General features: G+C 36.1%; 2 non-coding genes across 2 annotated transcripts; one reads left to right on the top strand and one right to left on the bottom strand.

The window, feature by feature from the left end:
* Window positions 1–156,544: 156,544 nt before the first annotated feature.
* Window positions 156,545–156,651, top strand: LOC141682127 (small nucleolar RNA R71). Its single transcript, XR_012559528.1, has one exon. It is a non-coding gene; the product is annotated as a small nucleolar RNA R71 (small nucleolar RNA).
* A 29,737-nt stretch (window positions 156,652–186,388) lies between these two features.
* LOC141681728 (small nucleolar RNA R71) lies at window positions 186,389–186,495 on the bottom strand. The gene has a single exon (XR_012559153.1). It is a non-coding gene; the product is annotated as a small nucleolar RNA R71 (small nucleolar RNA).
* Between the last annotated feature and the right edge of the window lie 101,863 nt (window positions 186,496–288,358).

Here is a 288,358-nt window from a genome sequence, read left to right on the forward strand (position 1 = left end):
CACCATCTACTCCCTTTATGATATTCATGTTGCAATAGAATTCACCCATAAAATGTATGAAGCACTGTCTACACAAATGAAAGACTAACCCATCCCATTTAGCAGTTCTGATTACCTTCTCAACTTTACCAGTCAGATTCACACAAATGCCAGGCTGGACATTTTTGATAAGGTCTAGGTATTTCTTTGAGTTGGAAGGGTTTGCAAGGTCTGGAGGAGGGGGTTTGGAACTGTTTATGTTTATGTTTGTGTTTGGTTCATATCTGAGGTTTGATTTCCTAGTGTATACCCTAGCTTGAAAAGGCTTAGAGGGTCTAGGGTTTTGAGCATTTGGGATTTGGAATTTTCTGCTTTGATAGAATGGAATGGTGTGATTTCTAAATCCTTTTCTAGGGTTTCTGTACAAGGCTCCTTGGTTAGGGTTTCTGGACTGGGAAGTGTTTACAGTTTTGAAGGCAGAATTTTTGTGGTGGATAAACTGTTTCTTTTACATATCTTGAAGTAGATATGGATTGGTTATGGCTGGTCTTGGTCTAGGGTAATATGGCATTGCATTTGCATTCATGACTTGTAAAGTAGAGAAGATAAGCTTTGTCTAAGTGTGTGTATGAATGCAGCAAGTAACTTGCTCAAAATCCAAGATCAGTTTAGAAAATAATTTCATTTTAAAGTCACTTTTACTGTTCATGAATATTGTTTATCATTAAGTGCAGTTTGCCAAAGCATGTTGTGTCACATAAGTCCAAATCCTAGGTATTTACTTAGTTATTCTAGGACATGATATATTTATAGTAGTTATAGGCAAATAGTGACATTAAGTGCCTAATTATATTATTTTAAAACGGTTTTAAGTACATAGTGCACATATTTTGGGAAACTGTGTGACATAAAGGTGAAGTGCAGCATACCCTAACACATAGACTCTAGTAAGATGACAAATTGTGCATTTAAGAATGTTCAGTTTATTGTCTTGAATATGCAAAAAGTGTAACACCTTTTCAAAGATATTAATGGAATAACCTTTTTGTTTTTAACACAGAATAATGCATTTATATCTATAGGTAGCTTATGTTAAATGATAAGGAATAAATGAGAATAATATCACATTTAACACAACTGATGTATTTATATTACATGTGCAATTCCATTTAATTCATATAGCAATTAATATCACACAATCACACAGAATAAACAATAAGTCAGATGTAAACACAATTTCTTCATGGCATTTTAGAGGTTTTCTCCTAAGATCTCTAAGTGGCTATTAATCACAGCAGTGATCCAGATACAGAGGTGCTCATGGCTCCCCTGCCAGGTCTTTCTATGAGGGCAGTGTGTGTTTGTGTTTTAATTACTTGCTTTAAGCCTTTGAATTCATATATTAACTCTTCATTAAATCATCACAGTTTAATCAATCATAGTGTACAAGAGTACATATATCAGGTAAAGATAAAGATTGAAGTACATAGAAGTTCAATGAATCAAGAAGTATATCATATTTTGAATTCAAATAAATCTGACAGAGCAAACAAGTGCACAGATTTCAAAAGATCACAAGCACAGGACATATTGTAGATTGATTCAAATAGATACTGATAAGATACAATGAGTCCAGATACATGATACACTCTTAAGCACATAATTCTCATAAACATTAACACAACCATAGATCAGTATGCATTCCTAAATAACTTACACAATTTTGTACTTATTTCAAGATACACAGGTGATTAAAGCAGTGTTTAGTGATTAAGTTACTCTAATCAATTTCAGTTTGTAATAACATTCAAGAGATTCTACACATATAATTGATTTAACCATGGATTATCATTTACATCTTGCTCAGTAGTTATGGTTGGGAGCAAATTATAGTTAATTACAAATTGATCAGTTAATATAACTTTATCAAATTATTGAGTATAACCAAGCCTGAGTTATATTTGATTAAGTGAACAAAAGATCAGTTTAATAAGAGCACATAAATTCTTTAGATCATACAATATTAAGTATTATCTATGCATCTTACACACTGAGTTAGATTATATTAAGAAAAGTTCACACTTAATCAGTTTATACCAAATCAGTTCATATCTTAAGGCAGTTCATATTTTAAATTAAATTAATTGTATATATGTCTATCTAGTCACATAGAACTTGGTTATATCAAATTAACATGATTATCTTTATTAAGATACCATTATATTTAAAATAATGTTTACAGATCACAAGTATTCAGATTAACCACAGATTATCATTATCCAATTGTTTTCCATTCATTCAGATAAATCAATCATACCATTGAGTTCAAATTCTGGATTTCATTCAAGTGATAGTGCTCAATTACTGTATATAGTCACTCAACATACATGACAAACATATAAACCACATAAATTGACTTAATCTTAGTTTAGTTTGATTCATTCAGTACTGTTATACCCAGAATAACAGTTAACTCAAGTCAAGATACATTTTTCACAAGAATTGACTAACAATTCACATGTATATATCAATTTTGATCACAACTAGCACATAATCAACTGTAGTCTTGATTTTACCTAATAAATCACACCTGGAGTTTTATTTTAATCAAATCAGTGACACATACCAAGAATACAATTACACACAGTACATGTCTATATCAAGTTATGATCACATATGTTTAAACATTTATACTCAACTTGATTTTTCCAGATAACACAAAAACATAGTCAATTTTTGGATCAAAACAAAGTTGTATCTCACTCAAAAGTTCACATACAAGTTACATACATCAATTTTGATCAATCAGTCATGTTTGACTTAATTTTATCAAAAATTATCACACATAAAGTTTTGTTCATATCAATCCAGAGACATATTTCAAGAAATTCCTCAACTAATATATATATATATATCTCAATTTATGATCTCGTATAAGCAATTAATTATATTTGAATTCGATTTTCTCAAATATTTCATAAACCAAGTCTATTTCGAAAAGAAACAAGCATATCTTTCAAGTAGTCTTCACAAATAGCACATATACTTCAATAATTTTCAATCGCAGATGCTTCAAATCTTCAATTTTACAAAAACTAAATCAGTAACACATATTTAGGGTTAGATCTGTTCATACCTGAGCTTGTAGCCTGGCCTGGCTTACAGGTCTTACCTGGTTGACTCAGTCGCGGACTGAGTTAACTTCCAAAACTCTGCATGCATCCATTTTTCTTTATCTCCGATTGATTTTAGCCTTGATTTCGTTCTTCTCCTGCATATTATCTCAATAAAATGGTTAGGGTTTCATCAAATCAGTTATAGTCGAATCAAATCGAAAGTATATATGTATATAAACGTGATTCGAATGTTCGATTTGATGATTCTCGATGGATTCATATAAGAATCATCGATTTTTATCATCGAAATCATTCGTTTTTCCAACCCAAACACGATTAACCCTCAATCATATGTTACAAATGATGAGATATGAGTAATAAGCATAGTATCTGTGTATATTCATCGAGTTTTTGAAAGAAAACGATGAACTTGATCTAAGGTTTACAGAGAGAAGGAAGAGGCGGAAAAGAAATTAGAGAAGAGGCTAGGGTTAGGAATGAAAATGAGTGCACTGTGCAAACATTATATTCGGTTTTATATTAACCGAAATGGATAACTTATATTGATCTAAACAAATGATCAATGGCCTAGATTAAAACGTTTAATTTTCTGGGTTTTTGTTTAAAAAATGGGCTGATATAAAATGATTTATGTTGGGTTATATATATATATGTATATATATTGATATGTTTTTGGGTTTTATAATGGATTTGGGCCTTGACTATTTTTTGGGATGGATTTAAAAAGAATAATATTTAATCCAAAAATTATTTATTTGTATATATTTCGAAAATAGATTTTTGATAAACCCAAATAATCATATATATATATAATTACTAATAATAAGATATAATTTTTATCTTAAAAATAGTATATATATATGTTTGGATCTTGAGTGTAATACGGTATTTTTGCTAAGATCAATAGCACTCGTATTATCACATAATATTGAGATCACTTCAAATTTTATATTATAGTCAACAAATGTTTGCTTCATCCATGATATTTGAGCACAACACTTTGCAGCTGCTATATATTCAGCTTCTGTAGTCGAGATGGATACGGAGTTTTGTTTCTTTGAAAACCAAGAAACTAGGCATCCACTGGGAAACTGACACGTACCACTAGTACTTTTTCTTTCAACTAAATGTCCGGCATAGTCCGAATCAGAAAAATATACTAAGTCAAATGGTATACCCTTAGGATACCAAAGACCAACATCAGTGGTTCCTTTAAGATATCTCAATATCCTTTTTACTGCTGATAAATGAGATTCTTTTCGTGCGACTTGAAATCTAGCACACCTACAAACACTATATTGAATATCGGCAATTCGGGTCAGGCACTAGCCGTCTATTTTCATTATGGACGAATTGCAGTGATATAGAGCAAGCTACCTATCATTCCTCGATATTTCTTTGTGTCTACAGGAATTCCTTTTCGATCTTCCGTTAATTTATCGGATGTAGACATAGGAGTAGAGATGGATTTGGCATTTTCCATTTCGAACTTTTTCAACATCTCTTTACAATATTTTGATTGAGAGATATGGATGCCTTCATCTGATTGCCTTATTTGTAATCCTAAAAAGAAGTTTAATTCTCCCATAATACTCATCTCTAATTCTTTACTCATATTTTCCAAGAATTCTTTACATAATGCATCATTTATTGAATCAAAGATGATGTCATCTAAGTATATTTGTACGAGCAATATATCATCATTTTCTTGCCTCGTAAATAAGGTTCTACCGGTCGTTCCCTTTCTAAATTTATTTTCTAAGAGGAACTTCCTCAACCTTTCATACCAAGCTCTTGGAGCTTGTGTTAACCCATATAGGGCCTTATATAAATTTATAGACGTAATTGATAAGTGGCATTTTATACCACTTAGAACATCTTAAAATGGCTTAAATTGGTGCCTTGAAATCAAGTATTTTGTGTATTTGATGCGTTTTTCTAGTGTTTATGCATTTCAGGGTATTAGTTGCATTTCGGAGGAGTAATCATCAAGAATAAGCCTTGGCATGTGTTCACCATTGAGGGAGGAAAGAAAGGAGCAGATTACGGCGAAGAAACGGAGCAAACTCAGGATTTTTCCAGTAGGGTCCTGAGCGCCCGCTCAGCAATGCTGAGCGGCCGCGCAGGAAGCTGAGCGCCCGCTCAGCTATGCTGAGCAGCCGCACAGGGTCGGGAAAAAAGATAATTTATTTTAGGACTTCTACTTCTGTTTGGCTTCCACTTCTATGTAATCTGAGTTTTATGGGAATATTATATAAGTAGATTTGGAGACGTTTTCATGAGAGAGGATCGTGGTATTAAGCAAGGAGCGAAGGAGATAAGGAAGAAGACGGTTTTAGCACACAGCAACGAAGAGGAAGCATATTTTCTTGTGATTCTTATTTCGTTGTAACGTTGGATGCTAGTTTTCTTACTTTGAACCTATTTACTCTTGTGACGTACTCTGGTTTAATATAATTAGTTTAGTTATTATTTTCTTGTGTTTGTTTATCATGATTTCATATGAACCCATGATGACGATAAGTGTTATTATGGGCTAATCGTGATCATGAGGTCGCAACGGATTTACTATGGAATTCTTTAGTTAATTTTTAAATACTTTAGTGTGTGATGATTGTATGATATCTAGTATTGGTTGTGCATATTCGTCTTATGTGCGTTGCGAACATATAAGATAGGGTGTTAATCTCTTGTGAAGCGACGGTGGATCTTGAGATTTAGAACTTGCCATGCTAGCATAGGTTCATGTATGATGTGCATGATTAGTGGGTAACTCTAACAGTTTTATTCGCCCTATGTAATCAAAAGGAATAACTTGTGCTTAAATTGTTGTGTTGTCAATTTCTGTAGACATATAGGAACTCAACATAATTGATGCCTATTCAACTTCTATCTTAATTATGGATGTTTGGTAGAATGGTATTAGTACAATGAAAGTTGGCTTTTATTAGTTTCGTGTTATTCGATTAATATCATCACTATCACATGCTAAAGGTAATAACAATAACTATTGGAGGAAGTAGTAATGAAGTTGTGATCTCATGAGTGTTTTAATATTGTTAATTTGAAGTATTAATTAAGTGATAAATTAAATAATTAATTGTAGTTAATATTTAGTCAACAATTCTAAGTGTTAGTGTCTTAACATTGAGAAATAATCATACATTGGTGCGTGAGTTTAATTAGACAATAATTAGTCTGAGTCTCTGTGGGAACGAACTCGAAAGTATTCTATATTACTTGCGAACGCGTATACTTGCGTGAATATTAGCGCGTGTTTTCGCCCTAATAAGTTTTTGGCGCCGGTGCCGGGGACTCGGCGTATTTGTTTAGTTTATGTACTTACCATCATTGGTCATTAGGACTCAGTGATTAGGACGTAGTTGTTACTTATTGTTTCCGGTTATGTTTCAGGTACTTTAGCGAGCGTTTATGCAAACTCGTTCTCGTACTCGCAAGAGGACTTTAGATACAGCTGAGGAGACAGACGAAGTTCTTGATATTCCGGAGACGATAGATTTTGAAGATTTGGGTTCGGGAACTGAGGAGAAAGAACCAGTAATCAGGGGTGATCGTATTGTTCAGGCTGATCCAGCTCTTATGGACTTTTCTCGGCCAAAAATTGATGACATTCAGTCAAGCATTCTTCATCCGGCTATTCAAGCTAACACCTTTGAAATCAAGTCAGGCACTATTCAGATGGTGCAGAATTCTGTTTCTTTTGGAGGAGCTGCGACTGAAGACCCCAACATGCACATAAGGAATTTTGTCGAGATCTGCAGCACTTTCAAGTATAATGGCGTGACTGATAAAGCTAAGGACTGGTTACATTCTGAACCAGCTGGGTCCATCACTACTTGGCAAGATCTTGCGCAAAAGTTTCTGGTAAAGTTTTATCCGATATCAAAGACTGCTGCTATGAGGAGTGCTCTTACTCAGTTTGCGCAGAAACCTACAGAATCTATGTGCGAAGCTTGGAAACGCTACAAGGAAATGTTGAGGAAGTGTCCACATCATGGAATGCCCGATTGGATGGTGATCACTGGTTTCTATAATGGTTTGGGGGCCTAATCTCGGCCCATGTTCGATGCAGCAGCTGGAGGCGACTTATGGGCTAAAAGCTATACTGAGGCTTATAATCTTATCGAGACTATGGCTGCAAATGAGCATCAAAACCTAACTCAGAGGATGATGCCTGGGAAGGTAGCAGGTATTCTGGAAGTCGATGCAGCCACCGCTATTGCAGCGCAGCTTCAAGCGCTGTCAATGAAGGTTGATTCTCTGGCTACATATGGAGTTAATCAAATAGCTATGGTTTGTGAGCTTTGTGCAGTTTCTCATGCTACGGATCAGTGTTCTCTTGTCAACGAATCTGTTCAGTATGTGAATAATTTTCAGTGACAACAGCAGCCTGTGCCAGCTACTTATCATCCTAATAACAGAAATCATCCAAATTTCAGCTGGGGTAATAATCAGAATGCTATTCAGCCACCATATCAGCAAGGTGTGAGTAAACAGTTTAATCCACCTGAATTCCAGCAACCACAGCAGTATGCTCAAAGGCAATCATATCCTCAACAGGGAAGTGCAGCTGCACCTACTAGTGCTGATTTTGAGGAACTTAAGTTGTTATGCAAGAGTCAAGCGGTTTCTATCAAGACCTTGGAAAATCAAATCGGTCAAATAGCCAATGCAGTGCTCAATCGTCAACCTGGCGCTCTTCCCAGTGACACGGAAGTACCAGGCAGGAAGGAAGCTAAAGAGCAAGTCAAGGCTATTACCTTAAGGTCTGGAAAAGTTGCTGATGCTGAAAAGGCAAAAGAAGGAGAAGTTGAAGTTAGAGATGAAGAAGCTAAGCAAAAGGAGAAAGCGGCGGAACCAAGGAAGACTACTATTGAACACACTCTTCCTGAGGGTAATACAGGGGAAAAACAGCTCTATCCTCCACCACCTTTTCCTAAGAGATTGCAGCAACAAAAGCTGGATAGATAGTTCGGTAAGTTTCCGAAGGTGTTCAAGAAACTTCACATCAATATACCTTTCGCTGAGGCTCTGGAGCAAATGCCTAGTTATGCGAAGTTTATGAAGAGTATTCTTTCAAGGAAGGTGAAATTGGATGACCTTGAGACCGTTGCTCTCACGGAAGAATGCAGCGCTGTTCTGCAGCAAAAGTTACCTCCAAAGCTAAAAGATCCAGGTAGCTTCACCATTCCTTGCACCATTGGCAAGTTGACTTTTGACAAGTGTCTTTGTGATTTGGGAGAAAGCATCAATCTGATGCCGTTGTCGATCTTTAAAAAGTTGGATTTGCCTGATCCAAAACCCACATACATGTCTCTACAATTGGCTGATCGTTCTATTACTTACCCAAGGGGCATAGTGGAGGATGTGCTAGTCAAGGTAGATAAGCTCTTCTTTCCTGTAGATTTTGTTATTCTGGATTTTAAGGAAGATAAGAAGATTCTCATAATCTTGGGAAGACCTTTCTTGGCTATTGGCCGTACCTTGATAGATGTGCATAAAGGTGAACTTACTATGCGTGTACAAGATCAGGATGTGACCTTCAACGTATTCAAGGCAATGAAATTCCCTATAGAAGATGAGGAGTGCTTAAAAGTGGATGTGATTGATTCTGCGGTTACTTCGGAACTCGATCGCATGCTAATGTCTGATGCATTAGAAAAGGCCTTAGTGGGGGATTTTGACAGTGATGATGAAGATGGCAATGAGCAATTACAATATCTGAATGCTTCTCCCTGGAAGCGAAAGCTGGACATGCCGTTTGAATCTCTTGGTGCTTCTGACCTCAAGAATGCTGAAGGAAAGCTCAAACCATCAATAGAGGAAGCACCTACTTTGGAGCTCAAGCCATTACCTGAACACTTGAGGTATGCTTTTTTAGGTGATGCATCTACTTTACCTGTTATTATTGCATCTGACCTTTCAGGTAGTGAGGAAGATAAGCTCTTAAGGATTTTGAGAGAATTCAAATCGTCTATTGGATGGACCATAGCAGATATCAAGGGGATCAGCCCTTCCTATTGTATGCATAAAATTCTGCTAGAGGAAGGTAGTAAGCCGACTGTTGAACAGTAGCGCAGACGTAATTCTATCATGAAGGAGGTGGTGAAGAAAGAAATTCTGAAATGGCTAGATGCAGGCATCATTTATCCTATTTCTGACAGTTCTTGGGTGAGCCCCGTACAATGTGTACCTAAGAAAGGAGGTATCACTGTGGTGGTAAATGAGAAGAATGAGCTCATCCCCACGCGAACAGTTACAGGATGGAGAGTATGCATGGATTATCGAAATTTGAACAAAGCCACGAGGAAGGATCACTTCCCTCTTCCATTCATTGATCAGATGCTTGACAGGTTGGCTGGTCATGAGTATTATTGTCTTCTGGATGGCTATTCAGGGTATAATCAGATTTGTATTGCACCAGAGGATCAGGAAAAGACTACCTTCACTTGTCCATTTGGCACGTTTGCTTTTCGCAGAGTTTTGTTTGGGTTATGTGGCGTCCCGGCCACTTTTCAGAGATGTATGATGGCTGTATTCTCTGATATGATTGGAAATAATGTCGAGGTATTCATGGACGACTTCTCCGTCTTTGGACATTCGTTTGATGAATGTTTGAATAATCTTCGTGCCGTACTCAAAAGGTGCGTGGAAACTAATTTGGTGCTCAATTGGGAGAAATGTCATCTTATGGTGCGTGAAGGCATTATTCTTGGGCATAAGGTCTCTAGCAAGGGTCTGGAGGTGGACAAGGCCAAGGTGGGAGTCATTGAAAATCTTCCACCACCTATTTCTGTGAAGGGAATCCGTAGTTTTCTTGGTCATGCGGGTTTTTATCGGCGATTCATCAAGGACTTTTCGAAGATATCTAAGCCGTTGTGCAATTTTCTTGAGAAAGATGTGCCTTTCAAATTTGATGATGAATGTTTGGCGGCATTCGAGACTCTCAAAAAGAGTTTAATCACTGCACCAGTTATTACAGCACCAGATTGGACAGAGCCGTTTGAGATGATGTGTGATGGGAGTGATTATGCGGTAGGTGCAGTTCTGGGGCAGCGCAAGAATAATCTCTTTCATGTGGTCTACTATGCGAGTAAGACCTTAAATGGGGCCCAATTGAACTACACCACTACGGAGAAGGAGCTCTTGGCTATAGTCTTTGGTTTCGAGAAATTTCGATCTTATCTGCTTGGGACTAAAGTAACAGTATTCACTGATCATGCGGCCATTCGCTATTTGGTTTCCAAGAAGGATTCGAAGCCGAGACTCATTCGTTGGGTGCTCTTACTTCAGGAATTTAAGTTAGAGATCAAGGATAGAAAAGGTACTGAGAATCAAGTAGCTGACCATCTCTTTAGGTTGGAGAATCCCAATTCTGCTTTACAAGATAGGACATTAATCAATGAATCTTTTCCGGATGAGCAGTTGTTCGCAGTTCAGGAGGAAGAGCCATGGTTTGCAGATATTGTGAACTATCTTGTCAGCAATATAATGCCTCCTAATTTGACCTCAGCTCAAAAGAAGAAGTTTCTGCATGAGGTGAAGTGGTATATATGGGATGAACCATATTTGTTTAGACAGGGAGCTGACCAGATCATCAGGAGATGTATCCCGTTCTGTGAGACGGAGGGGATATTACGAGACTGCCACTCCACGGTTTATGGTGGACACTCTGGTGGTGAGAAGACGGCAGCTCGTATTCTGCAAACAGGTTTTTTCTGGCCTACTTTGTTTAAGGATGCTCATCAGTTTGTTTTAAGGTGTGATCGTTGCCAAAGAGTGGGAAATTTGATGAGAAAGGATGAGATGCCATTAAATGTGATGCTTGAAGTCGAGGTCTTTGATGTTTGGGGAATCGATTTCATGGGGCCTTTTGTCTCATCTTGCAATAATCAGTACATCTTGCTGGCAGTCGATTATGTCTCAAAATGGGTAGAAGTCAAAGCTTTACCGACAAATGATGCAAGGGCAGTGCTGAATTTTCTTCATAAGCAGATTTTCACAAGGTTTGGAACACCTCGGGTAATCATAAGTGATGAAGGGTCGCATTTCTGCAACCGTAAGTTCACTTCTATGATGCAGCGTTATAATGTGAATCATCGAGTTGCTACTGCCTATCATCCGCAAACAAATGGTCAAGCGGAAGTGTCTAACAGAGAGATCAAGCGCATTCTAGAGAAGGTTGTTTGTCCGTCAAGGAAGGATTGGTCTTTAAAGCTCGATGAAGCTGTTTGGGCTTACAGAACAGCATACAAAACTCCACTTGGTATGTCCCCGTTTTAGTTGGTGTACGGTAAGGGATGTCATTTACCTGTGGAGCTTGAGCATAAGGCCTACTGGCCGTTGAAAAAGTTGAACCTGGATTTAGATGCAGCTGGTAAGAAAAGAATGCTTTAGCTTAATGAACTTGATGAATTTCGACTTCAAGCGTACGAGAATAACAAAATGTACAAGGAAAAGGTGAAGAGGTGGCACGATAGGAAGCTACATCCTAAGTTATTCATGCCGGGGTAACAAGTTCTCTTATTCAACTCTCATCTCCGACTTTTTCCTGGGAAGTTGAAATCAAGGTGGTCTGGACCTTTTATTGTCAAAACTGTGTTTCCACATGGAGCGGTGGAAATTTTTGAGAATGATCCGGACCAAGCATTCAAGGTTAATGGTCAGCGTTTGAAGCACTACTATTGGGACATGGCAAACCGAGAAGTGGTTATTGCCATTTTATTGACTACTTGAGAAAGGTACGCAACGTCAAGCTAATGACGAAAAAGAAGCGCTGTGTGGGAGGCAACCCATGATTTGTTGTTACAGGAACCCTTAGAAGTTAATAACCTATCCAAAAACACAAAAAAATTAGAAAAACAGGACTGAAAAAAAATTCCAGTGACCCCCTGAGCGACCGCTCAGCAAGCTGAGCGCCCGCTCAGCTTTGCTGAGCGACCGCTCAGGGGTCGGCTGCCAGAATTTTTTTTTACAGTTTATAAAAAAAAAATCAGAAAATTAAAAAAACCCATCACATCCCATAAACCCACGAATTCTTTTCCTATTACCCCATGATTTTATCCCTCAACCCCACTCCTAATCTAATTTAACCTAATCCACACCCTATATATACATACACCTATCCTACATATCTCCCACAAACTTTCTACACTCAAACTCTCTCCCAAACACAAAAACTCAGTTCTTAAACACTTTTATTCAAGATTCAATGGCACCCAAGAGAGCACGAACTATTGATAGCAGCAGCACAGTCCCTACTGCTGATTCCTCGAGGGGTACTGCTGCAAGGCCTAGGTTGAATGACAGAGCTGCGGAGAAGGAGTACACTAGGCTTTTGGGGAAGCCGATTCTGAAGGAGAGAGGGTTTTTACCATCGGGGAGGGATGGTGAGTTGCTACCCATGATTGCAGAGAAGGGGTGGATAGCTTTTTGTGAGTGGCCCGAAGCAGTTCCGATGAGCGTGGTTCGCGAGTTCTATGCGAACGCAAAGGCCAAAAAGAATGGGTTTTCTGTGGTCCGAGGGCTGACGGTTGATTATCACCCAGTGGCGATTCGCCGTGTGATTGGACAACGAGAGAGGAAGCCCGAGGAGGAGAACTGGAATGAGAAGACTGCTGAGGATTTTGACTTGGATTTGATTTGTGCTACTCTCTGTAGGCCGGGCACAGTTTGGACCTTCAAGACCGGCACTAATGAGTATCGTCACTTCCCGACGATCGCTATGAACAGGTATGCCCGTGCATGGAATGCATTTATTTGTGCTAATATTTTGCCTTCTTCGCATGCACACGAGGTCACAGTTGAGAGAGCACAGTTGTTGTGGGGAATTCTTAATGAGGAGTACTATGTGGACCTTGGTGAGTTTATCTACCAATGAATTCTGAAGTTTTTGAGGGGAGCTAAGCATATGAACATTCCTTATGCATCCACGGTTACGAAGCTTTGTCGAGCAGTGGGAGTGAACTGGCCGACTCATGAGCAGTTGCAGTTGCCGGCCGCTCCGATTGATTCTGGGACTCTGAATGGGATGCAGGAGTGGACCGGTGGTGAGCCCGAGGAGCATGGGCTGGGTTATCGTCTTCCAGGAGGGCGTCCAGCAAGAGGTGCTACTATGGCTAGGCCTAGGCATGATGAGGCTGGTTCTTCGAGAGCTCAGGAGGGTGCTGGGATGGCTGATACCTAGTATAGGAGGCTTTTACGGCGGATGGATGCCATGTACGAGACGCAGAGCAGATTTGCTCAGGAGCTCACCCTTGCGTTAGGGATTGCTTTTCGGGGCCTTGGAGCTGATATCCAGTGGCCGGTTTTTGGTGAGGACTCTGCATACCCGCCGCCTGATACTCCACCCACTGAGGGTGATGATGATGATGACTCCGAGTAGGTATACCCTGTGTTCCTTTCTACTACCTTCACTGGGGACAGTGAAGATTTTAAGTTTGGGGGTGGTAGTTAAGGAATATTTTGTGTGTATCATATAGCTGCATATTCATGATAGTTTAGTTCATATAGTTACATAATTTTTACCATTTAGTTTTTTTATTTTATAGCTTTATTTGTTTATCATGTCATGTAGCTCATGCATATACCATGATCCCTTTTGCGATGATTTATCGACTGAATTGTGATATTGATGCGAGTGTAGTAATAGCATTAAAGTGATATTGAGTCGTGTAGGTTGATATGCATGCTAGAAGCACTTGTAGTTTCACTAAGTCTTAGAGAATGCTTAAGGGCTAGATTGTTGTTATGATCTGATTGTTTTCGAGGTTAATCTATTTATTATGCTTAGAATTCGATAATAGGTTCTTAGTGATAAAAGCATGAAAAAGGAAAAAAAATGGAGTAAAAATGGAATTTGTTGCTAGTTGTGGCTAGGCGTCAAATGGCTAGTAGCCGGCTCGCATGTTATGCGAGTAGTCTAGGGTTGAGCAAGATGGAGCGAAATGCACTTGCTCAGAAATTTTAAAAGAAAAAAAAATAATAATAAAGAAATTTTTTTTGTGGTGTTATGCATAATTGATCACGAGTGGGCTCTTTGGTATTCGAGTTATTAAGTTCTTAGGGGACTTTGTGCCTAGTGACCTAAGGCTTTTAGAGTCTGGGATCCGCTAACCTAACGCTCGTTACATGGATACCATTGTATAAGTCTTTTGTGGACCTCACTCATTGCACGGTCAAATAAGCATTGTTGTCATAAATAAAAAGCATGATTCCATAATAAGCTCCAAAATTCTTGTAGTGTTATATGTCGCTTTGTGCCTAGAATTTTTATTCTTTGTATAATCATGTGATTGCCTTGATCATAATTGAGTCATAATAATTGGTCTAGTTCCGAAGCATATCTGTTAAGCATCTGCACACACCACGTTTCTGTTTGTATGTTCGTTTGCATGAGTTTATTGATCTTTAGTCGCCTAACTGCATTTGTTGAGATGTTGCAATTTGGTTGGTTTGTTCGATGCGTTGTTAGGTGCTCCATTTTTTTCCCATTGAGGCCAGTAAGGGGGATCGCTGCATTTTCATATAGATTGCATTCATGCATGTTTTTATTTGTTTTTGAGTCCGTGACGCTTGAGGACAAGCATCGATTTAAGTTTGGGGGTGTGATAAGTGGCATTTTATACCACTTAGAACATCTTAAAATGGCTTAAATTGGTGCCTTGAAATCAAGTATTTTGTGTATTTGATGTGTTTTTCTAGTGTTTATACATTTCAGGGTATTAGTTGCATTTCGGAGGAGTAATCATCAAGAATAAGCCTTGGCATGTGTTCACCATTGAGGGAGGAAAGAAAGGAGCAGATTACGGCCAAGAAACGGAGCAAACTCAGGATTTTTCCAGTAGGGTCCTGAGCGCCCGCTCAGCAATGTTGAGCGGCCGCGTAGGAAGCTGAGCGCCCGCTCAGCTATGCTGAGCGGCCGCGCAGGGTCGGGAAAAAAGATAATTTATTTTAGGACTTCTACTTCTGTTTGGCTTCCACTTCTATGTAATCTGAGTTTTATGGGACTATTATATAAGTAGATTTGGAGACGTTTTCACGAGAGAAGATCGTGGTATTAAGCAAGGAGCGAAGGAGATAAGGAAGAAGACCGTTTTAGCACACAGCAACGAAGAGGAAGCATATTTTCTTGTGATTCTTATTTCGTTGTAACGTTGGATGCTAGTTTTCTTACTTTGAACCTATTTACTCTTGTGACGTACTCTAGTTTAATATAATTAGTTTAGTTATTATTTTCTTATGTTTGTTTATCATGATTTCATATGAACCCATGATGACGATAAGTGTTATTATGGGCTAATCGTGATCATGGGGTCGCAACGGATTTACTATGGAATTCTTTAGTTAATTGTTAAATACTTTAGTGTGTGATGATTGTATGATATCTAGTATTGGTTGTGCGTATTCGTCTTATGTGCGTCACGAACATATAAGATAGGGTGTTAATCTCTTGTGAAGCGACGGTGGATCTTGAGATTTAGAACTTGCCATGCTAGCATAGGTTCATGTATGATGTGCATGATTAGTTGGTAACTCTAACAGTTTTATTCTCCCTATGTAATCAAAAGGAATAACTTGTGCTTAAATCGTTGTGTTGTCAATTTCTGTAGACATATAGGAACTCAACATAATTGATGCCTATTCAACTTCTATCTTAATTGTGGATGTTTGGTAGAATGGTATTAGTACAATGAAAGTTGGCTTTTATCAGTTTCATGTTATTCGATTAATATCATCACTGTCACATGCTAAAGGTAATAACAATAACTATTGGAGGAAGTAGTAATGAAGTTGTGATCTCATGAGTGTTTTAATATTGTTAATTTGAAGTGTTAATTAAGTGATAAATTAAGTAATTAATTGTAGTTAATATTTAGTCAACAATTCTAAGTGTTAGTGTCTTAACATTGAGAAGTAATCATACATTGGTGCGTGAGTTTAATTAGACAATAATTAGTCTGAGTCTCTGTGGGAACGAACTAGAAAGTATTCTATATTACTTGCGAACGCGTATACTTGCGTGAATATTAGCGCGTATTTTCGCCCTAACAGTAATCTGGATGGTTTGCATCTTCAAAATCGGGAGGTTGTTTGACATATACTTCTTCTTCTAATATCCGGTTTAAGAATGCAAATTTCACATCCATTTGGTATACTTTGATATTTTTATGACATGCATAGGCTAGTAGCATTTTTATTGCTTCTATTCTTTCTACCGGTGCATATGTTTCATCAAAGTCTATACCTTCCATTTGGGTATATCCTTATGCGGCTAATCTCGCTTAATTTCGAACTACCGTTCCATTTTCATATAATTTATTTTGAAATACCCATTTGGTGCGAATTATAGAGGTATCACGAGGCTTTGAGACAAGTTCCCAAACTTTACTTCGAGTAAATTGGAGTAGTTCCTCTTGCATTGCAGAGATCCAATCCTAGTCTAATAAAGCCTCTTTAGCGGTCTTAGGTTCTATTTGAGATAAAAAGCTAAGATGATTCACAACGTTTTGAACTTGTGACCGCGTTTGAACTCCCTTCCTTAAGTCTCCAAGAACATTTTTAGGTGGATGACTTCTTATAGTAGGAATGGCTTTGGGTAGTTCATCCTCTTTTTTGTCTATTTCTAATGGATTCTTATTGACGAGACTCCCGAGATCCATATTTTCAAATTTTAGAATGATAATTTCAATATCATCTTTCTCGACATTTTCTTGATCAACAAGATCTTTATATTTCGCATGTATTTTACTTTTATCAAATACTACATTCATTGATTCTTCCACCACAAGCGACTTTAGATTAAACACTCGGTAAGCTTTACTATTATTCGAGTATCCAAGAAATATACCTTCGTCTGACTTAGGATCAAATTTTGTAAAATATTCTTTTGAATTTAATATGAAGCATTTGCTTCCGAATACTCGAAAGTAGCTTAACTTTGGAGTTTTGCCAAAATAGAGCTCGTAAGGAGTCTTTTATTTTATAGGTCGTAGCAAAACCCGATTAAGAATATGGCAAGCCGTCGACATGGCCTCGGCCCAAAAATATATTGGTCGACGATATTCATTTAGCATTGTGCTAGCCATTTCTTGGAGTGTTCTATTTTTCCTTTCAACAACTTCATTTGATTGTGGGGTATATGGAGCGGAAAAGTTATGTGTGATGCCATGTTCATCACAAAAGTTGGTAAAATTGGAATTCTCAAATTCTTTACCATGATCGGTTCTTATATAGACTATGGTCGTATTTTGTTGATTTTGAATCCTTTTGCATAGAGAGGAAAAAGATTCAAAAGCATCGCTTTTAGCTTTGAGAAATTTCGTCCACGTAAATCGTGAATAATCATCTACGATTACTAACGTATATGAACAACCTCCGAGACATTGTATATGAACCGGACCAATAAGATCCATATGTAATAACTCGAGAGGTCTTGAGGTAGATACCATAAATTTTGCTTTGTGAGAGGCTCGAATTTATTTCCCTATTTCGCAAGCTTCACAAATATGATCTTTTTGATAGTTTAACTTTGGTATACCTCATACATGGTCTTTAGTTGATAAATTTTTTATCAACTTCATGTTGGCATGTCCTAATATTTGATGTCATAGCCATGGATCATCATTTATAGTGATTAGGCATACGCTCACTTGCTTGCTCATATCGCATATATAAACATTTTTATTTTTGGGGCAAGTGAGGACCAACTTTCTGGATTTATCTAAAATTGAACAATGAGTAGTGTAGAAGATTACCTTGTATTCATTGTCGCATAGTTGACTAATGGAGAGAAGATTGTACTTTAATCCGGTGACTAGTTGTACCTTGGAAATTTTAACCTTGCTATTTCCGATATCCCCGATGTTGACAATGTTTCCTTTGCTATTATCTCCAAATGTTATGCTCCCCGCGGTAACCTTTTTAATGTTGTTCAAGAGTGACTTATTTCGGGTCATGTGTCTTGAACACCCACTATCAAGGTACCATATGTCTTGTTTCGCGGCAAGACAAACCTATAAAACAAATTAATTGAATTTTTAGGTACCCCTTTGTCTTGAGGGTCCTGGGGTTAGTACATCATAAAGAGCATTTAAATGTTTATAAGCATAGCTAGGCATGTCATTATCTTCCTTAGGAACATGTACCTTTCTAAGTACATACTTCCTAGTTGGGTAATTTCTAGATGTACCATAGAATCTAGATTGAGCATGATAAGCATTATGTCTATTATTACCATGATGATATGCATATCCAAGAAATTGTTGTCTTTTAAGTGCATAATCATTATGGTTGACATGATGTTGGTTGCTTCTATTTGGAAACGTAGTAGGTTGATGAGACCTTTGTTACCTTTGATCTTTATATTCCATATTTTTGTAAGGCACACTCTTGTCATCTTTCTTGTATGATTCCTTGTGAATCCATACATGCTTCCCCTTAATTTCACCATTCTTAAATTTACAATATTGAACAGTGTGTCCAATCTTGTTACAATGAGAACATTTATACGATGGTGATTCGGGTGAAGTCTTGGTTGGTGATACAAATCTCCGAATTATTTTTAGATGGAGAATTCTTATTATATCTTAAACCTTCATGATTGTATGAGGTTTTTGTATGCACCATTTTATCCAACATCTTATTGCCTTTTATAAATCTTTGAAGAACATTTTCAAGACTTTTATTATCTTTTTGTAAGGCATCAATCTTGTTGTTAAGGATTATTTCTTGATCCTTAACTTGAGCTATGAGCTTATGATTTTCTTCTTTCAACTTTTAAGCTTCAATTGTAAGCTCGTTGATCTTTATTGGCTCATTTTCTTTATCGAGATTGTCTTTAGAATATGTTTCTTTATTTTGAACACTTGATTCCATTTGAATCTTTAGGTTCAATAGATCAACGTGAAGTTCACATATATTTTCATTCAATTAAACCTTTTCACGTACCATCTCTTCCTCTTTGAGGATTAGTGATATATTCTCTGTTTCAAGGTTGATTATATTTTCTTGAAGTTTATTTACTTCAACCATGATGAGATGGTTTTGATCTTTTAGAGTTGTAATCTCTTTTTCATCTTGGACTCTTGAGTCCATCATTCGAGTATACTCTTTATTTTGAGTATGATGTATTTCTTCTATTTTCATTTTCTCGGACCATACTAAGTGAAGCCTTTGATCAACATCTTTGTATTTATTTTTATATTCTACCACAAGTCCAATTAAATCATGCTTATTCATGTCCATAAGTAATAAATTAGATTCATCCAATAATGACTTAATTTAGACGTAGTTGGATGTTACCTCTTCATTTGTAGAGGAGACTTCCCTAGATGTAGTTTCTTTTCCTAGAGCCATCAAGCATAGATTCACCACTTCTTCACTAGCTTCCGAAGCTTCTTCATCTTCACTTAAATCTCAACCATTTTTAGCCACGAGACTTCGTCCCTTTGAAAGTTTAGGACATTCTCTTTTATAGTGATCGGGTTGTTTACACTCAAAACACACATCTTGTGTTTCCTCCGGAGATGCATCTTTTGGTTTTGGATGAGTGTAAACGGGATAAGTAGTAGAGATATTGGCATTCCTATAGGTATTCATATTTTGATTGCCTTTGCCTTTGTTGTAGCTCGTTGACGGAAAATTATTCTTATAGTTGGAAGAATAATTTTGGGAGTAATTAGGCCTTTCGTTAGAGTTAAAAACTCTTTGTTGATTATTTAATTTTAGGAAGCCTTTTCCGTATCTTTGAGCTTTGCTTTGAAGCACACGACGGAGTTGTTTCGTGAGAAGAGCAATTTCACTCTCATTGAGATTTTGAAGTTCCTCATTTAACTCCTCATCGTTTTCATCTTCAGCTATTAATATGGCCTTTAGTGCCATATTTTTCTTTTTGTCCTCCACTTTTGGAGCAACCTTTTCCAAAATATTATCTTCTTCGTAAGCACGAAGATTCCTGAAGAGGTTATCAATCTTATACTCATTTAGATTGTGCATCTCTTTTATACTAGTAACTTTGACTTTCCAACTTGGAGGTAGAGATTTAAGCACTCTTCTATTCTTTTCATTTTGAGTATAATTCTTTCCAAGTTGAGATAATTCATCGATTATACGAGTAAATCTTGTTTCCATATCGATGATATTTTCTCCTTCTTGGAGTTTAAAGTTCTCATAATCTTGGATCAATGTTTCCATCCGAGAATCTTTTATATCAGTGGTTCCTTCATAGGTTACCACTAATTTGTTCCACATCTCTTGTGCCGACTTGCAATTATTTACTCTTTTGTATTCTTTTTCCGCAAGTGCACTTGTGAGAACCATTTCTGCCTTGGCGGCTATATTCATTGTGGCTTCTTCCTCGAGATTGTATTCACTAACCTTCTTTTCGATGAGGATGTCATCGACAATTTTGGTAGGTATGCGAACACCGTCTTCGCTAGCCATCCAAACTTTGACTCCGTGAGATCTTGCATAAATGCGAAATCTAGTTTTCCATGTTGCAAAGTTGGTGCCATCGAACAGAGGAGGTCGTGAGCTTGACAATCCTTCACCACAACCAACGTGATTAATATATGCCATTTGGGCCACTTTTTGTTGTGCCTGTAAATCTGCAAATCACTTAACAAACACGTTAAAAAGCACTGCTCTGATACCAATTGTTAGGTCCCATATGAGGGCTATGTTAAGCTAGAATGGGGGTGAATAGCTTAATTACCAATTTAAAATTTATTATTGCGTTTTAAAATAATTTTATCCCTTTTTAAAACTTTACCGAGTGGTTATGCAGTTTATATGTGCGGAAAATAAAGTGCAAGGAAAGAAAATACCATATGGGGATTTTATCCTGGTTCGCAATAACACAACCTCTAATAGATCCGCTCACCCCTACTCCAGTCCGCGAGCTCCTCTCCTGGACTCGGGATTTTCCCTTAATATAAACTCGCTCCTTTAGTAGGTGGAGAAGCCTTTACACCCTTACAAATATTTCTCTTGGTGCGTAACACAAGGGTCACCACCTCAAAATAAATATAATTCCTACACAACTTATCTTAGACAATAACTCCCCGCTATCTCTTCAAAGTTGATGTAGATCCCTTGTATGGACTTAGTTTCCTTAGTTTTCACCGGTCTCAGATGTTAGTATCCGGTCTTGGGTCTTTCTTCTTCTTCACTGTGCAAATACGACTAACTCCCCGCTAGTGCGTATGAGACTTGGGTTTTAGAACGAAGATCACCTCACGTCACCTCACCTCACTGCGAAACTAATAAGACAATCCACAAAACATAAAGTATAGAGAATATATGTTGAACTAGTATGTTACGGTACTAGCCCAAAAGATAGTATAATATTCAAATAAGAATATCAATACTCTATATGTATACTTGACTTGAGATATAAAATGTTATATCAAGTATACTTTTGATTACTCCGTCTCTATGGATTATATGTTAATCGGAGTAATATAAGAAGTCCTTTATATGTATAATCAATATGGATTATGACTTCTTTGATCTTCAAGCTCAATACGTATACTTAACTCGGAATATATATTTATGTGTCAAGTATACTTATGATTACTCCGTCTTTGTAAAATATATATTTATCGGAGTAATAAGAAGTCTTGTATATATGTATAAGCACTATGGCTTATGACTTCTTTTGTATTCTTCTTCTTTTGATTATGTATTAATGGATCGAAGAATACTTTGGTTACAATCTCAGAATTATACCTATCCTTTTAAGCTCTTAGGCTTATGGATTTAGTATACTTATGATCTGACGATTATGTGGTCAAAGTATACTTTTAACTTCAAGCAATTTTATAGGTTCTATGATTCTTAGCCAAGGTCCAAATAATAGAAGTGAAAGAAATTGGCTTTGAATTTGTGCTTTTGAAGTTTAGGTGGATGATTACGAAGTTTACTATTGATCGACTTATAATCCCCCGGAACACTGAAGATGCTAGAAGAGGTTATAAGTGATACCTTTCGTAATTATACTATATACACGAACTATGCGTTTACCAAGATCGAGATAAATGAAATGCAAAGTAATTGGTCAACTCGTGTGATTAAATCCACCTTTGAAGCTTAGAAGGATGATTATGAAGTTTATATATATCGAATAAAAACCCTACGGAACACTAAGGTGCTAGAAGGGGATTATACGATATCTTTCGTAATTGGACTATATACACGAACTATGCGTTGGCCAAGATCCAAATAATAGAAGTGTGAGTAATCCAACTCGTGTGATTTAATCCGTCTCTTATATTTGACAAAATTACGAAGATCACTATTGATCGATTTATAATCTCTCAGAACACTAGAGATGTTAGCGAGATTATAAAACGATACCTTTCGTAATTATACTATATTCACGAAATATGTTGTTCAAGGTCGAGATAAATAAAATGCAAGTAATTGACCAACTCACGATGTAAAATATGAAATCTCACTTGTGAGGAGTTATTTAGAGATTTATGAAATCTCACTCGTGAGAAGTTATTTAGAGATTTTAGTACTTGTATATTATAGATCCTCTTCGTTTAGAGCTTCGGTTTGAAGATCAAGTACTTATTCGAATTCTGAGTTCGAATCTTCGTTCTCTTTTCTTTTAGAACCTTCTTTATAGGAGGTCTTGTATTAAAGCTTGAGATGAAGTAGAGAAATTAAGTACAAAGCTAAAAATAAAGAAAATCAAAGAAGAAGCTAAAAATTACCACTTTTGGAAAACGGTCGGAAAAGTTCGCCGAAAAAATTCACCGGAGGTTCAGCCGGATTTTGGCACTATGGACGAACTTGGGCAGCCCTTCGGGAGGCCAGAAAGTGGTGGTGGATGAGCTCACTTGGTGGGAACAAGCTTGGTTGGGTGAAGCTAAGCTTGGATATCAAAAACCTTAAGTATATGTGTATATATTTATGAGAGAGAAGGTTTTTGAGAAGAAGTGTGTATATAGAATTTGAAAGAGATGAAGAGAGGCACTTCTTGAAAAATTCCCAGAAAGTATTTGGCTCTTTAGCTTTGTTAAAATGGGTTGGGGCGGGGGTTTATTTATAGAGGAAGTTGGGTGGAATGAATGGTTAAGATTTGAGAAGTAATAGATGGTGGATGGAGTGTATCACATGGATTGATGACATGGTAAGTAGGTTGTGTTTCTTTGTAAGTGGGAAGGAAGCACAATCTAGTATTGATTCAAATCTCAGATGATATATATATATATATATATATATTAAATATATATTTTCCTTTTTTTAATTATTCTTTAAATACTTTAATTAAGGATTAAGCACTATTAATTATGACCACCCAAAAAACTCTTAAATAAATATCATAAAAAATATGATAATTACCTAAATATTATAAAATTATGTCCTGCAAAGTTTTGTCAATAATGGTCAATGGTAGCTAGGTCAAATGTGGTCAACTGTGGGACCAACTACCTCAAAATTCGTGCCCGGACAAAAATTCTCGAAACTTTACGAAATTTTTACCATGCATATAAAATACCATTTAAGTTATCCATACCAAATTTCAATTCATTCTAGTATGTGGAAGTATTTATTTAGATTTAAAGTGATTCTATCAGCCTTTACTTCCGAATAAAAATACTATTGGTCTTGGAATGAAATAGATGGATATTTTGGCCAAAGTTTTGACTTGTATAGATACTTAAAATATATTTCCTAATATATAAAATGTATTTGAGTGGTGGGAAATATTTTTGAGTATTTTTGAATAATTTTCTCCGAGAAATGCTGATATAACGAAATGGGAGAAAATTACTTTACGAACACGAACGGGTGTAAAAATGGATATTAATACTTCAACCATGAATATTAGTAAACTTTAAATAAAAACTCTTTTGAAGGATGTAAAATATATTTAGGAGGGAAGAGTAAAACAGTTTTGATTTAGCACGAGATCTCTAAAGAATATTTCTGATATATTTCTTATTCGAGCTTGTTGCCTTATTGATGTTGCAACTGTGATCTAAAAAAATATCATAACTTGATATTTATTATTTGATCAAATTTCCTTAGAGATATATTCCATAAAATATAATTTTGATGTTTTTAGAATAATGGAATATCTCTTTTATAAATAGTCTTGAAAATAATTTAGCTGGTTTGACTATTTGACTTTGATTTGGGTCAATTAAATCATGTCCTAATGGAGAGTATCTAAGTATACTTAAATTTTATGTTTAATCGTACAAATACCAAAATAAATAATATATCGAAGATATCCTTTCATATCTCTTGCATCCTAAAATGATGCAATACTTTGTCAATGTATATACTCTGACTTAGGTTGAATAATCTCCTTGATCTATCTCTATAGATCTTGATCTCAAATATATAGGTAGCATCGCCTAAGTCCTTCATCGAGAAACTATTTTCCAACCAAGTCTTAACAGCCTGTAGAAAAGGTATATCATTTCCTATTAGTAATATGTCATCTACCTATAGTACTAGGAATGCCACATGGCTCCCATTAACCTTCATATAAACATATGGTTCATCTTCATTTTGAATAAAGCTAAACTTGTGGCACCCTCCAAACCCGGGTCAGAAGTTTGGGGTCCACACACACACACACCTTATTTATAACCTGCTTATAACAATAATATAGATAATAATAATATGCAGTGACCCTACTGACCAACTACCACGGACCGTAACAGGTTAAAGTATGTACACAAGCCACACACACACACTTATATTACAAACGCCCAAATCCCAACTATTCAAACTTAAAACTGAATCTAAACATTATTACAAACTTTACAAACTTAAACTATTCCAAAAGCTGTCAACTAGCTTAACTCGATCAACCTGGACCCCTAGCTCTCGCACTGGATTAGGGATCCTCGCTACTGTTAGGTCCCAATGTGTTTGTAGAAGGGGGGTTGAATACAAACAGCACCGAATAATCTAATAAAATGCGGAATAAAAAGGTGAAACAAAATTCAAGTTAAATAAAACTTTTATTAAACTTGAAAGGTGTTACAACAACGGTATCTGTTACAAGGGATTAATCTCAAATCAATTATTACAAATCTAGAATAAATTCGACATGAACTTTTTCTATTTTTGCAATAATTAGAATCAAATGCTAAATGCGATTTGAGATTAAGTTCTAGGGATTTTGATCCGGTAGATTGTTACACAAGAACAAGACAAATATTTCTAGTGGTTTGGATTTAACGTTACAAGCTAGAAATTAGATCTTGAATTAAGCAGATGAAAAATGGAATATTTCTAAGGCGGCTGCTTTTTATTTTCTGTGTTCTTGACTTCTGTTTTGATGATGATTAAAATGAATGTTCAGCTTCTGCTTCTTTTATCAACCAACCGAATGAAAATGAATTGGCATGACAATCTCTTTTGCTCAGCAAGACTTTCGGTAGGACTATCAAATTCCAGTAGAACTTTCGGTAGGACTATCTTTTAGAACTAGCAAGACAATCAGAATGAACTAGCAAGACTTTCGGTATGACTATCAATTGTCATACCGATTGTCATATTAGTTCAAACAGTTTGTCTTGCTGAAATTAAATAGATTTAAATCTTAATAATAATTCAGATAAGACAATCCTTTTGAATTAGCATGACTTTCGTTATGACTATTGATTGTCATACCAATTGTCATACTAATACAATCAGTTGTCTTTGTTGAATTTATAACAGATTTTAAATCAATTAAAATTCTGAAAATTCTTAATATTAATTCAGAATTAATTAATCAATTAATTTAATTAATCAAATAAATTAATCTTTGCAGATATAATTTATTTTCATAATTAAATTATATGACTTAATTAATTAATAGAGAATTAATACTAATCTTGAGCAGCATCCATTCTTCTACATATCTTCTGAAAATCACTGAAAATTATAAATCAATTCCACCACTTCAACGTTGACACTCGATGTACTGTCTGGTTCATGAGTGACTAACTTCCATGACGTTTCTTCATGTCTTGACTTTGATACTCTAATTTTCTTCAGATTAAATCCTTGTAATTAATGATACTCTGACGAAATCTCTGTCACTTGATTAAACCCACAATCTTGATTTGCATCACTGAGGCTTGAACAATTTCTTGAACTTCTTCCAGTGAATTAACTCTTCAAGTCTGTAGATGAACGTTGTTTCTGAATCCTCTGACAGATGTTACTTGGCGAGACCTCTCTGACGGTAGATCCACTATTTACTTATTACATTCTTATTTGAGTTGAGTTAAATCCTCGAATATACAAATAGGCCTATGACATATGACTTACAATCTCCCCCTATTTGTTTGTTAGACAATAACACACAAATACCTAGAGGATAACTCAACTAACAAATAAGAAAAAGATATAAACTGAAATGCAAAGTAAATAGCAGAAAAGTTTCTGGAATAAACATAACATTTTCCAGATTCCAAATAAGATGTTCCTCTAGACTGAACATATCTTCAAGTAGTTCCATTTTCTTCTATACAACCACATTTCCTGTTGAGAAGCTCATATCTCTCTTGTTTCTCCCCCTATGAGAATCAACTGATTAAAGAAGATCACCTTTGTTTACCACCTCTCCCGTACAATAGGATCCACAGATAAAAACCAATGGTACTCCTCATTTAGAAAACAGCTTCTTCCCTTATCACTAGGAAATCACCTTGTGTTTTACCACCTCTCCCGTACAATAGGATTCGCAGTTACAAACAACAATGGTGTGGTGTAGTGTACATGTTCTTTACCTTTTTCTTACTCCCTGCAATTTCTCCCCCTTAGTTGAGGAATCCTCCAAACTATTACTTAAGCTTTTATCTCCCCCTTAGTGAAGGAATGTATGTCATCGTCTGAAGGAGTTCTCATATTCCACTTGGTTGGAAAAGAAATAACAAGTAGTTTCTCTTTCTTCCTCACTGTGAGTGTGTGATTCTGTTTAGTGTACCTCACATATGTTTCACTCTTCTCTCCACTCGTGTTTACACTCTTTCTCACAAGTGTATCACTCCTCTCATAGCTCCATATTCCAGCTATACCTGCAAGGAAAATCACCTTAGCCATCCTTAAGGAGGTCACAAGTGGTGTAATGGGAGTTCACAAATCCCCATCCTTGTTAAACTCGTCATATGAATCTGAGTCATAATTTACAAGTTGCTAGTTTCCCTTTTAGGGTTCCATATTTGAATTCTGGGAAGGTAAACAATGATCCATCGAATTTAGCATAAAGATCAAAGTTCCCTTCTAATGTATGTGAAGACATTTCCTTGTGACTCATCAGGTAATATCTGAATCATTGTCAACAAGTTGCCGATCTGTGCCTATGTCAGATCCACTATCCGCGGATGCATCCAGGGGATTTAAGCCTGGGGAGTACACTGACCACTGATATATGGCTTTTGGATCAGTATCCTCTCCTAACACCTGTAAAGGCAATTGGTCCATTAACGAACCTTGAACAATCGAATCTGACCTTAAAATGGTCGAAACTCTTGTTTCTGTCAACTCATCCTTTGTGTGTGTAACCTTTCCTTGTGCATCAAGAATTGTTTATATTTGAGGTGGTGACACTACATCGGATACCCTGGCCGACAGAAAAATTTCAATAGACACACCCTGTTGAGAGAATGAATCTAGTAACTGTTTTTATGCCTTTTCAACCATTACATCTTTTTGAGAAGATGTATGGGGGGTTAGCAGTTGTCTCGGTTTAAATATTACTCATCTTTGTAGGAGACAGAGCTACTGGGTTGACTACAGAACCTTCCTTATGTGGTGCACTGAGGCACTATCTCCCTCACGTTCATTCATACTACATTTAGTTGTAAGAGAGTGTTGGTTGGTTCTGTTTTTGTGTTTGTCTTTACAGTCTGGGATAGACGTTGTGGGTTTTCAACCTCATGACTGTCAATGAAAGAAAGTCATTGGAGACTGAACCTGTAACACAGAATATATGGCACTATAGAGATAATGATGTACAATAGTGATTTCAAAAGATTTTACATGAAATAAGAAATTACTAATGTAGAAAGAAGTTTGATTTTGTATTTCAATATGAATGAGTTTTTTTGATAAAACATTGATCACTTAGGGTAAAGTCTAAGTAATTCTCATTCATATCAAAAGCTCACAAATATCTGCAACATAATGTTAACAAAATATCATTGACCGATACTTGTCAGGTACTTTATATACCAACGGTTATGTTGCATAATATTTAAAATAAACTAAAATAAAATAAGAAATAATACAATACAAATAATAATAATAATAATAATAATAAAAATAAATATCAATGAATTAAATACCAAATATCTATCAAAAAAATATCATCATTCAATTTCATATATCAAACAATATTTACAATTTAAAGAAAATACAAATAAAAACTTATATAAATATTGAAAAAATATAGAAACTATTTACAAGTTCAATGATAACATTACCAGCTTGCAAACAGCCATATCCCTCAGATACACCTTTGCTGTTATCTCCAAAGGTAACCAGGGGGCCAACTTTCTCAATCCACATTTGATAGCAGGGCTCTATCTCCGGTCATATGTCTTGATGATCCACTGTCAAGAATCCACACTCCCGGTTTCACCTGTTTAATGCCCTCTATTCTCGACGATGAAGCTTTTCCATCAATAGCCATAAGAGCAAGATTTCCTTCTTCTTCATCTTCACTGTCAGTATCATCCCAGCTTCTTTCCTTTGCCAGATAAGCCCTTTCAGAGTTCTTTCTTACTTGCTTTGGCTTCCTACATTCTGTGGCAAAGTGTCCCAACTCATTGCAGTTATAGCATCTAATGGTGCTCCGATCAACCATCCCTGTTTTGTATCCACCACTGCTGGTGTTAGAGGATGAAGATCCACCTTTCTGGAATTTGTTGTAGTTGGACTTGTACTTAAGCTTGGGATTCCTCCTGAATCTGACATTGGAGAATCTCTTGACAATTTGGGCCATTGACTCATCTTCTAATTGCTCCAGCTCTTCCAAGGAATAAAAATCATCACTTGATTGATTTGTAGTAGGAGGATCATATTCTGCTACTAACACATTTTCCTCAGCCTTGGAAAACTATACCATTCTTTCTAACTGTTGAGATTGTTGTTGTTGTTGACCTTCAGCTACAAGTGCAGTAGATGTGCTAATCATCCTATCTTTCCCGTAGACTTCCTTTTGCTGAATCTGCTCCAACTCATAGGTTTTTAACACACCATAGAGTATATCCAAAGAAATCTCACTCAGATCTCTAGCTTCTCTAATGGCAGTGATTCTATGTTCAAGATGAGTTGGTAGTGTTAAAAGGAACTTTTTGTTGACCTCCCTGATTGAATAATACTTACCATTTATGTTCAGGTTATTGATCAATGCATTGTACCTCTCAAACACTTCAGAAATTCCTTCTCCTGGATTTGATTTAAAATGTTCATACTCAGAGGTTAGGATCTCCAACTTGTTCTCCCTAACTTACATGTCTGTTCATCAAGGGATCAAGGGAATCAATTAATATTAATTGAAGGCTGGCATCCAAGGAGGCTTCTTCCTTTTCAGCAGGAGTAAAATCTTCAGGCTCTTTTGGATAGGTTCTAGCTTTGGTAATCACAACATCATCTTCTATCACCTCCGATTCAATAACCATCGGAGTTTTTGGACCCTTCTTTAACAAGTTCAGATATTTGGGATTTGCAACTTGTAAAAACAAGAGCATCTTCTTCTTCCACATGATATCATTTTCTTTATCAAATAGTGGAATTTTAACGGTTCCAATTTTTTGTGAAGTTATTATGAATTTTTGAATAAATAAAAATTTAAGGAGTTGAAAAATCACAAAAGTATAGGATCTTGATTTGTTCGTTAATCAGAAGGCTCTGATACCAATTGTTAGGTCCCAATGTGTTTGTAGAAGGGGGGTTGAATACAAACAGCACCGAATAATCGAATAAAATGTGGAATAAAAAGGTGAAACAAAATTCAAGTTAAATAAAACTTTTATTAAACTTGAAAGGTGTTACAACAACGATATATGTTACAAGGGATTAATCTCAAATCAATTATTACAAATCTAGAATAAATTCGACATGAACTTTTTCTATTTTTGCAATAATTAGAATCAAATGCTAAATGCGATTTGAGATTAAGTTCTTGGGATTTTGATCCGCTAGATTGTTACACAAGAACAAGACAAATATTTCTAGTGGTTTGGATTTAACGTTACAAGCTAGAAATTAGATCTTGAATTAAGCAGATGAAAAATGGAATATTTCTAACGCGGCTGCTTTTTATTTTCTGTGTTCTTGACTTCTGTTTTGATGATGATTAAAATGAATGTTCAGCTTCTGCTTCTTTTATCAACCAACCGAATGAAAATGAACTGGCATGACAATCTCTTTTGCTCAGCAAGACTTTCGGTAGGACTATCAAATTCCAGTAGAACTTTCGGTAGGACTATCTTTTAGAACTAGCAAGACAATCAGAATGAACTAGCAAGACTTTAGGTATGACTATCAATTGTCATACCGATTGTCATATTAGTTCAAACAGTTTGTCTTGCTAAAATTAAATAGATTTAAATCTTAATAATAATTCAGATAAGACAATCCTTTTGAATTAGCATGACTTTCGTTATGACTATTGATTGTCATACCAATTGTCATACTAATACAATCAGTTGTCTTTGTTGAATTTATAACAGATTTTAAATCAATTAAAATTCTGAAAATTCTTAATATTAATTCTGAATTAAGTAATCAATTAATTTAATTAATCAAATAAATTAATCTTTGCAGATATAATTTATTTTCTTAATTAAATTATATGACTTAATTAATTAATAGAGAATTAATACTAATCTTGAGCAGCATCCATTCTTCAGCATATCTTCTGAAAATCACTGAAAATTATAAATCAATTCCACCACTTCAACGTTGACACTCGATGTACTGTCTGGTTCATGAGTGACTAACTTCCGTGACGTTTCTTCATGTCTTGACTTTGATACTTTGATTTTCTTCAGATTAAATCCTTGTAATTAATGATACTCTGACGAGATCTCTGTCACTTGATTAAACCCACAATCTTGATTTGCATCACTGAGGCTTGAACAATTTCTTAAACTTCTTCCAGTGAATTAACTCTTCAAGTCTGTAGATGAACGTTGTTTCTGAATCCTCTGACAGATGTTACTTGGCGAGACCTCTCTGACGGTAGATCCACTATTTACTTATTACATTCTTATTTGAGTTGAGTTAAATCCTCGAATATACAAATAGGCCTATGACATATGACTTACAGCTACCAACCGGTTCCTTCTTAACTGGAAAAGAACATAAACAACATCGCACAAATGAGCTAACTAGCTCAGCAAGTCACATTGACAAGACTGAGAATAATGATCATCAAGTGAAAAGAGTTAAGGTATCAAGTGAACAATGAATAATGATTTAGAATTAGATATTATATTTTCATTTTAAAACTAAGGTTAGGCTGCTGATCAGTCACGCACTAACCCCGAGCAAGGCACACAACTCTGCTCTAATTATTGGATCCAAGGCACACATTGGCCTAACTTGACCACCAATCTGGTCTGACCACAAATCTGGTGCACAATTTTATAAAAAAACCAATTCTAACATAATAACAAAATAAACAATGCAAAGCAATAAACAAAATCATAAGCAACATTAGATGTCCAATAATGAGATGGTTTCAATCTTCACAAAGAAATAATATGGCAATTTCAAAGAACGGCTATCGGATGATGAAAGAATTGGATAACAAAAGGATTAAAGTTTCAAGGTTATAAGGATTTGGTCTCTCAAAGCATAAACTACAATGGTTTGAATATGTAAGCAATCTAATTGAGTGTTCGGTATTTAGTTTGTATGTATTTGTGGAGTAGTATCATATATTCGTGGTTCGTATTCGGGTATTCAACAATCAATGGTTCGGAAAGAATAAGGTTTAAGGCTCAAAGATCAATAGCTGGAATCAAGATTTAGGGTTCAGTGCTGCAAAGAACTTGCAATATAAAACAAAACTATCAATTATCTATAATATATCTCGAGAAGGTTCAGAACACTTGCCTGGTACTAGCTTGCTATACTTTACCAATTTCCAATCACAATCTCCTACTCCTCGACTATTTGTTTCCCTTTCCTATGCCTTGTGTTATGGATTAAAAACTAATATATATATATAATTGCAATATTTAGTACTAAGGAACGTGAGCTCAAGGCCTTTAATGGCTGCTCCCGTGTTTCGTAGCTTAATTTTGCCTTTACGAGATGCCTACGTATCTCTGTGAATTAGAGAATCAAGCCAAAAAATGTAGTTCTGATTTGTGGGGTCAGACCCCTTATATAGATGTGGGAGTCCTTGAATTGGACTTGGTATAGGAGACTTGGTGAGCAAGTCTCATAGTTAGAATGGACTTCGGAGTCCTAGATAGTAGGAAACTGATTCCTTATCCTTTTAGGTCCCCTTGGGGCTAATCTATAAGGATTTATATCCTTATCCGGACTCTTCTCAATAGCTGATTTCTCCTTTATTAATTAGTTATGAAATTAATTAATATACAGGGTTTTTGGGCCTTCTTTGTTCCATCAGGCCTGATCTGGTCCATCAGGCCTGATCAACATGTTAACCTTTCTGGTCTGAATGTCATACATCTTCTTATTGGGCCTTGCAGCCCAAACTGTAATATTTAATTATACAATCAGGATTTATTCATCCCTATCATTTTCCCCCCAACTTTTGAGAAACCGTATAAGATTTTGCGAAAGTTAAGTTCAATTATTCCCTTACTGGGTATCGTTTTACGTAAAGTGTGGAGCGATCTACACGTTTACAATGATTTACTTTTATTCCCTTTATTCAGGAATTATCTTAATTTTCAGGAATTTTTCCCTTGACTCCGGGATTTTTTCTTAATTTTCTGGATTTTTTCCTTTAATTTCTGGAATTTATCCTTATTTTCTGGGATTTTTTAGATTTTCAGCCCTTTTTCGACCAGGATCCTAGTCGAAATTTCGACCTGGATCCTAGTCGAAAATATGGGTCAGTCTTACAATTCTGGTCGAAGGAGTTCGACTAGGATTTACGACCTGGAATTCGACCAGGATCCTAGTCGAACTTTCGACCTGGATCTAGGTCGAAAACTTACCCCTCTTTTCAATTCCTGGTCTTAAACGTTTTGACTAGAATTTCGACCAGGATTCTAGTCGATGTTTCGACCTGAATCCTGTTCGAAAATTCTCTGTTTGTCATGCTTCCTGGTCGAAGGATTTCGACTAGGATTCACGACCTGGTTTTCAACCAGGATCCTAGTCGATTTTGACCTGGATTTTAGTATAGGTTTTAAACCTCATTCTTGAAAAATACTTGGTTTATTTTGACCTCATTCCTGGTCGAAGCTTCGACCTCAATCCAGTCCTGTTATTTCCATTGTTTTCGTGTGTCTAGTCGAAAAATTTCGGGCAGGATTCACGACCTGGAATTCGACCTGAATCCTGGTCTTTTTTACCCGTTATTTTCGGGTGCCTGCTCGAAAGATTTCGGGCAGGATTCACGACCTGGGGTTTGACCGGAATTCTGGTCTTCCACTAGCTAACTTCATTGGGCCTAACAACTTTTAGGGCTACAATTTAGGTTATTACCTTTTTCCAAATCCTAATTGGATTTGGGCCTAGCCTCCTTATTGGGCCTTAAATATTTACTGGGCCTCTTTATTGGGCCTTAAATCTTACTGGGCCTTTTTATTAATTTGGAATTCTCTAGAATTCCTTGGAATTATTCTGGAATATTCCTTTTTTCTGGGCTTTTTTCTTTGGGCCTCTTTCCTTAATGGGCTTTCGTCCCTTCAACTTCCCTTTTCCTCTTATATAAAGGAGTAAGGAGAGGCTACTACTGCTCACTTTCTCATTTCTAAGTTTTTCTTCTTTCTCCTCCTGCTAAGTTTCTTAGAGCAATAACAGCAAGTCGGAGCTCAAAGCCTTTTTTAGGAGCGCTTCTTCAGGTAAAATCCCTCCCTTTACTTCTTGTGTCTTCTTTTCCATTATGTGCCCTTTTTTTTAGGATAACATGTCTATATGCCCCCCCTTTTTCAGATGGCTGACAAGAAAATGACTCGCTTGGCCAAAATGAACGTGGCTAGAAAGTCCAACGAATTCCCTATTCGATCAAGGTACACTTCTTTAATCGACATGATCAACACTCGAGGGGATGAGTACCCGTCTGATGCGCACGACCATATTAGTGCTTTGCGGGATACCAAGGAGCTGGAAAGTTGAGCAGCTGCTTCAAAATCAAGGAACCTTTTAAGCTGGTTCTTGCAGGTCCGGCCAATAGGGCCTGCCAGTGGAAGAAGGACGCATTATGCGTCTATAGGGATACTCTAAGGGCAGGTATCAGACTCCCTTTTCATCCGTTCATTCCTCTATTACTGGCTGATGTGGGCATCAACCCTTGCCAACTCCCCCCTAATTCTTGGAGGCTTATTCTGTGCTATCTGTCATAATGTGCCAAGCACAATGTCCCTACTTCCGTTGCCGTTTTCAAGAAAATTTTCCAGTTCAAAAATAGCCCTGATAAAAGTCCGGGTTGGGTTTCTCTAAACCAGCGCCCCACTATTCCCCACATTATGAACAGGAAGTCCATCCCTGACAACAACTTGGGGTGGAAGAAAGATTTTTTGTTCGTCGTTTGGGAGGGTGGAGATTGGGGCACCCTATTTCGGTCGTCCTTTGGGCTTGCCGTCGATGGGAGCCCAAATGATATAACTTTGTCTGAGGAGGAGGCTAGAGCTTTCAACCTCCTTACGCAAGATAATGGGACTTCCCATTCTTGGGACCTTATCCGGGAGACCGTCCTAGTAGAACGCGGCCTCTCGCCCGTCCTTAAGAAAAGTAAGTTTCCTTTCTTAACTCTTTTTTTTTATTTCCTTCATTTTTTATTCCTCTGATTCTTCAACTTATCTCGCTTGTCGTAGTGGCTGAGAAGATTGAGGAGGCTACCAAGCCTAAAGACCTGGAGACAACCAGGATGAAGAGGGATGGAAAGGTCTTTAAAGACCCACGCCTTGGTGACCGCTTCCCTGAGTTCCTCCTCCAAGCAATGGAACCAGATGAGGAAGGCTACAGCCAAGTTTTGCGCACCAAGCAGAGGCCAGAGGCCTATTTTCAACCTGCTTGGGGGATCCGGGGCAAGGATTCAATTGTTGGCAGAACAGCGCTGGCCAAGGAATGGTCTAAGCATTCCATCTCCCCGGTGGACTATCAAGACTTTGTCCTTCAACAGGACTTAGAGGGGAATGAGCTTTTCGGAGCCCAGGCTTTAGCGACGGTACGTCCTTTTCCTATGCCCTTCATACTTGCCTTTTTACGTTTCTTTTCTCATACTTTTGCTGCTTCTCTTACAGGCTAACGCCCATTTCCAAGGGGCGATTCACCAAGCTAAGGCTTGGAAGGTTGGCCTGGAGGATGCTAACAAGAAGTTGGAGGAGGCCAACCAGAGAATAGAGGCCCTTGAAGCTCAACTGGCCTCATCCACTTCTGACCTGGAAACGGCCCGGGCTGAAAATGTTATTCTGAAGGCTTAGAAGGATAAAGCCTTTGACGGCTGGATGGACACCCAGGAGTTCAAGGACTTGATGGTGGAGCACGATGCCCTCCTACACCCAGTTAGCTATAAAGAAGGCTGGGATGCTGCTGTGGAGGCCATCCAAGATGAATTTCCGGAAGTCCTCGAGCAGTCCTCCTTTCCTTGCCCTGTGCGAGTTCCGGAGCTCGGGGGTGTTACTGACAAGCTTGCTGATCTGATCAAAGACGGCCCTTTAGGGAGCCCAGGCCACAAGAGGAAAGAACTCGAGTCCAGCTCTGGGGAGGAGGAGACTTCTTCCGAAGAAGATTATGCGCCTGCTGTGAAGAAGGTCAGGGTGGAAGAGCCTCCAAGGGCTGCGCCTCAGAATCTAGTGTCTCCCGCATCATCCAAAGCATCCGAAGGCGGTTCTGATGGAACCTCTACGGGGACTTCTGAGGGGACGACTGAGACGTCCGAGGAGACTTTGGATAGTGGTTCCGAAGAATCCGAGCCTTCCGAGGCCTAAGTTTTTTTATGTATATCTTCTTTCTAGACAATATGTGAACTTTGTTTATGTCAGAACTTGTTACCCTTCGAGGTTATTACATATGCTGCTTTCCTTGCTTGCCTCTTTCTACTTTATCTTTACAATACTTAATATGCATTTGAACTTTAAACACCCTTAGATTGAAATAATTTCAAACTCTTTAATATGAAGTCTGGTTTTCCAAAACCTTACATAGCATGGGTTCGACCCTAATCAATAATAACTAGACAATGTAAATTCTACTGGAATATAAAATCCTACGCAAATAAAGCTTCAAGGTGGTTTTAAACCTACTTGTCACAATGACAAGTGAGAATCGTACTTCGACTATCTTACACGTAGTAAACCTTCAGGTTTTGTGCGTGCCAGGTTCTCGGGACTTCAAAACCATCCATAGTCTCCAGCTTGTAGGTTCCTCTACCCTGAACGCTCTTGACTCTGTACGGCCCTTCCCAATTTGGGGCAAGTTTTCCTTTCTGTCCTACACCAGAAGCTTCCACTTTCCTTAATACCAAATCTCCTTGCTTGAAGAATCTTTCTTTAACCCTTAGGTTGTAATAAAACGAAGCTTTTTTCTGGTATTCCACTATCTTTGCATGTGCCTCATCTCGCACTTCATCAATTAGATCCAGGGCTAACCTCTGCCCTTCCTCATTTTCTTCTGCATTGAAAGCCTGAATCCTTGGAGAGGAATGTGATATCTCCACAGGAACTACTGCTTCTGCCCCATATGCCAACATGAAGGGCGTCGCTCCTGTCGTGACTCTACAGGTAGTCCTATAGGCCCATAATATGGGAAGTATCTCATCCACCCAATTATTTCTGGACTTCTCGATCCTCTTTTTTAGTCCATCCAGGATTATTCCATTTGCTACTTCCGCTTGCCCATTGGCTTGTGGGTGAGCCACAGAGGTGAACCGTAACTCAATTTCATTTTCTTCACAATACTTCTTGAATTCCTCATCGTTGAATTGTGTTCCATTGTCAGTGATGAGGATACGGGGAATTTCATATCGGCACATAATGTTTTCCCACAGGAATTGTGCAACCTGCTTAGTTGTGATCTTGGCCAAAGATTTGCCTTCAATCCACATGGTGAAATAATCAATGGCTACAATCAGAAACTTCCTTTGTGTCGTGGCCATGGGGAAAGGCCCTAAAATATCCATTCCCCACATAGCAAAAGGAATGGGCGAGTTGATAGAGGTCAGCATCTCGGGGGGTTGTCTAACAACAGGTGCATGCTTCTGACAGCGGTCACATTTCTTCAAATATTCTTTGGCATCAGCCATCATTTCTGGCCAATAAAAGCCTAAACGAGTTATCTTATGAGCCAAAGCCCTGCCCCCCAAGTGTTGTCTACAAATGCCTTCATGCACTTCTTCAAGAGCCAAGCGTGCCTCATCCGGCCTGAGACACCTTAAATAAGGAACCGCGAAAGATCTTTTGTACAGAATCCCATCTATTAAAGAGTACCTTAGTGCCCGAATAGTTAACTTCCTGCTTCAGTTGCATCGCTTGGCAACCAACCGGTTTGAATGTGAGCCTTAATAGGATCCATCCATGACATCCCCAGGCCTATAGGAGCCACAAGTTTAACATCTATGCTTCTAGTCTTCAAAACACGGAAGTACACACTTCCTGAACTTTCTTCTATCTCTGATGAAGCAAACTTTGATAACGCATCCGCCTTAGCATTTTCTTCCCTTGGAATGTGCTCAAGATGGCATTCATTAAATTGGGTCATCACAGCCCTTACTAGGCGGACATACTTAGCCATCGTATCATCCCTTGCCTCAAATTCTCCCTTTACCTGGGATATGATCAGCTTCGAGTCCCCACGGACCTTTAAGTTTTTGACTCTAAGTGTTCCTGCTAGGCCAAGGCCAGCTATCAGGGCTTCATATTCTGCCTCATTGTTTGTGGTTGGGAAGTCTAGCTTCATAGCATACTCAACTAAGAACCCATCAGGGCTTTGCAAAACCAATCCTGCTCCACTGGAGTTTGTTTTTGATGCTCCATCAAAATAGAGAACCCAATATTCTTTTTCCTTCTCTTTTTCCCCATTATCGACTCACTTGTCTCGTGGTGTGGTATCTCCCTGCCCCCCAACTTCTTGGTTGGGTATGGTACATTCCACCACGAAGTCAGCTAGCGTCTGGGCTTTTATTGCCGTTCGCGGCTTATACTTGAGATCGAACTCTCCCAGCTCTATTGCCCACTTAATCAATCTCCCACTTGCCTTGGGACTGTGAATGATCTTTCTCAGTGACTGATTTGTTAGCACCTCAATCTGATGAGCCTGAAAGTAAGGACGCAGCTTTCTCGAAGCCATTACCAATGATAGAGCAAATTTCTCGATAGTTGAATAATTCAATTCAGCACCATGCAGAATTTTGCTGACATAGTATACGGGTTTCTGGACTTTTAGTTCCTCCTTAACCAACACTGCGCTCAAGGCACTCTCTGAAACAGCCAAGTACAAGAACAAAACTTCACTCAAAACTGGCTTGGCCAATAACGGGGCCTGCGCCATATATCGCTTCAATTCTTCGAAAGCCTTCTGATTCTCTTCGCTGCATACAAAGTCCTTAATATTTTTTAATGACTTAAAGAATGATAGGCACTTGTCTCCTGACTTGGAGATGAATCGTCCCAGCGCAGCAACCCTTCATGTGAGCTTCTGAACATCCTTGACAGTTTTTGGTGGTTCCATGTCCAGGATTGCCTTTATTTTATCGGGGTTAGCCTCAATTCCTCTCTTTGAGACCATCAATCCCAAGAATTTTCCAGATCCTACTCCGAAAGCACTCTTCGTAGGATTTAACATCATCTTGTGGTACCTCAGGACTTCAAAAGCTTCCCTCAAATGGGTTATATGATCAGTCTTTACTAGACTCTTGACTAACATGTCATCTACATAGACTTCCATAGTCTTTCCAATAAGGTCCTTAAAAATTTTATTTACCAACCTTTGATAGGTGGCTCCTGGATTCTTAAGACCAAATGCCATAACAAGATAACAATAAACACCAAAGTAAGTGATGAATGATACCTTTGGAATGTTATCCTTATGCATTTTGATCTGGTTGTATCCGCTAAATCCATCCATGAAACTCAGCATCTCATGCCCAGCAGTGGCATCAATCAAAGTATCAATCCTTGGCAACGGAAAATAGTCTTTAGGGCATGCATCATTCAGATCAGTGAAGTCTATACACATCCTCCACTTTCCATTAGCCTTCTTCACCATTACAGGATTTGCTAACCACTCCGGAAATTGAATCTCCTCAATGAAACCTGCCTCTAAGAGTTTTTCTACTTCCTGTTTTATAGCCTCTTGTCTTTCCGGGGCAAAATTTCTTTTCTTTTATTTCACTGTCTTCCGGCTTGGATCCATGTTTAACTTGTGAGTAATCAGCTCCGGGTCTATGCCTGGCATATCAGCTGCTGACCATGCAAACACATCACTATTTTCTTGCAAAAATTTCACCAACTTTCCTTTAAGGGGCTCCTCTAATGTGGCTCCAATGAAAGTCATCTTCTCAGGATTCTCGGGGTCTAAAGAAACCGAAACCAAGTCTTCTGCTGGCTTTCCTCTCTTCTCGTCATTTTCTCGGATATCCATATCTTCAATAGGAAGGACCTGACCCCCGACTCCATCTGCCCTCAACGAGGCCACATAACAGCTTCTAGCCATTTTTTGATCTCCTCTCTCTTCTCCAATCCTGTTTCGGGTGGGAAACTTCATGACTGAATGGTAGGAAGAAGGGACTGCCTTGAAGGCATGTATCCATGTTCTTCCCATGATAACATTATAAGTTGAACTAGCCTTTACTACCACGAAATCCAACATCTGCATTGCTTGCCTTGGTTCCGTACGTATGGTGGTTAGCAACTTGATTATCCCTTCTACAGGACATTCTACTCCAGCAAATCCATATATCGGCATGTCGGTTAGTGTCAACTGGGAGTCGTTATACCCCATCCTTAGAAAGGTGTCGTGGAGCAAGATATCCACAGAAGCACCACTATCTACAAGGACCCTCTTAACCGGGCTATTTTCTATTATCGGTGTTATGACCAGCAGGTCGTCATGAGGAAACTTTACACCCTCTAGGTCAGAATCATCAAAAGCCAATGTTACTTCTGTCCTGGCCCTCTTCGGGGCTTCTCCTACAATATGCATAACCTCTCTAGTATATGCCTTTCTGGAATTTTTGGACAATCCAGCAGCAGTTGGACCTCCAAAGATCGTGTTTATCACAGGCCCTCGAGGTCGCGACCCTCCAAAAATTGCATTTATAACCGGCCCTCTAGGTTGGGGATTCCGCCCCTGATCGTCTTGGTTCCTCCTACGATTTCAAAGTTCTTCCTTCCATTATTATTCATTCCTCCTCCTTCTCCAGTATACTTGTTCAATCTTCCTTTTCGAATCAAAAACTCAATTTCGTCTTTCAATTGCCTACACTCATCGGTGTCATGGCCAACATCTTTATAAAATCTGCAATACTTGCTCTTATCTAGTTTGGCGGGATCAGCCTTCAAGGGCTTAGGCCAGCGAATATCTCTATCTTTCTCAATCTCCATCAAAATCTGGCTTCTAGGAGCATTCAGCTTAGCATATTCAGTGAACTTTTGCCCAGGTCCTCCCTTCTTGGGGGTTAAATCAGAATTTTGTTTGGTTCTAGGATACTTGTCATTTGCAATATATTCTAAATCAGTTTTCCTCTTCTTGTTTCCAGTGGGCTCATTACTTACTACGGTCTTCCTCATACTTTCTTCAACCTTGATATACTTCCCTGCCCTCTCTTGGAGCTGCAACATGCTTTCAGGGGGACGTTTGGCCAAGGACATCTTGAAAAACTCATCCCTAGTTCCTTGTTGCAGTGCTATCATGGCTACCTTATCATCAAGGTCCGGGACTTTTAAAGCCTCCTTTGTGAAACGATTCAGGTAATCTCTCAAGGATTCCTTAGCTCCCTGCACAATACTCATAAGAGATGCTGAACTTTTTTCATGGACTCTCCCACTGATGAACTGCTTAATAAAAGCCTGACTTAACTCTATGAACGATCCAATAGAGTTTGGGGGCAAGCGACTGTACCATCTTTGAGCCATACCCGACAGGGTTTGAGGGAAGGCCCGATACTTTATAGCATCATTCACGGGTTGCAGCAGCAGTGCATTAGAGAATATCCTAACATGATTAGCGGGGTCTCCCGTGCCATCATAGGCTTTGATAGTGGGCATCTTGAATTTCCTTGAGATATGGGCATTCATTATCTCTTCTGTGAAAGGTGGAGTTGGATCATCAGGATCTCCTAGGGGAAGGAGATTGCTTGGGTCAGTTCTTGGGGGGACAGCCCTTCTTCGTATCAGACCATCCAGGTCTATGACAGGAGGAGGATTCCTCCCCCTAGGAGGTATCTGGGGTCTGGTGGCCTGGTGAGCTTCCAGGTCACGCCTCAGCCTTTGGATCTCAGCCTCATGTGCCCTGATCCTTTCCTGCACTTCCTGGGGATTCGCCCCTTGGGTGCTTCGAGGTCGTTGCCTTCCATCGGCCATCGGCTCTTTGCCAGGACGTCTCCTTCTTGGAGCCACTTCATCATCCGAAGATTCAGAGTCTCTCTCAGTGTAAGCACCATAAAATTCCCGATCCTCGGGGATAGGAGCCAAACCTCGTATATAGGGGGGCGATTGCCCTCGTGCTTCACTCCGCCCAACATATCCACTTCCTCCAACCTCGGGGTAAAGGGGCATCCCATAAGGGGGGTTAGTAGTAACAACAGTTGAATATTCATACCCGACGGGTCGAGAATTCACAGGTACATGTACTTGTTGAACTTGAGGATTCGTACCTTGAATAGTCTGGGGAGTCGTTCCTTGTGGCTGAGGTTGAGTTGCCCCTATCTGGGCTTCCCCTTGAGTAGATGCATAAGTTGAATGGGGAGGAATCTCCACGGTTGACGAAATCACCTGGGTTGTCCCTGATGGTGTTCCTTCCTCCAGAGCTCTAATTGTTCTCCGTGTTCTCGCCATGATTGTTGTTGTGCCTTCCCACAGACGGCGCCAACTGTTATAGATTAAAAACTAATATATATAATTGCTGTATTTAGTACTAAGGAACGTGAGCTCAAGGCCTTTAATGGCTGCACTCGTGTTTCGTAGCTTAATTTTGCCTTTACGAGATGCCTACGTATCTCTGTGAATTAGAGAATCAAGCCAAAAAACGTAGTTCTGATTTATGGGGTGAGACCCCTGATATAGATGTGGGAGTCCTTGAATTGGATTTGGTATAGGAGACTTGGTGAGCAAGTCTCATAGTTAGATTGGACTTCGGAGTCCTAGATAGTAGGAAACTAATTCCTTATCCTTTTAGGTCCCCTTGGGGCTAATCTGTAAGGATTTATATCCTTATCTGGACTCTTCTCAATAGTTGATTTCTCCTTTATTAATTAGTTACGAAATTAATTAATATACAGAGTTTTTGGGCCTTCTTTGTTCCATCTGGCCTGATCTGGTCCATCATGCATGATCAACATGTTAACCTTTCTGGTCTGAATGTCATACATCTTCTTATTGGGTCGTGTAACCCAAACTGTAATATTTAATTATACAATCAGGATTTATTCATCCCTATCACCTTGCCTCTTTTGCTCACATATCATAAGTATCTATCAATACTCAATTCATATGATTCTACTCGGTATACAGTTCTATCTACCCTTCATTTTACCCAAATCCGACTAACGGATTGAAAGTTATGCTAAAAACAAGTAAACACTGATCACGTAGTTTGGCAGTCAAACAAACAAGTCACATATAGCACATATAACGTCAAACAATCAATGAAATTTCATTTATAATGAAGTCTCGGGTCATAAACAGTCTTTCGGGTATTTAATATGATTTTTAAAACATTTTTCAGACTCAAAACGGGTCGTTCCGTCAATTTTAAAGTAGTAAACAGGGTTCGGTTGGCCAAATCTGGCTTCAAAATAATTTTATAATAATTATCGAGCCTTGAAAATAATTTAAAACAATATTTTAAAGCTCAAAACTATTTTTCGGAATTTTTAAATCATTTAAAAATAATTAAACCCAATTAAATAATTAATTAAAATCAATTAATAAATAATTAAACTAATTAATCAATTAATATTTAAATTAATTGATCAATTAATCAATTAATTATTAATTAAAATTAATTAATTAGGTAATTTAGATTTATTTTTGAATTAAAAACAAATTTTAGAATTAAAATAAATGATTTTTGGATTTTTTTTAAAATAAAATGGAAATGAATTTATAAAAGAAATCTGAATTTTAAAAGTTTTTGAAACAGAAATCAAATTTTTGCAAAATTGGGAAACCTTGGGGGACTAAACTGTAAAAACAAGAATTAGAAATTGATTTTACAGAAATTTGGATCAAAACTGGGTCAGGGACCGGGTCAGGATCCGGGTTGCCGGGTCGGGAAGAACACCGGATTAACCCAGATTTCGGTGACCCTTCCCGGATTCCGGTGACCTCAATTAGGGTCCAAATTAACTTCGTTTGATCTGTTCTTTGATGCAAAATAATTCTAATCGCTTCCAGAAACACAATCATTCAACAATCCACCAACAACAATTGGTCAGTCAAATTTTTGACCAAAAACCGGCAAAAACGTGAAGAACTCCGGCGAAAACTTCAAAAGATAACTCTGTGCTTATCAGGAATCGTTTGTGATATGTGAATACATGATTCGATTGCAAATTTGATAAGGAACACAAAGCACCCATCAAGATCGACTGAAAACCCCAAACAAAGATTCCCCCAAATCGAATTGAAAACATTCAAAGCAATATAAACCCTAATTCTAAAATTCAAAAATCAAACATGTTATTGAACTCCAAATCAAGAGTATAATATACCAAAATCATCAGGAAGACAAGCTCTATGGCATGCAAGCATCAAATCATTCAAACAATCATCCGAACAAAAATTCATATTTTTAATTTCAAGAAATTCGAATATAAACGGTTGGATAGAAAATCACCTGATGTTTCTGGATTGAAATTGATGAAAGATATTGATTCTAGATTTCAGTAGCTTCGTTTTAAGTATATGTACACCAAAATCGGATATCGATAACGCCTCCTAATTTGAGTTTGATTACGAAGAACGAAATATGAATATAGTATTTTCTCTGTTTTATAAGGATTTTACTGGTTTGCAAATGATTTTCGGTACGGAAATAATTAAGGTAAAGACTATTTATAATTACGGAAAATTAGTATCCCGTTGGATCATTCCGGATATAAAATAGTACGTTTATTTATAAAAACAGATCCAAACGGTACCGGTTTTCGGGATAATTATCCAAATCAGTACAATTTGTATTGCGGTCTTGGTCTCAGCGCCTGATTACACGTATTACGAGGTGATAATTGCAATAATTTAATGAAAAGATCCCGTTTATCGAAAATACGAGTTTTATTGATTTACCGAAATGAATTTTGTATCGAAAATATTATGCCGGGACCCGCACAGGACAAACCGTACGCCGGATTGAAAAAGTCGAAACATGGAAAATGCTCGGAATATTGCAATTAGGTTAGGAAGGGGTTCTCGGAAGAGTTTCAGGTTATAAAACCATAAAAACGGGTGACGTCGGCTGGTTCCCAATTATATAAAATAGTTTATAAATATTCGGAAAAAGAATTTATAAAATCCATAAATTTCCTATAAAATCATAAATCAACATAAAAATAAATAGGAAGATATGACAATTATCTATATTTTATTTTGGACATATAAAAATTAAAATACTCAATTTATATTATTTTTAAACATCCAAACACATATACCACTTAACAAATAATTCACATAATAAATATTGAACATGCATAATATTTATTTATTAGCAAAAATAATTACACGATATATCCCAGATATTACAAAACTCTTTGATTGTTTCATCAAAATAATGATTCCATCTCCTTGAGGCTTGCTTTAATCCATAAATATATCAAAGCAACTTGGATACCATCTTAGCAAACTTTGGATAAAAAAAACCCTCAGGTTGTATCATATATACATAAGGCTCCCATTTAAGAAGGCAATTTTGACATTCATTTTCCAAATCTCATAGTCGTAGTAAGCAGCTATTGCTAGAAAAATCCTGATGGACTTGACCATAGCAACTGGTGAAAAAGTCTCATCATAGTATGTACCATGAATTTGTTTGAAACCTTTTGCCACTAGTCGTGCCTTATAGGTCTGTACTTTACCATCCATGTCAGTTTTATTCTTGAAAACCTAATTGCACCCTATAGGTTTACCCTTTCGGGTGGATCAACTGAATTGTTAGAAGCAATTGATGATATCAAACAGAAACTATCAGAAGCATCAACGGATGATGATTAACAAGCATCAACGGATGATGAATAGAAGTATCAACAAATGAAGATATCTGTAATAACTCGACTTTTTGAGACTTTGTAAAAATGTTTAATGAATAGTAACCCTGGCCGACGGGGAAAACTATTTAGCCCACACTATGTTGTGCATAATAAATTGAGTTTCGGAGTTGATAACATGATTATACGTACCAAATGAGTGTATGTAAACGTTATTAGTTTTCGAAGAAAACGAACTTTGAAAAATGACCATATTTACGAACCATCGAGGATTACGGGAATTACAATATAATTATGAATTTAAAACCTTACGGATTTATATCGAAGAACGATACTTCAAAACATAAAGAATAAATGCGAAAGGATTTACGCCGCGAACCGTTTATGAGAAATCATTATGAACATGATTAAGTGAAAATGATTAAGTGACCGAACAAACGCGTAAATGACGAAATAAACTTATCAAACTAACCAACCATGGTAGAAAAGTAACCATGGTTACTTTATCAAATAGTAAGCTAGAGATGTAGGAATGATCATCCAAGGCTAAGAATAGTGAGCTAAAGTCTAAAAGGCCAACTAGTTAGCTTGTAACCTAGGAATGCTAGCTAGAATTGTCCAAAGATTTGCCAATATTATCTATTCCTAGGATATATACTAGAAGATATACAAGTCACATAATACAATCTTCCAAGAGAAGCATTCAAGAAGCAATAAACTCTCTCTCTCTCTCTCACACACACAAAACACCATACTAATTTTCAAGAACACCATGGAGAGAAAAATTCATATATCATGTTCTAGTCATTCAAAAATCACCAAATTTTTACCAAACCTCTCTCATATTATGGGTAAGTTACGCAGAAAATTTCATGCCCATCCATGAAGTTCTCAAATTTATAAAAATGTTTGAAGTTGAGGGTGAATAGTAACTCCGAAAATCACTAACTTGTTTTCTTGATTTTTCATGAAATTTTAAGGCTCCTAAAATAAGGATCTTAGGACTTTATTAAGTATTAAAAAGCTTCAGGTAAGGTATAAACATTCATCCAAACTTTGTTTAAGTTTTAAGTTTCAAGAAAAGTAGGGATCTTGGATATAAGTACGGTTTTGATGATTAATTTCATATTATCTTGATGTTTAGTTAATTAGTTTTAAGGTTGATGATTGTTGCCTCAATAACATGATTTTCTTGAGAGAAGTTAGTGTTGAGATGATGATTTGATGGTTGTTGATGGTGGTATAATGATTTAAGACGTAAATGAAACTCGGATCGTAATCGTAACCTCGTTAAAACGAACAAAACTCAACTTAACTTTCTGCAGAAGTTCCCGAATGTATAAACTATAGTTTCCTAAAAAGTGAGACTTTCTTATGATAGACAATGTTATGAGGATCGTTTAGGCGCTTTAATCGCTTGATTCCGATTTACGAATCAAAAGTTATGACTGTATTAGTAAAAGGGATTTACGCGACAAAACTGCTATAAATTATGAATTTTGTAAATATAAATGATCGATTTAAAAATATTTAAAAATAATTAAATAGTTACAAAGAGTAATAAATATAGCTTATTAGCTTTCATAAAAATTTCAAGTAAAAATGTTGAATTTTCAATTTTATAAAAATATTGGAGTCGAGGTCACACGGAGTACGAATGTCAAAAACAACCCCCTGTTAGGAAACTGCCACTTCGGGATTTTCATCCCTGTTACCAGAAAACAATTTTTAAATAATGTGTTCTAATTTTTTTCTAGATCATGCACGCGAAAACGGTGCGTCAATTGAGTTAACGGTTTGAGAGATATCAATATTTTAATGAAAGCGGTTTGAATAGTAAAACTCCGTAGTTGACCGAACTTTTGAAATGCTTTTCACCTAGTTAAATTCATTTTATCATAGTGAAACTTTTAGGATAAATATTAAAAGTACTCAAGAAGCTCCTCGAGGTGGTTTCGTATTAAAATATTAAATTTACGATTTATTAAAAATGATACAGTGCAAGTCGCGTAATAGTAATATTTGGTAAGTCAAATCTAGAAGACCACTTTGACCGTCCGTTTCGACCAAGGACTTATTTCGAGTCGATCGAAAGATAAAAGTTATGAATAATTGAACTTATTAGAAATATAAGTTGGTGATGAAAGTAGGAATACTGATTAAGATTATGATGTTTGTTGACTAGAAAACCCGGAACGAGAGGAAGTCGGGAAACGTGTCTTGAACTCCAGGCAAGTTTTCAAACCCTACCTTTTTGAAACTGTTGTGTTGTGTTTGTTTTCAATTAATGTCGATATATACATGATGCTATATTTACGATGTTTTACAAATTATGTTATATAATATCATACGATATGATAATGATTTTGGTATATTAATATTACCGAATTTCAATTGATAACGCTAGAGAGTAGCGTTGTATATATGAGCAATATATTTTAGACCGAGGATCGGTCAACATAATTTTATGAAAACCCGGAATTATTCCGGAGGTGTTTTATTTAAGAATGCAAACGCTATAGTAGAGCGTGATATATAAGTTATAAGACCGAGAGTCGGTCAGTTTTTGGAAAGTATAAACTCGGGAATCATCCCGGAGATGTTTTGGACCATTAAAAGTCCGTACTTATTTTATTCCAAGGGACTCAATGTCCACTTGCGAAATATTAAATACCTCGAACTTTTATTAAAATGATTTTCAAAGATCGTATTCCCTCAACTATATTTTACTTGAACAACGAATATTATTTAGGTTATTAATTTAATATAGGAGAAGTATTCTCCAACGACTATTTATTTCAAACTCGACCAATTATTTAAGGTTACTTTAAATTTCTTAAACATAAATTAGTTGAGGAATATAATTTCAAATATTATTTTAAAGTATAATTATTCCAGATTTAATTATTTAATGATTAATATTTAATGATTAATTATTTATTAAATAATTTATTATGATTTAAAGATCATAAAACCTGAGTTAAAATATTTTCTGATTTTCGAAAATTCATTCCAATAACTTCAGATTGTCGGAGAATATTATCTCGACTTATTTTAAATATTTTGAATATAGTTTCAAAAGAAACTCCCCCTTATTTACTTACCTGTTTATAATGGTCAACTCACATCCTTAGTACTTCATCCGAAAACTTTCGGAAGTACACACACACACACATATATATATATATATATATATATGAGGTAAAGCTGTGCCTATCAACAAGCAAAATGCTTAGGGAACTTCGATATAGTTTGTGACTCCAAGTATATGATAGGGTTCTTAAAAGGACAAGGAGGGGTAGAGATCCAGTATTTTGTGGACTGGGGAGACTGTCATATTTATTTTCCGTATGAGAAGGTACCATGTGTACTGAAGGACATACGAAGTATGAAAAATATACCCGGATGGAATGGGGACGCATATAAAGCCCGAATGCAGCTTGGGTGACAACCAGGATGTTAGGAAGTCGTCCCTCTACATGTAGAAAAGGTTACTGTTACCGTTATACGACTGATCATCGTATCTCGGGGGCTCCAGTGAATGTTCTATTCTTCCAATTGGAATTGTGATACAATACCGTAACCCAAACCTAGGTGCTGGGTTTACCATTAAGGTATTCGCAGGATAATAAGTCCACAAAAGAATTGTTTTCGAAAGAAGGTGTGTATCACCGAGAAAACCTATTTTTGAATAAACATATTTATCATATATGGAATTATACTTAAATTTCTCATACAGTCTTTTCATACTGTACATTATTATGGCTGAGCATTATTGCTCACTCTTGCTTTCTTTCAAATGTCATAACACAACAGATCTTGTAAAGTACATTAGAGTTTTAATAATAGATGATACTTGTTTTACATCGTTTTTAAGGCTATAACTTGTGAGTGTGTGAGAATGGCGGTCTGTGATATGGAATTATTGGATTATTGAGTTAATGCAGGTTACACATGATTGAAGGATTGCGTGACGACCCAGATTCCTGACCCCGAATTTTGGGGCGTTACAGAAATGGTATCAGAGCAATAAGTTATAATACTTAGAGATGAGAGTGTTAGGAATTTGTCTAGATGCGAGATTGCGTAAGAGCTCATATAGAGTTCATCATTGGACTACCGGATGTAGCCCCAATGTGTAGGTTAGGATAAGTGTATATTTGAGGTATTAAAGCATGACTAATAGGACCATTGGAGATTATCAGAATAATGAGAAGAAAAATTAGAATCATATATGATTTGGTAATGATGTGGATGTAGAACTCGGAGCTGAGTCTCCAGGGCATTTGGGATAAAGATGGTATTATCAACACCAAATGTTCATTTGGACAACACGAGCCTTGTTACTCGTAGTTCTTTACAGGTTTCCCATGAGGGGGTATCACATGTGACAACCATGAAGTTTAATTATTAATATACAGTTGAGGTTATCGACCCAAACTAGTTGAAGGTGTCATTTTACCAAGGAGGATGTGAATATCGTATTAATCATGAATTCACTAGAGATAGTGTCCAATCTACCCTTAAGGATATTTTTTATTAAGGAAGATTTGAATGTAATATAAGAATGTTATCGTAAGACGACTACACTACATGATATTATTAGTGTGCTTAACATGTAAGGTTATGATGGTTTAGCTCAGAGATCGAGAGCATCGAGAATTGATGGCATGTCTACAATTGAATGGAGTAAGATTACAACGAGTGATAGTTCGATCTTAGAACCTTTTAAAAGGATAGACCAATTGGTCTATAAAGGAATACCTCCAATATATTCGGTAACGTATGTTCAATTACAGACACATGCCACCGAACTTATGGACTACATTGAGATCCCTAAGAGATCTCTTTGATCTGTTCCCAGGGAGAACTGACCACTTGTAGTTAGTAACAGATGCGTGTAGCAGGCCCCTATCGGCTTAAAAGATGCTTTTAGAATATTTCTGATTAAGGTCTTCGAGGTAAAACACTGGAATGACAGATATACGTGCGAAAGTCAAGATAGTAAGTGATTATAAAATAATGATTGAGGGAGACACTAGTTGAAACATGGAATTACAAAGACAAAGAGGTGGTATCATCCTTAGACGGATAATAACGAGAGTTAGGATAATCAGTGAAATATTTTGGCACCTACTCACTGTCACGCTACTCCCTCCAAACTGTTAATCATTCATATTTCCTTGATAAGTCATATCAGGCAATCCTTTTCGTTCCCTACTTTGAACTTCTGATGTGACCATCTTGAATAGTCTTTTTCCGCATCAGGACTTGTTCAATTCTTTTAGTTAATCCATGAACTTTCATTCATAGATTATGATCTTCTTGTTCAACTCAAAGCTATTTATACTTCATTTCAATTATTCAAGAGATTTTTTTATATAAATTTTCCCTCAATTCATCGATGAATAATCATAATGAGTATCTTCAATTGATTCTTCTTTCTTACTTACTCTTCTCAGTCGAGACTGTAAATATCTAACAAATTGTTAAAAACATGGATGATCTAATATCCATATATTCCTCCGGAATCCTTTTCTTCTATTCGGGATGAAATTGTACATTAAACTTTAAAATCATAGTAAGGGTATCAATTTGATATTGGTACTCTGAATTCAATTCTATTTGAGAATCTGATAAAGTATGTGAACAAGGGCACCTCTGAGTATACCATTTTATTGGAAAAAAATATTTGATGAGAGGCTATCGATTGTTCTGCTTCCAAGACCACTCGACTCAGAGTTATAATTGTCTTTCTTGGCCCAAATTTGAAAACTCTATATATTAAAATCGTCATCCGGTTAGCCACAAATGTTTTCAGTGGTTACGATGTTGAATTTTTTTTACAAAAAATATGAAATATGTTTAGTTGCATATATTTTCATGAATGACTAGTTAATTATCCTAACTAGTCAAAATTTTAATTAATACGATGGGAGCCTAGCTAATCGTCCTAGCTAGTTGCTATGGGCCAAACCGATTGAGCTGGCCATTTTCCTAGCCGGTTGATAATATTGTTTGGTATGGACTATTATTATTTTTCTAGTTCCATTTCCAATCATTTTTTTATATACAATGCACTATATATGCAAGATTAATCGTTGATGAAATTTTTAAAGAATGATTTAATTGAGACCTAATTAGGTCGCCCACTCGAACAAGGATTCATACCCAGTTTTTCTGAAATATTTTGTTCATGAAATGTTCCATTCTTCCGTTTATATAACGAATATCCATTTAAAATTATAAAGTGATTGAAGAACAATATACTTCCTTGTTTGTTAATTATTGGATATAATTCCTTCTTTCAAAATAGCATCATTTTGAGACCTTAATGGTTAATCTTTGATTGCGGATGTTATTCAAAATTTCTTTCATTATTCGATAATAAAGGTATTCTTTTAATAGGAAAATCCTACAAGTACCATTCGTATGATTTTATTATTCAGCAATCATTGCTTCTAAAGGATATTCTCTAAAATATCATAATATAAAATTCTAAGGACATGGAAGGATAATCCTTGTTGTATTCTTCCTTCCAATTTATAAATCTTCTAAGTGTTGTGACTCTTTTATTCAGAGCTCATTATTTCTTCAGATGTAAGATTTTGAAATCCTGTTAAGATTATCTAAATTACATCAATATTGTGAAAATTATTCTTTCAAGGCTAATTGCCTTCCGAACAAAGAGAGGCATAGTTGAGAACCAATTGTTGTATTATGAAATTGAAGACTCAGTGCTAAGATGGTGCAATCAGAGCATCATGATGAGTAAGTTGTTTTAAAAAGGAAATACCATGTTTAGTTGTTATCATAAGAATCTTTAACATGGTTATTGAAGAACGATAATAGAGATACCAATGTGATTAGTGAGGTACGCTTCTATGAAACATTATCGGGATATGTAGTAATGAATTCGGGAAATACCAAGCATGTATGAATTCGAGGAATAGGATTTTGAAAAGAAAAGAAAAGGTGAATGTAAGATTGGTAACAACCCCGTGTTCGCAATACCTGACGATAAAAAGAGGATTTTGTGTAAAGTATAATGATATGACTATGCGGCTTAAGGACCATTACATAAGGTGTGCTAATAATAATCTAGAATAATAGCGATAAGGTTCACACTGGTAGGGACAAAGAGTTTAACTTAAGAGAAAATTTTGAATTTTTTTTCTTCTTTCATTGAACACGAGGTAGGGGTTATAGTCAAATTGATCAAGAGTTGTGATTGAGAAATCTATTATCATCAAGAAAAGGCCAATATGGTGGTCGACACTTTAAGTAGTAAAAGACATATTGAGATTAATAAAATTGTTATGAACCTTTAAGAGATAATTGGGACAGAGAGACCCCGTGACGACTGCACCGCGCAAGGACCCAAGATTTAATTTCACAATGGACTATTTCCCAAGATATTTTGCGAAAAAGGACGGACAAAAGCACGACTTAGAGTTCTCAAATTGACAAGTAGAATGAGAGGGCTATCCTGACCATTGAAGATACGTCTAGTGGTTTACCTTTCATTTGGAACGGTTTGGGGAGTCACCTATTGTTGACAGATAATTCGTGTAGATATACTTACCACGCTAGCATACGAAAAATAGTCGCCGATATCCCTTACGAAGGACAACGTGAAAGAATGAAGGATGTCATTGTCAAAGCTGATAGAAGGCAAAAAAGATCATATACGCCCTATAAAGGCCACTGATAGCAGGTATCAATAAACGTGAATACGTCTAAGGCGCTAGCGAGAATAACAAGTACGACCCAGAAGGTATCTTAAGTACTATAGATATTATATGGAGAATGATTAAAGAAGTCCAACCGATAACGGAAGCTGAGCGTTCCACGAGTCTAAACGTGTCAATCAATTGCGTATGAAATGGTGCTTCCTTCAAGATGGCAACAGGACCCGACGTGCCTTACGTTACTACGGGAAGAAATGTTAAATCTGGCGCTAAACGTATAATAGGAGACGAGCGTGTAAAAACGCAATGATAACTTCTTACATAAAATAATCGACATACATGATGCGCTGAAATGCGCAAACATTAAGGAACAAAACTCTAGCACGAGTAAGAGTGATGAAGAGGAAATTATAAGTTGAAGGAGCATTCCAAATACTAGAAGGTGCGCTAATAGTCCATATTTTATATTTCTAAGGAAAATGAAGTGACCAATTAACGTTAATCGAATTATTGACAATAACAAGTTATCATGCAGCATTGGAACGGCTACAAAGCTTGTACGGAAGAAAAAACTATTCTCCCTTAGGTTGGGAAAGAGTTGGTAAGCGGAGGATACTTGGACTATCGTTGAGTCAACAGACCAAAGAAATTCCTAGAACTTATCAGAACCCGGCTAGTGGCAGTCCAGGATAAACAATAGAGATATGCGGACCAAAACTATAAAGACATGAAGTACGAAGTAACATACCAAGTATTGTTGAAAGTGCCTTCCGGGGAGGGAGTGATGAGATTCGAAATGATAGAGAATACGAAGTAGGGGATTCAGTGTTGTTGAAGGTATCTCCATGGAAGGGAGTACTGAGGTTTAGAAAGAAAGGGAAGCTGAGTCCCAGATTCATAGGACCCTTTAAATTTTTGAGGAGAATAGAACCTCTAGCTTACGAGCTCACATTGCCTCCTAATCTGCAACAAGTGCACAACGTGTTCCATGTGTAAATTCTAAGGAAATACCATGCCGATGCGCGACATGTGATAGAGTACGATCAGGAAGATTTATAAATAGACCTGACCTACATTAAACAACGGTAGGAGTAATGGATCAAAAAGAAAAAGTGTTGAGGAACAAGACTGTGAAGCGGGTTAAAATCTTCTGGAAAAATCAAAACGTTGAAGAGTCAACTTGGAAACTAGAAGACGCAATGAGGAATAGACATCCCCACCTATTTTCTAATTGATTCCGGGACGGAATCCTTGTTAGAGGGGAATACTGTAATAACTCAAATTTTTGAGATTTTGTAAAAATGTTTAATGAATAGTAACCCTGGCAGACGGGGAACACTTTTTAGCCCACACTATGTTGTGCATGAGAAATTGAGTTTCGGTGTTGATAACATGATTATACGTACCAAATGAGTGTATGTAAACGCTATTAGTTTTCGAAGAAAACGAACTTTGAAAAATGACCGTATTTACGAACCATCGAGGATTACGGGAATCAAAATTTAATTATGAATTTAAAACCTTATGGATTTATATCGAAGAACGATAATTCAAAATATAAAGAATAAATACGAAAGGATTTACGCCGCGAACCATTCACGAGAACTCATTACGAAAATGATTAAGCGACCGAACAAATGCGTAAACGAATAAATAAATGTATCACACTAACCAACCATGGTATAAAAGTAACCATGGTTACTTTATCAAATAGTAAGCAAGAGATGTAGGAATGATCATCCAAGGCTAAGAATAGTGAGCTAAAGCCTAAAAGGCCAACTAGTTAGCTTGTAACCTAGGAATGCTAGCTAGAATTGTCCAAAGATTTGCCAATATTATCTATTCCTAGGATATATAATAGAAGATATACAAGTCACATAATACAATGTTCCAAGAGGAGAATTCAAGAAGCAACAAACTCTCTCTCTCTCTCTCACAAAACACCATGCTGATTTTCAAGAACACCGTGGAGAGAAAAATTCATATGTCATGTTATAGTCATTCAAAAATCACCAAATTTTTACCAAACCTCTCTCATATCATGGGTAAGTCACGTACCAAATTTCATGCTCATCAATAAAAATATCAATTTTATAAAAATGTTTGAAGTTGAGGGTGAATAGTAACTCCGAAAATCACCAACTTGTTTTCTTGATTTTTCATGAAAGTTTAAGGCTCCTAAAGCTAGACCAAGGCTTCATCAAGGATCTTAGGACTTTATTAAGTATTAAAAAGCTTCAGGTAAGGTATAAATATTCATCCAAACTTTGTTTAAGTTTTAAGTTTTAAGAAAAGTATGGATCTTGGATATAAGTATGGTTTTGATGATTAATTTCATATTATCTTGATGTTTAGTTAATTAGTTTTAAGGTTGATGATTGTTTCCTCAATAACATGATTTTCTTGAGAGAAGTTAGTTTTCAGATGATGATTTGATGGTTGTTGATGGTGGTATAATGATATAAGACGTAAACAAAACTCGGATCGTAATCGTAACCTCATTAAAACGAACAAAACTCAACTTAAGTTTCTGCAGAATTTCTTAAATTTATAAACTATAGTTTCCTGAAATGTGAGACTTGATTATGATAGAAAATGTTATGAGGATCGTTTAGGTGCTTGAATCGCTTGATTCCGATTTACGGATAAAATGTTATGACCGTATTAGTAAAAGGGATTTATGCGACAAAACTACTTCAAATTACGAACTTTGTAAATACAAATGATCGATTTAAAAATATTTAAATATTATGAAATTTTTACAGAGAGTACGAAATGAAGTTTATTATCTTCCATACAAATTTCAAGTAAAAATGTTTATTTTTCAATTTTATAAAAATGTCGGAGCTGAGGTCGTGCGGAGTACGAATGTCAAAAAAGCCCCCTGTTAGGAAACTGCCACTTCGGGATTTTCACTCCTGTTATCAGAAAACCATTTTTAAATAATGTGTTCTAAATTTTATCTAGATCGCGCAAGCAAAAATGGTGCATCAATTGAGTTAATGTTTTGAGAGATATCAATGTTTTAATGAAAGCGGTTTGAATAGTAAAACTCCGTAGTTGACCGAACTTTTGAAATGTTTTTCACCTAATTAAATTCATTTTATCGAAATGAAACTTTTAGGATAAATATTACAAGAAATCAAGAAGCTCCTCAAGATGGTTTCGTATTAAAATATTAACTTTATGATTTATTAAAAATGATAGAGTGGAAGTCGCGTAATAGTAATATTCGGTAAAATCAAATCTCGAAAACCACTTTGACCGTCCGTTTCGACCAAGGAGTGATACTTATTTCGAGTCGGTCGAATGATGAAAGTTATGAAGTATTGAACTTATTAGAAATATAAGTTGGTGATGAGAGTAGGAATATTGATTAAGATTATGATTTTTGTTGATTAGAAAACCCGGAACGAGAGAAAGTGGGGAAACGTGTCTTGGACTCCAGGCAAGTTTTCAAACCCTACTTTTTTGAAATTGTTGTGTTGTGTTTTTTTCAAATAATTTTGATATATACATGATGCTATATTTACGATGTTTTACGAATTATGTTATATAATATCATACGATATAATAATGATTTTGGTATATGAATATTACCGAATTTCAATCGATAACGCTTGAGAGTAGCGTTGTGTATATGAGGAGTATATTTTAGACCGAGGATCGGTCAATTTAATTTTATGAAAACCCGGAAGTATTCCGGAGGTGTTTTATTTAAGAATACAAACGCTATAGTAGAGCGTGATATATAAGTTATAAGACCGAGAGTTGGTCAATTTTTAGAAAGTATAAACTCGGGAATCATCCCGGAGATATTTTGGACCATTAAAAGTTTATACTTATTTTATTCCAAGGGACTCAATGTCCACTTGCGAAATATTAAATACCTCGAAGTTTTATTAAAATGATTTTCAAAGATATTATTCCCTCAACTATATTTTACTTGAACAACGAATATTATTTAGGTTATTAATTTAATATAGGAGAAGTATTCTCCAACGACTATTCATTTCAAACTCGACCAATTATTAAAGGTTACTTTAAATTTCTTAAACATAAATTAGTTGAGGAATATTATTTTAAATATTCTTTTAAAGTATAATTATTCGAGGTTTAATTCTTGAATGATTAATATTTAATATTTAATTATTTATTAAATGATTTATTATGATTTAAAGATCATAAAACCTGATTTAAAATACTTTCTGATTTTCGGAAATTCATTCCAATAACTTCAGATTGTCGGATAATATTATCTCGACTTATTTTAAATATTTTGAATATAGTTTCAAAAGAAACTCCCCCTTATTTACTTATCTGTTGACAACGGTCCACTCACATCCTTGGTACTTCCTCCGAAAACTTTCGGAAGTACATATATATATAAATGAGGTAAAGTTGTGTCTATCAACAAGTAAAATGCTTGGGGAAATTTGATATAGTTTGATGACTCCAAGTATATGATAGGATTCTTAAAAGAACAAGGAGGGGTAGAGATCCAGTACTACGTGGACTGGGGAGACTACCATATTTATTTTCCGTATGAGAAGGTATCATGTGTACTGAAGGATATACAAAGTATGCAAAATATACCTGGGTGGAATGATGAAGCATATAAAGCCCGAATGCGGCTTGGGTGACAACCAGGATGTTAGGAAGTCATCCCTCTACATGTAGAAAAGGTTATCGTTATCGTTATACGACTGATCATCGTATCTCGGGCCTCCAGTGAATGTCCTATTCTTCCAATTGGAATTGTGATGCAATACCGTAACCCAAGCCTAGGTGATGGGTTTACCATTAAGGTATTCGCAGGATAATAAGTCCACAAAAGAATTGTTTTCGAAAGAAGGTGTGTATCACCGAGAAAAACTATTTTTGAATAAACATATTTATCATATATGGAATTATACTTAAACTTCTCATACAGTCTTTTCCTACTGTACATTATTATGGCTGAGCATTACTGCTCACTCGTGCTTTCTTTTAAATGTCACAATACAACAGATAACCAGTACGCCAGTGTGGGACTTAGTCGCTTGTAGTCATGGGGAGAATCCCTGGCAGCTTTGTCTCAAGTGGGTCAGAGTATCAGATAGGTATAAGATATCAGTCGTAATTATTGTAACTTCATGTAAAGGTTATGAATAATTATTTGTGATCTTGTAAAGTACATTTGAGTCTTAATAATAGATGATACTTATTGTACATCATTTCTAAGGCTATAACTTTTGAGTGTGTGAGAATGGGGGTCTGTGATATGAAATTATATGATTATTGAGTTAATGCAGGTTACACATGATTGAAGGATTACGTGACGACCCGGATTCCTGACCCCAGATTTTGGGGCGTTACAATATCGACGGATGTTGATATTCGACGGATGATGATGTCAATAGATGATGAGATCAGTATTTGACACATCAGTTGATCTTTGAAGAGGAAAAGGAATAATGAATTTCAAGGCGGTGGAGGACTTTATCTCAGAAACAATAATATAGGTTTCCTTGTTAATAAAATATGATTCCTTATACATTGGTAGTTGTGCTCTATAAAAGCATAGTTTAGGTTCATGTTATATGGATTGCGACATTGTTATATATTTCGCATAACCTAGAAGCTCTCAAGGATATTTTATTCTTCCTTTCAAGAGAGTACTTGTGTAATAAGTTTTTATAAGATTTATATAGAAACTGTTTGATTCTGTTAAAGCTTTGTCTAGTTGATCGTATTAATTGTATTCACCCCCCCTTCTACATTTTATTAAGGGCCTAATAATTGGTATCAGGGCTTGCTGTTAATACACAAACAGTTTAAGATCTGAAGATTGATCAACCATGTCAGACAAAGGAGAAGAAGAAACACATAATCTGGATCCGAAGCCACAACCCCCAGCCACATCACAAATAAGCAATAATATGAGTCGGTATGAAGCAATCAAGGTACCCATCCTGAAAGCGCATGAATATCCAATCTGGAAAGTCAAGATGGCCATGTATTTGGAAGCTATAAATCATGTATACTTAAGCAGGATCTATGATGGTCCTCATAAACCAATGAAGGTAGTTGTTTCGGTTGCAGGAGAACCAGAGAAGATGATATACAAAGATAGGAAGGACTACACTCCTGAAGACATCTCATCATCATGAAGGATGCTAAGGTTCGACATATCCTGCACAAAAGTCTTGATAGTGTTATGTCTAACAGAGTCATTGGATGTAAAACAACAAAAGAGATACGGGATGCTTTAGAAGTAAAGTGTCAAGGTACAACTGCTATCAAGAAAAATAGGAGGATGATGCTTACTCAAGAATACGAGCACTTTGACTCAAGGGACAATGAATCCCTAACTGAGATCTATGACATATTTCAGAAGTTGCTGAATGACTTATCCCTTGTCAACAAAGATTATGATTTGGAAGACTCAAACTTGAAGTTCCTACTTGCTCTTCCATAAAAGTGGGACTTTAAAGTCACATCGATCAGGGATAACTATCAACTCGACATCACACCTCTAGATGAGATCTATGGAGTTCTGAAAACTCATGAACTAGAGATGGAGGAAAGGATCAAAATCTAGACCAATTGCACTTAAAGTTGAAGAGAAGCCAAATGAGAAAGCTAGAAGGAAAAGCTACTCCAAAGGGAAAGCCATGATTGCTAAGTCAGATACTAAATCATCAAATTCTGATTATAACTCAAATCCTAATACTAAATCAGATACTGATAGTGATCATAACAACAATGACAATATGGATCAAATGGCTGCTCTACTGGTTAAAAGCTTCAAGAAGATGGTCTACAGAAACTTCAAGAAAGGGAGAAGATTTTCCAAAAAAAGGCTCCAGTTCCTTAAACTCTAATAAGAGGAACAACAGAAGAGCTGATTGGAAGGAAGCTAGATCTGGAAAACCTGTCAAGTCAAAAGAGAGATGCTACAACTGTGATGGACTTGGACACTTTGTAGATGATTGCAAAAAACTCAGAGCTAAGAAGAATCAAGCTTTGATCTCAAAGAAGAGAAACTGGGATGATTCATCAGACTCATATGATGGGATAAATTATGCTCTCATGGCAAATGCTGATGTTGAGACCAACAATGCTAAATTAAAGGTACCTCAGTCTACTCTTGCATTTGATACTGATGATATCTGTGAATTAATAATATTTCTTAAGACTCCACGTGTTAGTTTTAGGGATCAGACCTTAGAGAATAATAGAATCAAGAGTGAAAACTATGTGCTTAAGAAAAGGAATGATTACCTAGAAACTGAGTTGCTTTTCATGCTAGAAATTCTAAAACAAAGAGATAATGTTGTTTATGTTAAAGAAAAATTGTTAGAAAAACAAGTTTATCTAGAAAAGTAGCTAAGGAAAGAGAGGTCATTAAACTTAGGACTAACTCAGGAAAGTCAACTCAGGAAATCTTGGAAAAAGATTGTTGGGGATCAGGATTAGGATATTCAGCTAGATCTAATTCTGATAAGAAAAGTGGAAAAGAAACTGAGATAACAGAACCAATAAAAATTGATAGTCAGGTCAAATTGAAAAAGGTTCAAGTAAAGACCATTAAGTTTGATCCATGTAAAGACTAATAGTCAGGTCAAATTGAACAAGGTTCAAGTAAAAAATTTCTCACCTCAACTTCAACAACATCAATGGCCTTTGTGAGGAAAGATCTTATAAGAGGATTGCCCAATGCAGTATTTACTCCTGATGGCTTATGTGATTCATGCTAGAAAGCCAAGCAAAGGAAGACATCTTTCAAGAGTAAAACCGAATCCTCAATTCTTGAACCATATCATCTACTTCATGTTGATCTCTTTGGTCCAGTGAAAGTTATGTCTATTGTCAAGAAGAGGAATGCACTTGTGATTGTTGATGAATTTACAAGATACACATGGGTGTATTTTCTGCACACTAAGGATGAATCTCCATCCATTCTTCTTGATCATGTGAGGGAACTGGAGAAAGGATCAACATATAAAGTGAAGATCATCAGAAGTTATAATGGAACTAAATTTAAGAATAGCTCTATGGAAGAGTTCTGCAAACTCAAGGGGATAAAACAAAAGTTTTCTGCTCCTGGAAATCCACAACAAAATGGAGTTGTTGAAAGAAAGAATAGAACTCTGATAGAAGCTGCAAGAACCATGTTTGAAGAAGAAAGATTGCCTACCTACTTCTGGGCTGAGGCTGTGAAAACTGCTTGCTTTACACAGAATTCAACATTGATCAACAAGCATGGAAAGACACCATTTGATATGGTGAAAGGGAAGAAGCCAAATTTGAAATACTTTCATATATTTGGTTGTAAGTGTTTTGTTCTCAAAGTCATCCGGAGCAGCTTACCAAGTTTGATCTAAAAGTTGATGAAGGAATATTTGTAGGATATCCGTTGACTACAAAAGCCTTAAGATTTTACAATCTGAGAACAAGAACAGTCATGGAGTCTATACATGTATCTTTTGATGACAAGAAGATAACAGGTCTAGAAGATGCAGATGACCATGACAAGTTGAGATTTGAAAATGAAGTACCTTATGCTGAACTTTTAAATCCTGACTCTGATACAGTAAGTCCTGATATCACTCAAAGCTCTGAGATTCCACAAGACAATGGAAATTCTTCTAACACTAAAGCATATATTGAGGGGGAGCAACATGAGTCAAATCCAGAGACTATTGCAAGTGATACATCTCAAGGAAATTCAGTAGAAAGATCATCAGAATCATCTTCCCCAAACTCTGATGAGTCAAACACTAATAACAATGGGAACATTGATTCAGGGGTAGCATCAGGAAACAACAGTGGTACTACTCAGAGAAATAACATAGAATTCATGGATTACAGGGGAGGTTCTTCTTCTAGAAGTCAACTTCCATCAGCAGGAAAATGGTCTAAGTCACACACACCTAACTTGATCATTGAAAACCCTGACAGTGGTGTAAGGACAAGAAAAACCACTCAGAATGAATGTCTCTACCATTCTTTTCTATCTCAAACTGAACCTAAGAAGGTTGAAAAAGCTCTACAAGATGCTGACTGGGTCACAGCAATGCAAGAAGAGCTCAATGAAATTGAAAGGAACAAAGTCTGGACTCTTGTGCCAAGACAAAAGAACAGATTAGTAGTTGGCACAAAGTGGGTGTTCAAAAACAAAACTGACAGTAATGGCATTATTACAAGGAACAAAGTAAGACTGGTTGCAAAAGGTTACTCACAAAAAGAAGGCATTGATTATGATGAAACATTTGCTCCAGTTGCAAGGCTAGAGGCAATAACGATCTATCTTGCCTATGCTGCTCACAAGAAGTTCAAGGTGTTCCAAATGGATTTAAAGAGTGCATTCTTAAATGGATAACTCGAAGAGGAAGTTTATGTTGAATAGCCTTCAGGGTTCATTGATCCAAAGTATCCAGATCATGTCTTCGTACTGGAAAAAGCACTTTATGGATTGAAGCAAGCTCCAAGGGCCTGGTATAAAACACTTGCTCTATTTCTGCTAGAGAGTGGTTTCACAAGAGGTACAATTGATAAAACTCTCTTTTATAAAATACCACGGTAAGGACTTGCTATTAGTACAAGTATATGTTGATGATATCATTTTTGGATCTACTAATGATAAACTTTGTGAGAGATTTGCAAAGCTAATGCAGTCCAGGTATCAAATGAGTATGATGGGAGAGTTGAGTTACTTTCTGGGGTTACAAGTCAAACAGACTAATGAAGGAATCTTCATAAATCAAGCAAAATACACCAGGAACTTACTCAAAAGATTTGGAATGCAAGACTGCTCAACTACATCAACTCATATAGCCACTGCAACCAAGTTAGATTTAAATAATGGTTCTTCAGTAGATATAACTAACTACAGAGATATGATTGGCTCAGTCCTATATCTGATTGCTAGTAGACCTGATATCATGTATGCTACATGTCTCTGTGCAAGGTTCAAAGCTGACCCTAGAGAAACTCATCTATTAGATGTAAAGAGAATCTTCAAGTATCTCAAAGGCACTATAAATATGGGATTATGGTATCCTAGAGATTCAGACTTTAAGCTAATTGGATATTCAGATGCTGATTTTGTAGGATGCAAAATAGACAGAAAAGTACTTCTGGAAGCTGCCAATTTCTTGGAGGTAGATTAGTTTCTTGGTACAGTAAAAAACAAAAGTCAATTTCCACTTCAACTACAGAAGCAGAATACATAGTTGCAGGAAGTTGTTGTGCTCAGATTCTATAGATGAAAAATCAGCTGATGGATTTTGGGTTAGACCATTCTTCTATTCCTATATATTGTGATAATCAAAGTGCTATTACAATGACAGGAAATCCAGTGCAGCATTCAATGACTAAGCACATAAGTGTCAAATATCATTTCATAAGGGAACATGTGGAAGCTAGTATAGTGGAATTGATCTTTATTCTAACAGATCATCAAGTAGCAGATATATTCACCAAGCCTCTCTGTGAAGCCACATTCATAAGACTGGTGAATAAATTGGGAATGATTTCAGGGGAGTTCTCAAACTCTGATAATTAAGTCTGCTGATATGTTTTGAAGCATGATATCGTATTATTTGTCAGTACTTGTTAGATACTGATTTTTATGTTGAATGCTTGATACCATGATAACATGCAATCTGTGCTAAATGACCTTATGTGAAATTGCATGTTGAACTACTAATTGTGCTTATAAACTCTGTTGTTAGTTGAACTTGTTTTGACTAATAGGTTAAGCCAGTAGTTAATAAATCCTGATAGAAGTAATTAAAATACTGATAATGGTCAAATCATGTTTGACTGTTATACTTCATCTGATTATTTTGAATTTATTCAAAATAAATTGTTAACAGTATTTTTAATTAATCAGTGAGTGAGTGGAATATCTTTTAATTGTCCAAATGGGTTAGCTATTGATGCAAGTATCCATTGATACTTGAGTATTTACATTGGGAATAGGATTAGGAAGAGAGAGATTACTTTTTGCATGCCTAGATATGCGTAATCGTGTATGCTTATTGTTACACCCGACATTTCTGTGTAATATTAATTGTAAATTTGGTGTAATTATAAAGCCGAATGCAAATATATTCAATTATTGTATGCTCGTGTGAATGAAAATTTCTGCGTCTTAAATTTTCATTATGTGGTATATGAATTTTCAAAGCAAAAAATTTATTTATTTCTTTCATTTTTGATTTATAAGGAATATTTTTAAACCTTGAATAAATATCTTGTTAAAAGTTATTTGTTCACAAAATTCCAAAAGTAGTTTTATAAAATTTCTAAAAATCCAAGTTATTTTATGGTATAAATTTTATAATTTTTGAACTTGTATTTTATTTTATAAAAATAAATCTTTATAATTGTTAATTGTTATAATTAGCAAATCACATAGTTATCATTACATGCAAATCCCTTCTATACATTCCAAAAGGGCCAAAGAGTCAATAACCACCCCACTAACTCTTATTTCCTAGCCAAATACCTTCTTTACCCTTGCATGCAAATTGAACCAAGTTCAAGTGGAAGGCTAATCATGTCAATTCCTAGTTCCACTCACATTTGGCAACACAAAAAAACCATAAAATAAGCAAAGACATGATCATTTCATACATCACTCACCACCACACTCATTCTTCTCTCCCTCCTCTCTCCCTCCTCTCGGCTTTTAGCCGAAACCCCCCCTCCCCAGTTTTTTTCTTCCTCCTCAACCAAGCTTCCACTCTTTATACAAGTAAATATTACTTTCCCTTCCATGATCACTCATATTTCAAAGAGTTTTGAGTAGAAAGTTTAAGTTTAAAGGTTGCATATAAAGGTTTTAGTTGAAACTCAAAGTACAACCTTGATTCTTGTGAGTTTAGGGTTGTTTTTGAGAGAACTACAAGGAATGGAGAAGTTCCAAGTCTTGAGAGGGAAACTCTTGATGATTAAATGGCCATTCCCTTCCATTTCATTCGGCCATGACCATATGGGAGCCGAATGAATGGTCCTTAAGACTATTCTTGTTGCTTAATTAAATTTTTGCATCTTTATGTGATAATGGCTTGAATTTTATTGTGAAAATTTGATAAAACTCTTTGCATGCTAAGTGATCATCTAGGTATAGCTTATGCTAGGCTTGCATGTCAATTTTATGATAGAATATATGTAGAAAATATGTTGTTTTGGTTTGCAAAACCCGAAGACATGCATGCATGTGGATTTCTCTTGGAATGTCATAAGATTTTGATCATTTGGAAAGATTTTGTTAGTGAGCTTTCATCTCAGTAGAATTAAGGTGGTAATATTGATTAATGCTCCTTGATGCATGGTAATAATTCGTGGTTATCTTTCATAAAAATGCATATCTTGTTGTTTCAAAAGCATGAAGATTTGTGAGTTGTGAAATGTGGTTTCTTTTGTTTTGCCATAATTGTACCTTAGGTAAGGATGATCTCACCCAAGGTTATTTTGAGAATAAGGGAGTTAGTCCAGTAGATTACCATGTTTTAAGTCTTGGTTTGAGTATTGAGTTGTTGGTAGTTGAGTTTGTCAAGTCAAAACCTTGGAGAAAGGAGAGTTATAGTTTCTGCAGAAAAATCAGTTTAGTACCCTGAGGTTTAGAGTGAGTTTTGACCATGTCATTGATGTGCACTTTGAGGCCCAAGCCACCAGAAGTTAGTATTGGGATTATATAAAAGGTTGTAGGTGTTGGTTGGAGGTTTGCATGTCATTTGGTTAGGTGCACAAGTAGAATAACAAAATCTGTCCAGCAGGGGACAGTTTTGTTGCAACGTAGAAATAGGAATATTTGACCATGTCATGGGTAGGCCCTCATTATGCCCTGTTGGACCTTAGTTAGAGGGAGTGTCAGAGAAGTTTTTCTAACCATAGTTCATAGGATATGAGTTAGAACCATGTGTCACAAGTTAATTTAAGTCAGGGCGTTTTCTGCCCAGAAAAATAGGGGAACCTTGGACTTTTAGCTTAGGCCCAAGAAGGCCCAAGCCAGGCCCTTGAGCCACATCAAGTTTGTGAGATGCCCTTAGGTCAGGAGAGTCTTGTGTAAAAGTTTTGAAGGAAAACTTGTAGTTTAAGAGTGTCTAATGCACTCAAGAAACCATAGTTGTCATTCTGAAATTTGCACCAGTGAGCATTTTCACTTATCACATAGTTTTAGAACACTTAGGAGTGAGTATTAGGTCGACCACCATAGTTGTAAGATAGTATAAGGTCAGAAGAATAAAAGGCGCAAGTGAGGGTCAATAGGTCTTGGATAGTTTAGTAAAGGCACGTCAAGTTAGGAAGCCAAAATTAGAAGACTTTGTCTAGTTTAGCGACCAAGTGACTTAAGTTGTAAGTCGAGATCATCCAAGCCTAGTGTTGCATAATGGTGTATATGGAGTTATTTTGGTATTAATATATGATATGTGATTATGTGGCTATGTGTGTACAATTGTAATTTAAAAGTGAATATAAAATTAAGTACATATAGGCCTAAGTGCCATCCGTGTTTAATTTCGGGTTGTAAATAGGTTAAGTTGGTAAGAATATATTATAATGAGGATTATTATTATTTATGTAGGATCTCGAGACGAGGGAAAACTTGCCATAAAGGTCGAGTGAAGCTCCAGTTGCTCCTACCAGTCAGACCAGACCAGCCTTTCTCAAGGCAAGTGATTCAACTTGACCTTCGTATTTACTGCTAATCATTCATACATTGCTACAACTATCCTGTGTCATTAGATATACTAAATCAAGCATATCTTATGTTTATCTTTGAATTATATAGAGATGCCATGAACCCTCGAGTATGTATTGCAAGTAGTTCAGAAGTCTTTTCATGATAGTTGAAGGCCATGATATAATAAAGAGTTGTTATAATACTTGATTGATCCTCTTGATTAACATGCTAATGATTCGTAAGTATTAATATCTCATCCTGATACTTGAACCCCTATAGAACCTTACTTTGAATTCTGATAGTCAGATACTTACCAACGTGATTCCTCATTAATTGATACCCTCTTTCTTATCCTAAAGCTTGAAAATTCTGATATGTCCTGAGTTAAAGATCATTCTTCATACCTTAACACCCTTAGTATTCATGAAGCTTACCTTCTTGATGATCCAGCATTTGAACCTTGATGAGAAACCATTGCTTAAAGCCCAATTTGGCATTATTTTTTTATATCCAATAGCCTCACCAAATCCCCATGTCTAAATCTTTGATATATGAAAACCATTCAGTTACTTTAATAGAGTATAGTTTTGTGAATCGTGGCCCTGAGATTTAGTACCATATTTCCCGTGTTTCGAGTTGATCTATAAACCCTTGATAAAAATGTTTACTGTAAAAAGAGATTTTGGTTATAATTCGGCATCAGTTTTGAAATAAATAAAATGTGGGTTTTTCAGTCCCAAAGGGGGATAAATGTTTTCTTTGAATGGTGGATCTGGACTGAGACGCGAGTCCTTTCCACACTTATATTAGGCTTAAAAGTTGCCTAGGGATTCCCATTAATGTTTTAGAACCCAGCGAGGTTCGAGATTACTTCGCGGCTGATCACCGGCTGTAATCCGTAGCGTCATAAAATGATTTTGATTAAGACATGATTTTGAAATTGTTTTGATACAAGCAAAATGATGCCATCACTCATAGTTTTATCCCTCGTTATCATTGGTTATGTCTTTCCATTGTCATTCTTTAATGTATTATCTCGATTTATGTTTTGTATCGTATTGTTAGCACTTGTTGAGCATTTGGCTCACTCCTTGCTTTACCCTGATATTACAGCTAGCAGCTATGGTTAGATTCAAGCAGACTGCCCGTAAGACCTGTGATGCTGATGCTTATGTTCGAGCTCAGGTAGAATAAGAGATAGTAGTTTTGTGTGAGGACTCGCTATTTAAAATCAGTTGTAATAGATGGTAGTGTTGGGCTGTTCCAAACCCTAAACTGTAAGATCTTGGAGTTGGTTGTGTATACTTCTTTTTAAAATGTTGTAATAGTATTATATTTAATTTGCTGCTTAAGTTGGGGGCGTGACACTTATTATGTCTAATTATTGCATGGTTATTTAAAGAGTCTCTTCAACTTCCATCTTCTCTCTATAAATACAACCCTTCACTCTCAAATCTTCTCACTGATCTTTCATTCCAAACACTCAACCTTTTTGCCAAAATAAACTCAGATTCTCATCCTCTCAAAATGTTCATTGCTCAACGACAGTTTTGCACTCGCACTAGTGATGGTATTTATTACCTAGCTTTTATGTTTGATGAAAATCGGGTTTATTATGAACCATGGGGACGTAAAGTCAAGATAAACAATCTAATATACAGTCCTCATGATATTCCTGCATCTGTTTATGAGAAGCTGCCGGTTAATCAAAGGTTGAATCTCCAGCTCTTCTAGATAGAAACTAGTCTTGAAGAAGAGCGCTTAGCTGAGATGGCTAAGTAGCAAAGGATTGATGCTCTGGAGTTGTAAGAGAATATTATCTCTCTCGCAGTATCCATCTCGGGGGTTTATCATCACCAAGCTCTGAAGAAGCAAGAAGAGATGAAAAAGAAAAAGTTAGGATAGATTCTAAGAATAGTCTAAGATAGTATTTTCTTGTTTCCGCCATGTACTTTTCTTTTTCATGAATGAATGATAATATATTCTCTTCTTTTGCTTCATTACATTACTACTTGTTTACTTCTTGGATGTGTGCTTAAATGTTCTTAAATGTTGAATCATAAATCAGTACTATATGCTAAACTTGTGATATTTTTCAAAGTTCATATGACTAAACTGATCTCTATTTAAGCTATATGTTACTACTTCAGTACAGATTGAGCACTACAGGAAGTAATGGAAATCATAGAAGAAAATTTCAGAAAAGTTTTAATCCTTAATCATTAAGGGTTATAATCTTTGAGTGTTGCTTACAATTCAAAATCTTTTGAAACTTTCTTTTCTGATCAAGAAAGTTGTCCACACTCAATCTCAAAATTCATACATCTTAAATCGTAAGTTTTTTCTCAAAATTGAAACACTTGAATTCTTTTCTCAAATGTTGCAAAAAATCAATTATCATAATTCTTGAATTATGTTCACCACTCAGAATAAACATTTAGTTGGTTAGAGACTACTTGCTGAGATAGATCTTGATGATAGTAATAGAGATATAGAGGTTTCATCATTCTTTATAGAAAACTTTATGATAGCTTTCATTAAAAACATTTCAAGTGATAGTTCTTTGCAAAAAGAACAGAAACATTTGAGGTCATGGTACATGACAGTAACCTGATCAAATCCTCTCAAATTCAAATGGAGGTTCTCATTATTGATGAACAACAACTGTCATAACCACAGTATCTACTGTGAGTCTAATTGTGAATTCACAAGGGATAAATACTGGTATTACTTTATTAGCATTTAATTTAAATACTGATTTAGTTCTTTTAACATTTATAGTATACTTTTCATGATATAAATCCTGTTGATATGATTAAATCTAGACCTTACAAAGGACTACCTCTAGTTGTATGATCATAGATCACCCTTCTTTAACCACCTCTTATTTCTATAGGAAAATCTTTCTGAGCCTATTGTGTTACTTAGTTATTCAAACCCAATAGTCAAAAAGTATTAATATACTTCAACGCATATCCCACGATAAATGTGAGTACTTCGCTTTAGCGACCCACTCCTTATCGATATAGGGGTTAACGCATTGGACATACTGGAAGGCATTTGATCAACTTAATATTACCTTTAGGGTTTTGTTAATTTTAAAATGATCATGATCCCATTATATAGATATTTTCAAACTTTTCTTGAATAAAATAATTCAAATCAATATTTGTCATTGGTTTAATTTCCAGGTAGTGAGAGAGTCACAACGATCTCGCTTAAAACCCACAACCTTACAGGTTCAATGAACCCGCTTTTGACAAAATCGCCTTTAGAGTTTTATTAAATCTAAAGTTCCAATTTATTTTCTAATTAAGTCTCACTTAATCAGCCAACAACTAAATTTCTAATTTAATAATGATAAATTCAAATTTCATTTATTGTATTAATTAAGTCCAACTTAATCAATAATAAATCATTCGAAATACATATTTATGCAAATCAAAATTTAAATTAAATATTCTTCCAAGCTTTCTTTGTGTGATCCTTTAGGTTATTATTACATTGGAAATAATTTTAAAAATCTCATTTTAAAATTATAAACAATGAGCGGCATCTAGTAATACATCATAGCTTCTCAAGTAATAATAATTAAATCGGTGATCCGATTAAAATTTTCGTGAACAATGTTCAATGTAATATAATCCCTTTAACTATATATGATAGATTAAACTTGAGGGTTGTAATGTGTCATTCTCTTCATGGTTTAATCCATGTTTCCCTGATTAATGAGTAGACTATCATTTCAAATCAACATTTAAGCTCGGCGTCACGCGTTTCATAGTCTAGCTCACACAAGAGACCAATAATATCACTCCAAAAATAGGAGAGTTAAATCATTTCTAGATCCTTCATATTTCTCATACGATTTATAATATACCCAAAGTTAACTTTTATCATTATCCGGTCAAAGGCAAATTTTAATATAATCAAAGTATATTAATCATCGTATAGAAATATAATAATTTCAATTCTAATAATCATTACATCATTATCATTTTGAGAATTACTATGACACAGCAAACATGTAGAATCTCACATTGGGTCTATCCAGCACCATATATATTTACATGAGCATGTGCTTTCGATTTAGTGTCACTATGCCTATGATCAGTGAGATAGGATCATCAGTCAATAGACACACTAGAATCAATACATTATTATTGTCCCTTAATAATAATACTCGACTAGGGATATTTAGAAATATCGATAATATTCTCATAATCTCATTTCTACATCACGTACTTAGAGATATAAATTCATATCAATTACAAGGACATTTATTAATCTAATAATTATATCACAATAAGTTAAGACATAGTAAATTTTAAAGAGAATAACCGATATAACATAAACGCTAATAATCCAAATATCATAAATAAAACATAACAGTGTTGCCTCTAGGACAAACACTAACACTATCATTTTTGAACATGTGGTCCAACCGGATCTCACTCTCCCTTTTATGCAAATTTATAATGTCTTATTATTTTCAAATCTTTCCTGATGAGCCTATCTTTCAGACATCCTTTGATAGTGCTAAATCACATCATAAGCATTAACATATTCTTGTTGCTTTTGAAGCTCAGTACTCATAACTGCAAGCATGAGAAATGAAACATTAGTTGCATCATCAATTTACTTCTGGTAAGTATTTTGTTTAGCACATGTTTCATTCTCATCTAGAAGAAATAAGGGAAGGGTTTTATTGACATCCATGAACCTGAGAACGATCCTCAAGTTCCTATGCCGGTCGAGGAAATTAAGCTTGGCCTTCTCAAGGACTATTGCATAGAGAAGTTATTTGTGTTATTTGTCAATTGATATCTACCATAATTAATGTGCAAAAAATGAACTAGTCTATAGATGATTATTAAATTATGTTCAATTGATTATTCCTATATATTCACAGATATATATCTCCCACTATTTTTATCAAATTAATAGCCCTAACTAATAATTCAAAAAAATATCTTTTATATCCTTTCTAGTGAGTCAAGATCCATATTTCACCATGCCATAAGTCATCTTTGGCTTTTCTCCTAACACATGATTATTTAGGTGGACAACATATGTCAATTATATCAACTATATAACTCTTGGATAGTTTGGTGGAACATTTGTTCATATTTATCTAATAAATCTCACCAAAGTCCATGTCCTTAAGTTCACATCCTATTGTGGTAACTTAGTTAAGTCAAACCCAATAGTAAATAAATATCAATATACTTCAATGCATCTCCCACAATAAATGGGAGTACTTCGCTTATGCGAACCCACTCCTTATCCACCTAGGGGTTAAAGCATGGGATATATTGAAAGGAATTTGATCATCTTAAAATTACTTTTAGGATTTTGTTAATTTTAAAAACGATCATGATCTCATTATAAAGAGATTCTCAATTTTTCCTTGAATAAAATACTTCAAATCAATATTTGTCAATGGTTTGATTTTCAAGTAATGAGGGAGTCATATCGGCCGCTCTTAAAACCCACAACCTTACAAGTTTAATGAACCCGCTTTTGATAAAAATTTCCCCATGTCGAAAATAAAGAAAATTCGTATTTCATTCCGTGTTTCATAAATATAAGAAACTCATGATTGTTTGTTCATTTTAAAATCTTTTGTCTTTACAGATTTTATCTTGTTTAACATGTATGGCATATATGTCGTATCTAATATATACATCCTTAATCTAAAAAAGCATACATCACTAAAACTACTCTACACATACATTCGTCGCATGAGCATATATATGTAAAGTGTAATAAATTAAACGTGGTTAGTTATGGCTTCATCCAATGTGATCTTCACTAAGTTAATGACAAAGACCTAGGTCAATTTAAGGTGGAAAACTAAACACAAAGTAAGTATTACATGTCTTCTTCTTGTATTGCTTCATTGGATGGTCTCCTTGGGACTGCCTTTCCTTGATCTTTAGGTCTTCATATACATTACATTAACAAAATATAAAAACTAATCTAATGAACTTACAAGAAAAAATCGAGTTATATTCGAGATTTTAAAATTAAAAGATCAAACGACCTGCAAGCCGTGTTTAAAAACCAAAACCATTAACCTAAGGGTCATAAGCCATAACCATCCAAAATGCTCAATTAACATATAAAAACATGTTAGAACACATAATCTGATCTTAACATATCATACCCATCATAATCTCATCATAAAAACAAAATATAACAAAAAAAATTCAAAATTAAATCTGATAACATTAAATTATCAATTGCAGACCATAAACGACATTAAACGCCTTACAGACGAGCGAAGATGACTTTAACGATCAATGTTTTTCAGGCGCACATTTTCCTTTTCAAAAAAGTACTTGTTTGTGAAAATTGGACGCCATAATCATATTTCAGCAAATCTGCTACATCTGATTCAAAATTATATCAAATATAATTATCATAATAAGAACAAAAATAAATCATGTATATATCAATATATACACATATTATATAATCATCATATGATTACACAACTCACATGAATATCACATATTCAATATATATATATATAAACATATTGTATCAACATCAAAACATCGTATATTACATACATGTTTACATATCGTAAAACTAGTAAACACATAAATGAATTAAACACTTTCCGCAAGTTGTTCTGATGGCATTGAAGGGTTTCGAGACCTAAAACGGAACAAAAAATGTAACTGAAAATCGTAAAAACCAAAATTTTCGAAACCCTGCGCAGGATCCATGCAAAAAATATATATTTAATTCATAGATCATATTGTTTGCCTTAAGAAGCTTTAGGAATTGGTTGACTAATGGAGATTCAAAACTTGTTCAATCACCATGCATTCTGCTCTCGCGATCTACGCTCTACAGGTATCAACATTATTGCTTGAACTCAAGGATCAGATGTGTACTAGCACAAAGTCGTCCCTCCAACTTCTCCCTTGGTGGAAAGGGTTTTTAATTAAAGTCTTGCACATAGAATCAGCCGCAAGAGATATTATATAGAGTAGAAATATGAATTATAACTTTTAATTAATTATGATTTATTATTAATTCAAAATTCGTATTTATATGATAATTATGTTTCACTTAATTATTTAACAACTGAATTTCAGAATTAATATTAGTAAATTTGAATATTATTGTCTAATTAAGTCATACTTAATTAATATTATAAATAATTAATATTAATTTAATTTAATTTAAATCGAATTTAAATTAAAAAATCCTTCAAGCATTCATTGTATGTGACCCTATAGGTTATTATTACATTTATAACGAATTTTTAATCTAATTTAAAATTGTAAACAATTAGCGGCATCTAGTAATGCATCATTGTTATCCAAGTAATAATAATTAAATAGGGGATCGATTAAACCTTACGTGAATAGTGTAAAATATAATATAATCCCTTTAACCACATATTATAGATTAAACTGGAGGCATGTAATGTGTTATCCTCATTAATGTTTAATACAGGTTTCCTTCATTGAGAGTGACCACACATTTTATAGTCTAGCTCACACAAGAGCCAATAGTATAACTCCTAAAATAAGAGGGTTTAATCATTTCTAGATCATTCATATTTTTCATAAGATTCATAATGTACCCGGAATACACTTTTATCATTACCCGGTCAAACATAACTTTTAACGTAATCAAAGTACATTAATTCTTGTATAGAAATATAATAATTTGAAGTCTAAGGACCATTGCATCATTATCAATGTGAGAATTACTTATGACATAACAGACGTGTAGAATCTCATATTAGGTCTATCCAGCACCATGTACATTTACATTTGCCTGTTTTTTTTTATTTTAGTATCACTATACATATGATCAATGAGATGTGATCATCAGTCAACAAACAAACTAGTATATTATTAGGGACCCTTAGGAATACTCGTAGTATTCTCATACTCTTCTTTCTTGGTCACGTACTTAGAAATATAGAATGCATATCATATTCCAAGAATATTTATTAATCTAACCTTTATATCGTAGTAAATAAAGATATAATAAATTATAAATGTAATAATTGATAATACATAAACATTAATAATCCAAATATCTTAATGTAAGACGTAATATTATTGTCTCTAGGACACAAACACTAACAAGTGCAATTCCACTGTACCCTGCATCACATGTTCTATGATGAAGTGATACCTTATGCCAATATGCTTTGTCATGAAATATTGAAGTGAAAAATTACTTTTGTTTCTTGCTGAACCAAGAAATTAATCTGCCTACAAGAAATTGGCAGCTGCCACTAGTGTTTTTCTTGTCTATCTTGCATCTTAAATTTAAAAAATTCTTCGAAGCCAAGCTAACCATACAAGATAACTAAGGTAAGAAATTAACCATGGCTAATAACCAAATAGTGGCCTACCTAGAGGACATGATTACCTAGCTAGTAAATAGTGACATAAATAGTAACTAAGGTACTAAGCTAGTATTATAGCTTGGAAAATAGGAAAGCTATCTAGATTGGATAAGATATGCAATCCCAGGATTATATACTAGAAGATTTATCACATTCCCTAGAAGCAACCAAGGCAGGAAACAAAAACACTCTATTCTCTCTCTTGAAAACTCCCATTCGGCTATTTCCAAGAACAAGAAGAAATCAAAATCCAAACCTCCACCTCAAGCCATGGAAAAATTCTATAATGAATTCCTAAGCTTTCTACATACTAAATTAAGGTAAGATAAAATTTTGAGAGCATTTAATTAAGGTTTGAATGGTGAAATAATTTCATGAAAGTGATGATGAATAGTGTAGAATAGTAATGTTTCTTGGTTTCTTGATTTTCATGGATTGATTTAGGGTTCTTAAGCTCACCCAAGCATCCCCAAGATTCCACATCAAGGAGAACACATCCCAAGATTTCAAGAAAGGTATAAATCCTTGACCAAACTTTATTTAAGGTTTAATTTTCAAGAAAATCAAATATCTTAGTTGTAAACCTAGTTTTGGTAGTTGTTTTGTTATTTTCTTGATGTTTAGTTAGTTAGCTATTAAGGTTGTTGTTGTTGACTCAAGAACATGATGTTCCTGAGAGGAGTTAGTGTTGAGATGATGGTATGGTGATTGTTGATGATTGGTTAATGATTTAGAGTGTAAACGAAACTCGGATTGTATTCGTAACGTTATTAAAATGAACAAATCATAACCATATATTTAACTTGATGATCAAAAGTTTGTACTGATTTTATTCCAAGGGACTCGATGTCCACTTGTGAAGTATTAAATACCTCGAATTGAATTTAAAGCGATTTCCAAAGATTTTATTCTCTTAACTATATTTAACTACTCGAACAATTAATATTATTTCAGATATTCATTATAATAGAAGAAGTATTCTCCAATAGTTATTTATTTCAAACTCAAATATTTATATTTGTTAAAGATTACATTAGTTATTTAAACATAAATTAGTTGAGTAATATTATTTCAAATATTTTTTAAAAATAATTATTCAAGGTTTGATTATTTAATAATTATTATTTAATTATTAAATATTTATTGAATAATTTAATAAGATTTAAAATTCAATAAACATATTACTTTAATATTTTCTGAGTTTTGGAAAATCATTCTAATCCTTTCGGATCGTCGAAAATATTATCTCGACATATTTTAAATAGTTTGATTATAGTTTCAAAAGGAACTACCCCTTATTTATTTATCTATTGACAACGGTCAACTCACATTATCTTAGTTATTCCTCCGAATATTCTATGAAGTACCTATACGCATATATGAGATAAGTTGTTTCTATCAACAAGCCAAACGCTTGAGGAACTTCGACATAATTCGAGTTACATTTTTATAATAATATTCTTCAAAGGAAAAGGTGGGATAGACTTTAGTACTTTGTGTACTGGAGCGACTACTGGTGTGCCACATGTAAACATGTGAAGTATGTGGAAAGCCTGGATGTATGGGCCACACATAATATGCCCGAATGCAGCAAGGGTGACAACTGGATGTATAAATGTGAAGAAAGTTTTCAAGAATTGAAGAGGAGACTAATCACGACACTTGTTTTATCCTTTCCAGATGAACAAGGAAATTTTATAATATATAGTGATGTTTCTCATAAGGGACTAGGTTGTGTTTTGATGCAGCACGATAAGGTTATTGCATATGCATCGAGACAACTGAAACCTCATGAGCAGAAGTATCATACTCATGACTTGGAGCTAGCAGCCATAGTATTCGCTTTGAAGATATAGAGATATTATTTATATGGAGAAAGATGTGAGATTTATACGGATCACAAAAGTTTGAAGTACAGATTCACACAAAAAGAACTTAATATGAGACAAAGAAGATGGTTAGAGTTAATCAAGGACTACGAATGTACGATTAACTATCACCCATGTAAAGCAAATGTTGTGGCAGACGCATTAAGTCGAAAAGAAAAGTTGAATGTGTTGACAGTACCCGAGGAGTTATACAAGAAATTTCAGAGATTGGAGTTGGAAATCAGAATTTGCAAGCCTGGTGAAGCAAAAATTAGTAATATGACTTTTCGGCCAGAATTGTTAGAAAAGATCAAGAAGTTTCAGGAGAATGTAATGGATCAGGACATCAATCGGTTGGTAGGTGAAGAGTTGTGCACACACAAGGATGATCAAGGTATACTCAGGTTTTCTTCCAGAATTTGGAATCCACCAGTGATGGAGTTGAAGAATGAAATTCAACAAGAAGCTCATAGTGAAGGTATTCAATCCATCCAGGAAGTATCAAGATGTACAGAGATTTAAAGGAAAATTATTGGTGCCCAGATATGAAAAGAGAAATTGCAGAATGGGTCGGCAAATGTTATACATGTCAAAGGGTCAAGGCAGAGCACCAGAGACCAAGTGGATTATTGCAGCCAGTAGAGATTCTATAATGGAAGTGGGAGCATATTGCCATGGATTTCATAGTTGGATTACCAAGGACAAAAGCAAACTACGATGCCATTTGGGTTGTAGTGGACAGACTTACCAAGTCAGATCATTTTCTGCCTATAAATGAAAGGTTTTCACTAAGACAAGTTGGTTCACATGTATCTGAAGGAGATAGTGATTCATCATGGAGTTCCTGTGTCTATCGTATCCGATCGAGATCTAAGATTCAATTTGAGATTTTGGAGAAGTTTTCAGGAATGCATGGGGACCAGATTAAATATGAGTACATCTTACCATCCATAAACAGACGGTCAAAGCGAAAGAACGATTTAGACAATTGAGGACATGTTACGCGTTTGTGCAATTGATTTCAAAGGAAGTTGGGACGAGCATTTATCTTTAGTAGAATTTGCTTATAACAACAGTTACCATGCTAGTATTGGGATGCCACCCTATGAAGCTCTTTACGGATGTAAATGTTGATCACCGGTATATTGGGATGAAGTAGAAGAACGTAAGATACTTGGACCTGAATTGTGCAACAGACGAAGGAAGTTGTTGAAATTATTCAGAAAAGGTTAATTACAGCCCAAGACCATCATAGAAAGTATGCAGACCAATCAAGAAAGGATATGGAATTTGAAGAGGGAGATTTAGTATTGTTGAAAGTGTCGCCGTGGAAAGGATTGACGAGATTTGGGAATAAAGGAAAGCTGAGTCCTAGATACGTCGGACCTTTTGAAAATTTGAAGCATGTCTGCAAGGTAGCCTACGAACGGGCATTTCCCCCGTATATGGAGCACATTCACAATGTTTTTCACGTAACGATGCTTAAAAGTATAATCCAGACTCCAGGCATGTAATTGAGCACGAGCCGATAGAACTTCAGGCAGATTTGTCATATGTAGAGATTCTGATGAAGATTCTAGAAGCAAGAGAGAAAGTGTTGAGGAATAAAGTTATAAAGTTAGTAGGAGTATTGTGGAGAAACCCAAAGGTTGAAGAATCAACCTGGGAGTTAGAAAGCGATATGCGAGAAAAGTACCCTCATTTATTTTTTTAGGAGATTCTGAGGACGGAATCCTTTTAAGGGGGAAAGATGTAATATCTGGGATATATCATGTAATTATTTTTGCTAATAAATAAACATTCTATATTTATCCCGTGATTATTCTGTGAATTATTTGTTAAGTGGTATATGTGTTTGGATATTTAAATATGATAAAATCTGAGTATTTTAATTTTTATATTTCCAAAATAAAGTATAGATAATTTTCATATCTTTCTATTAATTTTATGGTGTTATATGATTTTTTAAAAGATTTATGGATTTAATAAATTATTTTTTCGAGTATTTATAAACTATATTGTATAATCGGGAACCAATCGACTTCAATTGTTTTTACGTTTTTACAACCCGAAACTCTTTCAAAAACTCCTTCCTAACCGAATTGCAATATTCCAGAAAATTTTCATGTTTTGACTTTTTTGATCTGGAGTACAGTTTTCCCCGTGCGGGTCCCGGCGCAAAATTTTCGATACAATATTCGTTTCGGTAAATTGATAAAACCCGTACTTTCGAGAAATGAGATCTTTTGGTTAAACTATTATATTATCTTCTCGTAATATGTGTAACCAAAGCGTTGAGACCAAGTCTGTAGTTACAAAATGTATAGATTTGAATAATTATCCCAACACCGGTACCGTTTAGGATCTGTTTTATCAAATAAACATAATATTTTATATCAGGTATGATCCAACGGGGTATCAATATTCCGTAAATATAAATAGCCTTTTACCTTATTTTATTTTGTATAGATAATCATTTGCAAATAGTTAAATATATAATTTTCCAGAGAAAAACCCTAATTTCATAATAGTTTCTGAGAATCGAACTCAAATTTCAAGGTGTTACCGAACTCCAATTGGAAAGCTCGAGTACTCAAAATGAAGCTCTTGAAACCTACTTTCAGATTCCAGGACTTGTTTTTGTGCAGAATCAAAGGTTATTTTTCTATATTTTTATTTATTTTTAAATTGTTTTTGAATTAAATTATGAATTTTTGTTCGAGATGTTGTTTATGTGATTTTATGCTTGCATGTTGTAGATCTTTTCTTTCTGATGACTTTGGTATATTATATGACTGATTTGGAGTTCAATAACATGTTCAAATCTATATTTTAATTTCGAATTTAAAATTAGGGTTTATAACCCGTATGAATGTTTTATGTTAGTCCCTAACAATGCAACAAGAATTACAGAAGGGGGGTTGAATGGAATTCTTGAAACTGTTTCTGAATTCTAAAACGTTCTAACTTAAGATATATATGACAGTGTTTTGATTTGCAAAGCGTGGAATAACAAGTTAAATATGAATCAAAACACAAAGTAATAAAAACACAAGTCTTTAAAACTTTCTAGTGGATTAGAATGTATCCACCAGAGATATATATATCAAGAGAACTCTGTGAAGCTTGGATAGCTCACAGCTGCTTACAAATAAGAACAACTAAGCTTACAGAGAAATGCTAAAGGATTCAGCTTACAATTGTTTCTCTGAGAAAATATTTGCTTAGTCTTGCTGTTGTTGTAATTGCTACTCTTGGTTTATATATCACCAAGATTACACAGTAATAAGACAAGATAATAAAACAAAACCTATCAAGTCTAATACTATACTACTTCATTACTCTATTCCAGCATCTTTGAATATCTTCATAATAGCATGAAAATGGCAATGCTTCTTTGTTCTCAAAAACCCAGTTGAGTAGGCTTTCACATTCCTTTTGCATACACTCGACGCATGTGACTGTGTTGTCACTGTCAACAGATGTTTCAATTGATTATCCGTTGGGTACATGATCATCCATTGGGTTGCCTTGTTGATCATCCGTCGGGTAGATTTGTTGATCATCCTTCGGGTAGCTATTTGGCACTTGACTTCATTTCATTTATGGAGAATTACAAGACATCATCTATGTATAATTAATCAACCTATTCTGCATATCTAATTAAGGTTAACATGACTTATGTGCTACTAAAAAATCTATACAAAGGTGTTTGCAGAAATGTGCTACATGACTTATTATTACATAAGCTACTCACTCGATGGATGTCAAATCATCATCCGTCGGGACTGTATTGAGTCATTCGTCGGGACTATATTTGCTTATCCGTCGAGTGCTACAAAATACACTAAGTTGAATCTACTAAGGTGTTTTGTTAATGAAATCATCAAGTTCACAATATATTCACAATAATCTCCCCCAATTTATGTCTACTAGAATTGTAGCCATAAATTAAGAAAGACTTGATGATAATAAAACACCCTAAAAATACAAGTTTAAATGAAGGTAGATAAAACTGTAAAGTGCTGCAATTAACAAAATGTACAAAGATTTGCTCACAGTCATTTTCAAGGTGTTCCTCTAGCCTGAGAAGATTAATCTATTTCCTTGAAGATCTGGATCTCTTTCCAAGCTTCTTGTTATTTTCTTCTATCTGATTTTGGAGCTGTTTGTGGAATTCCAGTTCATCAGATTCTGAGAGATTTAACATTTCTTGCATTTCCAAAAGAGTCTCATCGCTAGAGATGCTCAATTGGTCTTTCAATCTGAAGAATCTTCTAACTCCTTTATCATCCATGAATTCCATCAGCCAGTAGGGCCTTAGATGCACTCTACTCCCTGTGTAAGGAATAGTTAGAGTCTTTGGGAGTGCATATTTGGCTCTAATACTCCTCAGTTCTTCAATCTTCTTTAGAACAAGTCTTCTAGCTCTCACATTGAATCCAAAGTTCTTCTTGAAGGATGAATAAACCTTTATCAACACATATTGGCTTTCTTGAAGGATCCTGTGAAGTGGCCACTATATCTCTTTTCCTTCATTGTACTTGAATACTAACCTTTCAGGTAGATTCCTGTAAGCATCAATCCCTCTAACTTCTTCCAGTTCATCTAGATAGAGGTTTAAACCTTAGGATTCCTTGATGTCACAGATGTACATGATGTCTCCCTTGTTGACTTTGGTTTGAGCTTTGATTAGGGACTTGGATCTGAGAGTTGAGGGCTTCACTTTCTTGAGTGCTCCGGTCTTTGTCTTCTTTGGCTTTATGAAGTGAGGTAGATTGAGTTCAGGTATTGGTAGACTATTCCAGTCTATTGGTTCATCCTTTGGAATGATAGATTCACCATGGAAATTCTTGGATAGATTTATCTTGAATTCTTCATGTGCCATAGAGGGCATGGATGTTTGAGTTATTGTAGAAATAGACTCTTTGGGAAAGTACCCTTCCATCTCCTCATCACTGAAATCCAATTTTCTCTTGATTCTTTGCTTGTACCTTGGCTTCTTTGTATGTGGAGGTTCATTTTACATTTCTTGATCTTGAGATTCAACAATTTTAGATGGTTGTGCAGAAATTTGTTGTGTGGGTTTCACAGCTTGTAACTTGGCCAAGATAGTAGCTAGTTCCTTCTTTTGTTTGACCTTTTTAGCATCTAGAGCAGCTTTCTTCTTTTCTTGCTTCAATCTTACCTTTTCTTCTCTCTTTGTTTCAGCAAATTGAGGGTGTCCAGCCACCACACAAATTTCCTTACCATTCCTGAAAATTTTAGCAATTCTTCTTTTCAATGCTGAATCAGTTGGATCCTTGTAGAATGATATAGACCTGACCAACACCTTCTTTTCATCAGGCTTTGGTGTCTCATACACTGTGTACAAGGGGTTCTTTAGTGAAGATTTTGGATAGTTGACCCTTAGCTTCAAAATTAGCTTATCATTTGGATATTTGATGCAGGATGGCTATCCTCTTTCCAGATTATTCATGCTTATTTCATTCACAGAGATTTGCCTGACTTGAGAGTGATGAATTGCTGATATTTATGGCTTCTTTGCTAGCCCAAACCTCTTTTGAATGTCCTCATCAATTTTTTCCCAGTTGATTGGGCTCAACTGTTTCTTTTCAGCTGCTCTCAATATGGTTGCTGCTTCATTAATCAGATCAATGTTGTCTGTAGTTGGTGGCTTGGTGAAAATAATTGTAGGCACAATTACTTTACTAACTTGAATATTAAGTTGTTGCTCCCCCTCACTTGATCATTCCTCCCCCTTTTTGTTATCATCAAGTTGTGTGGAAGGGAGTTGAGTAGCCACCAACTGTTGGAGAAGTGCAGTCTGAGCTTCTTGATTGTTAAGTATCTTGGCCATTGACTTCTCTACAGCAGATAGTCTTGAGCCCATGACCTCAACTTTCCTATTGAGATCAGCCTCCTTCCTTAGCTTTTGAGCAATTTCAGTCATGATGGTTGTAGGAAGTATAACATTCATCCTTTCTATAATATCTTGCTTGACTTTAGAAATTTCCTGCTTGATTGCATCCACACTCTGACTGTGTTGGAGGGCTTGAATTTTATGCAGCTGGAGTGCCTCAAGATGTGCTGAGAGTAGCTTCTTTGTGCTAGCATTGGAAGATGCCTGAATGGCTGCTTGGGTGTTATGAATTAGCTTGAACAAAGTTGATTGGAGATATGAGTAGGAACAGTCTTTCATAAGCATCCAGGCGGGAACAGCTGCATCTCCTCCTATGGCCATGTTGTCTTCCTCATCATCCCCATCAGCATCCCCAAAAGAAGCTTCATCCAGTTCAAAATCACTGCCAATGTTGGAAGGCATAGCAGTGATTACATCATTTTCTCTTTGTAAAGATTGTGTAGTATGCACCAAGTTCAGCAATCTTTCAGCCTCCTCATTGCCTTGTACAGCTAGAGTTTGGTAAGTTATCACAGGGTGAGTAAATGTCTCAGCATCCAAGGAAATAGAATCCATAGCAGCTTGATATTCTTGCTGAAATATCCTTTCGCTTTCTGCATCATTGACATTCATTGACTCACTTGCAATGGTTTCCATCCTTATCGCTCCTGTACCTGCATTTCTCTCTTGATCTCTCTTTTGTTGTATCAAGGTCTCACCTTGGCTCCCCACCCTCACACCCTCACCTTCACCATCTAAGGTGGGACTCCTCACACTCACTTTTTCCAATCCTGAAGAAATGGATTACATTTGTTCACTCTTTTCCTCTCCTTTTTCCGGGGAACAACCCAGACTCTCACTCATTTCACTCCCTTCCCTCAATCCTAGGAGTGATTGCACTACCACTAAGTCTTATGCACTTGTAATAATTGATGAAATTTGAAGCTGTGCAGAGACACTCGACAGATAAGGGATATCCGTCAGGTTAGCAGTTTGACTATCCGACGGATAACTGCTGTTAAGTTTATCCGTCGGGATACAATCACTACTCGATGGATGAACAATATCCATTGAGTGAGTAGAAATGAATGAGTTTGGAGTGGAAACTATTATGGACTCTGTGCAGATTGATGAGAATTTTGGCACAGATGTCTCAACAGTTTCAGAAAGAAATGGCAAGTGAGCCAACAAATCATCTAGAAGATGATGCTCTTGGCTGAGAGCTTTATTCAATAGTCACATCCTTTTGGGAGGATGCAACTAGTAATGAGCTTATATCCTTATTAAGCACTGCAGTTTGTTGGGAAACTGCAGTGTGGCTAGGCTGGGAAACACTCACCTCTCCAACCTTATCCTTAGGGTTTCTTTGATGTAACGCCCTCCAGACCCGAGGTATAAGTCTGGGGGTTATGAGCTAATCACCAAACCTGTACAAGCTTATTAATAAATAATAAAGAAATGAAACTAAACCCCTTAACAACTACCAGGACCTTTTTAGGTTGAAGTATGAAAATAAGAACCTCTAACTACTTTTATTACAAACCAACATTTAGAATCTCACAAACTTTCTTTATTACAAATTATAAACACACATACTATCTATCAACACTCCACCTGCTCGGGCAACTCAAAGTTTTCTTCCTGGATTGGGATCAACACCTTGGGTATAAGAGGATCCTGAGGCTTGACCCGCTTCTTTACCACTCGTGTCCTGACGGGTTTCATATTCCTTCTTAACTTAAACAATAAGGTGAATAACAACAAAAAGGGGTGAGCCAAAAATTGCTCAACAAGTCCACAAAATATAAACAGTGTTAAAGCATTATAATTGAATCTGTAACCCAGGTATATCTGCAAAGATATAACCTCATAGGAATAGAAAGAAGGCCATTACTGGCGATTGCAAACAAACTAAACTGGACTTAAGTTCGCAGCTATACCCTGCTGATCAGCAAGGATACAGTACAGATCTATATCTCATTATATAGATCCCGTCGGGCACCCAGGCACTACGACCCATCTCAAGGATCCGGTTATGTCCTGGTCCTTAGGATTAAGTAAACTTAATCCCCAAAAGTAATGTTATCCAGTCCCTGGAATAGCAACCGAAATAATCGGTATACTTTGATATATTCTAATCACCAGAATATATCAATAATTGTGATTAACAATTGAAATATGAATAATAAATTCAAATGAAAAGAATAATTCAAGAATCGAACTGAGATATGAATAAAGGAATTAAAGTAATGCAAATGTAATAAGAATCTGAAGAGAATATCACTATTCTGGAAAATAGAATAGGGGAGAAACTTGCCTTCTGTGCGACTTACTGCAATTAAATCACTTTCGTCTATTCCCTACTTGACTTGCCTTGCTGGCTTAGTTTCTGTTAGCAAAATAGACTGGTTAATTCATTTTGTACTTCAATTTGCATCTTGCATCGACTTCATTTTGTTCTTATTATCTACCCATATGCTTATAACCAACTTGAATATTACATATAACCAAGTAAGACTTGATTAACCACATAATACACATAAGCACATAAGCACATAATCGTTTTATAGTTAAAATAATTTTTAGAATCGAAATCGACCCGCTGATTGCTCCGCTGATCACCTTCTGCTTCATTTCCCATTTTTCCGGAATTTTCCGAACTCGTCTCGGCACGCATTTCGACTGATAATCAAGCAATCAATAAAGTCAACTAATTTCGAGAAGAAATTAGGTCTTCATATTATTTTTAGTGAGAATAATTCATTTTTCTGAGTCAACAGGCTTTCGTTTCGCTCAATTCGGACTAACGGTTGAATTATTATCAATTAAACACTGATAATTCAATTTATTATTCAATATAAATAATTATTGCCAATTTTTAAATCCCTAAATAATTTTTAAATAATTATTTAAGTAAATCAAAGTCAAAAATAATTTTTTATAATTTTTGGAGTTAAAATGAAGAAGTTATGATTTATTGAAAATTATGTGACTAATTATCGAAATAATTAATCAATTTTTAAATATTTAATAAATAAATAACTAATAAATAAATAATTAATAATTAATAGATAATTATTTACTAATTTAAAATAATTAATCCCTAATTATTAGGATTAATCACAATTTATTACAAATATTTACAACTCATCGTTATTTATTTGATTAGATCAATTATTCACAAATAATCAATTGATTTAACGCTATTTATCGAATAACTACGAATTACTCGAATTATAAACCAACTCAACGATTAATCACTCGTATAAATACGAGCTACGCACTATTCTCGAATACTACCGAACTCATATATTATTATTGAAACTTATAAGATTCTTTAATCAATTAATTATCTGTATTTAATTATACGATACGAACAATTATTACGATATTCTTCGAATAACTAACGCTCGAATAATAATTCTCATTATCGAATTACTACTCGCAATATTAACTAATTATCGGATTAATAATCGTATTATTTAGTTATTTTTAATCCTTATTTATTAATTAATTACCTAATTATTAATTAATTACCTAATTATTAATTAATTAGATAACTAATAAATAATTAAATAAATAATTAAATAATTAAATTCAAATTTATAATTTAATAAAATAATTCAGAAATTAATAATACTATTTTTCAGAATTTAAATCTAATTTTTATTTACTTTTTAGAATTATTAAAACTAATTTCTAATTTTCAGAAAATAAAATAAATATATAAAAATCCAGAAACATAAAACTGAGTTCAGGGTTTGGGTTTTTAGGATCAAACCCGGGTCGATTTCCGGGTTGCAAACTGGGTCGAACCCGGGTCAGGAAGAACAGCCGCCGGCAACGACGCCAGTGGTTTTTCCGGCGAGCAAAACACGGCCTAAACGTTACAATTCGGTCTTGTTTCTTAGTGATTTCAGTCAGCCACAACATCGAATCAACATCCCTACCTTCTCCTTCCTCGTGCAATCGACACAGCAGCCGGAAAGCTGAGAAACGCGGCGACGGTGCCGCTTTCCGGCGAGCTCGCAAACCACAACCAAAATCGACGAAACCGGTATGAATCGATAGGAAACTCGACGATCTAATCGTTTCCAGCAACAACAACATCAAACAACTACTAGAAATTCAAACCCGAATTAAAAATTAAAACCCGAAAATATAAATATCAATTCGATCAATCAAACGTTAAAAACAATCACATAATTAAAAACTACAGATTATAAGCTTCAAAACGAGTACTCACATGACTGATTTGGACTCCGGAATCACCTTCAAATCCTTGCTTGATTCTGCTGCCCTGTTCTTCACCAACACAAACCCTAATTCCCTTTTCTTTTTCTATATTCTAATTATTTTCTGAGTTTTAATTAAAATTAACTGAAAAATTAACAATAAATCAGGTATTTATATTTATGAAAATAATACCCCTAAGTAAAATTAAGGGTCTAATTACACTCCTAATAAATATATTTGGCCCCAATTTTTATAATTTTTTGGGTATTAATATTGAATTTTTAAATATCCAATAAATACAAAATTAATGCTAAAAATTCCCAAAAATTGTGAATATTACAAAAATGCAAAGAAAAATGATATATTATAATTTTATGATCATATAAAAATAAAAATGTTATTTTTGTGGGGTTTTTGGTATCCGAAGGGGCCCGGAAAAGTCGTTTTTCGCGAAAAAGGTCAATTTATAAAACATCTAGGGGTTTAGAATAGCGATATGATATAGGGCATTTTTGACAAAATAGGGCCAATGATTTTTTTGAAATACAGGCTTTTAAAACATGGTTTTGAGCTGTACGGGTTTTGATATAAGATATATAATTTACGATAAAACACTCTATAAATATCTAAAACATGTTTGGATCAAAACAGATAACACGTAACACGTAGCAGTTACGGTTTAATGACTCAATACATTTAATCACATATAAATGGCATATTAATACACATATTTTATTATAAATATGATATAATACAACGTAAATTTCCCGGTCGTTACATTTTCCCCCCTTAATAGGATTCTGTCCTCAGAATCTTCTACGAAAACAAATGAGGGTATTTCTCTAACATTTCACTTTCAAGCTCCCAGGTTGATTCTTCAATTACTGGGTTTCTCCACAACACTCGCACTAAATATACAGACTTATTTCTCAATACTTTCTCTTGCCGATCTAAAATTCTTACTGGCTGCCCTACAAAAGACAAATCTGGTTGGATATCTATCGGTTCATACTCTATTACATGCCTAAAATCAGGATTATATCGCTTAAGCATTGACACGTGAAACACATTGTGAATATGTTGCATATAAGGCGGTAAAGCTAATTCGTATACAAGCTTCCCTACTTTCTTCAAAATTTCAAATGGTCCGACATATCGTGGCTTCAATTTACCCTTATTGCCAAATCTGGTCAATCCTTTCCATGGCGATATTTTAAGTAATACGTGTTCCCCTTCCTGATAGTCCATATCCTTCCTTGCTTGGTCTGCATATTTGTGTTGCCTGTTTTGCGCTGCATCGATTAGTTTCCGAATAAGTTCAATCTTTTCTTTCGTTTGCTGAATTAATTCTGGACCCAAAATTTTACGTTCTTCAACTTCATCCCAATGCACTGGTGATCTGCATTTTCTCCCATATAGTGCTTCATACGGTGGCATTCCAAAGCTGGCGTGATAGCTATTATTATAAGAAAATTCCACTAGGGGTAGATGCTCATCCCAACTGCCTTCAAAATCTATCGCACAAACTCGTAACATGTCTTCAATCGTTTGAATAGTTCTTTCACTTTGCCCGTCAGTTTGCGGATGATAAGCGGTACTCATGTTTAATTTAGTCCCAAGGCATTCTTGAAATTGTCTCCAAAATCTTGAGTTGAAACGAGGATCTCGATCCGATACAATAGATATTGGAACTCCATGTCGCATCAACATTTCCTTGAGATACATGTGCACTAATTTGTCGAGCGAAAATCTTTCATTAATTGGTAGAAAATGTGCCGACTTCGTAAATCTGTCAATGATTACCCATATCGCATCATGATTTGCCCTAGTCCTTGGTAGTCCTACCACAAAATCCATCGCTAGATGTTCCCATTTCCATTCTGGAATGTCTAACGGTTGCAATAACCCGCTCGGACGTTGATGTTCCGCTTTAACTCGCTGGCATGTGTAGCATTTACTCACCCATTCTACTATTTCCTTCTTCATATTCGGCCACCAAAAGTTTTCCTTCAGATCGCGATACATTTTTGTGCTTCCTGGATGAATGGAATACTTCGAATTGTGCGCATCTCGCATTATTTCATCTTTTAATTCTGCCATGTTAGGGATCCAGATTCTCGATGCAAAGCGTAAAATTCCTTCATTATCTTTCTGAGTTGTGATCTCTTCTCTCGTTAAGTCGTCATCTTGACTCATCACTTCATCTTGACAACGACGAATCTTTTCTAGCAACTTCGGTTGGAAAGTCATAGCGTAGATAGTTCCTGCAGATTCATTGGGAATGCGAATCTCGATTTCCAATTTGTCGAATTCCTTGGCCAATTCTTCATATGAAGTTAACCGATTCAATCTTTCTTTTCTGCTTAGCGCATCCGCTACAACATTTGATTTTCCTGGATGATAACTGATCGTGACATCATAATCTTTAATTAATTCCAGCCATCGACGTTGTCGCATGTTCAATTCCTTTTGCGTAAGGATATACTTCAGACTTTTATGATCCGTGTGGATTTCGCATTTTTCACCGTAGAGATAATGTCACCAAAGCTTCAATACAAATACGATCGCTGCTAATTCCAGATCATGCGTAAGATATTTCTGCTCATGGGGTTTAAGTTGTCTCGAAGCATATGCAATGACGTTACCGTGTTGCATCAATACACATCCTAACCCGCGATATGAAGCATCACTGTAAATGAAGAAATTTCCTTGCTCGTCTGGCAATACCAATACTGGTGCGGTCACCAACCGATTCTTCAACTCTTGAAAACTTTCTTCACATTTATCATTCCATTCAAACTTTTCACTTTTTCGAGTTAACTTAGTCAGCGGCGTTGCTATCTTTGCAAAATCTTTGACAAATCTTCGATAATACCCTGCCAATCCCAAGAAACTTCGAACTTCTGTCGGCGTCTTTGGTCTTTCCCAATTCAACACAGCTTCAATCTTTGCTGGATCAACTTGGATGCCTTCTCTACTAATGATATGCCCTAGAAATTGTACTTCCCTTAACCAGAATTCACATTTCGAGAATTTTGCATATAGTTGCTCTTTCCTCAGAATTTCTAAAGCTATTCTTAAGTGTTCCGCATGCTCTCCTTCCGTCTTGGAGTAAATCAAGATGTCATCAATGAATACAATCACGAATTTGTCCAAATATTTCTTTAATACCCTGTTAATTAAATCCATGAATGCTGCTGGCGCGTTTGTCAAACCGAATGCCATTACCAAAAACTCGTAATGCCCATATCTCGTACGAAACGCAGTCTTTGGAATATCTTCAGCTTTAATCTTCAATTGATGATAACCTGAGCGTAAATCTATTTTCGAAAACCATGCATCTCCTTTTAGCTGGTCGAACAAATCATCAATTCTCGGTAAAGGATACTTGTTCTTAATAGTGAGCTTATTCAATTCCCTATAGTCAATGCACAATCGCATGCTGCCATCCTTCTTCTTCACAAATAACACTGGTGCACCCCATGGGGATACACTAGGTCATATAATGCCTCGGTCTAGAAGATCTTGCAGTTGCGTTGACAATTCCTTCATCTCAACTGGAGCCATTCGATACGGAGCTTTCGAAACTGGTTCTGTACCTAGTGCTAGATCAATCGTGAACTCGATTTATCGATCTAGCAGTAACCCTGCAAGCTCGTCTGGAAAGACGTCCGAAAATTCACATACAACTGAAATGTCTTCTATGCTAGGACTTCCTTTTTCAGTATCTAACACGTAAGCTATGTACGCCTCACATCATTGTCGAAGCAATCGTTTGGTCTGCACTACAGTGAGAAATTTATTCTGCTGCTTTTCGCCCTTGAATATTACCGTTGCATTTTCCGCAGTTCGCAATTTAACTTTCTTATTCGCGCAATCTATCTGAGCTTTATGACATGCTAACCAATCAATTCCCAAAATAATATCAAATTCTCCTAGCTTAAAAGGAATTAAATCTACAGAAAAATGATGTCCGGCTACTTCTACGTCACACGCAGGACATACTCGATCTACCGGAACTTGGTCGTCATTCGCTAATTTTATAATTAACGTCTCGCCCAACCATTCAATTTCGCAATGTAACTTATCAAGAAATTCTTCAGAAATAAATGAATGGGTAGCTCCAGAATCAATTAATACTTTTGAATCTACGGAGTTCACCAAAAGCGTACCTGCAATCACACTTGGATTCTGCACTGCCTCTTTCATTGTCATGTTAAAAGTCCTTGCTCTGGGTTGATTTGGCAGTGGTGGCGGAGGTAATGCCAATACATTTGGAATACTAGCTGCCATTGCTGGTCCTTTACAATTCCTAGCGATATGCCCTTTCTTTCCGCATTGATAGCAAGTGATTTCTGCTGTTTTTCCCGTCGGACATTTGTTAGAGTAGTTCCCTTTCTGCTTGCATTTGAAACATGTCACATCTGCTTTAATACATACGTCGGTATGCTTCCGTCCACAAGTTTTGCAATACGGCACTGGAACTTTAACAATTCCCTGCTGGTTGGAGACTTTGAAACGATTACCTGCTTTTTATGTACCCTGTCCTATCCTTTTGAAATTCAGATTTGCACGGGCTTGAAATCCCGGCTTCCTGCTGGAACGGTCTTGGAAACTTCCCTGTCCTCTATCTCGTTAAGATCTTTCACTTTCCCTTTCAATGATCAAAGCTTTCTGGACTACAGCAGTATATGTTGTTAATTCAAAAACTGCAACTTGTCCGCGTATCCATGGTCGTAATCCCTCTTGAAATATCTGCACTCGTTTCTCTTCAGTGTCCACCTGTTCCGGAACGAACCTAGTGAATTCATTGAATTTGGCTTCATATTCTGTTACAGACATACTTCCCTGCTTCAGCTCTAAAAACTTTATTTGCATCTGATTCCTTACATAGCGAGGAAAATGTTTTTCTAAAAATAACTCTTTAAACTTATCCCAAGCAATAACATCTTCAACCTCTAAAGCCTTTTTTGATTCCCACCAATAATTTGCCTCTCCTTTCAACAAGTAACTAGCAAAATCAGTCTTCCGGTCCTCACCTACCTTCACTAGTACAAAAGCTTTCTCTATTTCCTTTAACCAGGTGGTAGCTTTAATAGGATCAGTAGACCCATCAAATTCTGGAGGTTTAACTGACTGAAACTGCTTAAAAGTAACAACAGGTTGAGGCTCATGACGAGGTGGCTGTTGTAACATTTGTTGTTGTATCTGTTGTTACTGATGCTGCATCTGCTGCTGCATCTGCTGCTGCATCATTACCATCTGTTGTTGCATCAGATGGAACATTTGGTTCATGGTTTCATTAGTCTGGCCTTCGGAATTGTTGTTAGAGGTCTCAGCCCTAGTCTGTCTTTTTGGTGCCATCTTCTTCTGATAATAAAACAGGTGATATTTATTTAACAGTTTAATAAACAATTGATAGTATGTAAGAAAACAATTGATCCGGTATTAATAACATGATTTATATAAAGAAAACAGTTGTTGAATATAAAAACTAGAAATGTAAGCAATTAAATAAAATGGTTGTCCTTTTCATTTATTTATTTATTTTTTCAACAGGGATTATAGTATGGAAGACTGTAAAGCAATAAAGTGAAAGTAAATGCTGTAAAACTGGAAAGACTGAAATTTAAATAAAAGAAATTTGAAAAGTTCAGTTTATATATATGACACCAGCCTCAGGTGTAAATGCTTGATACAAAAAGTCTCGCTCTGCTGGAAGTCATCGGGGCTACAAGTCATACTACTACTACAGGTCAAAATCCTACTACAAGTTAAACTACTAGTACACACATACACACTACTCACTAGGTTATACTATGCTGCCTCTATATACATCTATACTCTGAAGTCACTGTCTCAACTGTCCCTGACTCAGAACCCTGGTGGCACGTGACTCAACTCCTCCTGCAATGCCTCTAGCACTGCCTCGGTAAGTCCCAATGCTCTACGATATGCTGTCTCTGCACTAATATCCTGCTGTCTCAGATCCATAAGCTGCTGAGAACTAACTCGGTGAATCTGACGTAACCTCTCCCTCAGTATGTAATATGATCGTAATGCTCGGACGGGACCATTTGCCTGCGTCTCAAACAATCCAAGGATCTCTCTGCACTGGTTCTGCCATCGAACCCTCTCCTCTCTCTCTCTCTCTGCCTGAAAACGCTGATAAATAACTGTATGATGCTCACGAAGATCCGTGCTAGAACCTCGAGAAGGTAACGGCCCATCGACTACTATCTCATCCATGAACTCCTGCTGTGGAAACTGATATACCCCAGGAACAGGGGCATAAATAGCTAAGGGGCAGGAAATAAGACTGGCTGTTCCATAGGTGCATACACTGGTGGATCTGCCTCTGGCTCCATCTGTGGAATATCTGGAATTTCAGGCTGCTGTACTGGAATCTGCGGCTCTAAGTCCTCCAACTGTGGAAGATCAATCATATCAGGAACATCAAACATCGGAAACTCCAAAGGTGGAAAGTCAGGCATCTCTGGCTCAAAATAAGGGAAGTAATTAACAAAGTCTGGTACCTCTAGTGGAGGTGGTATCTCTGGTGCTGGTCCAGGTGCCAATGATGGAGGTGGTGGCATTGGAAGAAAAATCTGCACTGATGCTGGGGCTAGTACTGGTGCTGCTACTAGGTCTGACTCAGTCCGCTCTGACGAAGAAGCCATCTAATAATATATCAAAGAAAAGAAAAGGTCACTAAACAATTCTAAGATTTATACTTCCCTATTCTAATCTGACCTAAATCCTAACACTATTCTTCCTAATCTGACTATCCCTATCTTATGTGATCTCCCTATCCTATCTTAATCCTAATGTTCTTGTTTTCAGGGACCAAACCTACAGCTCTGATGTCAAACTGTAAATTGGGTATAAGTCTGGGGGTTACGAGCTAATCACCAAACCTGTACAAGCTTATTAATAAATAATAAAGAAATAAAACTAAACCCCTTAACAACTACCAGGACCTTTTTAGGTTGAAGTATGAAAACAAGAACCTCTAACTACTTTTATTACAAACCAACATTTAGAATCTCATAAACTTTCTTTATTACAAACCATTGTCTAACTCATTTTAAACTAAGTTCAGCTTTTATTCAAACACACATACTATCTATCAACACTCCACTTGCTCGGGCAACTCAAAGTTTTCTTCCTGGATTGGGATCAACACCTTGGGTATAAGAGGATCCCGAGGCTTGACTCGCTTTTTTACCACTCATATCCTGACGAGTTTCATATTCCTTCTTAACTGAAATAATAAGGTGAATAACAACAAAAAGGGGTGAGCCAAAAATTGCTCAACAAATCCACAAAATATAAACAGTGTTAAAGCATTATAATTGAATCCGTAACCCAGGTATATCTGCAAAGATATAACCTCATAAGAATAGAAAGAAGGCCATTACTGGCGATTGCAAACGAACTAAACTGGACTTAAGTTCGCAGCTATACCCTGCTGATCAGCTAGGATACAGTGCAGATCTATATCTCACTATATAGATCCCGTCGGGCACCCAGGCACTACGGCCCATCTCAAGGATCCGGTTATGTCCCGGTCCTTAGGATTAAGTAAACTTAATCCCCAAAAGTAATGTTAACCAGTCCCTGGAATAGCAACTGGAACAATCGGTATACTTTGATATATTCTAATCACCAGAATATATCAATAATTGTGATTAACAATTGAAATATGAATAATAAATTCAAATGAAAAGAATAATTCAAGAATCGAACTGAGATATGAATAAAGGAATTAAAGTAATACAAATATAATAAGAATCTGAAGAGAATATCACTATTCTGGAAAATAGAATAGGGGAGAAACTTGCCTTCTGTGCGACTTACTGCAATTAAATCACTTCCGTCTATTCCCTACTTGACCTGCCTTGCTGGCTTAGTTTCTGTTAGCAAAATAAACTGGTTAATTCATTTTGTACTTTAATTTGCATCTTGCATCGACTTCATTTTGTTCTTATTATCTATCCATACGCTTATAACCAACTCGAATATTACATATAAGCAAGTAAGACTCGATTAACCATATAATACACATAAGCACATAAGCATATAATCATTTTTATAGTTAAAATAATTTTTAGAATCGAAATCGACTCGCTGATTGCTCCGCTGATCACCTTCTGCTTCATTTCCCATTTTTCTGGAATTTTCTGAACTCGTCTCGGCACGCATTTCGATTGATAATCGAGCAATCAATAAAGTAAACTAATTTCGAGAAGAAATTAGGTCTTCATATTATTTTTAGTGAGAAGAATTCATTTTTCTGAGTCAACAGGCTTTCGTTTCGCTCAATTCGGACTAACGGTTGAATTATTATCAATTAAACACTGATAATTCAATTTATTATTCAATATAAATAATTATTGCCAACTTTTAAATCCCAAAATAATTTTTAAATAATTATTTAAGAAAATCAAAGTCAAAAATAATTTTTTATAATTTTTGGAGTTAAAATGAAGAAGTTATGATTTATTGAAAATTATGTGACTAATTATCGAAATAATTAATCACTTTTTAAATATTTAATAAATAAATAACTAATAAATAATTAATAGATAATTATTTGCTAATTTAAAATAATTAATCCCTAATTATTAGGATTAATCACAATTTATTACAAATATTTACAACTCATCGTTATTTATTTGATTATATCGATTATTCACAAATAATCAATCGATTTAATTAACTAATACGCTATTTATCGAATAACTACGAATTAATAAAATTATAAACCAACTCAACGATTAATCACTCGTATAAATACGAGCTACGCACTATGCTCGAATACTACCGAACTCATATATTATTATTGAAACTTATACGATTCGTTAATCAATTAATTATCTGTATTTAATTATACGATACGAACAATTATTACGACATTCTTCGAATAACTAACGCTCGAATAATATTTCTCATTATCGAATTACTACTCGCAATATTAACTAATTATCGGATTATTAATCGTATTATTTAGTTATTTTTAATCCTTATTTATTAATTAATTACCTAATTATTAATTAATTACCTAATTATTAATTAATTACATAACTAATAAATAATTAGATAAATAATTAAATAATTAATTAAATAATTAAATTTGAATTTATAATTTAATAAAATAATTCAGAAATTAATAATACTATTTTTCAGAATTTAAATCTAATTTTTATTTACTTTTTAGAATTATTAAAACTAATTTCTAATTTTCAGAAAATAAAATAAATATATAAAAATCCAGAAACATAAAACTGAGTTCAGGGTTTGGGTTTTTAGGATCAAACCCGGGTCGATTTCCGGGTTGCAAACCGGGTCGATTTCCGGGTTGCAAACCGGGTCGAACCCGGGTCGGGAAGAACAGCCGCCGGCAACGACGCTGGTGGTTTTTCCAGCGAGCAAAACACGGCCTAAACGTTACGATTCGGTCTCATTTCTTAGTGATTTCAGTCAGCCACAACATCGAATCAACATCCCTACCTTCTCCTTCCTCGTGCAATCGACACAGCAGCCGAAAAGCTGAGAAACGCGGCGACGGTGCCGCTTTCCGGCGAGCTCGCAAACCACAACCAAAATCGGCGAAACCGGTATGAATCGATAGGAAACTCGACGATCTAATCATTTCCAGCAACAACAATATCAAACAACTACTAGAAATTCAAACCCGAATTAAAAATTAAAACCCGAAAATATGAATATTAATTCGATCAATCAAACATTAAAAACAATCACATAATTGAAAATTACAGATCATAAGCTTCAAAACGAGTACTCACATGACTGATTTGGACTCCGGAATCACCTTCAAATCCTTGTTTGATTCTGTTAGATATATTTGATAATGTCATGGCTAATAATATTTATGTTTAGTTTTCAGATCTTACTTAACAGGATAAATCAGTACTTAACTGGGAATCAGTACTTATACTGGAAGTCAGGACTTAAGGATATCAGTACTTATATTATCAGGAGATAATTATCAGAAGTTGGATATCAGAACTTAAGTGCTGAAGGACGATTAGATAAGGAAAGTAGCTGATTAAAGGAAAGAAGATCGAGATAAACATAAGAAGAGATATGCATGAAGAAGGAGTTCCGTGAAGAATGGAATACTTGGAAGAAAAGATATCTGATTGATATATTTTAGGAAGCAGAATTATATTCCATATCAATTAGCGATTATCTTGTAACTGTGTAGTATATAAACACAGACATAGGGTTTACACTATAAGTGTTATCATATTCGAGAAGATTATTCATTGTAACCCTAGCAACTCTCGTGATATTTGTTCATCACTGAGAGGTAACAGTTCCATACTGTAACAGAGTTTATTGTTTCAATAAAGTTTGTTTTCTGTTACTCAAGATATTAAAGTTCGATTTGATTGTATTATACACTGTATTCACCCCCTCTACAGTGTATGTGACCTAACAAGTGGTATTAGAGCTAATCTGTTAACACACATATAGTTAAAGATCCAAACACAATCATGTCTGACACAGAAACTCCAACTAAGCCTACCAAAACTGAAGAACCTTCAAAGACACAAATTCAAAGTCGGTATGAAACCATCAGAGTTCCCATACTGAGACCATCTGAATATGCCATATGGAAGGTGAGGATGACCATGTTTCTGGAAGCTACGGATCCAGAATATCTTGATAGAATCAAGGAAGGGCCTCACAAACCAACCAAGCTCGCTGTTGCAGTTGCAGGTGAAGCAGCAAAAACCGTACCAAAGGAAAAGAGTGATTATACTGCTGAAGATATCACATCAATTGCTAAGGATGCTAAGGTACGACACTTACTGCATAGTCCCATTGATAATGTAATGTCAAACAGGGTAATTAACTGCAAGACTGCTAAAGAGATATGGGATGCTCTGGAAACAAGGTATCAGGGAACTGATACGATTAAAAAGAACAGGAAGACAATACTCACTCAAGAGTATGCACACTTTGATTCAAAGGCTAATGAATCATTGACTGATTTATATGATAGATTTGTCAAACTCTTGAATGATCTGTCACTAGTTAATAAGGAGTATGATCTTGAAGATTCAAACCTTAAATTCCTGTTAGCTCTTCCTGAATGTTGGGATTTGAAGGCAACAACAATAAGAGACAATTACAATCTTGATGAAACAACTCTTGATGAAATTTATGGAATGCTCAAGACTCATGAACTTGAGATGGAACAAAGAAGCAAGAGAAAAGGAGGAAAGTCAAGAACAGTTGCTCTTAAGGCTGAAGAAGAATCCCCCAAGGCAGCTACCTCAAGGAAAGACAAGGGTAAAGCTCTTTTAACAAAGTCTGATACTGAGTCATCAAGTTCTGAAAGTGATGATGACTCAGATTCTGAAAGCTTACCTGAGACTGATGCTGATGAGGAGATGATGAAGCTGTGTGCTCTTATGGTGAAAGGGATCACAAAGATTGCATACAGGAAGTTCAGTAAGGGAAAGAAGTTTTCCAGGAAAGGCATAAGTTCTGATAAGAAGAATTTCAGAAGATCTGAAGGCCGAGGAGGAAAGTCTGATAGAGGAGATTATACCAATGTCAAATGCTATAACTGTGGTGAGAAAGGCCACATATCTCCTGACTGCAAGAAGGTAAAGGGTGACAAAGGCAAGGCTCTTGTCACAAAGCAGAAAAACTGGACAGACACCTCAGACTCTGAAAGTGAGGAGAACTATGCATTGATGGCAAATGCTGATAAAGAAAGTGCTGAGAGCAGTTCTGAAACTGCTGAAACAAAGGTACCTCAGACTACTTATGCTTTTCATACTGATGATATTAATGAGTTGAGAAGATATCTTAAAACCATGTTTGTTAGTTATAGAGATCAAATTTTAACATGTGAAAGTTTAACTTCTGAAAATCTTGCTTTTAAGAAAAGAAATGATTTCTTAGAAAAAGAGTTAGTTATGTTCCATCAAACTCAGAAGGATAGAGATGATGCTCTTTATGTTAGGGATGAAGTGCTAAAAATGAATGAATCTCTAAAAACTGAGTTAGAAAAGGAAAGAGAAATAATCAGGACTTGGACTAACTCCGGCAGAATAACTCAAAATTTGCTAAGTAGTGAAAATTGGAAAGAGGGCATAGGTTATGGAGATGATAAGAATGATAAAGGAACTGTAGAAATTAAGCTTGTTGTTAAGCAAAAGCCAAAGTTAAAACCTGTTAAGTTTGTAACTGAAAAGTCTGATAATGATAAATCAGAAGTTAGAGAGGGATTAACTTCTGACAAACTAAAACAGGAAAAGACAGCTGAAGTAAACATAGGCTTAATGACTAAGAAGCAGCTTAAGCATAAGCTGAAAGATGTTAAGAATGCAAACAAGGTAAAATTACCTAGGAAAAATAGGAATGGAAAGGAAGGTGTGAATAAAAGCAATGATTATAAACATGTTCCTGATGCTCCTAGGATAACATGTCATAACTGTGAAATTTCTAACCATCTGGCTTCTTTTTGCAGGAAGAATAAGAACATTAACTCCTTACCTTCAAAATCAGGAGTTAAGAGTCAGTCTGTTAGATATAAACCACAAAATCCTTGTTTTCATTGTGGTAGTTTATGGCATTCCATTTATACTTGTAAGGAATATCATAGTTTGTACTATGATTATTATCAATTAAAACCTTCTTTGAAGAAAGTTTCCATTGTTCCTTCTACTGTAAATTCTGATTCAAAGTCTGATAGTGTAAGTTTTGATAAGAAAAATGTTAACATAAACTCTGATGCTAAATCCGCTGCAAATGTTAACAAACTTAATAAGGCCAAAGGATCCAAGCAAGTCTGGGTCCTTAAAACTATTAATTAGTGGTCTTTGTGATTGCAGGGCAACACGAAAAATATTCTAGTTCTGGACAGTGGATGTTCAGGACATATGACTGGAAATAAGGCCCTGCTATCAGCCTTTGTGGAGAAAGTTGGCCCAAGTGTTTCTTATGGAGATGGCAACATTGGAAAAATATTGGGATATGGCAATATCAATCTTGGGAATGTCATCATTAAAGAAGTAGCTCTGGTCTCAGGACTTAAACACAATCTGCTGAGTATAAGTCAAATCTGTGACAGAGGTTATCATGTTGATTTCTTTGAAGAACACTGTAAAGTTGTGAGTAAATCTAAAGGCAAAGTTGTTCTGAAAGGATACAGGCATGGTAACATTTATGAAGCTAAGCTTTCAACAAGTACTGATGGTTCTGCAATCTGTCTGATGAGTAGAGCATCAATTGAAGAAAGCTGGAATTGGCACAAGAAACTCTCTTATTTAAATTTCAACAATATAAATGAACTGGTCAGGAAAGATCTTGTGAGAGGACTGCCAAAGTCAGTATTTGCTCCTGATGGCCTTTGTGATTCTTGTCAGAAGGCCAAATAAAGAAAATCTTCATTCAAGAGCAAGACTGAATCATCAATTCTTAAGCCTTATCATCTACTACATGTTGATCTATTTGGTCCGGTAAATGTCATGTCTATTGCAAAGAAGAAATATGCATTGGTCATAGTGGATGAGTTCACTAGATACACATGGGTGTATTTCTTGAACACAAAAAGTGAAACTGCATCTATCTTGATTGATCATGTCAAACATCTGGATAAATTGGTCAAAGATTCTGTGAAAACCTTAAGGAGTGATAATGGCACTGAGTTCAAGAATTTAATAATGGAAGAGTTCTGCAAAAACCATGGAATAAAGCAGGAATTTTCTGCTCCTAGAACTCCACAGCAAAATGGAGTTGTTGAAAGGAAGAATAGAACTCTCATTAAAGCTACACGTACAATGCTTGAAGAAGCAAAGCTTCCAACCTATTTCTGGGCTGAAGCTGTGCAGACTGCTTGTTTTACTCAAAATGCAACACTCATTAACTGTAACACCCCCAAATCCGGGGTCGGGGATCCGGGTTGTCACGAGTTCCATTTCCCTTAATAACACCCAATCTTAATAATTAATCAACTACTCTGTACTGTGAACCCACAATAAACACACACACCACACGTTATAGTCTCAGAGATGAACAATCAAAAATAACACAAGTCCTTATATTCCACAATTATAAACCGTTACACCTTAAAAAGGTTCTGAATAAATTTACATATTCCTTGCCATTATTACAATTCATATTATACATAAGTCTGGTTCATCAATAGTTGAAAACCTAGCCTATTGGTAGCTCCTACCTCAGCTACGGCGGCATCAACGCTTTCAGAAGACTGCATAACGTTTTCTAACCGCTTGCGAATCGGGAGCTTGGTACTGTTCATCTTTTCTATCTGTTGTTGTGTGATGAAAGAAGAAAGCAAGGGTGAGCAGCAAGCCCACCAAAATAATATGTATAATGATTAACAATATATGAGCCTTCTCATAGTACTCAAGAAAGTCTTGGTCAAAAGAAATGAACCAAGTTTGATATCTTAATACGATGAAGTCGCAAAATATTAAGTATATATACATATATACTTTTCAAAATCTTAGAAGTCCTCTTCCATGCATAATATACACAGAGTTCCAGTTTATAACTGTATAAAAATATCGTTGCAAGGTGATCTCATATATCTACCCTTGTCTCAACGTTTTTCTGAAAATCTTTGATATGCATAAGATAATCATTAACTAGATATAAGTTGAAAATATGAAGTTTCAAGATACCCCAATATACTTATATCTTTTCCAAATATTACTTGAACTACCACCGTTCAAGTTATAATCAGTTCAAAAGTTCATCACATAGATGAGACTACAAGACAAGATTTGAATAGATTCAATCTTTGAATATCATTATAAATAATGAAGTTACGAGATACTTCATTAAATCCCGATATACATATACACCTATATATATACATTTCATACACTCCTTGAAAACCTCTGTTATGAAAATTATAAACAGAGTTGCAATATCCAATAAATTTGGAAAGGAGAAAACCTTGGCATAAACCTGATATCTTGCTGATCAGGCAAAGATACCAATAAGTAACCTTTTCAACTAGTAGATGGACGAATTCCCCACTGGTCATCACCCTGGCCGCAATAGGACCTTATGCTGGACTGCCACTCAGCCACTTACGCATTTGATGGACTCCCACTGAGCCACTTACACTTTCATGGACGCCCACTGAGCCCATGTTGCTTATGCCAACTCAAATAGATGAACTTACTTCCCGAACGAAGGGCAAGTAATCAAGATGTTTTCTCAAAATAGCAACCTCGTTGCGAATGTAAAATACACCACTGAGCCGGATCCCTTAAGTTTTGAACGAGTATTTAAATCCCCTTTAAAAGGAAGATCTTAAATATAAAAATGAGTTTTGGGATCCGCTCTAACTTTTAAAAATCATTTTGAAGACTCGAAAATACTTTAAAGAGTGTTTGGAGTAATGCTGATTTAATGAAATAAATCAGTCCCAATATATTAGAAAATATCTGAATATTATTATTTAAATAATATTCCCATAAAGAATAATCTTTATAAAAATAATTGAAGTAGAAGTTTTAAAACTTATACTTGAAATGAGTATTAAATAACCAAAGATATATACTTATACGAAAGTACTATCTTTATTTGAATAATCAAAGATAAGTTTGATTATCGACACCTTATTCTTTAATAAAATAAAGAATATATCTCAGCAAATAATCGGAGTCATAGATCCTCAAATGAATATTCAAATAATATTCATTAAATAATATAAACTGAGTCATAAGCACTCGAATGAATATTCAAATAATATTCAAATAATAAAATAAAAGGAGTCATAAGTCCTCGAATGAATATTCAAAATAATATTCATTTAATAAAATAAAGAAGTCATAAGCCCTCGAATGAATATTCAAAATAATATTCATTTAATAAAATAAAGAAGTCATAAGCCCTCGAATGAATATTCAAAATAATATTCATTTAAATAAAATAAAGGAGTCATAAGCCCTCGAATGAATATTCGTAATAATATTCATTAAATAAAATAAAGTTATCGAATAAACCTTATTCGATTAATAGTTTTAAAAACTATATCAATATATATATATATATAAATATATATTATACTCGGGAGTCTCGCCTCCCGGTTTTAGAAAAAGTTCACATTTTGATCCCCTATACTAAGGGTATACGCAAATACCGCTTATCTCTAGCATAGGTATTATGCAACGAATAAGCATTTGAACCAACAGATATATAAATCAAGAATACGAAATAGGCATGCATATATACCATATCACATGCTACAATATATCGCAAGAATTTTCTAATAACAAATATGCATTTATCACAAGATCATGCATATACACATATACATCACAACAACAGTACAACGGGTAGAAAACTTGCCTGAGCGACTGGGGGTGATAAAAGGCTCGGGACGAGTCTGGTAACCTATAAACAACAAGTAAGTTGGAATTAAACCAAAGTCACTTGTAAATCTATACTCTAACTACCTTAGACTCTAACGCTCGCTTTGCGCTTACTGATTCTCTTAAGTCACTCGAGTACCCTCGGCTCCACCATTTTTTAAAATTAAATTATTACAAGTTTTAAGGCGATTCCTTCGCGAGTGTCTTACCAACTGCCTAACACTCTTACCATAATTGTTTCATACACCAATTAACCCTTCTTGGTCTTTAACCAATGTTTCAAAGTAAGGCGAGGGGAAAAGTTTCGTTCGCGAAACGCCGTTACTTAAAACGGTCGTTTCTCCTAAACAGTACATCGGAATCAAACGAACTACATATCAAAACGAAGCTCGTAACATGAACTATCTAAAAATGGCAATGGTCATAATCTAGCAGGGAGTGCTCGGGTCCAAATGTTATGAACAAAAGCAGTCTAAAGTAAATCGGACATTACGACGGCTATGTTTACGCGATTACCAATGTTTAAACTACTCCAATTAACCACCAACCAACTCATAACCATCAATACAACAAAACTTCACCTAAGCCATACCACATCAGTCCATAATCTCCAAGGTTTTCAACTCAAACAATCACAATCAAGACCCATGAACTATAATCAAGCTTCAATTACCAAAACACTTCCAAATCAAACCAAACTACTAATAATCACAATCCATGCTTCTCATTTCACAAAACCAACCATTAAACTTACTAACAAATAAAGTAAAGGCTAGGGTTTGAAGTTTATACCTTCCTTGGGAGGTGTTAAGTTGCTAGGAAGCCTTAGGGAGCCTCCTACAAGCTTGATCTTTCCAAAGAAATCAAGAACACGAAGTTAGGCTTTGAAGTTTCTAAAAGTCTGATTTAAAGAACTGTAAAAATGAGGGTCTTACCTTGCTTATTTGGACGAGACTTGTGAACAATAGTTGTAGGTCATCTCAATACCTTTCCAATGAGCTATAGAACACAATATTTGAGTGAGAAATGAAGGAGATACAGCAGTTTTAGTGTGCTGGTTCTGTTTTGGCCGAGAGCAATGGAAATGGGGGAGGAAATGCTTTTGCTTTCTTGTGTTGGTGGAATAATGTGGTGGATAATGATGGGTTGTCTTGATATTTTGCTAGGTTAATAATAAACAAAGGAGTGAGTGGAAGATGATCTCACCATTTGCCATGTGTTGGTGATTTGTGGTGAGATGAGATCATCCCTAGTTAACTATATAATTAACTAGTCATTCCTTCCTGACTATCACTTGGTTTCTTATTTGATCAACCATCCACTTGCCTTGCCACTTGCAAAGGTATTTACAAGAGTCATTATTCATTTCTTTGTCCGGTTATCACTCAATCTCGTTGATCGTTTGGTTAAATACCTTAATGGTTTTATTGATAAAATCTTCTTGGTATTTTTAATACCTAAATTAATTCTCCTTTATAATCCTTGAATTTAAAATCCTTCATCTTAATATTAATTCCTTAAATCCCTTAATGTCTGGTGGAAATCTCGGGGAAAAATAAAAGTGCTCGTTTTCAAAATCCGACAGCTTTTACATACACTTATTTTCTTTATGGAATACTAATACGATCTTAGAATTTCCATAACAGTACTCCTATATATCGTGGTCTGATAATTTTTCTTAATCAGCATTGTCAGCAAAAGTTACTATTCATCCGGGTTTAAAAAATCTCCAAAAATTGGGGTTATTACAGTCTCCCCTCCTTAAAAGGATTCCGTCCCGGAATCAGATAGAAAACAGTTGGGGATGCTTTTCTAGCATTGTGCCTTCTAACTCTCTAGTCAATTTTCCAAATTATGGTTCTACCACCAAACTCTGACTAGTTTGATAACCCTTCTCCTAAGCACTTGTCCCTGTTCGATCTATAACCCTTCCTGGTTGCTCCATATAGGTTACGTCTGGTTGCATGTCTATGCGCTCATATGCCCCTATTTATCTGGCATCCGAATTACATTTTCTTAACATTGATACGTGGAACACGTTATGAACTTGCTACATATTCGGGGGTAGGGCTAGCTCATATGCTATCTTCCCAATATGTCTTAATATATCCAAGGGTCCAACAATTCGTGGACTTAGCTTCCCTTTCTTTCCGAACCTCATCCTTCCTTTCCAAGGGAATACCTATAACAACACTAGGTCCCCCACTTCCTATTCCTTGTCCTTTCGTGTCAAATCAACATACTTCGTGTTCCCATCTTGGGCTACTACCAGCCGTCCTCTGATTAAAATCTATTATATCCTTGATCCTTTGGACTACTGCGGGTCCGAGCATCTTGCGCTCTACAACTTCATCCTAACATAAGGGAGATTGACATTGTCTTCCCTCAAGGATCTCATAAGGCGATATCTCAATACTGACATATGATCTATTATCGTAAGAAAACTCAATCCGTGTTAAGTGATCATTCCAAATTCTTTCAAGTCTATTGCATAGACTCTCATTATAGCTTTTAACATTAGAGCTTTTGCTTCTCAATACCCATTCTTTTCCAGTTCGTAATCGCTACTACCTTCCGTTCCTAATATTATACTGGTTATACTTTTGCTCGTTAGCGTTCTATAACCTTTTAATAACCATGCCAACCTTAGTATCACGAATGTGTTTCCATTCCGAATACTACCACAACTTTATTACTCCTTTTTCAGCTGTTTCTATTTTCGAAAGCTTAGTCCTTCATATAGAAGTAAAAGAATTTATTGAGAGATCACTATGATCATGAACACTTGTTATATCGCATAGTTAGTACAGAAGGTGGCCAGCCTTTAGTACTTGACAAGCAATTAAACAATAGATGGTATCCTACTAGGCTTCTATCACACAGATAGATAGTCATTCGGCAATACCTCCCCTTTCTGGAAGGGTTGTTCTTCTCAGCTTACATGAAATGAAAAGAAGAGAAAAGAACGAATTGAAGAGAATTGTATATATGAAAAAATATACTGCCACAAAATATCTGGCTTGGAACCTACCTCTGAACTATAGAGGTTTGTCATAGGAGAACAAAACATATATGTATTTATATCAACATCAAGTATTATAGCATCGCATTTCACATGCCTAAATATTTTCGCCATTCCGTCCATCATTCTATGGACCCATGCTCTTCCTCGAGCTTATACACAATCACCTTTGAAACTCCCTCGATATCGAAAATCGAATCTGGGATCTCATTCTAGACCTCATCATTACGAGAATCCATTTCTATACCGCAACCTTCTTCATATGGGTAATACTACTCTTTATCGATAAGAAGGAATAAATATATCATAGGTAGATAATCGACTTAATTAGTCTATCAATGATAACTTATACACCACCATGACCCGATTAGTGGTACTTACTCTCAACATCCATTCCAATACAACTCTCACGGTTGTAAGTAATCAGCTCATTACTCTCAGAATCATTCCTGCATTACTATGGCCCACCGTTGACCTAGTGTAGTCATTTGTTTTCCATGAAGTTTTAATAGCTAACCATACGGAGTCCATTCATATCATATCGAATTCTTCTAAGGAGGTAACATGATCACCGTTCTTGATTCATGAAGAACACTCCTGATCCTGACGTACATTCATGACGTGAAGCAGATAAAATTGCAGAAGAGTTTCAATGAAAGCAATGATAGCAGGTGAATACCATTCTTAATCATATGCCTTCAATAGAAGACTTAACTCAAAGGTTTGTTTAGTCCTTTTTTTTTGAAACATGGTCCAGGCTCATTCTCAAGATAGTATCTCCTGAGATAGATAGCCCGCTCATGGCGATTACACGAATTAAACCTTTACCAACTACTATTACGGTTGGGTATTGCACAGTCATCAGAAGGAATGTCAATCTTCCAAACCATAATACAACCTTCATAGCTTTAACCATCATCACTGTATTCCTTTGGCACAAGCGCCTATAATTATCCTCTTACCTTTAAAGTGTCGGCCACCTCTTTGGGCTTTCCTGATAGTAAAATTTCCTTACAGTCAATGTCATTTTAACCACCTCCAAATAAATTTTCTACCTTATTTCAATCACAGCTTATGTGAAAATGCTTTTCTTTAATATCTGATGAGTAAATAAAAAAAAATATCACCATTTTTCCATAAGTTATTGCCTCAATCTTTAGAGGTTAATCACTGTCACGACTGACTCTCAATCATACTTAGAACATCTTTTATCTTAGGTCCTAATTGCCCTGAACAATTTCGACCTTTACAGGTTCGATCCATACTTTCTCGTGGTTTAACACGTGCCCCACTTGGCATCATTATAATTATGTCATATTTCCTTTATTAACATTTTTATTCTTGAGAATTTCGAATATTTCCGTAAAACCTCTAAGGTTATCCTTCAATCGTTCCTCCTGTATTCCCTATATACAGGGCATATCAAAATACCATTTACTAATACTAGAACCATTGTCTATATACTTCTGAAAAATTTCTCCACTGATCCTTAAAGGTTATTATTACCTTAATCCTTTCCAATTCATACTGTCAAAACTCATACTATCCCTATTAAGGGTGAAATGCCAACCTTTATGTATTCCCCTAGGATTCGTTTTAAGTTACCGATATTCTATCCTTAATTCCACCTTTAAAAAGGTACAAGCATCCTTCCATGGATAAATAAAGTCATATATCCTTGATAAGGGTATCTTATTCAATCATTTCCACCTCGATAGTCTATACCGAATTTCACAATAGCATCCTTATTCAAGTTAAGGTGAATCCACATGGCCTCCAAAAGATAAAAATGGTTATCCGCTTTTCTTTCCTGATTTGGTAATGATCACATGGATGATCTGGAAGATATTGGTCGTGTTCAACGTGAACTTCTTCTTAATAAATCCTTATTTACTTTTGTTGTTTATCTCAACAGTCATCTCAATGTTGGGATATCTTTCATACCTGGCGTCTCCCTTCCTGGGTATCAAGCCACCGGTCTTACACTTCACATTCTTGAAGGTCACTTCCTTCATCCAATTTTCCTAATTTCTTACTTCCTTGTCTCCCCAGTCTATCCGCGTCTCAATATTTATCCTTCGAACTATCTCAAGGTTTCCTCAAATCCTCCCAACTTACAGGGGATAAAATATATTTATCTCTTATGCCTTCAACCATCAATTTAACTCATGGTGAATCACCCTCATCCTGAAGATTACATACTTTTCTATTTCTATTGCTACGAGTCTTTAGGGTTTCCTCATACCCAACTTCCTTATCATTCCTCAAACTCTATTGCCTTTATATTGCTTTCCACTTCAGTTTCTTTTTATTTTCCTTTCTCTTATCATTATTTCATGAACCAACACAACATAAGCATTGATTTCAAATATCCCGTCATTCTGGATTCGTGTCCTCAGAACGAATCTTGATAACTTTTACAACTTAGATTCATAATTCATCATACTCTTCTGCCTTTCTTCTGGCTCTAAAGCTTTTACACTATCTCCATAACCTTGGGAATTACTTTCCCGAAAATAATTGACTGAACTTTAATCAGTTTATTATAATCTCTGGCTCCATGCCTTTCTTGGTCTTTCACCAGTGGGTGGCCTCTCTCTTAGAAGGGTAAGTGACAAAAACAGTCTTTTGTGATTCGTCCAACATTTGGAATCTCAAATGATTCCTATATTTCCTTTAGCCAGGCTCTCGCCTCGACTGGGTCAGCTTGTTCCTTGGAACTCTGAGAGCTTAGCGACTTAAAGGTCCTGAAAGAATTTCCTACCGCACTGTCTCCTCAGGGTGGTGGTTGGGGATAATAGTCTAAGTTCTTTTTAGACAGGTCCATGAATTGCCGTATAGGAGTACCGTCTCGGGTCTCCTTTCCTTACTCGACTTTCTGTTTCCTTAGTATGAAATGTTTCAACCTTCTCCCATAATCGGGGTTATCTTATACATTAAAAACCTTGTTTTCCACTCTATTATGTTATGGGTTCTTTCTTTCTTGATGGCAACCTCCCTGACTATCACATTCAGGGTTTGCCCTAAATCTTATTCCTCAAACTATGGCTCTCATCTAAGTTCTCATCCTTAAGCTCTTGAACTTTTGGAACCCAATTTCTGTAGGAACACCTCACTATCCCCTTATCATCTTTCTCGGTGTGGATCTCTTCTCCAGTCATTGACTCTCTGCCTTCATTCATCACTTTTTCTGACGCAATATGTTCTTTTCCAAAAATTCGGTCTGTATTGCAATCTCAAACAGCTTTTCGGTACCGGCTCCGGTTACCTTCACTTCTATTTCCATTTTCTCAAAATCTCTTATAAACTATCCCAAAGACATTATCATCTTGGGTCTCTCCTTTTTACTAAGGGCATCAGCCACCACATTGGCTTTCCCCGAATGATAAAGAATCTCCCAATCATAATTCTTGATTAGCTCTAACCGCCTCCTCTGGCGTATGTTGAGCTCTTTCTACGTAAAAATGTACTAGAGCTCCTATGGTTTGTGTAAATCTTGCACTTCTCTCCATACAAGTAGTGCCTCCAATCTTTAGGGAAAAACTATTGCCACGAGCCCAAGCTCATGGGTGGGGATATCGAATTTTATATTCCCTTAATTGTCTTGACGCGTACGCGATTACCTTGCTGTGCTGTATATGAAGCACCCTAATTCCTTATGCGAAGCGTCACTACACATCACAAAATCTCATTTTCCTTCCGGCAACGCCAACATAGGGAACGCCACCAACCTTTGCTTCGGTTCTTAAAATTTGTTCTCGCATTTCTCTGTCCATTCGAACTTCTCAGTCTTACGAGTAAGCCGCGTTAAAGGGGCTACTATCTGTACAAACTTGAACGAACCTCCGGTAGTGACCGACCAATTTTACCTCTGGTAGTTTCCCTAACCATGGTCATCAATTCCTCAGTGGTCCTTTATTCATTCTTATCAGGATCCTCCACGGGATCCTCCTCAGCAACAATCCCTTCTAGGACAACATCCTCAACCGCTATATCCTCAATATGAACATCATCCGGTCCTGCGTTAGGACGCTCTATCGGATCCACAATCCGATCTCCAATTAGTAATAAAACATCATCGCGTTGTTGCTGCTCAACCTCAGGGTTCGGAGTCCCGCTACCATATACGATAACGAACTACTCTTCTATCACGATATTTATAAGGGTTCCCATAAGGGTTTTAACTATCAGTACTATGTTAGGTAGCCCGACTATGAACTTGGCAAAAGTTCTTATTATCTTAGTTATTATCTTAACGTCACATCATCTCTGAGGTTTATAACGCTTAGCTCTGATACCACTTCTGTAACACCCCCAAATCCGGGGTCGGGGATCCGGGTTATCATGAGTTCCATTTCCCTTAATAACACCCAATCTTAATAATTAATCAACTACTCTGTACTGTGACCCCACAATAAACACACACACCACACGTTATAGTCTCAGAGATGAACAATCAAAAATAACACAAGTCCTTATATTCCATAATTATAAACCGTTACACCTTAAAAAGGTTCTGAATAAATTTACATATTCCTTGCCATTATTACAATTCATATTATACATAAGTCTGGTTCATCAATAGTTGAAAACCTAGCCTATTGGTAGCTCCTACCTCAGCTACGGCGGCATCAACGCTTTCAGAAGACTGCATAACGTTTTCTAACCGCTTGCGAATCGGGAGCTTGGTACTGTTCATCTTTTCTATCTGTTGTTGTGTGATGAAAGAAGAAAGCAAGGGTGAGCAGCAAGCCCACCAAAATAATATGTATAATGATTAACAATATATGAGCCTTCTCATAGTACTCATGAAAGTCTTGGTCAAAAGAAATGAACCAAGTTTGATATCTTAATGCGATGAAGTCGCAAAATATTCAGTATATATACATATATACTTTTCAAAATCTTAGAAGTCCTCTTCCATGCATAATATACACAGAGTTCCAGTTTATAACTGTATAAAAATATCGTTGCAAGGTGATCTCATATATCTACCCTTGTCTCAACGTTTTTCTGAAAATCTTTGATATACATAAGATAATCATTAACTAGATATAAGTTGAAAATATGAAGTTACAAGATACCCCAATATACTTATATCTTTTCCAAATATTACTTGAACTACCACCGTTCAAGTTATAATCAGTTCAAAAGTTCATCACATAGATGAGACTACAAGACAAGATTTGAATATATTCAATCTTTGAATATCATTATAAATAATGAAGTTACGAGATACTTCATTAAATCCCAATATATATATACACCTATATATATACATTTCATACACTCCTTGAAAACCTCTGTTATGAAAATTATAAACAGAGTTGCAATATCCAATGAATTTGGAAAGGAGAAAACCTTGGCATAAACCTGATATCTTGCTGATCAGGCAAAGATACCAATAAGTAACCTTTTCTACTAGTAGATGGACGAATTCCCCACAGGTCATCACCCTGGCCGCAATAGGACCTTATGCTGGACTGCCACTCAGCCACTTACGCATTTGATGGACTCCCACTGAGCCACTTACACTTTCATGGACGCCCACTGAGCCCATGTTGCTTATGTCGACTCAAATAGATGAACTTACTTCCCGAACGATGGGCAAGTAATCAAGATGTTTTCTCAAAACAGCAACCTCGCTGCGAATGTAAAATACACCACTGAGCCGGATCCCTCAAGTTTTGAACGAGTATTTAAATCCCCTTTAAAAGGAAGATCTTAAATATAAAAATGAGTTTTGGGATCCGCTCTAACTTTTAAAAATCATTTTGAAGACTCGAAAACACTTTAAAGAGTGTTTGGAGTAATGCTGATTTAATGAAATAAATCAGTCCCAATATATTAGAAAATATCTGAATATTATTATTTAAATAATATTCCCATAAAGAATAATCTTTATAAAAAATAATTGAAGTAGAAGTTTTAAAACTTATACTTGAAATGAGTATTAAATAACCAAAGATATACTTATACGAAAGTACTATCTTTATTTGAATAATCAAAGATAAGTTTGATTATCGACACCTTATTCTTTAATAAAATAAAGAATATATCTCAACAAATAATCGGAGTCATAGATCCTCAAATGAATATTCAAATAATATTCATTAAATAATATAAACTGAGTCATAAGCCCTCGAATGAATATTCAAATAATATTCAATAAATAATATAGAAGAGTCATAAGCACTCGAATGAATATTCAAATAATATTCAAATAATAAAATAAAAGGAGTCATAAGTCCTCGTATGAATATTCAAAATAATATTCATTTAATAAAATAAAGAAGTCATAAGCCCTCGAATGAATATTCAAAATAATATTCATTTAATAAAATAAAGAAGTCATAAGCCCTCGAATGAATATTCAAAATAATATTCATTTAAATAAAATAAAGGAGTCATAAGCCCTCGAATGAATATTCGTAATAATATTCATTAAATAAAATAAAGTTATCGAATAAACCTTATTCGATTAATAGTTTTAAAAACTATATCAATATATATATATATATATATATATATAAATATATATTATACTCGGGAGTCTCGCCTCCCGGTTTTAGAAAAAGTTCACATTTTGATCCCCTATACTAAGGGTATACGCAAATACCGCTTATCTCTAGCATAGGTATTATGCAACGAATAAGCATTTGAACCAACAGATATATAAATCAAGAATACGAAACAGGCATGCATATATACCATATCACATGCTACAATATATCGCAAGAATTTGCTAATAACAAATATGCATTTATCACAAGATCATGCATATACACATATACATCACAACAACAGTATAACGGGTAGAAAACTTGCCTGAGCGACTGGGGGTGATAAAAGGCTCGGGACGAGTCTGGTAACCTATAAACAACAAGTAAGTTGGAATTAAACCAAAGTCACTTGTAAATCTATACTCTAACTACCTTAGACTCTAACGCTCGCTTTGCGCTTACTGATTCTCTTAAGTCACTCGAGTACCCTCGGCTCCACCATTTTTTATAATTTAACCATTACAAGTTTTAAGGCGATTCCTTCGCGAGTGTCTTACCAACTGCCTAAAACTCTTACCATAATTGTTTCATACACTAATTAACCCTTCTTGGTCTTTAACCTATGTTTCAAAGTAAGGCGAGGGGAAAAGTTTCGTTCGCGAAACGCCGTTACTTAAAACGGTCGTTTCTCCTAAACAGTACATCGGAATCAAACGAACTACATATCAAAACGAAGCTTGTAACATGAACTATCTAAAAATGGCAATGGTCATAATCTAGAAGGGAGTTCTCGGGTCGAAATGTTATCAACAAAAGCAGTCTAAAGTAAATCGGACATTACGACGGCTATGTTTACGCGATTACCAATGTTTAAACTACTCCAATTAACCACCAACCAACTCATAACCATCAATACAACAAAACTTCACCTAAACCATACCACGTCAGTCCATAATCTCCAAGGTTTTCAACTCAAACAATCACAATCAAGACCTATGAACTACAATCAAACTTCAATTACCAAAACACTTCCAAATCAAACCAAACTACTAATAATCACAATCCATGCTTCTCATTTCACAAAACCAACCATTAAACTTACTAACAAATAAAGTAAAGGCTAGGGTTTGAAGTTTATACCTTCCTTGGGAGGTGTTAAGTTGCTAGGAAGCCTTAGGGAGCCTCCTACAAGCTTGATCTTTCCAAAGAAATCAAGAACACGAAGTTAGGCTTTGAAGTTTCTAAAAGTCCGATTTAAAGAACTGTAAAAATGAGGGTCTTACCCTGATTATTTGGACGAGACTTGTGAACAAGAGTTGTAGGCCATCTCAATACCTTTCCAATGAGATATAGAACACAATATTTGAGTGAGAAATGAAGGAGATACAGCAGTTTTAGTGTGCTGGTTCTGTTTTGGCCGAGAGCAATGGAAATGGGGGAGGAAATGCTTTTGCTTTCTTGTGTTGGTGGAATAATGTGGTGGATAATGATGGGTTGTCTTGATATTTTGCTAGGTTAATAATAAACAAAGGAGTGAGTGGAAGATGATCTCACCATTTGTCATGTGTTGGTGATTTGTGGTGAGATGAGATCATCCCTAGTTAACTATATAATTAACTAGTCATTCCTTCCTAACTATCACTTGGTTTCTTGTTTGATCAACCATCCACTTGCCTTGCCACTTGCAAAGGTATTTACAAGAGTCGTTATTCATTTCTTTGTCCGGTTATCACTCAATCTCGTTGATCGTTTGGTTAAATACCTTAATGGTTTTATTGATAAAATCTTCTTGGTATTTTTAATACCTAAATTAATTCTCCTTTATAATCCTTGAATTTAAAATCCTTCATCTTAATATTAATTCCTTAAATCCCTTAAATCCCTTAATGTCTGGTGGAAATCTCGGGGAAAAATAAAAGTGCTCGTTTTCAAAATCCGACAGCTTTTACATACACTTATTTTCTTTATGGAATACTAATACGATCTTAGAATTTCCATAACAGTACTCCTATATATCGTGGTCTGATAATTTTTCTTAATCAGCATTGTCAGCAAAAGTTACTATTCATCCGGGTTTCAAAAATCTCCAAAAATTGGGGTTATTACATTAACAAGCAAGGAAAAACACCATATGAGATGGTGAAGAAAAAGAAGCCAAATCTGAAGTACTTTCATGTATTTGGATGCAAGTGTTTTGTTCTCAAGACTCCTCCTGAACAGCTATCAAAGTTTGATCTAAAAGCTGATGAAGGAATCTTTGTTGGATATCCACTTTCCACAAAAGCCTTCAGAGTCTATAATTTGAGAACAAAAGTGGTCATGGAATCTATCAATGTCTCCTTTGATGACAAGAAGATTACTGGTCTTGAAGACTTTATTGACCATGAACAGCTGAGATTTGAAAATGAAGACTCAAATTCTGATGCTGAAAATCCTGACAGTCTAAGTCCTGATACTGTAAATTCTGATGGATTAAACTCTGATGTTATTGAAACTGTGGTGACTACGCCAAAGGAAGATGCACCTGTGCAGGGGGAGCATACTCAAGATCTTACCACATCTCAAGAAACTTCAGAGCATACGTCTGGATCTTCAAATCCTGATTCGTCAAGTTCTGATAAGCCAACATCTGACAGTGCTGAAAATCTAAATTCTGAAGAATCCAACTCAGAGAGCATAGTTTCAGGGGGAGCATCAGAAAATGAAAATGAAGACAGCATGGATCATGGGGGAGCATCCAGTTCTAGAGAAAACCTTCCATCTGCAAGGAAGTGGACAAAATCACATACACCTGATTTGATAATTGGAAATCCTGATGCAGGTGTCAGAACTAGAACAGGTACTTCAAACGAATGTCTTTACAATTCTTTTCTCTCTCAGACTGAGTCAAAGAAAGTGGAAGAAGCTCTACAAGATGCTGATTGGGTGCAAGCAATGCAGGAAGAGTTAAATGATTTTGAAAGAAACAAAGTCTGGACCCTAGTGCCAAGACCAAAGAATAGATCTATTGTTGGTACAAAGTGGGTATTCAGAAACAAAACTGACAGTGATGGCATAATTACAAGGAATAAGGCAAGGCTGGTTGCAAAAGGATATTCTCAACAGGAGGGAATTGATGATGATGAAACATTTGCACTAGTTGCTAGGTCAGAAGCCATAAGGATATTTTTGGCTTATGATGCTCACAAAAAGTTTACTGTCTTTCAAATGGATGTGAAAAGTGCTTTTCTCAATGGAGAATTGGAGGAGGAAGTATATGTTGAACAACCTCCAGGCTTTGTAGACTCCAAACATCCAGATTATGTCTACAGGCTTGATAAAGCACTTTATGGACTTAAGCAAGCTCCTAGAGCATGGTATGAGACTTTAGCTCGGTTTCTTTTAGAAAGTGGATTTAACAGAGGAACAATAGACAAAACACTGTTCTACCTCAACCATGGAAAGGACTTACTTCTGGTCCAGATTTATATTGATGATGTCATTTTTGGGTCTACAAATGACAGACTTTGCAAGAAGTTTGCCAAACTGATGCAGTCAAGGTATCAGATGAGTATGATGGGGGAACTTAGCTATTTTCTGGGCCTTCAAGTTAAGCAGAATAAAGAAGGCACTTTTATTTGTCAAACTAAGTACACCAGAAATTTGCTGAAGAAATTTGGAATGCAAGATTGTTCAAGTGCATCCACTCCCATGGCCACTGTAACAAAACTGGATAAGGATACTGGTAAATCAGTAGATATTACTGATTACAGAGGTATGATTGGCTCTCTACTCTATCTAACTGCTAGTAGACCTGATATCATGTATGCTACCTGTCTTTGTGCAAGATTTCAAGCAGATCCAGGAGAACCTCACTTAACAGCTGTGAAAAGAATTTTTAAGTATCTTAAAGGAACAGCTGATCTGGGATTGTGGTATCCTAGAGAATCAGATTTTAAACTAATAGGTTACTCAGATGCAGATTTTGCAGGTTGCAAAATTGACAGGAAAAGCACAAGTAGAAGCTGCCAATTTCTTGGAGGCAGATTGGTTTCTTGGTTCAGCAAGAAACAAAAGTCAATTTCCACATCAACTGCAGAAGAAGAGTATATTGCTGCAGGAAGCTGTTGTGCACAGATTCTTTGGATGAAGAATCAGTTACTGGATTATGGGTTAACATATTTCAAAATCCCTATTTACTGTGATAATCAAAGTGCTATTGCTATGACAGGTAATCCAGTTCAACACTCTATGACAAAGCACATCAGCATCAGGTACCACTTCATAAGGGAACATGTGGATGAAGGTACAGTGGAATTGTACTTTGTTCCAACAGATCAACAACTAGCAGATATCTTCACAAAACCATTGTGTGAAGCCACTTTTACAAGATTGGTAAATGAACTTGGAATGGTTTCAGGTTCTTTCTCTAAATCTTCTTAGTCTTGTTCTGTTATATCAGACCTTATGATCAGAATTTACAGAATTTAATCTCTTTGTGTATTCAGTGCTTAATTGACAAATGTGTTTAAGTACTGACTGTTGTCTGATATATGTTTCTAAACTCTGATAAGTGATATGTCTGTTTAAGTAACTATTCAATCCTATGAGGATAACTGTGCTAGATGCTGACCTAGTAGTCTTCAATAAACAAATGATCCCATGTAAGAAGTAATTATTTATGTGGAAATCTATAGACACAAGCAAATTATGATAATTGAGCTTAGTTGAGTTTACTTTGTTTATCTTATTACTAAGTCACAAATTAGAATAATGCTACTCATCTGTTAAGTTCTGATACTAGTAAATCTGCTGAATGCACTAAGTGCTGATAAACCTCACTTATCAAAAGAAAAAGCAAAAGGATCAAATAATAAAATCAGGTACTCCTTTGAGATCTAGAGTAAAAATGTGGAAGGGACGACCCAAGTGCATTGCTGGTATTAAGTAAATATGTATTAGAAAAGCAAAATATTTTCTTGGTGACTTTTCACACTCTATGATTACTGGAGAAATACTCTGATAATAGCATAAATTCTGATAAGCAGTCATGACTCACTTACACTGAGAAGCCACTGTGAAATGGAATTTAAAAAGATGCATAAAATTAGTACAAAATAGTTGAGGTGGACTCAAGCATGAACTTATTCAAACAGTAGGTTTCAGAATAATGACAGCTCTTTAGCAAAGTTTTAGTTATGCCTTATTTCTAAGATGTACTGAAATGAATTAGACTTTACTCTTTGTCTGACATTTAGCTTAATGCACACACTAATCACTCCATATGAATGATGAAAATTACTGTGGTGGTCTATGTTGTTTTAGATAAACAGTCATTGTGTCACTTTGCACAAATTCTGAGGACAAGTTCTGGTTGCATGTTCTGATGATTAAGTTCTGAAGAATATAACTCAGAACTTGTATGAGGACTTACTAAGATAGGCATTCCTTTTTCGAGTTAAGAATTATGTTCTGATGCCTGTTAAGTTCTGAGATAAGTCTAAGTTCTGATATTACAGTCTAATTCTTTACTTGACTAATCTGTGGATAAAATTTGATAACAGTCTCGGTTCAAACTAGAATATGTTGAAGTGGAAGATTAATAGTCACTATGGATAGGGTTACTGGTATTCGTACTTGAACAGTCAACTTTTACTTGCTTCTTGTGCGCATTAAACCATGTTTTCTCTTTCCAATAAATGTTTTTCTTTTTCCAAGTCTGGGGAGACGAGGTAGAATTAATTCTACCTGTCACCATTAAATTTCTTTGCGTCTCCTGGCATTCTCTTGCCTATATAAGCAACCACTTCACATCAGCCTTCCCATCAAATCCTTTCTCACAAACTCATCTTACCTTCATCCTTTTTCTTTCAAAAACACCATGGTCAGATACAACATATTTTTGAACTACGAAACATTCAATATGGAGCTAAGCTGTGCCGATTGACAGCAGGAATGGCACGTCACTGCCATTCCTGATGAGATATGGGACTCTGTCCCACAGGTTGTACTCACCCACCTCCTGTTCTTCTATATGGATTACCATCGCCATCTGGAGCGATTGGAGGATGAAAGGCTGGAAGCTCTCCGCCAGCAAGAGCGAATCATTCGACTCGCCATTCTGTTTGTCGAGAGTAGGAAGAAGAAATGATTTATTTTCTTCTTCCTGTTTTTCTTCATCGTCAGCCTTGCCCTGCTTCTTGAGCTAGGACTAAGGCTGTTGATGTTAGGTTTAACAGCTTAGGGAAATCTTGTATAAATTCTGATGTAATTTCAATTTCATGAATGTATTCACTTGATATATTAATGAAATTTGTTTTTGTTTCAAGATTTTGTCTCTAAGTTCTTTTGTAATGCATTGATAAAACCTGATACATAGTCATATTCTGATGACCATATAACTTCTGTTTTAATTTAAGTTCTGATTTTCCTTTATCAGTAGTTACTCATCTGATTTATCTTGGTCATTTTCACTTGATTTATTTTAAGTATATTAATGATGCAGTGAAAAATAATTAAATAAGTGGGAACGGTTTCAATTTTGAATTAAAACTGTTTCACCTTGATTAATGGAATATCTGGGTAAGTGGAACGATTTTTCCTTGAAAAACGGCAAATGGGTAAGTAATGATTACTGTTTTCTCGAGCCCAGTAACTATCCGTTATTACTGCATGTCTGACAGGTGTCCAACGTTAACATTTTTTTTAGAGTATAAGTAAGAAAGAAATAAGATTTTTTTAATCTTTTATTTCCCTTCATATTTTTTTTCTCTCCTTGCTTTTACTCTCTTTCTTCTTCTCACGTTGGTTTTTCATACAGACATTTTATCAAACACCTAACAGGCACGCTTAAATCTCAATTTTTCACATGGCACCTAAAGATTTAATCATTGATGGAGCTAAGTTTGTTCCAAACAACTATGCTGCAATTCTTGATCATGCTGAAGCTCCATCTGAATTGTATTTTGTGCAAGATCTTCTTGCACATAGTGAGATTGGGTATGCATTGACCCAGCCTTCAGTCTTTTCAAGCCAACAAGTTCTGACATTTTGGCGGACTGGGCACTTTGATGATGGTGGTAGACATGGCACTCCTAGTATTGTTTTCGAAGTGGGTGATTCTTCATATGCAGTCACTCCTGCTACAATACGCAAGGCTCTACATCTCCCAGAAGGATGTACCTTTTCAATTCCAGAGGAATCAGCTCTTCAGGAGTTAATGGCCAATTTGGGGTATGAACAGAGTTTGGCAAAACTTGGGCAGTTGAAATGGGCTCATATCAGAAGAGAATGGAGCTTCTTCTTCGACTGCATCATTAAAGCTTTTGGGAACAAATGTTCGAATTTTGATGCTATCCCAATTTTGAGTCAGCACATCGGGTATGCTATTATAAACCAAACTCATTTTGATTTTGCAACTGGTATAATTGGTTTTATTGGGGATAGGATGACAGAGGATATGAATGTTGTGTACTTTGCTAGATTCTGTCAACTTATACATACTTTTTGTACTGATGAACCTCAATTAGTCAGTTCCTCAACTCCACCTTTTAAAGTTGCAAAACGCTACTTTAATGACCTGGTAAATGCTGACACTAAGAAATCAGTGGTTAGACCTTTACAGATTCCTCAGTCTATAAAACGGATCTTAGTAAATGCTGATCCTAATACTTATAGATCTGTTTATTCTGATGTCCAACCAACAACAACCTCCCAAAAATCACAACAACCATCAGCACCTACCACTCATTATACTCAACCAACCCTCAGACAATATATCAAATCTTATCTCTCCACTTCACAGACAGTTCAACCCTCATCATCAGCACCTACTGTGAAGCCTTCATCTTCCAAACCAAAGAGGATAAAGACTGTTCCTAAAACACTTCAGAAGAAAAGGAAGATTGCTTTGAGAGATGAATCTGATACTGAGGAACAGGTTCCTTCTTCAGAACCTGTTATTGAAGAAGCTGAGAAAGTGACTTCTCAGAAGGATTCTGGAATTGGGGGATCTAGGCTTCTCAAGAGGCTTAGAAGAATGATTGTTCCTGAAACTCCCAAGGAATCCAAATCTACAAAGAGATACAAGAAACAGAGGGCAAATAGGCCAGTTTCAGATGATGAAGAGGAAGCAGCTAAGGAAGGGGATCAGGAATCTCTGATCTCACAAGAAAAGGAATTTGCTAAAGTTACTTCTTCTCCATCAACTCCATCTAAGGAAGCTGTTTCTGAAAAGGTCATCACACCATCTGTATCTCCTGTTGATCCAGGCACAAGTGCTGATATTGATGTTCAAAACTTGGTTGTGCCTGAAGTAATTCTCTTAGAAGCTCCAACAGCAACTAATCCTTCAACAACACCTGTTACTGATGCTGTTCAAACTCCAGAGTTATCTGCTACACCTTCTCTGCATCTAGATGCTGATGATCAGACTTTAGGTGAGCATCAGGATATGGCTGTTGATCAGAACTTAGAACCAGATCAGCAATTAGAGGATGCTGAAGCTTTCATTGCTACTCACACTGTTGTTTTATCAGAGGATACTGATTCTGTAAGTTCTAATACTGCAAATGCTGGAGATACTGGTGATGCTGCTCCAACTGCAGATGCTGATGAAGCAGGTCCTTCAGGACATGCTTCTCAACAAACTATTCTTAAGTCTGAACTGGTTAAGAATTTTGTTACCAGAGAAGCACCAGTGCCTTGGAGTGAAACTCCTACAGGACAGGAGTGGACTAAGGAATGGAACTCAGTTTCCTGTGTTCCAAATGAAAAGCATCTTGCTGAGCACTTGACTAAAGCTGATGAAATGTTAAATTCTGATGATTTCAAAACCCAGCTTAGAGTCACTGCATTGAGTACTAAACATCTACAAGGTCTTCATTCAACTACTCATGCAGAGCTACACAAGATTCAGGAAGAATTTATCAAACAGGAACAAGTTCAAAAGATTGATAAGAAAAAGTTCTTCCAACCTACCTTTGACATGATTGCTTATATTAAGAAGACTCAAGATACTCAACAAGCTCAGATTGATGATATTCTGAAAAATCAAGCTTCTCAGCAATCACAACTTAATGAAATTCAAGCCTCAGTGGAATTGCTTGTCTCTCTTCTACTACCTGCTGATGCCAAAAAGGGGGAGAAAGTAATTAAGTCCAAATGCAAGACTGATAAGACACTGAAAGGGAAGGATGATGAAAAGGATGATCTAGGAAACTCTGGAACGGGTAGAGGTCATAGTCAAGGTAGATGTTTCACATCAAGAAAAGCTACAATCACAAGTCACAGGACAGGTTCTGATACTGGGAAAAGAATAAGTTCTGCTACTAGTAAAAGGATAAGTTCTGATGAACTTTTAGATCTTGATGAGGAAATGTCAAGACAGTTATTTTTTCAGGAAAATCCAGGAATGGACTTGGAGAGTTTAATGGAAGAAGAAGCCAGACTTAAATCAGAGAAAGTCACATCTAAATCTGAAGCTTCTGGTAAAAAGCCACTTCCAAAACTCAAAGGCATTGTGATCAAAGAAAGGACACATACTGAAGCAACATTGGCTAAATCACAACCGCAGATAGATCCAAGATCCAAGGGTAAAGAAAAGGTTGGTGAACCTATCAAGGTTTATGTGCCTCCTGACGATGAAGAAATTACTGATGAAAAGGATGATCTTGCTCTAACTTCAAGAAAAGTTCTTAAAACAACCTCTGACATGGCTCAAGTTGTTCAGAGTCAAGAGACTGTAAGTTCTGATATTCAGAAGAAGCAAGTAACCTCTGACATAGCTCAAGTTAACTTGATATCAGAAGATAGACTAAAGACACTCCTACCAGGATTCACTAAAGCAAAACAGACTCAACCTTTGAAGACTACTGCAAGTGGTTTTGAAGCTAGAGTAGTTACTGGAAAGGAAGCAAGAGATAAAACTGGATTGGGAAGTGCTGATGAAAGAAGAATACATAACACTACCAATGATCCAACTTCCTTGAGTGAACCAGGTATTGGAGCAACTCCTGAGAGATTGAATCAACTGGAATCTGTACAAATGGTTTACCATACCTACTTGAAAGAATACATCTTGTTGTATTTCATGAAAGATGGTAGGGTTTATCATATAAGGCAAAATGCCATTCCATTGAAGTATTTTGAAGAATTGGAGCATGTACTATTCTTACTTCAAGTGGATGACAGATTGACAGGAACTGCTGCAAACTATTTAAAGGATCAAATTCAGAGACAGAAAAGGCTTTATTCTGTTAAATCTGACAGCATATATGTTCCAAAGTACAGAGATCACAAGGGTGATATAGTTGAAATGAAGCCCAATTCTGCTCAAATTATAACTACCTTTCTAGGGTACAGGGCTGTGGAATTCAATCTTGAGTCTGATAAAGCTTATTTGATCAGACTAGATCAGGATATAAGAAAAGCAAAGATTAATGATCTCAGGGCTGTAATCTTTCAAATTGGTGAAAATACTGCAGAGCTTAAAGATGCCAAAAGGAGAATGATTGATGAACTTAGATATGCTGAGAGATGTTTGTTGAAGAACTATCTCAGAACAACTCCTGACATTAGAGAGATCAGAAGATGAAGCCAAGTCAAAGATCTACAACTGCTTAAATTCTGATATTTGTACAGACTGAAGTTGTTATCAGAAGTTAAATATTGGTAAAGCTTTAAGGACTGTAAGTTGTAGTTATCTAGTCTAATTCTCATGCATTTGTACTTAATGTTTTTGACATCATCAAATATCTGTTAAACTTGTATATTATGCTAATTTACAAGTTGGGGGAGATTGTTAGATATATCTGATAATGTCATGGCTAATAAGATTTATGTTTAGTTTTCAGATCTTACTTAACAGGACAAATCAGTACTTAACTGGGAATCAGTACTTATACTGGAAGTCAGGACTGAAGGATATCAGTACTTATATTATCAGGAGATAATTATCAGAAGTGGATATCAGAACTTAAGTGCTGAAGGACGATTAGATAAGGAAAGTAGCTGATTAAAGGAAAGAAGATCGAGATAAACATAAGAAGAGATATGCATGAAGAAGGAGTTCCGTGAAGAATGGAATACTTGGAAGAAAAGATATCTGATTGATATATTTTAGGAAGCAGAATTATATTCCATATCAATTAGCGATTATCTTGTAACCGTGTAGTATATAAACACAGACATAGGGTTTACACTATAAGTGTTATCATATTCGAGAAGATTATTCATTGTAACCCTAGCAGCTCTCGTGATATTTGTTCATCACTGAGAGGTAACAGTTCCATACTGTAACAGAGTTTATTGTTTCAATAAAGTTTGTTTTCTGTTACTCAAGATATTAAAGTTCGATTTGATTATATTATACACTGTATTCACCCCCTCTACAGTGTGTGTGACCTAACAGATTCTGCTGCCCTGTTCTTCACCAACACAAACCATAATTCCCTTTTCTTTTTCTATTTTCTGATTATTTTCTGATTTTTAATTAAAATTAACTGAAAAATTAACAATAAATCAGGTATTTATATTTATGAAAATAATACCCCTAAGTAAAATTAAGGGTCTAATTACACTCCTAATAAAAATATTTGGCCCCAATTTTTATAATTTTTTGGGTAATAATATTGAATTTTTAAATATCCAATAAATACAAAATTAATGCTAAAAATTCCCAAAAATTGTGAATATTACAAAAATGCAAAGAAAAATGATATATGATAATTTCATGATCATATAAAAATAAAAATGTGATTTTTGTGGGGTTTTTGGTACCCGAAGGGGCCCGGAAAAGTCGTTTTTCGCGAAAAAGGTCAATTTGTAAAACATCTAGGGGTTCAGAATAGCGATATGATATAGCGCATTTTTGACAAAATAGGGCCAATGATTTTGTTTGAAATACAGGCTTTTAAAACATGGTTTTGAGCTGTACGATTTTTGATATAAGATATATAATTTACGATAAAACACTCAATAAATATCCAAAACACGTTTGGATCAAAACAGATAACACGTAACACGTAGCAGTTAGGGTTTAATGACTCAACACATTTAATCACATATAAATGACATATTAATACACATATTTTATTATAAATATGATATAATACAACATAAATTTCCCGGTCGTTACATTTGATGTTCACCCTGTCCCTCACCTTTCTTACCCATCTTCACACTCCCCTCTTTAGGTTTGGTGAATTTTACAACTGGCATCTTTTGAGAGACACCAGAGGGGGCTTTCTTTGTTTTTGTTTTTGAAATTTTGGACTTGGTAGCTTGAGTAGGCAACTGTTGGGTCAATGACACAGTTGTCATAGCTACACTGGAATGCAAAGAAGTTTATAAGGCTGGAAGAGTAGAGACAGTTGAACTTACCTCACTTACCTGAGGTGCCTCCATAACTGGAAAATAGAAGAGTGGCACCTCTTTATGATGGTTTGCCCTGTTCAAATTTGCATAATTCTCCTCTCTTGAACCCAACAATCTAATTTGTTGGTTGGGTTCTCAAACACAATATCCTCAGAGAGGTGGTTAGCAAGCATCATTAAAAATCTAGCATAGTAAACATTTTTACCCCTCTTATTTAGTTCGCCTAACTTAAACCCCAACTCAAATATGACAAGATCACTAAAGTTAAAGAATTTATCAGTTACTAGCATGTAAAGCATGTTAAGCATAGAGATATTAACTGAATCAAAATTGCTAATTTTACCAGAAAATACTTTAGTAACTACATCACACAGATAGCTCCACTTCTTCCTAAGACCCAACCTCTTAATTTCACTTAATTTAGAAGTGGAGAGTGCATAGCCCATGGAATTAAGCATATTAACAATATCAGTGTCTGTGTGTGGAGAAGTTACAGTGTTATCAGGAATTTTTAAGTATATTTTAACAATATCACTATTAACACAGAATTTCTTACCTTTAATAGTGAAAGTGACAGTCTTATCAGTTGAGTTGTATGTTGCAGTCGTCCATATTTCTTCAACAACCTCACAGTAAATGGTGGGTGATTCCTGCATGGCATAGTTGAGTTTGCAGTTCTTCACAAAATCCATCATTTTGTGGTAGTCCCCAGACTGCTGAATCCCCTTGTTCACTAAAGCTGTGAAGTTGTTCTTCTCGTAGATAAATCCAGCTTGAGACATGATCTTTACGACGGATGCCATTGTTAGAGAGTAAAAACTTGCAGAGAGAGAGAGTAAGTGCTTTTGAGAAAGAGAGAATTAAGAGCAGATGATTTGAGAATGATAAAAGAAAAGCAGTGAAAATGAATTGTGCTTTTATACTCTCTCAAAAATAAATGTCAAAAATAATAAAGTAAAAAAAGTAACCAATAAGAATTGCCCAAAATAGCCGTTTAAAAAATAAACTGTAAAAAATCTATCAATTATCTGTCGTGTTATGCTTAAAACTGTAAGTATACTCGATGGATAATGTTCAGAGAATCAACGGCTAAGAATAAGACAATTCGACGGATGATAATAAATTAGTTATCCGTCGAGACATAAAATATTCCAGAAAAAATATTGATTTTATTAACAAAATATATACCGACGGATGATCAAACTCGATGGATAAAGATCATCCGTCGAGATGTAAATTTTGACTTAGCCAAAATTTCATCCAAGACTGAAAAATCAATTAAATTTCTGGCTACATTACAACTTGCAAATTATCTGTAAAGATTCAAGAGTAATTTAACATACCTAACTCACTTACCAACCTTGAAAAGGTGAATTCATCCAGTGGCTTGGTAAATATATCTGCAAGCTGCTTTTCACTTGGAACAAAATGTAGTTCCACAGTACCATTCATTACACGTTCCCTTATGAAGTGGTACTTGATGTCTATGTGCTTTATTCTTGAATATTGTACGGGATTTTCAGTGATGGCAATTGCACTTGTGTTATCACAGAAAATGGGAATTCTTTCCACTTATAGACCATAGTCTAACAATTGGTTTTTCATCCACAAAAACTGTGCACAGCAACTTCCAGAAGCAATATATTCAGCTTCAGCTGTAGAAGTAGAAACTGAATTTTGCTTTTTACTGAACCAGGACACAAGCTTATTTCCCAGAAATTGACAGGTTCCTGTTGTACTTTTTCTATCAATTCTACAACCTGCATAATCTGCATCTGAATAACCAATAAGATCAAAACTAGAATCTCTAGGGTACCAAATGCTAAGTTTTGGTGTTCCCTTGAGATATCTGAAAATTCTCTTAATAGCTACTAAGTGAGATTCTCTAGGATCAACCTGAAATCTAGCACAAAGATATGTAGCAAACATTACATCTGGCATACTAGCTGTTAAGTACGGAAGTGAGCCAACCATGCCCTTATAACTTGAAATATCCATAGACTTTTCAGTAGTGTTTAATTCAAGCTTAGTTGCAGTGGCCATGAGAGTTTTTGCAGATGTGCAATCCATTAGATCAAACTTCTTTAAAAGATCATAAATGTATTTAGTTTGACTAATGAATATTCCATCACTAACTTGCTTAACTTGCAAACCAAGAAAGTAAGTTAGTTCTCCCATCATGCTCATTTCATACTTACTTTGCATCAATTTGGCAAACTTTTTGCAAAGTTTCTCATCTGTAGAGCCAAAAATAATGTAATCTACATAAATTTGAACAAGTATACTAGAGCCATTAACATTTCTAAAGAATAAAGTTTTGTCCACAGTACCTCTAGTGAAGTGGTTCTCTAAAAGAAACTTTGATAAAGTGTCATACCAGGCTCTAGGTGCTTGCTTCGTTCCATAAAGTGCCTTCAAAAGATAGTAGATATATTCTGGAAAATTTGGATCTTCAAAACCAGGAGGCTGACTGACATAGACTTCCTCCTCCAAATCTCCATTCAGAAAGGCACTTTTGATATCAATTTGATAGACCTTGAAATTGGCATGGACTGTATAGGCTAAGAAGATTCTGATGGCTTCAAGTCTTGCAACAGAAGCAAATGTTTCATCAAAATCTATTCCTTCTTGTTAACAATATTCCTTAACAACCAATCTAGCTTTATTTCTGACTACTATGCCATTTTTATCCATCTTGTTTCTGAATACCCATTTGGTGTCTATTGGATTCTTTCCTTTAGGCTTGGGTACAAGCTTCCATACCTTATTCCTTTCAAATTGGTTTAGCTCCTCTTGCATAGCTAAAATCCAATCATGATCCAACAAAGCTTCTTCTACCTTCTTTGGTTCTTCCTTAGATAGGAAACTGCTATATAGATATTCTTCCTGAGTTACCCTCCATGTTTGAACTCTAGAAGATATATCACCAATGATGAGCTGAAAGGGGTGATCCTTTGTCCATTTCCTTTGTTGAGGTAGATTAGCTCTAGATGAAAAGGCTTTATTGTTGTCTTGATGTGTGATTGAGTTTTGATTATTAGAAACTCCCCCTGAGTTTATGGATCTCTGATTTGAGAAAGGGGAACTTTCTATAAGTGATCTATTCTGACTTTCAGCTTCTTTTGATGACCCGACGGATGGTGAATTTTGAGTACCGACGGATGAAGCTGGTTGTCTCCCGACGGATAAAGCAGATTGTCTCCCGACGGATGAAGCATTTTGCAACTCGACAGATGTTGAATTTTGTGCTTCATTTGTAGTAGATTTTTCTGCATTATCCTTTGATACTGTTTCTTGATCACTTTCATCATCACTGTCATCACTAACTATCTCCACATTTTCAAATTTGAGGCTCTCATGGTAATCTCCATCTTGTAGTCCTCCAATCTTTTTATCATCAAACACAATATGTATTGATTCCACAAAAATGTCGGTTCTCAGATTGTAGACTCTGTATGCTTTACCAATAGCATATCCAACAAATATTCCTTCATCTGCTTTAGCATACAACTTCCCATTCTGATCAGTTTTATTTCTCAAGATATAACATTTACAGCCAAAGACATGAAGGAAATTTAGAGTTGGCTTCTTGTTCTTGAATAATTGATAGGGAGTCATGCATTTTGCTTGATTAACCAGAGAAATGTTCTGAGTGTAGCATGCAGTATTTACAACTTTAGCCCAGAAATATGTTGGTAACTTAGATTCTTCAAGAATTGTCCTTGCAGCTTTAATAAGTGATCTGTTCTTTCTTTCTACTACTCTGTTTTGTTGTGGAGTTCTTGCTGCTAAAAACTCATGCAAAATCCCTTTTTCTTCACAAAATGCTCTCATGACAGAATTCTTAAACTCAGTTTCATTGTCACTCCTGATTCTTCTAACTTTGAAATCAGGATGATTGTTGACTTGCCTTATGTGATTGATGATGATTTCACTAGCCTCATCTTTGGACTTAAGGAAATATGTCCAAGAGAACTTTTAGAAATCATCTACAATTACTAGGCCAAATCTTTTCCTTGAGATAGCCTATACATTGACTGGTCCAAACAAATCCATGTATAGCAGTTGCAAAGGTTCTTCAATTGTTGAATCAAGCTTCTTTCTAAATGATGCTTTAATTTGCTTTCCCTTTTGGCAAGAATCACAAAGTCCATCCTTAGAAAACTCTACTTGAGGAATTGTGGCGCCCTCCAAACCCGGGTCAGAAGTTCAGGGTCCACACACACACACACATCTTACTTACAACCTGCTTATAACAATAATAAAGATAATAATAATATGCAGTGACCCTACTTACCAACTACCACGGATCGCAACAGGTTAAAGTATGCACACAAGCCAAACACACACTTATATTACAAACCGTATAAATCCCAACTATCCAAACTCAGAACTGAGTATTAAACATTATTACAAACTTTTACAAACTTAAATTACTCCAAAAGGTGCCTACTAGCTTAACTCGATCAACCTGAACCCCTAGCTCTCGCGTTGGACTAGGGATCCTCGGGACCAACTGGTTCCTTCTTAACTGGAAAAGAACATAAACAATGTCGCACAAATGAGCTAACTAGCTCAGCAAGTCACAATGATAAAACTGAGAATAATGATCATCAGGTGAAAATGGTTATGATATCAAGTAAACAATGGATTATGATTTAGAATTGGATATTATATTTTCATTTTAAAAACCAAGGTTAGGCTGCTACTCAGTCACGCACTAACCCCGAGCAAAGCACACACCACTGCTCTAACTACTGGATCCAAGGCACACATTGGCCTAACTTGACCATTATATGGTCTGACCACGAATCTGCTCCACAATTTAATAAAAACAATCCAATTCTAACATAATAACAGAATAAATAGTAATAAGCAATAAACAGAACCATTAACAACATTGGACATTCAATAATGAAATGGTTTCAATATGCATAAGGATCAATATGGCATTTTCAAAGCTTGGATGTTAGGTAATGAAAGAATTGGATAACAAAGGAATCAATATTTCAGGGTTACCAGGAATTGGTCTTTTAAATCATAAGGTACAATGGTTTGAATATATAAGTAATTCGGTTCAGTGTTTGGTATTTAGTTTGTATGTATTTGTGGAGTAGTATCGTATGTTTATGGTTCGTATCTGGGCGTACAACAATCAATGGTTTAGAAAGAATAAGGTTTACGGCTCAAGATCAATAACTGGAATCTGGGTTTTGGGTTCAGTGCTTCAAAGCACTTGCTATATAAAACATGATTATCAATCAACTACCATATATCTCGAGAAAGTTCAGAACACTTACCTGGTATTAGCTTGCTATACTTCTCTAACTTTCAATCACAACCGTCTACTCCTCAACTATCTGTTTCCCTTTCCTACGCCTTACCTCTTCTGCTCACATATTATAAGCATCTATCAATATTCAACTCATACAATTCTATTCGGCATATACTTCTATCTACCCTTCGTTTACCCCAAATTCGATTAACGGATTGAAAGTTATACTATAAGCAAGTAAACATCGAATATATAGACCGACAGTTAACCAACAAGTCACATATAGCATATAACATGTCAAATAATCAATGATATATCATTTATAATGGAGTCTCAGGTCATAATCAGGCTTTCGGGTATTTAAAATGATTTTTAAAACATTTTTCAGAATTAAAACGGGTCGTTGGATCAATTTCGGAGTAATAAAAAGGGTTCGGTTGGCCAAATCTGTATTCAAAACAATTTTATAATAATTATAGAGCCTTAAAAATAATTTAAAATAATATTTTAAAGCTCGAACCTATTTTTCAGAATTTTTAAATCATTTTTAAATAATTAAATCTAATTAAATAATTAAATAAAATCAATTAATAATTAATTAAATCAATTAATCAATTAAATTTCAAATTAATTGACTAATTAATCAATTAAATATTAACTGAAATTAATTAACTAATTAATTCAGATTTATTTTTGAATTAAAAATAATTTTTGGAATTAAAATAATAATTTTTGGAATTTTCAGTAATTAAAAATGAATTTTTATAATTAAAATAAATAGGAAATATGATTTTTAAATAATTTATAAACAGGAGTCCTATTTTTGCAAATTCAGAAAAGTTCAGGGACTGAACTTCACCATCTTCAGAAGTTAAGGTACTAAACTGCAATTTCTACAGGGGTCGCCGGAAAAACTTCGGGGATGGCCGGAGAACACGTTCCCGACATCCTCACCCCACCACAAGCTCCAGATATGATCTATAGACAACCATGAATCTATTCATACAATCAAAACAAATCAATAACCCCAAACTTGGCCAGAAAATGGCCAAGAACATCGCCGGTTTCCGGCGAACCTACGAAAACTTCAAATTACAACTCCCTTCGATTCAGACATCCTCTGTTAATGAGCTATATACCAATCGATTGCGAACTTCATAAGGAACACAACCCACTATAAATCAACAGCTAATAACCCCTAAATCAAATAGGCCCAAATTTTGATTGAAAACATTCATACGGGTTATAAACCCTGATCTTAAAATTCGAAGATTAAACTCAATTTTGAACATGTTATTGAACTCCAAATCAGACATATGACATATGCAAATTTTCAGGAAAACAAGCTCTACAACATGCAATCATTCAAACAATCATCCGTACAAAAATTCATATTTTTAATAAAAATAATTCAAAAATAAACAAATTTCCAGAATATAAACCTTGATTTCTGCAGGTATATGGTTCACAGAATCTGATAGTACACCTCAAGACCTTCGTTTTGAGTACTCGAGCTTTTCAAATGGACTACGGTAACACCTCCGATTGTTGGTTTGATTCTCAGAAAGGTTTATGAATATAAGAATTTTCTCTGGAAATTTATATAATTATTGACTGTAAATGATTTTTGATACGAAATAAAATACGGTAAAGGCTATTTATAATTACGTAAAATTAGTATCCCGTTGGATCATTCCGGATATGAAATGTTACGTTTATTTAAAAAAAATGATCCAAACGGTACCGGTTTTCTGGATAAATATCCAAATCAGTACAATTTGTACTGCGGCCTTAGTCTCAGCACCTGGTTACATGTATTACGAGGTGTTAATTATGATAGTTTAATAAAAAGATCCCGTTTATCGAAAATACGAGTTTTATTGATTTACCGAAACGAATAATGTATCGAAAATGTTGCACCGGGACCCGCGCAGGACAAACCGTACACCGGATCTAAAAAGTCGAAACATGGAAAATGTTCAGAATATTGCAATTAGGTTAGGAAGGAGTTCTCGGAAGAGTTTCGGGTTATAAAAACGTAAAAACGGATGATGTCGGTTGGTTCCCGTTTGTATAAAATAGTTTTTAAATACTCGGAATTTTTTTTATAAAATCCATATAATTCCTATAAAATCATAAATCATCATAAAAATAATTAGGAAGATATGACAATTATCTATATTTTATTTTGGACATATAAAAATTAAAATACTCAATTAATATTATTTTTAAACATCCAAACACATTTAACACTTAACAATTAATTCACAGAATAGATACTGAACATATATAATAATTATCTATTAGCAAAAATAATTACACGATATATCCTGGATATTACATCCTTCCCCCCTTAAAAGGATTTTGTCATCAAAATCTCCTAAGAAAATAAATGAGGGTACTTTTCTTTCATATCACTCTCTAACTCCCAGGTTGACTCTTTAATCTTTGGGTTTCTCCACAATACTTTTACTAACTTTACCACTTTATTTCTCAATACTTTCTCTCTTTCCTCTAGAATCTCTATCGAACTCTCTACATAGGACAAATCTGCCTGAAGCTTTATTGGCTCATATTCTATTACATGCCTGGAGTCTGGATTATACTTCTTAAGCATCGATACGTGAAAAACATTGTGAATGTGCTCCATGTGCGGAGGTAACGCCAATTCGTAATCTACTTTGCCAACACGTTTTAGAATCTCAAATGGTCCGACATATCTTGGGCTCAGCTTTCCTTTCTTTCCAAATCTCGTTAGTCCCTTCCATGGTGATACTTTCACTAATACCAAATTCCCTTCTTCGAATTCCATGTCTTTCCTTGACTAATCTGCATATTTCCTTTGATGGTCTTGTGCTCCTATCAGTCTCTTATGGATAATTTCAACAACTTCCTTTATCTGCTGTACTAATTCAGGTCCAAGTATTTTACGTTCTCCTACTTCGTCCCAATACACTGGAGATCTGCATTTGCGTCCATAAAGGGCTTCATAGGGTGGCATCCCAATACTGGCATGATAACTGTTGTTGTAAGCAAATTCTACCAAAGGTAAATGCTCGTCCCAACTCCTTTTGAAATCAATAGCACAAACACGTAACATATCTTCAATCGTCTGGATCGTTCTTTCACTCTGGCCGTCCGTCTGTGGTTGGTAAGCCGTACTCATATTCAGTCTTGTTCCCAAACATTCTTGAAAACTTTTCCAAAATCTTGAATTAAATCTTGGATCTCGATCAGATACAATAGACACGGGAACTCCATGAGGAACTACAATTTCCTTCAGGTACATATGGACCAACTTGTCGAGCGAAAATCTTTCATTTATAGGCAGAAAATGAGCTGACTTGGTAAGTCTATCCACTATAACCCAGATGGCATCATGATTGGCTTTTGTTCTTGGTAATCCGACTATGAAATCCATGGCAATATGTTCCCACTGCCACTTTGGAATCTCCAATGGCTGTAGCAATCCACTTGGTCTCTGATGCTCTGCTTTAACTCTCTGACATGTATAACATCTGTTAACCCATTCCGCAATTTTCCTCTTCATATCTGACCACCAATAATTTTCTTTTAAATCTCTTTACATCTTGGTACTCCCTGGATGGATTGAATACCTTGAATTATGAGCTTCCTATAAAAATTTATTCTTCAGCTCGTCACCGGTGGAATCCAAATTCTAGAAGAAAACCTAAGAATACCTTGATCGTCCTTTTGCATGTACAATTCTTCACCTACCAAACGATTTATGTCCTGATCCATTACTTCCTCTTGATACTTCTTTATCTTCTCTAACAACTCTGGCTGGAAAGTCATACTATATACTTTTGCTTCATCAGGCTTGCAAACTCTAATCTCCAATTCCAGTTTCTGAAATTCCTTATATATCTCTTCGGGTATCGATAACACATTTAACTTTTCTTTCCGACTCAACGTATCTGCTACAACGTTCACTTTACCCGGATGATAATTAATCGTGCAGTCGTAATCCTTGATTAATTCTAACCATCTCCTTTGCCTCATATTAAGCTCCTTCTGTGTGAATAATTACTTCAAGCTTTTGTGATCCGTGTAAATCTCGCACTTTTCTCCATATAGATAATGTCTCCAAATCTTCAAAGCGAAAACTATGGCTGCTAGCTCCAAATCATGAGTAGGGTATTTTTGTTCGTGTGGCTTCAGTTGCCTTGACGCATACGTAATCACCTTATCATGCTGCATCAGAACACATCCTAGTCCTTTATGAGAAGCATCACTATAATTTACGAAATTCCCTTGATCGTCTGGAAGTGACAAAACAAGTGCCATGATTAATCTTCACTTTAATTCCTGAAAACTTTCTTCACATTTATCGTTCTATATAAACTTTTCATTCTTCCGTGTAATCTTTGTCAATGGTGTTCCAATCCTTGAGAAATTTTGAACGAATCGACGATAATATCCCGCTAACCCCAAGAAACTTCTTACCTCAGTGGGTGTTCTCGGTCTTTCCCAATTTGTAATTGCCTTAATCTTTGCTGGGTCCACTTTAATCCCTTCATTACTGACTATATGTCCTAAGAACTGAACTTCCTGTAGCCAAAACTCACACTTCGAGAATTTAGCATATAACTTCTTTTTCCATAAAATCTCCAAAGTTGTTCTCAAATATGCTGCATGATCCTCTTCCGTATTTGAATAAATCAAAATGTCATCTATAAACACAATAACGAACTTGTCGAAGTATTCCTTGAAAATTCTGTTCATCAAGTCCATAAACGCTGTCGGGGCATTGGTCAATCCAAAAGACATCACTAAAAATTCATAATATCCATACCTTGTCCTGAAAGCTGTCTTCGGTATATCCTCTGGCTTAATTTTTAGTTGATGATATCCCGATCTTAAGTCAATCTTGGAGAAGTACTTGGCTCCCTTCAATTGGTCAAACAGATGGTCAGTTCTGGGTAATGGATACTTGTTCTTGATTGTAAGCTTGTTGAGCTCCCTATAGTCGATGCACAGTCTCATGTTTCCATCCTTCTTTTTGACAAATAGTACCGGTGCTCCCCACGGGGATACACTGGTTCTGATTACTCCTTTCTCTAATAACTATTGCAATTGCTTTGCTAGCTCCTTCATTTCAACGGGCGTCATTCTGTACGGGGCCTTGGATACTGGTTCTGTTCCAGGTGCTAAGTCGATTGCAAACTCAATTTCTCTATCTGAGGGAAGTCCTGGTAACTCATCGGAAAACACATCTGGAAATTCATTCACTACTAGAATATCTTCAAGTTTTACTGGCTCCTAACTTTTGTCAATCACATATGCCACGAAATGCTCGCATCCTTGCCGTAGTAACTTCTTGGCTTGAATCATCGTTAAGAACTTCTTTGCTTGCTTCTGGCCCTTAAACGTTACCATCCTTTCATCTGGCATCTTCACTATTACCTTTTTATTTTGGCAATCTATCTGGGCATCGTGCTTAGATAACCAATCCATTCCTAAGATAACGTCAAATTCTCCTAGCTTAAATGGTATTAAATCTACATAAAACTTACTACCAGAAATCTCAATCTCACAATTCCCGTAAACTTGATTAACATATACTCATTCTTGATTTGCTAATTCCACAGTCATTATTTCATTTAAATACTCAACTGGACATTTTAACTTACTAACAAAATCTTGTAAAACAAACGATCGAGTTGCTCCCGAATCTATTAACACTTTGGCACATAAAAAATTCACATTAAGCATACCTGCCACGACATCAGTATTTTGGATAGCATCCTTCACAGACATGTCAAAAACTCTAGCCCTTGAAGCCTCATTCACTGCTGGGGTAGATCCTATAATCCTCAATGCATTACTGACTGGGGTTGGTGTCTTACAATCCCTGGCTATATGTCCTGGCTTTCCACATTTAAAGCATGTAAATCCAATGGCTGGAACCTTCACTGCTGGATTTCGGATAGGCTGATCCTTATTTGCTGGCTCTCTTGCTGGCTGATTTCGGCACTCCCTCGAATAGTGCCCTTTCTGGTTACACTTGAAACGAACTACATTCAACTTATTACAAACTCCTCCATGTTTCTTTCCATATACCTGACAATCTGGAAAAGTTAACCTCAACTGATTCGGCTGATTCCATTAACTGGACGATTGCCCTGGCTTCCGTCGCCTGCATTTTGTCTCTTGAAATTAAAATTTTTCCCTGGCTGAAGTTTGCCCTTCTTAAAATTTGGAAACTTCCCTGGTTGTGACTGACCTTCATTCCCTTCGGACTTTCTCTTCTTACTTTCTTTTTCCTTCTGTGACATATCACTCTATGTCTCTGCAATCATGGCCTTCTGTACAACTCCTGCATAGGTGTCCAATTCAAAAATGGCTACCTTCCCTCTGATCCATGGCTTCAAACCTTGCTGGAATCTTTTAGCCTTCTTCCTATCAGTATCCATATATAACGGCACATACCTTGACAATTCTTCGAACTTACTCTCATAATCCGCCACCGACATATTTCTTTGCTTTAACTCTAAAAACTTCAACTCCATCTGCTCCTGGACAAACTGGGGAAAATACTTTTCCAAAAACAATTCCTTAAACCTATCCCAAGTAATAACATATGTACCTTCTAATGTCTTCACAGTCTCCCACCAATAGGTGGCCTCATTCTTCAAATAATAACTTGCAAACTCAACCTTCTGTTCTTCCTTTACCTTTACTAAGGCAAATGATTTCTCTATCTCCTTTAACCAAACATTTGCTTCAATCGGTTCTAAGGAACCCTTGAATTCTGGTGGGTTTACTGCCTGAAAAGTTTTGAAAGTTACCTGGGGATTGGTCTATCTTTGCTGTTGTTGTGCCAGGTGAACTGTTTGTTAGGCCAAGATTTGGAGAATATGGCCTATTGCTGGGTCTATAGGTCCTGGGTTTACATTCTGGTTTGTATCATCTTGGTTGTTATTGTTGTTGTTGTTGTTGGTTTCTTCATTTTGGGGGTTGGTACGGGTATTTCTTCTGGGAGACATTTTCTGTAAAGAATCAAACAACTTATTTAGCTTTTAAATCAAATCCTTTTCATAAAAGAAAAGTTTTGTAAAACAAAAATATCTCTTTTTAAAAACAATTGTAACAGTTAAACTAAGTAAATTGCACGCTTCTTTACAGAATATAAACAGTTAAGGGAAAAGGGTACATGGTATCACAGGGGTATTACTGGTGCAATAAATAAGGTAAAGTAAAACAGGTGTAGTAAAGTAAATGACAATGCTGGAAAGGAAAAGGTACTGATATATATAAATCAAAAGTTTTGGGTAGTACAAGCGTAAAGACGCTTTAGAAGTAAAAGCAAAAAAGGCACAACAACCTACTCACTAGTCAGCAACTCTAGTCTTATAAATACAACTCAAAAGTCTACTGATACATACTACCCACTACTGTAAATACTACACAACCATAACAACTCTAATCAGCATCTCCATCTCTGGATCTCTGACTCAACTCCAAGGAAACTCTGGTCCTCCCAGCCTCTCAAAGTCCTCCATCACCTCAGTAGCCCATCCCATAAGTGCATCAGGGCCTCGGCCAGGTAGTGTAGCTCCATGTAGCCTAGCCTCAAGAATCCTGTGTGTCACATGGATCTCCTCTCGAAGCTCCCTCACACCATGATCAACATCTGTAGTCCTGATGATATGCTGCAGCTCTCGAATCTGGGCCAACAAGGAATCACGCTCCAATAGAAGAGCCTCATACCGGTAATAAGGAACTGGGGGCAATGTAGACTGGAATGGGGCACCTGCAACTGAATGCCCAGTGGAATCTGAATCAGCTGGTGGGGGTCCTCTGATAGGTGGCCTCATGCCTGGAGGTGGAATAGCCTGCAGTGGTACGGGCTGTACCGGTGGAACAACAGGACGTGGATCTGAAGATGGCCCTCCAACTGAGGGCTCTGAGTGATCAGCTGATACGGGGATGAAAGAGTCGGCCATCGCTGCTATCTAAAATCATATCACAATAGGACTCAACCTCTCAACGTTCAATCTTTCTATTCCTTACTTCTAATCCAAACCCTCTACCCATTCCTATCACCCTAGGCTTATGTCAGTGACTTATAACCTGTAGCTCTGATACCAAACCTGTGGCGCCCTCCAAACCCGAGTCAGAAGTTTGGGGTCCACACACACACACACACATCTTACTTATAACCTTCTTATAACAATAATAAAGATAATAATAATATATAGTGACCCTACTTACCACCTACCATGGATCGCAACAGGTTAAAGTATGCACACAAGCCAAACACACACTTATATTACAAACCATTCAAATCCCAACTATCCAAACTCAGAACTGAGTATTAAACATTATTACAAACTTTTACAAACTTAAATTACTCCAAAAGGTGCCTACTAGCTTAACTCGATCAACCTGAACCCCTAGCTCTCGCGCTGGACTGGGGATCCTCGGTACCAACGGATTCCTTCTTAACTGGAAAAGAACATAAACAACATCGCACAAATGAGCTAACTAGCTCAGCAAGTCATAACGACAAAACTGAGAATAATGATCATCAGGTGAAAATGGTTATGATATCAAGTGAACAATGGATTATGATTTAGAATTGGATATTATATTTTCATTTTAAAAACCAAGGTTAGGCTGCTACTCAGTCACGCACTAACCCCGAGCAAAGCACACACCACTGCTCTAACTACTAGATCTAAGGCACACATTGGCCTAACTTGACCATTATATGGTCTGACCACGAATCTAGTCCATAATTTTATAAAAACTATCCAATTCTAATATAATAACAGAATAAACAGTAATAAGCAATAAACTGAATCATTAACAACATTGGACGTTCAATAATGAAATGGTTTCAATCTGCATAAGGATCAATATGGCATTTTCAAAGCTTGGATGTTAGGTAATGAAAGAATTTGATAACAAAGGAATCAATGTTTCAGAGTTACCAGGAATTGGTCTTTCAAATCATAAGTTACAAGGGTTTGAATATTTAAGTAATTCGGTTCAGTGTTTGGTATTTAGTTTATATGTATTTGTGGAGTAGTATCGTATGTTTATGGTTCGTATCTGGGTGTACAACAATCAATGGTTTAGAAAGAATAAGGTTTACGGCTCATGATCAATAACTGAAATCAGGGTTTTTGGTTTAGTGCTTCAAAGCACTTGCTATATGAAACCGGATTATCAATCAACTACCATATATCTCGAGAAAGTTCAGAACACTTGCCTGGTATTAGCTTGCTATACTTCTCTAACTTTCGATCACAACCATCTACTCTTCGACTATCTGTTTCCCTTTCCTACGCCTTTCCTCTTCTACTCACATATTATAAGCATCTATCAATATTCAACTCATATGATTCTATTCGGCATATAATTCTATCTACCCTTCGTTTCACCCAAATCCGATTAACGGATTGAAAGTTATACTATAAGCAAGTAAACATCGAATATATAGACCGACAGTTAACCAACAAGTCACATATAGCATATAACATGTCAAATAATCAATGATATATCATTTATAATGGAGTCTCGGGTCATAATCAGGCTTTCGGGTATTTAAAATAATTTTTAAAACATTTTTCAGAATTAAAACGGGTCATTGGATCAATTTCGGAGTAATAAACAGGGTTCGGTTGGCCAAATCTGGCTTCAAAACAATTTTATAATAATTATCGAGTCTTGAAAACAATTTAAAATAATATTTTAAAGCTCGAAACTATTTTTCAGAATTTTGAAATCATTTTTAAATAATTAAATCTAATTAAATAATTAATTAAAATAAATTAATAATTAATTAAATCAATTAATCAATTAATTTTCGAATTAATTGACTAATTAATCAATTAAATATTAACTGAAATTAATTAACTAATTAATTCAGATTTACTTTTGAATTAAAAATAATTTTTGGAATTAAAATAATAATTTTTGGAATTTTCAATAATTAAAAATGAATTTTTATAATTAAATTAAATAGGAAATATGATTTATAAATAATTTATAAACAGGAATCCTATTTTTGCAAATTCTGAAAAGTTCAGGGACTGAACTTCACCATCTTCAAAAGTTAAGGTACTAAACTGCAATTTCAACAGGGGTCGCCGGAAAAAATTCGGGGATGGCCGGAGAACATGTTCCCGGCATCCTCACCACACCACAAGCTCTAGATATGATCTACAGATAACCATGAATCTATTCATGCAATCAAAACACATCAATAACCCCAGACTTGGCCGGAAAATGTCCAAGAACATCGCCGGTTTCCGGCGAACCTACGAAAATTCAAAATACAACTCCCTTCGATTCAAACATCCTCTGTTAACGAGTTATATACCAATCGATTGCAAATTTCATAAGGAACACAACCCACTATAAATGAACAGCTAATAACCCCTAAATCAAAAAGCCCCAAATTTCAATTGAAAACATTCATACAGGTTATAAACCCTAATTTTAAAATTCGATGATTAAACTCAATTTTGAACATGTTATTGAACTCCAAATCAGACATATGACATATGCAAATCATCAGGAAAACAAGCTCTACAACATGCAATCATCAAATCATTCAAACAATCATCCGTACAAAAATTCATATTTTTAATAAAAATAATTCAAAAATAAAAAAATTTCCAGAATATAAAACTTGATTTCTACAGGTATATGGTTCACAGAATCTGATAGTACACCTCAAGACCTTCGTTTTGAGTACTCGAGCTTTTCAAACGGACTCTGTAACACCTCCGATTGTTGGTTTGATTCTCAGAAAGGTTTATGAATATAAGAATTTTCTCTGGAAATTTATATAATTACTGACTGCAAATAATTTTTGATACGAAATAAAATACGGTAAAGGCTATTTATAATTACGGAAAATTAGTATCCCGTTGGATCAATCCGGATATGAAATGGTATGTTTATTTATAAAAACTGATCCAAACGGTACCGGTTTTCGGGATAAATATCCAAATCAGTACAATTTGTACTGCGGTCTTGGTCTCAGCGGCTGGTTACACGTATTACGAGGTGATAATTGTGATAGTTTAATAAAAAGATCCCGTTTATCAAAAATACGAGTTTTATTGATTTACCGAAATGAATAATGTATCGAAAATGTTGCGTCGGGACCCGCGCATGACAAACTGTACACCGGATCGAAAAAGTCGAAAGATGGAAAATGTTTGGAATATTGCAATTAGGTTAGGAAGGAGTTCTCGGAAGAGTTTCGGGTTATAAAAATGTAAAAACGGATGACGTCGGTTGGTTCCCGTTTGTATAAAATAGTTTTTAAATACTCGGAAAAAGATTTTATAAAATCCATATAATTCCTATAAAATCATAAATCATCATAAAAATAATTAGGAAAATATGACAATTATCTATATTTTATTTTGGACATATAAAAATTAAAATACTCAATTAATATTATTTTTAAACATCCAAACACATTTAACACTTAACAATTAATTCAAAGAATAGATACTGAACACATATAATAATTATTTATATGCAAAAATAATTACACGATATATCCCGGATATTACAGGAATGCCTCTAACCAGTTCTTTCTTTACAAGTTCATTCATGGTCTTGAAGTTAAGATGGGATAGTTTCTTGTGCCATAGCCAACTTTCATCTTGACTTTCTTTACTGAGAAGACAAGTAACAGATTCTGCATTTAATGATTTGAAGTCAGCTAAGTACACATTTCCTTTTCTCACTCCAGTAAGAACCACTTTGTTGTTCCTCTTGTTTGTCAGAACACAGGCTTCTGAGTTGAAGGTTACTGAATTGCCTTTATCACACAGCTGGCTGATACTCAATAAATTGTGCTTGAGACCATCCACTAAGGCAACCTCCTCAATGATGACACTGTCTTTAGAAATCAAGCCATATTCCACAGTATAACCTTTGCTGTCATCTCCAAAAGTAATACTTGGGCCAGCTCTCTCCTTGAACTCTGTGAGCAGGGTAGAATCACCAGTCATGTGTCTTGAACAACCACTATCCAAGTACCACAGATTCTTTTTATTTCCCTGCACACATTAAAATCAAATCAAGTTGAGTTTGGTACCCAAGTTTCCTAAGGTCCTACCTTGTTAGCTTTCTTCTTCTGTTTCTTAGGTTTGATCTTATTTGACTTGGAGATTTTAAATTCATCCTTAGTCATTTGAGTTGGACCTTTGAAATCATTTATTACAACAGAATTATCATGCACATTTTGATTAACAGGAAATGGCATGCTATTAGTAAACATGTTATTCCAGTAGGGCATGCTAAATGGCAGTTGAGGCATACTAAATGCGGCATAATAAGGATTAGGTGCAAATGGCATATTAGCAAATTGTGCATTCATATTCTATGTAGACATAGCATTCATAGGCATAGAAGGCATGGGATTCATGTTGGGAAAAGTAGGTGGCACAGATATGGATGTAGGCATGGCAGTTTAGCAATTAACAGACAAATGATTTACACTACCACACTTAACACAGATTTTTCTTGGAGCATACTTATCAGGTGTGTAGTTGTTGTGTTTGTTAATTCCTACTTTACCATTTCTATTGTTTTTCTTTTTAGCCTCTATTTTAACCTCAATCTTTTCTAGTATGTCATTCAATTGCTTGATAGACAGATGACCAACATTCACTTTCTTTTCCTTCTTTACTTGACTAGATTCTCCTGAAATGAAGTTTTTGGAAACTGATCCATATTTTTCATTTAACTTGGCAAGTTTGGCTTTACTCACAGGTTTGCTTACAGCCGACGGATGAGAATTTATGTCACTCGACGGATGATCCTTTTGGTTATCCGACGGATGACTCTCATCATCCATCGAGTCCAAATCTGTTAGCAATTTATCAACCAAATTGGATTCCAGCTTCTCCATATTCTTCTTACAGGCTTCATCACAAAAGGACTCAATACCTTGAACTTTGGTGATTTGAGCATGAACATCTCTCGATGTTTTCCATGCCTTAATCACCTCATGTTCTCGTTCAACTGCTTCTTCAAGATCTCTTCTTTCTTTAAGGACTCAGTTAATTCTTTCTTAGCAATTTTACACTCAATTCTCAATTTTTCAAATTCAATAAACTGAGACTCTAGCACATTATTCCTCTCACTTAAAAACAAGTTGTTTTATTTGATTTTAGCATTTTCCTTAGTGAGGGACTTAAGTGTAACACGCAGATGATATAATTCTGTAGACATGTCATTTATTGCATCATTACACTTAGCTTTAGATAAATGTGCAAGGTTAGTGGTGATTACCTGATTACTTGAAGAACTTGTCTCTGTTTCATCAGACTTGGCCATTAGGGCTAGATTGACATAGCTGACATCCTCATCCTCATCCAGACCATCTGTTGCCCAATCATTTTCTTGTGTAATGAAAGCCCTTTTCTTTTGTTTAAGCAACTCAAAATATTTCTATTTATAATCTACAGGCTCAAACTTCTTCTTGCTGAAAACAGACTTTCTACAGTCACTGGCAAAGTGCCCTTCCAAGCCACATTTGAAACATTTGAATTTTGATTTATCCACCATGTTTCTATTTGGCTTAGCTGCTCCAAAGTTCTTCTTGAACTTGAGCTTGGCAAATCTTCTGGAAAGGAATGCTAGATGTTCATCAATATCATCCATATCATTTTGACTTAAAGAATCTTCATATTCTGCTACCAGCCCCTTGGCCTTATTTTCACAGACCCTTGAAGTAGACTCAACAACTTCTATCTTCATCTCCTTCTCTTTCTCTAACTTAGCAACCAGTGTAATGGACCCTCCTTTCTTTCTCCCTTTCTCCATTCTTTCATCATGCTCTATTTCAAGCTCATAAGTCTTTAGAATGCCATACAGTCTCTCTAGTGTAAACTCCTTATATTATTGTGAATTTCTCAAGGAGACTATCATTGGTTACTATTCTTTTGGAAGGGATCTCAAAAACTTGAGGTTAGAATCCTTGGTTTGGTAGACTCTTCCATGAAGCTTTAGAGCATTTAGTAGCTTTTGAAATCTACTAAAGATATCAGTGATAGATTCACCTTCTTCAATGTGGAAATGCTCATATTGCTGAATTAGTAACTGCATCTTGTTTTCTCTAACTTGTTCAGTGCTATCACAGATAATCTGAATTGTATCCCAAACTTCCTTGGCAGTTTTGCAATTTATGATGTTGTCAAACATGTCACCATCAACTCCATTGAACATAATATTCTTGGCCTTCTTGTCTTTCCTGACTTGTTCAATATCAGGATCTGACCATTCATGCCTTGGCTTGGGAACTCATGGCTCCTTCTTGTTTATCTTGCTGTTTGTTGTCATCTTTAAACTCTTTGTTCTTCAAGAGCTTGCTCTGATACCAATTGTTAGTCCCTAATAATGCAACAAGAATTAAAGAAGGGGGGTTGAATGGAATTCTTGAAACTTTTTCTGAATTATAAAATGTTCTAACTTAAGATATATATGACAGTGTTTTGATTTGCAAAGTGCGGAACAACAAGTTAAATATGCATCAAAGCACAAAGTAATAAAAACACAAGTCTTTAAAACTTTCTGGTGGATTAGAATGTATCCACCAGATATATATATTTATATATCAAGAGAACTCTATGAAGCTTGGATAGCTCACAACTGCTTACAAATAAGAACAACTAAGCTTACAGAGAAATGTTAAAGGATTCAGCTTAAAATTGTTTCTCTGAGAAAATATTTGCTTAGTCTTGCTGTTGTTCTAATTGCTACTCTTGGTTTATATATCACCAAGATTACACAGTAATAAGTCAAGATAATAAAACAAAACCTATCAAGTCTAATACTATGCTACTTCATTACTCTATTCCAGCATCTTTGAATATCTTCATAATAGCATGGAAATGGCCATGCTTCTTTGTTCTCAAAAACCCAGTTGAGTAGGCTTCCACATTCCTTTTGCATACACTCGATGCATGTGACTGTGTTGTCACTGTCAACAGATGTTTGAATTGATTATCCGTCGGGTACATGATCATCCATCGGGTTGCCTTGTTGATCATCCGTCTGGTAGCTTTGTTGATCATCCGTCAGGTAGCTATTTGGCACTTGACTTCATTTCATCTATGTATAATTAATCAACCTATTCTGCATATCTAATTAAGGTCAACATGACTTATATGCTACTACAAAATCTATACAAAGGTGTTTGCAGAAATGTGCTACATGACTTATTATTACATAAGCTACTCACTCGATGGATGTTAAATTATCATCCGTCGGGATTGTATTGAGTCATCCATCGGGACTATATTTGCTTATCCGTCGAGTGCTACAAAATACACTAAGTTGAATCTACTAAGGTGTTTTGTTAATGAAATCATCAAGTTCACAACATATTCCCAACATTTTTAATTGAATTTAGGCGTTTTTGCCCTGAGGGTTATTAGTTGTTTTTGATGATTGCATCGTGTTCCTGGTAGAATTTTCAATCGATTCATGTATAGGTTAGCAACAGACGATTCCTGGATCGATCAAATCGAATAAAATAAAACTCGCCGACGACGGCGAGTTTCTTGCTCATTTTTCGGCCAATTCTGTGAATGGTTGTGTGTTTTGATTGCATGTACACATTCCTAGTAGCCTGTAGATTGATTCCGGAGAGTTTGGTGGCTTGAGATGGCCGAAATCGTGTTCTCCAGCCAAACTCTGGCGAATCGACAGCGGGACTGTCGTTTTTGCAGTTTAGTCCCTGAACTTTTGAAGATGGTGAAGTACTGAAGTTTAGTCCCTGCACTTTGGAAAGTTTACAAAAATTGGATTCCTGTTTAAAAACTATTTAAAAATTTGATTTTAATTATAAAAAAATTCTAAAAATTATTATTTTAATTCCAAAAATTATTTTTAATTCAAAAATAAATCTGAATAATTAGTTAATTAATTTTAGTTAATAATTAATTAGTTAATTGGTCAATTAATTCAAAAATTAATTGATTAATTGATTTAATTAATTATTAATTAATTTTAATTGAATATTTAATTAGATTTAATTATTTATTTTGATATAAAAATTCCAAAAAATAGTTTCGAGCTTTAAAATATTATTTTAATTTGTTTTCAAGGCTCGATAATTATTATAAAATAATTTTAAAGCCAGGTGCAGGCAATCGAACTCTGTTTATTCAACGACCCTTTTTAATTCCGAAAAATGTTCAAAAATTCGTATTAAATAACCAAAAAATCATTTTAACACCGAATCTTCTTTGAGAAAGTATTTTTATCGAATATCTTACATGGTATGTGTTCAATGTGATCTGATTGATGTGTTATATGCTTATATGTGCATTATTTGACTGTTTTACTCGTAACTTTAAATCATAAATCAAATTTGGGTGAAACGAAGGGTAAATAGAAGCTTATAACGAATATAATCAAGTGAGAATAAGTATTGATAGATACTTGCGGTGTCTGAGCAGATGAAGCGAGGCGTAGGAAAGGGAAGCAGATAGTTGGTGAATAAGAGATAGTGATTGAAAGCCAGTGAAGTGTTAGCAAGTTAAGACAAGGCAAGTGTTCTGAACCTTCTCAAGATATATTGCGAGTCATTGATAGTTCTATTTTATATTGCAAGTGCTTTGAAGCACTGAACCCTAAACCTTGATTCCAGTTATTAATCTTTGAGTCGTAGGCCTTCTTCTTTGTAAACCATTGATTGTTTAATACCCAGATACGAACCACGGATATACGATACTACTCCATAAATAAATACAAACTAACTACCGATCACTGAACCGGAATTGTTTAACACTCAAACCTTTATTTCCTTATACATTGAAAGACTAATCCTTATAACCACAAGACTTTGATTCTTCTGTTATCCAATTCTTTTACCGGATGATAGCCAATCCTTGTATTTATGATGTTGTTCCCTTGTAATGATTGTAAATCACCTTATGCCTGAAAACCAATATTGTTTATGATTCTGTTTATTGTTTTACATTGTTTATTCTGTTATTTCTATAGAATTGGACCGTTTTTATAAAATGTGGACCAGGTTCGTGGTCAGACCAAATTTTTGGTCATGTTAGACTAATCTGTGCCTTGGATCTAGTAGTCAGAGTAGAGCCATGTGCCTTGCTCGGGGTTAGTACGTGACTGATCAACAACCTAACCTTTGTTTTTAAAATGAAAATTAAATATCCAATTATAATCATTGTTTATCAATAAACTTGATACCTTAAATCATTTCACTTGATCATTGTTTAATCTCAGTATTGTCAATGTGACTTGCTGATCTAGTTTGCTCATTTGTGCGATTATGTTTATGTTCTTTTCCTGTTACGAAGAAAACCATTGGTAGCGAGGATCCCCAACCAAGTGCACGAGCTAGGATTCCAGGTTAAGCAAATTAAGTTAGCTGAAGACTTTTGTGATAGTTTAAGTTTGGAAGTTTGTAAGAATATTTTATAATCAGTTGTAAGTTTGAATAGTTGGGATTTGGACGTTTGTAATATAAGTGTGTGTGTTTGTGGCTTGTGTGCATACTTTAACCTATTGCGATCCGTGGATGAAGGTAAGTAGGGTCACTGCATATTATTATCTTTATTATTGTTATAAGCAGGTTTATAAATATATGGTGTGTGTTGTGGACCCCAAACTTCTGACCCAGGTTTGGAGGGTGCCATAGGGATACCCTAGGGCAATGGCGTAGACTGGACAAACATAGAGATGTACCCTCTCCTGACCGTTGACCCTTCCACACCTCATCCAGGGATACTGAGCCCTTTTCCCTATACTGATAAGGACGAGGAAGACGAGATGGAGGTACAAACCTACGAGTTTCATGACATATCCTTAGTGACCCGGACTCACCTCTACGACCCCCAGCGACCATACATGTAACCGTGCATGACTGGATAGTGGCTCAGCTTAATACTAAGATCACCGCGGCATCTTCCCGTATTGTTGAGCTACGACTGGCGCTGACCGCCGAGAGAGCTATCAGGCTAGGCTACACAGGGGACTTCAGAGCTGCTTCCCCTACTATAGCTCTCTGGGAGATTGATGGGATTGAGCTCCGTACTCGAGTGCAGATGAGGATGACGATGATGGGAGGATACATTCCAGTAGTTGATGCTAAGCTGATGCTAGCAGGAGCGATGAGGAGGGTTCGAGACCTCACGCACAGTGATTCAGACTGATAGACCAGTGATCACCTATGGATGTTGTAAAGGGCTGGGTGACTTATCTCCAAATTTGTTAGGATAACTAGTAGCAGATATGTTAGGTCCGTAATCAACTGTAGAGGGGGTGAATATAGTTTATTCAAATAATTCGACAAAGCTTTAACAGATCCAACAGATTTTATATTAAAAAATAAAAACTGATTACAAACATTTTTTCTCAAAAGGATGAACAAATATCCTTGAGAGCTGCTAGGTTATGCGAAGGATATAACAATGTTCGCAATGCATATAGCATGAACCTAATATGTGCTTTATATAGAGCACATCCACAAAATCAAATAAGGAAACCTATTCTATTACAATAAGGAAACCTATCCATGTATGATTGCTTCTGAGATAAAGTCCTTCACTGCCTTGAGTTCCTATTTCCTTTTCCTTATCGAAGATCAACTGATGTGACAAATACTGATTACATCATCCGTTGACATCATCATCCGTTGATATCATCATCCGTTGATATAAGTTTTGATGTGAACTTCTAATAGTTTCTGCTGATATCATCAATTGCTTCTAACAATCTCCCCCAACTTGTTCATTATGAAAATATGGACAAGTTCCAATTGATAATTTCAAAACTATCTAAACGCATGAATCAAGTATGCATATTCAATCTTATGTCAGTGAATATCAGTCTTTACTCTTCATTCTGAACTCTAACACATTCTAGAAAATCTTCAAGAAACTTCCTCAACAGATTTTCTTCCATTACACCCAAATACCATTGCATCCTCTATATATGTTCCTCCAGTTCATCTGTTGATTCATCATTCTAATAGATGGAAGCCCTGAGATTATGTCACTTTGAATTTCCAAGAGATAGATCATCCAGCTCCAGAAACCCAATTTTCTTTCCATCGGGATTAAAAGTTAAAACTTTTATCCCAAGACTCATTTCTATCTTGGCTCCTCCAATAGGCATATCAACATCATATTCAGTTTGATCAATGTACTTTGGAATGTAGTTATATTTCTAAGGCATTCATCTCTACTTAAACTGTATCAGGTTCTTTATGAATGCAGACCATCTGGAAGTTGCAAAATTAGTTACCTTGAGAATTGTAGCAATAATTTCTAATTCCTTCCATGGTTTGTCTCTTAACTGTTGGTAGATTCAACCTTAAGTTTCTCCCAGACTCCAGAAAATAAATCATTTTCTCTCCAACAAGATCAATAACAATTTGCACTAATATGATCTTCTATAAGTCTTCAAGCATTACATTGTCTCCAATTTATGTCAAGTAAGTATGCTTTCTTAAAGTTAAAGCATCTCCTACGAATGGATCATCAGCATTTAATCTTCCAAGACCACTTGTGATTCCAGGTTTTGTAGATTGAGAACTTCCATTATAAATCTTCTTTAATATTTTAAAAGAATCTCTTCTAGGTGTTGGTTTCTTTCTTTCCCATAGCAGCTTCTTCTTTTCTTCAAAAGTAAATTCTTTTCTTCAAAAGTAAATTCTGGCTTATCAGAGACTATGTCTTCAGAACCAGAATTTGATAAATCTGCTTGAATTGGGTTTAAGAAATCAACAACATGAGTAGAATCAAAGGTTATGATTGGTTGAATAACAACTTCTTATTCATTAACTTGAGCAGTGTGATTGGTTAATTTCAGTTTTTCAGGCCAATCAGCTCCATAAATCTTCTTTGGTGATTTCTTCTTCTTCAGCAATTTCATCGGTATCAAAAGATTGAGCAACTATATAGATTGGATCTATCAGTATTTGTAATTTAGTTACTTTAGATTCTGATTTCTTCTTTGCAACAGCTTTGACTTTGGGCTTTAAAAACTTTGACTTCTCTCATATCTTCTCTTTCCCTTTATGCTTCCTGTCAGCAGTTAAGATGGCTTGAGATCTGAGAGATCTTTCATCCTCTTCCTGACTTGCCTTCTTCATAACTACACCTTTGGGTGGTCTGTTAGAAAGATCATCTTCATAAAGATTTTGGGATATAACAGCAATATCAGTATTTATTGTCTTCATGGATTTCTTGAAGTCTTCCTCCATTCGCCTTAGTTGTTCTAGATCAACTCCATGATTTTCTCTTTCAAAGATTATTCTACTCACCTCAGAGTCAAATGCTTGAATCTTTGGATCCTTGTAGAATAGAGTTGTCTTTCTGACTATTAGTTTCAGAGTTTGAAGATATTAATTTGCTTCAGCACCAGCTTCCATCTCCAGAATACCTTGGTCTTCATCAGTAGTTGTGACTTGTAAAGTTTGTTGAGTTGTTGTAGTCAAAGTCAATTCTCTAACTCTTCTTTCACTTTTCTTACCTTCTCCACCTTGTCTAGATTGAGATCTAGTGATTGCTTTTGATGAACCACTAATTCCAACTAGCTCTTCACCTCTTGTCCTTTCACTATCCTTATGTTCCCCCTTATTACCTCTATCGGGCTTTTTGTTAGGATCAAAACACGCGCTAAAATTCACGCAAGTATACACATTCACAAGTAATATATAATACTTTCTAGTTCATTCCCACAGAGACTCTATTTGGTTAACTTAAGATTACACACCTCTGCAATAATGCTATGGCTATCGTTCAATGCTAAGACAATAACAAGTTGAGAGTTTTCTAACTAAGATATTAACTAACATGCAAATAACTAAGAGATTGAAAGTGATTGAATTACTATATGAGACAAATATGGAATTCTAACTTCATTACTACTTCATTCAAAGTCATTGTTCTTAACCTTGGCATGCAATGGTGATGACAACTAATCAGATAACACGAAACTAGTAAACACCAACTTTTGTTGTATGAATACCCTACTACCAGACATCCACAAAAGAGATAGAAGCTGAATAGACACCAATTATGGTAAGACTCTATATGTCTATAAAATTTGACAATATAAAGGTTTAATGAACAAGTTATCTATCGTGATTCGATAGGGCAAGTAAGATGGTTAAAATTACCTACGAATCATGTATAATAAATACATGAACCTATGCTAGCATGGCAAGTTCTAAATCTCTATATTCACTGTCGCTTTAATAGAGATTAACACGCAATCTTATATGTTAGCTATGCACATAAGACGAATAAGCACAACCAATACTAGGATATCAATCAATCACCACACACCAAGATATTGAAACAAATTAATTATAGAAATCCATAAGTAAATCCGTTAGAACCCCACGATAGCGATTACTTCATAACCGAACTTATCGTCACCATGGGTTCCAATGAAAATATGATAATAAACAATATAAGAGTACTAGGGTACAAAGACAAATCAAAAACAAGCATCCAAGTATCAACTATATTAAAGAATACAAAAGCTTTTTCTCCGTAGCCGTCTTGCGCTCTCTAGGTCTTCGTAATGCTCTCCCTGGTGTCCTTGTTGTTAAAAACGTCTTTTTATTGGTATATATAAGTCCCTAGTGGACCTGGACCCTCAAAATCATCAAATTCTACTAAAATCAGGATTTAGGTTTAAAAAAGGTGGGGCGGCCGCGCTCAAATCAGTGTGGGCGCGCTGTTTTGTTGGCAGAAAGGCGGGGCGGCCACACTGGGTTGGGGTGGCCGCGCTTGACTTCTAGACATTTCTGCAGTTTCTTCTTTTGGCCGTATCTTGAGTTCTGCTTGTCAGAATTAGGCGATTCAACTCCCCAAACAAAGCTCTCGAGATCCCCTACAATTTGGGAATGGTCTTGACTTCAGATTTTTAGCTCTTTTTAGTATATTTCCTTGAGAACCTTCTTTCTTCCTCAAACTAATGGCTGTAATGCAAAAATTTAAAAACACATCAAACATACCAGATACTTGAGTCCAAAACACCAATTTAAGCTTGAAATGAAGTATTCCAAGTAGATATAAAATCCACTTATCACACCCCCAAACTTGAATCGATGCTTGTCCTCAAGCATAAACAGACTCAAAAACTACAAAACAAACTAATGCATGAATGTAACTACATAAATGCGGCTAAATGATAATGCAATCGATCCCCTCAGAATAACCATAACCAAATGAATAAGTTGATGCCTCTAAGAATGCAATAACTTTTAACAAAGTTCGAATAAATCCCACAAACCAACTCATAAACCAGAAATGTGTGTGTGTGGGATGCTTAACAAATATACTCTCGATACTAGATCAATAACCATAACTTATCTTTCATCAAAACAATCACAAGTTTATAACTAGAATAGACGTTAAACGCATAATGACTCACAACACCTCCTTTCTCCCAGAGTTATAGAAGGATTCATGCTATTATTGAACACATAACAAAGATGTTTATTTGACTGTGCAATGAATGAGGTCCCAAAAGACTTATACAATAATACCCATGTAGCGAGCGTTAGGTTAGCGGATCCCAGACTATAAAAGCCTTAGGTCACTAGGCACAAAGTCACCTAGAACTTAATAACTCGAGTATTAAAGAGCTCACTCTTGATCAATTATGCATAAACACATTTTTTTTCTTTTGCTCTTTTTGTTTTCAGTTTCTGAATGAGTGTGTTTCGCTCCATCTCATTCAACCCTAGACTACTCATAAAATATGAGTCAGCTACTAGCCATTTAACACCTAGCCTTATTCACAATCAGCAATGAAATCCAAGTTTTTTCCCAGTTTAAAAATTAGTGTTTTTACGTCATTACGAGAATAACAAAAATTCTAAATATAACCAAGTGATTAAATTCAAAAAATAAAAAATTATGATCATGATCTAGTTCCTTTTGTTTTTGGCATGCAAATCAATTCATTAGAACTTAATTATCCCTCTGTTTTTCATCACCACACTCAAATTAACATCAACCAATCAATCAATCAGAAATAGCTCAACCTAAGGGATCATGTTATATACATGCAAGTGCAACAATATGAACTCACATAAAACACCAACAAACATGCAAACAAATATGTTCTATATGAACAATCGTGCAAAAATATGAATGAACTACAACTAAACATGCAATATGAGTCTATATGAACTATATTGACACACACAAACTAATCCTTACATTATCACCCCCAAACTTAAAATATTCAATGTCCTCATTGAAGGTAATAATAAGGATTCAAGGCATACCTAGTTAGCGGGAGGATCACCCTCTCCGGGTGAAGGATCAGGTGGCCAATCAACCTCGACACCGGTGTCTCAGAAAACAGTACCGAGAGCATGTGTCAAATCTTCAGCAAAATATCAGTGAATGTCATGCATGGCCTCAATACGCCGAATCAACCTTCTATACTGCGCATCACCAACACCAGTCCTATCAACTATATGTGGTGCATGAGAGGGACCATCTATGAGCACGGGAGGAACTGGCCGGTTACCCTCTATATCATCAAAAATATATCCCAACCCCTTATCAAGGGGTGCCCCTAAGAATGCATAACTCAAGTGATCTGGTAGTGGGTTGAGCTCAAGTGTTGGAGAATCTTTAATAGACGGCTCGAGACACTCCTGAGAAATTTTCAGCTCTGCTAACTCAAGAGAACCGAATGGAATATGCAACTTCCTCTTCCATGGAGGAGCATTCAAATACTGCAGTTGCTCTGCCCCTTTTTCATCTTTACTATCAAATTCCCCTGTTAAGGATCTCTCTAAGGTATCTGACTTTGGAAATTGCTCAAGCTCCGAATTGACGACAAAGTCTACCCACTCTACTTTAAAGCACTGCTCTTTATCTGTGGGTAACTTTATTTCCTTGAACACACTAAAAGTGACCTTCTGATCTTGAACCTTCATCATAAGCTCTACTTTTTGCACATCGATCATAGTTCGGCATGTGGCCAAGAATGATCTTCCCAAGATAATAGGAATCCTCTTATCTTCCTCAAAGTACAGAATTACAAAATCAGCAGGGAAGATGAGTTTGTCCACCTTAACCAAGTCATCCTCCACTATTCCTCGCGAATAAGCGATGGAATGAATAGCTAGTTGCAATGACATGTATATTGGTTTCGGATCAGGTAGACCAAGCTTCTTAAAGATAGACAAGGGCATCAGATTGATGCTAGCTTCCAAGTCATATAAACACTTTTCAAAAGATAAGTTTCCAATAGTGCAAGGAATAGTAAAGCTTCTAGAATCTTTGAGCTTCGGAGGCAACTTCTGTTGCAGCACCGCACTGCACTCCTCCGTTAGAGCAACAGTCTCTAAGTCATCGAGCTTCACTTTCAGAGAGATAATACCTTTCATAAACTTCACATAGCTAGGCATCTATTCAACAGCTTCAGCGAAAGGTATGTTCATATGAAGTTTCTTGAACACCTCCAGAAACTTAGCAAATTGCTTATCCAACTTCTGCTTCTGCAACCTCTTAGGAAAAGGAGGTGGAGGATAGACCTGTTTCTCCCCTGTATTACCCTCAGGAGGAGTGTATTCCACAGTTTTCTTCCTTGATACCACCTCAGCATCCTTCTGCACCATTTTTTCAGCTACAACCTCATTTTCTGGAATTGGCAAGGGTGCAGATGCACCTGCATTCTGGACAGAATTTTTAGACTCTTTGTCTTGTTGAATTTGGGGGCTTGCGACCTTTCTAAACCTCATGGTGATTGTGTTTACCTGTTCTTCAACTTCCCCCTTACCTGGATTGGCTTCTATATTACTAGGAAGTGTTCCTGGTGGTCGATTCAATAAGGCGTTAGCAATTTGCCCTATTTGGTTCTCCAGAGTCTTGATAGAAACAGCCTGGCTTTTGCATATAAGAGCTTGGTTTTTGCACATAAGCCTCAATGCCTCCAATTCAAATTTTTTTATTCTAAGATTGTCCTACACCTCCATGAGTTTGTTGTTGAAGATGGAGTTGTTGTCTTGGTTCAAATTGTTGCTGAAAACCAGGAGGATTGAATTGCTTGTTTCCAAACTACTGGAATGGTTGTTGCATCGCATACTGATTGTTGCTCCAGCTGAAGTTAAGATAATTCCAGTTGTCAGGATGATAAGTGTCTGGAACTGGTTGCTGCGATCTCTAAAAGTTGCTCACAAACTGAGATGATTTACTAGATATAGTGCATTGCTCCGTCGCATGCGAACCTGCACACAGCTCACAAACTCTGGTTATCTGATTAATACCATAGTTAGCCAGAGAATCGATCTTCATAGACAACGCCTTTAGTTGAGCAGTGATAGCCGTAGCTGTATCCACTTCAAGAACTCCTGCTATCTTTCCCTGTGGCAATCTCTGGGTTGGATACTGATATTCATTAGCATCCATCAGTTCAATTAGATCATAAGCTTCCTCATAACTCTTTTCCCATAATGCTCCACATGATGCTGCGTCAAGCATGGGTCTTGACTATGCTCCCAAACTGTTATAGAAACCATTGATGATCATCCAATCAGGCATGCCATGATGAGGACACTTCCTAAGCATCTCCTTATAGCGCTCCCAAGCTTCACACAAAGATTCTCCCAATTGTTGCGCAAATTGAGTAAGAGTGTTTCTGATTGCAGCTGTCTTCACCATAGTGAAGAATTTAGTAAGAAACTTATGAGCAAGATCTTCCCAAGTAGCAATCGAACCAGCTGGTAGAGAGTGTGACCAACTCTTAGCCTTGTCCCTCAGAGAGAATGAGAACAGTCTCAGTTTCACCGCATCCTCAGACACACCAATGAAACTGAAGGTGTGCCAGATTTCTATGAAATCCTTGATGTGCATATTGGGATCTTCCTTTGGAGCACCCCCAAACTGATCTGAGTTCTGCACCATATGAATTATGCCAGGCTTGATCTTGAAGGTATTAGTTGTGATCGCTGGCCTGACAATGCTAGATTGAATGTCATTGATCTTGGGTTGAGAAACATCCATCAACGCTTTTGTCGGTGCTGCTGGATCTCTCATTGTAATGAGTACCTGAAACACAAACAAGTAACCGTGAAAGTAAAAGAATCTAAGTTAGTGAACTTTAACGACCACTGATGTCAAGCACATAAACTAAAAATTAACAACTAGTCCCCGGCAGCGGTGCCAAAAACTTGTTAGGACGAAAACACGTGCTAAAATTCATGCAAGTATACGCGTTCGCAAGTAATATAGAATACTTTCTATTTCATTCCTATATAGACTCTTTTTGGTTAACTTAAGATTATGCACCAATGCAACAATAATATGACTATAATTTAATGCTAAGATAATAACAAGTTGAGAGTTTTACAACTAAGATATTAACTAACATGCAAATAACTAAGAGATTAAAAGTGATTGAATTACTATATGAGACAAACATGGGATTCTAACTTCATTACTACTTCATTTAAAGTCATTGTTCTTAACCTTGACATGCAATGCTGATGACAACTAATCAGATAACACGAAACTAGTAAACGCCAACTTTTGTTGTATGAATACCCTACTACTAGACATCCACAAAAGAGATAGAAGCTGAATAGACACCAATTATGTTGAGACCCTATATGTCTATAAAATTTGACAACATAAAGGTTTAATGAACAAGTTATCTATCATGATTAGATAGGGCAAGTAAGATGGTTAAAATTACCTACGAATCATGCATAAAAAATACATGAATCTATGCTAGCATGGCAAGTTCTAAATCTCTATATTCACTGTCGCTTCAATAGAGATTAACACGCTATCTTACATGTTAGCTACACACATAAGACGAATAAGCACAACCAATACTAGGATATCAATCAATCACCACACACCAAGATATTGAAACAAATTAACTATAAAAATCCATAAGTAAATCTGTTAGAACCCCACAATAATGATTAGTTCATAACCTAACTCATCGTCACCATGGGTTCCAATGAAAACATGATAATAAAAAATATAAGAGTACTAGGGTTCAAAGACAAATACAAAACAAGCATCCAAGTATCAACTATTTTAAGAATATAAAAGTCTTCTTCTCTGTAGCCGTCTTGTGCTCTCTAGGTCTTCATAATGCTCTCTCTGGTCTCCTTGTTGTTAAAAACGTCTTTTTATTGTTATATATAAGCCCCTAGTGGACTGGACCCTCAAAATCATCAAATTCTACTAAAATCAGGATTTAGGGGCAAAAAGGGCGGGGCAGACACGCTCAAATCAGCGCGGGTGACCTGTTTTTTGGCAGAAAGGCGGGGCGAACGCGCTGGGTTTGGGGGCCGTCGTGCTTGACTTCTGGACTTTTCTGCAGTTTCTTCTTTTGGCCGTATCTTGAGTTCTGCTCGTCAGAATTAGGCGACTCAACTGCCCACGTGAAGGTCCCGAGATCCTCTATAATTTGTAAATGGTCTTGACTTCAGATTCTTGGCTCTTTTTAGCTTATTTCCTTGAGAAGCTTCTTTCTTCCTCAAACTAATGCATGTAATGCAAAAACACAAAAACACATCAAACATACCAGGTACTTGAGTCCAAAACAGCAATTTAAGCCTGAAATGAAGTGTTCCTAGTAGATATAAAATCCACTTATGAATTTTCATCATCAGTACTTGTCAATGTCAGATGCTTGCGTTTAGATTGAATAATTTTCTCCCCCTTTTTGGCATCATCACTAAGTAGTAGAGAAGGAATCAGCTCCATTGAATTCTGTACCTCTGTAAGTTGATCATACATTTGAATTAGCTTAGCTTCCAATCTAGCTTGATTAGCTTCAATTAATGTTTATCGGGAAACAATTGGTGCAATTTGTTTCTGAATTTCTTGATGAATAGACAGCCTTGAAGCAATCATTGATTCATTGATCTGATTGATTTGAGAAGTAATTGCTTCTTGAGATGTATATAAGGATTTGACAACTAGAGTAGATGCTTTCAGATGAGTCAATATATCAGGATTTTGAATTCTCTTTTCATCTATTTCTAGATGTTCAATAGCATTTGTTCTTGAAATAGGATATGTATCATCTTTCCATTTCACATTCCGGATATCATCAAAATAATCCTACTTCTTGACATCTAATGCCTTCATTTTCTGTTGCCTTACATGTGTAAGCATATCTTCAGGGAAGAAAAGATTATCTTTAGGATATATAAGAACATTAGAAATATTAGCTTCTTCACCATCATCAGATTCTCCCTTTATAACTGGATTTTGTACTATCTGCTGAACTTCCTCATCAGCTTTAGCATTTAAGATAGTATCAGAAATTGGTGCAGTATGTGATCCAGCAGCTTCAGAAGCCTAAAAAACCAGCAACAGTAACCTCCACATCTTCAAGTGTTATAGATAAATGAACTAGAGCTTCTAAATTTACTTCCAGGACCTCAGTTCCTGTAGAGGGTTGTGGTGACTCTGAAATGGATGAAAATTTATGAATGGACTATTGTGCTACTACATCTTTAGCAATAACAGGGATTACTTCAGGTGGTGGAATAGTAGAGTGAATGGACTATTTCTCAACAAAAATAGGGATTGTTTCATGTGGTGAAATAGGAGATTGAATGGACTGCATGACAATATTAGTACTTAGACCTGCATGGAGATTAGCAACAATTGGTACATTAAAGTTTATCAAAGTGTCAACAGACTGTTGATCAGTAGATGTTTCATGTGTACTCTGTGCACCTGCAAAATATTGCAAGTATCAGTTAATCTTTATATTCTTTTAAAGTAGTCTCACTACTCCTCACACCACAGAGCTCATGACTTTCAATAGTCAGAGTTTCCTCACAAGGATTACTAAATCCTATCTCTCATCTAACTCTCCTTTTTCCAGGAAGGATCCCGCCTCTCTTTAATTCTGTTTTCTCTAAATCTTTTCACACAACTCACAGAAAAGCTTAGAAAGATTGTTCAACATAAATAAGAGGTGGCTAAAGAAGGGTGGTCTATGGTCATACAACTAGAGGTAATCCTTAAATAAGGTCTAGAAATAATCATACCAACAGGATTTAAAACATGCATAATAAATACTGATAAAGTAATAACAGTATTTATACCTTGTGAATCTGAAGTCACAATTAAACTCACAGTTTACACTGTGGTTATGATAGTTGTTGTTCACCAATTATGGGAACCTCCATTTGAATTGGAGAGCATTTGATCAGGTTACTTTCATGTACCATGATCTCAAACCATGTTCTTCTTGAAAAGAACTGACACTTGAATGTGATTATTAAAAGCTTTCACAGGATCTTCAGTAAAAACTAATGAAACCCCTGTGTCTCTGTTAGTATCATTAAGATCTACCTCAACATGTAGTCTCTAACTAACTTAATGTTGTCTCTGAGTGGTGAGCATAATTTCAAGAATTATGTCACTTGATTTTGGCAACATTTGAGAAATGGATTCAAGTGTTTCATAAATAAGAAGAAATTTGAGATATAATATTTATGATTTTGAGATTGAGTGTGGACAATTTTCTTGGAGGGAAAAAGAAAGTTTCAAAGAATTTTGATAGACCATAACACTCAAAGATTATAATTCTAATGAGATCAAAATTAAATCATTCATAAATTTCTTCTATGAAATCAGTTTCTTCCTATAATATGCGTAATATGTACTATAGTGAACATATGAACTCAAACAGAGATTAGTTTCTCACATGCACTATAAAAAAATTCCTAAAATTAAGCATACAGTACTAATTGGAATATGAACAGTTATAATCATTCAAGCACAAACAAGACAGTAAACATTCATACAATTAAGGAATCAAAGAAGGAAAAAAAATTCATTAATATTTAAGAAGCAGAGTACAAGATTTATAGAATTTTAAACATAAAACCCTAACATAATCTAACTACTCGGACTTCTTCTGCCGCTTTGCAGCCTACTCCTCCCTCATCGCCCTTCGATGATAAATCATACTTATTGTCCCTGCAAGAGAAATGATATTTTCTTGCAGCTCAGGAGCTGCTTTGTTATTCTTAAACAATCTAACAAAAAATTACAGAAGGGGCGCTGAATGTAATTCTGGCTACTTTTCGAATTTTAAGAACTGTTCTACTTCGAATATATAACTGTGTTTGATTTAGCTAAAGTGCGGAATGAAAGTATTAAATAAATCAAACACAAAGTAATCAAATAAAAGTATTTAAAAACTTTCTGGTGAATTGAACTTTTCCACCAGAGATATATATTAATTTGAGAACTCCGTGATGTAAGATTTACACACAGCTGCTTACTAGCTGAACTTACAAAGAACATAGAAATTTTTATAAATATAGCTTTATCTATTTCTATGGTAATTTCTTACTCACTTCGATTATGTTCTACTTGCTACCCTTGGTTTATTTATCACCAAGTTACATGATAAAAAGACAAACAAATAAGACAAAATATTTCTAGTCTAATTACATGCTTCTTCATTTCTCTCTCCAGCATCTTTGAATATCTTCAAGTTAGCATGGACATTGAAATGCTTCTTTGTTCTCTAAAACCTGTAAATAGGCTTCCACATTCCATTTGCATACAATCAATGCATATGACTGTCAAGTCACTATCAACTACTTTTGAATTTGATCATCTATTGAAACCCTGTGGGATCATCCATTGAGACTTTGTTGGATCATCCGATGAGAGTCTAGTTGATCATCCGTTGAGACTCCAGTTGATCATCCGTTGAAACCTTGTGAAACATCCATTGAGAGCATCTTTATAGAAGTAAACTCTATTTCACTTATATAAGATTACAAGGCATCTAATATTTACAGTTATCCAACCTATCTTGCATATCAATCTAGTAGTCAACGTGACTTAACACATTCTACAACATCTAGTTCTCTAAGGCATTATAATATGCAAAAATGTGCTACTAAACTTATTAATACATAAGCTACCATTTCAACGGATGTTAAAGTGTCATCCGTTGAAGCTACAAAATCACTAAATTAAATCTACTAAGGTATTTTGTTTAACTTATCATCAAGTACACAACATAATCCTAACAATCTCCTACAATTTATGTCTACTGGAATTGTAGGCATAAATTAAGAGAAACTTGATGATAACAAAACACCTTATGAATACAGACTTATTTAAGTAGATAAAATTAACAAGTGCTACAATTTATTAAAAATCATACAGAGGAAGATTTATAGAAAATCTCACAAGCCATTCTCAAGGTGCTCCTCTAGACTAAGCAAATATGACTTATTTTCTTGACTGTCTGAACTTCTTTCCCAATTTCTCATTGTTCTCTTCAATATGGTTTTAAAGTAGCCTTTAGAATTCAGATTAATCTCCATTAGTTTGATCCAGCATCTCTTGCATCTTAATGAGAGTTTCATTGCTTGAAATCTTCAGCTGATCTTCTAATCTGAAGAATATTTTGATTCCCTTCTCATCCTTGAACTCCATTATCCAGTATGGTCTCAAATACACTTTATCTGCATTATAGGGAATATTTAAGACTCTTGGGAGTGCATTTAAGTTTCTTCTGATATTCATTATCTCCTCAATTTTATTCAGTACCATCTTTTTGGCAACAGTGTTGAATCCAAAGTTCTTCTTTATTGAGGAGAAAATCTTTAAAAGAATAGAATAACATTCATTGAGAATTCTGTAAAGAGGCCAGGTTTTCTCTTTTCCACCCTTATACCTGAAGACCAATCTCTCTGGAAGATGGTTGTAGGAATTAATAGCTCTTACTTCTTCCAGTTCATCCAGATAGAGATTTATGTTTGAAAATTCCTTGATGTCACAGATGAAGAGTTGATTTCCTTTGTTGACAGTTGGTGTGGGTTTGGCTAAGACTTTGGGCTGAAGTTTGACAGGATTGGTCTTATTGATTGCTCATTTCTTTGTTTTCCTTGGTTTGGTTTGGATTGGAATATTTAGATCAGGGAGTGGCAAGCTATCCCAATCTATATGTTCATCCTTGGGAATAATGGGTTTACCATGGAAGTTTATTTCAGGATAAACCTTAAATTCAATTTGATCCATTGTGGGCATGGATGGTTGACTTGAATTAGTAGATTGGGTAGGCATGAATTCTTCCTTATCTTTATTAAAATCCAGCTTCCACTTTCGTCTGCATTAGTATCTTGGTTTCTTTGTCTGCATTAGTTCTTCTTGCTTCTCTTCAATCAGAGTCTCAACTATCATAGTAGGCATCACGGATTCTATGGTTGCAGGTTTCTTAGCTTGGTTCTTGGCATCTAAGGCAGCTTGCCTTTGTTGTTGTTTGAGCCTCACCTTTTCTTCTTTATTAGCTTCTGCGAATTGTGGATGTCCAGCACTACACAGATCATTTTGTCATTCCTGTAGATTTTAGCAATTCTTTTCTTTAAGGTTGAGTCTCTGGGATCTTTGAGATAGGCAATTGATCTACCAAGCAACTTCTTCTCATCAGGCTTGGGAGTTTCATAGATTAGGTCCAATGGATTTTTGTCTGATTTCTTTGGATAGTTTCTTTTTGGCTGAAAAATCACATTGGCCTTTGGAGATTTTATTGCTGAGGATTGACCTCTTTCCATGTTCCCTAAGATTATTTCATTGACTGAAATTGGTCTCAATTGAGAGAAATGAGATAAGGCTTTGTCTTGCTTCTTAATTGGATCGAAATTCTTCTTGATGTTCTCATCATGCTTCTTCCATTTTTCTTTCATCTATAGATCAGTTGTTGCTATCTTGATTAAGTCAATATTGTCAAGAAATGGTGGCTTAGAGAAAGTAATTGCTGGAATAATCACTTTACTGACTTGTATGTTGTGCATTTTCTCCCCCTCACTAGCTGACTCTCCCTTGTTAACTAGAATGATTGCAGATGTCTCCCCTTCACTAACTGAGACAACATCTTTCTCCCCCTTTTTGTTAGCATCAAGTTGAGCAGAGTTGGAAAGTTGTGCAACCACCACTTTCTAAAGAAACAGTGTTTACTGAGCTTGATAAAGTTGGATTTGAGTGATAGAAGTTTCTAGGGTCTTTAGCCTAGTGTGCAAAGAATCCACCTTGCTACTGAGATCAGAGTTTTTCCTGAGTTTCCTGTTAACATGTAACATTATTATGTCAGGAAGAGTAGACTCCAATCTTTCAGAGATGTCCTTTTTGACTTGTCCAATTTTTATCTTGATCTCAGACACATCCTGATTGTGCTTGAGAGATTGGATCTTGTGCATGTAAAGAGACTCAAAGTGAGCTTGAAGAAGAATCTTGGTGTTGGCATTTGTAGTACCTTGAAGAGTTGTCTGAGTCTGATGGATGATGTGGAATAGAGTGGATTTGAAGTGATTCTCACTGCAATCTTTGTTAAACATCCATGCTGGAGTGTTTGTGCTTGAGCTAGGACCTGCTTCTCCCCCTATGTCCATAAAATCTCCTTAATCATCATCACCATCATCTCTAAAAGTGTCTTCAGAACCACCAGTTGGATATGCAAAGTCATCACCAACTGTGGAGGACATGAAAGTGATTGCATCATTGGCCCTTTGCATTGAAGCTGTTGTGTGCACCAAGTTGAGAATTCTCCCAACAGCCTCATTATCCTGTTCAGCCAAATCTTGATAAGGTGGAACAGGGTGAGTAAATGCCTCAACTTCATAAGAAACAAAATCTATGACAACTTGATATTCTTGCTGAAATAGTTGCTTCTTTTCAGCCTCATTGACATCCCTTAACTCACTAAAAATGGGCTCATCCTATTCTCTGTACATGTTTTTCTCTCTTGATATCTCTGTTCTTGCATCAAGGGCTCCCCTTGGCTTCCCACCCTCACACCCTCACCTTCACCTTCTAAGGTGGGACTCCTCTCACTCACTTTTTCGAAGATGAAAGAAATAGCTTGCATGTGTTCACTCTTTTCTTCTCCCTTTTCCTGAGAGCAACTCAGCCTCTCACTCTGTTCACTCCTTTCCCTCAATCCTAATATTGATTGAACAACTACTAAGATATCAGTAATGGTAACAATTGTTGAAATTTCAAGTGGTGCAGTGACATTCAACGAATGAGTGACATCCGTCGAAGTAGAAGTTGAAGAGTTTAACGGATAATTGTTGTTAAGCACATCCGTCGAGATACAATCACTAGTCAGCGGATGAAAAAAATCCGTCGAGATAGTAGAAATGACATACTTTGGAGTGGAAAGTATTGTAAAATCTATGGTTATTGATTTGAGATTTTGTACAGAGTTCTCAGTAGACTCAGAAAAAAATGGCAAGTGAGCCAACAAATCATTTAAAAGATGATTCTCACTTGCTTGAGATTTTGGCTTCTCCAATAGAGTTAAAGATGGAGAATCATGAATTGATGTGTTAATCTTGTCCACATCCAAAGAGATAGTGGGTGAGTTTTGCGTATGAGGTGCTTCAATAGATTTTGGCTGTGACTCTACATTTATTGGAGCCACATCAACCTGACTTTGAGAAGGTGCATTAACCGAGTCTTTGACTACAGTTGGAATAGTGTGTGCACCCTGATCCCCAATTATTTTAGATTTCTTCTTTCTTGTGTAAGTTTGGGATGATTCTGTGTCCCTAACCCTCTTGGCATGTGCTCTTAGCTGAGAGCTTTGTTCAATAGTTACATCCTTTTGGGAGGATACAACTAGTAATGAGCTAGTTTCCTTATTAATCACTATAGTTTGTTGGGAAACTACAGTGTGGCTAGGCTAGGTTACACACACCTCTCCCTTCTTATCCTTAGGGTTTCTTGATTTTCACCCTGTCCCTCACCAGGCTCACTTCCCTTCACACTCCCCTCTTGGTTTTTAGTAGATTTTAAAAATAGTTTCTTCTGAGAAAAACTAGAGTGGGTTTTCTTTGACTTGGATTTGGAAATTCTTGATTTTGTGGCTTGGGTAGGCACCTGTTTGGTCAGTGTCACAGGTGCCATAGCCATAGTTGTTTGCAAAGAAATTTGTGGTAGAGAAGTAGAAGGGATAGAAGTTTTAACTCACTTACTTGAGGCTGCTCCATAATTGGCATGTAGATTAGGGGAACCTCCTTATGGTGATTGGCCCTATTAAGATCAGCAATAACCCTTCTCTCTTGGACCCAACAATCTAACTTGTTTGTTGGGTTCTCAATTGAGAGATCCTCAGAGACAAAATTAGCTAACATCATAAAGAATCTAGCATAATAGATGTTGTTAGACCTCTTCTTAATGTCTCCTAATTTACTCCCTAATTTATATATTACAAAAGTACTGAAATTAAAATACTTATCAAAAAGCATATAGAGCATGTTAACAAGTGAATAAGTTACAGCATCAAAATTGCTAACTTTACCATAAAACACCTTAATAAAGGAATCACATAGAAAGCTCCATTATTTCCTAAAGCCTAGTCTCTTAACCGTACCTAACTTGGTGGCAGTAAAAGCATAACCCATAGAAATAAGCATGTTACTCACATCAGTGTCTGTGTGTGGAGCAAAAGTGTTATTTCCAGGAAATTTAAAGCATTTTTAATAGAATCAAAGTTAATAGAGTGTTCCTTACCCTTGAGAGTGAAGGTAATGGTTTTATCCTTGGAGTTGAACACAACTGTAGTCCAAATATCCTCAACAACTTCACAGTAGATGATTGGAGACTCAAGCATAGCATAACTCAGTTTGCAGCTTTGAATGAAGTCCATCATTTTGTGATAGTCTTCTGATGCACGAATGTGCTTGTTCACCAAAGCTACGAAGTTGTTCTTTTTATAGACATACCCAGTTTGAGACATGATTTTGACTACAGGTGCCATTGCTGTGATTGAAAGTAGTTGCAAAAAGGGTTTTTTTTGCTTTGGAGATGAAGAGAGTTAGAGAAATTTCTTGAGAAAGATAAAAGTAAAAATGAAAAAGAAATAAGCTTTAATACTTTCTCAGAAATAAACGGTTTTAAAGTAAAAAGAAAATAAAGTAACCAATTGAATTAGACCAAAATAGCCATTTATAAATAGGTTAACTATTGAAATTCTAATTAATATCCACCGAAATGTGCTTACAGGCTGTAAGTAAATTCGACGGATGATACAGAGAATTAACGGCTAAGATTGAACGCAATTCAATGAATAAAGATTAGACAGTTATCCACCTAGATAAAAGTACCCAGAATAATATTTAATATTTTAACGGATGATAAGATTCAACGGATATTCACTTTCAACGGATAATGAACATCCGTCGAGATGTAAATTCTGACTTAGACAAAATTTTATTTTTTACAAGAAATATTGTTACGACCGGTATTTCTAAACCCTATCTATATATAATTGTATGTTTATAATTAAAATTTAAATTGTGTGGAATTATAAATGTGGATGATCTATATGACCGAGTGCCTATAAACTAAGAGTTTAATGTATTAGTTTATATAAAAAAATTTGAAAAGAAAATCGTATCATTTAGTATTTTTAAATGATCATCAAAAGTACTTCATTTTATATGGAAAATTGATTTTAAAAATCTTTTAACAATAAACTTTCAAATTTTATATCATTAAATTTCTAAAATCATAAGCTATTTTATATCATTTATTTTGTGATTTATGGAGGTACATTTAGATTTATAAAAATTATTTGATATAACTTAGTTGATTTTTAAATTATAAATTACTTAGTTGCCCATGCATGCAAATACGCTCCAATTCAATTTAAATGGGCATAAGAGACCATTCATACCCCACACACCTTCTTCTATCCACCAAAAGGCTAAACTACCCTTGCATGCACTTTTGCTTGATTATTGGAGAAGGACACTTTAGTACATTCCAAATTCCACTATTGAATTAGTGCATGATGAACCATAAAGAGAGGAGTTAACCCAAAACCACACTCCACTCAAGCTCATCATTTTCACTCTCAAATTTCCTCTCCTCCCCCTCTCTTTTTCTTCATTCGGCCGAAGCCCCTTCCTCCATTCCCTTCAATTTTTCTTCATCAAATCCTTTCCATTCTAGTGTAATTCCATTACCCATTCATATATTATACACTTTACAAGAAGTTCCATGCTTAGGAGATGAAGTTTAATGCTTGCATGTCTTGATTTTATGTGATCTCCAAAGAGAAACTCTTAATTCATGTGGATTAAAGAGTTCTCTACGAGATATACTTTTTATGTCCATAAACAAAGTGTTTCCACGAATAAAACTCTTTTAAAACCTTTGCATGCTACTGATATTTAGTTGTAAAGTCATATTCTACTTTTCATGTTAGAGATAGGGCATTATTTTCAAGTATAATCATATTATATATGCTCATCTTTTCAAAAATGTATATGCATGCTTAGTTTGTGTTAAATTCGACCTTATATGTGCTTAAAATGAATTGTTTCCTTGATATTATTCTTGATCTTAGTTGTTAAAAGGTAGTGTGCTTGATCTTTTGAAGTAGTTAAGTATTTTAAGTCGAATTTATGAGCTAATAACCCTCTTATTTAGTCGAACTTGATTTAGTGATCATCTTGAGTTGCATGTTAAGTTTTATTTTGCATGTTGGTACTATAGGGCATGGATGATCTCCATTATTGGTTGAGGCCTTATTTTAGAGTCTTATAGTAGTAAATTTTCCTTGGTTGAGATTTATTTCGTGGTTTTAAAGTGGGAGTTAAGGTGGAAAGGCTAGGATGGATTTCTGAAATTTTTTCCAGATTTGCATGTGAGTTTTGTATTGATTTTGAATGGGAATTTCTTTGGCATTGTTATGCCCAATCCACGAGGAGTTAAGAATTGGGGTATAATTGAGTCTAGAAGTCACAAATTAGAGAAACCCAACTATTTAGTGAGGTGCACAGACCAAAATTTAGAATTTGTCCGGCAGGGGATAATTTTGTTGCAACTTAGAAATGAGGAGTTTTGACCATGTCATGGGTAGGCCCTCACTAGGCCTTGGTTAGCCCTAGTTAGAGGGAGTATCAGAGGAGTTGTTCCATCCATATTTCATAGGAATTGAGTTAGAATCATGTGTCATAAGTTAGTGCAAAAAAGGACACTTTTCTGTCCAGAAAAAAGGGAACATTGGACTTTAAGCTTAGGCCCAGGTAGGCCCAAGCTAGACCCTTGAGCCAAACCAAGTTTTAGAGTTGCCTTATGGTCAGATAAGTCTAGTGTAGAAGTTTGAGAGGTAAACTTGAAGTGTAAGTATGTCAATTGTACTCATAAACCCATTGGTGTCACCCAGAAATCACTATAATGAGCAAAATCACTTAACCATTAGTTTTAGGGAACTTATGAGTGAGGCCTAGATTGACCACCATAGTTGTAAGATAGTATGAGGTCATTAGAGTGTAAGGCCTAAGTCAGGGTCCATAAGAACTTGATGGTTTAGAAAAGGCACTTCGGGTTATGAGGACGATATTAAGAGTTTTGGCTAGTTTAGCATAACCAAGTGACTTGAGTAAGTGGAGTAAGATCATCCAAACCTAGTGATGCAATATAGTGTGTATGGATATATTATTATGTACTTAAATGTTCTATATAAACATGAGTGGCTATGTGAGCTATTATGCTTATAAGATAATTATAAGTGTTTATGTGTATATATAGGCCTAAGTGTCAATGTGCGTAATTTCGGTTTATAATTGGGGTGAGTTAGTGAGTATATATTATATTGAGGATATTATTATTTTGTAGGCTCTCGAGATGAGGGTAAACTTGCCATTAAAGTCGAGTGAAGCTCCAGTTGCTCCCACCTTCCAGTCAAGTTAAGCCTTTCTCAAGGCAAGTGTTTCAACCTACCTTTTTGTTTATACTGCAAGATAGTGTTAGCCCAGCTTTTATATATGATGCGAGTATTCTAATTCACCTTGATATATATGATCCAAATGGTTTCAAATCTATCTTTCGTATTATATGAAAATGCCATGAACCCTCAGGTATCTATTGCAAGTAGTTTAACTTTGCTTGGAGATTTTTATGCAAGTAATTTAAAAGTCGTACCATGCTAATATACCAAGTAATTGTGATGTGGAACCCTGTGCAAGTTATACTCAGTAACCTTATCTTAATACCTATGTTATATATATATTTGATAATGTCATAACTAATGTGATTTATGTTTAGTTTACAGATCTCACTTAAACAGGACAAATCAGTACTTAACTGAAATCAACACTTATACTGGAGTCAGAACTTAAGTCATCAGTACTTAAGGTACAAAAGATATTTATCAGAAGATAATATCAGGACTTAAAGGAAACGTTCAGATAAGGAAGGCAGTTGATTTACAGGAAGAGAAGATCGAGACAAACATAAGAAGAGATATGCATGAAGAAGGAATTCTATGAAGAATATAATACTTGGAAGAAAAGATATCTGATTGATATATTTTAGGAAGCAGAATTATATTCCATATCAATTAGCGATTATCTTGTAAATGTGTAGTAGATAAACACAGGCATAGGGTTTACACTATAAGTGTTATCACAATCGAGAAGATTATTCATTGTAACCCTAGCAGCTCTCGTGATATTTGTTCATCACTGAGAGAGAACAGTTCCATACTGTAACAGAGTTTATTGTTTTGAATAAAGTTTGCTTTCTGTTACTTGAGTTATTAAAGTTCGATTTGATTGTGCTATACACTGTATTCACCCCCTCTACAGTGTGTGTGACCTAACAAGTGGTATCAGAGCCTATCTGTTAACACACAAATAGTTTAAGATCCAAAAACAATCATGTCTGAAGTAGAAACTCCAACTAAGCCCACCAAAGCTGAAGAACCTCCAAAGACACAAATTCAAAGCCGATATGAGACTATTAGAGTTCCTATATTGGGACCATCTGAATATGCCATATGGAAGGTGAGGATGACCATGTTTCTGGAAGCTACAGATCCAGAATATCTTGATAGAATCAAGGAAGGGCCTCACAAACCAACCAAGCTCACTGTTGCAGTTGCAGGTGAAGCAGCAAAGTCTGTGCCAAAGGAGAAGAGTGATTACACCACTGAAGATATCGCATCAATTGCTAAGGATGCTAAGGTACGACACTTACTGCATAGTGCTATTGATAATGTAATGTCAAACAGGGTAATAAACTGCAAGACTTCAAAGGAGATATGGGATGCCTTGGAAATAAGATGTCAGGGAACGGATACGATTAAGAAGAACAGGAAGACAATACTCACTCAAGAGTATGAACACTTTGACTCAAAGGCTAATGAGTCATTGACTGATTTATATGATAGATTTGTCAAACTCTTGAATGATTTGTCAATGTTTAATAAGGAGTATGATCTTGAAGATTCAAACCTTAAATTCCTGTTAGCTCTTCTTGAATGCTGGGATTTGAAGGCAACAACAATAAGAGACAACTATAATCTTGATGAAACAACTCTTGATGAAATTTATGGAATGCTCAAGACTCATGAACTTGAGATGGAACAAAGAAGCAAGAGGAAAGGAGGAAAGTCAAGGACAGTTGCTCTTAAGGCTGAAGAAGAATCCCCCAAGGCAGCTACCTCAAGGAAAGACAAGGGTAAATCTCTCTTCACAAAGTCTGATACTGAGTCATCAAGTTCTGAAAGTGATAATGACTCAAAATCTGAAAGCTTGCCTGAGACGGATGCTGATGAAGAGATGATGAAGCTGTGTGCTCTTATGGTGAAAGGAATCACAAAGATTGCATACAGAAAGTTCAGGAAGGGAAATAAGTTTTCCAGGAAAGGCGCAAGTTCTGATAAGAAGAATTTCAGAAAATCTGAGGGCAGAGGAGGAAAGTTTGACAGAGGAGATTATACAAATATCAAATGCTACAACTGTGGTGAGAAAGGCCATATATCTCCTGATTGCAAGAAAGTGAAGAGTGACAAAGGCAAGGCTCTTGTCACAAAGAAGAAAAGCTGGACAGACACCTCAGATTCTGAAAGTGAGGAGAATTATGCCTTGATGGAAAATGCTGATAAGGCAAGTGCTGAAAGCAGTTCTGAAGCTGCTGAATTAAAGGTACCTCAAACTACTTATGCCTTTCATACTGATGATATTAATGAGTTGAGAAGATATCTTAAAACTAGTTATAGAGATCAAACTTTAACATGTGAAAGATTAACTTCTGAAAATCTTGCTTGTAAAAAGAGGAATGATTATTTAGAAAAAGAGTTAGTCATGTTCCATAAAACTCAGAAAGATAGAGATGATGCTTTCTATATTAGGGATGAAGTACTTAAAATGAATGAATCTCTAAAAGCTGAGTTAGAAAAGGAAAGAGAGATTATCAGGACTTGGACTAACTCTGGCAGAACAACTCAGAATTTGTTAAGTAGTGAAAACTGGAAAGAGGGCTTAGGTTATGGAGAGGATAAGAATGATAAAGGAACTGTAGATATTAAGCCTATAATTGTTAATCAAAAATCTAAATTAAAGCCTGTTAATTTTGTAGCTGTAAAGTCTGATAATGAGAAATCAGAAGTTAAAAAGGAATTAACTTCTGACAAACTAAAACAGGCAAAAACAACTTAAGTAAACGTAGGCTTAATGACTAAGAAGCAGCTTAAGCATAAGCTGAAAGACGTTAAGAATGCAAACAAGGTAAAGTCACCTAGGAAAAATAGGAATGGAAAGGAAGCTGTGAATAAAAACAATAATTTTAAGCCTGTTCCTGATGCTCCTAGGAAAACGTGTCATAACTGTGGAAGTTCTAACCATCCGGCTTCTTTTTGCAGGAAGAATAAGAACATAAACTCCTTACCTTCAAAGTCAGGAGTTAAGAGTCAGTCTGTTAGATATAAGCCACAAAATCCTTGTTTTCATTGTGGTAGTTTATGGCATTCCATTTATACTTGTTCTGAAAGGATATAGGCGTGGTAACATTTATGAAGCCAAGCTTTCAACAAGTACTGATGGTTCTGCAATCTGTCTGATGAGTAGAGCATTAATTGAAGAAAGCTGGAATTGGCACAAGAAACTCTCTCATTTAAATTTTAACAATATAAATGAGTTGGTCAAGAAAGATCTTGTGAGAGGACTGCCAAAGTCAGTATTTGCTCCTGATGGCCTTTGTGATTCTTGTCAGAAGGCCAAACAAAGGAAATCTTCATTCAAGAGCAAGACTGAATCATCAATTCTTGAGCCTTATCACCTACTACATGTTGATCTATTTGGTCCAGTAAATGTCATGTCTATTGCAAAAAAGAAATATGTTATGGTCATAGTGGATGAGTTCACCAGATACACATGGGTGTATTTCTTGCACACAAAAAGTGAAAATGCATCTCTCTTGATTGATCATGTCAAGAAACTGGATAAATTGGTCAAAGACTCAGTGAAGATAATAAGAAGTGATAATGGTACTGAGTTCAAGAATTTGATAATGGAAGAGTTCTGCAAAAACCATGGAATCAAGCAGGAATTTTCTGCCCCTGGAACTCCACAGCAAAATGGAGTTGTTGAAAGAAAGAATAGAACTCTCATTGAAGCTGCACGAACAATGCTTGATGAAGCAAAGCTTCCAACCTATTTTTAGGTTGAAGCTGTGCAGACTGCTTGTTTTACTCAGAATGCAACACTCATTAACAAGCAAGGAAAGACACCATATGAGATGGTGAAGAAAAAGAAGCCAAATCTGAAGTATTTTCATGTATTTGAATGCAAGTGTTTTGTTCTTAAGACTCATCCTGAACAGCTATCCAAATTTGATCTAAAAGCTGATGAAGGAATCTTTGTTCCTTCAGAGTCTATAACTTGAGAACAAGAGTGGTCATGGAATCTATCAATGTCTCATTTGATGATAAGAAGATTACTAGACTTGAAGATTTCAATGATCATGATCAGCTGAGATTTGAAAATGAAGACTTAAATTCTGATACTGAAAATCCTGACAGTCTAAATCCTGATACTGCAAACTCTGATGGATTAAACTCTGATGTTATTGAAACTGTGGTGACTATGCCAAAGGAAGATGCACCAATGAAGGGGGAGCATACTCAAGATATAACCACATCTCAAGAAGCATCAGAACATGCATCTGGCTCTTCAATTCCTGATTCGTCAAGTTCTGATAAGCCAATTACTGATAGTTCTGAAAATCTAAATTCTGAAGGATCCAACTCAGAGAGCATAGTTTCAGGGGGAGCATCAGAAAATGTTGATGAAGATAGCATGGATCAAGGGGAGCATCCAGTTCTAGAGGAAACCTTCCATCTGTAAGGAAGTGGACTAAATCACATACACCTGACTTAATTATTGGAAATCCTGATGTAGATGTCAGAACTAGAACAACTACTTCAAGTGAATGTCTTTACAATTCTTTTCTTTCTCAAACTGAACCAAAGAAAGTGGAAGAAGCTCTTCAAGATGCTGATTGGGTGCAAGCAATGCAGGAAGAGTTAAATGAATTTAAAAGAAACAAAGTCTGGACCCTAGTGCCAAGACCAAAGAACATATATGTTGTTGGTACAAAGTGGGTATTCAGAACAAAACTGATAGTGATGGCATAATTACAAGGAATAAGGCAAGGCTGGTTGCAAAAGGATATTCTCAACAGGAGGGAATTGATTATGATGAAACATTTGCACCAGTTGCTAGATTGGAAGCCATAAGGATATTTTTGGCTTATGCTGCTCACAAAAAGTTTATTGTCTTTCAAATGGATGTGAAAACTGCTTTTCTCAATGGAGAATTGGAGGAAGAAGTATATGTTGAACAACCTCTAGGCTTTGTAGATTCCAAATATCCAGATTATGTCTACAGGCTTGATAAAGCACTTTATGGACTTAAGCAAGCTCCAAGAGCATGGTATGAGACTTTAGCTTAGTTTCTTCTGGAAAGTGGATTTAACAGAGGAACTATAGACAAAACGCTGTTCTACCTCAACCATGGAAAGGACTTACTTATGGTTCAGATATATGTTGTTGATATCATCTTTGGTTCTACAAATGACAGAATTTGCAAGAAGTTTTCCAAACTGATGCAGTCAAGGTATCAAATAAGTATGATGGGGGAACTTAGCTATTTTCTGGGCCTTCAAGTCAAGCAGAATGAAGAAGGCACTTTTATTTGTCAAACCAAGTACACCAGAAATTTGCTGAAGAAATTTGGGATGCAAGATTGTTCAAGTGCATCCACTCTCATGGCCACTGCAACAAAACTGGATAAGGATACTGGTAAATCAGTAGATATTACTGATTACAGAGGTATGATTGGCTCTCTACTCTATCTAGCTGCTAGTAGACCTGATATCATGTATGCTACCTGTCATTGTGCAAGATTTCAAGCAGATCCAAGAGAACCTCACTTAACAGCTGTGAAAAGAATTTTCAAGTATCTTAAGGGAACAGCTGATCTGGGATAGTGGTATCCCAGAGAATCAGATTTTAAACTAATAGGTTACTCAGATGTAGATTTTGCAGGTTGCAAAATTGACAGGAAAAGCACAAGTGGAAGCTGCCAATTTCTTGGAGGCAGATTGGTTTCTTGGTTTAGCAAGAAACAAAAGTCAATTTCCACATCAACTGCAGAAGCAGAGTACATTGCTGCAGGAAGCTGTTGTGGATAGATTCTTTGGATGAAGAATCAGTTACTGGATTATGGGTTAACATATTTTAAAATCCCTATTTACTGTGATAATCAAAGTGCTATTGCTATGACAGGTAATCCAGTTCAACACTCAATGACAAAGCACATCAGTATTAGGTACCACTTCATAAGGGAACATGTGGATGAAGGTACAGTGGAATTGCACTTTGTTCCAACAGATCAACAACTACCAGATATCTTCACAAAACCACGGTGTGAATCTACTTTTACAAGATTGGTAAATGAACTTGGAATGGTTTCAGGTTCTTTCTCTAAATTTGCTTAGTTTTTGTTCTGATGCATCATACTTTATGATCAGTATTTACAGAAATTACTTTCCTTGTGTATTTTGTGCTTACCTGAAAATTGCTTAAGTACTAATTATTGTCTGATGTGAATTTCTAAACTCTGATAATGATATGTCTGTTTATGTAACTATTCAATCCAATGAGGATACCTGTGCTAGATGCTAACCTAGTAGTCTTCAATACACTAGAGATCCCATGTTAGAAGTAATTATTTCTGTAAAAATTTATTGACACAAGCAAATTCTGATATTGAGCTTAGTTGAGTTTACTTTGCCTATCTTATTACTAAGTCAAAAACTATAATAATGTTTCTCATCTGTTAAGTTTTGATAAATCTGTTGAATGTACTAGGTGCTGATAAACCTCACTTATCAAACGAAAAAGGAAAAGAAACAAGAAATAAAAATCAGGTACTCCTTTGAGATCTAGAGTAAAAATGTGGAAGGGACGACCCAAGTGCATTGCTAGTATTAAGTAATATGCATCAGAAAAGCAAAATATTTTCTTGGTGACTTTTCAGACTCTATGATTACTGGAGAAATACTCTGACAAAAGCATAAATTCTGATAAGCAGTCGTGACTCACTTACACTGAGAAGCCACTGTAAAATGAAATTTCAAAAGATTCACAAAACTAGCACAAAACAGTTGAGGTGGACTCAAACATGAACTCATTCAATAGTAGGCTTCAGAATAATGACAGATTTTCAGTAAAGTTTTAGTTATGCCTTATTTCTAAGATGTACTGAAGTGAATCAGACTTTACTCTTTGTCTGATATTTAGCTTAATGCACACACTAACACTCCATATGAATGATGAAAATTACTGTTGTGGCGCCCTCCAAACCCGGGTCAGAAGTTTGGGCTCCACACACACACGCGCGCGCCTTATTTATAACCTGCTTATAGCAATAATAAAGATAACAATAATATGCAGTGACCCTATGTACCAACTACCACGGATTGCAACAGGTTAAAGTATGCACACAAGCCACATATCTACTTATATTACATACTGTTCAAATCCCAACTGTTCCAAACTCAAAACTGAGTATTAAACATTATTACAACCTTTTACAGACTTAAATTATCCCAAAAGAAACCTACTAGTTTAGCTCGATCAACCTAAACCCCTAGCTCTCACGCTGGACTGGGGATCCGCGGTACCAACTGGTTCCTTCTTAACTGGAAAAGAACAGAAACAATATCGCACAAATGAGCTAACTAGCTCAGCAAGTCACAATGACAAAACTGAGAATAATGATCATCAAGTGAACATGTTTATGATATCAAGTGAACAATGGATTATAATTTAGAATTGGATATTATATTTTCAGGTTAAAAACCAAGGTTAGGCTGCTGATCAGTCACGCACTAACCCCGAGCAAAGCACACAGCACTGCTCTAACTACTGGATCCAAGGCACACATTGGCCTAACTTGACCATTATATGGTCTGACCACGAATCTGGTCCACAATTTTATAAAAACATTCCAATTCTAACATAATATGAGAATAAGCAATAATAATTAATAACCAGAATCATTAACAACAATGAGTGTTTAACAATGAAAGGGTTTCAATCCTTGTAAGGATCAATAAGGTAATTTCAAAGCTTGGATGCTGGGTAATGAAAGAATTGGATAACAAAGGAATCAATGTTTTAGGGTTTCAAGGATTTGGTCTTTCAAAGCATAAAATACAAAGATTTGACTGTGTAAGCAATCTGGTTCAGTGTTTAATATTTAGTTTGTATGTATTTGTGGAGTAGGATCGTATACTTGAGGTTTGTGTTTGGGTATACAACAATCAATGGTCTAGAAAGAATCAGGTTACGGCTCAAGATCAATAACTGGAATCAAGGTTTAGGGTACAGTGCTTCAAAGCACTTGCAATATCAACAAGACTATCAAGTACTACAATATCTCGAGAAAGTTCAGAACACTTGCCTGGTATTAGCTTACTACACTGCACTCGCTTCCAATCACAATCGTCTTACTCCTCAACTACCTGTTTCCCTTTCCTACGCCTTGCCTCTTCTGCTCACATATCATAAACATCTATCAATAATCGACTCATAGAGTTCTATTCAACACATACTTCTATCTACCCTTCGTTTTACCCAAATCCGATTAACGGATTGAAAGTTATGCAATAATCAAGTAAACACCGAATATATAGACTGATAGTCAATCAACAAGTCACATATAGCACATAATACATCACGTAATCAATGATATATTATTTATAAAGAAGTCTCGGGTCATAAATAGGCTTTCTGATATTTAAAATGATTTTTAAAACATTTTTCGGAATTAAAACGGGTCATTGGATCAATTTCGGGTTAATAAACAGGGTTCAGTAGGCCAATTCTGGCTCCGAAACAATTTTATACTAAATATCGAGCTAGGGAAATAATTTAGAATAATATTTTAAAACTCGAAACTATTTTTCAGAATTTTTAAATCATTTTTAAATAATTAAATCTAATTAAATAATTGATTAAAATCAACTAATAATTAATTAAATCAATTAATTTTTGAATTAATTGACCAATTAATTAATTAAAAATTAACTGAAATTAATTAACTAATTAATTTAGATTTATTTTTGAATTAAAAATAATTTTCGGAATTAAAATAATAATTTTCAGAATTTTCAGAAATTAAAAATGAATTTTTATAATAAAAATAAATAGGAAATATGATTTTTAAACATTTTATAAACAGGAATCCTATTTTTGAAAACTTTGCAAACTACAGGGACTAAACTTCACCATCTTCAAAAATACAGGGACTAAACTGCAATTTTGCAGTTTCAGTCGCCGGAAAATCGGGGGTGGCCGGAGAACTCACCTCCGGCATCCTCCCACCACCATCACCTCCAGAATTAAACTACACAACACCAGGAACCTATATCTGCAATCAAAATTCATCAATAACCCCAGACTTGGCCGGAATTTGATCAAGAAACTCGCCGGTTTCCGGCGGGTTCGACGTAAACTTCAAAACACAACTCCCTTCTCTACAGACCTCGTTGATTCATGAAACTTGTACGACTAGATTGCAAATTTCACAGAGAATAAAATACACTATACCACAACATCAATCTATTTCAGAATAAGAAACCCCCAAATTTCAATTAAGAACATTTATACGGGTTATAAACCCTAATTTTAAAATTCGAAAATCAAACTCAAATTTGAACATGTTATTGAACTCCAAATCAGACGTATAATATATCAAAATCATCAGGAAAACAAGCTCTACAACATGCAATCATCAAATCATACAAACAATCATCCGAACAAAAATTCATATTTTTAATAAATTTAATTCAAAAATAAATAAATTTCCAGAAAATAAACCTTTGATTCTGCAGTGAAACAAAGCTCAGAATCTGATAGAACACTTCAAATTCTTCGTTTTGGTTACTGAAGCTTTGAAAACAGAGATCGGTAACGCCTTCGTTTTGCTGTTTGATTCTTAGAACAGTTTATGTAATTAGGGTTTTTCTCTGAAAATTATAGAATTAACTATCTGCAAATGATTTTGATACGAAATAAAATACGGAAAAAGGCTATTTATATTTACGGAATATTAGTATCCTGTTGGATCATTCCGGATATAAAACGGTACGTTTATTTGTAAAAACTGATCCAAACGGTATCGGTTTTCGGGATAATTATCCAATATCAGTACAATTTGTACTGCGGTCATGGTCTCAACGCCTGGTTACACGTATTACGAAGTGATAATTGTGATAGTTTAATAAAAAGCTCACGTTTATCGAAAATACGGGTTTTATTGATTTACCGAAACGAATATTATATCGAAAATGTTGCGCCGGGACCCGCGCAGGACAAGCCGTACGCCAGATCGAAAAAGTCGAAACATGGAATATGCTCGGAATATTACAATTAGGTTAGGAAAGAGTTCTCGGAAGAGTTTCGGGTTCCAAAAACGTAACAACGGTTGACGTCGTCCCAATATATTGGAGATCTACATTTGCGTCCATAAAGGGCTTCATAGGGTGGCATCCCAATGCTGGCATGATAACTGTTGTTGTAAGCAAATTCTACCAGAGGTAAATGTTCGTCCCAACTTCCTTTGAAATCAATAGCACAAACACGTAACATGTCCTCGATTGTCTGGATCGTTCTTTCACTTTGGCCATCCGTCTGGGGGTGATAGGCCGTACTCATATTCAGTCTTGTTCCCAAACATTCTTGAAAACTCTTCCAAAATCTTGAATTAAACATAGACACAGGAACTCCATGACGAACTACAATTTCCTTCAGGTACATATGGACCAATTTGTCGAGCGAAAATCTTTTATTTATAGGCAAAAAATGAGCTGACTTGGTAAGTCTATCCACTATAACCCAAATGGCATCATGATTAGCCCTTGTCCTTGGTAATCCAACTATGAAATACATGGCAATATGTTCCCATTTCCACTCTGGAATCTCCAATAGCTATAACAATCCACTTGGTCTCTGATGCTCTGCTTTAACTCTCTGACAGGTATAACATTTGCTAATCCATTCCGCAATTTCCCTCTTCATGTCTGGCCACCAATAATTCTTCTTTAAATCTTTGTACATTTTGGTACTCCCTGGATGGATGGAATACCTTGAATTATGTGCCTCCTGTAAAATTTCATTTTTCAGCTCCGTCACTGGTGGAATCCAAATTCTAGATGAAAACCTCAGAATACCTTGGTCATCTTTCTGCGTGCATAACTCTTCCCCTACCAAGTGATTTATATCTTGATCCATTACATCTTCCTGACATTTCTTTATTTTCTCAAATAATTCTGGTTGGAAAGTCATACTGTATACTTTCGCTTCCTTAGGCTTGCAAACTTTAATCTCCAATTCCAATTTCTGAAATTTCTTATATATATCTTCAGGTACTGATAACACATTCAACCTTTCCTTCCGACTCAATACGTCTGCTACCACGTTCGCTTTACCGGGATGATAATTAATCGAGCAATCATAGTCTTTGATCAACTCTAACCATTTCCTTTGTCTCATATTAAGTTCCTTCTGTGTGAATATGTACTTTAAGCTTTTGTGATCCGTGAAAATCTCGCACTTTTCTCCATACAAATAATGTCTCCAAATCTTCAAAGCGAAAACTATGGCTGCTAGCTCCAAATCATGAGTAGGATACTTCTATTCGTGTGGTTTCAATTGCCTTGACGCATACGCAATCACCTTTTCGTGCTGGATTAGAACACATCCTAATCCTTTGTGAGAAGCATCACTATAAATTACGAAATTCCCTTGATCATCTGGAAGTGACAAAACAGGTGTCGTGATTAATCTTCGCTTCAACTCCTGAAAACTTTCCTCGCATTTGTCGTTCCATATAAACTTCTCATTCTTTAGTGTAAGCTTTGTTAATGGTGTGACAATCCTCGAGAAATTTTGAACAAATCGACGATAATATCCCACCAATCCTAAGAAACTTCTTACCTCGGTGGGTGTTTTCGGTCTCTCCCAATTTGTAATTGCCTCGATCTTTGCCGGGTCCACTTTGATCCCTTCATTACTAACTATGTGCCCTAAGAACTGAACTTCCTGTAGCCAAAACTCACACTTCGAGAATTTAGCATATAACTTCTTTTTCCTTAAAATCTCCAAAGTCGTTCTCACATGTTCCACATGATCCTCTTCCGTCTTTGAATAGATTAAAATATCGTCTATAAACACAATAACAAACTTATCCAAATACTCCTTGAAAATTCTTTTCATCAGGTCCATAAACGCTGCCGAGGCATTGGTCAACCCAAAAGACATCACTAAAACTCGTAATGTCCATACCTTGTTCTGAAAGTTGTCTTTGGTATATCTTCTGGCTTGATCTTTAGTTGATGATATCCTGATCTTAAATCAATTTTGGAGAAATACTTGGCTCCCTTCAACTGGTCGAACAGATCGTCAATTCTGGGTAATGGATACTTGTTCTTGATTGTCAGCTTGTTGAGCTCCCTATAGTCAATACACAGTCTCATGCTTCCATCTTTCTTCTTGACAAATAATACCGGGGCTCCCCACGGGGATAAACTGGGTCTGATTACTCCTTTCTCTAACAACTCCTGCAATTGCTTCGCTAGCTCTTTCATCTCGATGGGCACCATTCTATACGGGGCCTTGGATACTGGTTCTGTTCCAGGTGCTAAGTCGATTGCAAATTCAATTTCTCTATCTGGAGGAAGTCCTGGTAACTCGTCGGGAAATACGTCTGGAAATTCATTCACAACTGGAATATCTTCAAGTTTTGTTGGTTCTTGACTTCTGTCAATCACATATGCCATGGAATGCTCACATCCTTGTCGTAGTAACTTCTTGGCTTGAATCATCATTAAGAACTTCTTTATTTGTTTTTGGCCCTTGAATGTTACTATCCTTTCGTCTGGCATTTTCACCATTACCTTCTTATTTCGATAATCTATCTGGGCATCGTGCCTAGATAACCAATCAATCCCTAATATAACGACAAATTCTCCTAACTTAAATGGTATCAAATCTACACAAAACTTACTACCAGAAATCTCAATCTCATAATTCCCACAAACTTGATTAACAAATACACGTTCTTGATTTGCTAATTCCACAGTCATTATTTCATTTAAACACTCAACTGGACAATTTAACTTACTAACAAAATCTTGTGAAATAAATGATCGAGTTTCTCCCGAATCTATTAACACTTTGGCACATAAAGAATTCACATTAAGCGTACCTGCCACAACATCCGTATCTTGGAGCGCATCATTCACCGACATGTCAAAAACTCTAGCCCTTGGAGTCTCATTCACTGCTGGGGTAGATCCCATAATCCTTAATGCATTACTGACTGGGGCTGATGTCTTGCAATCCCTGGCCATATGTCCTGGCTTTCCACATTTAAAGCACATAAATCCAATGGCTGGAACCTTTACTGCTGGATTCCGGATAGGCTGATCCTTACTTGCTGGTTCTCTTACTGGCTGATTTCGGCACTCCCTCGGATAGTGCCCTTTCTGGTTGCATTTGAAACATACCACATTCAACTTATTACAAACTCCTCCATGCTTCTTTCCACATACTTGACAATCTGGAAAAGTTAGTCTCAACTGATTTGGCTGATTTGTATTAACTAGACGGTTGCTCTGGCCTCCGTCTCCTGCATTCTGTTTCCTGAAATTAAAATTTATCCCTGGCTGAAACTTGCCCTTCTTAAAATTTGGAAACTTCCGTGGTTGTGACTGACCCTCACTACCCTCAACTTTCCTTTTCTTGCTTTCTTTCTCCTTCTGAAACATCTCACTTTCTGTCTCTGCGATCATAGCCTTTTGTACTACTCCTGCATAGGTATCCAATTCAAAAATGGCTACCTTCCCTCTGATCCAGGGTTTCAAACCTTGCTGGAATCTTTTAGCCTTCTTCCTGTCAGTATCCACATACGACGGTACATACCTTGACAATTCCTCAAACTTACCCTCATAATCTGTTACCGACATGTTCTCTTGCTTTAATTCTAAAACTTCAGCTCCATTTGATCCTGAACAAACTGAGGAAAATACTTTTCTAAAAACAATTCCTTAAACCTTTACCAAGTAATAACATCTGTACCTTCCAATATCTTCACCATCTCCCACCAATAGGTGGCTTCATTCTTCAGATAGTAACTTGCAAACTCAACCTTCTGTTCCTCCTTTACTTCACTAAGGCAAATGCCTTCTCTATTTCCTTTAACCAAACATTTGCTTCAATTGGCTCTAAGGAACCCTTGAATTCTGGTGGGTTTACTGCTTGAAAAGTTTTAAAAGTTACCTGGGGGTTGGTCTGTCTTTGTTGTTGTTGTGCCAGGTGAACTGTTTGTTGGGCCAAGATTTAAAGAATCTGGGCTATTGCTGGGTCTATGGGTCCTGGGTTCACATTTGGATTTGTATCATCTTGGTTTTTGTTGTTGTTGGTTTCTTCATTCTGGGTGTTGGTGCGGGTATTTCTTCTGGCAGGCATTTTCTGTAAAGAATCAATCAACTTGTTTAGCTTTTGAATCAATCTTTTGCATAAAAGAACAGTTTTGCAAAATAGAAATATCTCTTTTTGAAAATAGTTGTAACTAAGTAAATTGCATGCTTCTTTACATAATATATAAACAGTTATGGAAAACAGGGTACATGGTATCACAGGGGTATAACTGGTGCAATAGATAAGGTAAGATAAAACAGGTGCAATAAAATAAATGACAGTGCTGGAAAGGAAAAAGGTACTGATATATATAGATCAAAAGTTTTAGGTAGTACAAGCGTAAGGACGCTTCGGAAGTAAAAGCAAAAAGGGACAACCTACTCACTAGTCATCATAGCTAGTCTATAAAGACAACTCAAAAGTCTACTGATACACACTACACACTACTGTACATACTAAATAATCATAACAACTGATAAGTGGCATTTTATACCACTTAGAGCGTCTTAAAATGGCTTAAATTGGTGTCTTGAAATCAAGTATTTTGTGTATTTGATGCATTTTTCTAGTGTTTATGCATTTCAGGGTTTTAGTTGCATTTCGGGGGAGGAATCATCAAGAATAAGCCTTGCCATGTGTTCACCATTGCGAGAGGAAAGAAACGGGCAGATTACGGCAAAGAAACGGAGTGAAATCAGAATTTTTCCAGTAGAGGTCTGAGCGCCCGCTCAGCATTGCTGAGCGGCCGCGCAGCAAGCTGAGCGCCCGCTCAGCTATGCTGAGCGGCCGTGCAGGGTCGGGAAAAAAGACAAATTATTTTAGGACTTCTACTTCTGTTTGGTTTCCACTTCTATGTAATCTGAGTTTTATGGGACTATGATTTAAGTAGATTTGAGACGTTTTCACAAGGGGGGATTGAAGAAGATTGTGTTTTTACGTAAGGAGCGAAGGAGATAAGGAAGAAGACCGATTTAGCACACTGCAACGAAGAGGAAGCATATATTCTTGTGATTCTTGTTTCGTTGTAACATTGGATGCTAGTTTTCTTGCTTTAAACTTATTTACTCTTGTGACGTACTATGTTTTAATATAATTAGTTTAGTTATTATTTTCTTGTGTTTGTTTATCATGATTTCATATGAACCCATGATGACGATAAGTGCTATTATGGGCTAATCGTGATCATGGGGTTGCAACGGATTTATTATGGAATTTTTTAGTTAATTGTTTAATACTTTAGTGTGTGATGATTGCATGATATCTAGTATTGGTTGTGCGTATTCATCTTATGTGCGTCGCGAACATATAAGATAGGGTGTTAATCTCTTGTGAAGCGACGGTGGATCTTGAGATTTAGAACTTGCCATGCTAGCATAGGTTCATGTACGTTGTGCATGATTAGTGGGTAACTCTAACAGTTTTATTTGCCCTATGTAATCAAAAGGAATAACTTGTGCTTAAATCGTTGTGTTGTCAATTTCTGTAGACATATGGGAACTCAACATTATTGATGACTATTCAACTTCTATCTTAATTGTGGATGATTGGTAGAATGGTATTAGTACAATGAAAGTTGGCTTTTATCAGTTTCGTGTTATTCGATTAATATCATCACTGTCTAATGCTAAGGGTAATAACAATGGCTATAGAAGGAAGTAATAATGAAGTTGTGATCTCATGAGTGTTTTATTATTGATAAATTGAAGTGTTAGTTAAGTGATTAATTAAGTAGTTAATTATAGTTAATATTAATCAACAATTTTAAGTGTTAGTATCTTAACATTGAGAAGTAATCATACATTGGTGAGTGAGTTTAATTAGACAATAATTTAGTCTGAGTCTCTGAGGGAACGAACTAGAAAGTATTCTATATTACTTGCGAACGCGTATACTTGCGTGAATATTAGTGCATGTTTTCGCCCTAACAAGTTTTTGGCGCTGCTGCCGGGGACTCGGCGTATTTGTTTAGTTTATGTACTTACCATCATTGGTCATTAGGACTCAGTGATTAGGACGTAGTAGTTACTTATTTTTTTTTCGGTTGTGTTGTAGGTACTTTAGCAAGCGTTTATGCTAACTCGTTCTCGTGCTCGCAAGAGGACTTTAGATACAGCTGAGGAGACAGACGAAGTTCTTGATATTCCGGAGAAGTTAGATTTTGAGGATTCGGATTCAGGAACTGAGCAGAAAGAACCAGTAAACATGGGAGATCGTATTGTTCAAGCTGATCCAGCTCTTATGGATTTTTCTCGGCCTAAAATTGATGACATTCAGTCAAGCATCCTTCATCCGGCTATTCAAGCTAACACCTTTGAAATCAAGCCAGGCACTATTCAGATGGTGCAGAATTCTGTTTCTTTTGGAGGAGCGGCAACTGAAGACCCCGACATGCACATAAGGAATTTTTTCGAGATCTGCAGTACTTTTAATTATAATGGCGTGACTGATGAGGCTATCAAGTTGAGGCTTTTCCCATTTTCACTAAGGGACAAGGCTAAAGACTGGTTACATTCTGAACCAGCTGGGTCCGTCACTACGTGGCAAGATCTGGCGCAAAATTTTCTGGTAAAGTTTTATCCGATGGCAAAGACTGCTGCTATGAGGAGTGCTCTTACTCAGTTTGCGCAGCAACCTACAGAATCTATGTGCGAGGCTTGGGAACGCTACAAGGAAATGTTGCGAAAATGTCCACATCATGGAATGCCGGATTGGATGGTGATCACTGGTTTCTATAATGGTTTGGGGGCCCAATCTCGGCCCATGCTCGATGCAGCAGCTGGAGGCGCCTTATGGGCTAAAAGCTATACTGAGGCGTATAATCTTATAGAGACGATGGCTGCAAATGAGCATCAAAACCCAACTCAGAGGATGACGTCAGGCAAGGTAGCAGGTATTCTGGAAGTTGATGCAGCCACCGCTATTGCAGCCCAGCTCCAAGCGCTATCAATGAAGGTTGATTCTCTGGCTACATATGGAGTTAATCAGATAGCTATGGTTTGTGAGCTTTGTGCAGGTTCTCATGCTACGGATCAGTGTTCTCTTGTCAACGAATCTGTTCAGTATGTGAATAATTATCAGCGACAACAGCAGCCTGTGCCAGCGACCTATCATCCTAATAACAGAAATCATCCAAATTTCAGCTGGGGGAATAATCAGAATGCTATTCAGCCACCATATCAGCAAGGAGTGAGTAAACAGTTTAACCCACCTGGATTCCAGCAACCACAGCAGTATGCTACAAGGCAATCATATCCGCAACAGGGAAGTGCAGCTGCACCTACTAGTGCTGATTTTGAGGAACTTAAGCTGTTGTGCAAGAGTCAGGCGGTTTCTATCAAGACCTTGGAAAATCAAATCGGTCAATTAGCCAATGTAGTGCTCAATCGGCAACCTGGCACTCTTCCCAGTGACACGGAAGTACCAGGCAGGCAGGAAGCTAAAGAGCAAGTCAAGGCTATTACCTTAAGGTCTGGAAAAGTAGCTGATGCTGAAAAGGCAAAAGAAGTAGAAACTGAAATTAGAGGTGAAGAATCTAAGCAAAAGGAGAAAGCGGCGGAACCAAGGAAGACTACTGTTGAACACACTCTGCCTGAGGCTAATATAGGGGAGAAACAGCTCTATCCTCCACCACCTTTTCCTAAGAGATTGCAGCAACAAAAGCTAGATAGACAGTTCGGGAAGTTTCTGGAGGTGTTCAAGAAACTTCACATCAATATACCTTTCGCGGAGGCTCTAGAACAAATGCCTAGTTATGCGAAGTTTATGAAGACCATTCTTTCAAGGAAGGTGAAACTGGATGACCTTGAAACCGTTGCTCTCACGAAAGAATGCAGCGCTGTTCTGCAGCAAAAGTTACCACCAAAACTGAAAGATCCAGGAAGCTTCACCATTCCTTGCATAATTGGCAATCTGACGTTTGACAAGTGCCTTTGTGATTTGGGAGCAAGCATTAATCTGATGCCGTTGTCGATCTTTAAAAAGCTGGATCTGCCTGATCCAAAACCCACATACATGTCGCTACAATTGGCTGACCGTTCCATTACTTACCCAAGGGGCATAGTTGAGGATGTGCTCGTCAAGGTGGATAAGCTCTTCTTTCCAGCAGATTTTGTTATTCTGGATTTTGAGGAAGATAAGAAGATTCCCATAATCTTGGGAAGGCCTTTCTTGGCTACTGGCCGTACCTTGATAGATGTGCAAAAAGGTGAACTTACTATGCGGGTCCAAGATCAGGATGTGACCTTCAACGTATTCAAGGCAATGAAATTCCCTACAGAAGATGAGGAGTGCTTAAAAGTGGATGTGATTGATTCTGCGGTTACTTCGGAACTCGATCACATGCTAATGTCTGATGCATTGGCAAAGGCCTTAGTGGGGGATTTTGACAGCGATGATGAAGATAGCAACGAGCAATTACAATATCTGAACGCTTCTCCCTGGAAGCGAAAGCTGGACATACCATTTGAATCTCTTGGTACTTCTGACCTTAAGAATGCTGAAGGGAAGCTCAAACCATCAATAGAGGAAGCACCTACCTTGGAGCTCAAGCCATTACCTGAGCACTTGAGGTATGCTTTTTTAGGTGATTCATCTACGTTACCTGTTATTATTTCATCTGACCTTTCAAGTAGCGAGGAAGACAAGCTCTTAAGGATTTTGAGAGAATTCAAATCGGCTATAGGATGGACCATAGCAGACATCAAGGGGATAAGTCCTTCATATTGTATGCATAAAATTTTGCTAGAGGAAGGTAGTAAGCCAACTGTGGAACAACAACGAAGACTGAATCCCATCATGAAGGAGGTGGTGAAGAAAGAAATTCTGAAATGGCTAGATGCAGGCATCATTTATCCTATTTCTGACAGCTCGTGGGTGAGCCCCGTACAATGTGTACCTAAGAAGGGAGGTATCACTGTGGTCGCCAATGAAAAGAATGAGCTCATCCCTACTCGAACAGTTACAGGATGGAGAGTATGCATGGATTATAGAAAATTGAACAAAGCCACAAGGAAGGATCACTTCCCTCTTCCATTTATTGATCAGATGCTTGACAGATTGGCGGGTCATGAGAATTTTTGTCTTCTGGATGGTTATTCCGGGTATAATCAGATTTGTATTGCACCAGAGGATCAGGAAAAGACTACCTTCACTTGTCCATTTGGCATGTTTGCTTTTCGCAGAGTTTCGTTTGGGTTATGTGGCGCCCCGGCCACCTTTCAGAGATGTATGATGGCTATATTCTCTGACATGATTGGAAATAACGTCGAAGTGTTCATGGATGACTTCTCCATCTTTGGACACTCATATGATGAATGTTTGAATAATCTGCGAGCCGTACTCAAAAGATGCGTGGAAACTAATTTGGTGCTCAATTGGGAGAAATGTCATTTTATGGTGCGTGAAGGCATTATCCTTGGGCATAAGGTCTCTAGCAAGGGTCTGGAGGTGGACAAGGCCAAGGTGGGAGTCATTGAAAATCTTCCCCCACCTAATTCTGTGAAAGGAATCCGTAGTTTTCTTGGTCATGCGGGTTTTTATCGGCGATTCATCAAGGACTTTTCAAAGATATCTAAGCCGTTGTGCAATTTGCTTGAGAAAGATGTGCCTTTCAAATTTGATGATGAATGTTTGGCAGCATTCGAGAGTCTCAAAAAGAGTTTGATCACTGCACCAGTTATTACAGCACCAGATTGGACAGAACCGTTTGAGATGATCTGTGATGCAAGTGATTATGCGGTAGGTGCAGTTCTGGGACAGCGCAAGAAAAATCTCTTCCATGTGGTCTACTATGCGAGTAAGACTTTAAATGGTGCCCAATTGAACTACACCACTACTGAGAAGGAGATTTTGGCTATAGTCTTTGGTTTTGAGAAATTTCGATCTTATCTGCTTGGTACGAAAGTAACAGTATTCACTGATCATGCAGCTATTCGCTATCTGGTTTCCAAGAAGGATTCGAAGCCGAGACTCATTCGTTGGGTGCTTTTACTTCAGGAATTTGAGTTAAAGATCAAAGATAGAAAAGGTACTGAGAATCAAGTAGCTGACCATCTCTCTAGGTTGGAGAATCCCGATTCTACTTCACAAGATAGGACGTTAATCAATGAATCTTTTCCGGATGAGCAGTTGTTTGCAATTCAGGAGGAAGAACCATGATTTGCAGATATTGTAAACTATCTCGTCAGCAATATAATGCCTCCTAATTTGACATCTGCTCAAAAGAAGAAGTTTCTGCATGAGGTGAAGTGGTATATGTGGGATGAACCATATTTGTTTAGACAGGGAGCTGACCAGATCATCAGGAGATGTATCCCGTTCTGTGAGACGGAGGGGATATTACGAGTCTGTCATTCCACGGTTTATGGTGGACACTATGGTGGTGAGAAGACGGCAGCTCGTATTCTGCAAGCAGGTTTTTTCTGGCCTACTCTGTTCAAGGATGCTCATCAGTTTGTTTTAAGGTGTGATCGTTGCCAAAGAATGGGAAATTTGTCAAGGAAGGATGAAATGCCATTAAATGTGATGCTTGAAGTCGAGGTCTTTGATGTATGGGGAATCGATTTCATGGGGCCTTTTATCTCGTCTTGTAATAATCAGTACATCTTGCTGGCAGTCGATTATGTCTCAAAATGGGTCGAAGTTAAAGCTTTACCGACAAATGATGCAAAGGCAGTGCTAAATTTTCTTCATAAGCAAATTTTCACAAGGTTTGGAACACCTCGGGTAATCATAAGTGATGAAGGATCGCATTTTTGCAACCGTAAGTTCACTTCTATGATGCAGCATTATAATGTGAATCATCGAGTAGCTACTGCCTATCATCCGCAAACAAATGGTCAAGCGGAAGTGTCTAACAGAGATATAAAGCGCATTCTAGAGAAGGTTGTTTGTCCGTCAAGGAAGGATTGGTCTTTAAAGCTCGATGAAGCTGTTTGGGCTTACAGAACAGCATACAAAACTCCACTTGGAATGTCACCGTTTCAGTTGGTGTATGGTAAGGGATGTCATCTACCTGCGGAGCTTGAGCATAAGGCCTACTGGGCATTGAAGAAGTTGAACCTGGATTTAGATGCAGCTGGTAAGAAAAGAATGCTTCAGCTTAATGAACTTGATGAATTTCGACTGCAAGCGTACGAAAATAACAAAATGTATAAGGAAAAGGTGAAGAGGTGGCACGATAGGAAGCTACATCCAAAGTTATTTGTGCCAGGGCAACAAGTTCTCTTATTCAACTCTCGGCTCCGACTTTTTCCCGGGAAGTTGAAATCAAGGTGGTCTGGACCTTTTATTGTCAAAACTGTGTTTCCACATGGAGCGGTGGAAATTTTTGAGAATGATCCGGACCAAGCATTCAAGGTTAATGGTCAGCGGTTGAAGCACTACTATGGGGACATGGCAAACCGAGAAGTGGTTAGTACCATTTTGTTGACTACTTGAGAAGGGTACGAAACGTCAAGCTAATGACGAAAAAGAAGCGATGTGTGGGAGGCAACCCATGAATTGTTGTTACAAGAACCCTTAGAAGTTAATAACCTATCCAAAAACACAAAAAAAATCAGAAAATAGGGGCTGAAAAAAAAATTCCAGTGACCCCCTTAGCGCCTGCTCAGCTTTGCTGAGCGACCGCTCAGGGGTCGAGTACCAGAATTTTTTTCAGTTCAGAAAAAAAAAAAAGAAGCAAAACACACAAAAAAAAAATAGTTTTAGCCCATAAACCCACGATTTATTCCCACTACCCCATCATTTTACTCCTTAATTCCCAAACCCTAATCTAATCCACACCCTATATATACATACACCTATCCTACATATCTCCCACAAAACTTCCTACACTTAAACCCTCTCACAAACATCAAAAATCAGTTCTTACACACTTTTATTCACGAATCAATGGCACCCAAGAGAGCACGCACTATTGACAGCAGCAGCACAGTTCCTACTGCTGATTCATCGAGGGGTACTGCTGCAAGGCCTCGGTTAACTGACAGAGCTACGGAGGAGGAGTACACTAGGCTGTTGGGGAAGCCGATTCTGAAGGAGAGGGGGTTTTTACCATCAGGGAGGGATGGTGAATTGCTGCCCATGCTTGCAGAGAAGGGGTGGATAGCTTTTTATGAGTCACCCGAAGCAGTACCGATGAGCGTTGTTCGCGAGTTCTACGCGAACGCGAAGGCCGAAAAGAATGGATTTTCTGTGGTCCGTGGGCTGACGGTTGATTATCATCCTGCGGCGATTCGCCGTGTGATTGGACAACGAGAGAGGAAGCCCGAGGAGGAGAACTAGAATGAAAAGACTGCTGAGGATTTTGACTTGGATTTGATTTGTGCGACTCTCTGTCGACCGGGCACAGTTTGGACCTGCAGGACCGGCACTAATGAGTATCGTCACTTTCCGGCGATCGCCATGAACAGGTATGCCCGTGCATGGAATGTATTTATTTGTGCTAATATTTTGTCTTCTTCGCATGCACACGAGGTCATAGTTGAGAGAGCATAGTTGTTGTGGGGAATTCTGAATGAGGAATACTATGTGGACCTTGGTGAGTTTATCTACCAAGGAATTCTGAAGTTTTTGAGGGGAGCGAAGCATATGAACATCCCTTATGCATCTACGGTTACGAAGCTATGCCGAGCAGTGGGAGTGAACTAGCCGGCTCATGAGCAGTTGCAGTTGCCAGCAGCTCTGATTGATTCTGGCACTCTGAATGGGATGCAGGAGTGGACCGGTGGTGAGCCTGAGGAGCATGGGCTGGGTTATCATCTTCCAGGAGGGCGTCCAGCACGAGGTGCTACTATGGCTAGGCCAGGGCGTGATGAGGCTGGTTTTTCGAGAGCTCAGGAGGGTGCTGGGATGGTTGATGCTCAGTATAGGAGGCTTTCACGGCGGATGGATGCCATGTATGAGATGTAGAGCAGGTTTGCTCAGGAGCTCACCCTTGCGTTAGGGACTGCTTTTCGAGGCCTTGGAGCTGATATCCAGTGGCCAGTTTTTGGTGAGGACTCTGCATACCCGCCGCCTGATACTCCACCCACTGAGGGTGATGATGATGATGACTCCGAGTAGGTATACCCTGTGTTCCTTTCTACTACTTTCACTGAGGACAGTGAAGATTTTTAGTTTGGGGGTGGTAGTTAAGGAATATTGTGTGTGTGTCATTTAGGTGCATATTCATGATAGTTTAGTTCATATAGTTGCATAATTTATGCCATATAGTTTTTTTTTTCTCATGCATTTACCATGATCCCTTTTGCAATGATTTATCGACTGAATTGTGATATTGATGCGAGTGTAGTGATAGCATTAAAGTGATATTAAGTTGTGTAGGTTGATATACATGCTAGAAACAATTGTAAGTCCACTAAGTCTTAGAGAATGCGTAAGGGCTAGATTGTTGTTATGATTTGGTTGTCTTCAAGGTCAATCTGCTTATTATGCTTAGAATTTGATTATAGGTTCTGAGTGATAAAGACATGAAAAAGAAAAAAAATTGGAGAAAAAAATATGGAAGTTGTTGCTAGTTGTGGCTAGGCGTCAAATGGCAAGTAGCCGGCTCGTATATGGTGCGAGTAGTCTAGGGTTGAGCAAGATGGAGCGAAACGCACTTGCTCAGAAGTTATTAAAAAAAAGAAGAAAAATTTTTTTTTTGCATAATTGATCAAGAGTGGGCTCTTTGGTATTCGAGTTATTAAGTTCTTAGGGGACTTTGTGCCTAGTGACCTAAGGCTTTTAGAGTCTGGGATCCGCTAACCTAACGCTCGTTACATGGATACCATTGTATAAGTCTTTTGTGGACCTCACTCATTGCACGGTCAAATGAGCATTCGAGTTGTAAATAAAAAGCATAATTCCGTAGTAAGCTCCAGAGTTCTTGTAGTGTTGTATATCACTTTGTGCCTAGAATTTTTTATTCTTTGTATAATCATAGGATTGCCTTGAGGATAGTCTAGTCATAGTAATTGGTTTAGTTCCGAAGCATATCTGTTAAGCATTTGCACACACCACGTTTCTGGCTGTATGTCCGTTTGCATGAGTTTATTGATCTTTAGTTGTCTAACTGCATTCGTTGAGATGTGACAATTTGGTTGGTTGATTGTAGTAAGGGGGATCGCTGCATTTTCATATAGATTGCATTCATGCATGTTTTTATTTGTTTTTGAGTCTGTGACGCTTGAGGACAAGCATCGATTTAAGTTTGGGGGTGTGATAAGTGGCATTTTATACCACTTAGAGCGTCTTAAAATGGCTTAAATTGGTGTCTTGAAATCAAGTATTTTGTGTATTTGATGCGTTTTTCTAGTGTTTATGCATTTCAGGGTTTTAGTTGCATTTCGGGGGAGGAATCATCAAGAATAAGCCTTGCCATGTGTTCACCATTGCGAGAGGAAAGAAACGGGCATACGGCGAAGAAACGGAGCGAAATCAGAATTTTTCCAGTAGAGGTCTGAGCGCCCGCTCAGCATTGCAGAGCGGCCGCGCAGCAAGCTGAGTGCCCGCTCAGCTATGCTGAGCGGCCGCGCAGGGTCGGGAAAAAAGACAAATTATTTTAGGACTTCTACTTCTGTTTGGTTTCCACTTCTATGTAATCTAAGTTTTATGGGACTATGATATAAGTAGATTTGAGACGTTTTCACAAGGGGGGATTGAAGAAGATTGTGTTTTTACGTAAGGAGCGAAGGAGATAAGGAAGAAGACCGATTTAGCACACCGCAACGAAGAGGAAGCATATATTCTTGTGATTCTTGTTTCGTTGTAACGTTGGATGGTAGTTTTCTTGCTTTGAACTTATTTACTCTTGTGACGTACTCTGTTTTAATATAATTAGTTTAGTTATTATTTTCTTGTGTTTGTTTATCATGATTTCATATGAACCCATGATGACGATAAGTGCTATTATGGGCTAATCGTTATCATGGGGTCGCAACGGATTTATTATGGAATTTTTTAGTTAATTGTTTAATACTTTAGTGTATGATGATTGCAAACATCTAGTATTGGTTGTGCGTATTCGTCTTATGTGCGTTGCGAACATATAAGATAGGGTGTTAATCTCTTGTGAAGCGACGGTGGATCTAGAGATTTAGAACTTGCCATGCTAGCATAGGTTCATGTACGTTGTGCATGATTAGTGGGTAACTCTAACAGTTTTATTTGCCCTATGTAATCAAAAGGAATAACTTGTGCTTAAATCGTTGTGTTGTCAATTTCTGTAGACATATGGGAACTCAACATAATTGATGACTATTCAACTTCTATCTTAATTGTGGATGCTTGGTAGAATGGTATTAGTACAATGAAAGTTGGCTTTTATCAGTTTCGTGTTATTCGATTAATATCATCACTGTCTCATGCTAAGGGTAATAACAATGGCTATAGAAGGAAGTAATAATGAAGTTGTGATCTCATGAGTGTTTTATTATTGATAAATTGAAGTGTTAGTTAAGTGATTAATTAAGTAGTTAATTATAGTTAATATTAATCAACAATTTTAAGTGTTAGTATCTTAACATTGAGAAGTAATCATACATTGGTGAGTGAGTTTAATTAGACAATAATTTAGTCTGAGTCTCTGAGGGAACGAACTAGAAAGTATTCTATATTACTTGAGAACGCGTATACTTGCGTGAATATTAGTTCTTGTTTTCGCCCTAACAACAACACTGCTCCGAATCTCCATCTCTGAATCTCTGACTCAGCTCCAGGGAAACTCTGGTCCTGCTAGCCTCTCAAAGTCCTCCATCACCTCAGTAGCCCAGCCCATCAGTACATCAGGGCCTCTGCCAGGTAATGTAGCTCCATGTAGCCTAGCTTCAAGAACCCTCCGTGTCACATGAATCTCCTCTCGAAGTTCCCTCACACCATGATCAACATCAGTAGTCCTAATGATATGTTGTAGCTCTCTGATCTGGGCCAACAAGGAATCACGCTCCAATAGAAGAGCCTCATACCGGTAGTAAGGAACTGGGGGCAATGTAGACTGGAATGGGGCACTCACAACTGAATCCCCAGTGGAATCTGAATCAGCTGGTGGGGGTCCTCTGATAGGTGGCCTCATACCTGGAGGTGGAATAGCCTGCAGTGGTACGGGCTGCAACACAGGTGGAGGTAGTATAGCCAACACTGGTGGAACAACAGGACGTGGATCCGAAGACGGCACTCCAACTGAAGGCTCTGAGTGATCAGCTAATACGGGAATAAAAGAGTCGGCCATCGCTGCTATCTAAAATCATATCGTAATATAAGAATCTCGAACCATAACGCGAATTACACTAATACCTGATATACCAAAGCACTCAACCTCTCGACGTTCTATCTTTCTATTCCTTACTTCTGATCCTAACCCTCTACCCATTCCCGTCAACCTAGGCTTGTGTCAGTGACTTATAACCTGTAGCTCTAATACCAAACCTGTGGCGCCCTCCAAACCCAGGTCAGAAGTTTGGGGTCCACACTCACACACGCCTTATTTATAACCTGCTTATAGCAATAATAAAGATAACAATAATATGCAGTGACCCTATTTACCAACTACCACGGATCGTAACAGGTTAAAGTATGCACAAAAGCCACACATCTACTTATATTACATACTGTTCAAATCCCAACTGTTCCAAACTCAAAACTGAGTATTAAACATTATTACAACCTTTTACAGACTTAAATTATCCCAAAAGAAACCTACTAGCTTAGCTCGATCAACCTGAACCCCTAGCTCTCGCGCTGAACTGGGGATCCGCGGTACCAACTGGTTCATTCTTAACTGGAAAAGAACATAAACAATATCGCACAAATGAGCTAACTAGCTCAGCAAGTCACAATGACAAAACTGAGAATAATGATCATCAAGTGAACATGTTTATGATATCAAGTGAACAATGGATTATGATTTAGAATTGGATATTATATTTTCAGGTTAAAAACCAAGGTTAGGCTGCTGATCAGTCACGCACTAACCCCGAGCAAAGCATACAGCACTGCTCTAACTACTGGATCCAAGGCATACATTGGCCTAACTTGACCATTATATGGTCTGACCACGAATCTGGTCCGCAATTTTATAAAAACAATCCAATTCTAACATAATATCAAAATAACCAATAATAATTAGTAACCAGAATCATTAACAATAATGAGTGTTTAATAATGAAAGGGTTTCAATCCTTGTAAGGATCAATAAGGTAATTTCAAAGCTTGGATGCTGGGTAAGGAAAGAATTGGATAACAAAGGAATCAATGTTTCAGGGTTTCAAGGATATGGTCTTTCAAAGCATAAAATACAAAGATTTGATTGTGTAAGCAATCTAGTTCAATGCTTAATATTTAGTTTGTATGTATTTGTGGAGTAGGATCGTATACTTGAGATTTGTGTTTGGGTATACAACAATCAATGGTCTAGAAAGAATCAGGTTACGGCTCAAGATCAATAACTGGAATCAAGGTTTAGGGTACAGTGCTTCAAAGCACTTGCAGTATCAACAAGACCATCAAGTACTACAATATCTCGAGAAAGTTCAGAACACTTGCCTGGTATTAGCTTACTACACTGCACTCGCTTCCAATCACAATCGTCTTACTCCTCAACTACCTGTTTCCCTTTCCCACGCCTTGCCTCTTCTGCTCACATATCATAAACATCTATCAATAATCGACTCATAAAGTTTTATTCAACACATACTTCTATCTAATCTTCGTTTTACCCAAAAACGATTGACGGATTGAAAGTTATGCAATAATCAAGTTAAGACCGAATATATAGACTGATAGTCAATCAACAAGTCACATATAGCACATAATACATCACGTAAACAATGATATATTATTTATAAAGAAGTCTCGGGTCATAAATAGGCTTTCTGATATTTAAAATAATTTTTAAAACATTTTTCGGAATTAAAACGGGTCGTTGGATCAATTTCGGGTTAATAAACAGGGTTCGGTAGGCCAATTCTGGCTCCGAAACAATTTTATACTAATTATCGAGCTTTGAAAATAATTTAGAATAATATTTTAAAGCTCGAACTATTTTTTAGAATTTTTAAATCATTTTTAAATAATTAAATCTAATTAAATAATTGATTAAAATCAATTAATAATTAATTAAATAAATTAATCAATTAATTTTTTAATTAATTGACCAATTAATTAATTAAAAATAAACTGAAATTAATTAACTAATTAATTTAGATTTATTTTTGAATTAAAAATAATTTTCGGAATTAAAATAATAATTTTCAGAATTTTCAGAAATTAAAACTGAATTTTTATAATAAAAATAAATAGGAAATATGATTTTTAAACATTTTATAAACAGGAATCCTATTTTTGAAAACTTTGCAAACTACAGGGACTAAACTTCACCATCTTCAAAAATACAGGGACTAAACTGCAATTTTGCAGTTTCAGTCGCCGGAAAATCGGGGGTGGCCGGAGAACTCACCTCTGGCATCCTCCCACCACCATCACCTCCAGAATTAAACTACACAACACCAGGAACCTATATCAGCAATCAAAATTCATCAATAACCCCAGACTTGGCCGGAATTTGATCAAGAAACTCGCCGGTTTCCGGCGGGTTCGACGTAAACTTCAAAACACAACTCCCTTCTCTACAGACCTCGTTGATTCATGAAACTTGTACGACTAGATTGCAAATTTCACAGAGAATACAATACACTATACTACAACATCAATCTATTTCAGAATAAGAAACCCCCAAATTTCAATTAAGAACATTCATACGGGTTATAAACCCTAATTTTAAAATTCGAAAATCAAACTCAAATTTAAACATGTTATTGAACTCCAAATCAGACGTATAATATATCAAAATCATCAGGAAAACAAGCTCTACAACATGCAATCATCAAATCATACAAACAATTATCCGAACAAAAATTTATATTTTTAATAAATTTAATTCGAATATAAATAAATTTCCAGAAAATAAACCTTTGATTCCGCAGTGAAACAAAGCTCAGAATCTGATAGAACACTTCAAATCCTTCATTTTGGTTACTCAAGCTTTGAAAACAGAGATCAGTAACGCCTTCGTTTTGCTGTTTGATTCTTAGAATAGTTTATGTAATTAGGGTTTTTCTCTGGAAATTATAGAATTAACTATCTGCAAATGATTTTGATACGAAATAAAATACGGAAAAAGGCTATTTATATTTACGGAATATTAGTATCCCGTTGGATCATTCCGGATATAAAACGGTACGTTTACTTGTAAAAACTGATCCAAACGGTATCGATTTTCGGGATAATTATCCAATATCAGTACAATATATACTGCGGTCTTGGTCTCAGCGCCTGGTTACACGTATTACGAAGTGATAATTGTGATAGTTTAATAAAAAGCTCCCGTTTATCGAAAATACGGGTTTTATTGATTTACCGAAATGAATATTATATCGAAAATGTTGCACCGGGACCCGCGCAGGACAAACCGTATGCCGGATCGAAAAAGTCGAAATATGGAATATGCTCGAAATATTACAATTAGGTTACGAAGGAGTTCTCGGAAGAGTTTCGGGTTCCAAAAACGTAACAACGGTTGACGTCGGTTGGTTCCTGTTTTTATAAAATAGATTTTAAATACTCGGAAAAAGGTTTTATAAATTTCATATGATCCTTATAAATCCATAAATCAACATAAAAATAATTAGGAAGATATGACAATTATCTATGTTTTATTTTAGACATATAAAAATTAAAATACTCAATTAATATTATTTTTGAATATCCAAGTACAGATAACATTTAACAATTAACTCATAGAATAGATACTGAACTCACATAATAATTATTCAATAGCAAAATAATTACACGATATATCCCGGATATTACAACTGTGGTGCTCTATGTTATTTTAGATGAACAGTTTATGTGTCAGATTGTATAAATTCTGAGGACAATTTCTGTTGAACGTTCTGATGATTAAGTTCTGAAGAATCGATATCAGAATTTGTGTGAAGAATTACAAAAAAAATAGGCATTCATTTTTCGACTTAAGAAATCATGTTCTGATGACTGTTAAGTTCTAATATAAGTCTAAGTTCTGATATTAAATTCTGATCCTTTACTTGACTTATTTGTGGATAAAATCTAAAAATAGTCTCATTTTAAATCAGAATACGTTTGGGTAGAATATTAACAGTCAATCTAATTAGGGTTAGTAAAACACGTACATGCACAGTAATTTTTACTTGTTTCTTGTGCGCATTAAACCCTGTCTTACACTTCCAATGACTGTTTTTCGTCTTCCCAGTCTAGGGAGACGGGGTAGAATTATTTCTACCTGTCCGTATTAAATTATCCATGCGTCTCCTGACATTCTATTGCCTATATAAACAAACACCTCCTTCCAGCTAAACATTATTCCCTTCCTCAAACACTTACTCTCTTTTCCCTCATATACACAACATCATAGTTAACTACAATATGTTTTTAAACTATGAGACCTTCAACATGGAGTTAAGCCATGAGGGATGGCAGCAGGGATGGCACGTGACTGTCATTCCTGATGAGATTTGGGATTCGGTTCCCCAGGAGGTTCTCACACACCTCTTGTTCTTTTACATGGACTACCATCGCCATCTGGAGCGATTGGAGGAGGAAAGGCTGGAAGCTCTCCGCCAGCAAGAGTGAATCATCAGACTCGTTATTCTTTTTGTAGAGAGTAGGAAGAAAAAATAACTTATTTTCTTCTTCCTGTTTTTCTTCATCGTCAGCCTTGCCCTGCTTCTTGAGCTAGGACTAAGGCTGTTGATGTTAGGATTAGAAGCTTAGGACAGTCTTGTAATTCTCTGATGTAATTTCAATTTCATGAATGTATTCTCTTAATATATTAATGAAATTTCTTATTTTTGCAAGATTCTGTCTCTGAGATGTTTGCATATTTAAATGCACTGTTAAATCCTGATATATCCATGTTCTGATGTTCATTTTAATCATTGATTTAAATTAAGTTCTGACTTTAAAATATCAGTACTTGTTTCCTCGATTTATTTTGGTCATTCTCACACTTGAAATTTATTTTCAGAATATTGGTTTTGCAGTGAAAATAATTGAATAAGTGGGAACAGTTTAAATTTTGAATTAAAACTGACTTAACTCAATTAATGGGATTACTGGGTAAGTGGAACGGTTTTTTCCTTGAAAACCTGCATGTGATAAATCATGATTACTGTTTTCCCGTGCCCATTAACTATTCATTATTGCTGCATGTCTGACAGGTGTCCAACGGTTATATTTTTTTACCAAGTATAAGTAAGAGAGAGAGAAGATTATACAATCTTTTATTTACTTTTAGACTTTCTCTCTCTTTCTTTGCTTTTATTCTCTCTCATCTCCTGACAATGGTTTTACATACAGACATTTTATCAAACACCTAACAGGCAATCTTAATTTTTGATTTTTCTCATGGCACCTAAGGATTTGATCATTGATGGAGCTAAGTTCGTTCCAAATAACTATGCTGCAATTCTCGATCATGCTGAAGCTCCGTCTGAGTTGTATTTTATGCAAGATCTTCTTGCACACAGTGAAATTGGGTATGTATTGACCCAGCCTTCAGTTATTTCAAGCCAACAAGTTTTGTCGTTTTGGCGGACTGGGCATTTTGATAATGGTAGTACAACTGGTACTCCCAGTATTGTTTTTGAAGTGGATGATTCTGAACATGTGGTAACTCCTGGTATAATTCGCAAGGCCTTACATTTACCAAAAGGCTGTACTTTTTCAACACCGGAGGAATCAGCTCTACAAGAGTTAATGGACAGTTTGGGGTATGAAAAGAGTTTGGCTAAGCTTGGACAGTTGAAACGGGCACATATCAGAAAGGAATGGAGCTTCTTCTCCGACTGCATCACTAAAGCCTTTGGGAATAAGTGTTCAAACTTTGATGCCATTCCAATAATGAGTCAGCACATCGGGTATGCTATTATTAACCAAACTCATTTTGATTTTGCAAGTGCTGTGATAGGTTTCATAGGGGATAGGATGACAGAAGATAGAAATGTAGTTTACTTTGCTAGATTCTGTCAGCTTATATATAACTTTTGCTGTACTGATTCCCCTCAACTAGCTAGTTCTTTATATCCACCCTTTAAAATTACAAAACGAGCCTTTAATGACTTGGTAAATGCTGACATTAAGAAAAAAGGTGGTTAGACCTTTACAGATTCCTCAGTCTGTAAAATAGATCTTGGTAAATGCTGATCCTGAAACCTATAGATCTGTTTATCCTAGTGTACAACCCACCACCATATCCAAGACACCACAGCAACCATCAGAACATACCACTCATACATCTATACCTCAACCCTCCCTCAGAACATATCTCAAATCATATCTCTCAACTTCACAGCCAGCTCAACCTTCATCCTCAGCACCTACTGTGCAGCCTTCATCTTCCAAGCCCAAGAGAACAAAGACTGTTTCTCAAACACCACAGAAGAGAAGGAGGATTGTTCTGAGAGATGAGTCTGATAGTGAGGAACAGGTTTCTTCATCAGAACCTGTTGTTAAAGAAGCTGAGAAAGTTCCTTCTCAGAAGGATTCTGGAATTAGGGGATCTAAGCTTCTCAAAAGGCTTCGAAGAATGACTTCTGCTGAACCTCCCAAGGAATCCCCACCTTCAAAGAGATACAAGAAATAGAGAGCTAAAAGGCCAGTTTCAGATGATGAGGAAGCAGCAGCTAAGGAAGGAGTCCAGGATTCTCTGATCTCACAAGAACCAGAATTTGTTGAAGCTACTGCTTCTCCTTTGACTCCAACTCAGGAAGCTACTACAGACAAGGCAAACACACCATCTGTGTCTCCTGTGAATGAAACTGTATCTCATGTAGACCCAGGCACAAGTGTTGAAATTGATATTCAAAACCTGGTTGTGCCTGAGGTTCTCTACTTAGAAAGCTCCAACAGCAATTAATCCATCTACAACACATGTTACTGATGCTACTCAAACTCCAGAATTATCTACTACACATTCTCTGCATCTAGATGTTGATGATCAGACTCTAGGTGAACATCAGGATATGGTTGTTGATCAGAACTTGGACACAGATCAGCACTTAGATGATGATCCTGAAGCCTCGTTTGCTTCTCATACTGTTGTTTTATCAGAAGATGCTGATTCTGTAAGTTCTGATGCTGCAAATACTGATGATACTAGTGATGCTGCTCCAAATGTAGATGCTGATGAAGCAGGTCCTTCAGGACATGCACCTCCACAAACTGTTTCTAAATCTGAACTAGTCAAGAAGTTTGTATGAGGAGAAGCACCGGTACCTTGGAGTGAAACTCCTCGATGACAGGAGTGGACTAAGGAATGGAACTCAGTTACCTTTGTTCCATCTGAAAAGATTCTTGTTGAGCACTTGGCAAAAGCTGATGAAATGTTAATTAATGATGATTTCAAGACACAGCTTCGAGTCACTGCATTGAGTACTAGACATCTGCAAGGTCTCCATTCAACAACTCATGTAGAGTTATGTCAAGTTAAGGAAGAATTGCTCAAGCAAGATATGACTAGAACACTTGATAAGAAAAAATTCTTTAAACCTACCTTTGACAGAGTTTCTTATATTGAGAAGACCCAAGAGAAGCAACAGTCCCAGATTGATGATATTTTGAAAAATCAAAATATGATGAAAAAGATGACCAGGGAAACTCTGGAATGGGTGGAGGTCATGGTCAAGGTAGAAATTTCTCATCAAGAAAACCTAAAATCACAAGTCATAGGACAAGTTCTGATGCTGGAAAAAGAATTACTTCTGCTACTGGTAAAAGGATAAGTTCTGATGAACTTTTGGATCTTGATGAAGAAATGTCAAGACAGTTATTTCTTAAGGAAAATCCAGGAATGGACTTGGAGAGTCTGATGGAAGAAGAAGCTAGACTTAAATCAGAAAAAGTCAAATCTAAATCTGAAGCTTCTGGTAAAAAGAAACTTCCAAAACTCAAAGGCATTGTGATAAGAGAAAGGACAAATCCTGTAGCAACCAAAGCTAAATCACAACTACAGATAGATCCAAGGTCCAAGGGCAAAGAGAAAGTTGGTGAACCTATCAAGGTTTATGTACAACCTGTGAATGAAGAAATTACTGATGAAGATGCTGATCTTGCTCTGACTTCAAGAAAAGTTTCTAAGACAACCTCTGACATGGCTTAAGTTGTTCAGAGTCAAGAGATAGTTAGTTCTGATATCTCAAAAAAGCAAGTAACCTCTGACATAGCTCAAGTCAACTTGATATCTGAACATAAATCAAAGGAAACCTCTGACATTGCTCATGTTAAACCTTCGAAGATACTCCTAGCAGGATTCACCAAAGCCAAACAGACTCAACCTTTGAAGACTGCTGCAAGTAGTTTTGAAGCAAGAGTGGCTACTGGAAAGGAAGCAAGAGATAAAACTGGATTGGGAAGTGCTGATGAAAGAAGAATACAGAACACAACCAATAATCCAACTTCCTTAAGTGAACCAGGTATTGGAACAACTCCTAAGAGATTGAATCAACTAGAATCTGTACAAATGGTTTACCATACCTACTTGAAAGAACACATCTTGTTGTACTTCATGACAGATGGTAGGGTTTATCATATAAGGGAAAATGTCATTCCACTGAAGTATTTTGAAGAACTGGAACATGTATTATTCTTATTTCAAGTGAATGACAAAATAACAGAAAGTGCTGCAAACTATTTGAAGAATCAGATTCAGAGATAGAAAAGGCTTTATTCTGTTAAGTCTGATAGCACAAATCTTCCAAAGTACAGAGATCACAAGGGTGATATTGTTGAGATGAAGCTCAACTCTGCTAAGATTATAACTACATTTTTGGGTTACAGGGCTGTGGAATTTAATCTTGAGTCTGACAAGGCATATTTGACCAGACTGGATCAGGACATAAAGAAAGCTAAAATAAATGATCTCAAGGCTGCAATCTTTCAAACTGGTAAAGATTCTGCAGAACTTAAAGATGCTAAAAGGAGGATGATTGATGAACTCAGATATGCTGAGAGATGTTTGTTGAAGAACTATCTCAGAACAACTCCTGACATCAGAGAGATTAGAAGATGAAGCCAAGTCAAGATCTACAACTGCTCAAATTCTGATATGAATACAGACTGAAGTTGTTATCAGAAGTTAAAGATTGGTAAAGCTTTAAGGACTGTAAGTTGTAGTTATCTTGTCAAATTCTCATATATTTGTACTTAATGTTTTTGACATCATCAAATATCTGTTAAACTTGTATATTATGCTAATTTACAAGTTGAGGGAGATTGTTAGATATATTTGATAATGTCATGACTAATGTGATTTATGTTTAGTTTACAGATCTCACTTAAACATGACAAATCAGTACTTAACTGAAATTAGCACTTATACTGAAGTCAGAACTTAAGTCATTAGTACTTAAGGTTCAGAAGATATTTATCAGAAGATAATATCAGGACTTAAAGGAAACGTTCAGATAAGGAAGGCAACTGATTTACAGGAAGAGAACATCGAGATAAATATAAGAAGATATATGTATGAAGAAGGAATTCTATGAAGAATAGAATACTTGGAAGAAAAGATATCTGATTGATATATTTTAGGAAGCATAATTATATTCCATATCAATTAGCGATTATCTTGTAACTGTGTAGTATATAAACACAGACATAGGGTTTACACTATAAGTGTTATCACAATCGAGAAGATTATTCATTGTAACCCTAGAAGCTCTCGTGATATTTGTTCATCACTGAGAGAGAACAGTTCCATACTGTAACAGAGTTTATTGTTTTGAATAAAGTTTGTTTTCTGTTACTTGAGTTATTAAAGTTCGATTTGATTGTGCTATACACTGTATTCATCCCCCTCTACAGTGTGTGTGACCTAACAACCTAAAAGTCAGCTATAAATTTTATTGTATTATATATTATATTTTTCCTTCACTAATAAACTAAAATATAATTTTAATACTAATTATTGATAACATTTTCACTTAAATATTTTAAAATTTTAAAAAGTATCTAATGTAACACCAGGTGTTGGTGTTACATGTCGTGCAACACCAACATTTCTCTGCAACACTAGCTTTACAACTGTTGTAACACTAATTGAGAGGTGTTACAATAGGCCACAAATTTATTAGCTAATGTAATGCTACTTGTAATACTTGCATTACAGTAGCCCACTTATGGCGTAGTGTATGTTATACTTTGAACTGATCCTCACCTTCTTTATATTTCAATACCTATGTCTTATCTGGAACCATTACCTTGAACCCAATTTGACTTAGTTCCTTCATACTATCCGATAACCCTGCTAAATCTCATTGTCAAATTCCCTATGAATAGAAACCTTGCAATTCCCTTGATAAAGTATAGTCTAGTTGATCATGGCCTTGAAATTTAGTGGACCTATTCCCTGTGCTTCAAAGTTGATCTAGAATCCTTGATAAATATGCTCACTGTTTAAGAAATTAACCGTCACTTGGCATCAGTTTTTAAAATAAAAAGTTAAAATTTGGTCCAGTCCAAAAGGAGGATAAATATTTTCTTTAGATAGTGGATCTGGACTGAGGCGCAAGTCCTTTTCGCTCTTCAATTTGTAGGCTTAAAAGTGCCTAGGGATCCCATTAATGTTCTAGAACCCAGCAAGGTTCGGGATTACTTCGCGGCTGATCACCGACTGTAATCCGTAGTGTTATAAAATGATTTTTGATAAGGAAATGGTTTTGAATGGTTTTATTACAAGAAAAGATGCCATCATCCTGAAAGTTTATCTCTTGATACTATATTGTTGAATCTTTCAATTACATTGTTAATGTTTTATTCTTGTTTATGTATATTATAGCGCTTGTTGAGCATTTGGCTCATTACTTGCTTACCCTGATATTGCAACTAGTAGATATGGTTAGATTTAAGCAGACAGTGCGTAAGACTTGTGATGCCGATTCGTATGTTGCTCAGGTAGTTAGTGATTTTATGTGTGAGGACTCGATTTTGAAATTAGGTTGTATTAGTTAATAGTGTTTGGCTGTTCCAAATCCTAAACTGTAAGATCTTGGATTCAGATGTATTTACTTCCTTTTGTTAACTAATATAATTACTCGTATATTGTCTTTTGTAAATGTTTGGGGTGTGAGAGCTACGGTTTAGAGTCCCTGGACAGCCTAAATAGGTTATATATGTATATAGGTATATAGAATATTATACGAGAGTGTAGGTATAGGATATTCGAGTCGTTCACTACTAATTCTCTAATATATATATATATATATATATATATATATATCTATGTATTGTTTGGTAGCAGAGGGCGCATTCCTCATCATCTTCTGAACCGTCTGACACAATTGCTTTCTCCGTGTATGCTGAGTTGAGGCGTGAGTTCGATAGGCTTCAGGGCAAGTACGATCGAATGTTACAGCGATTGAAGAACGTGTATCCGAATAGCCGAAACTATTAAGGAAAGCCTAAGGAGCAGATGAATGCGAGACTTGAGACCTTGGTTCAGTACGTTAACGTTAAGCTTGATGAGATGCCATCGCACCAAAACCATACCAGCCAGTATACTATCCAGATGATTGCAGACGAGCTCCAGTACATTGTGAAGATGCTTCATGAATAGAAGACTACCGGACCCCGTTCTGATGTAGTGGAGCCTTAGTTCTTTCCATTATCTACTTTTCATGTCGTTGTATTATTGGACTTTGTAGAATTCCCTGTTGTTTCCTTTAATTTAGCATGTTATCCCTAGATTCAGACTCTATTCCAATCTTGATGTACCTTGACCCTAATTTCGATAATTATGCACTATCGTTCTATTTGCTTTCAATTGTTTTTATGCTTTTATATGCATCACCCTTATTGTTTAATTTGAAACCCGATTGAATGAAATGACTTGTGACACCATAACCATGAAATTTTCTTTATTATTCATACCTGTTTTGATATAACTTTTATTTCAGGATCATGCCACCTAAAAAGAAGAACTCGACAACAACTTCCACCATAGATTCTAATATTCTTCGACTAATGGAAACCTTACAACAACAAACAAACGCTATAGCTCAACAAAAACTAACTCTTCAATAACAATTCGAAAACCAAGATAACCGTGAACTATACCAACCACCTGATCCACCAGTATCACCTCAACAAATTGTTACTTTTAAAGCTTTTCAGAATGTGAATCCACCTGCATTTCATGATACCACTTATCCGGTAATAGCTAATACATGGATTAGGGAAATGGAAAGAGCTTTTGAATTGGTTCAGTTAGGAGAAGATCAGAAGATGCCATATGCTACTTATTTTCTGAAAGGGGAAGTTATCTATTGGTGGGATTCAGTGAAAGCTATGGAGACAAATCAGCCGGTTTCTTGGGAAAGGTTTAAGAGGTTATTCCAGGAAAAGTATGACCCTAAGTATATGCAGAACCAGATGGAGCTTAAATTTCTTGAATTGAAGCAAGGAAGTATGTCTGTATTGGAGTACGAGAAGAATTTTACGGAGCTGTCAAGGTTTGTGACGAAGTATACCAACACTGAGGAAGAGAAAGCAAAGAGATTCCAACAAGGATTAGAGCCTTGGATCAGAGCTAGATTGGCTATTTTTGAGCTTGATACTTATGCCGGAGTAGTACAGAAGGCTGCTCTGATTGAGAGTAATGGGATACAGTCAAGGAAAGAAAAGGATAACAAGAAGAGAAAGGTTCCATTTTATGGAGAGAAGTCTGAAGCCGGAAGCTCACAAGACATGAGTGTGAAAAGGATTGGATTCCACAAAGGCAAAAAATTTCAGAAGAAAGGAAATTTGAACAAGAGACAAGATTCAAAGGGGGACAACCAGTGAAACTAAGGACAATTTGGAGAAAATAGATTTCAGAGACCAGAGTGCAAGCATTGTGAAAAAAGACATCCAGGAGTGTGTAATAAGTTGAACATGACATGCTATAGATGCAATCAGAAGGGACACTTGGCTAACATGTGTAAGATACCGAAGCCGGGAGTTACATGCTATAAGTGTGGAAAGACTGGACATATAGCTAGGGAATGCAAGTCAACCAGACCAGTCAAGGCTTTGATGAACGTGGCAAGTACTAGTGCAAGTATGCCATCTGAGGTATTGACATTACCTCCACCATCTACTGTAACTCCGTAAGTGATAGCAAGGACATTTGATTTAAAGATGAAGGACACTGTTTAGAATTCTGAGGTGATAGCAGGTAAACTTTTAATGAATAATGTTGAAGCTAAGGTATTGATTGATTCTGGAGCTACTAGATCTTTTATATCAGAAACTTTCATTGATAAACTTAAATGTGATAAAATGACCCTGGACGAGGTAATCGATGTGGTAATTGCGAACCAAGAGAAGATTCATGTGAGTCAATTCTGTCCTAAGTGTGAGATTGATATTTCGGGGCATAAATTTTCAGCAGACTTGATACTTTTCAAGTTAGGGGAGTTTGACATAATCTTAGGCATGGATTAGTTAGGGAAGAATAACGCCCAGATAGATTGTAAATCTAAGAAAGTATATTTGAAGATAGAGATTGGAGAAAAAAAATGGTATTTAAGGGTCAAAGGAAAGATCGACTGTTTCTTACAATCGTTCAAGCTAAGAAATTGCTTAGGAGAGGTTGTGAATCGTTCCTAGCCTATATAGTGGATTTAGAAAGAGAGAGCGTCAGCATGGAAGATAACCCCGTAGTCAACAAATTTCCAGATGTGTTACCAGATGAACTACCGGGTTTACCGCCCGATCGACAGATTGAGTTTGAGATCAACCTTGCTCCAGGCACGGAACCTGTTTCGAAGGCACCTTATAGAATGGCACCAGCAGAAATGAAAGAGTTGGCGAGCCAGCTACAGGAATTGTTGGACAAAGGAGTGATACGGCCAAGTACGTCACCATGAGGAGCACATGTTCTATTCGTAAAGAAGAAGGATGGAAGCATGAGGTTATGTATAGACTATCGGTAGTAGAATAAGATGACGATTAAGAATCGTTACCAGCTACCAAGGATAGATGATTTATTTGATCAGCTGAAAGGAGCTACGTGCTTTTCCAAGATTGATTTAAGATCAGGATATCATCAATTGAAGATCAAAGAAGATGACATCCTGAAGACAACATTCAGGACAAGATACGAACATTATGAATTCTTAGTAATGCTTTTTGGGTTGACTAATGCTCCTGCAGCATTTATGGATCTGATGAACTGGGTATTTAAAAAGTATTTGGACAAATTTGTAGTGGTATTCATTGATGATATTCTTATATATTCAAAGTGAGAAGAAGAACATATGCAGCATCTATGGTTAGCATTGGAGATACCCCGACAAGAGAAGTTGTATGCCATGTTTTTTAAGTGTGAGTTCTGGTTAAAGGAAGTTCAATTTTTGGGACATGTTATTGGAAATGAAGGAGTCAAAGTGGATCCGGGAAAGATTGAGGCAATTATGAGTTGGGAGAGACCAAAGACACCTACGGAAGTGCGAAGTTTTCTAGGATTGGCAGGATATTATAGAAGGTTTGTTAAAGATTTCTCAAAAATCGCCACGCCGTTGACTAAGTTGACTGAAGAATCATAAATTTGAATGGAATGCAGAATATGAAGATAGTTTTCAAGAATTGAAACAAAGGTTGGTTACAGCTCATGTACTAGTATTATCAGACGATCAAGGAGACTTTGTGATTTTCAGTGATGCTTCACATAAGGGCTTGTAATGCAACACAACAAGGTGATTGCATATGCGTCAAGACAGTTAAAACCACATGAATTGAAGTATCCTACACTTAACTTGGAATTAGAAGCTATAGTATTTGCACTTAAGATCTGGAGATATTACCTTTACGGAGAAAGGTGTGAGATCTACACGGATCACAAGAGTTTGAAGTATATTTTCACTCAGAAGGAGTTCAATATGAGGCAAAGGAGATGGTTGGAATTAATTAAGGACTATGATTGCTCGATAAATTATCATTCGGGAAAGGCAAATGTGGTAGCTAATGCTTTGAGTAGGAAAGAGAGGTTGAATATGGAAGCGGTATCGAAGGAATTATCTGGAGAAATCAGGAGATTTACAATAGAACTGTGTGTTTGCGGAAAAGCTGAGGAGATTTGTCGTGCTATGACTTTTCAGCCATCATTATTGGAAAAGATAAAGAAATGTCAGGAAGAAGTGATGAAACAGGAGAATAATCAACTGACCAGAGAAGAGATTTGTACTCAAAGGGATGAACAAGGTATATTAAGGTTTTCCTCAAGAATTTGGATTCCTCATGTGACTGAATTGAAGAATGAGATATTGTAAGAAGCTCATAATTCTAGATTTTCAATCCATCCGGGAAGCACCAAGATGTACCAGGACTTGAAGCAGAACTTTTGGTGGCCAAATATGAAGCGAGAAGTAGCAGAATGGGTTGCGAGGTGCTATAATTGTCAGAAAGTGAAGACAGAACATCAAAGACCAAGTGGATTAATTCAGCCTTTAAAGATTCCAGAATGGAAGTGGGAAAACATTGCCATAGACTTTATAGTAGGATTACCACGAACGAAATCCGGACATGACGCTATATGGGTTATAGTTGATCGCCTTACGAAGTCGGCACATTTTCTTCCGATTGACGAGAGGTCTTCATTGGACAGATTGGTCCACCTGTATGTGCGTGAAATCGTTTTACGATATGGCGTACCTGTATCAATAGTTTTGGACAGAGATCCATGATTTAACTCGAGATTTTGGAAGCAATTTCAAGAAAGTCTTGGCACCAAGTTGAATATGAGTACGGTGTATCATCCGCAGACTGATGGTCAAAGCGAGAGGACAATTCAAACAATTGAAGACATGTTGCGTAGCTGTGCGATTGATTTTGAGGGAAGTTGGGACGACCACCTTCCATTGGTAGAATTCTCCTATAACAACAGCTATCACACCAGTATTGGCATGCCACCATACGAAGCTTTATACGGACGGAAATGGAAATCACCAACCAGCTGGGATGAAGTGGGAGAAAGAAAGATTTTAGGCCCGAAATTGGTGCAACAAATGCATGAGACAATCAAATTGATTCAGAAGAGATTACTTGCTGCTCAAGATAGGTAAAGAAAGTATGCAGATCCGGCACGTAAGAATATCAGATTCCAAGTATGTGAAGCTGTATTGCTGAAAGTATCACCGAGGAAAGAATTGTCTCGATTTGGCAAGAAAGGGAAGTTAGCACCTAGATATATTGGTCCTTTTGAAGTTTTGAGTCAAGTAGGGAAGGTGGCCTATGAATTAGCTTTGCCGCCTCGGTATCAGCACGTGCATAACATGTTTCATGTGTCATTACTTAAGAAGTACAATCCTGATGCCAACCATGTGATATCCAGTATTTTCAGAATTATTATTATTAATATTTGAATATGTTTATGTGATTTTCTGATTTAGAAGGAATAAAATTGGGGATATTTTATTCCTATTTGACGAGTTTGTGTTATTAAATGGTAATGTACTAATTGTTGAGTGTTATATTGATCCTTGTTAATTTCTGAAAATATTTCTTTAAATGTATTATTTTCAAAAGTTTATTTGAAAACCGATCATTTTATTGATATCGGTAAAGTGAGTTCGTTTAGTAATATTAGGGATTGGATGGATATTATGTCTGCTATATGTTTTATGTAATATTAATCGTGTCGGACTCAGTTGTGATTGAGGATTATTGTATTATTAATTACTGAGTCGTATCCATTTTTTTTATCTTTAAAACTACTTTTATTGAAAATTTAATTTCATAAATATTTAAATTATCTTTAAAAAAATTATTTTTATGACTTTATAATTACAATAATTATTTCTGGGATTTTATAAAATTTAGAAATCAATATTTTTATTGATTAATTATCTTTAAATGATTTATGTTTGTATTTAATTGTAAAATCAGTATTAATTTCGAAACTCTTCAAAAATTATGAAATTCATATTTTATTTAGTTTGGAATATTTCGAGAATTTTAAAATTATTTTGGTGATTTTTGGGATAAATTTCACCTGCGCATTGTTTCGTTTATTCGTTAAAGACGGGTATAAATTGCATTTCAAAAAAATTGTCCTAAAATTTCGAAGTTTATGTTTTATTAAAATTCGGGATATTTATAACATTTTAAAACTATTTTGGGATTATTCTGATTAATATGTATTCGTAAGTTGAACCGTTAAAATGTTAAAAACGATATAAAATCGGGCTTCCGGTCGGAGAAGACGACACGTGGCTTAGAAATTGAGCTGCGTGGCAGCATTTCCGTGCGCGTGTAATGACCTGGTAAGTGTTACATTTTATTTCATTTTCTTTTTCAGTCTCTCTTCTTCTCTCCTACCAATCTCTCTCGCTCTCTGTCATCTCTCTTTCCCTTTCCCCTTCTTCTATTCCCGTCCGTTTCTTTTCAGTTCGGCTGTTTTCCTTTTTTCGGAACTGCTCCGGCCGTCTGTTACTTTCTGGTAAGCCGCCGCTTTCAGGCGAACTCACCCCTGTACCGTTTATTTCTGCAGTCGATTTTGATGATGTATATGTATATACACACATACGTGTATGTACGTATATATGTGAGTATCACTGATTCTTGTTGCTGTAATTTTCGGTTTGTGTGTTCGGTTTCCGGTTTGTGTGCTCGGTTTTCTGGCTTGTTTCCGTTTGTTGTTGTTGTGCTGATTGGGTTGGATTATGGCTGTGTTACTGTGATTAATTCGATCCTTTTACTTTGATGGTTCGAATTATTGTGTAACTTTGTGGAAAAGTTTCGAATGAAATATTCTTGATTTTTGAAATTAAATTTTTGATCATTCCGAAATGATTTAATTGGTGAAATTCGTGTTGGAAACCCGAAATTATTCGGGTACCCGCGAATTTTATCGCCGTCGGCGATGAGCTTCGGCGAGCCGACGGTGGACTATGATGATTCGATCTGAGTCCTACGATTTAAAAATATAAAATATGATTTAAATTATAAAATACGATTTAAAACGCAAAATACGAATAAAAGTTGTAAAATAAGGTTTAAAACATAAAATTGCAGATAATAGCGATTAATGATTGTATTTAATTAGTATTGGTGAGATTGGGAAGTTGTTGACTGAAGTTAAGAATTGGATTGTTGGATTGCGATTGATTGTGTTGTTGTGTTTTGACGTCGGGATGTTCGACGGGTAGGCCGATAAACAAAAGAGACGCTGCCCGATTTTCAGGAAATTAATTCCGAAAATACGGGAACGTAACCTATGATTATCGGAGACGTCGAACGAGGATATATGTATAATTAAATTTTACGAAACCTAATTACGTGTGGGGACAAGATATTTCTATAAATAAATCGTTCGTCCGTTTAATACGAAACGAACGCTTCCAAACTCAGAAAAATATTCCGCTTTCAATAAAAATACGTTCGAGACCCAAATTCTTTTGTTTCAAAAGGTCGCTTGTTTTATGAATGATTCTGAGTCGATTATTCATCGATAAATCGTATTTTGACCCAATTTCAGTTTTAAACGTACCGAGTCCTGTGTTATATGAATTATGTGATATGAATTATGTGATATATGAGTTATGTGCTTATGTGCTATGTGAATTATGTGTGTATGTGGATCAAGGATCCTGTGTTTATTTGTTATATTTATGTGTGGGCTATCGTATGGGTAGTCGATAGGCTTTTGACGCGCAGTTCGTCGAGTGATTATCGTTTAGACGATTAAAGTTCTATATTTTAATTATAGATGCGGATCTCTCAAGTTGATCAGGACAAGACGTTGGATAAAGAATGAGATGGAATGGTATTGGGTAGCTGGCTTCTAGCAATCGCAGGAGCAGCATATCGATGAAGTGTTGAAAAGTAAGATGGTGATATTTTAAGACAGAATGTCAGGATAGATGCGTCTTTGCGAGTGTGACTAACTGCTAAAAACCCAAAGGCAAGTACCCCTGACTTCACTTATCGTTCAAGTGACGTTTATTTCGAATCATATTATGCAAGTATTTCTATCATCACTTATTGTTCAAGTGATATTTATTTTGAATCTTATCATGCAAGTATTGTTTTCCCTATTCAGTTCAAGATAGATAAATGTTTTACATATCGCTGAATTAAATAATTCTGTTTATGCAAGTACTCTTCTGCTATTCTATGTTCAGAATAGATTTACAAATGTTTTGGGTTTTGAGAAAAATGATTTTATTGCAAGTATTCTTGCCCAAGTGAATGAGGGAATAAAATTATTTCGGGTGTCGAGTATTATGACCCCTTTTTAATAAAAGGTTTTGAGATTTGATGGTTACTGGTTGCGTAAGAGGCCGAGGCACCGGTCCAGCGTGAGCTATTATACGGAAGTGCAATACAGAAGTGTAATATCTTACAAGGCTAGTTATGCCTTTTTCTGGCACCCTATAGGTACCGTATGTCTTCGGGATACGGGTAGTACCTATATTAACGGTATGGCTGCGGGATACCGGTGTTGTTTCATGACTGATCATCAGGAACAGCATAGTGCATAATTTGGTTTCAATCGATATTATTATATTGCTTTTGATAATCTTATAAGGAATGATTTATCAACAGTTTTTGTTTTGGAATAATGGTAAAGTGTGGTTTTGATTCAGATTTTGATTTATGCTGATACTTACGTTGTTGTTAAATATCAAAGGTGGTATTAATATAGATGATTGATGTTGACTTCAGTATGGAATGTTGTGAGCATCAAAGTTCGTAGTGATATCTAATTTGATATGACAACAAAATAAGTATTAATTTGAAGAGTTCGGTTTTGAATAAATTTTATGATTCAATCCATAATCATTGTCTTATGTTATTGTGGTTTACGATATTTCCGTAAACACTGTGTTACGAGTTTTATTCTCGTCAAGATTCAAAGTATTGCTGAAGCATCTCGCTCAAAAATATCAAAATGGTTTTGAATACAATTAAGGAATCAATTCTGGGGTTCCTTACCTAAAATTTTATGATTCGGCAATTATGATTTTAAATGTTCTGCTTTGATGCAGATGTCGGTTTTATATCAAAATGACCCTATATATGTCATAATGATCTTGCTGAGCATTTCTTTCGCTCATACTTGCCTGTTTTTAAATTTAACCTCCAGTGAGGATTAGCTTGCTGTTTAGCCGCGTAATTCGAGGAAGCAAAGAAGAAGCTATTGGAAGGTGGTTGATCCAGGGTTTGCGGGCTAGTGTAAGTTTTATTGTGTAAAGTTGTTTATATTATATTATATTATATTTTAGTTGTGTATCTTATTTGGGCCTAGTATACTTCATTTCGAAGTTATACTAGTGGGTTAGTTTTGAGTTGGAATTTATTGAAAAGAGTTTTAAAAGTGGAAAAAAATTTATTGATGGAATTTGGATATCTTGTTTCTAGAACTGTAACCTTAAAAGATCTTGGATTAGTTTGGGGTCATAAATGATAAATATCTTCCGCTGGCATTTATTTTTGATTAAACAGGTTATTTTGGATTGAAGTTTTATAGTGACGACCAAATCCCCTGACCCCGGATTTGGGGGGCGTTACAGGTTGGTATCAGAGCTGAGGTTATAGTAAACTAGAAACGAGAGTGTGTAGGAGTGTGTATAGCTATGTGAGGACGTTTGAGCTCATATCGAGTTCCTGTTGGACTATCAGATATAGTGCCAACGAGTAAGTTAAGATAGGCGCATTCGTTCGAGATGGTTGTGTTGAGCTGGACGGAACTCCGGGAAGCTGCAAACTTCTATTGTGGAATCTTCCGAGGCTACTACGATTCGACGACGATGGAGATTATCGATATCATTGGAACGTGAAGAAGTGTCTAGAAGTGGGTGACGATTCAACTGGAGAGTTCAAATTGAAGATAAATATTAAGACTTTGGCAATACCTTTTCTTTCTATAATTTCTTTTGACATCTCTCAAAAGAAGTAATTGTTAGAGGATATATTCCCTACCACTCATTTTCAATCATAACTATGTTTTAAATGTGCCAGAGGTTGTCATGAAGCCTATTTTTCAGGTTTTGATAGCTCTGCTAAGTTATGAATATTTAATTTCCACTTTTCTTATTTGGTGGATAGTTTCTTGGTGATGTGACACCACTTGCTCATTTTGGTGCCAGAATTTTGTTCTCTGGATTTCATTTCCTTCAGAAATATCAGTTTTGAAATCTTTTCAGTTTTATTCATTTGATTTTGAATTCTTTGATATTTTTATTCCGACTGAGATGAACAACCCTAATTATAGGGGAAACAAGGTATACCTGTCTGTGTGATAGGAGTTGGATGGGACGCCATCACTTGTGTGTATTGTGAATACATGAAGGTTAACAACCTTTAGTAGTGTCTTAATTTGGACACGCAATACCAAGTTCGTTTGATCATATTGATCTCTCAGTTATTCTTTTATTTCAACAATACTTTTTCTCAAATTCAGATTTTGGTTCCGTTATGGTATCAAATTCTTTTCTTTTTGAAATTCCATGATTTTGTCATCCCAAACATTCGAAGGTATGCCAATCAAGTTAAGCTGAGTTTTCCTGGTCAAGTCAAAGCAGGGTTGTGTGATGGGATTATCAAGAGCAATAGTAGATTGCAATGCGATTAAAATATCAGGGGTGTATAGCGAAGTCAATCTGTTTCTTTATTTATCTTTCTCTCTCTTTCTTTTCTTCCCTCTATCTTTCTCTCTATTCTTCTTTATCACAATCAGTAAAGCGATTCTATTGAGGAATTGGTCAAAAGAGGTGAATGGAACAGTGGTGCACAGTGAAGCTCCTATAAAAGTTTTATTATACAAGGAATACAAGATTTATTTGAGATTATGGAAAATTGAGGTTATTTCGAAATGGAAAGTTGGCTAGAAGATCCCTTAGTGCTTTCTTCTGCTGATTCCGAGGACGGAATCCTTATAAGGAGGGTAGATTGTGATATCCAGTATTTTCAGAATTATTATTATTAATATTTGAATATGTTTATGTGATTTTCTGATTTAGAAGGAATAAAATTGGGGATATTTTATTCCTATTTGACGAGTTTGTGTTATTAAATGGTAATGTACTAATTGTTGAGTGTTATATTGATCCTTGTTAATTTCTGAAAATATTTCTTTAAATGTATTATTTTCAAAAGTTTATTTGAAAACCGATCATTTTATTGATATCGGTAAAGTGAGTTCGTTTAGTAATATTAGGAATTGGATGGATATTATGTCTGCTATGTGTTGTATGTAATATTAATCATGTCGGACTCAGTTGTGATTGAGGATTATTGTATTATTAATTACTGAGTCGTATCATTTTTTTTTATCTTTAAAACTACTTTTATTGAAAATTTAATTTCATAAATATTTAAATTATCTTTAAAAAAATTATTTTTATGACTTTATAATTACAATAATTATTTCTGGGATTTTATAAAATTTAGAAATCAATATTTTTATTGATTAATTATCTTTAAATGATTTATGTTTGTATTTAATTGTAAAATCAGTATTAATTTCGAAACTCTTCAAAAATTACGAAATTCATATTTTATTTAGTTTAGAATATTTCGAGAATTTTAAAATTATTTTGGTGATTTTTGGGATAAATTTCACCTGCGCATTGTTTCGTTTATTCGTTAAAGACGGGTATAAATTGCATTTCAAAAAAATTGTCCTAAAATTTCGAAGTTTATGTTTTATTAAAATTCGGGATATTTATAACATTTTAAAACTATTTTGGGATTATTCTGATTAATATGTATTCGTAAGTTGAACCGTTAAAATGTTAAAAACGATATAAAATCGGGCTTCCAGTCGGAGAAGAGGACACGTGGCTTAGAAATTGAGCTGCGTGGCAGCATTTCCGTGCGCGTGTAATGACCTGGTAAGTGTTACATTTTATTTCATTTTCTTTTTCAGTCTCTCTTCTTCTCTCCTACCAATCTCTCTCGCTCTCTGTCATCTCTCTTTCCCTTTCCCCTTCTTCTATTCCCGTCCGTTTCTTTTCAGTTCGGCTGTTTTCCTTTTTTCGGAACTGCTCCGGCCGTCTGTTACTTTCTGGTAAGCTGCCGCTTTTAGGCGAACTCACCCCTGTACCGTTTATTTCTGCAGTCGATTTTGATGATGTATATGTATATACACACATACGTGTATGTACGTATATATGTGAGTATCACTGATTCTTGTTGCTGTAATTTTCGGTTTGTGTGTTCGGTTTCCGGTTTGTGTGCTCGGTTTTCCGGCTTGTTTCCGTTTGTTGTTGCTGTGCTGATTGGGTTGGATTATGGCTGTGTTACTGTGATTAATTCGATCCTTTTACTTTGATGGTTCGAATTATTGTGTAACTTTGTGGAAAAGTTTCGAATGAAATATTCTTGATTTTCGAAATTAAATTTCTGATCATTCCGAAATGATTTAATTGGTGAAATTCGTGTTGGAAACCCGAAATTATTCGGGTACCCGCGAATTTTATCGCCGTCGACGATGAGCTTCGGCGAGCCGACGGTGGACTATGATGATTCGATCTGAGTCCTACGATTTAAAAATATAAAATATGATTTAAATTATAAAATACGATTTAAAACGCAAAATACGAATAAAAGTTGTAAAATAAGGTTTAAAACATAAAATTGCAGATAATAGCGATTAATGATTGTATTTAATTAGTATTGGTGAGATTGCGAAGTTGTTGACTGAAGTTAAGAATTGGATTGTTGGATTGCGATTGATTGTGTTGTTGTGTTTTGACGTCGGGATGTTCGACGGGTAGGCCGATAAACAAAAGAGACGCTGCCCGATTTTCAGGAAATTAATTCCGAAAATACGGGAACGTAACCTATGATTATCGGAGACGTCGAACGAGGATATATGTATAATTAAATTTTACGAAACCTAATTACGTGTGGGGACAAGATATTTCTATAAATAAACCGTTCGTCCGTTTAATACGAAACGAACGCTTCCAAACTCAGAAAAATATTCCGCTTTCAATAAAAATACGTTCGAGACCCAAATTCTTTTGTTTCAAAAGGTCGCTTATTTAACGAATGATTCTGAGTCGATTATTCATCGATAAATCGTATTTTGACCCAATTTCAGTTTTAAACGTACCGAGTCCTGTGTTATATGAATTATGTGATATGAATTATGTGATATATGAGTTATGTGCTTATGTGCTATGTGAATTATGTGTGTATGTGGATCAAGGATCCTGTGTTTATTTGTTATATTTATGTGTGGGCTATCGTATGGGTAGTCGATAGGCTTTTGACGCGCAGTTCGTCGAGTGATTATCGTTTAGACGATTAAAGTTCTATATTTTAATTATAGATGCGGATCTCTCAAGTTGATCAGGACAAGACGTTGGATAAAGAATGAGATGGAATGGTATTGGGTAGCTGGCTTCTAGCAATCGCAGGAGCAGCATATCGATGAAGTGTTGAAAAGTAAGATGGTGATATTTTAAGACAGAATGTCAGGATAGATGCGTCTTTACGAGTGAGACTAACTGCTAAAAACCTTAAGGCAAGTACCCCTGACTTCACTTATCGTTCAAGTGACGTTTATTTCGAATCATATTATGCAAGTATTTCTATCATCACTTATTGTTCAAGTGATATTTATTTTGAATCTTATCATGCAAGTATTGCTTTCCCTATTCAGTTCAAGATAGATAAATGTTTTACATATCGCTGAATTAAATAATTCTGTTTATGCAAGTACTCTTCTGCTATTCTATGTTCAGAATAGATTTACAAATGTTTTGGGTTTTGAGAAAAATGATTTTATTGCAAGTATTCCTGCCCAAGTGAATGAGGGAATAAAATTATTTCGGGTGTCGAGTATTATGACCCCTTTTCAATAAAAGGTTTTGAGATTTGATGGTTACTGGTTGCGTAAGAGGCCGAGGCACCGGTCCAGCGTGAGCTATTATACGGAAGTGCAATACAGAAGTGTAATATCTTACAAGGCTAGTTATGCCTTTTTCTGGCGCCCTATAGGTACCGTATGTCTTCGGGATACGGGTAGTACCTATATTAACGGTATGGCTGCGGGATACCGGTGTTGTTTCATGACTGATCATCAGGAACAACATAGTGCATAATTTGGTTTCAATCGATATTATTATATTGCTTTTGATAATCTTATAAGGAATGATTTATCAACAGTTTTTGTTTTGGAATAATGGTAAAGTGTGGTTTTGATTCAGATTTTGATTTATGCTGATACTTACGTTGTTGTTAAATATGAAAGGTGGTATTAATATAGATGATTGATGTTGACTTCAGTATGGAATGTTGTTAGCATCAAAGTTCGTAGTGATATCTAATTTGATATGACAGCAAAATAAGTATTAATTTGAAGAGTACGGTTTTGAATAAATTTTATGATTCAATCCATAATCATTGTCTTATGTTATTGTGGTTTACGATATTTCCGTAAACACTGTGTTACGAGTTTTATTCTCGTCAAGATTCAAAGTATTGTTGAAGCATCTCGCTCAAAAATATCAAAATGGTTTTGAATACAATTAAGGAATCAATTTTGGGGTTCCTCAACTAAAATTTTATGATTCGGCAATTATGATTTTAAATGTTCTGCTTTGATGCAGATGTCGGTTTTATATCAAAATGACCCTATATATGTCATAATGATCTTGCTGAGCATTTCTTTCGCTCATACTTGCCTGTTTTTAAATTTAACCTCCAGTGAGGATTAGCTTGCTGTTTAGCCGCGTAATTCGAGGAAGCAAAGAAGAAGCTATTGGAAGGTGGTTGATCCAGGGTTTGCGGGCTAGTGTAAGTTTTATTGTGTAAAGTTGTTTATATTATATTATATTATATTATAGTTGTGTATCTTATTTGGGCCTAGTATACTTCATTTCGAAGTTATACTAGTGGGTTAGTTTTGAGTTGGAATTTATTGAAAAGAGTTTTAAAAGTGGAAAAAAAAATTATTGATGGAATTTGGATATCTTGTTTCTAGAACTGTAACCTTAAAAGATCTTGGATTAGTTTGGGGTCATAAATGATAAATATCTTCCGCTGGCATTTATTTTTTATTAAACAGGTTATTTTGGATTGAAGTTTTATAGTGACGACCAAATCCCCTGACCCCGGATTTGGGGGCGTTACAAACCATGTGATAAAATATGAACCTATAGATATTCAGGAAGACCTGTCATTTATGGAGCAACCTGTCAAAATACTCGACTGACAAGAGAAGAGTCTTAGAAATAAGTTGGTCAAGTTGGTAAGAATACTTTGGAGAAATCCCAAGGTTGAAGAGTCAATGTGGGAACTAGAGTTGGATATGCATAGCCGGTATCCTCACTTATTCTCTTAGATTCTGAGGACAAAATCCTTAAAGGGGGAGAGGATGTTACGAACGGTATTTCTAAACCCTGTCTATATATAATTGAGTGTTTATAATTAAAATTTAAATTGTGTGGAATTATTAATGTAGATGATCTATATGACTGAGTTCCTATAAACTAAGTGTTTAATGTATTAGTTTATATAAAAAAAATTTGAAAAGAAAATCTTATCATTTAGTATTTAAATGATAATCAACAGTACTTCATTTTATATGAAAAATCGATTTTAAAAATCTTTTAACAATAAACTTTCAAATTTTATATCATTAAATTTCTAAAATCATAAGCTATTTTATGATATTTATTTTGTGATTTATGGAGGTGCATTTATATTTATAAAAATTGTTTTATATAAATTAGTTGCTTTTTAAATTACAAATTACTTAGTTGCCCATGCATGCAAATACCCTCCAATTCAATTTAAAAGGGCATAAGAGACAATTCATACCCCACTAACCTTCTTCTATCCACCAAAAGACTAAACTACCCTTACATGCACTTTTGCTTGGTTATTGGAGAAGGGCACTTTAGTACATTCTAATTTCCACTATTGAACTAGTGCATGATGAACCATAAAGAGAGGAGTTAACCCAAAACCACACTCCACTCAAGCTCATCATTTTCACTCTCAAATTTTCTCTCCTCCCCCTCTCTTTTTCTTCATTCGGCCGAAGCCCCTTCCCCCATTCCCTTCAATTTTTCTTCATCAAATCCTTGCCATTCTAGTGTAATTCCATTACCCATTCATATAATATACACTTTACAAGAAGTTTCATACTTAGGAGATGAATTTTAATGCTTGCATGTCTTGATTTTATGTGATCTCTAAAGAGAAACTCTTAATTCATGTGGATTAAAGAGTTCTCTATGAGATATACATTTTATGTGCATAAACTAAGTGTTTCCATGAATAAAATTATTTTAAAACCTTTGCATGCTACTGATATTCAGTTGTAAAGTCATAATCTAATTTGCATGTTAGAGATAGGGCATTATTTTCAAGTATAATCATGTTATATATGCTCTTCTTTTCGAAAATGGACATGCATGCTTAGTTTGTGTTAAATTCGACCTTATATATGCTTAAAATGAATTGTTTCCTTGATATTATGCTTGATCTTAGTTGTTAAAAGGTAGTGTTCATGATCTTTTGAAATAGTTAAGTATTTTAAGTCAAATTTATGAGCTAATAACCCTCTTGTTTAGTCGAACTTGATTTAGTGATCATCTTCAGTTGCATGTTAAGTTTTATTTTGCATGTTGGTACTATTAGGCATGGATGATCTCCATTATTGGTTGAGGCATTAGTTTAAAGTCTTATAGTAGTAAATTTGCCTTGGTTGAGATTTAATTCATGGTTTTAAAGTGGGAGTTAAGGTGGAAAGGCTAGGATGGAATTCTGAAATTTTTTCCAGACTTGCCTGTGAGTTTTATGTTAATTTTAAATGGGCATTTATTAGGCATTGTTAGGCCCAAGCCACGGGGAGTTAAGACTTGGGGTATAATTGAGTCTAGAAGTCACAAATTAGAGAAACCCAACCATTTAGTGAGGTGCACACACCAAAATTTAGAATATGTCCAGAATGGGACAGTTTTGTTGCAACTTAGAAATGAGGAGTTTTGACCATGTCATGGGTAGGTCCTCACTAGTCCTTGGTTAGCCCTAGTTAGAGGGAGTGTCAAAGGATTTTTTTCAGCCATAGTTCATAGGAATTGAGTTAGAATCATGTGTTATAAGTTAGAGCAAAATAGCACACTTTTATGTCTAGAAAACAGGGGAACATTGGACTTTAAGCTTAGGCCCAGGTAGGCTCAAGCTAGGCCCTTGAGCCACACCAAGTTTAAGAGTTGCCTTATGGTCAGAAGAGTCTAGTGTAAAAGTTTTAGAGGTAAACCTGAAGTTTAAGTATGTCAATTGTACTCATAAACCCACTGGTGTCACCCTGAAATCACTATAATGAGCAAAATCACTTAACCATTAGTTTTAGGGCACTTATGAGTGAGGCCTAGGTTGACCACCATAGTTGTAAGATAGTATGAGGTCAGTAGAGTGTAAGGCCTAAGTAATGGTCCATAAGAACTTGATGGTTTAGAAAAGGCACTTCGAGTTATGAGGACAATATTAAGGGTTTTGGCTAGTTTAGCATAACTAAATGACTTGAGTAAGTGGAGTGAGATCATTCAAGCCTAGTGATGCAATATAGTGTGTATGGATATATTATTATGTACTTAAATGTGCTATGCGAACATGAGTGGTTATGTGAGCTATTATGCTTATAAGGTAATTATAAGCATTTATGTGTATATAGGCCTAAGTGCCAATGTGCGTAATTTCGATTTATAATTAGGTTGAGTTAGTGAGTATATATTATAATGAGGATATTATTATTTTGTGTAGGCTCTCGAGATGAGGGTAAACTTTCCATTAAAGTCGAGTGAAGCTCCAGTTGCTCCCACCTGCCAGTCAAGTCAAGCCTTTCTCAAGGCAAGTGTTTCAACCTACCTTTTTGTTTATACTGCAAGATAATGTTAGCCCAGCTTTTATATATGATGCGAGTATTCTAATTCACCTTGATATATATGATCCAAATGGTTTCAAATCTATCTTTCGTATTATATGCAAATACCATGAACCCTCAAGTATCTATTGCAAGTAGTTTAACATTGATTGGAGATTTCTATGCAAGTAATTCAAAAGTCGTACTATGCTAATATACCAAGTAATTGTGATGTGAAACCATGTGCAAGTTATACTCAGTAACCTTATCTTGATACCTAAAAGTCAGCTATCCCTTAAAAGTCGTTCATGATTGCTTGATAACCATATTCTTACTCCTAAAACATGATACCCTGTTATACTTTGAACTGATCCTCACTTTGTTTATATTTCAATACCTATGTCTTATCTGGAACCATTACCTTGAACCTAGTTTGACTTAGTTCCTTCATACTATCCGATAACCCTACTAAATCTCATTATCAAATTCCTTGTGAATAGAAACCTTGCAATTCCCTTGATAAAGTATAGTCTAGTTGATCATGGCATTAAAATTTAGTGGACCTATTCTCTGTGCTTCAAAGTTGATCTAGAACCCTTGATAAAGATGCTCACTATTTAAGAAATTAACCGTCACTTGGCATCAGTTTTTAAAATAAAAAGTTAAAATTTGGATTTCCAGTCCCAAAGGGGGACAAATATTTTCTTTAGATAGTGGATCTGGACTGAGACGCAAGTCCTTTCCGCGCTTAATTTGTAGGCTTAAAAGTTGCCTAGGGATCCCATTAATATTCTAGAACCCAGAGAGGTTCGGAATTATTTCGCGGCTGATCACCGGCTGTAATCTGTAGCGTCATAAAATGGTTTTTAATAAGGAAATGATTTTGAATGGTTTTATTACAAGAAAAGATGCCATCACCCTGAAAGTTTATCTCTTGATACTATATTGTTGAATCTTTCAATTCCATTGTTAATGTTTTATTCTTGTTTATATATATTATAGCGCTTGTTGAGCATTTGGCTCACTACTTGCTTACCCTGATATTATAGTTAGTAGATATGGTTAGATTCAAGCAGACATCGCATAAGACTTGTAATGATGATTCGTATGTTGGAGCTCATGTAGTTAGTGATTTTGTGTGTGAGGACTCGATTTTGAAATCAGGTTGTATTAGTTAATAATGTTGGGCTGTTCCAAACCCTAAACTGTAAGATCTTGGATTCAGATGTATTTACTTCTGAATCCAAACATTTACAAATGACAATATACGAGTAATTATATTAGTTAATAAAAGGAAGTAAATACATCTGAATCCAAGATCTTACAGTTTAGGGTCTGGAACAGCCCAACACTATTAACTAATACAACCTGATTTTAAAATCGAGTCCTCACACACAGAATCACTAACTACCTGAGCTCGAACATACGAATCAGCATCACAAGTCTTACGCGTTGTCTGCTTGAATCTAACCATATCTGCTAGCTGTAATATCAGGGTAAGCAAGTAGTGAGCCAAATGCTCAACAAGCGCTATAATATACATAAACAAGAATAAAACATTAATAATGGAATTGAAAGATTCAACAATATAGTATCAAGAGATAAACTTTCAGGGTGATGGCATCTTTTCTTGTAATAAAACCATTCAAAACCATTTCCTTATCAAAAACCATTTTATGACGCTACGAATTATAGCCGGTGATAAGCTGCGAAGTAATCCCGAACCTCGCAGGGTTCTAGAACATTAATGGGATCCCTAGGAAACTTTTAAGCCTATAAATTAAGAGTGGAAAGGACTTGTGTCTCAGTCCAGATCCACTATCTAAAGAAAATATTTGCCCCCCTTTGGGACTGGAAATCCAAATTTTAAATTTTTATTTTAAAAACTGATGCCAAGTGACGGTTAATTTCTTAAACAGTGAGCATCTTTATCAAGGGTTCTAGATCAATTTTGAAGCACACGGAATAGGTCCACTAAATTTCAAGGCCATGATCAACAAGACTATACTTTATCATGGGATTACAAGGTTTCTATTCACAAGGAATTTGACAATGAGATTTAGCAGGGTTATCAGATAGTATGAAGGAATTAAGTCAAACTAGGTTCAAGGTAATGGTTCCAGATAAGACATAGGTATTGAAATATAAAGAAGGTGAGCATCAGTTTAAAGTATAATAGGGTATCATGTTTTAGGAGTAAGAATAGGGTTATCAAGCAATCATGAACGACTTTTAAAGGATAGATGACTTTTAGGTATCAAGATAATGTTGCTGAGTATAATGTCCACAGGGTTCCACATCACAATTACTTGGTATATTAGCATGGTACGACTTTTGAATTACTTGCATAGAAATTTCAAAGCAAAGTTAAACTACTTGTAATAGATACTTGAGGGTTCATGGCATTTGCATATAATAAGAAAGATAGATTTTAAACCATTTGGATCATATATATCAAGGTGAATTAGAATACTCGAATCATATATAAAAGCTGGGCTAACACTATCTTGTAGTATAAACAAAAAGGTAGGTTGAAACACTTGTCTTGAGAAAGGCTTGACTTGACTTGCAGGTGGGAGAAACTAGAGCTTCAATCGACTTTAATGGAAAATTTACCCTCGTCTCAAGAGCTTACAGAAAATAATAATATCCTCATTATAATAGATACTCACTAACTCAACCTAATTATAAACCGAAATTACGCACATTGGCACTTAGGCCTATATACACATAAACGCTTATAATTACCTTATAAGCATAAAATCTCACATAGTACCTCATGTTCACAGCACATTTAAGTACATAATAATATATCCATATACACTATATTGCATCACAAGGCTTGGATGATCTCACTCCACTTACTCAAGTCACTTAGTTATGCTAAACTAGCCAAAACTCTCAATATCGTCCTCATAACTCGAAGTGCCTTTTCTAAATCATCAAGTTCTTATGGACCCTGACTTAGGCCTTACACTCTACTGAACTCATACTATCTTACAACTATAGTGGTCAACCTAGGCCTCACTCATAAGTGCCTTAAAACTAATGGTTAAGTGATTTTGCTCATTTTAGTGATTTCAAGGTGACACCAACAGGTTTATGAGTACAATTGACATACTTACACTTCAATTTTACCTCTCAAACTTCTACACTAGACTATTATTACCATAAGGAAACTCTCCAACTTGGTGTGGCTCAAGGGCCTAGCTTGGGCCTACCTGGGCCTAAGCTTAAAGTCAAATGTTCCCCGTTTTCTGGATAGAAAAGTGTCATGTTTTGCACTAACTTATGACACATGATTCTAACTCAATTCCTATGAACTATGGCTGGAAGAACTCCTCTGACACTCCCTCTAACTAGGGCTAACAAATTCCTAGTAAGGGCCTACCCATGACATGGTCAAAACTTCTCATTTCGAAGTTGTAACAAAATTGTCCCCTGTTGGACAAATTCTAAATTTTGGTGTGTGCACCTCACTAAATGGTTGGGTTTCTCTAATTTGTGAGTTCTAGACTCAATTATACCCCAAGTCTTAACTCCCCGTGGCTTGGACCTAATAATGCCTAAGAAATGCCCATTCAAAAACAACACAAAACTCACATGCAAATCTGGAAAAAATTTCAGAATTCCATCCTAGCCTTTCCACCTTAACTCCCACTTTAAAACCACGAATTAAATCTCAACCAAGGAAAATTTACTACTATAAGACTCTAAACTAAGTCCTCAACCAATAATGGAGATCATCCATCCCCTATAGTACCAAAATGCAAAATAAAACTTAGCATGCAACTCAAGATGATCACTAAATCAAGTTCGACTAAATAGGAGGGTTATTAGCTCATAAATTTGACTTAAAATACTTAAATACTTCAAAATATCATGAACAGTACCTTCTAACAACTAAGATCAAGCATAATATCAAGGAAACAATTCATTTTAAGGACATATAAGGTCGAATTTAACACAAACTAAGCATGCATGTACATTTTCGAAAAGAAGAGCATATATAACATTATTATACTTGAAAATAATGCCCTATCTCTAACATGAAAAGTAGATTATGACTTTACAACTAAAGATCAGTAGCATACAAAGGTTTTAAAAGAGTTTTATTCATGGAAATGCTTAGTTTATGCATATAAAAAGTATATCTCATAGAGAACTCTTTAATCCACATGAATTAAGAGTTTCTCTTTGGAGATCACATAAAATCAAGACATGCAAGCATTAAACTTCATCTCCTAAACATGTAACTTCTTGTAAAGTGTATATTATATGAATGGGTAATGCAATTACACTAGAATGGCAAGGATTTGATGAAGAAAAATTGAAGGGAATGAGGGAAGGGTTTGGCCGAATGAAGAGAAAGAGAGGGGGATGAGAGAAAATTTGAGAGTAAAAATGATGAGCTTGAGTGGAGTGTGGTTTTGGTTTAACTCCTCTCTTTATGGTTCATCATGCACTAATTCAATAGTGGAATTTAGAATGTACTAAAGTGCCCTTCTCTAATAACCAAGCAAAAGTGCATGCAAGGGTAGTTTAGTCTTTTGGTGGATCGAAGAAGGTTAGTGGGGTATGAATTGTCTCTTATGCCCTTTTAAATTGAATTGGAGGGTATTTGCATGCATGGGCAACTAAGTAATTTGCAATTTAAAAATCAACTAATTTATATCAAACAATTTTTATAAATATAAATGCATCTCCATAAATCACAAAATAAATATCAAAAAATAGCTTATCATTTTAGAAATTCAATGATAAAATTTGAAAGTTTATTGTTAAAAGATTTTTAAAATCAATTTTTCATATAAAATGAAGTACTTTTGATTATCATTTAAAAATACTAAATGATAAGATTTTCTTTTCAATTTTTTTTATATAAACTAATACATTAAACACTTAGTTTATAGGCACTCAGTCATATAGATCATCCACATTTATAATTTCACACAATTTAAATTTTAATTATAAACACACAATTATATATAAATAGGGTTTAGAAATACCGGTTATAACAAATATCAAATTTTATTTAGGATGCATTACAAATTGCTTAGACATCAAAATAAATTAAGAGTAATCAAGCATACCTAACTCACTTACCAACCTGGTAAAGGTGGATTTATCAAGTGGCTTGGTAAAGATGTCTGCAAGTTACTCCTCACATGGAATAAAATGAAGTTCTACAATACCATTCATGACATGTTCTCTAATGAAGTGGTACTTGATGTCAATGTGCTTGGTCCTTGAATGCTATACTGGATTTTCAGTAATTTCAATAGCACTTGTGTTATCATAAAAAATAGGAATCTTATTCACCTGTAGACCATAGTCCAACAGTTGATTTTTCATCCACAAAATATGTGCACAACAACCACCAGCAACATGTAATTCATCCTCAGTTGTAGAAGTAGATACTGAATTTTGCTTCTTAATGAACCAAGATACTAACTTATTTCCTAGAAACTGACAGGTTCCTGTAGTACTTTTTCTATCAATTTTACAACCCGCATAATCTGCATCAGAATAACCAGTTAGATCAAAACCAGGATCTCTAGGATACCAAATGCCAAGTTTTGGTGTTCCTTTAAGATATCTAAAAATTCTATTAATAGATACTAAATGAGATTCTCTAGGATCAACCTGAAATCTAGCACAAAGACAAGTAGTAAATATTATATCTGGCCTACTGGCTGTTAAATATAAAAGTGAGCCAACCATTCATCTATAGATTGAAATATCCACAGACTTTTCAGTAGTATTTACCTCAAGTTTAGTTGCAGTGGTCATGATAGTTTTTGCAGATGTGCGATCCATTAAGTCAAACTTCTTTAAAATATCATAAATATATTTGGTTTGACTAATGAATATTCCATCATTAACTTGCTTAACTTGTAAGCCAAGAAAGTAAGTTAGTTCCCTCATCATGCTCATTTCATATTTACTTGGCATCAATTTGGCAAACTTTTTGCAAACTTTTTCATCTTTAGAGCCAAATATAATATCATCTACATAAATTTGAAAAAATATTCTAGAGCCATTAACATTTTTATAAAATAAAATTTTATCGACAGTACCTTTTGTGAAATGATTTTCTAAGAGAAACTTTGACATAGTGTCATACCAGGCTTTAGGTGCTTGCTTCAGTCCATAAAGTGCTTTCAAAAGATAGTAGACATATTATGGAAAGTTAGGGTCTTCGAAACTAGGAGGTTGACTGATATATACTTCCTCATCTAAATCTCCATTCAGAAATGCACTTTTAACATCCATTTGATAGAATTTAAAATTGGCATGGGCTGCATAAGCTAGAAAAATTCTGATGGCTTCAAGTCTTTTGACAGGAGCAAAGGTCTCATCAAAATCTATTCCTTCTTGTTGACAGTAGCCCTTAGCAACCAATCTAGCTTTGTTCCTGACTACTATGCCATTTTCATCCATCTTGTTTCTGAATACCCACTTGGTGTCAATAGGATTGTTTCCTTTAGGCTTGGGTACCAGCTTCCAAACATTATTTCTTTCAAATTGGTTTAGCTCCTCTTGCATAGTTAAAACCCAATCAGGATCCAACATAGCTTCTTCCACCTTTTTAGGTTCTTCCTGAGATAGAAAGCTGCTGTATAGATAATCTTCTTGAGTTGCTTTCCTTGTTTTTACTCTTGAAGATGCATCACCAATAATCAATTCAAATGGGTGATCTCTAGTCCATTTTCTCTGTTGTGGTAGATTAGCTCTAGATGAAGAGGCCTCATAGTTGCCTTGATGTGTGACTGAGTTTTAATTAGAATAAACTCCCCATGAGTTTGTGGATCTTTGACTTAAAGTTGGGGTTCTTTCCGATTGTGATCTGTATTGGCTTTCAACTCCTATTGATGGCTCAACGGATGTTGATCTTTGCCTTTCGACGAATGATGCAGATTGTCTTTCAATGGATGATGCACTTGGTCTTTCGACGGATATTGAATTATGTGTTTCATTTGTTGTAGACTTTTCTGTATTATCCTTAGATTTAGTTTCTTGATCACTTTCATCATCACTATCATCATAAATTATCTCAACATTGTCAAATTGGAGGCTTTCATGGAAATCTCCATCTTGCAGTCCTTTAATCATTTTATCATCAAACACAACATGTACAGATTCCATAACAATGTTGGTTCTGAGATTGTAGACTTTGTATGCTTTTCCAACTGCATATCCAACAAAAATGCCTTCATCTGCTTTAGCATCAAACTTTCCATGCTGATCAGTTTGATTCCTTAAGATATAGCATTTACAGCCAAAGACATGAAGAAAGTTTAATGTTGGCTTCCTATTCTTGAACAATTGGTAGGGTGTCATGCATTTTGCTTGATTAACCAAAGAAATATTCTGAGTATAGCATGCAGTATTTACAGCTTCTGCCCAAAAGTATGTTGGTAACTTTGATTTTTCTAACATTTTTCTTGCAGCTTCTATAAGAGAGCTGTTCTTCCTTTCCACCACTCCATTTTGTAGCGGGGTTCTTTCTGTTGAGAACTCATGCATGATGCCATTCTCTTCACAAAATAATCCCATTATAGAATTCTTGAACTCAGTTCCATTGTCACTCCTGATTCTTCTAACTTTTAGATCAGGATGATTGTTGACTTGCCTTATGTGATTGATGATGATTTCACTAGCTTCATCTTTGGATTTGAGATAATATGTCCAAGAGAACTTTGAGAAATCATCCATAATTACTAGGCATTATCTTTTCTTTGAGATGGACAACACATTGACTGGTCCAAATAAATCCAAGTGCAGTAGTTGTAAATGTTCTTCAATTGTTGAATCAAGCTTCTTTTTGAATGATGCCTTTATCTGCTTTCCCTTTTGACAAGCATCACACAATCCATCCTTTGAGAATTCCACTTGAGGAATGCCTCTTACCAAATCTTTTATGACTAGTTCATTCAAAGTCTTGAATTAAGATGGGATAACTTCTTGTTCCATAGCCAACTTTCATCTTGACTTGCCTTGCTGAAGAGACAAGTGACAGATTCTGCATTTGATGAGTTGAAGTCAGCTAGATACATATTTCCTTTTCTCACTCCAGCGAGAACCACTTTGTTGTTTTTCTTGTTGGTCACAACACAGGCTTCAGAATTGAATGTTACTGAGTTGCCCTTGTCACAAAGCTGGCTGATACTCAACAAATTATGCTTGAGTCCATCCACTAGGGCAACTTTCTCAAAAATGACATTGTCTTTAGAAATCAATCCATATCCCACTGTATAACCCTTGTTGTCATCTCCAAAAGTGATACTTGGGCCAGCTCTCTCCTTGAACTCAGTGAGCAGGGTAGAATCTCCAATCATGTGCCTTGAGCACCCATTATCCAAATACCAAATATTCTTTATGTTTCCCTTCACACAACAAAATTAAATCAAGTTGATTTTAGTACCCAAGTTTTTTTGAGTCCTGTTTTATTAGCCTTTTTCTTAGGTTTCTTAGGCTTGTCCTCATTTGACTTAGGTATCTGAGATTAATCCTTAGTCAAGAACCTTTGATACCATTCATCATTACAGAATCATCATGCAGAGGTTGATAACATTGAAAGGCATATTATGTGCAAACATGTTATTCCAGTAAGGCATGTTAAATGGCATTTGTGGCATACTAAATGCAGCATAGTAAAGATTATGTGCAAATGGAATATTAGAAAATTGTGCATTCAAATTATGTGCAGGAATAACATTCACAGGCATGGTAGGCATGTTAAAAAAGGAAAGAGGTGTAGACATGGGTGCAGGCATAGCAAGTTTGCAATTAATAAACAAATGATTAACATTATCACATGTCACACATATTTTTCTAGGTGCATATTTATCAGGTGTGTAGTTGTTGTGTTCATTAATTCCTACATTCCCATTTCTATTGTTTTTCCTTTTTGATTCCGCTTTAACCTCAATTTTCTCCAACCTGTCATTCAATTGCTTGATTGACAGATGCCCTACATTGACTCTTGTTCTTTTTCACTTGAATTGTTTCACCTGGAATAAAGTTCTTGGAAACTGATCCATATTTCTCATTTAACTTAGCTAGCTGGGATTTGCTAACTGGCTTTCTTTCATTCAACGGATGTGGTTCCTTGTCTTCGATGGATAATCCTTTTGATCATTCGACGGATAACCTTCATTATCCTTCGAGTCCTCATCCGTTGAAAGTCCTTCTTCCAAGTTAGGATTTAGTTTCTCCTTGCTCTTTTTCCAGGATCCATCACAAAAAGATTCTATACCTTGAACTTTAGTAATTTGAGCATGGACATCTCTAGATGATTTCCATACCTTAATTACTTCCTGTTCTCATTCAAGTTACTTTCTTAAAATATCCTCTTTCTTTAAAGATTCAGTCAGTTCATTTTTGGCAATCTTTCACTCCATCTTTAGTTTCTCAAACTCAACAAATTGAGATTCTAACACATTATTTCTTTCACTTAAAAACAAATTAATCTCTGTAATTTTTGTGTTTTCTTTAGTGAGAGATTTGAGTATAACATGCAGATGATATAATTCAGTAGACATGTCATTTATAGTATCATTACACTAAGTTTTAGATAAATGTGCTAGATTAGTAGTGATTACTTGATTACTGGATGAACTGACCTCTGTTTCATCTGATTTGGCCATAAGTGCTAGATTGACATAGCTTGTATCATCATCCTCCTCTAATCCATCAGCAGCCCAGTCATTTTCCCGAGTTAGAAAGGCCCGTTTCCTTCTGTTTGAGCTGTTCAAAATATTTCTTTTTGTAATCCACAGGCTCAAACTTCTTTCTATCAGAATCAGGCTTTCTGCACTCATTTGAAAAATGACCACTCAAGCCATGTCAACCATTTAAACTTTGACTTGTCAACCATGTTTCTGTTAGGCTTGGATGCTCCAAATTTCTTCTTGAATTCGAGCTTGGCAAACCTTCTAGATAGAAAATCCAGATATTCATCTATGTCATCCATATCATCTTGACTAAGATGGTATTTATTTGCAGCTAATATCCCTTTTCCTTTGCCTTCACAAACTCTAGGGTTTTATGCAGATTCCACAGCTTCAACCTTTATCTCATTCTCTTTCTCTTGCTCAGCAACCAATGCAATAAATCCTCCCCTTTTTCTTCCTTTCTCCAGCTTCTCATCTTGCTCTATTTCAAGCTCATAGGTTTTTAAAATCCCATACAGTCTGTCCAAGGTAAATTACTTGTAATCTTGAGAATTTCTTAGTGAGACTGTCATAGGCTTCCATTCCTTTGGCAGAGATCTAAGGAATTTGAGATTTGAGTCATTTGTCTGATAGACTCTTCCATGCAGATTTAGAGCATTTAGTAGTTTTAGGAACCTACTAAATATGTCAGTAAGTGAATCACTTTCTTCACTATGAAAATGCTCACATTGCTGAAATCAAGGGTTGCATTTTATTTTCCCTTACTTGCTTAGTTCCATCACATATAACTTGAATTGTATCCAAACATCTTTAGCAGTTTTGCAATTGATTATGTTATCAAACATGTCACCATCAACACCATTAAACAAAATGTTCATGGCCTTCTTATCCTTATGAACTTGTTCAATATCTGGATCAGACCATTCTGCTCTAGGTTTTGGGATAGATGCTTCATTTCCTGTAGCAGCTCTCATAGGGACATAAGGACCTTTCTCAATATAGTTCACAAATTCTTCATCTTGAGAGAGGAGATGCAGGTGCATTTTCACCTTCCAGTAGTGATAGTTGTCTTTTTCCAGAAATGGAATTTTTACTCCAACATATTTTCTGCTCATCTTATTAGTTGTTGTGATCTTTAAAATCTTTGTTCTTCAAGAGCTTGCTCTGATACCAATTGTTATTCCCAAAAGATCTAACAAAGAATTACAGAAGGGGGGTTGAATGTAATTCTGGCTACTTTTCGAATTTTAAGAACTGTTCTAATTTGAATATATAATTGTGTTTGATTTAGCTAAAATGCAGAATGAAAGTATTGAAGAAATCAAACACAAAGTAATCAAATACAAGTATTTAAAAACTTTCTGATGGATTGAAATTTTCCACCAGAGATATATATTAATTTGAGAACTCTGTCATGCAAGATTTGCACACAACTGCTTAGTAGTTGAACTTACGAAGAATTGAGAAATTCTTTATAAATATAGCTTTATCTATTTCTCTGGTAATTGCTTACTCACTTCGATAAGGTTCTACTTGCTACCCTTGGTTTATATATCACCAAGTTACATGATAAAAAGACAAACAAATAAGACAAAATATTTTTAATCTAATTACATGCTTCTTCATTTCTCTATCCAGCATCTTTGAATATCTTCAAGTTAGCATGGAAATGGAAATGTTTCTTTGTTCTCTAAAACCTGTAAAAAGGCTGCCACATTCCATTTGCATACATTCAACGCATGTGACTGTCAAGTCACTATCAACTGCTTTTGATTTTGATCATCCATTAAAACTCTATGGGATCATCCATTGAGACTTTGTTGGATCATTCGTTGACATTCTGGTTGATCATCCGTTGAGACTCTAGTTTATCATCCGTTGAAACCATGTGGAACATCCGGTGAGAGCATCTTTATAGCAGTTAACTCTATTTCACTTATACAAGATTACAAGACATCTAATATTTACAGATAGCCAACCTATCTTGCATATCAATCTAGTAGTCAACATGACTTAAAACATTCTACAACATCTAGTTCTCTAAGGCATTATAATATGCAGATATGTGCTACTAAACTTATTAATACATAAGCTACCCTTTTAACTGATGTTAAAGTGATCATCCGTTGAAAGGTACAAAATCACTAAATTAAATCTACTAAGGTGTTTTGTTTAACTAATCATCAAGTATACAACATATTCCTAACATGCTTGACGAAAACGTTTCGCCAACTCAGCACGTAGTTCTTTTTGAGAAGAACTTCGCCGGTGAAGAAATGCAGTTCCAACTGATCATCCCAAGAGAGATGATCATAGACTGAGTCTGAAACTTCAGTTGGGTGATATATTTCACCACCAATACGGACCCTAAGTCCATACGGATAAAAGTATATCTTTTCATCACTTGGATTAAAGATGGGCATGTAACATCCACTGTTGTGGTTGTAGAATTGAGGTTAAGCCATTTTTTATGAGTGTTTTGAAGTTTTTGGACAAAAGATTTGAGAAGATGATGAGTTGTGTATAAAAAGCAGTGAGATGTTTTGGAAGTGGAGGGTATGAATTTATAGCAGTGGAGATAGAAACTGAAAAGACTTTTTGATTAACCATGTAATAATTAAACACAATAAGTATACACGATTACACGTATCTAGATAAACAAAAAGTAATCTCTCTCTTCAGATTCCTATTCCCAATGTAAGTACTCGACTGTTGATAGATACTTATAGCAATAGCTAACCCATGCAGGTTATTAAAAGATATTCCACTAACTCACTATTAATTAAAAATACTGAATAACCATTTATTTTGAATATATTCAAAATAATTAATGAATTATAATAGTCAATCAAAGCTTAACCATTATCAGTATTTAATCACAACTATCAGAATATATCAGTCGACACTAGTTTGACCAATATCAGAATAAACAACTACAATCAGGATCTATTAGTCAAAACAGATTTGACCAATATCAGAGCTTATGCACATAGTCAGAGTTTAACATGCAGATACTGAATGAATTTAATTATATGCTTGCATGGCATCAGAACTTAAACACAATTATTAATAACTATCAAGTATTGACACATAATGATAAGGTACCAGACTCTATCTGCAGTTATTTCTTAATTATCAGAGTTTGAGAATTGTTCTGATATCATTCCCAATTCATTCACTAATCTTGTGAAAGTACCTTCACAGAGAGGCTTGGTGAATATATCTGCTAATTGCTGATCTGTTGGAACAAAGACCAATTCCACTGTACCTGCTTCCACAAGGTTCTCTTATGAAATGGTACCTGATGCTGATGTGTTTAGTCATTGAATGCTGCACTGGATTTCCTGTCATTACAATAGAACTTTGATTATCACAATATATAGGAATAGCAGAATAGTCTAACCTATAATCTAGTAACTGATTATTCATCCATAGAATCTGTGCACAACAGCTTCCTGGAGCACTATATTCTGCTTCTGCAGTTGATGTGGAAATTGACTTTTACTTCTTGCTATACCAGGAAATCAATCTATCACCAAGAAATTGGCAGCATCCGGAAGTGCTTTTCCTGTCTATTTTGTATCCTGCAAAATCAGTATATGAATATCCAATTAGCTTAAAGTATGAATATCTAGGATACCATAATTCCAGATTAATGGTCCCTTTGAGATATTTAAAAAATCTTTTCACATCTAATAGATGAGGTTCCCTTGGATCAGCTTGGAACCTTGCACAGAGACATGTAGCATACATGATATCAGGTCTACTAGCAGTCAAATATAGGAGTGAGCCAATCATACCTCTATAGTTAGTTATATCTAATGAAGAACCAGTATTTAAATCTAACTTGGTTGCAGTGGCCATGGGAGTTGATGTAGTTGAGCTGTCTTGCATTCCAAATCTTTTGAGCAAATTCCTGGTGTAATTGGATTGATTTATGAATATCCCTTCATCATTCTGTTTAACTTGTAACCCCAGAAAATAACTCAATTCTCCCATCATACTCATTTGATACCTAGACTACATTAGCTTTGCAAATATCTCATAAAGTTTATCATTAGTAGATCCAAAAATGATATCATCAACATATATTTGAATTAATAACAAGTCCTTACCATGGTATTTGTAAAAGAGGTCAACTGTACCTCTTGTGAAACCACTTTATAACAGAAATAGAGCAAGTGTTTCTTACCAGGTCCTTGGAGCTTATTTTAGTCCATAATGTGCTTTATCCACTAAGTAGACATGATCTGCATACTTTGGATCAATAAATCCTGGAGGTTGTTCAACATAAACTTCCTCTTCAAGTTCTCCATTTAGAAATGCACTATTTACATCCATTTGGAACACTTTAAACTTCTTATGAGCAGCATAGTCTAGAAAAATTCTTATTGCCTCAAGCCTTGCAACTGGAGAAAAAGTCTCATCATAATCAATGCCTTCTTGTTATGAATAGGCCTTTACAACCAGTCTTGCTTTATTTCTTGTAATGATGCCCTCACTATTAGTTTTGTTTCTGAACACCCATTTTGTACCAACTACAGATCTGTTCTTTGGTCTTGGAACAAGAGTCCAGGCTTTATTCCTTTCAAATTCATTAAGCTCCTCTTGCATTGCTGTAATGCAGTCAGCATCTTGAAGAGCTTCTTCCACCTTCTTGGATTCAGTTTGAGATATAAAAGAATGGTAGAGACATTCATTTTGACTCCTTGAAGAAGAACCCCCTTGATCCACGAACTCTTTGTTATTTCTTTGACTAGTACCACTATCATTTTGTGATGCTCCCCCTGAATCAATGTTCCCATTGTTATCAGTGTTAGAATCATCATAATTTGATGAATGAGAGTCTGATTATCTATCTAATAATGTCTCTTGAGTTGAATCACTTGTAGAAGTCTCTGGATGTGATCATGTTGCTCCCCCTCAATATATGCTTCAGTGTTAGAAGAATTTCCACTGTCATGTGGATTACCAGAGTTCTGAGTGATATCAGGACTTACTGTATCAGGATCAAGATTTAAAAGTTCAGCATATGGTACTTAATTTTCAAATCTCAATTTTTCATGGTCATCTGCATCTTCTAGACATGTAATCTTCTTGTCATCAAAAGATACATGTATGGATTCCATGATTGTTCTTGTTCTCAGATTATAAATACTGAAAGTTTTTGTAGACAAAAGATATCCCACAAAAATGCCTTCATCGACTTTTAATTCAAACTTAGTAAGCTGCTCCATATGAGTTTTGAGAACAAAACACTTACAACCAAAAATCTGAAAGTACTTTAAATTTGGCCTTTCATTTCACCATCTCAAATGGTATTTTTCCATTCCTGTTGATCAATGTTGCATTTTTTGTAAAGCAAGCAGTTTGCACAGCCTCAGCCCAGAAGTAGGTAGGCAATCTTGCTTTCTCTAGCATGGTTCTTGCAGCTTCTATAAGAGTTCTATTCTTTCTTTCAACAACTCCATTTTGTTATGGAGTTCCAGGAGCATAAAACTCTTGTTTTATCCCCTTGAGTTTGCAGAACTCTTCCATAGAGCTATTATTTAATTCAGTTCCATTATCACTTCTGATGATCTTCATTTTGTATGTTGATCCTTTTTCCAGCTCTCTTACATGATCACGAAGAATGGATGGAGATTCATCCTTGGTGTGCAGAAAATACACCCATGTGTATCTTGTATATTCATCAAAAATTACGAGTGCATACATCTTCTTGTCAATTAACATAACATTTACTGGACCAAAGAGATCAATATGAAGTATAGAAATGGTTCAGGAATGGAGGATTCAGTTTTACTCTTGAAAAACATTTTCCTTTGCTTGGATTTCTAGCATGAGTCACATAAGCCATTAGGAGTAGACACTGTATTGGGAAATCCTCTTATAAGATCTTTCCTCACAAGTTCATTGATATTGTTAAAATTGAGGTGAGAAAGTCTTTATGTCAGTTCCAGCTGTCTTCCACAGATTCTCTACTAAGTAGATAAACTTCCGAATTATAAGTATTTGTGGAAACTCTAGATTTATATAAACTACCATGTCTTACACCAGTCACTACAATTTTTCCATCAGTCTTTCTGACAATTTCATAATGTTCCTCATAGAAGTTGGTATAGTTACCTCTATCACATATTTGACTCACACTGATCAGATTATGCTCGAGTCCTGCAACCAGAGCTACATTTTCAATGATGACATTTCCAACTTTGATTTTGCCATATCCCAAGATTTTTCCTAATTTTCTATCTCCATAAGAAACACTTGGGCCAGCTTTCTCCTCAAATTCTGATAGTAGGGATTTATAACCAGTCATGTCTCATGAGCATCCACTGTCCAAGACTAGAGTATTCCTCCTGTTATCCTACAATCAGTATTTGAAATCAGTTAGTGTGTTAATGTAACACCCCCAGATCCGGGGTCAGGGATCCGGGTCATCACGAGTTCCATTTCCCTTAATAACACCCAATCTTAATAAATAATCAACTATTTTGTACTGTGACCCCACCATAAACACACACACCACAAGTTATAGTCTCAGAGATGAATATCCAAAAATAATCACAAGTCGTTTTATTCCATAATTATATGCCAATACACCTTAAAAGGGTTTCTGAATAAATTTACATTTCTTTGCCATTATTACAATTCATAAATATACATAAATCGGGTTTATCAATAGTTGAAAACCTAGCCTATTGGTAGCTCCTACCTCAGCTACGGTGGCATCAACGCTTCCAGAAAACTGCAGAACATTTTCTAACCGCTTGCGAATTGGGAGCTTGGTCCTGTTCATCTTGTCTAGCTGATGTTGTGTGATGAAAGAAGAAAGCAAGGTTGAGCAACAAGCCCACCAAAATAATATGTATAATGATTTACAATATATGAGCATTTTCATAGTACTCATGAAAGTCTTGGTCAAGAAGAAATGAACCAAGTTTGATATCTTACCGTGACCAAGTCGTAAAATATTCAGTATATATATACATATATACTTTTCACAATCTTTGAAATCCTCCGACATGTATAATATACACAGAGTTCCCGTTTATAACTGTACAAAATATCGTTGCAAGGTGATCTCATATATCTAACCTTGTCTCAACGTTTTTCCGAAAATCTTTGACATGCACAAGATAATCATTTACTAGATATAAGTTTAAAAGATGAAGTTACAAGATACTCCAATATACTTATATCCGAATACTACTTGAACTACCACCGTTCAAGTTATAATCAGTTTCAAAAGTTCATCACCCAGATGAGACTACAAGATAAGACTTAAATAGATTCAATCCTTGAAATATCATTATAAATAATGAAGTTACGAGATACTTCATTAAGTCCCAATATATATATACACCTATATATATATACATTTCATACACTCCTTGAAAACCTCTGTTATGAAAATTATAAACAGAGTTGCAATATCCAATGAATTTTGGAAAGGAGAAAACCTTGGCATAAACCTGATATCTTGCTGATCAGGCAAAGATACCAATAAGTAACCTTTTCTACTAGTAGATGGACGAATTCCCCACTGTTCATCACCCTGGCCGTAATAGGACCTTATGCTGAACTGCCACTCAGCCACTTACGCATTTGATGGACTCCCACTGAGCCACTTACACTTTCATGGACGCCCACTGAGCCCATGTTGCTTATGCCGACTCAATAGATGGACTTACTTCCCGAACGTTGGGTAAGTAATCAATTCATTTATCGAAACAGCAACCTCGTTGCGAATGTAAAATACACCACTGAGCCGGATCCCTCAAGTTTTGAGCGGGTATTTAAATCCCCTTCGAAAGGAAGATCTTAACTATACAAATGAGTTTTGGGATCCGCTCTAACTTTTAAAATCATTTTGAAGACTCGAAAACATTTTTAAGAATGTTTGGAGTAATGCTGATTTAATGAAATAAATCAGTCCCGATATATTAGAAAATATCTGAATATTATTATTTAAATAATATTCCCATAAAGAATAATCTTTATAAAAATAATTGAAGTAGAAGTTGTAAAACTTATACTTGAAATGAATATTAAATAACCAAAGATATACTTATACGAAAGTACTATCTTTATTTGAATAATCAAAAAAATAAGTTTGATTATCGACACCTTATTCTTTAGTAAAATAAAGAATACATTTCAGAAAATAATCGGAGTCATAGGTTCTCATATGAATATTCAAATAATATTCAATTAAATAATATAAGCGGAGTCATCTGTCCTCGAATGAATATTCAAGTAATATTCATTAAATAATATAAAGTGAGTCATAAGTCCTCGAATGAATATTCAAGCAATATTCATTAAATAATATAAAGTTATCGAATAAACCTTATTCGATTAATAGCTTTTAAAAACCATATCAATATATATATATAAATATATATATATATATATATCATATACTCGGGAACATCTACTCCCGGTTTTAGAAAAGGGGTTCACCTTTGGGTCACCTATACTCAGGGTATACGCAACTACTGCTTATCTCTAGCATAGGTATTATGCAACTAATAAGCATTTGAACCAACAGATATATAAATCAAGAATATGAAACAGGCATGCATATATATACCATATCACATGCTCCAATATATCGCAAGAATTTGCTAATAACAAATATGCATTTATCACAAGGTCATGCATATACACATATACATCACAACAACAGTTATACGGGTAGAAAACTTGCCTGAGCGACTGGGGGTTACAAATGGCTTGGGACGAGTCTGGTAACCTATGAACAACATATATGTTGGAATTAAACCAAAGTCACTTATAAATCTATACTTTAACCAATTTAGACTCTAACGCTCGCTTTGTGCTTAACGATTCACTTAAGTCGCTCGAGTACCCTCGGCTCCATCATTTTTAATAAATTCACCATTACGAGTTTTAAGGCGATTCTTTCGCGAGTGTCTTACCAACTGCCTATTACACTTTAAATAAATGTTTCATACTCCAATTAGTCATTTAAGGTCTTTAACCTATGTTTCAAAGTAAGGCGAGGGGTAATGGTTCGTTCGCGAAATGTCGTTACTTAAAACGGCCGTTTCTCCTAAACCGTACATCGAAATCAAACGAACCACATATCAAAACGAAGCTCGTAACATGAAATATCTAATAATGGTAATGGTCAAAACCTAGCAGGGAGTTCTCGGGTCCTAATGTTAAGAACAAAACAGCATAAAGTAAATCAGACATTATGACGGCTATGTTTACGCGATTTCCCAAATTTATACCATTCCAAATCAACCACCAAGCAACCCCAATTCATTAATACAACCAAAATCCATCCATACCATACTACAACTGCCCCAACACCTCAAGTTCTCCAATTTATGTTATTCTCAAACAAGAATATAAAACTATACTCAAGTCCTTTAACTAATCAATAAGATTTCAACATCCAATTTACTACAACTCCAACCCAAACTCTAAACATGCAAGCATCAAGCTACTCTTTTACCATAACAATCAAAATCATCCTAATATACAAAGTAAAGCTAGGGTTTGGAGATGTTATACCTTCCTTGAAGTGATGTGAGTAGCTAGGAAGCCTTAAGAAGCCTTGAGATGTCTTAGGGATGCTTGGATCTTAAAGGAAAAACAAGAAAAATCAAGTTAAAAATCTTGAAATCACTATTCATTATCTTCTTCATTGATTTCTTGGAAGAGATTGAGAATGAATTGGAGGCTTAAACTTATAGGATAGCCATATCTATGCATAAGGAGTACTAGATAATTACCTTACTAATTAAGGAAGCTTGGAACTTGAACTTTGAAATTTCTTCTTCTTGAAATGAAGAAAAGCCGAGAGCAAATGTTGAAGAAGAAAGGAAATGATTTTTGTGTTTGTGATTTGTTTAGCTTAGCTTGGTTTCTTTTGATTTGATTTTGGTTAATTACCTTATTAACCTTAAAAATTGTGTGGTTAAAAACCAACCACACCACCCCCCTATGTCATGCTTATGTCACCTTCGCTATGTCATCACCCCTTACTTGCCCTCTTCTTATTGGTTTGATGACCTCATCATCCCTAACCTCCTTGATTAACTCCTAATTGTTTGCCTAATGACCGCTGATCTGTTATACGGTTCGCTTAACTTTCGTTCTCGTTATCGTTTGAGGGATCATACCCGGGATCTTATTACTTAGGTTTCCTTAACCTTTCTCAATACATTATTTTCCTTTTTATGATCCTCTCTTATAATCCTTGAATTTAAATCCTTTTTATTTTGTTACCTTATACTCAATTCTTTCTGTATCTGGTAGATTTCTGGGAAAAATCAAAGTGTTCGGATTTGGATTCTGACGATCTTTACATACACTTATATACCACATAGAGTACTAATAATATCCTAGAAGATCAATAAAAGAACCCCTACCTAGTGTGGCATGAAAAGTTTTCTTATTCAGCAAAACACTATTCATAAGGGTTTCAAAAATTCCAAAAATTGGGGTTATTACAGTCTCCCCTCCTTAAAAGGATTCCATCCCGGAATCAGATAGAAAATTAGTAGGGATACTTTCTTAGCATTGCACTTTCTAACTCTTACGTAATTTTCCCACATTGTGGTTCTACCATCAAACTCTGACTAGTTTGATAACTCTTTTCCTAAGCATTTGTCCATTTTTGATCTATAACCCATCTTGGTTGCTCCATGTAGGTTACGTCTGGTTGCATGTCTATGCACTCATATGCCCCTATTTGTCTGGCATCCGAATTACACTTCCTTAACATTGATATGTGGAACACGTTATGAACTTACTACATGTTCGGGGGTAGGGCTAGCTCATATGCTAACTTCCCAATACGTCATAATACCTCAAAGGGTCCAACAATTCGTAGGCTTAGCTTTCCTTTGTCTCATATTTAACATAGTCTTTGATCAACTCTAACCATCTCCTTTGTCTCATATTAAGTTCCTTCTGTGTGAATATGTACTTTAAGCTTTTGTGATCCGTGAAAATCTCGCACTTTTCTCCATACAAATAATGTCTCCAAATATTCAAAGTGAAAACTATGGCTGCTAGCTCCAGATCATGAGTAGGATACTTCTGTTCGTGTGGTTTCAATTGCCTTGACGCATACGCAATCACCTTTTCGTGTTGCATTAGAATACATCCTAATCCTTTGTGAGAAGCATCACTATAAATTATGAAATTCCCTTGATCATCTAGAAGTGACAAAACAGGTGCCGTGATTAATCTTCACTTCAACTCCTGAAAACTTTCCTCGCATTTGTCATTCCATATAAAATTCTCATTCTTTCGTGTAAGCTTTGTTAATGGTGTGGCAATCCTTGAGAAATTTTGAATAAATCGACGATAATATCCCGCCAATCCTAAGAAACTTCTTACCTCGGTGGGTGTTTTCGGTCTCTACCAATTCGTAATTGCCTCGATCTTTGCCGGGTCCACTTTGATCCCTTCATTACTAACTATGTGCCCTAAGAACTGAACTTCCTGTAGCCAAAACTCACACTTCGAGAATTTAGCATATAACTTCTTTTTCCTTATAATCTCCAAAGCCGTTCTCACATGTTCCGCATGATCCTCTTCCGTCTTTGAATAGATTAAAATATCGTCTATAAACACAAAAACAAACTTATCCAAATACTCCTTGAAAATTCTGTTCATCAGGTCCATAAACGCTGTCGGGGCATTGGTTAACCCAAAAGACATCACTAAAAACTCGTAATGTCCATACCTTGTTCTGAAAGCTGTCTTTGGTATATCTTCTGGCTTGATCTATAGTTGATGATATCCTGATCTTAAATCAATTTTGGAGAAATACTTGGCTCCCTTCAACTGGTTGAACAAATCGTCAATTCTGGGTAACGGATACTTGTTCTTGATTGTCAGCTTATTGAGCTCTCTACAGTCAATACACAGTCTCATGCTTCCATCTTTCTTCTTGACAAATAATACCGGGGCTCCCCACGGGGATACACTGGGTCTGATTACTCCTTTCTCTAACAACTCTTGCAATTGCTTCGCTAGCTCTTTCATCTCGACGGGCGCCATTCTATACGGGGCCTTGGATACTGGTTCTGTTCCAGGTGCTAAGTCGATTGCAAATTCAATTTCTCTATCTGGAGGAAGTCCTGGTAACTCGTCGGGAAATACGTCTGGAAATTCATTCACAACTGGAATATCTTCAAGTTTTGTTGGTTCTTGACTTCTGTCAATCACATATGCCATGAAATGCTCACATCCTTGTCGTAGTAACTTCTTGGCTTGAATCATCGTTAAGAACTTCTTTATTTGTTTTTGGCCCTTGAACGTGACTATCCTTTCGTCTGGCGTTTTCACCATTACCTTCTTATTTCGACAATCTATCTGGGCATCGTGCCTAGATAACCAATCCATCCCTAATATAACTTCAAATTCTCCTAACTTAAATGGTATCAAATCTACACAAATCTTACTACCAGAAATCTCAATCTCATAATTCCCATAAACTTGATTAACAGATACACGTTCTTGATTTGCTAATTACACAGTCATTATTTCATTTAAACACTCAACTGGACAATTTAACTTACTAACAAAATCTTGTGAAATAAACGATCGAGTTGCTCCCGAATCTATTAACACTTTGGCACATAAAGAATTCACATTAAGCGTACCTGCCACGACATCCGTATCTTGGAGCGCATCCTTCACCGACATGTCAAAAACTCTAGCCCTTGGAGTCTCATTCACTGCTGGGGTAGATCCCATAATCCTTAATGCATTACTGACTGGGGCTGATGTCTTGCAATCCCTGGCCATATGTCATGGCTTTCCACATTTAAAGCACGTAAATCCAATGGCTGGAACCTTTACTGCTGGATTCTGGATAGGCTGATCTTTACTTGCTGGTTCTCTTGCTGGCTGATTTCGGCACTCCCTCGGATAGTGCCCTTTCTGGTTGCATTTGAAACATACCACATTCAACTTATTACAAACTCCTCCATGCTTCTTTCCACATACTTGACAATCTGGAAAAGTTAGTCTCAACTGATTTGGCTGATTTGTATTAACTGGACGGTTGCTCTGGCCTCCGTCTCCTGCATTCTGTTTCCTGAAATTAAAATTTCTCCCTGGCTGAAACTTGCCCTTCTTAAAATTTGGAAACTTCCCTAGTTGTGACTGACCCTCACTTCCCTCTACTTTCCTTTTCTTGCTTTCTTTCTCCTTCTGGAACATCTCACTCTCTGTCTCTACGATCATAGCCTTTTGTACTACTCCTGCATAGGTATCCAATTCAAAAATGGATACCTTACCTCTGATCCAGGGTTTCAAACCTTATTGTAATCTTTTAGCCTTCTTCCTGTCAGTATCCACATACGACGGTACATACCTTGACAATTCCTCAAACTTACCCTCATAATCTGTTACCGACATGTTCCCTTGCTTTAATTCTAAAAACTTCAGCTCCATTTGATCCTGAACAAACTGAGGAAAATACTTTTCTAAAAATAATTCCTTAAACCTTTCCCAAGTAATAACATCTGTACCTTCCAATGTCTTTACCATCTCCCACCAATAGGTGGCTTCATTCTTCAGATAGTAACTTGCAAACTCAACCTTCTGTTCCTCCTTTACTTTCATTAAGGCAAATGCCTTCTCTATTTCCTTTAACCAAACATTTGCTTCAATTGGCTCTAAGGAACCCTTGAATTCTGGTGGGTTTACTGCTTGAAAAGTTTTAAAAGTTACCTGGGGGTTGGTCTGTCTTTGTTGTTGTTGTGCCAGGTGAACTGTTTGTTGGGCCAAGATTTGAAGAATCTGGGCTATTGCTGGGTCTATGGGTCCTGGGTTCACATTTGGGTTTGTATCATCTTGGTTGTTATTGTTGTTGGTTTCTTCATTCTGGGTGTTGGTGCGGGTATTTCTTCTGGGAGGTATTTTCTGTAAAGAATCAATCAACTTATTTAGCTTTTGAATCAATCTTTTGCATAAAAGAACAGTTTTGCAAAACAGAAATATCTCTTTTTGAAAACAGTTGTAACTATGTAAATTGCATGCTTCTTTACAGAATATATAAACAGTTATGGAAAACAGGGTACATGGTATCACAGGGGTATAACTGGTGCAATAGATAAGGTAAGGTAAAACAGGTGCAATAAAATAAATGACAGTGCCGGAAAGGAAAAAGGTACTGATATATATAGATCAAAAGTTTTAGGTAGTACAAGCGTAAGGACGCTTCGGAAGTAAAAGCAAAAAGGGTACAACAACCTACTCACTAGTCAGCATAGCTAGTCTATAAATACAACTCAAAAGTTTACTGATACACACTACACACTACTGTACATACTACATAACCATAACAACTGATAAGTGGCATTTTATACCACTTAGAACATCTTAAAATGGATTAAATTGGTGCCTTGAAATCAAGTATTTTGTGTATTTGATGCGTTTTTCTAGTGTTTATGCATTTCAGGGTATTAGTTGCACTTCGGAGGAGTAATCATCAAGAATAAGCCTTGGCATGTGTTCACCATTGCGAGAGGAAAGAAAGGGGCAGATTATGGTGAAGAAACGGAGCAAACTCAGGAAAAATCCAGTAGGGTCCTGAGCGCCCGCTCAGCTATGCTGAGCGGCCGCGCAGGGTCGTGAAATTAAATAATTATTTTTAGACTTCTACTTCTGTTTGGCTTCCAATTTCTATGTAATCTGAGTTTTATGGGACTATTATATAAGTAGATTTAGAGACATTTTCACGGGAGAGGATCGTGGTATTAAGCAAGGAGCGAAGGAGATAAGGAAGAAGACCGTTTTAGCACACAGCAACGAAGAGGAAGCATATTTTCTTGTGATTCTTATTTCGTTATAACGTTGGATGCTAGTTTTCTTACTTTGAACCTATTTACTCTTGTGACGTACTCTGGTTTAATATAATTAGTTTAGTTATTATTTTCTTGTGTTTGTTTATCATGATTTCATATGAACCCATGATGACGATAAGTGCTATTATGGGCTAATCGTGATCATGGGGTCACAACGGATTTACTATGGAATTCTTTAGTTAATTGTTTAATACTTTAGTGTGTGATGATTGTATGATATCTAGTATTGGTTGTGCGTATTCGTCTTATGTGTGTCGCGAACATATAAGATAGGGTGTTAATCTCTTGTGAAGCGACAGTAGATCTTGAGATTTAGAACTTGCCATGCTAGCATAGGTTCATGTATGATGTGCATGATTAGTGGGTAACTCTAACAGTTTTATTCGCCCTGTGTAATCAAAAGGAATAACTTGTGCTTAAATCGTTGTATTGTCAATTTCTGTAGACATATAGGAACTCAACATAATTGATGCCTATCCAACTTCTATCTTAATTGTGGATGCTTGGTAGAATGGTATTAGTACAATGAAAGTTGGCTTTTATCAGTTTCGTGTTATTCAATTAATATCATCACTGTCACATGCTAAAGGTAATAACAATAACTATTGAAGGAAGTAGTAATGAAGTTGTGATCTCATGAGTGTTTTAATATTGATTAATCGAAGTGTTAATACTGATGAGGCTATCAAGCTGAGGCTTTTCCCATTCTCACTGAGGGACAAAGTTAAGGACTGGTTACATTCTGAACCAGCTGGGTCCATCACTACTTGGCAAGATCTTGCGCAAAAGTTTCTGGTGAAGTTTTATCCGATGGAAAAGACTGCTGCTATGAGGAGTGCTCTTACTCAGTTTGCGCAGCAACCTACAGAATCTATGTGCGAAGCTTGGGAACTGTAATAACCCCAATTTTTGGAAAATTTTTGAAACCCTTATGAATAGTGTTTTTGCTGAATGAGAAAACTTTTCATGCCACGCTATGTAGGGGTTCTGTTATTGATCTTCTGGGATATTATTAGTACTCTATGTGGTATATAAGTGTATGTAAAGATCGTCAGAATCCAATTCCGAACACTTTGATTTTTCCTGGAAATCCATTAGATACGGAAAGAATTGAATATAAGGTAACAGGATAAAAAGGATTTAAATTAAAGGATTATAAGAGAGGATCATAAAAGGAATATAATATATTGAGAAAGATTAAGGGAACCTAAGTAATAAGATCCCGGGTATGATCCCTCAAACGATAAACGAAAACGAAAGTTAAGCGAACCGTATAACAGATCAGCGGTCATTAGGCAAACAATTAGGAAGTTAATCAAAGAGATTAGAGGGGATGATGTCATCCAACCAATGAGAAGAGGACAAAGAGGGGAGGATGACATCACATGATGACATAAGCATGACATAGGGAGGAAGGAGATGTGGTTGGTTTATAAACACACAAAGTCAAGGTTAGAAAGGTAATTACCCAAAAACAAATCAAAAACAACCAACCAAAGAATCAAATCAAAGCAAAAACACAAAAATCTCTCTTTCTTCCAAGCTTTACTCTCGGCTTTTTACTATTTCAAAGAAAAGAATTTTCAAAATCCAAGTTCAAGGCTTCCTAAATTGGTAAGATAATTCCCTAATATTCCTTATGCATAGTTATGGCTATTCTATGAGTTTAAGCCTCCAAATCATTCACAATCTTCTTCAAGAAATCAATGAAGAAGACAATGAATAGCGACTTCAAGAATTTTAACTTGATTTTCTTGCTTTTCCTTTAAGATCCAAGCATCCCTAAGACTTCTCAAGGCTTCTTAAGGCTTCCTAGCTACTCCCACCACTTCAAGGAAGGTATAAACTTCAAACCCTAGCTTTAGTTTTGAGTAATTAGGAATGAATATGATTGATATAGTATATGTGAATCATGATGCTTGATTGTGTAAAGTTTGGTTGAGTTTGTAGAGCTTAGTTGGTTTTGTGGTATTTTTGGGGTTGTAAATCTTGATAATTAGTTAAGGAACCTAAGTAAAGCTTTTAGTTCATGTGAGGAATAAGTATAAATTGTTAATGTGGAGTTGTGGGGTTGTTATGATGTAGGATGGATGGAGTTTTGAATGGGTTGTGAATTTGGATTGATTGGTGGTTGTTTTGGAATGGTTTAAATTTGGGAAATCGCGTAAACATAGCCGTCGTAATGCCCGATTTACCGTAGACTGTTTTTGTTCTTAACATCAGAACCCTTGAACTCACTGCTAGGTTTTGACCATTGCCATGTTTAGATAGTTCATGTTACGAGCTTCGTTTTGATATGTGGTTCGTTTGATTCCGATGAACGGTTTAGGAGAAACGGCCGTTATAAGTAACGACGTTTCGCGAACGAACCCTTACCCCTCGCCTTACTTTGAAACATAGGTTAAAGACCTTAAAGAACTAATTGAAGTATGAAACATTTATGTAAGGTGTAATAGGCAGTTGGTAAGACACTCGCGAAGGAATCGCCTTAAAACTCGTAATGGTTAAATTATTAAAAAATGGTGGAGCCGAGGGTACTCGAGTGACTTAAGAGAATCAGTAAGCGCAAAACGAGCGTTAGAGTCTGAGTTGGTTAGAGTATAGATTTACAACTGACTTTGGTTTAATTCCAACTTACTTGTTGTTTATAGGTTACCAGACTCGTCCCGAGCCATTCGTAACCCCCAGCTGCTCAGGCAAGTTTTCTACCCGTTATACTGTTGTTGTGATGTATATATGTATATGCATTATCTTGTGATAGATGCATGTTGGTTAATTAGCAAATTTTGTGATATATTGAAGCATGCTGAAATGGTATATATGCATGCCTGTTTCGTATTCTTGCCATATATATCTGTTGGTTCAGTTGATAATACCTATACTAGAGAATAGCGGTAATTTGCATATACCCTTAGTATAGGGACCCAAAGGTGAAAACGTTTTCTAAAACCGGGAGTCGAGGATCCCGAGTAGATTTTATATATATATATATATATTTATATATATATATGGTTATAGTTTTCAAAACTATTAATCGAATAAGGTTTATTCGATAACTTTATATTATTTAATGAATATTATTTCGAATATTCATTCGAGGGCTTATGACTCGACTTATTTATTTAATGAATATTATTTCGAATATTCATTCGAGGGCTTATGACTCGACTTATTTATTTATTGAATATTATTTCGAATATTCATTCGAGGGCTTATGACTCGACTTATTTATTTATTGAATATTATTTCAAATATTCATTCGAGGGCTTATGACTTAGCTTATTTTATTTATTGAATATTATTTGAATATTCATTTGAGGATCTATGACTCCGATTATTTGCTGAGATATATTCTTTATTTTATTAAAGAATAAGGTGTCGATAATCAAACTCACTTTTGATTATTCAAATAAAGATAGTACTTTCGTATAGGTATATCTTTGGTTATTTAATATTCATTTCAAGTATAAGTTTTAAAACTTCTGCTTCAATTATTTTTATAGAGATTATTCTTTATGGGAATATTATTTAAATAATAATATTCAGATATTTTCTAATATATTGGGACTGATTTATTTTGTTAAATCAGCATCACTCCAAACATTCTTAAAAATGTTTTGCGAGTCTTCAAAATGATTTTTAAAAGTTAGAGCGGATCCCAAAACTCATTTTTATATTTAAGATCCTCCTTTCGAAGGGGATTTAAATACTCGCTCAAAACCTGAGGGATCCGGCTCTGTGGTGTGTTTTATATTCGCAACAAGGTTGCTGTTTTGATAAATGAATTGATTACTTACCCAACACTCGGGAAGTAAAATTCTTGGAACAAGTTAATCCATTAACAGGCATCTCCTGGGAAATATCAGTGAGTTCTCCTTTCCAACTAGATACGACTTCTTGGTGGAGCCGTATCAACAAGTTTCCACTTGGGGAAAGGGGGAACGAGCTTTACGTTTCAGAGTCATGGATTTCATCTGAACTAGGAGTGGCGTAAGTAGTCGAGTGGCGCCGGCCCAGCCTTATTATATTGGCCCAAATGGCCTGGAAGTTCCGCTAAGGCGGTCCATTCCTTAGGAGTTCAGTGTTCGGTTGACAAGTAAATCCGACAGGTTCTCCTCTACATGTAGAAAAACGTTGAGACAAGGTTAGATATATGAGATCACCTTGCAACGATATTTTTATACAGTTATAAACTGGAACTCTATGTATATTATGCATGGAAGAGGACTTCCAATATTTTGAAAAGTATATATGTATATATATATACTAAATATTTTGCGACTTCATCGCATTAAGATATCAACTTGGTTCATTTCTTTTGACCAAGACCTTCATGAGTACTATGAGAAGGCTCATATATTGTTAATCATTATACATATTATTTTGGTGGGCTTGCTGCTCACCCTTGCTTTCTTCTTTCATCACACAACATCAGATAGACAAGATGAATAGGACCAAGCTCCCAATTCGCGAGCGGATAGGAAACGTTCTGCAGCTTCCTATAGGCATTGAAGTCGCTGTAGCTAAGGTGGGAACTACCAATAGACTAGGCTTCAACTTTTGATGTACCAGATTTATTTATACTTATGAATTGTAATAATGGCAAAGAAAATGTAAATTTATTCAGAAAACCTTTTAAGGTGTATTGGCAGATAATTGTGGAATAAAATGACTTGTGATTATTTTTGGATGTTTTGAGACTATAACGTGTGGTGTGTGTGTTTATTGTGGGGTCACAGTACAGAGTAGTTGATTAATTATTAAGATTGGGTGTTATTAAGGGAAATGGAACTTGTGACAACCCGGATCCCCGACCCCGGATTTGGGGGTGTTACAGAAGTGGTATCAGAGCTAAGCGTTATAAACCTCAGAGATGATGTGACGTTAAGATAATAAGTTCACTAAGATAATAAGAACTCTTGCCAAGTTCATAGTCGGGCTACCTAACGTAGTACTGGCAGTTAAAACCCTTATGGCAACCCTTATAAATGTAGCGATAGAAGTGTAGTTCGTTATCGTATATGGTAGTGGGACACCGAACCCTGAGGTTGAGGAGCAACAACGCGATGATGTTTTATTACTTATTGGAGATCAGATTATGGATCCGATAGAGCGTCCTAACACAGGACCGGATGATGTTGATATTGAGGATGTAACGGTTGAGGATGTTGTCCTAGAAGGGACAGTTGCTGAGGAGGATCCCATGGAGGATCCTGACAAGAATGAATAAAGGACCATTGAGGAATTGATGACCATGGTTAGGGAAACTACCAGAGGAAGGATTGGCCGGTCACTACCGGAGGTTCGTTCAAGTTTGTAAAGATAGTAGCCCCCTTTAACGCGGCTTACTCATAAGACTGAGAAGTTCGAATGGACAGAGAAATGTGAGGACAGCTTTCAAGAACTGAAGCAAAGATTGGTGATGGCCCCTATGTTGGCATTGCCGGATGGAAAAAGGATATTTTGTGATTTATATTGACGCTTCGCATAAGGAATTAGGGTGCTTCTTGTACAGTACAGCAAGGTACTCGCGTACGCGTCAAGAAAATTAAGGGAATATAAAATTCGATATCCCCACCCATGAGCTTGGGCTCGTGGCAATAGTTTTGCCCTAAAGATTGGAGGCACTACTTGTATGGAGAGAAGTGCGAGATTTACCTAAGCCATAAGTGCTCTAGTACATTTTCACGCAGAAAGAGCTTAACATGCGCCAAAGGAGGCGGTTAGAGCTAATCAAGGATTACGATTATGAGATTCTTTATCATTCGGGGAAAGCCAATGTGGTGGCTGATGCCCTTAGTAAAAAGGAGAGACTCAAGATAATAATGTCTTTGAGAGAGTTTATAAGAGATTTTGAGAAGATGGAAATAGAAGTGAAGGTAACCGGAGCCGGTACCGAAAAGCTGTTTGAGATTGCAATAGAGACCGAATTATTGGAAAGAGCATATTGTGCAAGAAAAAGGTGATGAATGAAGGCAGAGAGCCAACAAATAATTATGAGATTAATACCGAGAAAGATGATAAGGGAATAATGAGGTATTCCTATAGAATTTGGGTTCCGAAAGTACAAGAGCTTAAGGATGAGAACTTAGATGAGAGCCATAGTTTGAGGAATAAGATTTAGGGCAAACCCTGAATGTGATAGTCAGGGAGGTTGCCATCAAGAAAGAAAGAACCCATAACATAATAGAGTGGAAAACAAGGTTTTTAATGTATAAGATAACCCCGATTATGGGAGAAGGTTGAAACATTTCAAACTAAGGAAATAGAAAGTCGAGTAAGGAAAGGAGACCCGAGACGGTACTCCTATACGGCAATTCATGGACCTGTCTAAAAAGAACTTAGACTATTATCCCCAACCACCACCCTGGGGAGACAGTGCGGTGGGAAATTCTTTCAGGACCTTTAAGTCGCTAAGCTCTCAGAGTTCCAAGGAACAAGCGAACCCCAGTAGAGGAGAGAGCCTGGCTAAAGGAAATATAGGAATCATTTGAGATTCCAAATGTTGGATGAATCACAAAAGACTGTTTTTGTCACTTACCCTTCAAAGAGAGAGGCCACCCACTGGTGAAAGACCAAGAAAGGCATGGAGCCAGAGATTATAATAAACTGATTAAAGTTCAGTCAATTGTTTTCGGGAAAGTAATTCCCAAGGTTATGGAGATAGTGTAAAAGCTTTAGAGCCAGAAGAAAGGCAGAAGAGTATGATGAATTATGAATCTAAGTTGTAAAAGTTGTCAAGATTCGTTCTGAGGACAAGAATCCAGAATGACGGGATATTTGAAATCAATGCTTATGTTGTGTTGGTTCATGAAATAATGATAAGAGAAAGGAAAATAAAAAGAAATTGAAGTGGAAAGGAATATAACGGCAATAGAGTATGAGGAATGATAAGGGAGTTGGGTATGAGGAAACCCTAAAGACTCGTAGCAATAGAAATAGAAAAGTATGTAATCGTCAGGATGAGAGTGATTCACCATGAGTTAAAATTGATGGTTGAGGGCATAAGAGATACATATATTTTATCCCCTGTAAGTTGGGAAGATTCGAGGAAACCTTGAGATAATTCGAAGGATAAATAATGAGACGCGGATAGACTGAGGAGACAAGAAAGTAAGAAATTAAGAAAATTGGATGAAGGAAGTGACCTTCAAGAAGGTGAAGTGTAAGACCGGTGGCATGATACCCAGAAAGGGAGACGCCAGATATGAAAGATATCCCAACATTGAGGTGACTGTTAAGATAAACAACAAAAGTAAATAAGGAATTATTAAGAAGAGGTTCACATTGAACACGACCAATATCTTCCAGAACATCCTTGTTATCGTTACGAAATTAGGCAAGAAAAGCGGATAACCGTTGTTATCTTTTGGAGGCCATATTGATTGACCTCATTTTGAATACAGGTGTTATTATGAAAATTAGGCATATACTATCGAGGTGGGAATGATTGAATAAGACACCCTTATCAGGGATATATGACTTGATTTATCCATGGAAGGATGCATGTACCTTTTTAAAGGTGGAATTAAGGATAGAACATCGGTAACTTAAAATGAATCCTAGGGGAATGCATAAAGGTTGGCATTTCACCCTTAATAGGGATAGTATGAGTTTTGACAGTATGAATTGGAAAGGATTAAGGTAATAACAACCTTTAAGAATCAGTGGAGAAATTTTCAGAAGTATATAGACAATAATTCTGGTATTAATAAATGGTATCTTGATATGCCCTGTATCTAGGGAATGCAGGAGGAACGATTCAAGGATAACCTTAGAGGTTTTACAAGGAGAAAGGTAATATTCAAAATTCTCAAGAATAGAAATGTTGATAAAGGAAATATGACGTAATTATAATAATGCCAAGTGGGGCACGTGTTAAACCACGAGAAAGTATGGATCGAACCAGTAAAGGTCGAAATTGTTCAGGGCAATTAGGACCTAAGATAAAAGATGTTCTAAGTATGATTGAGAGTCAGTCGTGGCAGTGATTAACCTCTAAAGACTGAGGCAATAACTTATGGAAAAATGGTGATATTTTTTTTACTCATCAGATTTTAAGGAAAACATCTTCACATAAGCAGTGATTGAAATGAGGTAGAAAAGTTATTTGGAGGTGGTTAAAATGACATTGACTGTAAGGAAATTTTACTATCAGGAAAGGCCAAAGAGGTGGCCGACACTTTAAAGGTAAGAGGACAATTACAGGCGCTCGTGCTAGAGGAATACAGTGATAATGGTTGAAGCCATAAAGGTTGTATTATGGTTTGAAAGATTGACATTCCTTCTGATGACTGTGCAATACCCAACCGTAATAATAGTTGGTAAAGGTTTAATTCGTGTAATCGCCATGAGCGGGCTATCTATCTTAGAAGGTCCTATCCTGAGGATAATCCAGGACCATGTTTCAAAAAGGACTAAACGAACCTTCGAGTTAAGTCTTCTAATTAAAGCATATGATTAAGAATGGTATTAACCTGCTATCATTGATTTGATTGAAACTCTTCTGCAATTTTATCTGCTTCATATCATGTATGTATGTCAGGATCAGGAGTGTTCTTCATGAATCAGGAATGGTGATTATGTTACCTCCTTAGAAGGATTTGATACGACATATATGGACTCCGTATGGTTAGATATTAAGATTTCATAGAAAATGAATGACGACAGTAGGTCAATAGTGGACCATAGTAATGCAGCAATGATTCTGCGAGTAATGAGCTGGTTACAACCGTGAGAGTTGTATTGGAATGGATGTTGAGATTGGGTACCACTAATCGGGTCGTGGTAGTGTATAGGTTATCATTGATAGACTAATTAAGTAGAGTATCTACCTATTGAATATTTATTCTTTCTTATCAATAGAGAGTCGTAGTACTATACGAGGAAGGTTGCGATGCAAGCATAGAATTCTAGTAACGATGATGTCTAGAATGAGATCCCAGATTCGATTTTCAATGTCGAGGGAGTTTCAAAGGTGATTGTGTATAAGCTCGAGGAAGAGCCTGGGTCCATAGAATGATGGACGGAATAGCGAAAATATTTAGGCATGTGAAATACGATGCTATAACACTTGATGTTGATATAAATATATATGTTTTGTTCTCCTATGACAGACCTCTATAGTTCAGAGGTAGATTCCAAGCCAGATATTTTATGGCAATAAAATTTTTATGAATACACAATTCTCTTCAGTTCGTTCTTTTCTCTTCTTTTCATTTCATGTAAGCTGAGAAGAACAACCCTTCCAGAAGGGGAGGTATTGCCGAATGACTATCTATCTGTGTGATAGAAGCCTAGTAGGGTACCATCTATTGTTTAATTGCTTGTCAAGTACTAAAGGCTGGCCACCTTCTGTACTAACTATGCGATATAACAAGTGTTCATGATCATAGTGATCTCTCAACAAATTCATTTACTTCTATATGATTGATCAAACTTTGGGAAATAGAAACAACTGAAAAAGGAGTAATAAAGTTGTGGTAGTATTCGGAATGGAAACACATTCATGATAATAAGGTTGACGTGGTTATTAAAAGGTTATAGAACGCTAACGAGCAAAAGTATAACCAGTATAATATTAGGAACGGAAGGTAGTAGCGATTACGAACTGGAAAAGAATGGGTATTGAGACGCCAAAGCTATAGTGCTAGAAGCTGTGATAAAAATTCCATGCAATAGACTTGAAAGAATTTGGAATGATCACTTAACGCGGATTGAGTTATCTTACGACAATAGATCATATGTCATTATCGAGATATTGCCTTATGAGATCCTTGAGGGAAGACAATGTCGATCTCCCTTATGTTAGGATGAAGTTGTAGAGCGCAAGATACTCGGACCAGCAGTGGTCCAAAGGACCAAGGATTCAATAGATTTAATCAGAGGATGGCTGGTAGTAGCCCAAGATGGACATAAGAAGTATGTTGATTTGACACGAAAGGACAAGGAATGGGAAGTAGGGGACCTAGTGTTGTTATAGGTATTCCCTTGGAAGGGGTTAATGAGATTCGGAAAGAAAGGAAAGCTAAGTCCACCAATTGTTGGACCCTTGGATATATTAAGAAGTATTGGGAGGTTAGCATATGAGCTAGCCTTACCCCAGAACATGTAGCAAGTCATAACGTGTCTCACGTATCAATGTTAAGGAAGTGTAATTCGGATGCCAGACAAATAGGGGCATATGAGCACATAGACACGCAACCCGACGTAACCTATATGGAGCAACCAGGAAGGGTTATAGAGTGAAAAGGAACAAGTGCTTAGGAGAAGGATTATCAAACTAGGCAGAGTTTGGTGGTGGGACCACAATGTGGGAAAATTTACTCGAGAGTTAGAAAGTGCAATGCTCAGAGAGTATCCCTATTCATTTTCTATCTGATTCCGGGACGGAATCCTTTTAAGGAGGGGAGACTGTAATAACCCCAATTTTTGGAAAATTTTTGAAACCCTTATGAATAGTGTTTTTGCTGAATGAGAAAACTTTTCATGCCACGCTATGTAGGGGTTCTTTTATTGATCTTCTGGGATATTATTAGTACTCTATGTGGTATATAAGTGTATGTAAAGATCGTCAGAATCCAATTCCGAACACTTTGATTTTTCCTGGAAATCCATTAGATACGGAAAGAATTGAGTATAAGGTAACAGGATAAAAAGGATTTAAATTAAAGGATTATAAGAGAGGATCATAAAAGGAATATAATATATTGAGAAAGGTTAAGGGAACCTAAGTAATAAGATCCCGGGTATGATCCCTCAAACGATAAACGAAAACGAAAGTTAAGCGAACCGTATAACAGATCAGCGGTCATTAAGCAAACAATTAGGAAGTTAATCAAAGAGATTAGAGGGGATGATGTCATCCAACCAATGAGAAGAGGACAAAGAGGGGAGGATGACATCACATGATGACATAAGCATGACATAGGGAGGAAGGAGATGTGGTTGGTTTATAACCACAGAAAGTCAAGGTTAGAAAGGTAATTACCCAAAAACAAATCAAAAACAACCAACCAAAGAATCAAATCAAAGCAAAAACACAAAAATCTCTCTTTCTTCCAAGCTTTACTCTCGGCTTTTTACTATTTCAAAGAAAAGAATTTTCAAAATCCAAGTTCAAGGCTTCCTAAATTGGTAAGATAATTCCCTAGTATTCCTTATGCATAGTTATGGCTATTCTATGAGTTTAAGCCTCCAAATCATTCACAATCTTCTTCAAGAAATCAATGAAGAAGACAATGAATAGTGAATTCAAGAATTTTAACTTGATTTTCTTGTTTTTCCTTTAAGATCCAAGCATCCCTAAGACTTCTCAAGGCTTCTTAAGGCTTCCTAGCTACTCCCACCACTTCAAGGAAGGTATAAACTTCAAACCCTAGCTTTAGTTTTGAGTAATTAGGAATGAATATGATTGATATAGTATATGTGAAGCATGATGCTTGATTGTGTAAAGTTTGGTTGAGTTTGTAGAGCTTAGTTGGTTTTGTGGTATTTTTGGGGTTGTACATCTTGATAATTAGTTAAGGAACCTAAGTAAAGCTTTTAGTTCATGTGAGGAATAAGTATAAATTGTTAATGTGGAGTTGTGGGGCTGTTATCATGTAGGATGGATGGAGTTTTTATTGGGTTTTGAATTTGGATTGATTGGTGGTTGTTTTGGAATGGTTTAAATTTGGGAAATCGCGTAAACATAGCCATCGTAATGCCCAATTTACCGTAGACTGTTTTTGTTCTTAACATCAGAACCCTTGAACTCACTGCTAGGTTTTGACCATTGCCATGTTTAGATAGTTCATGTTACGAGCTTCGTTTTGATATGTGGTTCGTTTGATTCCGATGAACGGTTTAGGAGAAACGGCCGTTTTAAGTAACGACGTTTCGCGAACGAACCCTTACCCCTCGCCTTACTTTGAAACATAGGTTAAAGACCTTAAAGGACTAATTGAAGTATAAAACATTTATGTAAGGTGTAATAGGCAGTTGGTAAGACACTCGCGAAGGAATCTCTTTAAAACTCGTAATGGTTAAATTATTAAAAAATGGTGGAGCCGAGGGTACTCGAGTGACTTAAGAGAATCAGTAAGCGCAAAACGAGCGTTAGAGTCTGAGTTGGTTAGAGTATAGATTTACAAGTGACTTTGGTTTAATTCCAACTTACTTGTTGTTTATAGGTTACCAGACTCGTCCTGAGCCATTCGTAACCCCCAGCTGCTCAGGCAAGTTTTCTACCCGTTATACTGTTGTTGTGATGTATATATGTATATGCATTATCTTGTGATAGATGCATGTTGGTTAATTAGCAAATTTTGTGATATATTGAAGCATGCTGATATGGTATATATGCATGCCTGTTTCGTATTCTTGCCATATATATCTGTTGGTTCAGTTGATAATACCTATGCTAGAGAATAGCGGTAATTTGCATATACCCTCAGTATAGGGACCCAAAGGTGAAAACATTTTCTAAAACCGGGAGTCGAGGATCCCGAGTAGATTTTATATATATATTTATATATATATATGGTTATAGTTTTCAAAACTATTAATCGAATAAGGTTTATTCGATAACTTTATATTATTTAATGAATATTATTTCGAATATTCATTCGAGGGCTTATGACTCGACTTATTTATTTAATGAATATTATTTCGAATATTCATTCGAGGGCTTATGACTCGACTTATTTATTTATTGAATATTATTTCGAATATTCATTCGAGCGCTTATGACTCGACTTATTTATTTACTGAATATTATTTCAAATATTCATTCGAGGGCTTATGACTTAGCTTATTTTATTTATTGAATATTATTTGAATATTCATTTGAGGATCTATGACTCCGATTATTTGCTGAGATATATTCTTTATTTTATTAAAGAATAAGGTGTCGATAATCAAACTCACTTTTGATTATTCAAATAAAGATAGTACTTTCGTATAGGTATATCTTTGGTTATTTAATATTCATTTCAAGTATAAGTTTTAAAACTTCTACTTCAATTATTTTTATAAAGATTATTCTTTATGGGAATATTATGTAAATAATAATATTCAGATATTTTCTAATATATTGGGACTGATTTATTTTGTTAAATCAGCATCACTCCAAACATTCTTAAAAATGTTTTGCGAGTCTTCAAAATGATTTTTAAAAGTTAGAGCGGATCCCAAAACTCATTTTTATATTTAAGATCCTCCTTTCGAAGGGGATTTAAATACTCGCTCAAAACCTGTGGGATCCGGCTCTGTGGTGTGTTTTATATTCGCAACAAGGTTGCTGTTTTGATAAATGAATTGATTACTTACCCAACACTCGGGAAGTAAAATTCTTGGAACAAGTTAATCCATTAACAGGCATCGCTTGGGAAATATCGGTGAGTTCTCCTTTCCAACTAGATACGACTTCTTGGTGGAGCCGTATCAACAAGTTTCCACTTGGGGAAAGGGGGAACGAGCTTTACGTTTCAGAGTCATGGATTTCATCTGAACTAGGAGTGGCGTAATTGGTCGAGTGGCGCCGGCCCAGCCTTATTATATTGGCCCAAATGGCCTGGAAGTTCCGCTAAGGCGGTCCATTCCTTAGGAGTTTAGTGTTCGGTTTACAAGTAAATCCGACAGGTTCTCCTCTACATGTAGAAAATGGTGGGGTTGTACTACTACGACTGATCATCGTAAGTGGTCTTCCTGGCGCGGCAAACTCCCGTAATGAGTTCATCATCCAATTGGATATTTCTGCAACACTACCCAGAGCACTTCGATAGAAAGGCTACGGTTGGGCGATTGTTGAGTGTTGGCAGGGTCAAGTTTTCAAAATGATGTTTGCATCAAATGAAGTATCTCGTAACTTTATTTTATTTTGATGATATTTTAAAGATTTAATCTATTCAAATCTGGTCTTGTAGTCTCATCTATGTGATGAACTTTTGAAACTAATTATAACTTGAACGGTGGTAGTTCAAGTAGTATTTGGAAAAGATATAAGTATATTGGAGTATCTTGTAACTTCATCTTTTAAACTTATATCTAGTAAATGATTATCTTATGCATGACAAAGATTTTCAGAAAAACGTTGAGACAAGGTTAGATATATGAGATCACCTTGCAACGATATTTTTATACAGTTATAAACTGGAACTCTATGTATATTATGCATGGAAGAGGACTTCCAATATTTTGAAAAGTATATATGTATATATATATACTAAATATTTTGCGACTTCATCGCATTAAGATATCAACTTGGTTCATTTCTTTTGACCAAGACCTTCATGAGTACTATGAGAAGGCTCATATATTGTTAATCATTATACATATTATTTTGGTGGGCTTGCTGCTCACCCTTGCTTTCTTCTTTCATCACACAACATCAGATAGACAAGATGAACAGGACCAAGCTCCCAATTCGCGAGCGGATAGGAAACGTTCTGCAGCTTCCTATAGGCATTGAAGTCGTTGTAGCTAAGGTGGGAACTACCAATAGACTAGGCTTCAACTTTTGATGTACCAGATTTATGTATACTTATGAATTGTAATAATGGCAAAGAAAATGTAAATTTATTCAGAAAACCTTTTAAGGTGTATTGGCAGATAATTGTGGAATAAAATGACTTGTGATTATTTTTGGATGTTCATCTCTTAGACTATAATGTGTGGTGTGTGTGTTTATTGTGGGGTCACAGTACAGAGTAGTTGATTAATTATTAAGATTGGGTGTTATTAAGGGAAATAGAACTCGTGACAACCCGGATCCCCGACCCCGGATTTGGGGGTGTTACAGGAACGCTACAAGGAAATGTTGATGAAGTGTCCACATCATGGAATGCCCGATTGGATGGTAATCACTGGTTTCTATAATGGTTTGGGGGCCCAATCTCGGCCCATGCTTGATGCAGCAGCTGGAGGCGCCTTATGGGCTAAAAGCTATACTGAGGCTTATAATCTTATCGAGACTATGGCTGCAAATGAGCATCAAAACCCAACTCAGAGGATGATGCCTGGGAAGGTAGCAGGTATTCTAGAAGTCGATGCAGCCACCGCTATTGCAGCGCAGCTCCAAGCGCTGTCAATGAAGGTTGATTCTCTGGCTACATATGGAGTCAATCAAATAGCTATGGTTTGTAAGCTTTATGCAGGTTCTCATGCTACGGATCAGTGTTCTCTTGTCAACGAATCTGTTCAGTATGTGAATAATTATCAGCGACAACAGAAGCCTGTGCCAGCTACTTATCATCCTAATAACAGAAATCATCCAAATTCCAGCAGGGGTAATAATCAGAATGCTATTCAGCCACCATATCAGCAAGGTTTGAGTAAACAGTTTAATCCACCTGGATTCCAGCAACCACAGCAGTATGCTCAAAGGCAATCATACACTCAACAGGGAAGTGCAGCTGCACCTACTAGTGCTGATTTTGAGGAACTTAAGCTGTTATGCAAGAGTCAGGCGGTTTCTATCAAGACCTTGGAAAATCAAATCGGTCAAATAGCCAATGCAGTGCTAAATCGTCAACCTGGCACACTCCCCAGTGACACGGAAGTACCAGGCAAAAAGGAAGCTAAAGAGCAAGTCAAGGCTATTACCTTAAGGTCTGGAAAAGTTGCTGATGCTGAAAAGGCAAAAGAAGGAGAAGCTTAAATTAGAGATGAAGAAGCTAAGCAAAAGGAGAAAGCGGCGGAACCAAGGAAGACTACTGTTGAACACACTCTGCCTGAGGGTAATAAAGGGGAGAAATAGCTCTATCCTCCACCACCTTTTCCTAAGAGATTGCAGCAACAAAAGCTGGATAGACAGTTCGGTAAGTTTCTGGAGGTGTTCAAGAAACTTCACATCAATATACCTTTCGCTGAGGCTCTAGAGCAAATTCCTAGTTATGCGAAGTTTATGAAGAGTATTCTTTCAAGGAAGGTGAAACTGGATGACCTTGAGACCGTTGCTCTCACGGAAGAATGCAGCGCTGTTCTGCAACAAAAGTTACCTCCAAAGCTTAAAGATCCAGGTAGCTTCACCATTCCTTGCACCATTGGCAAGTTGACTTTTGACAAGTGCCTTTGTGATTTGGGAGCAAGCATCAACCTGATGCCATTGTCGATCTTTAAAAAGTTGGATTTGCCTGATCCAAAACCCACATACATGTCTCTACAATTGGCTGATCGTTCTATTACTTACCCAAGGGGTATAGTGGAGGATGTGCTAGTCAAGGTGGATAAGCTCTTCTTTCCTGCAGATTTTGTTATTCTGGATTTTGAGGAAAATAAGAAGATTCCCATAATCTTGGGAAGACCTTTCTTGGCTACTGGTCGTACCTTGATAGATGTGTAGAAAGGTGAACTTACTATGCGGCTACAAGATCAGGATGTGACCTTCAACGTATTCAAGGCAATGAAATTCCCTACAGAAGATGAGGAGTGCTTAAAAGTGGATGTGATTGATTCTGCGGTTACTTCGGAACTCGATCGCATGCTAATGTCTGATGCATTGGAGAAGGCCTTAGTGGGGGATTTTGACAGTGATGATGAAGATGGCAATGAGCAATTACAATATCTGAATGCTTCTCCCTGGAAGCGAAAGCTGGACATGCCGTTTGAATCTCTTGGTACTTCTGACCTCAAGAATGCTGAAGGAAAGCTCAAACCATCAATAGAGGAAGCACCTACCTTGGAGCTCAAACCATTACCTGAACACTTGAGGTATGTTTTTTTAGGTGATGCATCTACTTTACCTGTTATTATTGCATCTGACCTTTCAGTTAGTGAGGAAGACAAGCTCTTAAGGATTTTCAGAGAATTCAAATCGGCTATTGGATGGACCATAGCAGATATCAAGGGGATCAGCCCTTCATATTGTATACATAAAATTCTGCTAGAGGAAGGTAGTAAGCCGACTGTTGAACAGCAGCACAGACTTAATCCTATCATGAAGGAGATGGTGAAGAAAGAAATTCTGAAATGGCTAGATGCAGGCATCATTTATCCTATTTCTGACAGTTCTTGGGTGAGCCCCGTACAATGTGTGCCTAAGAAAGGAGGCATCACTGTGGTAGCAAATGAGAAGAATGAGCTCATCCCCACTCGAACAGTTACAGGATGGAGAGTATGCATGGATTATCAAAAGTTGAACAAAGCCACGAGGAAGGATCATTTCCCTCTTCCTTTCATTGATCAGATGCTTGACATGTTTGCTGGTCATGAGTATTATTGTCTTCTGGATGGCTATTCAGGGTATAATCAGATTTGTATTGCACCAAAGGATCAGGAAAAGACTACCTTCACTTGTCCATTTGGCACGTTTGCTTTTCGCAGAGTTTCATTTGGGTTATGTGGCGCCCCGGCCACTTTTCAGAGATGTATGATGGCTATATTCTCTGACATGATTGGAAATAATGTCGAGGTGTTCATGGACGACTTCTCCGTCTTTGGACATTCGTATGATGAATGTTTGAATAATCTTCGTGCCATACTCAAAAGGTGCGTGGAAACTAATTTGGTGCTCAATTGGGAGAAATGTCATTTTATGGCGTGTGAAGGCATTATTCTTGGGCATAAGGTCTCTAGCAAGGGTCTGGAGGTGGACAAGGCCAAGGTGGGAGTCATTGAAAATCTTCCACCACCTATTTCTGTGAAAGGAATCCATAGTTTTCTTGGTCATGCGGGTTTTTATCGGCGGTTCATCAAGGACTTTTCGAAGATATCTAAGCTGTTGTGCAATTTGCTTGAGAAAGATGTGCCTTTCAAATTTGATGATGAATGTTTAGCGGCATTCGAGACTCTCAAGAAGAGTTTGATCACTGCACCAGTTATTACAACACCAGATTGGACAGAGCCATTTGAGATGATGTGTGATGCGAGTGATTATGCGGTAGGTGCAGTTCTGGGGCAGCGCAAGAATAATCTCTTTCATGTGGTCTACTATGCGAGTAAGACCTTAAATGGGGCCCAAATGAACTACACCACTACGGAGAAGGAGCTCTTGGCTATAGTCTTTGCTTTCGAGAAATTTTGATCTTATCTGTTTGGAACTAAAGTGACAGTATTCGCTGATCATGCGGCCATTCGCTATTTGGTTTCCAAGAAGGATTCGAAGTCGAGACTCATTCGTTGGGTGCTCTTACTTCAGGAATTTGAGTTAGAGATCAAGGATCGAAAAGGTACTGAGAATCAAGTAGCTGACCATCTCTCTAGGTTGGAGAATCCCGAGTCTACTTCACAAGATAGGACATTAATCAATAAATCTTTTCCGGATGAGCAGTTGTTCGCAGTTCAGGAGGAAGAGCCATGGTTTGCAGATATTGTAAACTATCTTGTCAGCAATATAATGCCTCCTAATTTGACCTCCGCTCAAAAGAAGAAGTTTCTGCATGAGGTGAAGTGGTATATGTGGGATGAACCATATTTGTTTAGACAGGGAGCTGACTAGATCATCAGGAGATGTATCCCGTTCTGTGAGACGGAGGGGATATTACGAGACTGCCACTCCACAGTTTATGGTGGACACTATGGTGGTGAGAAGACGGCAGCTAGTATTCTGCAAGCAGGTTTTTTCTGGCCTACTTTGTTTAAGGATGCTCATCAGTTTGTTTTAAGGTGTGATCGTTGCCAAAGAGTAGGAAATTTGACGAGAAAGGATGAGATGTCGTTAAATGTGATGCTTGAAGTCGAGGTCTTTGATGTTTGGGGAATCGATTTCATGGGGCCTTTTGTCTCGTCCTGCAATAATCAGTACATCTTGCTGGCAGTCGATTATGTCTCAAAATGGGTAGAAATCAAAGCTCTACCGACAAATGATGCAAAGGCAGTGCTGAATTTTCTTCATAATCAGATTTTCACAAGGTTTGGAACACCTCGGGTAATCATAAGTGATGAAGGGTCGCATTTCTGCAACCGTAAGTTCACTTCTATGATGCAGCGTTATAATGTGAATCATCGAGTTGCTACTTCCTATCATCCGCAAACAAATGGTCAAGCGGAAATGTCTAACAGAGAGATCAAGCGCATTCTAGAGAAGGTTGTTTGTCTGTCAAGGAAGGATTGGTCCTTAGAGCTCGATGAAGCTGTTTGGGCTTACAGAACAGCATACAAAACTCCACTTGGTATGTCCCCGTTTCAGTTGGTGTACGGTAAGGGATGTCATTTACCTGCGGAGCTTGAGCATAAGGCCTACTGGGCGTTGAAAAAGTTGAACCTGGATTTAGATGCAGCTGGTAAGAAAAGAATGCTTCAGCTTAATGAACTTGATGAATTCTGACTTCAAGCGTACGAGAATAACAAAATGTATAAGGAAAAGGTGAAGAGGTGGCACGATAGGAAGCTACATCCTAAGTTATTCATGCCGGGGCAACAAGTTCTCTTATTCAACTCTCGTCTCCGACTTTTTCCAGGGAAGTTGAAATCAAGGTAGTTTGGACCTTTTATTGTCAAAATTGTGTTTCCACATGGAGCGGTGGAAATTTTTGAGAATGATCCGGACCAAGCATTCAAGGTTAATGGTCAGCGGTTGAAGCACTACTATGGGGACATGGCAACCCGAGAAGTGGTTAGTGCCATTTTATTGACTACTTGAGAAAGGTACGTAACGTCAAGCTAATGACGAAAAAGAAGCGCTGCGTGGGGGCAACCCATGATTTGTTGTTACAGGAACCCTTAGAAGTTAATAACCTATTCAAAAACACAAAAAAATCAGAAAAACGGGACTGAATTTTTTTTTTCTAGTGACCCTCTGAGCGCCCGCTCAGCTCTGCTGAGCAACTGCTCAGCAAGCTGAGCGACCGCTCAGGGGTCGGCTGCCAGAATTTTTTTTACAGTTCACAAAAATTAAAAAAAAATCAAAAAATTAAAAAAACCCAACACAGCCCATAAACCCACGAATTCTTTTCCTATTACCCCATGATTTTATCCCTCAACCCCACTCCTAATCTAATTTAACCTAATCCACACCCTATATATACATACACCTATCCTACATATCTCCCACAAAACTTCTACACTCAAACTCTCTCCCACACACAAAAACTCAGTTCTTAAACACTTTTATTCAAGATTCAATGGCACCCGAGAGAGCACGAACTATTGATAGCAGCAGCACAGTCCCTACTGCTGATTTATCGAGGGGTACTACTGCAAGGCCTCGGTTGAATGACAGAGCTGCGGAGGAGGAGTACACTAGGCTTTTGGGGAAGCCGATTCTGAAGGAGAGAGGGTTTTTACCATCGGGGAGGGATGGTGAGTTGCTACCCATGATTGCAGAGAAGGGGTGGATAGCTTTTTGTGAGTCGCCCGAAGCAGTGCCGATGAGCATGGTTCGCGAGTTCTATACGAATGCGAAGGCCGAGAAGAATGGGTTTTCTGTGGTCCGAGGGCTGACGGTTGATTATCACCCAGCGGTGATTCGCCGTGTGATTGGACAGCGAGTGAGAAAGCCCAAGGAGGAGAACTGGAATGAGAAGACTGCTGAGGATTTTGACTTGGATTTGATTTGTGCTACTCTCTGTAGGCCGGGCACAGTTTGGACCTTCAAGACTGACACTAATGAGTATCGTCACTTCCCGGCGATCGCTATGAACAGGTATGTCCGTGCATGGAATGCATTTATTTATGCTAATATTTTGCCTTCTTCGTATGCACACGAGGTCACAGTTGAGAGAGCACAGTTGTTGTGGGGAATTCTTAATGAGGAGTACTATGTGGACCTTGGTGAGTTTATCTACCAAGGAATTCTGATGTTTTTTAGGGGAGCTAAGCATATGAACATCCCTTATGCATCCACGGTCACGAAGCTTTTCTGAGCAGTGGGAGTGAACTGGCCGGCTCATGAGCAGTTGCAGTTGCCGGCCGCTCCGATTGATTCTGGGACTCTGAATGGGATGCAAGAGTGGACCGGTGGTGAGCCCGAGGAGCATGGGCTGGGTTATCGTCTTCCAGGAAGGCGTCCAGCACGAGGTGCTACTATGGCTAGGCCTAGGCGTGATGAGGCTGGTTCTTCAAGAGCTCAGGAGGGTGCTGGGATGGCTGATACCCAGTATAGGAGGCTTTCACGGCGGATGGATGCCATGTACGAGACGCAGAGCAGGTTTGCTCAGGAGCTCACCCTTGCGTTAGGGACTTCTTTTCGGGGCCTTGGAGCTGATATCCAGTGGCCAATTTTTGGTGAGGGCTCTGCATACCCGCCGCCTGATACTCCACCCACTGAGGGTGATGATGATGATGACTCCGAGTAGGTATACCCTGTGTTCCTTTCTACTACCTTCACCGGGGACAGTGAAGATTTTAAGTTTGGGGGTGGTACTTAAGGAATATTTTGTGTATGTCATATAGTTGCATATTCATGATAGTTAGTTCATATAGTTGCATAATTTTTGCCATATAGTTTTTTTAATTTATTTATAGCTTTATTTGTTTATCATGTCATGTAGCTTATGCATATACCATGATCCCTTTTGTGATGATTTATCGACTGAATTGTGATGTTGATGCGAGTGTAGTGATAGCATTAAAGTGATATTGAGTCGTGTAGGTTGATATGCATGCTAGAAGCACTTGTATTTTCACTAAGTCTTAGAGAATGCTTAAGGGCTAGATTGTTGTTATGATCTGATTGTTTTCGAGGTTAATCTATTTATTATGCTTAGAATTCGATAATAGGTTCTTAGTGATAAAGGCATAAAAAAGAAAAAAATGGAGTAAAAATAGAATTTGTTGCTAGTTGTGGCTAGGCGTCAAATGGCTAGTAGCCGGCTCGCATGTTATGCGAGTAGTCTAGGATTGAGCAAGATGGAGCGAAACGCACTTGCTCAGAAATTTTGAAAAAAAAAAGAAAAAAAAAAGAAAGAAATTTTTTTTTGTGTTTATGCATAATTGATCACGAGTGGGCTCTTTGGTATTCGAGTTATTAAGTTCTTAGGGGACTTTGTGCCTAGTGACCTAAGGCTTTTAGAGTCTGGGATCTGCTAACCTAACGCTCGTTACATGGATACCATTGTATAAGTCTTTTGTGGACCTCACTCATTGCACGGTCAAATAAGCATTGTTGTCATGAATAAAAAGCATGATTCCGTAATAAGCTCCAAAATTCTTGTAGTGTTATATGTCACTTTGTGCCTAGAATTTTTATTCTTTGTATAATCATGTGATTGCCTTGATAATAGTTGAGTCATAATAACTGGTTTAGTTCCGAAGCATACCTGTTAAGCATCTGCACACACCACGTTTCTGGCTGTATGTTCGTTTGCATGAGTTTATTGATCTTTAGTCGCCTAACTGCATTTGTTGAGATGTTGCAATTTGGTTGGTTTGTTCGTAGTAAGGGGGATCGCTGCATTTTCATATAGATTGCATTCATGCATGTTTTTATTTATTTTTGAGTCTGTGACGCTTGAGGACAAGCATCCATTTAAGTTTGGGGCTGTGATAAGTGGCATTTTATACCACTTAGAACATCTTAAAATGGCTTAAATTGGTGCCTTGAAATCAAGTATTTTGTGTATTTGATGCGTTTTTCTAGTGTTTATGCATTTCAGGGTATTAGTTACATTTCGGAGGAGTAATCATCAAGAATAAGCCTTGGCATGTGTTCACCATTGCGAGAGGAAAGAAAGGGGCAGATTATGGTGAAGAAACGGAGCAAACTCAGGAAAAATCCAGTAGGGTCCTGAGCGCCCGCTCAGCTATGCTGAGCTGCCGCGCAGGGTCGGGAAATTAAATAATTATTTTTAGACTTCTACTTCTGTTTGGCTTCCAACTTCTATATAATCTGAGTTTTATGGGACTATTATATAAGTAGATTTAGAGACGTTTTCACGGGAGAGGATCGTGGTATTAAGAAAGGAGCGAAGGAGATAAGGAAGAAGACCGTTTTAGCACACAGCAACGAAGAGGAAGCATATTTTCTTGTGATTCTTATTTCGTTGTAACGTTGGGTGCTAGTTTTCTTACTTTGAACCTATTTACTCTTGTGACGTACTCTGGTTTAATATAATTAGTTTAGTTATTATTTTCTTGTGTTTGTTTATCATGATTTCATATGAACCCATGATGACGATAAGTGCTATTATGGGCTAATCGTGATCATGGGGTCGCAACGGATTTACTATGGAATTCTTTAGTTAATTGTTCAATACTTTAGTGTGTGATGATTGTATGATATCTAGTATTGGTTGTGCGTATTCGTCTTATGTGCGTCGCGAACATATAAGATAGGGTGTTAATCTCTTGTGAAGCGACGGTGGATCTTGAGATTTAGAACTTGCCATGCTAGCATAGGTTCATGTATGATGTGCATGATTAGTGGGTAACTCTAACAGTTTTATTCGCCCTGTGTAATCAAAAGGAATAACTTGTGCTTAAATCGTTGTGTTGTCAATTTCTGTAGACATATAGGAACTCAACATAATTGATGCCTATCCAACTTCTATCTTAATTGTGGATGCTTGGTAGAATGGTATTAGTACAATGAAAGTTGGCTTTTATCAGTTTCGTGTTATTCGATTAATATCATCACTGTCACATGCTAAAGGTAATAACAATAACTATTGAAGGAAGTAGTAATAAAGTTATGATCTCATGAGTATTTTAATATTGATTAATCGAAGTGTTAATTAAGTGATTAATTAAGTAGTTAATTGTAGTTAATATTTAGTTAACAATTCTAAGTGTTAGTGTCTTAACATTGAGAAGTAATCATACATTGGTGCGTGAGTTTAATTAAACAATAATTAGTCTGAGTCTCTGTGGGAACGAACTAGAAAGTATTCTATATTACTTGCGAACGCGTATACTTGCATAAATATTAGCGCGTGTTTTCGCCCTAACAACAACACTGCTCAGCATCTCCATCTCTGAATCTCTGGCTCATGGCAAATCTGGACCTCCTATCTCCTCAAGCTCCTCTAGAACCCACTTAGCCTACTCCACTAGGAAATCAGGGGTGATGTCCTCATGTGTAGCCTCAGCAATCCTCACAGCAGCTGCTCTACGAAACGCCTGGAGCCTCTCCCTAAGTCGCCTCTCACCACTCCCCATCTCTCTGGTACGCATGATATACAATAACTCCTGGATCTGACCCTGTAGGAATCGCTGCTCCATAAGGCAAGCCTCAAACTGATGATATGGGACAGGATAGGAAGCGAACTGGAAAGGTACTCCTGTGACTGAATGACTAGTAAAGCCTGAATCAGCAGGTGGGGGTCCTCTGATAAGTGGCCTCATGCCTGGAGGTGGAATAGCCTGCAATGGTACGGGCTGCAACACAGGTGGAGGTAGTATAGTCAACATTGGTTGAACAATAGGACGTGGATCCGAAGACGGCACTCCAACCGAAGGCTCTGAGTGATCAGCTGATACGGGAATAAAAGAGTCGGCCATCGCTGCTATCTAAAATCATATCGTAATATAAGAATCTCGAACCATAACGCGAATTACACTAATACCTGATATACCGAAGCACTCAACCTCTCGACGTTCTATCTTTCTATTCCTTATTTCTGATCCTAACCCTCTACCCATTGTTGTTAATGATTCTGGTTATTAATTATTATTGCTTATTCTGATATTATGTTAGAATTGGATTGTTTTTATAAAATTGTGGACCAGATTCGTGGTCAGACCAGATAATGGTCAAGTTAGGCCAATGTGTGCCTTGGATCCAGTAGTTAGAGCAGTGCTGTGTGCTTTGCTCGGGGTTAGTGCGTGACTGATCAGCAGCCTAACCTTGGTTTTTAACCTGAAAATATAATATCCAATTCTAAATCATAATCCATTGTTCACTTGATATCATAAACATGTTCATTTGATGATCATTATTCTCAGTTTTGTCATTGTGACTTGCTGAGCTAGTTAGCTCATTTGTGCGATATTGTTTCTGTTCTTTTTCAGTTAAGAAGGAACCAGTTGGTACCGCGGATCCCCAGTCCAGCGCGAGAGCTAGGGGTTCAGGTTGATCGAGCTAAGCTAGTAGGTTTCTTTTGGGATAATTTAAGTCTGTAAAAGGTTGTAATAATGTTTAATACTCAGTTTTGAGTTTGGAACAATTGGGATTTGAACAGTATGTAATATAAGTAGATGTGTGGCTTGTGTACATACTTTAACCTGTTGCGATCCGTGGTAGTTGGTAAATAGGGTCACTGCATATTATTGTTATATTTATTATTGCTATAAGCAGGTTATAAATAAGGCGTGTGTGTGTGTGGACCCCAAACTTCTGACCCAGGTTTGGAGGGCGCCACAGGTTTGGTATCAGAGCTACAGGTTATAAGTCACTGTTTAACAATGAAAGGTTTCAATCCTTGTAAGGATCAATAAGGTAATTTCAAAGCTTGGATGCTGGGTAATGAAAGAATTGGATAACAAAGGAATCAATGTTTCAGGGTTTCAAGGATTTGGTCTTTCAAAGCATAAAATACAAAGATTTGATTGTGTAAGCAATCTGGTTCAGTGTTTAATATTTAGTTTGTATGTATTTGTGGAGTAGGATCGTATACTTGAGGTTCGTGTTTGGGTATACAACAATCAATGGTCTAGAAGGAATCAGGTTACGGCTCAGGTTCAATAACTGGAATCAAGGTTTAGGGTACAGTACTTCAAAGCACTTGCAATATCAACAAGACTATCAAGTACTACAATATCTCGAGAAAGTTCAGAACACTTGCCTGGTATTAGCTTACTACACTGCACTCGCTTCCAATCACAATCATCTTACTCCTCAACTACCTGTTTCCCTTTCCTACGCCTTGCCTCTTCTGCTCACATATCATAAACATCTATCAATAATCGACTCATAGAGTTCTATTCAACACATACTTCTATCTACCCTTCGTTTTACCCAAATCCGATTAACGGATTGAAAGTTATGCAATAATCAAGTAAACACCGAATATATAGACTGATAGTCAATCAACAAGTCACATATAACACATAATACATCACGTAATCAATGATATATCATTTATAAAAAAGTCTCGGGTCATAAATAGGCTTTCTGATATTTAAAATGATTTTTAAAACATTTTTCGGAATTAAAACGGGTCGTTGGATCAATTTCGGGTTAATAAACAGGGTTCGGTAGGCCAATTCTGGCTCCGAAACAATTTTATACTAATTATCGAGCTTTGGAAATAATTTAGAATAATATTTTAAAGCTCGAAACTATTTTTCGGAATTTTTAAATCATTTTTAAAAAATTAAATCTAATTAAATAATTGATTAAAATCAATTAAATCAATTAATCAATTAATTTTTGAATTAATTGACCAATTAATTAATTAAAAATTAACTGAAATTAATTAACTAATTAATTTAGATTTATTTTTGAATTAAAAATAATTTTCGGAATTAAAATAATAATTTTCAGAATTTTCAGAAATTAAAAATGAATTTTTATAATAAAAATAAATAGGAAATATGATTTTTCAACATTTTATAAATAGGAATCCTATTTTTTAAAACTTTGCATACTACAGAGACTAAACTTCACCATATTCAAAAATACAGGGACTAAACTGCAATTTTGCAGTTTCAGTCGCCGGAAAATCGGGGGTGGCCGGGGAACTCACCTCCGGCATCCTCCCACCACCATCACCTCCAAAATTAAACTACACAACACCAGGAACCTATATCTGCAATCAAAATTCATCAATAACCCCAGACTTGGCCGAAATTTGATCAAGAAACTCGCCGGTTTCCGGCGGGTTCGACGTAAACTTCAAAACACAACTCCCTTCTCTACAGACCTCGTTGATTCATGAAACTTGTACGACTAGATTGCAAATTTCACAGAGAATACAATACACTATACCACAACATCAATCTATTTCAGAATAAGAAACCCCCAAATTTCAATTAAGAACATTCATACGGGTTATAAACCCTAATTTTAAAATTCGAAAATCAAACTCAAATTTGAACATGTTATTGAACTCCAAATCAGACGTATAATATATCAAAATCATCAGGAAAACAAGCTCTACAACATGCAATCATCAAATCATACAAATAATCATCCGAACAAAAATTCATATTTTTAATAAATTTAATTCGAAAATAAATAAATTTCCAGAAAATAAACCTTTGATTCTGTAGTGAAACAAAGCTCAGAATCTGATAGAACACTTCAAATCCTTCGTTTTGGTTACTCAAGCTTTGAAAACAGAGATCGGTAACGCCTTCGTTTTGCTGTTTGATTCTTTGAACAGTTTATGTAATTAGGGTTTTTCTCTGAAAATTATAGAATTAACTATCTGCAAATGATTTTGATACGAAATAAAATACGGAAAAAGGCTATTTATATTTACGGAATATTAGTATCCCGTTGGATCATTCCGGATATAAAACGGTACGTTTATTTGTAAAAAGTGATCCAAACGGTATCGGTTTTCGGGATAATTATCCAATATCAGTACAATTTGTACTGCGGTCTTGGTCTCAGCGCCTGGTTACACGTATTACGAAGTGATAATTGTGATAGTTTAATAAAAAGCTCCCGCTTATCGAAAATACGGGTTTTATTGATTTACCGAAACGAATATTGTATCGAAAATGTTACGCTGGGACCCGCGCAGGACAAACCGTACGCCGGATCGAAAAAGTCGAAACATGGAATATGCTCGGAATATTACAATTAGGTTAGGAAGGAGTTCTCGGAAGAGTTTCGGGTTCCAAAAACATAACAACGGTTGACGTCGGTTGGTTCCCGTTTTTATAAAATAGATTTTAAATACTCGGAAAAAGATTTTATAAATTTCATATGATCCTTATAAATCCATAAATCAACATAAAAATAATTAGGAAGATATGACAATTATCTATGTTTTATTTTGGACATATAAAAATTAAAATACTCAATTAATATTATTTTTTAATATCCAAGTACATATAACATTTAACAATTAACTCATAGAATAGATACTGAACTCACATAATAATTATTCAATAGCAAAATAATTACACGATATATCCCGGATATTACAGATATAACACTATCAAGACTGTTTTGCAAGATGTGACTGACTTTAGAATCCTTCATAATAGATGAAAGATCTTTAGGAGAGTAGTCCTTCCTTTCTTTGTCGACCATCTTTTCTGGTTGTCCTCCAACAAAAAAAACTACCTTCATTGGTTTATGAGGACCATCATAAATCATGCTTAGATATTCAGGATCTGTGGCTTCAAAACACATAGCCATCCTGACTTTCCAGATTGGATATTCATGTATCTTCAGGATTAGCACCTTGATTGCTTCATACCTACTCATGTTGCTGCTAATCTGTGATGTGGCTGGGGGTGGTGGTTTTGGATTATTTGGTTCTTCTTCTTTGTCAGACATTAAAGATTGAGTTTCAGATCTTAAACTGTTTGTATGTTAACAGCAAGCTCTGATACCAACTATTAGGTTCGTAATCAACTGTAGAGGGGGGTGAATACAGTTTATACAAATAATTCGACAAACCTTCAACATAATCAACAGTTTTTATATTAACAGATAAAAACTGATTACAAACGTACTCTCTAAAAAGGATGAACAAATATCCTTGAGAGCTGCTAGGTTATGCGAAGGATATAAAAATGTTCGTAATGTATATAGCATGAACCTAATATGTGCTTTATATAGAGAGCACAACAACACAATCAAATAAAGAATCCTATCTATTACAATAAGGAAACATATCCATGTCTGATTGCTTTTGAGATAAATTCCTTCATCGTCTTGATTTCTTGTTTCCTTTTCCTTATCGAAGATCAACTGATGTGACAAATACTGATTACATCATTTATTGACATCATCATCCGTTGATATCATCATCCGTTGATATCATCATCCGTTGATATCATCATCCGTTGATATCATCATCCATTGATATCATCATCCGTTGATATCATCATCCGTTGATATCATCATCTGTTAGTATAAGTTCTAATATGAACTTCTGATAGTTTCTGCTGATATCACCAATGCCTTCAAACAAGATAGCGTTCCTAGCCCTTCAGGATACCCGGTGTATGTATTTGTATTTTAGTATTCAGGATTATGTAGTTGATGTATTATATTTAGGACCACGTATGGATTTGGATGGTTGTTATTGTCCCCAAGATATAGTCTGGGAGACCATATGATATATTATCTAGCAGTTATTAAGAAATTGTCTTACCATATTATTGCACCTTGATAGAAGCATGCTAAATATTTAAATAACATGCTTACCTACAAATGAATTAATCCAAATATAAAATATGCAACTGTATTGATATCATTTTCATTATCAGAACGATGCCACCCCATAGAAGAAGAACCAGGGCACAGCTCGGAGGGTCTTTCAATCAACGACAAAATGAACCTGACCATTTAGTTAATGAGGAAAGTGAAGAGGACCTGGACTTTAATGAGTTTGATGAAGAAGGATATGTAGAGGAAGAATCTGAGGATACTCATCAGGGGGAAACCCCATGAATGAATTTATGGAACTTTTAAAGGACAATCTGAACCAACAACCCCTTCCACCACAACCACATGTTATCCAACAAACTGCTACTACCGCCTTCAGAGCGTTGACGTCTCTAAAACCCCCGGATTTTTTAGGATCTACCGACCCTATTGAGGCACGGGCCTGGCTTAACGAAATATAAAAGTCCTTCGAGATACTAGGTGTTGAAGAGCGACAGAAGACCATCTTCGCTTCTTACATGCTGAAGGGGGAAGCTAACTACTGGTGAGAATCTAAGCATAACTCGGGACTGATGATGTGATCCCATGGGATAGATTTACCCGATTGTTCCTAGACAAGTACTTCCCTAGGTTTATGGAGACTCAGATGGAGATCAAGTTTCTAGAGCTGAAACAGGATAGAATGAATGTGGCGGAGTATGAGGCCAAGTTTACTGAGATGTCATGGTTTGTACCAGAATTTGTGGATATCGAAGAGAAGAAGGCACGAAGGTTTCAGCTTGGTCTGAAGCAGTGGATCCAGAACCAAGTAGCAATGCTAGAACTGACAGATTATTCCACCTTAGTGCAGAAAGCCTCGATTGTTGAAGCAGGTAGTGAACAGAGTTTGAAAGAGAATGAAAGTAGGAAAAGAAAGATAGGGAATCAAGGAGGAGGAGGAACCGGAAACAGGAGCCTTTCGAGTAGGTTCGTCAGGGGAGTGGTGTCCCAACCTGCGAGAGGCCCCAGAGTTAGAAAGGCCCCATGTATCATCCGGGAAATATCGTGTAATTATTTGTATCAATATATGATTATTATGTGAATATTATATGAATTTTTGGTGAATTATCTGATGATTGATAATAATATTTGGATGTTTGTATATAATAAAATATGAGTATGTTAATTTTAATATGTCTAGAATAAAATATAGATAATTAAGGTATTTTTCTGGTAATTTATGGAGTGTTATAGGATTTTATAATGACTTATAAATTTATTAATTATTTTCTGAATAATTATAAAATTATTTTCTAAAGCCGGAAATCGTCCGACTTCAACCGTTTTTACAACCGGAAACTCTTCCGAAAATCCTTCCTAACCTAATCTGGTAATTTCGGACATTTTCCGTGTTTTGACTTTTTCGATCTGGATTACGGTTTGACTCGTGCGCTGACCGGCGCAAAATTTTCGATACGATAACCATTTCAATAAATCAACAAAACCCGTATTCCTGAGAGACGGGATATTTTTACATTATTTCCGTAGATGGTGTTTTATGAAAAGCTCGGTTTTGATAATTATCCAATTCTGGTATTAAGTTGTATCATTTTTATAGATACTTAGCGGTTAAGTAATCTATTTTTGGATCATTTTGTACTTACATAGCGGCTAAGCAACTAATTTAATGATCCAAAATGATCCAGAATGAACCAATATTCCGTAAATATAAATAGCATATTTCTTATTTCATTTTATTCGTTTATTCATTTATAACCAGTAAAAATATAGTAATTACAGAGAAAAAAAACCCTCAAAACGATACGTTCTTCAAAATCAAACGCACGAACGAAGGCGTTATCGAACTCCGATTCAGGCGTGTAATATATCAAAATGAAGCTCTCGAAATCTTCTTTCTGAATCAACCATTTGTTTTTGCCTAGAAATCAAGGTATTTTTCTGAGTTAATTATTTTATTTCGAATTTATTATGGATAAAATTATGAAAATTTGTTCTTGATGTTGTTGATATGATTTGATGATTCCACCTTGTAGATAATATTTTTCTGGTCAATTTGATATATTATATGTCAAAAACCGAGTTCAATAACATATAGAAATTAAAGTTTGATTTTCCGAAAATTAAAAATTAGGGTTCTTGAATGTTCTTGATTATATTTTGGGCGTTTTAGTTTGAATCCACCTGAATAAAAACCGATTACACCATGATGTTTTTTGTGCTGTGAGGATTCGATTTCAGTATTTGTATCAAAGTAGCGAAGCCGGAATCGCGTCGCCGGAGTTTTTAAACTCGACGGCGGCGGCGATATTTAACCGGATTTTTCCGCGTGGTTATTGACGATCTGTAAAAACTAATTAAACGAAACTGCTTATGGTATCTAGAGGTTGAAATCTGCAGGTTTTTAAGGAAAATGAGCGAAAACGTCCGGCCGGCGGTGTCGCTGCCGCGTCGCTGCTCATCGCCGGCGTCTTCCTCGGAGAAGACGACAAACATGTAGTCTAGTACCTGAAGTTTTACTCCCTTTTCAAATTCCGGATTTGTATTTCGAAACCTTTCAAAATATGTATTTCTGTTTTAAAAAGTTTTAAAAATCATATTTACGTTTACTTTATTTTCATAAATTGATTTTTAATATTTAGAAATTTCAAAAATTTATTATTCAATTATCCTGAAAATTATTTTAATTCTAGAATAAATCTAAATTAGATAATTAATTAATTTTAGATGATAATTAATTATTTATTAGTCAATTAATTTAAATATTAACTGATTAATTCATTTAATTAGTTATTAATTAATTTTAATTGATTATTTAATTTAATTTAATTATGTATTTTGATTTAAAAATTCTGAAAAATAGTTTTGAGCTTTAGAATATTATTGTAAATTATTTTCAAGGCTCGATAATTATTATAAAATTATTATAAAGCCAAATTCGGGTGTTGGAACCCTATTATTTAATTATTAAATGATTCGGAGACTGTTTTAATTCTGAAAAATGTTCAAAAATTCATAATAAATGAACCGTTCGTCCGTTTAATGTAAAACGAACACCTCTAGACTCAGGAAAATATTCTGCTTTCATTGAAAATACTTTCAAGACCTAATTTCTTTTGTATCAAAAGATCGTTTGAATTATAAATCATCCTGAGTCGATTATTGATCGATAAAATATTCTTTTTGACCCGATTTCAATTCTAAACATATTAAGACCTATCTTTTGTCAATTCAACTTATGTGCTACATGAATTATGTGATTAGGTGATATATGATTACATGCCCTATGTGTACGTGTTATGTGGATAATTAGTCAGCGTATCTTTTAAACATTATCTGATTGAGATGTGATCTTTATCTGTTATTATCGGGCGGGTAAACGATAGGAATAAATGTATAGACTAGACAATCATATATTATCAGTTCATTGAATAATATTATTTGATAGATGCACATAATACGGGACGTTCAAAGCCAGACAGAGATTGTTAAAGTAAAGCCTGAGTATAGAGAGATAAACTTGAAATAGCGGTTGTTAAGAAAGAACAAGTGGCATGTCAATGGGAATATAGATATATCAGAACTGATTAATATGAAAGATAGTTAAAGATCAGAGGGATTCTCAATTGAGGCAAGTATTCCTAACCTTTCTCCTTAAATACTGCAAATATTTATTCGCTCATATTCCAAGTTCAGAATAGTTAAATGTTTTTATATTTTGCTGCAATTACTCTTATTTATGCAAGTGCCCTTTTTGATCTTGTTCCTATAATTCGATTGCTCTCTTGAGCAAATACCCATTCGTTCGGGTTATTTGCGAACCCTGATTTGGGCCATTTTGAAATCAAAATGATTTGATATCAAAATACTCTACGGGCTGGACGGTTATTATGAGGACCAGTGATGAGCTGGATCCTATGGGCCAGGGATGGACCGGACCCCTTTAGGCCATAGTTTCCTGGGTGCCTCATATATTGGTTGGGTCTATGCAGTTGGGTATAGATCCGCACTATCTCCTGACTGATCAGTAGGTAATAGTGCATATGTTGGTTTCTAGTGTCCAGTCTAATTTATTATTGATCGCCATTAACGGCATTCCTTCCTGAATAGTTCATAATTACAAACTCAAACAGAGATTTGATTCAAAAGAATGAAAAATTGAAATGATCACTGTTCTTTTATAGAAAAATGTGACTTATGATTAAAGGCCAATGAGGGCCGATGTTTGGTTCGCTCAACTATTTAAATCTATAAAGATGTTTTTAAAATTGTTCAACAATCTTTTCCAGGAGTTTTCTGATCTGATACTTAGAAACCATTTATTATACTTGCTGGGCATTTTTGGCTCACTCTTACTTTGTGAACTCTTATTTCTTTCAGTATCAAATGAGGGCAAAGTGAATAGCTTTTAATAGACAGCAAAAGTGGTGAGGTTCTAGCTGAAGAAATTTGGAGATTTTCAGAGTGATCAATACAAAGAAATTAGTAATGAGGTAATGAAATTGTATCTAGACAATGTAAATTTTAGAAGGTTAGATTATTGTTTTATACTATAACCTGTAAGCGATCCTGAATATGAGGGGTTATCTGTATATTTATTTTAATTTACAGGTTTCATTATTTAAAGTTTTGTAGTGACACCCAATCCTGACCCCGGATTTGGGGGCGTCACAGTTGGTATCAGAGCTACAGGTTATTGGTCACTGAAATTAGAATAGGTAAGGGTGAGATAGGAGTGATAGGTCATATAAGATAGGAAAGATCCTAGGCATACTCATTTTAAGTTCGAATTGAGAGCGAATGAGGACTAGCAGGTCCGATACGGAATTGGTAAGCCAGAAATGTTGAGGGAAGTGTACGGCGAATATTGTAACACTATAGGTATATTGAGTTCTCCGATCCTATAGTAATGAGGAATCGAGAGATTGACGGATACTGGATATGTTACCCTACATTTCATGCAGTTTTGAAGAAGAAGCGATTGAATCTTGTGAGAACTTCACGTAAGAGAGGTTAGGTAAGTTTTGGGTACGATTTAACTTAGAATTAGGTAGTAGGACGAGCTTCACGCTGGAGGCAACGAGTTGATGGAAGCTGATGAAGGGCCAAAGTTGCAAGCTGCAGAGGCACAACCATCATGAAAATATTCTTATCACATACCGGGCGCTGCGCGAAGAAATGATATTTATCTTAAAAGGTATAGGTAAGTCTAGCAAGGAGGTACGAGCCTATCTACAAACAGAATGTCGAATCGCATGCGTGGTTGCAAGCATAGCGTCAAAACGATGGCAAGAATGTCAGAGATAGTACCAGATGGCCGCATTACGGTGGAATTGCGAGTAAATGATATACAATAGTAAATGGAACTTCGTCGACTAAGAAGTGCGAGCAGAATCCAAGGAAAAGTAGAAGATGTACCAAAATGGAGAGACCCTTATATGGGCATTCCTTTAATTAGAAATTTCATTAGCAGATCAAGAGAATAGCAAGTAATTTATATAGTAATGACGACCAAATATTTGATTTTCAAAATTTTAAAATGAGGTTTCGGAGAAGATTTTCTTAATCAACTTTCAGAAGATTTTTGTATGAAGTGAGTTTTACAATTTGGTTGTCGAATTACTATTAAAGTTCCTGTTATTATAAACAGAAAATGGCTTAAAAAGAAGAACGGATATAGACTCAGTATTATTAATCTGGAGGACCAAGTAGACCCACTAGTAGGAAGAAAGTTTAAAGTTTTCCGTGAAAGACAAACCTAAATTTTGTTTAATAATATTAAGGATTAAATCAACTTGTTAAAAACATTATTTACCCAGTTCATGAAATTGCTAATATTTAACGAGATTCGTAATTTGAGCGCAGCGAATGACTGAAGGAAATGGAAGAATCTTCCAGATAAATGGAGAAAAATAGTATTTCTATCGATGGAGTTGAGACGTTGCGGGATCGACTGTTACCCTGCATGGCATAAAGGAAATTGGAACTAATAATTATAAAATTTCGTAGGAACGCGATTACGATCAAATCATTAAAGCATTTAATGAGGAGACATTTCTAGACGACATTTCGAAGTTATAATATGACCTAAATTGTGAATCTCTCATTCGACTAGTTCCTAAAGGCATACGTAGGTGAAGCGTGGAAGGTGATCAACATCAACATTCCTTCTCTTAATACGATATCATATGTTCTTCTTTCTTGAATACATCTAAGTTTCTTCTGTGGATAAATCATATGAGGTGAAGATGAAAGAAAATTTATTGTATTCCTTCTGAGTTGTTTCTCTCCTCAAATCACTAATTTCTGATTGAGAGAAGCAGTGTTGTGGTATGACGCTTTGTCGAAATGATGAAGAGTCGGGTGGGACGCCACCTAATCATGTGTTGTATGCCATATAGTATGAAAGACTGGCCATCTTGAGTACAAATATGGTTGTCTCATTCACATCTAAATCTTCACTCATTCTTCTTCCTTCAATATTACTGAATTACAAATTCTCCCAATCGTTTGTGGCATTGTTATTCCCTATTCAGTTTTCAATCAAAATCATATTCACAAACTCTCCTTTTGCGTAAAGTCTGTTCTTTGACGATTTTAAAAGAAATGAAATAGTGTGGCACGTGGAATCATACAACAAACATGGATCTGACTGTAAACCGATAAATGGTGGACATCTCCGGGTAAGGAAGAAGGAATTTATCGATAACATGGACGCAGCGAAGACATCAAGTCAGACAGTTGTTCGTGTTACGAGGATCTCATCAGTACGATAGATTGCGTTAACATGATGCATTTCAAATCAAAGGATTTTGACGTGAAATGAATGGTTAGTGAATCGTAACAAATAAATTATTTATAAAATAAAGCAGTAAGGTTGTATGCAAAGCGAACGAGTGTCGGGACAACAATCGGAGATCAAGGGAATTCTGAACACTGAAGAAGATAGGAAATTAATACATGAAGCATCCCTTCGTCGCGAAAAGATAACTGTCGTGAAGATTAAAGAGTAAAGAAATCTTAATTGTAAACAAACTTTGAAAAATTGTGAAGTTCTCTACCTTAAGCAAAATAAGTTATGGTAAATTTAATCCCCATAACCGGGTCGGTGATGAAAGTTCGATACGGGAACATAAGTGGAGATAAAGTAATAGTGATTCGACTGCGAGACCTTTTTGGAAATAACGAACTGATAATGGAGTTTTACCCTATTGTGACGATGATAAGTAAGACCCTGCGTGGTTATTGAAAGATAAACAAACTCACTAATGAAATTGAGTGTGTATGGTCAAAGGAGGAGTATTGGTGTAGTTCATTGAAGGATGCGGCATAATTTTTTTTTAAAAAAATAACTATACCCAATTAGTAAAGGTAAGGGATAAGTTAAGAGACTTGCGAAATAAATTTTTTAGAAACAACAAGATAAATTTTAAAATTCGCTAATAAAATTTTGTAATATTCTAAAAGAACTGAGAAAAATGTGGTTATATTAATCATTGTTGGTTTAAGACCTTAGTCCCATTTTAAAAAGATATATGTTATGCCAGTTAATCTTACAAATGCCGGTCTGAATGATAAAGTTTGAATTATGGTGAATGGATGAATTTGGTTGATGGAAGTGGATGTATATGATTGTGGACGATTTGGTTGATTGATGGTGTCGGCTGGAGTCCGACTGGTAGTCAATGATATAGGGGAAGTGTTGCCCAAATTTTCAGAAATTACCTTACATGTAAGGATAAAGAAGTATATTATCGTTCTCGTTAGTACTCCACGTAACTGCGATCTCGGATCTTAAGAAAGTTAGTATGCCCAAACCGACTTTATGTAATTGGTCCTTGATTCCAGTTAGCTAGACATCACTTGGTTTAAGTGATCAGTTAAAAGAGTTAATTGAACAACTTTACCAACCAATGGTTAGCTAAATGGAGATCGATTCCAATTAGATTGAGTCAAACTCTAACATGATTTTCAGATCCAAAAATCAAAGCGGTCAGCAAGTTGGAGGAAGTGATGGCATTAGCAGGAATCGAAAGTTTAGTAGAATTAGCGTGATGTTACCACAGACATGTGCGAGACTTTATCTAGAGAAATACGCTCTTTTCGATAAACAAGAGGAACAGAAAGTAGTTGGTACATGCTAGTTAGAAGAAAATTTTCAAGAACTGAAGGTTCAAGATAAAGCAAAGAGATTCTATCATCTGTAATAACATTCCAGGAAGGACTTGGAAATATACCCCTATCGAATGGCGATCGAATAAAAGTTTTCGAAAGCTCGCAAGTCCAAGTATCCGATGTAAGACGAAGACTAACGAAATACGCATGTGAACTCGGGAAGAAGAAATGTTGATCAATTGGAAGAAGCCAAATATGCGATCAATTATAATTTAAGTGAAGCTAAGAAAATAACTAATGATGAATTTTGAAAATTCTGTCAGTAAGAACTTAAATATTATAAATAGAAGCCTTTTATTAACTTCAGAGATGGCTTAGCTAATAATGCACATATTAATATTATCAAGAAAAAGGCATTCCTTATGTTAAAAGAGTTAACGAGTAATGAGAATGAGGAACTAAATAAGAAAAGAAGTGGAACAAAAAGGGTGATAAAGAAATTCTATAAAATAGTTCAGGATATAAGCAAGTGGTGATCATCAGCTGTGTCAGAACTGATAGGAGAATGAAGTGAAGCACCGATAATTGAAGATAGAAATTTCATTCCAAAGCATGCGTGTAAACAGGAGAGATTAAACCAAGGTATAATGGCGAATCGTTAAAGAAGAACGTTACAATGAATCTCATATTCGATTTTTTTAGAATTAAAGCAAAGCCCCGAAGGTTCTAACGAATGATTTACCAAGGTTACCTCGGGAAATGAGGTAAGAATTTTCATCAGTTACTGTACGAGTCGAGCTGGTGATAAAAGCCCTGTATCGTATAACCCAGCAGAAATGAGATATTGAGTAAAGGAAAATTTCAATTATGTGGAATGCAAGAATAATGAAATAAAGGGGTACTTCGCGCTATACACAAAAGTGATCATGGAAAAAAAGAGAAGGGAGGTATGAAGTCACGCATCAATTATCAGAAATTGCAAGTTTGAAGATTAAATGAATATAGTGTATAAGGAGTAATTGGATAGTGTGATTGTATTTTTTTAATAACATCCTCGCTCATTCAAGAATTAAGGAAGACCAAGTTGAACACCTGGAGATATGCATGCGAAGGGTAAAAGATTAGCAACTACGTTCTAAGCTACAAAAGTATGAACTCTGGCTATAATTACTTATGAGCTACAGAAGTATGGTTAATTACCAACCAAGCAGGATCCATTCAGAGACAGATGTCTTGAGTAGAAAAGAAAGAGTGAGCATCACTAAGATTTCTGGAGAGTGGATAAAGGAATTGTAAAAGTTAGGAATTGAGAACAGGTTTTGATCCAACTTTTGGATTATACTGATACTTACTTTGTTGTTAGATATCAAAGGTGGTATTAATATAGATGATTGATGTTGACTTCAGTATGAAATGTTGTGAGTATCAAAGTTCATATTGATATCTAATTTGATATGACAACAAAATTTGTATTAGTACCAAGAGTTCGGTTTTGAATAAAATTATGGTTCATTCTATTCCAAATTAATATTTCCTTTCAGATAGTAAAAGATTTTGTTCGATGAATATACTTGTTAGTAATTGAAAAGAAATTGAAAAATACTACGAAGTGATGAGTTAAATGCAAATGTCGAGATTTTCTTTTAATTTTTAGTTTTGAATAGATTTAGAATAGTTCGAAGCATCAGACGCCATGAGCTCAGTATATCGGGCACATACAGATGGAAAGTACAAGAGACCAGCTAAAGGTTCTCGAATACGATTAAAAACGATTATAGGCCAGACTAACCAAATAGAAGGAGATGCGAGAAGTAAATTAGAACAATCAGGAAATGAAAGGTGCATAAACACAAATTATTAAAATTAGAAAGAAAATCATAT

This window comes from Apium graveolens, chromosome 8, assembly GCF_009905375.1.
Source record: "Apium graveolens cultivar Ventura chromosome 8, ASM990537v1, whole genome shotgun sequence".
Taxonomy (NCBI): Eukaryota; Viridiplantae; Streptophyta; class Magnoliopsida; order Apiales; family Apiaceae; genus Apium; species Apium graveolens.